We start from the raw sequence: 252,624 nt of genomic DNA on the forward strand, positions 1-252,624 counted from the left end.
AGGAATAAGTACAAAATAACAAGAGCATATATATTTAAATATTCATAATTTACTCCCTGGAGAAATAAAAGCATATCTGGAAAATGATGCTTATCATAAATTAGCGTGCATATCAATACTCGTTTATTCTTGCCGTCTGATATATCGTTGTTTTTGGCTTAGCCGTCGCGAAAGCTCGTCGGCATTTGCCAGAGTAACTCGTCCACCCGATATCAGACGGTAAATATACAGTAAAATCCATAAATGTCATCAGACAAAATCTTTCAAGGCAAAGTGGAAATTTAGACTTAGAAAGATGCAATTACAAACGTTGACCCGCGCAATATTCAAAAATATACACACCTAATTGCTCACATTCAATGTAAACAAATGAAATTGCAGTGTTTCGGTATCACATATAGAATAAACTTCAGACAGAAATAATGAAGGCGATAAAAATGCATTTCTTTACATCCATGATAATCACAGAACATATTCATAGTATACTGATTCCGTTCCAGGTAGATTTCTTTTTTCGCTTTACCGTTTTTCATTACAAGGAAATTGATTGGTTAATATGCTCACATAATAAGAACAGTTGTTAGTGAAATATTTGCAATTGGATATTTGCAAGAACGTGAAAAAAATTCCTTTTCTTCGTACATTCTGGATCAATAGCATCATTTGTGACCATTGTTAAAAGCAAGGTTCCGTTGGTGATTTGAATCAGGGGAAACATAATTTTTTCAGAGAATGACAATGCGTAGATGTGCGTGTGTTTGTGTGTGCGTGTGTTTGTGTATGTGTGTTTTAAATCTCATTTACGTATTAGCTGACTGCTTTAACGGCACTGTCAATGCATTATTGACTGTAGCATATCGAGGAAATCGGAGCTATTTGCTTTTTTTCAAGAAAAGACCACATATAAAGTCGACTGGCCACCGCGATTACGAGTTGGACGAACCATCCGGTGGCCTAAGTGCTTAGAGCATCCGCCTCGGATGCGGGAGGTCGTGGGTTAAAACCCCGGCCGAACCATACCAAAGACTTATAAAAATGGTACTAGCACTTGTCTTGCTTGGCGCTCAGCATTAAGACGTTAGTGTTAGGACTGGTCGGCCTGGTGTCAGGATAATATGACTGGGTGGAACATGATGCTACATGTCTGCGGCATGATGCCCCATTGCTAGGCATCACTAAAAATTGGCACACTGCGAACATCGTGGCGATATGAGTGAAAAATTGTTAAAGCTACGATACAAATCCAAATATAACACAAACCCACACGAGTTCGACGCTCTCTCCACCAACGGAGCAACTGCCCCTCTCATACTTTGTGTAATTTTTTCGGACATGACTGATTGTATATATACATATGAGAGAGAGAGAGAGAGAGAGAGAGAGAGAGAGAGAGAGAGAGAGAGAGAATTATCAAGCAGGTTAGAAACTATTTTGATTGATTTACTACAGAGACTCGAATCCAGCACCACAGGTTGCGGCAACAATCGCTTTGCCTGCACACACTAATTCAATCGACCATGCACAGATACCCACCAAAAATATATAACATAGTCGCTGGTACAAGCGTTCGTGTGTAGCAGACAGACGTACATGACGACTCAGCATTTAACTCTCATCTGATACGGTCACTCCGGGTTCCTATGACAGAAATCAAGGCATATAGACATTAATACAGAACATTTACAAATATACACCAGAAAGAGCGGAAATTGCAGTCCCTGGATCTGACATGAGGATGAGTCATAATATAGGGTGAAATTATAATATGCTGAGAAAAAATATTATTATACAGATACGATAATGAGTTTCGGTATAGATTGAATTAAAATATTATTTGACCTGTGATATTATATATCTATCTATCTGTTTGTCTGTCTGTCTATCTATATATTTGTCTATCTATCTATCTATCTATCTATCTATCTATCTATCTATCTATCTATCTATCTATCTATCTATCTATCACTGCCAACATCGTGTAACACCCACTGGTTACTACATCAAGTCGTTCCTCGTAATTCTCGCGGAGGTGGAATTGCTGTCATCACAAAGAACTCCATGATAAAACGTGTTAACTACACCACAACATTCAATTTCGACCACACATCGTTTGAACTAGTCCAAACCACACTCACACTGGAGCAAAGGTCAGTCCATTTTTTCTGCCTATACCGCCCTCCTCCTAGTAGAAAAAACAAGCTGGCTGATTCTCTCTTTTTGGAGCAGTTTCCAAATCTTCTGGACTATGGAAATTCGATAGGTGGCAACCTGATTATTCTTGGAGATTTCAACTTTCACTTCGACTGTCCCGGAAACTCAAATACATCAAAACTCATAGATTCCATTAATGTTTTCAACCTCAAACAGTCAGTTAACCATCCCACCCATAAACATGGTCACATTTTAGACTGGATTCTTCCTAGACCTGATGATAACATTCTACGGTCCTCCCTGGTATCCCATGACCTTGCATCAGATCACCTCTGCATTCTATGCCATCTTGACATATCAGTCCCTAACCCTCCACCTTTATCTGCTACTAAGAGAAACCTCTGTATGATAATTAGAACCAAACTAATGCACGACACCCAAGCTAAGCTAACAACTTGCTTACCTCCTCCTACCGCAGAACAACTCGATAACTGTCTGCGTTCATTGCTTGACAAACATGCCCCAGCTACCAAGTGCACAGTATCAATTCAAAAGTGTTCTCCGTGGTATAGCAGTGTTAGGGACCGCCGTACAGCTGAGAGGCTTTGGCTTTCCACCAGACTCACTATTCATAAGCAAATCTATGAAGTCGCTAAGAAGAATGTCACAAACATAGTCCATGCAGCGAAATCAGCCCACTACACTACTAAAATCATGGAAAGTTCCAGCTGCAAAGAGCTCTTCGAGATTACTAACAAGCTAATGTCAAGGAACAAATCAACACCACTTCCAACTACTTTCTCTCCAGTCGACCTTCCGGACATGTTTGCAAATTTCTTCCGTGACAAAAGTACAAACCATCAGAGATAAGCTTGACACCACAATTTCAATTGACTCGTCGTCACCATACAGTTGGGATACAGAATTTGACCGGCAACCATTAGCAGCATTTGAACCTGTCTCTATGGATTTCCTACGTACAATCCTGATGAAGAGTGCACCAAAGTCATGTGAACTTGATCCAATTCCAACATCAATGCTGCTTGAGTGTTTAGATCCAGTATTGCCTTCACTAACTGATCTTATTAATACCTCTCTCTCTCATCCGGGGAATTCCCATCATTTTTCAAAACTGCCATTGTAAAGCCTCTGTTGAAGAAACCAACACTAGACCATTACGATTTAAAGAACTACCGCCCAGTTTCTAATCTCCCATTCATATCAAAAATCTTAGAAAAGGTTGTTCTATCCCAGGTTGTATCTCATCTAAATTCAAATAGTCTTTTTAGTAATGTACAATCTGCATATCGCCCTTGCCACGGTACTGAAACTACTCTTCTAAAAGTAGTTAATAATATTCTCTCTGCGTTGGATAGCGGAAAGATTACAGTCCTCACCCTCCTTGATTTGTCTGCAGCATTTGACAAATAGACCATGAGATATTACTTCACCGTCTCCAGCATGTATATGGCATTCATGATACAGTCTTACTGTGGTTCAAGTCCTACTTGGTCAAAAGGACACAAATTGTATCTGCAAATGGAATACACTCCAGCCCAGTTGATCTGTGTTGTCGTGTTCCACAGGGGTCTGTTCTTGGACTTGTTCTCTTCATTCTGTACACTCATTCGCTCTCAAGTGTCATAGATCATCATCCAGTATCTCACCAATTGTACGCTGATGACACCCAAATATACAAATCTAGCCACCCAACTGAAGTTGATGCTACCATCCAAGGTGTAGAGAGGTGCATTTCTGATGTGAAATCATGGATGACATATAACAAGCTGCAGATGAATGATGATAAAACTGAGGCCATTCTGATCACAACACAAAGACTTTCTCATTCACATCCTTTACCTCAAACAATAAATATCAGCAACACCAACATTAAATTCGCACAATCAGTACGAAACCTAGGTGTTACTCTGGACAGTACTCTCACATTGCACCAACATGTCATGAATATATGCAAGGCTGCATATCTTGAGCTGAGACGCATCAGCTCAATTCGCAAATATCTTTCAGTTGATGCCACTAAAACACTTGTGTGTTCATTAGTACTTTCAGGACTGGACTATTGTAATTCAATTCTGTCTGGTTCATCTCAATATCTACTCACTTCAAAAAGTTCAAAACACAGCTGCTCGGGTCATACTTAGAGTACCACGATCAGAGCACACGTCCCGACTGCTCTGTACCCTACACTGGCTATCCATTCGATCCAGAATCAAACACAAAATTTGTTCTCTGTGCTACGTTTTACTGTCGGACTCTAGTCCAACATACCTATCCGATCTCACCCAAGTGTACACACCAGCAAGAAACTTACGCACTTCTTTTGACAATCGTATACTCATTATTCCCACTATGAAAACAAAGTCATATGGACAGCGTTCTTTTGCACACCAGTGCCCAGCAACGTGGAATGAATTGCCCACTGAACTTAGACACAAAGACACAGTGATCACATTCAAGAGGGCTCTCAAAACTCACTTATTTCGACTGCAAGAACAAACTTAAAGACCTAATAATGTTTCCTACCTTAAATATTCTCAGCATGTTTTTCATTTTTTAATGTTTTTCTAATTTCATGGTGTTTGTTTTTGTAATAATATTATTATATGTGTTTTTATCTTATAGGTGTTGTCTAATGTTGTAAAGCGCTTAGAGCTTATAAAGATTAGGCACTATACAAACTCCTCCTCCTCATTATTATTATTATTATTATTATCTGTCTATCAAACTATCTATCTATCTATCTATCTATCTATCTATCTATCTATCTATCTATCTATCTATCATATTGACCTGGATATACCACACACACACACACACACACACATACACGGGTCCGATTAAAGATTTTATTTCAAGTATAACGATCCATTGTTGAAAGCCCGGATATATTCAGTAAGCGATACACCTATAAAATAATAGTAGTCTGGCATAAACGTGGCCATCAGTGGCTATATTAGGACTGGAGTTAATTGTGTAGTTTTATAGATCATAGTCTGATGTCCTATATGTTTCCTTTCCTTTGTCCATAATAATTCCATTCTTTGAAATCTATTACATTTTAAAGCTGTTCTTGGAAAAATATATCAAGTGGAACGTGTAGTTCTTATCGCTTCCCCATTTTGAGGAAGATTAATTTTTGCGAAAAAAAAAATTATTCTTGCACGGCGTCCTTGTCATTATTAACGTCACGCGTATGAATGATACTTAGGAAATCAAGTTGTACGATGTTGTAGGATTTGTTGTTGTTGATGACGATGATGACGACGACAATGATGATATTATTTTCGTCATCGTTATTACTGCTGCTAATGCTTGCGTTGTGTATGTTTTATTTGTATCCAAGCTACAATGGAGGTAAGATGGAAGCATGTGAGATGAAAGACGATGGAAACAAAATCACTTTTGCGCTTATATGCCTTATGCGACTATCACAGTAAAAAGAAAATGCCTGATATTCTCTATACAATGCACAACAATAACACGGTATTTGCTATTTAAGTCCGAACAGCCAGAATGAACTGACTGACAACTTTTTCACAGAACTGGACTACGGTATAAATGTATGTTTTGTAATAAGGGATGGAAAAATGTAGTAGAGGAATTACTTTTCTATTTAATATAACTTATAATTTCGCTAACCTTCCCATCAGAAATTACTGAATAATCTTTTGGTGCGAAACAAAAAGACAAAGACAAAACAAAAACACAGAAAGATATTTTGTCCAAAATAATAACCCTTTTTGGAGATTCGCCAAAATTGGGCGAGTGTGAATAGTGTCATTCTGCCTCCCTTTCTAGTTGCACCGCATATGGGGAAATTTCGGCTTTGTTAAATGTTCGCTAATTCGCCTTTTTACAACAGTCCGCGTATTTAATACTTTTTAATTATTTGATACTTGGTGATATAAATTAAATCGTCGTATGACCTTGAATTTTGCGAGGTGAAACTTGAAATCCGAATTCGCCAAAATAAAATCATGTGGAAAATTCTCCACGTACGGTATACGATATTCTCTCTCTCTCTCTCTCTCTCTCTCTCTCTCTCTCTCTCTCTCTCTCTGTGTGTGTGGAAAGATAGAAACAACTGGGTCGATTTATCTAGCACAACTGACTGACCCTTTATCTTGTGGATTCTACACTTTTTTATTTTATTTTTATTTTTTCGCATGAAGTACCTAATAAAGAATTTTTATATATTTGCTTTTTTATCTTGCACGAGTACATACTTGCTGTTATTTGTAAGGGTTTGTCTTTCAAAATATTTAAAAAATGTTTATCTTAATATCTTGCAATCTAATTTTTACTGGGCACGTAATAGCCAGGATTGTGCTGATGTGTCGTTAAATATATAAGTGGTGAAGACATTGGAATCGTGACCAGAAAGGTGTCGGTTCGATTCCGACCATTGGGTTATAAGGATCGACTGTTTTGTTGCGTCTAATCTACTTGCCTCGAGACGATAATACCTTCATGTGTTTATGTTCCGTAAAACAGCACACATTTAAATAAAACAACCATTCTCTATACATACAAACTGCGAACAACATGAGCCAAGATCAGCAGTAAAAAAAATATTGTGACGCCTGGGCCATTGATATTCGTTCTACATACGAATTCATACTGCAACTGTAGACCCCGTCTGTTGTTGCATTATTCGGTGACAAAGCTAGGTGTCAAAGCTGGGTGTACATTGGGGAGAATGTACGTGGTAATAACGAAATCGACAATCGCTAAAGACTAAGACCTGCCTGGATACTGATCAATCCAACCATTTGAGATTATTTCACTAATACAACCAATGAATACAACCAATCAACACACGCAATAAACAAAGAGGTATGTATGCAGCTCAGCGGGTATAATGTTATATGCAGAAAATAAGTATATACTAGCTTCTAAGTTGAGTCCAACTGCAAACTGCATAATGTACCGGCAAATCTGGGTCTGTGCAGTTTGTTAGGAGTAATCAATTGGATAACCACCATAAACCCTGATCTGCAGGTATATTATGTGACGGCGGATCAGAGTCTGTGTATGCTGTTTGCTGTCGGACTCTATTTATACGCGATTATATACGGTATGTAAGTTGCGACATTTTAAATTGTACATACTATAAGGAAGGTATTTTTGTGCGATAAAGTCCCATAATTATTATAAATAGGGGGAGTACCAAATATCTCCACGACCTTAACCTAGATTTGCCAACCACGAGATTATAACAAGAGAGCGTAAATACATAGTTTCAATGACAGTTATGTTGTTGAAAGACCCGGAGGTAGCGTCCGTGATTCCGTGATATCAAGTTTGTAATATATTCCAGGTACTAGGATAGACACTACTGATACATTGTCTACGTTCGACGGTGTGCAGACAGGATAAGCTTGGTATGTTGTCTTTTTATTGATACGCTTTCAGTGATAAACGAAACTCTCTCTTTCACGGGGGGCCTCGAGTGGCCGAGTGGTCTAAAGTGACCACCGTTACGGATCACTGCCATCTCACATGTCTACGTGGGTTCGAGTCTTGGATTCGGCTAATGTAGTTATGTTAGAAAGCTTGCCAGTAGCTTCTCTTTCCGGGATATTCCCGGGTTCTTCCTCCACCATTTATAATGGCCGCCATGTATAGCTTATCTTGTGCTGAAAATGGCGTTAAACCCTACAAAAACTCTCTCTCTCTCTCTCTCTCTCTCTCTCTCTCTCTCTCTCTCTCTCTCACACACACACACACACACACACACACAATGAAAAACTTCCGGCTACGTTGGTTTACAAAGAAGCCATTTTGCAAGTAACTGTGGGTAATTTATTGTGCAGAACCGATGCAATCTTGTTCTTGTGTTAGTTCAACTCCTATATTAATGAAAATTTCCAAAATGGAACTTAACACCAGTTATGCCATAAGTCTGTTGTTTAGGGGGATGTACCACTTTCTTGGACCGCTCCGGTGGCCTAGTGGTTAGGGCGTCTGTCTCGGATGGGGGAGGTCGTGGGTTCGATCCCCGGCCGAGTCATACCAAAGACTTATATAAATGGTACTTACAGCTGCCTCGCTTGGCGCTCGGCATTTATAAGAGATAATGTGACCGGGTCGAACATCATGCTACATGTCTGCGGCATGATGCCCCAGTGCTAGACATCACTATAAACTGCCACAATGCAGACATCGTAGCGATATTACTGAAAAATTGTTAAAGCTACGTTAAAAATTCAAATCACACACACACACACACACCACTTTCCTGCATATGTGACCGGCTGCACTATACGACAAGGTAAGATTGAGAGAGCTGGATAGCTGGAACTAAAACCGACAAAAACCAGGCATTAAAAATTTCGCTTGCATCTTGCCAACATTGGCAAGCGAACAAAATAAAATGTAACGGCGTTTAGCCCCCCCCCCCCCCCCCCGAACCATTGTGGGTCTTGGAATTCTGTTTATTTTTTACACTGATTACCACTAGTTCATCAGCCCTAGCCTGTGTCGCGGCAAGGAGTAATAATAGGGGTGTCTCAATTCCCCAAGTAACAGACTTCATGTCATACCCATAATACCTTGCACATAATTATAAACAATCAAAGGTTCAGAGAGGCCCGGGCCATTTCGAGATATGGCTCTGGTTATATTGCAATTTAGAATGACAAAACAAATTTACTATATAAAGACTTAAATGACAAATGAGTACACAACGAAATATATTTATTTATATATTTATTATTTCAGAATTGTTTGTCTAGAAACGTTTCTCCAGCCCCCTTAGCGGTTCAGGTCCGGGCCATATGCTCCTTAGCGATTGAGAAAGCAGAAAAACGGTTATGTTTGCGAAACTTTACATGGCAAATATAACCGTTTGTCTTGTCTTTGTTTTGTATTTGCCTTTGAAAAAGACTCATTAAAGAGTCGAAAGAGTCCAGGCTAGCTAAATAGTATTTTCGCACTGTTCGTTGTTAGTTTATTGCATATATATATATATATATATATATATATATATATATATATATATATATATATATATATATATATATATATATATATATATATATATACCTTTCTATCACTTAGATGACTCAATGATATTATCGTTTTATTTACCACGAACACTGTATATGCAGAATTTTTAGTATACTCTCATCATCTCATCATACATTAGTAGATAATACCATAGCAACGGTATATTTTAAGCGATTTTCGTGGACCAATCATATTGTTACAGGAAAACTGAGATATTAGACCAGCCAAATGACTTTCTTTTTTAATGCATCCGGATCACTCGATCGTAACGACGTTGCCTTGCATGACGTCATTTTGATGACATGTTATTATTCGTGTTACTTATATAGTGAATCTTATGAGAGTTCTCATTTCGAATGAAATTGTACAAAACACTTTGAATAATTTCTATATTTTATAAACTTGGCAAGAAAATGGTTGAAATTATTCGATGTGTGTTATAATTTCGTTTGAAATGATGACAAATGTGAGTTTTGACTTATATGACGAAAAATACTGAGTATGGTTAGCGAAGCCGCATAACAGTGTGGATGGATTACTATGAAATACACACTAAGGCTTCTATCGTTATACCTATGTCATGCAACGTGCTGTGATGTCACAGGTAACATCGTGATGTTTTATTACACGTGATACATATATGGAAGATCACAAATGCGTAATGATTTTAAAATTGCTGGAAATTATTCAACGATTTCCATAATAAAAAGTCTGTATCCTTACCCATTTAAAATTCTGTTAATCACATAGTTTTATTTTGAGTTGACAGAGTCTTAGTAGAACGAAGAACATATGACTTTCAGGATCATTTAATTCTTGTTCAGACACTGCACCTTTCAATTCTTGCGCTTGAAGAAGTAGTTCCTGGCACCGGTTGAAGCAATATTGCACACTTTAGAAGTATATAAACAATTTAATTCAGTTAGCGGCTATCTTTGTTATCATTACAACATTTGACATCAGACAACACCATTTATCAAGACTTGACCTCTCATGTGTAATTTCACTTACTTCACTCGACCAGGTCAGCTGGAGTAGTTGAGGTGAACTATACATGGATTTCAATGAGATTATTTACAACGTTTCCACCTAAAAGTGTGTGGATTCATTTGTGGACATTCATAACATATCGCAGTATTGGATATGGCAGAAGAAACACCATTCCAGTTGTTAAATATATGTCTGAAGGAATGCAGATGTGGTACTAAATTTAGTGATGTTGCTCTTAGTGGATAAGATGTACCGGTGCTGATCTGCATTGCTATGGTTCTTGTTATACCCAGATTAAACGTTATTGCGATCGGATATTTGTATTTTTGGATTTGGAAGAAAGCAAGAAAGCTGTGGTTTGTCAAGTGAGAAACCAGCATTTATCGACATTATCTTGATAAGAGAGGTGCGTTTAGTACAATACGTTAACATTTAGACGATCCTCTTTCTGGAGTGGGATGCTGTGTTTAGAAACTATGTAAAAGTGACTGTCTTCTAAACAATACTACTACAAAAGGCTGCCGAGAGTTTCTTTGCATAGACACGAGATGTTCATGTTGGAGAGCGTGATGACTTAGGTGGCAGAGGCCAGTTTCGCATATTGGTCCCTGGCAAATCTCTTAACTTAAGGGTATGGTGTGAGTTTTTGAGCTATTATTGTGTAATAATCAAAGAGATGGATATATTTGTGAACTTGGTGTTTCTGGCTTGTGTTGTTCTTGAAACTGATGCGTGGCATGTGGTGGACAGTCATTGTCACTGCACAGTATATAGCCACTGAAATACCAATAGTCGGCTAGGAAGTAGAGCTAGACCCGTAGCAGTAGACACTTGGATTCAAGGCATGTAGAATATCTCAAAAACGATTTGGATGACAACTATTCTGAATTGCATCAAGCTATTAAGTAGACAATGTTTTTCAAAATTATCACTCAGGGAAAGGGCTTGCGTTTGCACTGTGAGCACCACATGCTGTCATAAATGGTCTTCGGATGTGAAAAATGCATACACAATAGGGGTTGGGGTGCATACACATTTTATTCTAAGAACTTCAATAGACTTGTCAGGTGAAGTGTGTGATATGATTATTTGTGCTTAATAATACCTATCCAGAAATATGGGCCTTTTTGGCCTCACTCACGTATTACGTATTATGAATTTTTATATTAGGCAGGTGCATGCTACATTAAATTTGTACATAAAACTGGCCCCTGCCCCCTTATTCAGTTCTCTCAAATGGTTGGTTTAGCTTGACGCAAGTCCAGCTGGTTTACTCATGTTTTAGTTTTAGTTTGGCGTTTTGTGAATTCTGTGAGAGGTCATTTTTCAATATTTCAACCAACGTAACTGCTACAATACATATTTTATATAGTTGTCCGTCTCTTACGTATGTTCATTCTGCTTCCGATTTGGACTCAAGTCACAATTAATTTTAATATATACGCTCTACAATTGTTTCTCAGTACTGAACTTTCCATTGTGTCCAAATGATAATAAATCATATCTTATTCTATCGTTCCTTTGAAGATGAACTCACTGTGAAGTTTTTGTCATAAGTTATACGGCATTTTTGAGAGGCTGCACTATAAACAAAGCACCATACGTTGGTCACAGATATCACCACCGGATCACGATCAGTGCCTCAGTACTCTCTGTGCACCATCGCCGAAATACACACAATCACACCATTATGCTCAAATTCTAAAGAATCAACAGTTACCTTTAGATCAACACTTAGAATATCTAAATCCAACTCGTGTATCAATACCCAAAGGAGAGAGCAAAAATAATCTAAACTAATTGTTGACACTCCTTAGCCCCATCCCAGCACAAAAAGCTGGTTAGGACTTAGAAGTGACACCCTGTTTATATACCGCGACTACATTCAACCGGAAGTAATAATTGCGACCCGATTCCATTTGATAGACGGTCGCCATGTTGTTCATAGTTGCAGAAGGCAGCGTAAGGAAATTTCAACCGTAGCAACCCAATGAGTCATGAGAATGATGAGCGAGGATTTCATTGAATTATTTGGACCAATCAAATTCACAGAAAGTGATATGTTAAAAGGTTAACAAATTAAAACAAAAATAAACCGTAAACAATGTGTGCAAAGCGTACTGTCTATATACATTATGATACAGGTATGAATGCAGTGTTGGAATATCACACATTTAAAATAAAACAGCAAAACTTTGTGTATATATAGCTAAATATAGCTACGGGTGCAAGCAAAGCAAAATCATTAAGGATGTATAGCCTGGTGTGCATTTTCTTGTTTTGTTCATGGTGCAGTATCTGTACCCAGGTAGGATCATGCCATACCATTCTCCTCACCATCAAAGGCGAAAAATTCACGATTTGAAGCTCTTTTCAATAATATAAAAGTAAACTGTGGTGACAGAGGTGTGTAGTCATTTAGTCATTCTTATCGTAAGTAGTAGTAGTGATAGTCATGGTGGCGGAGGTAATAGTAGTAGTTGTAGGAAAGTATTGTCCGACAATAGAACAAGTTATGTTTGCTATTATTTATGTTGCTTATTTTCGAATACCGTCAATAAAGATGCTTCGGAACTTGTCAACATGAAGATAGCAATATAACGGAGTACCTTCACATAGCCTCTCAAAAGTACAGCTTGATAAAATTTACATGATAAAGGCACAGTTCACAAGTTTTGTTTGCTTATTTTTTCTCCTTGCTTGCGTGCGTACGTGCGTGCGTCTGAGAGAGAGAGAGAGAGAGAGAGAGAGAGAGAGAGCAGTCTCTGGTTTCTTTTTCTTTGTTTTCGTTTCATTGCACAAATAAATCGAAAACTTTTATCAAAGTTCAACGTAGTTTTAAATATAAATACATGGGTGAATTAAATTCAGAACCGCAGATTAAATTCAAGCTGACATAACTTTAACAGAACTAATTGTTCTGTACAAATCTGTCGTTTGCCAAGTCTGTGTAAGGATTTAGGTCAAAGCTTTGAATAGGATGAGTGAGGGGTTCTAAAACTGTCGTTGAAATTGTAGACTTGTGGGTAAACAGACGAAAAGCGAGTCATTTGTGCGATTAACTGAGCACGTTATCACTTAGGAATAAATCAAAATTGTGCTTGAAGCTGTAATATTGTGTACATTATTTACTGTCCTGATTGCATTACACACAACTATTTACATGAAAAGTAAGGCGGATGTAGTAATCGTAGTAATTGTTGTTGTTAGTATCATTCTTTTTATCTCAGTAATATTCCCTTTGTTTATTCTACCTGTTCATTCAGTGTAAGTTGTACATATTCGCTGCAGGTAAAACGGGCGTTAAGAACATTTGCTTGGTGGGAACAATTTTTTTTTTTACTTATACATTGCTTTGAGAAAGACGCCAAAAATCAATAGCATTAACATCAACATTAATAACGATAACGTTGAACTTGGATGTAGCAGTCAGTACAACTTTGGCGATGTAGTAACATTACGGTTTGGTGATATAGTTGGAGTAGCAATGGTGGTGGTGGCAGTATTGTTGGTGGTAGTGGTAGCAGTTGTAGCAGTAGTAGCTAGTTAATAGAAGTCGTAGTAGCAAGTAGTAGTAGTAGTAGCATTAGTAGTAGTAGCTCTAGTAATGTAAGTGATTGCTCTAAACGTAGTAGTAATAGTAGTAGTGACGGTGGTAGTGGTTGTAGCAGAAAGAGGATGAACAGCAGCAACTCTAGTACATCACGTGATGAAGTCTCATGTTCGAAATTAGCTAATAATAGGATTTTATTTCCATACAAGGCGCATTCCTCCTTTCACTCTAGGATACGATCATTACACCTGTTCCAACTAGCACTACTGCCACCCGCTGACGTCATAAGACGTCACGTCAAATCTGAACGTATCATAGTCTTTTGTTTCTGGAACTGTTCTAAAACAGCTTTTTCATGAGGTGTATAGTCCGCTAGCCTTTGGGTAGTAATGGTAGTAGTGTGGTAATGATTGTGGTAGTTGTGGTAGGTATAGAACTAGTGTAGTGATGGTGGCGCTAGCATTAGTAATAATAATAATCATAATGAGGACTTTGTGCGCTTTACAACGTTCGACAAAACCTATAACATAAAAAACATATATAATGATATGATTACAAAAAACAAACACCATGAAATTAGAAAACATAAAAACATGCTGAAATATTTAAGGTAGGAAACATTATTATGTCTTTAAGTTTGTTCTTGCAGTCGAAATACGTGAGTTTTAAGAGCACTCTTGAATGGGATCACTGTGTCGTTCTGTCTAAGTTCTGTGGGCAGTTCCATCCACGCTGCTGGGCCCTGGTATGCAAAAGAACGTTGTCCATATGACTTCGTTTTCATAGTGGGAATAATGAGTATACGATTGTCAGAAGAGGTGCGTAAGTATCTTGCTGGTGTGTACACTTGGGTGAGGTCAGATAGGTATGTTGAACTAGAGTCCGACAGTAAAACGTAGCACAGAGAACAAATTTTGTGTTTGATTCTGGATCGAATGGATAGCCAGTGTAGGGTACAGAGCTGCGGGGACGTGTGCTCTGATCGTGGTACTCTAGGTATGATCCGAGCAGCTGTGTTTTGAACTTTTTGAAGTTTCTGGAGTAGATATTGAGATGAACCAAACAGAATTGAATAACAATAGTCCAGTCTTGAAAGTACTAATGAACACACAAGTGTTTTAGTGGCATCAACTGAAAGATATTTGCGAATTGAGCTGATGCGTCTCAGCTCAAGATATGTTGCCTTGCATATGTTCATGACATGTTGGTGCAATGTGAGTACTGTCCAGAGTAACACCTAGGTTTCGTACTAATTGTGTGAATTTAATGTTGGTGTTGCTGATATTTATTGTTTGAGGTAAAGGATGTGAATGAGAAAGTCTTTGTGTTGTGATCAGAATGTAGTAGTTGTGATGGTTGTGGTAGTGGTGGTAATAGGAGTAGTAATATTAACTATGTGGTGATGTGTAGTAATTGAAGTAATAGTAGTAGTAGTTCTTGTCCTTTCAGTCATCATCTTTACCGTAGTTAGTTTATCAAGACATATCTGGTTAATGTTTGATTATTCGTTTGCTTGCTACTCGTTTTGATTACTCGTTTCTTTGCGATAATTTGTTTCTTTTCTCTTTTAGCACTTTTATGAACACCAAGCCAACCCTTTATAGCATTAGTGCTCAGCATCATCAGCCATCAACACTACTAGTGATGTTGTTTATGATGGTGTTTTGTTGTTAACAATAGTATTTTGGGCATGAGTAGAAAGAGAAGAAGAAGGAGTATGGATAGGTGAAAAAGACAAAATATCTCTCGACAAACGTGTGTGTTTGTGTGTGTGTGAGGAAGCCACAGTTGCTCATTTTATAGCACATAAGACTCGTAATTCAAGGGGAGCGATAATTAGGAAGTTTACATTTGCTCTGAATGAATAAATGCTTACAAGGTTGTGCTAGCATATGAAAATTGACTATGTTCTAGAAATTGATTCGTAGTAAATCAGTATTCAAGTGAATTATATAGTTTGAAACAGTTCCAAGACAACATTAGCTATGGTATGATTTCTGTTATGACACACCTTTTCAATTACTGATATAACTCTGATACAAGAATGACACATGTACTACTCCGCAAACACAATTACCGGTAAATGAAAGTCCTCTCATTAGAATGGTTGTACAGCTAGGAAGTGCAGGCGTTACCTTTTATAGTTCATTGGTTTCCTCGAATGTTGTCATTTTGCAGTTGATTGTTATCTAAGTTGATTGTGTTTATAGTACGCGATCGTGGTAAATACAACGTGATACACGAACATGGAAAATATAACTTATTTCAGTTTATATTACTGCAGTGACGTGACTTTGAGTACAAAACAGTGGTCATTGTTCGAGGATATGCTTTTTGGATTTGCAAGAGGGTTATTTACTAAATGGTAGGCAAGAGACTCTCTCTCTCTCTCTCTCTCTCTGGTTTTCTGTCATACTAAAACATATAGCCGATGATAGTATATGCGAGGCAGTACTCGGATTATCTCCAAGCAAAACACTATACAACAATACAAAATAGTTCCCTTGTCATTCCACAGCAACAATAATGGTGAGGTATATATGTCACACACTCTTGTGAACGCAACTAGTCATGTAGTTTTTAGGGATTGTCGTAAACATAAAGGTCATAATCTCAAGATGCGCATATTGACAAAATCACTGTTTACTCGAGTTTTAAAAATTGTTGTCGCTATTCGATTGCAGTGCTGGATAGAATCACATGGATAGACATGAAATTAGGTTTAGCACATAATTGGTACACTTTACAGTACTTGCTGTTTATTATTGTTAAAATGTCACTTTAGGTGGATATGATTGTTCCAAATAAGCCCACGAAATCCTTGCACGGTATTCACATTTTTGATTGGCTGCGATCGTGTTAAGTTTTCTTGCTCCGCCTTCTGAAACAAACTTTGTTTTAGTATTACTATCAACATAATGTGTTCCGTTGGTCCGACGGGTAGCTAAATGGAGATTGGAAAAAAGGGGTGACTATCATGAAAATTGAAGAATTGGTAACGTATGCCGGAATATAGCTCATTTACCCAACACAGAATTGTCCAAGTGCCGAACGTATACTACAACATTAGTAAACCAGCTGATTCAAACCCGGGCCGAGTCATACCAAAGACTTATAAAAATAGTACTTGCAGCTGCGTCGCTAGGTATTCAGCATTAAGGGGTTAGTGCTAGGATTAGTGGGCATGGTGTCAGGATAATGTGATGCTACATGTCTGTGGCATGGTGCCCAATGCTACATATCACTATACACTGCCACACTGCGGACATTGTAGCGATATGACTGAAAAAATTACGTTAAAATCCAAATCTCTCTCTCTCTCTCTCACACACACACACACACATAGAGAGAGAGAGAGAGAGAGAGAGAGAGAGAGAGTAAACCAGCTGATAGTTCGCGGTACGAGTCTTGCACCCCAACCAAGGACAAGCATGGTTTAAACGTCAGTCTGTAACAGTTAAAAGTAAATAAACTCGCCTCTGTTATGATGAGTGTCACGTGCCTACTACGATATTATTTATATTACCGGAGAAGGTGGACAATTAAAATTTAAATAGCCGAGCCCCCAGTCAGCAATGCCGAAGGTCTAGGTGTATAAATAACTCAAGGTGAAAGGTAAAACAATTTAATAAAATATATAAAATGTATTCAATAATTTCATCGACAAATTTCTCAATCGCAATTTCTTTCGAACTAATTAAGGTCCTAAGAGAGAATGTTTCCCTTCAGTGTTGTCTCTGTTATTATCTGTCCGCCTCTTGTTTCTCTTTTGGTACTTCCGGTACCATTGACTACGCGCTCTCAAGGCGCCCGGATCCGTCCTTCCGACACTTGTGATACTCTCTATCGCGTACTCCTTCCGGCACTGCCCCGCCACACAAAGTACTGACGTCACACTAACGCATAACACGGGATCTCCACGTGTCTCCCATCTCTACGATCCTCGGATGTCGACTCTACACCCACCCTGAAAGCTTCCTCAAGAAGCCTTTGTTCGCAAATCCAAACTTAGAATTTCACTAGAATACCTTCCCGCCTTTTCACCTTTTTTTCGGGGGGGGGGGGGGGACACCTGACAAATGCCCCCTCCCCCCCAAAGAAAATGTCCAAAAAATAAGTGTTTTTATATGTTTGTGTTTCCTCCTAAGGTTCGTGTGTTTGTATTCTTTTATAAAATAATTTATACCAAATATATTTATCTGCAAATTTGTGATGGGCTATTTTTTATCCCTTAGTGTTATCTAAAGGGTTGTTCGTCCGATGTAAGTTTTTATCCTAGTCGGAGTCTCTTCCCTTGTTTGGTAGTGGTGACCTTTGCCAAGGGTCCTCTAATTCCTGTGTATGCTATGTGAGTATTTGCTATATTGTGTGTATATGTTAGGACAGCATTTTCAGTCAAATCTACCCTCAAGTTTTCATCTTCTATATTCAGTTTTTTTTATTAAAATTATTATTTTAGAAAGACAGTTTTATTGAGTTATAGATATTTAATTAAATTTTGGAATCAGTAAGTTCTAAGAGAATCGGTGCCTTATATAGAGGTAAATAAAACCTATTGTTTTTATGTATGCACTTATAGTGTGGCGATTCTCTTTTTCCTTTTGATTGAAATTTAGAAGTTACTCGGATATGTTCTATAAGAAGCCACATGGTCTTTAATTTCTTTCTGCATGTTTCTCTTATCTTTTGACATATCCTTGTAATTACTACCGCAACCGGCGTTGTTTTATCTTCCAAATATTAAAGACATAAAGGCTTTTAAAGCATAAGTATTAGTATATATATCGGGGCTATATTTGCCCATTCAAAACTATTCCCCATTTGTTTGTCTATTTCCTGCATGCTGGATTTTCTGGGGCTCTTTCGCAGGCCTGGCCACTTCACGTGGCGCCTTGTGGTGTAGCCCTGCGACGTCTGAGTCTCTTACTTCTGCAGCATGCAGGTCCCTGTTTCCCTCTACTTTCCTATCAAATTTTAAAGGGCGGATTATATATATATATATATATATATATATATATATATATATATATATGGGGAGTAATTTTGTACAGAAAAGTAACATTTATTTATATTCCATTTGTAACATCTTAAAATAATAAAACCAAGTTAGAGGATGAGATTATTATTTCTATTTGTCATTTTGTTTTCATTGACACTCTCCGTGAGATGAGAGATGAGGACGAGGCTCCAAACTCATTTGTGGCCTTACTATTGCCTCGCCTTAATGCATACACAACTGTGACATTCAAAACATCCTTATGGCGACGGAATCTTCCCACATATTCAGTCTAATCCAGCATTAAGGTGACATTGTTTATAAGGCTCCGATTGCCATACCAAACAAAACAGGAAAATAAAATTGCATGTTAAGATGATCAGAACCATAAATATATGCCTTGTTGAAACCGTATTACAAAGTCGGCACATCGATTTGCAAATGTTTTATGGTGAACTTTTCTAAAGTGTCACAGGGAGCCATGTTGTGGGAAGACAGAAATCGCACTATTATTTGTAAGCCATACTAATTTTAACTCCTTCAGAAGGCGTATAAGCATAGTATATGTATGACGCATCAACAGGTACATTAATTGTTTACCTCTCCTATTCCCCATATTGAAGTGACCTAAATGTAATATTAGCTTGAAACGAGTGAATAATGGGTAGATGAAAATACTTAAGTCAAATGTAATGATTATTCGCTCTATGCTAGCAAAATTTCATTTTAGATTATGCTGAAAGGAATTGCTAGCGATCACAGGCTTAAGGAGAAGGTTTCTTACCGTATCCCGCGCGAAGACAAATGCTTACCCTTTAAGTCTTGCTGTGCTTTTTTGTCTGTATGATTTAGATTTTTAACGTAGCTTTAACAATTTTTCAGTCATATCGCTACGATGTCTGCAGTATGGCAGTTTAAAGTGATGTCTAGCATTAGGGCATCATGCCGCAGACATGTTGCATGATGTCCCACCCAGCAGTGGCGTCACTCGGGTTGGTGTCACCCAGTGCGGTAGCTCATGGTGTCACCCCCATGGTCCTCCTTCCATAACGGACCATACAGAATCCTTAGTAATGTCATTTTGGTGTCACCCCCACTGATGGTGTCACCCGGTGCAGTCCGCACCCCCCGCATCCCCCTAGCGACGCCACTGCTGTGCCTGCTAGTCATGTATTTAACTATGATCGGTTATCCGCTATTGAAATCCGACTAGACCGAGCAGTGTGTGCTCTGTAAAATTTGCAATTTTTCGTTTTGGTGTCACCCCTCTGAGATGGTGTCACCCGGTGCGGTCCGCACCCCCCTAGCGACGCCACTGCCACCCAGTCACATTATCCTGACACCAGGTCGACCAGTCCTAACACTAACCTCTTAATGCTGACGGCCTAGCGAGGCAGCTGCTAGTCCACATTTTTAAAAGTCTTTGGTAAATCATTCGTACAGAAAATATAAGCAGTAGCATAATTCTCCTTCCCAATTCAAGGTACAACAAACAGCACATACAAAAATGAACAAAACAAGATTTTGAAAAGTAATCGTACCCATTACCAGTGGCGCACTAAGAGGGTGGAGGGGACGAGGACGGTCCGCACCGGGTGACAGCCAGAAACGAGGGTGCCATCGGGAGAGTTGAAATACCAGTACAAGTTTTAAAACCAAATGAGAAAAAAAAATCTACTTGCAAATATAATATATTTTTGTGTGTGTTAACATTTTAATATTGTTTGTGGGGGTACCAAAGGGAGGATCCACCATGGGAGCAAATACTTGTAGGTAGGCCCCTGTCCATTACTGAATTTGAATACGGGTCATCATTATGAGTGATAGCTACGTTTTCCTTTAGACCACCAAATAGCCTTGAAACAGATCTCAGATTTCTTGGTCATAATGTTATCAAAGTCTAATGACGGGCAGCAAACATTTATGCATCGTATTTCATTCATGTATTCGTTATTCACTCCGAGCAAGCGAATTTACTTGTTTTATGCTAAAATGTATTGGGTAGCAATATGTATAACAACTTGATAGCAGATTTCTTACGATATCCGCGATAATGTCAGCGGTATACCGTTGATATCCTGCTGTGGTTCGTAAATTCACACAGAAGATATAAGCAGGCCTAGTAACATAATTCTCCTTTCCAATTCAAGATAAAACAGCACATAAAAATGAAGACATAAATTTCCAGATTGGTGGGTTTGAACCTGTATCACTTGATTGAGAGGCAGCTATGCTTACCCATAATGTTATTAATATTTCGGCGGGCAACGAAAAAAATTAAAAGTACTTAAACGCGTATTTTAGCAAAATGACGGCGCTATAACCCTTCATTTAGGGACCCACTTATAAGGCAAGATCAAATTAACGAAAGGGAAAATTGTGAATGCAAGGAAAGTTAAGGTTGTGCTTTTGTATGATATTTTGGAAGAACAAACATTATTGCTAAATTTAACATTTATATCAGTCATGTTCGGAAACTTGTTTATTTTCATGAGATCATCCTTACAACCAAATGGACTTTATCAGATCTGTGTTTAATAGGAGTGAGAGTCTTAAATTTCCCAAATGTTAAAAAGTGTGAGAGTTACATTAATGGCATCAAAGTCTGATCAGATTGTATGCACAAATTAATATGCTACAAATTGTGAAGGCGCAGCAGCAGGGACGGGGAACATACTCTAATTGATTTGCTTCAAATATAATTTGTCCGATCGTGAAAATAAAGCTTCCTGCAAAAATTCACAAAAAAGCCTTATTTACCAAAAATAAAACCTCGCGGTGATTTAATTCCCGTTTAGTCATGGTAAATCATTTATTGTGCCGAGTTTGAAAACCGCACCCGTTGCTTCTCATCCAAATATTTTATCAAGTCCGATTCGATATCTTGTTCGAGGATCATGTAAATTTATCGTCTTTTGTAAATTAAAATTATTATTATTATATCAATAATGGCTGATATTGGAGAAGCACATTCGGTTAGATTAGCACGAAAGTGACTAGAAGCAATAAAGAAATATCTTCCCGTGAGAGATTCTGTCAGACGAAAAATACAAGCACAAGATGAAGCACTAGAAGATTTAGCAGAATCATCTGAATTATTGTTTAAACCCGTAACAACAGTTCTCAAGGATTTTCTTCCAGTGACTGAAAAAATAGCAAGAAGAACTAAAAAACCAAAAAAGATTTTACGAGATCTTCCAGCTAGTATAGCTGCAGCTCAACCTCAAGCTCAACCTCAACCTGCTGAAGAAACACCCGAGGATGATACAGAAGATCTCACACCGGAAACAGGGCAAGCCAGTGCTAAGGTTGATATAAACAAAAAATTTACCGAAGATAGTATTAGGGGTATAAAATCAATCAAAAATGAAGATAAATTAGGTGAGTTTGCCGTGATGAGTTATACTCGACGAGGAGATGTTTTAAAACCGGAACACGCTAATGAAAATATTAGTCGTGAAAACTGGTACAAGTGGATATTTCGTATATATTATAATACAAATCAGGCTAGAATGAATGATACTAGATACATCGCATTTTCTGATGCAATAGATAGACATCTTGTACGATTACAACAACCACAAATCCCCCAATATAAACATCCTCCACCTTTACCACAGCATCAACAAACTTCACCTAAACAATCAGAACAATTACCACCACTTGTAATGATATTTACCGACGAAGCTCGTCATACTTTTAGAGATAGGGATAAATTAATTAATATTGCTGCGTTTGGTTATGATGATAGAGGGGAATATCTAAAACCAAAATATGTTGATAGAATAAAACCTAATAATTGGATTCCTTCATTATATTTTGCTTCTGAAAAAACGAAGGTTGATTTAAAAGATCCAGGGTATAAAAAATTTATAAGTGATATAAAAAAATAAGGGAATAATCTCAACGACCATAATCTCCAAAAGAAGAGTTTTATGATGCACCTGGTGCTGTAGGTAGTGGTTTAGGAAATAATTCTGTTTGTCCCGATAATATTATCAATGACGTATCACGATTAGAAGTTCTTATTGGAGGAAAACGAGCTGGAAACAACTCATCAGAAATAATCAAGGAAGCAACTGATATCTGCCGGCGATTATTTCAAGGTGGTATCATGAATATTAATGTTTATCGAAATCTCATTGATGAAATCGTTGATGATTACAGTGACTAGTGTTAAATAAATAAATAATTAAATAAAATGATCGCACATAAAAACCATCGCAAATCTACACTTGTTCGAGTAATGAACTCGCGGTTACCAGTATATGAGATTACTCATGGAAGTGGAATCGGTGATGATATTAAAGGTTTTATCACAAGGATAGCTCCTAAAGCAGCACCCATCGCAAAACAATTATCAACGAAGGCGATGGATTTTGTTCGTGATAAAGCCACTGCTGCTATCGGTAATGTTGCTAGTAAAGCGTTTCATGCCGTCAAAGACAGAATAGAAAAATTAATACGCAGAAAACAACCGGTCGTGATGTTAGTGACATAATAAATGATGCAGCAAATCAAAAACTAACAGAGTTGATAAATCAAGGAGAACTAAATACGAGTCTGATATCAGGAAGTGGTCTTCGTTTTATAAGGTAACACATTTATAATAAAATGTTTAAGTGAATGTCAGACCCAGCTTTTGACATGGATGCACCGGTATATAAAGATGAATCAATGAGAGATTATCAACATTATTCATATGATGCAATATTACCAAATAATGAGGGACGAAGCAGATATTTTCTACCCTGTGAAGGATTTATTGAAGTTGTTGGTGAAATTGTAACAAACGTCGCCGCTAATACACCATACGGACCTAATGTTAAAGTTGGTTTTGTTAATAATGGTATTATGGCATTATTTAAAAGTGCAATATACATGACTGATGGAATAGAAATTGAGTCAGTTCATGATAATGTTGATGTTGCTACAACGATTATAGGTCTAGCGAGGTATTCGGATGATTATACTAGATCAGCTGGTCCGACTATAATGTTCGCCAAGGATAATTCTGATCATGCTGAGTTCAATCAATTTAATTTTGTACAGGTGCCACAAGATACCGCGGTTGACCCACAACCGGCTGGAGCGATACCTAGACCGGCTGCTGCATTTATGATGCTACAAAGTCAAAACCCCAATTATAATTTGGGATTTGCTGTGCGTAAAATAATGATAAAAGATGATCGAAGATTCTCATGTGCAATTCCATTATCTCACATATTTGGATTTTGCAGAAATGTCAGAAAAGTTATTTTTGGAGCTAAACACACAGTTGTTCTTTATCGAAAAGGTGATAGTAACGATGCTATCTGGATAGGACCTGGTGTTGCTGATGGTAAAGTAGTATTATCTAAACTTACACTATGGATGGCGGTGATGACTCGATCGCTTGTTGAAGAACAGAATATACTTTCTTTCATGGATCAAGGCGGTAAATCAATAATGTCGTGGTTAACAACAATTACTGATAGCATTAACACTGACGTGAATAATATTTTTACTTGGCATATATCATCACAGCAGGGTGTTTCTTCACCAAGACATATCTTTGTTGCTCTTCAGACGGCTGAATGATCAGGTAATCAATTATTTAGTCCAATGATATTAGACAAATTTGGTGCCACTGAAGTATCATTGAGAATAAACGGACATCAAGAACCATCTGAGGAGGTATCATTAAATTTTGATAATAATTCTGTATCACGTGTTTATTATCGTTTGACTAGTTTTATGGGACGAGATCAAAATGTTGATACTGGTTTACAAATATCACAATTGGATTTTACAAGTTTGCATCCGATTAATTATTTTTCACTAGAACATATTGATTTAATTAAACAAAACGTCGTTGACATACATTTCCGAGCTAAAATAGCTAATGCGGGTGCCGTTAATTTTAGAGCAATTGCTGTTCTACTTAGTGATAGAACTATGTTTCTCGAGGGTATTGGTGGACGAATGAGAGTCATTGATGCTCCAGTGGAAAAAATGTGAGATTAATTTAAATCAATCGTTTTTATTATAAAATGGCATACAGTTATGTTAGTGTAACTCTGACTCCGGGTCAGGTGAAAAAACTTAAGTCAAAAACAACAAAAATCTGTGGAGTAAAAATAACATTAAAACATGATCAAATTTCTCATGGTGGTCCAAATAAATTATCATTAACTAGTACCCAACTAAAACATTTTAATAAGGCGAAATCAGCAAATACCGGAATTCAGATTGATCTTTCTTCGAGTGCTATCAAAGATATGATTAAAATAGGTGGTTTTTTCCCACTTCTCGCTGCGTTACCAGCATTAATTGCCGCGGCTGCACCGGCCATAGGAAAGGCAGCTGCATTAGGCGTTGTTGGATATCTTGGTAGTAAAATAGCAGAAAAAATAACAGGAGGAAAATATAAAAAAGGGATCCGGATTCAGACTACCAGGAACCCCACCATCGTGGTACGGACGCGGCCTAAGACTACCAGGAACCTCAGCATCATGGTATCCAAAACGCCGTTGAGTATCTCACCGATGTCAAATTTTGATTAAATTAATGCCGCTAAAAAATTAAAAATAAAATTCTTCAGAGGTATTTTTATGCGAGATCAGTTACCGGAACAACCAAATCATAATGAAACAGGAATTATCAATCTCGATAAGAAGTCTGGTCCAGGAACTCACTGGGTTTCTTACGCGATAAATCCACGTGAAATTATTTATTTTGACTCGTACGGATTAGCACCACCACGGGAGTTTCTAAATTACTCACAACGATTAAACACTCCAATTTGGTATTCAACATTACCAACACAAACACTAAATGATCCGCCAATATGTGGTCGTGAAGCAATCAATGTTCTTGATGCATTATCAAAATCAACCAAACCATATCATAAGGTCGTACAAGAATACACCGCAGATAAATTAAATCAATCACTAATAAATAATGGTTGATATTTACGGAAGATCCCTCCTATCACGAATGTTAAAAAAAAACTCGTCGACGTGGATTTATCAAAATACGCAACGAAGGACGAAATTAATAATCTTTTAGCACTATCCGGAATAGATCCGGATGAGATTGTTATTTTTCAAGACGAGTATGGAAAATTAAAAACGAGTAATATCAAACTGAATGATATAATTCGACGGAACGAGTATAACACTCACGTGAATGATTTTACAAATCTTCAGGGAGATCTTAGAAGAACCGATGAAACTATTGATAAATTCTTCGGTGTTCCGTCCAGTGTTAGTATAAAACTCGCTGATATTAAAACCAACATCGATACGTTCGAAGGAATTCGAGTACTAATTCCTGGAATTATTGATAAAACCGGTCTTATTAAAATTTCACCTGGAATCTCATCACAGGTTAGCAGTATTAAATCAACGATATCATCGGGATCCGCAACATCGTCACAAGAAAATAATAATTTTAAATTCACCGCAGCAGTATGCAGGTTATCTGTATTTAGTTATGTAAGATTTAGAATAACTACAACAAAATACACCTGGAGACATTCCTCCGATAGATTTCTCGGGTTTATAACTGTTTTATTAAATAGCGGAACCGAAAAAGAGTTTACTTTAAGACCACCTGATGACAAGGTAGTAGTTACAGCACAATACTAGTGGTGTATAGAATTTGTGGCCGAAACACCTCAATTATTTACTTAAATAAAATAATAATGAACACCTCAGTCAACGATGCATCTCAATATAGATATAATCAAGCGCGTGAGTGGCAAGCACCATTAAAAAATATCATTGACGCATACACGATAAAAATAAAAAAATATCGACGACGACTAGTTATCGCTGATGTAATTGTTTATTCAGTATCCGCCGATGTTTCCCGAACCGGCGTAACATTATCCGCGGTGACAATGATGGCACCAGTAGCTGTCACAATCTGTATTTCAGCTACGACAACGATTGCAAGTGTTCTTAATATAATTGCAAAAAAGATATGTTCGTGTACGAATGAAAAATTATCTGCGAGCATGATAAAATTACACACGGCTACGGTCGCATACTCGAAATTATCCTCATTGTTATCGGCGAGTCTCAGCGATGGAGTTCTATCTGATTTTGAGTTTTCATCAATGATTAAAATTTATAATCAAGCTGATATTAAAGATACAAATATTAATAATGGCGGAATTACTTCAGCAGATCGCGACAAATACAATCCAGCACAGGACCACGGTGATCTCGGCAAGTTCGACTAAGCCAGTATTTAGTAATAATTTTCCAACTGCAATTCTGGTGGATGAAATCGCGCTAGCACAATTACGAGTATATCACAGTTGGCCAAACATTAGATCTAAATCATTTGGTGGATTACTATCAAATAATTCGTTTGTGTTCGCAAATAAAAATAAACCAAACGGCACTCCTGATTGGACCGTCGTTGGAATACCAACCGGTAGTTATCAAATTAAAGAAATCAATGATGAATTAGCGAGTAGAATAGAAAATATTACCGGAGAAGAATCTAAAATAAAAATATCCGCTCATGAACCAACGTTATCTTCGGTCAGCGAGATAAATTCACCTAATTATGCCGTAGCTATTTATCAATCCACGATAAGAACCGTTCTAGGTTGGCCTGAAATTTAACCACCAACACCACCAGCGCCGCCAGAACCTAAAAAATCTGATTATACCACAGACAGGCAATCATATCATGATATTGATCCAAGTTACGACCAATATTTATTTAATTTGAAAAGGGCAACATTAAGGAGTGATTTTATCTTCAGAAAAAAAAAGACGATATGATATGGAGTTTTATTATTAGGACATTTGCAGGAACAACAACAATCGAGGTTGTATTTTTTGAACCAAGTAAGATTACTGTATTATTCAATGAATTTATTCAAGAACATAAACGACAACTACAGCGATTACGGCAGTATTTTCAGGAGTGTGTTTTTAATGTATCAAGTTCATGCAACGAGATTATCAAACGCGTAGAAATATTAAATCAGCTCGTGTCCGACATGGAATACATTCACCAACGAATGATTCAGGCAATAATTGATACTAAAACTTTAGACAGCAAACAACAATTTTTAAACGCGTATTCGTAAACAGAAATGTCGCTGCCAAATTTTAGATTTCCCGGTTATAACGTACCCGAATTAAGAAAATCCGTCAATGATGCCATCGATGAGTTATTTCCTAAAATACTAGCTGCGTGGAGAAAAACGCTACCACCAGCAGCTGTACTTAGACACAACAATGATCCATTAGGAGGTGGACGACATTTATCCGTAGAAACTGTAAATATAACAACCGTAATCGCTCTTAATCTTACATGCGATATCGTCGAAGGGCAGTTACAACATTAACACGACAATATCAAATCAGGCTCAACAAGGATTTATTCTTTATTCATTTACGCCAAAAGAACCACATGGATTTTTACTTATACAAGAACCAATCAATCCGGTTTATCTACGATGTCATAATCATTTGTTATCAAGGATGAATTTCAGATTGACAGATCAATCCGGAAATTTATTGGATTTGAGAAACGACGTACTAAGTATTAATTTACTTATAAAATCGTAACAAAAAATATTTTAAAAAAATTCACAAAGATCCTTAAGATAAAAATATTTATTTATTTTTTTGTTTTTCCGATAGGGTGTTTACTAGTCAAAATCATGCAAATCATTCAGTGTTGTTTTTCCGATAGTGTGTTTACTGGTCAAAATCGTGCAAATCGTTCAATGTTGTTTTTCCGATAGGGTGTTTCCTTGAAAACTCAGTAAAAAAAAATATTTCAGTGAAAAAATAAACATTTCAGTGAAAAAATAATAATTTTCAGTAAATAAATAATAATTTTAGTACAAAAAAATAATTTCAGTAAAAAAAATAAGAATTTCAGTAAATAAAAAAATATTTTAAGATCTTCGTGAAATAAATAAAATTATTTTTCGTCGTTATCTAACATTTTTCTTAATTGCCTCACACGAGTATTAATTATCTTTTTGTTTCATATTCCTGAGATAACTCTGATCTAATTTTTTCAATTATTCGAGATAAATCGACAAATTCTTTTATCTGTGTTTCATTTACGACAGCCAGTGATTGATACATCGCTGACTAAATTGTCTTTATAAATCTGTATTCGGACGTTAGAATATATCTTCCTTCGTATTTATTCTGTTGTAGTGTTTCAAAATCAGAAATAATTTTTTTCAGGAGTTAATTCGTCAGATATTTGTATTCCGTTATTTATTAATTTTTCAGTAGCATCAATTATATCGTTGATATTTTCTTTATTCATTTATACTAAATATTATATTTCTAAAACAATATTTCTTCAGTAAAAAAATATAATTTGAGGAAAAATGATAGGTTATACAATCTCAATCTAATACTAGAGGAATATAAGAAAACGAAATCCAATTTCCAAACCGATACGAAAACGATGATCTGGTTATCTTATTTGCAACATGTTGGACCAAACGCGAATTAATGCCGAAATATTTTCCGGCCGCGTTCATCGACTGAAATATTATTTCTTCACCGGTTTCCACGTTGAAGGATTTAATCGCTCTAGGAATTTTTGAGTTCCTCCCAGTGTTTCCTATTGTAGAGTTCTCACTCGGTGCAACCACCCGTAGATTAGATAAACCGTTATTTAGTATATTTCCGTCAATATGGTCGATTAGAAGACCGTCTCTGATTACTCCAAAGAAACACTCGTATATAAAACGGTGATTGAGATAATTTTTCTTTCCGGTGTTGAATTTAAGATAACCAAATTTGTTGACGTTACCAACCGGATTTTTCTAATCATGCCTCTGCAAGATGCTTCGTAGTTTTCAATGATCGGATGCTTCACAAAGACTTTGTTCATATAGTAATACTATTTGTTTAAATTATAATTTGTCTGAGAACTTATTTAGATAATCCATCTCGGATTTAATAGCGCTATCATTGGTGATATCTTTTTTTATCATAATATCTGTTAAGCTCTCTGTATTTTTTACCACCGCAGTTTACACACAATTATGTTTTTTCTCGGACTCCAACACCACACCGCATGCATGATATCGGTCCTAAACAACCTCGACGAATGCACTGTAAATGCTGCCAACAGAATTCTTTTTCGCAGGATTTTTCACAACAAGTCAACGAACCAACTATTAGCCATTTACATTGATTCATTGTAATATTAGATATTTGTCTAAAATATAATATGACTGTAAACAAGCCTTTATTCGATCTTGATGATGTTGAACAGGATTCGACTGACGTCAATAACGCCAAAAAAAAAAGAGTTTTATGATGATGGAGCATCTCATGTATGGTCCACGTGGAAAATTATGCACGTTGACAGTGTTATTGATAATACGATGAATGATACACAAGCCAAAACAATTATCGATTATATCGGTGTTCGTCATCGTGGCAAGAAATTTATCTTTAGAATAAAATTTATTGTGCAAACGACGGATTCTGATGTATGGATTATTCGTGATAAACGTGATCCTGTAGTTAGAGGGAAAAAAACTGTTATTGTGTGCGGTGATTCTAAACCTGGTTTATTGACTGGCATTGACAAACCGTATTACGAGCGATCGTATCCCGTGACCGCAGTTGTTTACGGAATCTATCAACTTAATGATAAACCTGATGTTGAAAATCTTACTCCGATGAAAATCTCCTTGACTTTGTCAAGGTTAAATTGTGTGGCTGAGCAAGTAGTAGAGTATTTTACAAATACGAAGCGTGGATCGGGTTTAACAGATTTAAGACGCGAAAAAGTAATCGCATGGGCTGAATCAGTTGCAGATAAAGGAGCATCAATAAATGATGTTGCTAAATTATCAAGTAAGCTAAAATTTCCTTTATTAATAAAAACCTTATCAGGAGAGATTTTATACGAATCAGTAAATAAATCAAGAGGAACACCAATTACAATTATTGATCATAATTCGCACGAATGGACTTCCGCGGTAACAATATTTCCACGAAATCGTGTTGTAAAATTATATTCGAGAAACTCTGATGGAAAAAAATTTATTTTATTTTATTTACGAAATAAGTAAAAACGATGCCGTGTCAGTATGGTTATTTAAGAGCTCTGAAAACGAATACGATCAGTTTGTAAGACCTAATGGTGATTTATACAGAAACGAATCTTTACACGAGGAAATTAAAAAACTTGCAGAAAAATATTCCATGAACGAGCAATCATTAGTTAATTGTTTTACCGTTCCGTCAGTCGCTGCTCATGTTGCTCGAGAAAAGAAAACTTATGGAAACCAACACGTGCTGAGTTTCTAGAAAACATCCAACAGAGTTGTGTCGAATACGGACACGGTGGTTTGTGGAATACTAAATATAATTACAGCGATATGATATCAGTTGACATGGTCGCGTGTTATCCATGAAGTTTTCTAGGGATGGGTAAGTGCGCTGAATACTTTAAAAAATTCGGACACCCCACAAACGAAATGACACGAGTATCAATTAATGGTCCGTTACCGGATTTTCAGTTAACGGGATTCGCTCGTTTAGTATCATTTGAGTTTGCTAGAGATCTCCATGGGATTTGTTATATTTGGTTTGGTAGACACTTCTCGGAGCGACGTTGGGTTCCAATAGTGTCATTGAGATATATGCTTGATTGTTTAATGTTAACGTCGCTGACAGTTAGTGAAGCGATTATATCGTATCAAAAACAAATTAGTGTTTGGTTACCAACTGAATACGACTCGCATGATGAAAAACAGCAAAAGATCTCGGTAGAAAAATAATTGGTAAATTCACTCAAGGTGGAGCATACGATCACCGACGGCATCATTCACGATTAATCATGGATGATGCTGAATTAGATTTTATAATCGCTGATACTGCTGCGAGAAACATATTTTGTAATCGAGAAAATATTTACTTATCAGACGGAAAAAATTAGGAACAGTTGTTAGTTATATTGATGGAGAATCCCCATCAGTATACTCATTTAAGATCTTCGATGTTAGCTTATGTTTCTATAAATTTGCTATCGATGATAAATATATTTCCTCGTGACGCAGTTACAGTTGCTACGGACTCGTTTTATATTGATAAAAAATATTCGCGGTTGTTAAATAGTTTTGTGGGTACTTATGAATCATGGGGTTCATGGAGAATCAAAAATGAAAATATACTCGATTATTGTGAATCAGCGGATGTTGCAATTAAGGATAATTATTATCACGATGAAATACCAGAAATTTCGCTGGAACCGTCTGTGTATGATCCAGCATCTAGACATAAAACAGTTTACTTGAATGGACTAGGTAGTTCTGGTAAAACAACACGAGTAATAACATTATTTCAAAATTCTTCTGACATAATCGTGTTAACACCAACACACAGACTCGCGCGAGATATGAAACAACGAGGAGCTAATTCGTGTGCTTATCGCAGCTTTTTCAAATACAGCGGTGGCACATGGACATTCTGATCGAATGGGAGAAAAATATATTAATATGGTTATTATCTGGGATGAAATATGTATCGTGCCGTTGGAAATACTGAAAACATTTCTCGATTGGTTATTACTAAAAATACTGCTGTGATAATGTGTGGCGATCATGGTCAACCATGTTCCATCGACGGGGTATCTCCGCATAATTAGTTAAAGAATTTTGTTGATTATTACGAAGAAATAAATGACGATTATAGATCACTTGATGCAGAATTAAGCGAGTTAAAAAAAAATTAATCAGACTACAGCCGAATAAAATTCAGAGCACGGTAATGAATAAGATAATTTTAGAAACAACAATGAAAGACTTTTTACAATCGTGGAAACCAAATGATTTGATAGTTGCAAGTAGAAAAATAGTTTGTGATAAACTTCAACGAGAGTTATTTCAGTTACAACGAGAGAAATTTTCAACGTTGCCAGTTCCGTTGTGTTATCGACCAGCAGACACACGACGACAAAATATTGACGTTGATGTGCCGGGACGAGGAAAACAAAATCTCGTGTTAAATGATATTGTTACAGTTGATATTAATGATGCTGAGGACGCGTTAAATACGGAATAATCTCCGTGGACACTTAGATACGCGATGACAATTCATTCATCGCAGGGATTAACTATTTCTGATATAATTGTTTGGATTGTTGATGATCGTATCGAATGGTCAAATTTAGTTTATCTCGCTATATCTAGAGTTAGAAAATATCTCAGTTGAGAAGAATTGTTTTAAATAAATCAATAATCGATGAAGAAAAAAATTAACTGTCACTTGAGTGATTTAGGCGGTAACTGAGTGTTTCCGGGAATTACTTGCAATTCTTCGCGTGTAAATCCGCGTTGAGGAGCAGTTGAATCAAGTATATAAATTGCTGGTCTACCAGTTGATCTTGTCACAGTAGATATTTTATGTGTTGTAATGCTCCAAATAGGATCAGTCGCTCTTTTTCTGCCACCTTCAAGTTCACCGGGTTTATACAAATATCTAACAGTGATACTACCCAATACCGGTTGTGTTGAAAAATCACGTCGTCGTATTGGTATATTTTTTTTTGTAATTGCTTGAATAGGTTTCATATTTATTGCTCGGGTTACTTCGTTATTTAATGCGGCTATAACATCTGGTAATCTTTCAACCCACTCGTAAGATATATTATCCTGAATAAATTATTTCGCGTACTGATATCCAAATAACCGCTCAGCGAGTTTTCGATTAAATCGTTCAACAATTGCCTGATCATTATAAACTCCAGTGTGTCCCCGTCGTATTTTAACATTGTTTTGTTTCATTAAAAATGATACTGCACCTAAAAACTCTCTACCAGGATCAATTTGTAATAATTGTGGCCACTCCAGAGGTCCTCGTTGATAAAATTTTTTAAAGCATCTGCTTCGTCAACGGCAGTTTTTGTTGATAATGGTTCTGCTTCTTTATATCTACTTGCAATATCAACTATTGTTAGTACATATTTGTATGTTTTTTTTGATAATAATATCATGCGGTAAAAACATAATATCAGCTTGATGAACTTCAATGGGAACACTAACATCAAAATGTGCAAACTGAATTTGTTTAGGTGGTGGTAAATAAATTTGCCATATTGCTTGTCTGGATAACCATAATTTAGCAGTAGAATATTTTACTTTTGCTGCGGTGGCAAGTTTATTAATTGCTGTTTTACCCTTCCAGAATCCAATTGGGGAATAATAAATTGATTCCATTTTTATATATTACCAGCACCTAGCGCTAATTTACATTTCATCGCTGATTTTATCAACCAACTTGTTAATTTTTCACTGAAATATTTATCAGTGATGGAATTTAATGTATGAACTAATTTTACGTCCGCAAGATGCCTCTGTTGCACATCATTACTTAGATAAGGAATATCATGAGTGAGACACGTCCGATCAATAGCGTTTACTGGTTGTTCACCCGATTGTGGTTGATTTTCGTTGTCAAGTCTGATATCAAGTCGGGTTCCGGGACCGCAGTAATTGTATCCTGGAAGATGTTTTTCTCCGGGGTATTTAGCCCAGAGAATTTCTGGTAATTTTGATAATTTTGCTGTAATATCACCTCCGTATTTTTTCTTTTTTTATCACCAGAAATAAATCTAAATTTCTTTGAACCGCACTGCGCACATTGACCTGCAGCAGCTGATCTGTTATTGCGTGTTGTAACCGTAGTTAAATCAATTGTTGGAGTACGGGTCTTGCATTTTACACAATATAAATCCATAAATATAATTATATCATGAATGTAATTGATTTTTCCGCGATAAAAAAAAAAAAGCAAGAACCGGTCAAACATCATGCCGCGTTGCCAAATTCTATTAGAATGATTATAATAGGTCCATCTTTTAGTGGAAAAACACAATTGTTGCTTAATTTAATAATGAGATGGTTAAAATGGGATAAATTGTACTTACTAGCACCATCAGTTGATGATCAACGATGTTATGAAGTATTAAAGGATTTTAATAAAAATGCGAGATTGTTAAATGATCACGGTGATGATATTATCGAGTTTATAACCGTCCGTTGATTCTATTGATGGAGTTATTAATAATTTAGTCGTGTATGATGATGTGATGCTAGACAAACAGTCAAATCCAGCTAGAATATGTTCTCGAGGTAGACATAAAAACACTGATGTTATTTGTGTTACTCAGCGGTATACACAGATTCCAAAAGTAATTAGAGATAATTGTAATATTTTAGCTGTATTTAATGGAGTTGATACTCATACGCTGAGAAATATTCATCAAACTTGGTGCAGCGGTGACATGGATATAATTAAATTAAGAAATCTATTTAGTCAAGCGCAATTATCTCCACACGGATTTATAACGATAAATTTACATGATCCTCGAACAAGATATCGAATCGGACTTGATAAAATATTTGGATAAAATAAACAACAGGGAACGGGCGCGCTTTTCAAACTCGGCACAGTAAATGATTTACCATGACTAAACGGGAATTAAATCACCGCGAGGCTTTATTTTTGGTAAATAAGGCTTTTTGTGATTTTTTGCAGGAAGCTTTATTTTCACGATCGGACAAATTATATTTGAAGCAAATCAGTTAGAGTCTGTTCCCCGTCTCTGCTGCTATGGCGCTGTTTTTATTGTTATCATCTCTGCTGTTGTGCTAAAAACAACAAATTTGTTATGGATATAGAGATGGACATCAGTGCAACATTATATCCCTTCGCTACTCTTCTCCAGGCATATAAAAATCATTGAACATTGTTTCAGTTTCAGTTAAATTCAAGTTAAAAAACAAAACAAGAATGATTATGTAGACAAATCTAACAAATTTTGTCCACTGTCGATTTTCATACTCAGATGGATCCATTTTTGTTACGATGATGGCGAGGTACACAGACGTACTATGGACAGGCAACACGTTTTCAACAACTAATAGTAACTTCACTTTTTAAGTGATTTCAAAGAAAGAGGAACGGAAAGTTTGTTAGAAATATGAACTTAATTAATTAGTATAGGCATACCATTTGATTATATAGTCCACATTTCATATTACCTATGCCGTTGGTAATAAATACTCAAGTTATGAATGAATTTTAAATCACAGTGGATAAATATGGTAAACGAAGCATAACTAGCTGAGTCCATCTTGCTTGTTATAATATTAGATACTAAATAAATACAGATAAAATATATTTGCTAGCTTCAATTCTTGACTTTTTATAAAATTCGGGGCATATGGTGTTTATTTTATTGAAGGCGATATCTTAATTAAAAATATGGCTTAATTAAAATTTTTGTAATTGACATCAACATCGTTTGTAAAAATACAACCACAAGTGTAATATAAATTACATGGACTCCAATTTATACATATATGTCGACCCCGATGTTAATCGTAGAGAGTTGTATCCAAATGTTCTCTTCTGGTCTTCAACATAATTTGCCGCACGTGAAATCCTCATTAGAGAGATGCCAACAACAAAACAAATAATATATGATCTGGTTAATGAGTGCCAAAAGTAGCTACTTCTTAAACACTTAGTCCTCTTTTAACAAAAACGATACAATCTAAGTAGGCCATATTACATAAGATAGCTTAAAAGTTTAGAAGATCCTGAAAATTCTATTAATTTAATCAAAGTTATAATACATCTAAGGCTTCTGATTTTGAGCTTGAGTTTAATTCTTGCTTAAAATACGGGGCCAGGAACTTAAGTATGCAGTTCCTGCTATCATCTTTTAACAAGGTAGTATCCAAAAGTAATCTCTAAAATTTCTAGTTCAACAGGTTACAAAATTAAGTTACAGTTTGTTGATCAGTTTCATCGTATTATTCCGATACAAATAATTTCACTACGTTTGATACGTTCCTCCAGTTGCACCAAAAGGCAGTTGTATGTTAAAACACAAACCAAAGAATTCATTTCAGTGGTATATCTGAAACTAAACCATGGTTGAGACCTATGTGATGTATAAGTTTCTCTTCTAGTTCTATAGATTAACATTTCGACTGTTGCACTAAATAAAGCTTCTTGAGGTGCAATTTACAACATTATACATTGTTATGACCATATGTATTCACAATTAAATATGAAAACAATATTTAAGGTGAAGTTACTGCTTCTTTCTTTTTTCATTTTTACTATGCGAGCATTTTTATTTGGTAGAAACGATTTGCGGTGCACACAGATCTTCAGTACAAGATGGCATTGCTTCATTAACAAGGCACGTTCCTTAGGAAATCGATACAAAGGTATTTTCATGATACTGGATTAAGAACTAGACAGGTGTAGACACCATTTAGACAAGGAAGACAAATTTAATCCACATGACTCAACCAGGTTTTGGCTTAGTGTGTGTGTGTGTGTGTGTGTGTGTGTGTTGCAACGAAATTAAGGAAAATTATTGCAAAAGAATTTTTAAAATTATTTTTACAAAGAGGACGAACACCAATATTTTCGGCGATTAAGAGACTTCAGATGCCTCTAGGCCTCGCAATAAATCGTATCAAACATCAATACTGAACAAAGTTCCAAGAACACAGAGTTCTTATGTTACCAATGACTGTCTTATTTTTACTATGGCAGTAAATACAGTTACATATTGACTTCTGAGTTAGATTCATACACCACCGTTACTCAGGTTTATTTCTGGTCATTTTTTAACAGGTTAAAACCTTGTTTCATGTAACTTTATATCAGGAAAGGAATCAATATAAATGATGTCATTTTAAACTTAGACAAGGAAGACAAATTTAATCCACATGACTCAACCTGGTTTTGGATTGGGTGTGTGTGTGTGTGTGTGTGTGTGTGTGTGTGTGTGTTGCAACGAAATTAAGAAAAATTATTGCAAAAGAATTTACATATTGACTTCTAAGTTAGATTCATACACCACCGTTACTCAGGTTTATTTCTGGTCATTTTTTAACAGGATAAAACCTGGTTTCATGTAACTTTATATCAGGAAAAGAATCAATATAAATTATGTCATTTTAAACTTAGTGAATACTTTATGAAGATACAATATTAAAGACAAATACATGGGAAGGAAGGACAAATGTGTCTGTCTTCTTTGATATTTCCTTAAGACACAGTTTCCACGTCAACAAGCAAGTAAACACGAAACTTTATGTCAGAAATTAAATCAAGCCACCTCATATTTATAACATTCATTATGCGAAGAAATTTGGAGATGGGCAGAAAATGGCCGTTATTCTATATAGTCATACTCACTTGTTGACAAGTTTTCATGTCCTATGAATTGTCATCCCGTTAGCAGCCTCAGCAACATGGCTCTTTTTGTTCTCACCCATGCGACAGAGAATACTAGCTGTTTTGCAAACCCTACTTTTTTCATCTCAGTCTGGTGTGTCTAATCTTCTAATAAAGAAATACATTGATATTTGTTCTTAAATTAGCATGTATTCCGTATAAATATAAAGAAATAAAAATATTTTAAAGATATATGCTTCTCAAGAGTCCAGGTATCGCACACATACCTTGAAGCTTCCCTATCCGGTAATTTATTGTGAAAGTAGCGCAAAGATTACGTCATCTTCTTAACAATGTGCGTTTAATTGTTTTGTGGATTAAGGCAAGCTGTTGTATCTGTTACTTCTTTTTTTATTGAAGAGTGATGTTTTTATTTACAAAGTGGTTCAATAATATATGTTTTAATTATATCTACCGACCGTTAGGCATTTATCTTATTTGTAAAAACGAGGGTCACCCAACCACGACAAAGCCTGTTGATGTCTGCTGCCTGAGCAAGGGGCCAAAAGGTCAGTGCTCCATATGTATATAATCTTCAGCTTTAGAAATAATGTTACCGTGATAAAAGTGCCAGATACACGCGTACTGTACTCGTTACGCTCTGTATATCTTACATTTATGAACTTTTGTCATAGCTATGTATCCAGTACCTGTATTAGTTCTACATTGCAAGAGGTGGACCCTGATGTTTACAATTGGTTAAGACATAAAATGTGCATACCGTTTGCTTCATCATAAACAATTTTTGGTAGCAAAAGACAGATTTCAGATAATTTGTGTACACCGAAAAATACCAATAGGTTTTCAGTACATTTAGTCAGTCTCTAATCGTTTAAAGCAGCAGTCGGTACTGGTTGTGGCAAAAAAAGAGAAAATATGGAAAGTATAAACTTCATTAATTTAAATGATTAGTAATTCATACAAGATGCAGCATATGAGACTTTACGTAATAAAAATACAGATTTTTTATAACAAAGAATATTTGAGAGATATTTTAAATGCTATATACCTATTCGGCAAGGAAAAACTATCAATTTGAATCATATTTATTATAGAATTATTCCGTTGTATTCATTGTTTGTCCCGTTTCACTCGCAACGCATGTATATATTCAAATATATGCACGGTACAAAATCCCAAAGGAAGTTGCAAAAACCTAAGCAATCTTTAAAGATGCATATAACAAGGTCACATAATATGCGCGAACCTCAAACGTGCATTCAATACACTAAATGGTCATCAGTACACTAAATGGTCAGCAAGATCGAGTAAAGCGATATGATTAACAAATAAAATGCACTCAGCTTCAACAACTGCAATTAGACTCGACAATTTTGAATAGAATCACATCTGATTCTGAACCATACATCAATATTACTTTTTTATTATGTCCGCCTTTCGATTCGATAAAAGTATTTACACTAAATCTAGGCTTGGTATTTTTTAAATATTCGCATTTACTTCCTTTTATATATTAAGTTATCAAATTGTGGAAACAGTCACACATCTGAGCAATACAATAGTCCACAGGTTAGTGGAAATGTGCGTTAAGTTTGATCTTTACAAGATCGTAGTTTCAGACACTGGCTTATGTAAGTCATTTGAGTGTTTTGATCCTCGAATTTCTTACAATCTAACAACTTTCAAACGGTGTAGGCTCTATCCATATTTCATTTTTAATTTAATCAAATTATCTGACAAGCTCCTTCTTACAACTGTTGAAACTCACTTCGAGATTAGCATGTTGTTTTAAGTAATGGGTCATGATCAACATATAACGGGTGTACACATCAAATACCCAGACAGCTCCATTTTTTTAATTATAATAATAAAATACTATGCAGAGTAATTTATAGTATGTCCGATCGGTGAGATTATCCGACAATTATGTATCATTTTATTATATACAAATGTATGCACTTTATCCACCTAGAATAGACAAATGAATTGTGAATATTTAAATAATTACATTTTTAATAATTTCCAACCAAATTTATAGTGAATTTGCAATTTAACATGATCATGAATACATTACTAGATTAACTACGATTTGATACATTTTGCCGAGTTACTGACCGTATACTTAGCACACTCATATGATGCAAGCAGTGAACATATTGACCTAGGGAACACCGTATAAATACATTGATGAAATACAGATTAATAGTTACTAAGTTAATTTGTAGATTGTGATACAGCTAAAATTATTTCGCTGACAATGTCATATGAACGATAGTAAAATAAATGCAAGCAAATATTGAGTGAAATGTAAAATATCAAAGCATCCTAGTAGTTTGTACTTTGAATGTATTATTTTCAAAAAAAACCTTTTATTCATGTATTTATTTTCTTTACTTTGTCTGTGTCATGGTATCGTATTGTAATCGAACTTTGTTGTACTGTATGTTCTTATAAGTTATAAGGTTTTGTTTCGTCCAAGCCTTATGCTTTTCGAAAGACAAATTTTGTTGAGATATTTGTTTTCGATTATCACATGACCTGGACGGATCAACTGCTTATCACATGGAACCAAATTTTCAGGGTTCCAGTTTTGTTTCCTGTTTGAGCTGGCGTCGTGAATCAAACAAAGTACGGAAACTCGGGCGTAGGATGATATGCAGCATTGATGCTGGCTATTGGGATAACGAGAAAGAATACTGGTTATTGGGATAACGAAAAAGGATGCTGGCTATTGGGATAACGGAAAAGGATGCTGCCTTATACCGAATTTCACGCGCAATTCGTACACGTTAGCAATCTCATGAGTAAATGACGTAATGACGGTAACACGATAAAGAGAGATTTGTATTACAAAAGATAACATATTATCATATATATATAAACTCGCGGCATCCCATTTTTTATAGTTTTATTTTTATTTCAATTTTAATTTTTATCTTCAAACTTTCTTTTAAACACGGGTGTATCAATTTTTTGTTGTTGGTTTTTTGTTTAATGCTTTTGCTTTTGTTTAAACTTTCTTATATGACTGCCGTCCTAGGACGGGCGATTAAGCTATATATAGCGATACTTATCCTGACTCACCTCTCTGAATAAATGTCCTTCAAACTTTCTAGGTCATAGTTGTATGGAAAGAGATAAAAAGGCCATTATCTAAATAAAGAATAAGATAACACAAATCTTTTCTATGGGTTAAAGTTTAATGAGATGTATCGTACATCAACACATATGTATATAATCAGTTGTACACGCTCCTGTTAGGTCTTTTTATGTTTTATTTTTTGAAATATTTATTAAGTTCGTCTAGTTTAAATATTCTTTACAAAACCCAGTTTTAAGAGAACACTGACTATTGTTAAGTACATGTCGATTTCTTCTTCTTTTCGAAAAGCTCCGCGTATTCTAATTTGGCAATGACTTTGATCTGAGAGACATGTAATAAAAGGGTGTGTATTTTTTTCAAATCAGTTAAATATATCACTTAAAACACTGTTTCCCGATTTTACAACATTCGCATGGGACATCTGTCTTATTGGTGTACACCTTCTCCCAGTGCAATAGTGTTTTATCTTTAGTGCGAATTCTGGTGATTTATGTTCTGCCACGTACCCCTTGAAACTCTTTCGTGTGCCACCGTTAGTAAGCTTACCACACTTTTGGGAAATGCTGCCTTAAAATATTTATTAACTTTGAAAAATTAGGAAGCAATTTTGGAATTTTCGCCTTAATGATTATTCGCTGACAGTGGGAGAAAACACAATCCTAACCCACGGTTAAATTTTTGCATAACAATATTTAATAAACACGTGCATGTCTTGCATTAAAAATTGTAAATACTAGTATTCAGTAATATATAATACATGTATGAAATTCTGTATGTGAATCAGGCATCAAGGTAATGTACACAATGATAGCAAATATTAAGGTTACACATATTTTGTATCCCTAATACTGCTGTCGACATAATGACTACCCACTGACAATGAACTGTCGCCGTAATGACGGTAACGCTGTAACACAGAGAGAGAGAGAGAGAGAGAGAGAGAGAGAGAGAATATGCGCTAACATTCTAACATTGTATATAAATCAATTAATCTGTTGTAATGAATTGATCAATTAACTTCAAACGTTTGCACCAATAGTCAAGGCTACGAATAGTCGCTAGTAGTTAAGTGGGGCACCCTAGGGACAATGGGACTTAGCATTAAAAAGACCCCTGGGCAACTCTAGGGACAATGGAAATTTAACATGGAGAAAAATCGTGGGCAACTCTAGGGACAATGGGAATTTAACACAGAGTTTGGGTCTGTCTAGGGACAAGGGGAAATTAACATGGGAATAGAGTTTGGGCTTGTCTAGGGAAAAGGGGAATTGAATATGGGATTTTTTTTTTTTAAAATTTTTTTTTAAATTTAAATTTAAATTTAGGCAATGGAAAGGCTATCTCTTTTCGAGAAATATGGCTGGCCCTGAAAAGGGCCTTTGGGTTTTCTTCCGCTTCTAGTTTCTTCTTTTTCTCCACCAAGTTCTTATTTTATCTCCAACACTCTTTCTCTTCTTTTCTTTCTTTTTTTTCTCCTGCTCTTCTTTCTTCTTCTCTTCCTCCTCTTCTTTCTTCCTCTTCTCATTTTCTTCTTCTTTTTCAATCTTTTCGTTCCATTTGCTTATTCTTATTCTTTCCTCTTCATCCTCCTTCTCCTCCTTTATCTCTTTCATGACACCACTAATCTTGTCCTTTACCTTTTTTAAGTTATTGATTTCCATCTTTACACGATGGGGACTATAGGAATAATGGTCTTCAACCAGTCTTATCAACATCTGCTCCATCATTCCTAAGTTGTCTAAAACGTCTTGTAATGTTTGTATTTTGTCCATTTGGTTAGAAGCCATCTTCTTTTTTTATTCTTTGCAGAATGGTTTGAACGACGAATACTGTGGGTTCTTATACTTAAAGCGCGTACGTGAAGGAAAACATCCCCCTAAAACGTAAAATTGATCTTACCTAGATCATGACCAAACAACGCGCGGACGTGAAGGAAAACATCCCCTACTTTTTCATTTCATATAATAAAACCCAAACTATACTCTTCACATACGCTAAGAACAATAAACAAATCCATAATCTACTATCCACACAATCGTACGTGAGCGGGTACAAACACAAACACACAAACACAAACACACAAACACATACGCTAAGAAACAATAAACAAATCCATAATCTACTATCCACACAATCGTACGTGAGCGGGTACAAACACAAACACACAAACACAAACACACAAACACATACGCTAAGAAACAATAAACAAAATCCATAATCTACTATCCACACAATCGAACGTGAGCGGGTACAAACACAAACACACAAACACAAACACACAAACACATACGCTAAGAAACAATAAACAAATCCATAATCTACTATCCACACAATCGTACGTGAGCGCTTACAAAACCCAAACTATACTCTCCACATACGCTAAGAAACAATAAACAAATCCATAATCTACTATCCACACAATCGTACGTGAGCGGGTACAAACACAAACACACAAACACAAACACACAAACACATACGCTAAGAAACAATAAACAAATCCATAATCTACTATCCACACAATCGTACGTGAGCGGGTACAAACACAAACACACAAACACAAACACACAAACACATACGCTAAGAAACAATAAACAAATCCATAATCTACTATCCACACAATCGTACGTGAGCGGGTACAAACACAAACACACAAACACAAACACACAAACACATACGCTAAGAAACAATAAACAAATCCATAATCTACTATCCACACAATCGTACGTGAGCGGGTACAAACACAAACACACAAACACAAACACACAAACACATACGCTAAGAAACAATAAACAAAATCCATAATCTACTATCCACACAATCGTACGTGAGCGCTTACAAAACCCAAATTATACTCTTCACATACGCTAAGAACAATAAACAAATCCATAATCTACTATTCACACAATCGTACGTGAGCGGGTACAAACACAAACACACAAACACATACCCTCACACTATCTTAAAAAAGAGTTAGTGTTTATATTCACACTACTCTACCTACACATTGGCAAATTGATGGTTATTTCTTTTCTAGAATATTGGGTAGCCCTGAAAAGGGCTGTTTTTTTTTTTTTTTTTTGGAACTTCATGGACACCTGGTTAATGGTGGCACCTTCCAGGCCTGGCGCCACATACACATCTTATCCCCCAGTTACTTTTTACTTTTTGGGGGGAGAGAGCAGAGGCAGGATATGTCGCTTCAGAATCCCAATTTTCGCTCTCTGGGATTCTGAAATTTATTCTTCTTCTCTTCTTTTCCTTCTCCTCCTCCTCTTCTTTGTTTCTTCTCTCCTCCTCTTTGTATCTTCTTTCCTCTTCTTCTTCTTCTTTATATCTTCTCTCCTCCTCTTCTTTTTTTCTTCTTTCCTCCTCCTCTCTTATCCTTCCCTCCTCCACAATGGCTTCCGCGGCCAGTTCATTCAACAGGCGCCTGGCATATTCCAGATGCACATGAAGTTCCAACAGTTTAGACAGTCTCGTGTTCATTTTTGGTGTTGATCAATCAACAAGGGTAGCTAGACTGCCCAGCGAGTTTCAATTTATAATGAAAGCGCGGACGTGAAGGAAAACATCCCCCTAAAAAACATAAAATTGACCTACATCATGACCAAAAACAACAATGCGCGGACCTAAAAGAAACACTCAATCACTTTTTTATGCTACCCATCACTATTTTAAAATTTTTTATAAATCACTTCAATAGACTATCCACATACGCAAAGCAATCCAATCTAACCTCAAATCTACACCTCAAACACCAAATAAAGACATCATTTTAATCTACTATCCACACCAATGTACTTGATCACTTACAAACACACAAACTCACAAACACATACCCTCACATTTTTTTAAAAAGAGTTAGTGTTTATTTTCACACTACTCTACCTACACACATTGCAAATCGATCGTTATTTCTTTTCTAGAGTATTGGGAGGTAGCCCTGAAAAGGGCTGTTTTTTTGCTTGCTATGGCATTTTTTTAGTTTCTAAGAATGCGATGTCCTCTGAGGATAGACTTTCTGGCGATAGGTCTGCTTCTTCGGAAAGAGAAGAAGAACTCTTTGGTGTCGATACGACAATCGACAAAGCCTCTGTCAGCTTCAGGTTGCTGTTGTTGTTGTTGTTGTTGTTGCTGCTGTTGCTGCTGTCTCTGAAGTCTGTACTTCTCTATCCATTCTTCTTTTTCCCTGTTCATTTCTTCTCTGAAGAGCTCTTCTATCAGGTCTTCAGTGATTTTTAACATTCTCACATTCTCTATTTCTTCTGGCTTCGGTATCAGACTGTGTCTGACCCTATGCAAATTCACGTAGGCTTCGTTGAGTTTAGCTAGTTTGGAGCACATCTTCGTAGGAGGATGAGTCGACAATGGATGGTTAGACTGGAAACAACCCGGTTCTTAAAGTCAAAGCGCGGACGTGAAGGAAAACATCCCCCACACGGTTTTTGAGTCGCAACGTTTAGTGAGTGTCATGAGAGGGATAGTAAGAAATGAAAGAGCATCAATCCAACATTCTTATAGCTAAACAAAAGACAAAGGCATTTTTTTCAAAACACAACATTTTTTATTCAAAAATCACTTAACACTAAACAACAACAACTCTAACATTTTTTAACAACAATGCAACACTAAAAGTTTCTCCACTAGGTAAAGAGGGATAACAGTCTTCCATGGTTTCTAGTAATCTAGGATGACTTCTCTCAAACTGTTGATTTCTATGGTATTATCGAATTCTGCATACAGGATGACGTTCACCGTTTCATCAGGGTCTCGGTCTTTAAACTGAATTTCCACACGAATCTGGCCGGATTTTATAGGGTGGAAATGTCCCTCGTCGCTGCCTTGGTCTGGAGTGAAATCGAAAGCCCACAAAGCGTAGCCTCCTGCATAATCCTCGTACGTAATACCGTGACTGGGATTGGTTCCTAACTGTCCGGTGGCTTCGTACAGGGACAAGTACGATCTCAAGTAATTCTTCTTGGTAAAGTCAGGTTCGAAAGGTCGGGTACACAAGGTCTTGCCATCGCGACTGACTTCGATTTTGGACACGCCAAAGTGTTGAAAGTAGAAAGGATTTTTTTCGGCAGCTCCGTTGAAGGCTGTATTCTCGACGATACCAACGATCAAACGTTTGGGTAACTGTCCTTGGAACAGATGATCTTCGATCATGGATCGCTGTCCCTTGGGAATGGTGAAGGTTTTCACTTCCACGCGTCGTATGGGATACTTGGCAGTCGTTCTGCTCAACGTCTGACTGATGTCGTTTCCCACTTTAGGTAACACTTCCACACGGCGTACGTAGAGTCTGGCTTCTAGGATTTTGGTTTTGTAACCGTCACTATCAGCCATCAAATGGAAAGCGGCACTGCTACGATTCAGTCTCAGACGGACATCCACCCCGTTCAGCAAATACTTTTCTTGCAACCACATGTCCAAATGCAAACGATCCATCAGTTCTAAACTTGTGTCGGCTCCCGTGATTCTCTTTCCTCGTTCTACAAATCCATCATTGTTGTCTTTCTTTTCATCAGTTTCCAATATTTCAAACTTGGTAGGTTCGTCAGCTTCCCATACCACACAGGCATTGAGATGAGTGTTCTTGGCATCTATTCCGTACGTCAAGAGATTTTCCAGGTAGGCACGATAAGGGTAAGTATCCATGCTGCTACTGACCAGTTTGTTATTCAAGTACAAGTCCACTCCACTGAACAAGGAATGCATGAAATTGTTGACGGGAGCTACTGCTTCATCGTCTATAGCACCTCCAGTCTTATCTAGAATTTTGACTTTCAGGTACAAGTAACTGCTATTCAGATCGATGTAATCTTCGGGCTGTCCTTTGATTTCAAACTCGATGGGAGCGGAATCGGTCAGTGAGGAGACGGGGTGAAATTCCACCCACTGGGATTCTTGCATCGTCATCATCGTGGGGAGCATGGCAAACAGGTCCAGTTCCGTCTTGGAACAAGCGCAAGATTCTCGGTGCATCATTTTTTTTGTCTCTTTTCTCAATAATCGAAAACGTCTAAGTCTCGAACGGTTCTTCTTTTCTTGGCCTTTCTCGCTTGAAGTCTGGTGAAAGGGTGTTTTCTTCGTCGTCTCTTTCTGCCTTGTCCTTGCTGAATGCCTGACTCGGTAGCGTGCAGGGCATTTATAGGTGTTTCTCGTTGGCCTAAAATGTCTTTGCCCGTTTGCAGCAAGACATTTTTGCCTGCCCTCATGAAGGCTTCTTTAGGGTTTTGTTTGTCGATGATGACATTTTGGAGAAATTCTTTGCCTTGCGTCAGTGCCGCATCTTTCAAGGCGTGCAATCCGCGTGTCACCATCGGTTTCAACACCGGGGCCACCGAACGAAAGGCCGATTTTAACATATCTCCTAAGCCGTGTCCTCGCTGTCGAGCAACCCCTCGGTACACTCGATACATGACTTACTTACGAGTCGTGAGAGAACCGTTTTCGAAAATGGAGTTTCACCGTGACTTTTCCTTTGGTGAATGGAATATTTTGTCCCAGATCTCCTTTTATAGCAATGTTGACCGTGTCCAAATACGACTTACTGACAGGCAAATAGTGAGGATGTACAAATTCGCGGTGGACGTGGTAAGTGTTTCCACCTTCCTCGTCAGCGCCCGTGGCAGAATCTACTTTGAAAGGAATGACACGCAGTAACGGTACGGAGGTGTGTCCCACCACGTTATACTCCACCACATCGGAGTACACAAACATCAAATTCAGTCCTTGGTTCAGTTCTACTGGGGCACGAAATAACTTGCTAAAAGACTCGTTGTCGTAAACGATGGGTAATTTGTTTTTCTTGATCATGGTCTTTCTCATGTCCATGTCTCCGCCCAACATGTCAAACAATTCAGGACAAAATAAAATGGACATGATTTTACTCCGTTCAAATTTCATCAAGAAGCGACGAGCTGTTTTGTGGTACTCCATGGTGACACTTTTGTTGACATGCTCCAAAGCTTTCAGAAACACGACATTAAACCTGGAGGTTATGGTGCTGACCAAATGTTGACCACTAAAATAATAGCCTGGGGGAATGAACAAGTGAGAGGTGGTGTACTTTTGATTTTGTGTACGGGTTTTCTTGTCATATTTGACATTGCTATCCATCCACTGTTGCATTTGCTCGTCATGAACTTCCACATCAAAAAAATTTTGATTGGGAAGGACATTGAGGACTTGGGTCGGGTGAATCATTTCTACTAAAACCACTTTCCAATGGGCTTCGTGATCTAACTGGATGGCTTGAGGTAATTTGGCCGTGTAACAGCACAACGTGTTCTTGGGAAACACGTCCATGGAACTGTCACTGGGTAAGGTTAAGTAAAATTGGTTTTGGTGACTCATAATTCCAGAGTTCTGTGGCTGTCCGAGGGGATATTACTGGACGTCAGAGGCGTGTCTCCGTCTAAAATGGGGTTCTGGTTGTGGTTGAAGTGGTGACTGGCACTGGCACTGGACACAAGGTTCCCGGGGTTCCCGTTCGAGGTGAATTTCAGGGAGGGATTAGGAAGCAGGTAACCGATGCAACTGCGCAATAAAATGGTCCACAATTGTTTGTCTCCTTGTTGCAAACTCAGATTGGCGATGGCTGCCCCGATGACACAATACACCACGAAGATTTGGCAGAAAAAGACGATTTGCGTTTTAGGCACACGTTCTCCACACCACACCCACAAGGGTTGTTTTTGTAAATCTTGCACAGAAGAACTAGGTGAAGGAGGAGTGGTCGACGTAGCTGCGTCTGCTGTGTGAAAGGGCATGATGGTCACTTCTTTTTATAGTCGATGACTTGCGAAGCGTCGATCCAAGAATCGAAACTGGGTGGATATCCTTTCCAACGTACTTTGACTTCTTTGACACGTCGTTTGCCCACTTTACGGGTTCTGCGTTCGAGAATGCTTTCGATGTCGTACACGTCGTCTTCTTTTTTGGTGACACGTTGTAACTCGGGCAAATAAAACGTTCCTTTGAGCACTTCTCCGTTCATGTCTTCCAATTTATAGACGGCAGGATGACGGCCATGCACTCGTCCAGTGACGCGAAACAATTCGGTCGTCCAGTTAGGTAAGTAACCTTTGTCGAAAGTGCGTTTGGTTTTGCCAATGCGCACCCAATCTCCTACGGCCAACATTCCACTTTTCTCGGGGACAGCCCTCGTCGGGGACGTACCAAACAGACGCTCAAACACCAACACTTCGTTGTCGGGAGTCACGTCTTGCGGGGCACGTCCGATGCTTCGATGGTAAGATTGGTTGTACGCTTGCACCAGGTGCGGTAAGATGTCGATGTACTTCAGAGTGTGGTGATGCGTAAAATATTTCCACATGCGTTCTTTCAAAGTGCGTTGAAAACGTTCCACGATGCTGGCTTTGGTTTCGGGATTCTCGGTGGTAAAAAATGAATGTCACGTTTTTTTGATTCTTTTTGGAAAGCTTGGTTCAGAAATTCGATGCCTTTGTCCGTTTGCCATCGAAGAGGGTGACGACCGCTTTGTTTCAACACCCGTTGCAGGGCTCGCACTAACTCGCTGCTCGATTTGGAAGTCAAGGGCACGACCCAGGCAAATTTGGAAAAGACGTCGATGACACAAAACAAATATTTGTAGCCACGATTGTAGCTGGCCAAATGAGAGACATCGGCTAAATCGGCTTGCCATTGATGATCGATGCTTCCACTCGGGTGCGACTTCTGGCAAACTTGCGTCGAATGGGTTTGTGTAAAGTGTAGGTAGCTTGTTCTTGTAACCATCGTTGCACTTGAGGTAAACGGAGACTTTTCAGTCGCGTTTTGGCAGCACGATACAATTTTTGAACTCCTGCGTAACCTGCAGGATGGGAGGGATCGTAGTAAATGCTGGCTAAGACTTTTTCAATTTTTTTTTTGTGTTGGTTGGTGTGTTAATAAGGCACCCACTCTTGGAGGATGCTACTCTTTTTCTCTTGGGGTATTTTCTTGGATTGCAATGCTTTGCGTGTGCGGCCAGCAATAGGTGTCGAAGAGGAGAAGGATGTCTGAGCGGGGGATATCGGTTCTTGTTTCACTTCTGTCTTCACTTCTGTCTTCACTTTCTTTTTCTCTTGTGATGAAGAAGGGGTGGCCATCATCTTTTTAATCCATCCAATTCTGGAGGTAGGTGGTGTTGTTAACTTGCGTACTTTTTCGGGTGGAGTTTGAAACCCTTCCTCTTCTTCTCCTTTTTCTGTCTTGGTCACGGGTACTGGTGGTACTGGTACTGGTACTGGTACTGGTGATGGTGCTGGACTTTTCATCAAGGTCTTAAAATCTTTCAGAGTGGGTAGAGCTGTTTCGTCTAAAGCTTTCTGGTGAAAGAGTTGCAGTCGTTGCAAGAGTTGACCGTACTTTTGCGATTTTTCTGTTTCGGACAAATCTTGGCGATCCATCAAGGACTGCAATTCGTGTTGTAACTGGGACATCTCGCTCAAATGGGGATTGGGAGGTAAATGCGGGGTGTGTTGTTCTTGCCACCGATGGTATTCCATCCATCGTTTGTAAGGTACTAAAGCTAGTTTTCGTCCTTCCATGGGGTTGTCAGGGGTCGATTCTGAGATCTTGGAACTTCCGAGGCCTTTTTATCTTGCTCCCACCAGTCCTCCCAACATGGTTCCCAAGACTCCTTTCAGTATGGGGCCTAACAAGAGAGGTAAAATACCTCCACGTTGCACTAACATCTTCTTTTTTTGACGAATGGGAATTTTCTTTTGAACCATTTGGCGAAGAACGTGACGATGTTTGCCTAAGCATTGTTTCTGGTGTTTGGACAAAGGGATCGTGCCTTTCAAAACGTTCAAACAACATTCGCACACGGTATCGATGACCTGTTTGGAGGCTGTTTGAATGAGTTTTTTTCGTAGGGGTGGAGAAGCTTTGGACAGGACAGATAACATGTCCCCATGTTTGGCTAAACGTGGTGGCAGTCCTTTCCTTTTCTTTCCTTGGGGTTTTCTGGAGGGTGACATCTTTGAGTCTTCAGGAGCACCAAAAAAACACTGATACCCGACTTGGTCACAGGCCTTTTTTATACTGGAACGCGTCGCCACTGATTGTCTTTACGTCGTATTAGTTTGAGGACAGGCATGACACGTCGTGCAGGGGTACGTAACGGACTAAATCGAGCCAGTTCTTGCTTGGACAAATCCAGCAAACTTTGTAACATGCCCGATCTTTCTTGAACTTTGATTTTGGGAGAAGGTACTTTGTGAGCAGCAGCCACTGCCACTAAATTGGAAGGTCCTGCCACTGGGGAAGTTCTTTTGGGGGTCATCAACGGAGAAGTTCTTGGTGTGATCAACGTCTCCAAGTACTCTTCAGTTCTGGGTGTCATTAACGGAGAAGTGGACAAACGTGAAGCTGCCGGAGACGCAGTCACCGCCGTTTTAGGTCGTGGTTTGCGTGTGTAAGGTTGCGTCCTGGCCGAAGTGCCTCTCTTGCGACTAGTTTTCTGTGGACTTTTCTTTTTCTGGGGGCTTCTTTTCTTTTTCCGGGGTGGTGGTGGTGTCTGGTCAGAGGAGGGTCCTGCCACTGGAGAAGTTCTCCTTGGGGACCTGGTCTTTTTCTTCTTGGGGCTTCGTTGGACTTTTGTCTTGGGGATAACTTTGGGGGCATTAGGATCCCATCTTAAGAGTGAGCGAATGATGACCCCTCCTAGAGTACCGCTCCCTCCAGGTTTCAAAATGATTTGTTTTTTGGTTTGAGTGTCGATGCGGGGATCGGCCAGTTGGACCAAAGCGACTTTGTTTCGATCGAAAAAGCGTTTGGTTTGATGGGGAATCTGAATGATTCCTTGGAGTAATTGACGTGCTGTCACCGTGAACCATCGTAAGACTTCTTTGAGACTAGCTTCTAAGACACGAGCTCGTGTTTGTGGATCTTTTTCTCGACTGATGCCATACAAGGCACGAATCAATTTGACGAGAAGATGCGACTGAAGGGACGTCATGTTCGCACTGAGAGTGAGACAGACGAAAAAGGGTCTGAGGTTTTTATAGATTTTTTATGGGGAGTGAAATGAAGTCGAGGACGGAGACGTGTACAGGACAGGCCCTCCGTCTTGGCACCAGTGGTGAAACAAGTGGGTACGAAATCGCAAATCCTCGGGAGTCGTAGGTTTCAAATCGACGAGTAAATAGGCGTGTGGAGTTTGAGTGGCATCGTCGTACGCCTGAGTCAGCCAAGGCGTTCCTAACTGTTTGGCTAAGACTTGCACTTGCGATTTATCTCGAGGGCTTTTAAACAAGACCACGTAATGCGCATTGAGACTGATGGTGCGATGGGCTTTACTTTGTTGAAACAAATTTTGGGTGATGTAAACGACACTGGCATTACGGTGATGCCCTTTGCGCGTGAACCACAGTTTAATTTCTTCTTCGTCTCCTCCTAACATGTCGTCGAAAATGACCAAATGGGTTAGACGGGAGTCAGAGACGATGCCGTCGTCTTCTTTAGGAATGCCTTCCACAAACACGATGGAATCGCCTTGACTTTCTCGCAAGAGGCTGTACGCCGATTGCCACTCTTTGTAACACCACACGATTCGTTGAGGGGGTCGATCGATCAAATGATGTTTATGTTCGATCAAACGTTTGACGAATTCGGTTTTGCCTGAACCGCTAGGTCCAGCAATGAGCATGTTAAAGGGATGGCGAAGATACAAAGCCTCCCAACTGGCACGATCTAAGTGTTCGTCGATGACTTTGACAGTAGAGGAAGAGGGAGCAGAGACAGCAGAGGTAGCCATGGTGTGAGAAATGTCACTTGTGACACGAAAAACAAACAAGACAGGAGTTTATATACTTTTTCAGAACACGTTTATTGAATGTTATTTTCAAACATGAATACGAGAGACAAAAAATACATAAAAGCCAAAGGCTTAAGTACAAGAATAAAAGGCACATGATAACCATGAACGTGGAATAAACACAAGTGTATGTACAACATGTTTTGGGTAAAGTTCTAACCAGTTCTATAGTAGGGGTAAGGTCACACAAGTGTCCTCCCCAAAGGGTCTTTCAGGCCTGTCCACGACAGTCCTGTCCTGGGTGACGGGTTCTTCTGGCACCGTCACTAACACAGGTTGAAAAGTAACTTTTTTCCTTGAATTACTCTCGTGCATACTGGGTCACCTCTTGTGTCCAAGCCTCAAAACCCTGGTCTCGGTGATGTCCAACATTTGACTCCTAACCAATCTGGTTTCTTCTTCGTCAACGACATGGTAAGTTACTTCAATGAACAATGAACTATCGATCTTGCCTAGGGTTCCTTTTCATATACAGACCAATACCGACGTGACCGTACGGTAAGGTGAAGTGATTGGGAAGTCGCACTCGCTTCTGGTATACAATTTGATAGACTTTTTCCAAGGGTCGACTGACGATGTGGTGAGTGGGTAAACGTACAATCTTGTTCGGTTGATAGGTGGTCACTTTAAAGTTTCCATCCTCTCCCGATTGCAAGGCTTCTTTCAATACCCCAAAGTTGACCACTCGACTGGTACGATGATTCAGAGTCAGTCCTTTCACTTTGCACGTCGTGTGCACTTCTTCTTGTTTGTCCCGGTATTCGTAGCCGTAATTTTTGGGACCGCCACTGACGAAACTTAGAATCTTGTCGTCGGGATGCTCGTCTGTCCAGGCTCCTAAACGGTCTCCTTCGATGTCAGGGTGCTGTTGAATCGGGTGATGGATGTAAATGCAACTGTCCGTGTCAAAGTACAGGACGCGTTCTTCTAACAGTTCTAAAGCTTCGTACAATTTTAAGCGAGCATGAGCTGTCACGTAAGCCGCAATGATGACATTTCCAAAAGGGTCGTCTTGTACAAAGTCCAGATCTTCTTCGTAATTGACCAAGATCAAATCCTCTCGAACGACGTCCACGTGTTTCATGTATTTGGTTTTGTCGTGAATCATCTGGAAGTAGCGGGAAGGTTCTGTCAAATATTCCGTCTTGGGTAAACACGGTCGTTGTGCCATTTTACCCCACAAGCAATTTAACATCACTTTGGCAAACGATCGCCTGCCTTCGTTTTTTTCGATGTGGTCTAAAGAGATGCCTTCTTGTGCGTAGTATTTCTCTTTGAATTGTATTTGGTCTTCGGGAGTGTGACACCAGGAAGGATAGCCGCTGGCTTCTTGTTTCAGTTTCAAAAAGGCATCCACGTAGTCGGCGAAAATGCCTTTCTGAGTAGGGTCACCCTTGTGGTACTGTTGTGTCTTGGGAAAGTGGCAAATTTCGTACACTTCTAACAGTTGGTATCCCATGTCCAGAGCTTTGAACAATTCCACGCTGACCCAGGTTCCCGTCAAGTCACGTTCTTCCTGGCTGTGATGGCAAGGTTGGTCCTGGTTGCACGTTTCGGCACAAGTACGGCACAAGGGAAACATCAGTTTGCCTTGACAATGGTGAGGTAAGACGGGATGGTATAGGTTCGTGGGAGGCAAAACTTTACACTTGATCAAGCCTTCGTATTGTCGAATGTTTTTCAGGTCGATGTGTTTCGTGAACAATTGCGGGTGCCCTACAGGAAAGCGACAATATTTGCACACGTAGGGATACAGCGAACACACGTCCAAGTATTTGATTTCTTCTCCTTTCTCTTCGTCGGCTTGGTACAGCAAACAGGTGGCATTGGTCCTTCCTCCGTACAAACTATCCCTCGGGTTCAGCGGGTCCATGAACTGGTAACTTTCCACGAGGCGTTTAAACTCGGGATCGGTTTTCATACGGTGATCGTATTCGTGTTCCCACATTTCCACCACTTGGTATCCTTGCTGTTCTAGCTTTAGGCGTCGCTGACAAGTGTCTTGGTACAGGTCTTCCATGGTCCGTTGTAAAAACTGATTTTTAGTGTCACGGTCAGGGTAGCAGACGGGACATCCGTGAAATAAGCAACCGTTAAACTCGTACACGATCTTGGGGTTTTCTAAGTCCCAGCCATCGACCGAATACGTTCCGATGGTCTTTTCGCCTCCTCCGTTGCGGGCATGCTGATATCCATTTGTCTTCCTTGTCGCACAAGTAATGTAACCAACGTAGGGCTTTGACCGAGTATTGACGCTTGACATAGTGGGTCGTTTGAGGACTGATGACAGCCACGGTGTTTTCAGGCATGAATCGTTGGCGGTACACTAAGGAACACGCTTTGGCAATGGTGCAAGCTTCTTTCAAAGGATCGACCCCTCCGTGTTCCATGAACAGTTCTCGAAATTTTCCACAGCAACGCCGTAAAATGTCCACGTCGGAACGACAATACTTTAACATTTCTTCCTGAAAGTCGAAAGGGTCCGAGGCGTGAGCTTGGTACCAAGCGTAGAAAGCTTCTCGTTGTTCGGTACGCATGTTGTCGGGGTCGTAATAGTGAGCCTCAGGCAAATGGGGTAGAACAGCATGTTGATTGGCTTCCGTATTGAAAAAGTGTGGAAAGTACCCTTTAGCCATTTCTGTCATTCCAAACGTTTTAGGCATTCGGCTCAAAGGCATGGCCAAGTAACTCATCGAATCTTTAAACTGTACTTGTCCCGCTTGCATGAAAATGATTTTGGCTCCGTTCAAAATCACTTTAGGACGTTCGGTGCCATGTTCCGTATAGTACCTCAAAAGAAACTGTCCGTCGTATCCGGAGAAATTGTGAGCCATCGCTGTGGCATGACGATGACAATCTCCGTAATGTTCGATGTCCTCTTGGCTCCACGTCTTGTCGATGGGGTCTAAGACCCATTGGGCAAAATCGGCTAACGTGTTTGGTCCCCGAAAGATTTTTTCACGCCCTCCGGGAATCTTGCTGCAGTGAGGGCAATGACTGAAGATAGGTTCTTGAATGCACTTCTCGCACGCTCGATGAGCCACGCAGAAATTAGGAATGTGAATGCTGGTCTCTTGCATGCATTCGAAATCGAAAAAGATGAAATTGCCTTTCTTCTTGTGACCGTCCTCTTTCTCTGGTGGGGGTTGGTATTTTTGCACGTAGCATTCGTGTTCCAAGTCCACGATGTGGTGACAAATGTGACATTTTTTCTTTCCTCGACATACGTGTGCCTTGGCATTGTTGGTAAGTATGCCTTGTCCACACGTAGGGCACAATCTCAGGAGTTGACAAGCACATTTCTTCTGTGAACCTTGTGTTTTCAAATGTTGCTGGTAACAGGCAGGGCTGACAAACGTGCGCAGACAAGTCGAACAAGGCACTGGTTCTTCGCTCAGACAGGGTGGAGAGGCCAAACATCCTGGGCATTTCAATCCACAATGCTTGTGTTGCTCTCGATTGTTATAACCATAATCACATTTCTCACAATAATAACTGTATCCCAGGAATCCGGTGATACTGGTAATGGTATCGAAATGGTCATCGTGATGATAGACATGAATGTATTTTCAGTCCTTAAAATCCTGGCCTCGAAACAACAGAGACCCGCGCATTTCTTGAGGGTGCACGTTCAAGGTGTAGCGTGGAGCTAGGGCATCTTGCAATTTTTGCATCTCAGGAATGCCACAGGGTGTGTCTTTGGACAGGCCAGCTTGTTGCAACAGGAGTTCTGCTTCGTTTCGTTGTTTGGTTCGGTTCGATTTTCGAATGTTCTCCCAGGTTCTTTTCCATTCTACCGTGTCGTTCTTGTTGGCATAGGTTCATCCCACCACGATGGCTCGAGCTAAACACATCTGGTCTTGAGGGTTGTTAATTCGGACGAGACTTGTTTTGGTCTTGCGAAGGTCGTCCACCAATAACATCTTTTTGCGTCCTGTCCCTTGAGGAAGAGAGACGTGAGCCATTTTCAGTGTGGCTTTACCATCGGTGATGTCAAACTGGTCATTAGATTGTTGTACGTGTTGAATCTTGTCCATGACTTTGGAAGGGGTCAGTTCTGCGGGTCTGCTAAACTCGATCCAAACAGGGGATTTCAAACCGTCGTGATCTATGGATAGTGTCAAGCGATCGTCTTCTTTGGGTTGACATTGTCGCTTGAGTGCAGTGAGCAAAGAATCCCACATCTCGGTGATAAACCCTTCTGCTTTCTCTAAGGGTACGTCGGCCTTGAAATCTTTAAACTTCACCGTGTAGGTGTAAGCCGTGGTTCTAAATTTTCTAGAGGAGCGCTTTTCCGTCTCTCGAATGGAATAGTATTTTTCAGGGTTGACTAAGGGTGACGAACTTGGTTTAGAGGGTTCGGATTCTGGTTCACTCATGTCCTCTTCAAAATCACTGGCATGAATTTGTGCCAAGATTTCATCCCTGGTACGAGGCGATAGATCACGTTTCTGCCTCTTACTTTCTTCTTCTTCTTTCTTCTCGAATGAATAGGATCGTTTCATCTTGAGTGCAAAACGTCAAATGACTCAAGTTCAAACACCATAGACTAATTTATAGTCATGGCAAACCAGCGTATATAAAAAGGGTGTGTCTTGTCCTTTCACTATTCATTTCACTCTCAAACCGAGGAGAACGATGGAAGAGACTACCCAGATGGAACGTTTCGTCAGAGCTTTGCGAGGGGTCATTAGAAAATTCTCTTCAGACCAGCCGACGGACTACTCTCCTTCCTTTCGAGATAAGAGTCAGGATACTTGCTATATCTGTCAGAAGAAAGGGCATTGGTCTTCAGAGTGTCCAGACCGTCAAAAAAGAAAAAAAACAGGGGCTAAAAAAGACAAAAGTCAAGATACCTGTTATTATTGTAAAGAAAAAGGACATTGGTCTCCAGATTGCCCAAAAAAGAAACAAGAGGAGTCAGAAGAAAAGAAGGATTCTTCAGAAGAAGAGAGGGATTCTTCGAAAGAAGAGAGGGATTCTTCGAAAGAAGAGAGGGATTCTTCAGAGGAAGAAGAGGAAGAAAAAAGACAATTCTATTTAAAAGAAGCAAAGAAACAGGAGAAAAAAAGAAGAAGGGAAGAAAGCGAGGAGGAAGAAGAAGAGGAAAAGAGTGTGACGGTGAAGAAATTCAAAAAACAGAGAGACTAAACAAGGAGAAAGAAGAAGTCAATGAACTTTTAATTAAAGTGTTCTGTGGTGAATTGTGAATTGGATTGTAACAATGGATAAAAGAATACATGAATGATATAAGGTAAGTGTCTTTGAGTTTTGATTTTAAAATAAGAAGCTACACTCACGCACTCATACACAGACACGTACTATAAGGGTAAAATGGGTGGGGTTTATTTTTGAGTTATTGGCAAATTGAAATTGTATTTCTTTTCGGGAAACGTGGGTGGCCCTGAAAAGGGCCTTTTTATTTTGGTGTAGGGGTGAGTTTAACCAATCAACTTTAACTGCCTTAAGCCTTTGCCACGGCCAAGGCCTACTTCTGATGATTGGGTTGAAATCACTAAGGGTGGTACGACAGGCTTAGTCACAGGGTTGGCGTGTTTAGCTCGGGAAGGTCGTATTCTCTTCGGTCGTGATAAAGAAGTCTGATACATTTGTTTCAGACTTCTTAACTCCGCTAAAATGTCCAACAGTACCGTAGCCGTTTGATTTTCACCCTCTTGTTTCTTTGCTGCTACTTCTTCTTGCTGTTGTTGCTGTTGTTTTTTTCTTACCTCTTCTTGTTGCTGTTGCTGTTGCTGTAGGAGAAAAGCTTGTTCCGCTTCCTTTTGTCGTTGCATAAATTTCTCCAATTCTTCTTTCTGTCTCTGTCTAAAATTCTCCACTTGCGGTAATGAAGAAGGTAACGAAGGTTCCGGAACAAATTCTTGCGAGGTAAGAAAATCCACAAAATCCCAATGTACCTCTTCTGAAAGTAAGTCCGGGTTCCCTTGGGCAGTCTCCCCTGCTGGTGCACCCCAATGGATCGTTTTCTGAGTTTCCGTCATGTTGAATCACTGTCGCATAGATTGACTGCACACAAGCGCTAGCGAATCTATATAGACCAACTGACGTCACAGACTACTCTCTTCGGATTGGATGCGGGCTGACTGAATTTTGTAACGCGTGTTTGGATTGGTGAATGAACTCAATCCGTTTCAATCCTACCTCTACCTATAAATAAGCGCAGTTCAGTGCATTGATTCACTTGTTCTCGTCGCTTCAAGATGTGGACCGATGTGCAATCTTCTACGCTTGTGTCTTCCATGATGTTCCGGACGGACATACCCATGTATGTCCACAGGACAAACACCAGCCTGTGGATACGTAGGATCTACGTTGAAAGACAAGGATGCCTGAAAAGAGTGCTGATTTACGGACCAACAGTGAGACGTAGCCTAAGGACAAGAAGAAGACCAATGCGGTACCCTTTATGTTAATGAATACATTAACATAAACCCAAAGGCCCTTTTCAGGGCCAGCCATATTTCTCGAAAAGAGATAGCCTTTCCATTGCCTAAATTTAAATTTAAATTTAAAATTTTTTTTTTTAAAAAAAAAATCCCATATTCAATTCCCCTTTTCCCTAGACAAGCCCAAACTCTATTCCCATGTTAATTTCCCCTTGTCCCTAGACAGACCCAAACTCTGTGTTAAATTCCCATTGTCCCTAGAGTTGCCCACGATTTTTCTCCATGTTAAATTTCCATTGTCCCTAGAGTTGCCCAGGGGTCTTTTTAATGCTAAGTCCCATTGTCCCTAGGGTGCCCCACTTAACTACTGTCGCTATAATCTATATAGATTTAATGTCATGTTGTCAAGTCTTGTTAATCGCCGATACATTGACTTACTGTTTCACTGTCGTGAGAAAGTTTTAATTAGAGCTTGAAAACAAATCACAGAAAACATATGTTAAACTATGTCGTAAAAACTAAAAATGAACTCAGATTTTCAAACAACAGAAGGTACCAGTTGGCAAGGCTGTCTAATTTGTACTATTTACTCTGGGAATCCAGAGTAGCTCTTTGACAAGCTACCTTTGATTCTATAAGTAAACACATATTTGATCAATATACTCAGATACAATGTTAAAACGTGTACATTTAACATGAAAGTATGTCCAAATTATCTCCAAGACGCGTACAGTTAATATGAAATCATGTCCAAATTATCTCCAAGACATGTATATTTAACATGAAAGTATGTCCAAATTATCTCCAAGACGCGTACAGTTAATATGAAATCATGTCCAAATTATCTCCAAAACATGTACATTTAACATGAAAGTATGTCCAAATTATATCCAAGACACGTCCAGGTAATATGAAATCATGTCCAAATTATCTCCGAGACGCGTACAGTTAATATGAAATCATGTCCAAATTATCTCCAAAACATGTACATTTAACATGAAAGTATGTCCATATTATATCCAAGACGCGTACAGTTAATATGAAATCATGTCCAAATTATCTTCGAGACGCGTACAGTTAATATGAAATCATGTCCAAATTATCTCCAAAACATGTACATTTAACATGAAAGTATGTCCAAATTATATCCAAGACGCGTACAATTAATATGAAATCATGTCCAAATTATCTCCAAACTTTGAATTATCTACGAAAACGTCAAGTCCAACCGTCTGTCTGTTTGATACAAAACCAGAATGGATGCAAAAACGTTATTATAGGAATTATTACTGCCTTCAGAGATCTTGACTTCGAAATATGCCTTTAATTACGGAAGAGAAAGTGAGAACTAGCCCTATAAACGTGCTAAAGAGCGATAACTCAGTATATAAAGAATTTTCATTTTACATGTAATAAAATCGGTTTTTAACAAGCAATTTGTTTTCCTTCCAGTTATATCTGGATGTAATGTAGCGCATAATATGGTGAATTCAGCTAGTTGTTGATAGATTTCTGTCTTACTTGTTACATGTTTTGGTTATTATCCGAAAATGTTCATAAGAACAAACAAATTTACTCCAACCATCCATTTTAAAAGAGTTATTGCGTTGTTTTTTTCATGAACAAATTTTATGTCATATCTGACGCAATCTTTTTACTGCAGTTAGTAGTACGGTCACAGAGAGATTTCATATTCGGATCACCTTGTCTATTTATATGAGATAAAAATGCCCCAGTTATATGATGGGGAAGTAATTTACAGAAAAATCACGCATTTTGTTCGCCGAAAGTGTATTCGCATAATTGAAACCGCAATCTATTCAGATCATTTCGACTGATTCTACGACTAGATCTATTGTAGGATTGACCGAGAAGTTGTGAATGAAAAAAAATAGTGTGATGCATTCGGAACTCCTCTGTCGATCCTTGTGTCACAAATAATCGACGATGTCCGGATGGTAGCTATCGGCATACATTCGAGGTTCGATCCGTATGACTGATATCGACTTTGCGAATGACAGATTAGTGGTATTTGGCACATTTCGTGGCCATCATGTGAAGAAGTGCATTGAAACCTATCGTAGCGCTTTCATGACTTTGCAACAGTTATCCATCTTTCTGAGACTTGCAGCTTACGAAACTAGTATAACTGTTGTTTCCAATTGAGTGTGTACTCTCGTTCACCATATATTTACGTGAGCAAATCAGTCACTGTTTCTATGTTTTAAATACAGCAACTTGAAGAGAAAAGTCGATGATCGTATGTTTAACTTTTTGTGTCATCGATGCGCCTTTAAAATACGACACCCTCGTATTCGATGTAGGTCGCTGTAACCTCCATCTCAAGTTTTTTGAGTTCTGTAAGTTTTCGCTAAGTACGCATCTGTGCAGATAACCTCTTAATTTTTTGAAAAATAGTTTTAGTCTTTTGGGTTACCGATTGAAAGGACTGGCGTAGACTCGTGGTTTTGCACCAGTTGGTAGGACTGAGGTAGGCTCGTGGTTTTGCACCAGTTGGTAGGACTGAGGTAGACTCGTAGTTTTGTACCATTTGGATGTTAGAGAGATGAAGTTCTTATGCGTGCTATATAATATAGACGGCATTTCTTCCCACAACAGAAATTGAGAATAAGCGTGAATTATTCTAAATTACATTGTCAAAACATCCATTATCCAAACCTGTAAATACATCTACACGCAGAGAGATTTTATTAAATAAATATGGAAGTTATTCAAACCAAACATTTTATTAAATTCCGCATCCTGTTTTTTATATATATTTTCGTGCAATGAAATTACATTCGATGACAAAACCAGTGATTATCGCACATGTTAATAAAATGGATCACCATCAGTCCTAATCGACACACAAAAACCTCATCAGCGGTATTCAAATTGCCGGACTCACCATCAGTGGGATGCAGGTTCGGTTTCTCACCTAAACTTTAAAAATAAATTTAATTTCATTATTTGGGATCTTGTTACGTCCCACTGTACCTACGGGAGACATAACTATCACTATGAGCTTATACCCGGCTGTCAGTTTTTTCTGTCTGTGCGTCCGTAGATATTTTCCTTTCCGGGGCTTAACTCTGAAGCGTACAGGGTATTTCAAACCACGATTGGCATACTTGTCAAGCCATTCAAAGTATTTCAAACCACGAAAGGTGTACTTGTCAGGTCGTGCAAGGTACTTCAAACCACGAAAGGTATATTTGTCAAGCCGTTCAAGGTACTTCGAACCACGAAATATATACTTGTCAAGCCGTTCAAGGTACTTCAGACCACAAAATGCATACATGTCAAGCCGTACAAGGTACTTCAAACCACGATAGACATACCTGTCAAGCGTGCTAGGTCACTTCAAAGCACGAAAGGTATACCTGGCAAGCCGTGCAAGGTATTTCAAACCACGATAAATATAACTGTCAAGCCGTGCAAGGTACTTCAAACCAGGAAAGGTATACTTGTCAAGCGAAATTGGTTGAGGTGTCGTTTCATACTTCTAATTTTCCGCATTCGAAATTTGTGTATGTTACTATGGAAATCATGTAGCATAAGCAGAAAAGAGATTGGGCATACTGGATCTTAGGGTACTAGTGTAAGCAGTGTAAACATTTAGCATACTGGACCATAGGGTACTAGTGAAAGTAATGTAAAAATTGAGAGTACTGACCATGTGCTAGTATACGTAGAAAAGAAATTGAGCGTAATGGACCATAGGGTAATACTTACTGTACGCATAATAAAAACTGAGCGTAGTGGACCATAGGGTACTATTGTAAATAGTGTAAAAACTGAGCATACTGAACCATGGGGTACTAATGTACGAAGAATAGAAATTATGCGTCTGGACCATCGGGTACTAGTGTACGTAAAATAGAAATTGAGCGTACTGGACCCAAGGGTGCTAGTGTAAGTAGTGTAAAATCTGAGCATACTTGACCATTGGGTGCTTTGTACATAGAAAAGAAGTTGGGCGTACCGGACCAAAGTGTACAAGTGTAAATAGTGTACAAAGTGAAGGTACTGAGCTATGGGATAATCCTGCAAGTAAGAAAGAAACTGAGCGTGGAAGACAATAGCGTAGATTTATTTGGAACGCTCATCAATAAATTACATATTCCACGGGTTCTTCGCTAAAAGAAGAATTTTTACATGGTTGGGTATTTATCGATGTGTACATTTTACCTAATCACTCACAAAGTTTACATCAAGTCCTTCGGACTTTATTTACTTTGTGAGTGATTAGGTAAAATTTACACATCGATAAATACCCAATCATGATTATTTAATCCTATAGTATGTAAAGAGAGAGAGAGAGAGAGAGAGAGAAACTTTGTTGACATTCTTTTACTTAGAAAATGGAACTTCATTCCAGTTTAATTCACGTCCGAAAAAGTTATTTAGTTCAATAAAAATATTGACTACGAAAGAGAAACATATCTTGCAGTATAAGACCGTAGAGAACAAGTGCGGGACTTGCAAGACGTAGCACGAAATTTCAGAAGGTTCACCGATTCCGAGGTTAGGGATGGGTTGGGCATAGCTATTTGTATTTTACACATTCAGAAAAGATCTACCACATGATATCAAATTGTTATTCCAGATATTTCATTAGTATCTGATAATGATTAAAATTCGTCTTTCTTCTGCTAAATCCCTACTTCACGTGTCAGACGTTCTTGCATTTTAGACTAAGAATAATGACACTGTGTGTGTATGAAATTGAGGCTGAAATCATTATACTGGGTGTGTATGATATTAAATCTAAGAATAGTGTTACTTGGTGTGTATGAAATTAAGGCTAAGAACAATGATTCTGAGTGTATTTGAAATTAAGTCTAAGAACAATGATACTGAGTGTGTTTGAAATTAAGGCTAAGAACAATGGTACTGAGTGTGTATGAAATTAAGGCTAAGAAAGATGATACTGGGTGTGTATGAAATTAAGGCTAAGAACAATGATACTGAGTGTGTTTGAAATTAAGGCTAAGAACAATGATACTGGGTGTGTGTGAAATTAAGGCTAAGAACAATGATAATGTGTGTGTATGAAATTAAGGCTAAGAAAGATGATACTGGGTGTGTATGAAATTAAGGCTAAGAACAATGATTCTGAGTGTATTTGAAATTAAGTCTAAGAACAATGATACTGAGTGTGTTTGAAATTAAGGCTAAGAACAATGGTACTGAGTGTGTATGAAATTAAGGCTAAGAAAGATGATACTGGGTGTGTATGAAATTAAGGCTAAGAACAATGGTACTGAGTGTGTATGAAATTAAGGCTAATAACAATGATACTGGGTGTGTATGAAATTAAGGCTAAGAACAATGATACTGAGTGTGTTTGAAATTAAGGCTAAGAACAATGATACTGGGTGTGTGTGAAATTAAGGCTAAGAACAATGATAATGTGTGTGTATGAAATTAAGGCTAAAAACAATGATACTGAGTGTATTTTAAATTAAGGCCAAGAGCAATGATACTGGGTGTGTATGAAATTAAGGCTAAGAACAATGATAGTGGATGTGTGTGTGAAATTAAGGCTCAGAACAATGATACTGGGTGTGTATGAAATTAAGGCTCAGAACAATGATACTGGGTGTGTATGAAATTAAGGCTAAGAACAATGCTACTGAGTGTATATGAACTTAAGGCTAAGAACAGTGATACTGTGTATGAAATTAAGGCTAAGAACAATGATACTGAGCGTGTTTGAAATTAAGGCTAAGAACAATGATACTGGGTGTGTGTGAAATTAAGGCTAAGAACAATGATACTGAGTGTGTATGAAATTAAGGCTAAGAAAGATGATACTGGGTGTGTATGAAATTAAGGCTAATAACAATGATACTGGGTGTGTGTTAAATTAAGGCTAAGAACAATGATACTGGGTGTGTGTGAAATTAAGGCTAAGAACAATGATACTGAGTGTGTATGAAATTAAGGCTAAGAAAGATGATACTGGGTGTGTATGAAATTAAGGCTAATAACAATGATAATGGGTGTGTATGAAATTAAGGCTAAGAACAATGATACTGGGTGTGTGTGAAATTAGGCTAAGAACAATGATACTGAGTGTGTATGAAATTAAGGCTCTGAACAATGATACTGTGTATGAAATTAAGGCTAAGAACAATGATACTGGGTGTGTATGAAATTAAGGCTAAGAACAATGATACTGGGTGTGTATGAAATTAAGGCTAAGAAAAATGATACTGTGTATGAAATTAAGGCTAAGAACAATGATACTGGGTGTGTATGAAATTAAGGTTAAGAACAATGATACTGAGTGTGTATGAAATTAAGGCTAAGAAAGATGATACTGGGTGTGTATGAAATTAAGGCTAATAACAATGATACTGGGTGTGTGTGAAATTAAGGCTAATAACAATGATACTGGGTGTGTATGAAATTAAGACTAAGAACAATGATACTGTGTATGAAATTAAGGCTAAGAACAATGATACTGGGTGTGTATGAAATTAAGGCTAAGAAAGATGATACTGGGTGAGTGTGAAATTAAGGCTAATAACAATGATAATGTGTGTGTTTATGAAATTAAGGCTAAAAACAATGATACTGTGTATGAAATTAAGGTTAAGAACAATGATACTGGGTGTGTATGAAATTAAGGCTAAGAACAATGATACTGTGTATGAAATTAAGGTTAAGAACAATGATACTGGGTGTGTATGAAATTAAGGCTAAGAAAGATGATACTGGGTGAGTGTGAAATTAAGGCTAAGGACTACGATACTTAGTGTGTTTGAAATTAAGGCTAAGAACAGTTATACTGGGTGTGTTTGAAATTAAGGCTAAGAACAATGATACTGAGTGTGTTTGAAATTAAGGCCAAGAACAATGATACTGGGTGTGTATGAAATTAAGGCTCAGAACAATGATACTGGGTGTGTATGAAATTAAGGCTAATAACAATGATACTGGGTGTGTATAAAATTAAAGCTAAGAACAATGATAATGGTTGTGTATGAAATTAACGCTAAGAACAACGATACTGAGTGTGTTTGAAATTAAGGCTAAGAACAATGATAATGAGTGTGTTTGAAATTAAGGCTAAGAACAATGATACTGAATGTATTTTAAATTAAGGCTAAGAACAATTATACTGGGTGTGTTTGAAATTAAGGCTAAGAACAATGATGCTGAGTGTGTTTGAAATTAAGGCTAAGAACAATGATACTGTGTATGAAATTACTCTTAGAAAAATAATCAGCACCAAAATCGGCATAATTTCAACGTTTATTGTGAATAAACAGAAAGCAAACCGACTGCTGATCATATATTTGTGATCGTAAAACACATTTGCCTCACTTAAGGAAAATATCAGTTACATTATCCGGTCACCTACATATATACATAAACGTGCATAAAAATTCAATTTCCATAAACTAAGCGATATCTACATAATCCCATTCACAATTGGTTTCTCATAAATTATAAAATTCCAAACATTCAGGAAAATTGAAAATAGAAATCAGATATACATTTGATCTTTTACATTCTCCCAGGGAGCCGAGGTCGTCAAACCAATATAAACACCCTCTAGCAAATGGTGTCCATAGGGACAACATAACTACAAAGTTTAGTGCCTCTTGACGCAGTGGTTTGGATGAGATGACGTAACTGAGAGACAAACAGACATATGGACATACATATGGCCTGACAGGGCAAAACAATATCCCGGTGCGTTTAGAAAAAATATGATGGGGATGAAACTTACTTTAACGGCGTGAATCAGGTTATCTGCATCGGGGAATGAATAAAAAAATACTTAATTTCATTTTTCTATGTCTATATCTAATGTCTTTGTCTATGTCTAATGTCTAATGTTTATGCTATGTCTATGTATGTGTCTAATGCATATGTCTTGTCTGTGTCCAATGTCTATGTCTATTTCTATATAGAATGTCTATGTCTATTTCTAATATCTATGTCTTTGTCTAATGTATATATATATATATATATATATATATATATATATATATATATATATATATATATATATCCTTTTTTTAATGCTTTTGCGTACTAGTAATAGCAAGCTTTCCCCGATAGACATAAAAACGAGTGGCCCGAGTTAACGAAATCAAGCATGCAGTGCGAGTACATAAATGTTAGCAAGCTCTTCCCCTCTCCACATTCTAAACAGGAATAAACGTTCTTTATTATTCAAACTCAATACTATTCAAGGTGTCAGAGCAATCAGAACCGGTAGATTTCCAAGTCAAACAGATTTACTTCTGGGTAATGAGAAATAAGGGCACTTTGAAAAGAAAACAAAACCATGGGCTAATATATTTCAAGTTTCATTTCTTTCCGTAGTAATTATGTGAAATGGGGTGTTTGTGATGGTTGGTAAATAGCAAGATATGAATGGGAAGACCCATCTTAGGCATGTCGTCGAAGTGAAGCTCGAATGCTGTTATGCACATTATCGGGTACATCTTTGTTTCCATTTTAGGATAGGCACAATTTTCCTCAAAGGATCAGCCCTAGAATGCATCTTCGTGTGATTTTCTTTTCGCGTACACTAAGCGCAAAGCTCTCAACTTACCGGTATGTTATGGTTGAGGTGAGTAATAAATACTGATAAATGAAAGGAAAACATATTCTTTTAGAAACAGAATATAAGTGAATAATATCTTTTTGTGTTTACTTTACGGACATTGTCTCGCCAAACTTTACCACGTGACCGACATTTTTTTTTTACGTACAAGCGAGCCAAATATGATCTGCTGCCTTGACCATGGAGGACACACGGTACTAATGATATGGAAAATGGGAACCAGCCTGGAAATGGGTGAACATAAAATAGATTAATAATGTAAGTTATGTTTTAGGAAAAAGGATCTTTTGAGAGCTTATCCTAGTTTTACGAAGAAAAAAAAAAGAGACATTGTTTTATTGATGGAATTTCAGTCCTTTAACAGTCTTGAATTTGGAGCACTCATTACTAAACTTAGCACCTGACTCTTTGATGCGGCAATGAAACCACATGTTTCAAACACATGCAGGTCCAGAAAATGCCGCGGCTCATATCCTTTCCTCTACACAGAAGATGACATCCGGGTTTCATCTATACTGATAAATATAGGTTTGATCATGAGCACTCAAAAATTTGAAGTTATTGAATTTTTAATATAATTTTGCTTGCATAGGTTTATTATGAAACTGAATTAGTACCGTTAGTCCTGGAATGTTAATCACTGACGTCTCTGTTTTACAAGGGAGTATACGCATGTCATACACCGAATCTGATTATCGCCCTTCTCTTTGGATACATTGTTATTGTTTGTGAAGGAAGCACTCTGCACTTACGAGGGTAAAATGAATTCGCATTTCATTACCGATTTGTTCGATAAACAAGGTCCCAGTGCGTACTATGCCATAAAATCAAAATATATGATCTTCTCGGTTCAAATAAATTAATTTGGGCCATCTTTGAGTTTATCTCATTGTGAATAAACATTTCAAATTATTCAAGGGGTGGGCTGTATTTAGTTTCAAAAGAGACAGTTCTGTTTGCTTTCATTGCGGTACAGGATCTTTTTTACCTGGCAACATACTTATTTTCTTATGTTAAGTTGTGTCGAGTTTCAGTTTGTGAATTTTATTGTTATACAGTAATTGACAGCAGGATAAATTTCACTTAACTTAAAAGATATATTTTCAAACGGTTACAGTTGCCTTGCTACATCGTCACAACTCATGAATATCGATGATGATCATTTCTGGCATGATTGTATGACCGATGATTTGATCTAAACGAGTATGTTGCACTGTGCCTTATTAGCAGACACCTGTTTACACTGTACCTTAGCAGATACCTGTTTACCAGTATAAAGATTAAACTTACGTTGTACATACAAATGTGTTGACCAAAGTCCGCTAAATTGTCTTCCCAAAAGGGTTGATCTCATTCGTTCAATAAATCATGGAATTTAGCTACATACAAATCTGTCCAGAACACACCAGCGTACAGTTTAGGCACTTACCAGTATTTCTTAACAGCTGCATGTAACCACGAAATTCAAAATGGCCACAGGACTTAAGGTTAAGTTATTCTACATGGATATGGAAGTCGTCAGATTTAAGATTTGATCCGGAAATATTTTATACATATAGCCAAAAGGATCCTTCAGCTAGCGGTAGTTCAAGATACACGATACATACCTGTAGGTGTCTAAAATACACAGATGTGTTGCAAACAGGTAGGTCTGCAAACATTCCTCCATTTTATGGATATGTTACAGCAGGTCCTCAAATTGTTCATCAGTATCAAGCCAGGTTGGGGGGAAAGTGATTTGTAGGCAACATAGTGCATTATTCATTAGAAAACCGGATGCATATTTGAGATTTCTTCTACAGTCCCCTATCACGCTAACATGGAACAAAATGAGAACTTTGAAGGATAACAACACGTTTTAACTCTGCATACATACCATTTAATATTTTATGGTGTGTACGGAACTGTAATGCTAACCCTTTCCAGTGCTCTCTCTCTCTCTCTCTCTCTCTCTCTCTCTCTCTCTATATATATATATGTCGAGTTTCCTTTTAATGACAAATGTATACAACCAGTTGCATATCAAAGATACGGCGTACATTCTATACACATTTGGTATTTATATCAGATACAAATATACATATTTGCATTTCCAACGCACTTAAGACTGACTACAGTAACTATTTATTGACGAAATGAATGAACTCTGCACATCCCTGCCTAGTGTGTCGACTGGAAAATGTAGCTCTTTACCTTTTGCACCTGATAACAATCTTCTTTGCAAGTTGTGAAGTTGGTTCTTTTGTTATTGAACTTCTATTTTTATTCATATTGATTAAATAAATATAACACACGCTTATGATTTAAACGTGAAAGATGGTTTTAAAAAGTAGAAGAAAATAGAGCCCTACACTGTTTTTGGTTAGGTATTGAACACTGAACGCGCAGCCATCCACTTACCGGCTAGCATATTAAAACGAGGAGCAAAATATAAACTAAGCGAAATGTCGAACCACAAAAGGTAATTCAAAGATTTAAATGTATTTACAGTTGATCTAAGTTACTATTATGATTTAATTAATATCGTCACCGACCATAAATTGTATATATCCTCCATTTCTAGATTTCTCCTTTCTGTTGGTCCGTGTGACCGTAACTTTTACCATCTTGCATTGGTCCAGAGACATCGTCGCACGATAGAGGCTAAAATCCGCCATGCTTGTTCTTGCGCGGATTATAGTCGATATCTTTATGTGATTATCCAGAGGGTGGGTGGGGGGGGGAGGGAGAGAGAGATTAGTCTGCAGTCTTACCATTACCAACCAGTGAGGAGGAAATGCGAGGGGATGTATGAGAGCGGCCTTCGGACATTTTAATAATAAATAATCTGTTTTTAGAAACGTTTTAATAGGTTTTATAAAATAGTAAGGAAAAAATTAAACAAAGCATTACATAGATTACAGTATGTGTCCATCTGATTAAAATCAGATTTCCACTGTCTTAAGTGAAGATCTGACAGCGACTGCATAGGGCCATATTCTGGTGACCTTTGAGTTGGCCAATGGAAATGCAGCTTTTAAAAAATCTGAAAGTGAAACAAATCATTCGGCACACATTGATACTTTTCAGCTAATTTGATTAAAATCGGATATCCACTGTCCTGCTGTTTTTTGTTCTCGTTATTTTCTTAATGAAAACATATAACATGATGTCCCACCCGGTCACATTATCCTGACAACAGGACGACCAGTCTTAACACTAAACTCTAAATGCTGAATGATTAGCGAAGCGAGGCAGCTGTAAATGCCATTTAAGTTATTTGATATGACTCGACCGGAGCGGTCAGTTTGAAATACCAACAGCACTGGTATATCAAGTTGTCATATATATATATATATATATATATATATATATATATATATATATATATATATATATATATATATATATATATATATATATATATATATATATATATATATTGCATGAAGCACTTAGAACAGGATAATGCATTTCAGGCCTTTGATATACTGTTGCATCTTTAACTATGAGTAGTTGTTGTAGATAGTAACAGAAGACATGTTGTTATTCGAAGTTATGGCATTTTTATTTTAGAGTACTTATGTTTAATTCAACCAAAATAAGCTGTATAGTTTGAGCACTTCGTGATATTGGACTTTTATATCCTTCCGAAGGCAGACAGCAGACTATCCATTTACAATTCAGTTTAAAACTCGATCCGCTTTGAGGATTTTAGCGTGAATGAAACATGTACAAATCTACTCATCGTCGATATTGATATGAAGATTCGCAAACGATATTAAATCAGAGTTATGCGAAGGCTTTCTCTCAACCCACCCAACAGAATCATGACCGATTACTGACATTGTGACATTAAACTTTGGATTAGTTTCATTGGTTGTCCCGTACGTGACGTGTTCATTTCTGCTGTCATATATACTATACTGATCGCCACACGCACGAACTCGGGTTTTCGATTACTGTCTGAATCCCAGTGAGCGAAAATATCTGTTGACGTGAGAGCGTGGGCGTATATTTCATGTCCTGCCAATGACGTTTTGTTTGGGGAAATGGTGATTTCCCGAGTATGAAGATTTATTTGGTCGCCATGGGTAAGATACGATGCGGAGACACCATGAATAGAAAAATATTGTGAGTGTATGTCAGCTGCTTTGGAGATGTCCAAAAGTGTCACTTCTGAAGAGCCGATTACCTGAGAAACAATAAAATAAAAATCGTGTCATACGTAGCCTTTGCCTGTGGAGATAAATTTTTTGCTAAAATTTTTTTACATAAAAAGTGCCAAATATTTATGGATATTGTTCGTTAAAACTCACTTAAACCTCTAATGCAATTCTTACATACGGGTACATATTTACTGTAGTAGAACGTAAAAGGAATATCGGTATTTTTACACTTAAAAAATTATTTAAAAAATTCTTGTTCTTTATCTATTCTCACAGGTCTTTATTCACATAATCGTCTAATTCCTGTATTTCTATGATTTGTTCATAAGCACCAACATATGCAAAAGCATGCTTTTTCACAATTGAAAATTAAAAATATTAGCTTCCTCCACCCTAATTCTCACCATTCTTTACTCACATAATCTTATGTGTTTCTACCACTCGTACGTACGCACGCACATATGCATAAAAATACCCTCCTGAGCAAATTAAAAGATACCCATGCGATATATCACCTTGCCTGACGCCTGGTTAGTGCTGTCATGCGTAGCAACCAGTGCTGTGTCTTCATCCACACCAAATGCAAAATTGCTGCCAAAGGATTGTTTCCGTGTGTCCCAAAGCAGTCGTATCTAGCGACCTTGCCGTCCTCTTTGGCTAAAATAATGAATCAAAGTTTTAAGGAGATGTCCCAAAGCAGTTGTATCATGTGACCTTGCCGTCATCTCTATCTAACATATTGAAACAAAGGAGACTTCAGACATCCTTTTATTCAGTTCCGGACCATATACATGTATAGCTAGAACTTTTGTCTTTACTTCATCATTGTTTTTTGTTTTAAAAACTTCAGCCGTAACTCTGAATCTTTCCATTCTAAGGGATAAATTCTCAAAAGGCCGACTCTAAAATAGGGCCAGAAAGTTAATAGTTAAAAGATTTTAAACTCTGTATGAAAATATATTTCCATGAATTACATTTCGAACAGCATTTGTCTCATTTACTTAGTACTCACAATAACATACCAAAACACAGTTAACATCCCTTGCATACTGAATGCGTCTTAACTTTGATATCGGTGAGCATCCCTTGCATACCGAATGCGTATTGACTTTCATATCGGTGAACATCTCTTGCACACCGAATGCGTACTGACTTTCATATCGGTGAGCATCACTTGCACACCGAATGTATATGGACTATGATATTGGCCAAATGATTCTGACAGAAGAGGCAGAACATCGGGATTATAATGACAGTTGTATTCGGGCATCACTATACTAATTCATTTCCATATGCATTTTCTTTATTATGTTTCATAACATTACTTTTTATGAAATCGATTAAAGTAGCTACATGTTCAGATGCACAACGGCTATGTTACTTGTGTACGGCGTTAGCTTCTATGTAAGGTAGAAACCAATCATATTTGGTTATGTTGAAAACAGTTGTAATTGAATGAAAAAATAATGGGAAATTTTAGTGCAAGTGACCTTTTTAGAATTGGCCGAATCACACGTGTTGTGCTTTGTCATCCTGCGCGAAAAGGCAAGAGACAAGTAACATTCTTCACAGGTCAGCAGATCTGCTAATGATTTTATTCGGGAATCAAAGAGGATGCTATAAAAGCTGTTAGCATGGTTAGTATAGTAATGATTTTACTTCTTGTATTTTAGTGTTACCACTGCTATTGACTTAGTATAGTGATACTTTTGCAAATTTGTTTGTTTTTTACTGCATGGTACTTGTTTGATTTTTACTGCATGGTACTTGTTGGATTTTTACTGCATGGTACTTGTTGGATTTTTACTGCATAGTACTTGTTTGGTTTTTACTGCATAGTACTTGTTTGATTTTTACTGCATAGTACTTGTTTGATTTTTACTGCATGGTGCTTGTTTGGTTTTTACTGCATAGTACTTGTTTGGTTTTTACTGCATAGTACTTGTTTGATTTTTACTGCCTGGTACTTGTTTGGTTTTTACTGCATAGTACTTGTTTGATTTTTACTGCATGGTACTTGTTTGGTTTTTACTGCATAGTACTTGTTTGATTTTTACTGCATGGTACTTGTTTGATTTTTACTGCATGGTACTTGTTGGATTTTTACTGCATGGTACTTGTTGGATTTTTACTGCATGGTGCTTGTTTGATTTTTACTGCATAGTACTTGTTTGATGTCAATGTACATGCAGGAGGATGAGTAAAACATTATTTCCCATTATTAGGATAGACTATCACGAAATTCAAAATGGCCACATGACTGAATCTCTACACACACACACACACACACACACACACACACACACACACACACATATATATATATGTGTGTGTGTGTGTGTGTGTGTGTGATTTGGAATTTTAACGTAGCGTTAACATTTTCAGTCATATCGCTACGATACCTGCATTGTGGCAGTTTATAATGATATCTAGCAGGCATGTAGCATCATGTCCCACCCAGTCATATTATCCTGACACCAGGCCAACCAGTCTTAACACTAACCCCTTTAATGTTGAGCGCCTAGCGAGGCATCTTAAGTACTATTTTTTATAAGTCTTTGGTATGTCTCGGCCAGGGTTCAAACCAATGACCTCCCACATCCGAGGCGGACACTATATATATATATATATATATATATATATATATATATATATATATATATATATATATATATATATATATATATATTATGATTCACTTGTTATTGATCACTCAGTTAATATCAGATGCCTGCATTGTTGCATGGATATACACGAATATAGGAGGGTTGAATATTCCTTGTGTGTATTTCAATTTCTAACCGGATGCGCTACTGTTCAGAACTTTCAAAAAAATATGGAAATATACACAATTTTGTATTCTTTATTTCTCTTGTTGGAAAACATTCAGAACTATCTAGTACAAGAATGGCATGCAAGCCTGGGAAAGAATATCTAGTACAAGAATGGCATGCAAGCCTGGGAAAGAATATCTAGTACAAGAATGGCATGCAAGCCTGGGAAAGAATATTAAGTACAAGAATGGCATGCAAGCCTGGGAAATAATATTAAGTACAAGAATAAATGAGTGATTAGAATCCTGGTGAGGGCATTTCATTTTTATTTTGAAATGATTCAAATTTAAGTTATGCTTTTTATTGGAATAATGATTAAACAACTCGATGATGGATTCAACGGTTTTTAATACCAGACGCAACGCCTGTGATATGAATTGTGATAGCAAAGTTCAGTCCCGAGAATAGGTTGTATTTTTATTGTGAAGTTTATAATTTGCCTAACAGTCCCACAACCTATTGATTAGTTTGAAAACTAATGTACCTACGCTAGAAATATGCAACATAGTATACACTTTTGTGTGGCTTGTTGCAAACCTTAAAAGTGAGGCATGAATGTTCCTTGTAGGTTTACCTGAAATGAGAATCCAGGACGTAGCCGTGAAACAAGCCTATTCCGCCTATCCTTTGATAGATCAAGTCATCTGGATGCTCGCTGCTTTCTGCCTCATGGGCACCATCTTTCAGTGCATCCCAGCTGACACCGTCTACATTAATGATGGAAGTGATGTATTTAAATAACTTTCCATCTATGAGTCGATCTATTGATTCATCCATCGTTCTTTCATACGGCCTGCTAGCTAGTTTAAATGCTTGAAAATTGTGAAACGATAAAGAGGTATAGTTAGACCTTTGTCAAGCAAGCATTCCTTGAAATGTGATACATTGCCTGAAAAGGTAGCTGGCTGCTTAAAATATATTTATTGCTGGAAGAATTTGGTGTGAATGATATCGAAGAAATAGCTGATTAAATGAGATGATTTCTTACTTAAGCAGCAGGGAGGGCGAACAGACCTAGGGGTTCCGACAAAAAAATAAACATTCCACAGAAATCTAATCCGGAGAAGGCTTCTATTTACCGAATAGAGGCTTCCTGGAAGAGTTACCTGGTTATTGACCCTCAGTCCGAAAATAAACATTTCGTTCGAAGATATAGCTGCAGAATAATATGTTCATGATTTTTTTTGTTTTTTGATTACATTTTGACGACCGACTATCGGTAGTCGCCCTCCCTGCTGCTGTCGTGTTTAAATGAAATTTAGAATTCTCAGGATGTTAATGAGATATAATATCGAATTAAAAATATTTTAATTTTCAATTTCAAGATATAAATAAATATAAAATAATATGGATGTAGGAGAGTCACTTAGATCTAGAATAGCACGAGAGAGATTAGAAGCAATAAAGAGATATATACCAACGAAAGAATCTGTTAAACAAAAAATAAAAGCTGTTCGAGATGCAAAGGAAGGATTCGCGGAGGCAACTCAGGAATTATTTAAGCCAGTAACTGAAACAACAGAAAAAGTTCTCCTAGGTGATGTAAAGGATCTCGAGGTGAGAAAACATGGTATCCTTCCTGTGTTAAAAAGAACTGAAGAACAAACTAGACCGCAACCTGCTGCACCCGCTGTATACGTGTTGCGCCTGCGGTAGCTGTTAGGGCTAAAAAAACACGATATTCTGTTTCACCCGCAAAAAAATTTACTAATCGAGGAATAGATGAACTAGATATAGGAGAACCATTAAAAGATGTTGATGAAGCATTTGAATTCGGTCGATTAGCAAGTAAAAAAATTTTATCCAAAAAATCTTATTTATATCCTGATTATCCTGTTAGCGGTCGAGATGCGTGGAAGGAATTAGTATTCAAGGCGAAACAAAATATTGACAGACTAAATAAAAAAAATGAAAAGTATGTTGCGTATGCTGAAGGATTTAGACGTGAAGAAATTGAGCAGGGGGAAGCGAGAGGATATCAAAAACAACAAGAAATAGATGATAAAGAACAACGAAAAAGACTTAAAGTACTTGATAAAAAAATAAAGGAGAAACAAAAAGCAGAAGCAAAAGAACAAAAAGCAAAAGAAAAAGAACAAAAAGAATTAGAAAAAGAACAGAAAAAATTAGAAAAAGAAAAAACAAAAGAGGAAAAGAAATATCCTGTGAAAATATATCAATCTGATCCTCAGGGAATACCCGAAGATTACTCCGAAATGTTCTCAAATGCTGCTATTAGTATAATTCGTTCCAGTGAAGCTACGGCGGCTGATATGGCGGCTGCTAGTTATGATGAAAGAGATATTTACTTGAGACCAGGTTATGTTGATTTAGTGCCAGAATATTTATGGAATCAAGTAATTTATTCTGTTCATAAAAGGAAAAAAAATGGAACCTAATGATCCGAATTTTAAAGATTTTCTCAAAAAAGTTAACACGATAAAACAAAGACCTCCTTTATCACCATACTTATCTCCATCTTTATCTCCACCCTCACCACCATCCTCACCACCATCTGGTGCTACTGGCGGTCCTGATATTCCACCAGCAACATCGAGTAGACCCTATGTACCAGTTCCACCTCATTTATCTGTTAAAAGTGGTCCAACTGGTCCTGTACCTTTCCTCCATGGTACTTCACCCGATGAATCTATTACTGATATATCTTGGGAAGAGGGTTCCAAGAAGCCGTCGATTGTAGATCGTTACAAGAATTTACTTACTGATTTAAGTATTCAGGGAATTCAACAGGGCGGTAAGGGGAACGCAATTAAAATTGCATCTCTCTACAACATAAGAAGAGCATATCTAAAACCAGAATATATTAATAAGGATATATCAGAGAGTATATGGACACGCATGATATATACTGTGTATAAAAATAAAGAAATTGATTCTGCTCATCCAGAATATAAAGATTTTTATGAAAAGCAGAAGAAATAAAAAAAAATTAACAGAAGAGGAGTTACTCCTCCTCCTACCGGTAGCGGATATACCACCATCTGCCCCGATAGCGTCGTTAATGATGTATCTCGACTGGAAGTTCTTATTGGGAGAAAACGAGCCGGAAATAACTCACACGAGATAGTTAATGAAGCAACAGATATCTGTCGAAGATTATTTCAGGGAAAAGTTATCGACGTATCTATTTATCGTGATCTTATTGATGAACTCGTAGATGATTATCACAGCGATCAAATAATCAGATTATAAATAAAGATGATTATTCATAAAAGTCATCAGAGAGCGATACAGGCTCGTGTTATGAACTCGAGGTTACCCGTATATAAATTCAAATACGGATCAGGGTTAGGCGAACTATTCACTCGAATAGCACCTAAGATTGGTCCGTTAGCTAAGCAGCTATCAATGAAAGCTATAGGAGTTATTCGCGATAAAGTCATAGGTACAGTTGGTGATGCTACTAGTAAAGCATACGACGCCATCAAAGACAGAATATTAAGATTAATAAGACAAAAAAGCCTGTTAAATTACCTGTTACTGCTGAGATGCCAGGTGATGTTGGTAAAATAATAAATAATGCAGCTAATCAGAAACTAGCGACACTGGCGCTAGAACAACCATCAGTATTAGAACAACCATCAACAACGTTAGTTCAGGATATACCAGTACGACCACGTCGAGTTAATACTAGTGCGTACGGAGACGGTCTTCGTTTTAGAAGATAAATAATTTATTATAATAATGTTTTCACCAGCACCTAATGACGCCTTTAATCTGGATGAACCAATAGCAAGAGATAGATCAGTACAAGATTATCAGTATTATTCGTATGATGCAAGAGAACCAAATAGCAACAGCAGAATCGAATTACAAGTACAAGATACATCAAGATACTTTTTACCGTGCGAGGCATTTATCGAAGTTGTTGGTCGTATTGAAAGAGTTACACCTGCTGCTGGTGGTGTTGTAAATTTTCCGGATAATTTTAAGCTCGGATTCGTCAATAAAATATTATGGCATTATTTAAGAGTGCCGCGTACATGAGTGACGGAAAGGAAATCGAATCGATTAATGATAATGTTGATGTTGCAACAACAATTATTGGCATAGCAAGATATTCTGATGATTATACTAGATCAGCTGGGGCTAGCATGATGTTTGTGAAGGATAATAATGATCACGCTGATCACGTATATCATCTCAAAGTACAGATGGGTCATGCAGCTACAGTTGCTGCAGTAGCTGGAACGATACCTCAGCCAGCCGCGGCTTTTTCTATGGTTCAAAGTATTAATGAACATTATAATCTAGGATTTAAAATGCGTAGAGATATGTTATTTGATCCTCCCAGGTATTTTTCGTGTGCTATTCCGCTATCGCATATTTTTGGATTTTGTAGAGATTTTAGAAAAGTTATTTTTGGTGCTAAGCACACTGTTGTCTTTTATCGAAAACCTACCAGCAACGACGCTATCTGGAGAGAAGCAGGTGCAGGTGTAGGTGATAACGCTAAAGTTATATTAACTAAAATGACATTGTGGATGCCATCAATGACACCAGCGCTACTCGAAGAAGAAAAATTGTTATCTTTTATGAATCAGGGTGGTAAATCAGTAATGTCATGGTTAACAACAATTACAGATAGTATTCAAAGTACTGTCAACAATAACTTTACCTGGAATATAGCATCGCAGCAGGGTGTTTCTGCACCACGACATATCTTTATAGCTCTTCAAAACGCTGCTAGATTAGATCACCAAACTCAAACACATATGATTTTTGATACATTTGAAGCCAGCGAAATTTCACTAAGAATAAATGTACATCAAGAACCAACTGAAGAGATTTCACTAGATTACCCAGGAAATTCAATAGCTTGTGGCTATCACAGATTGTGGAGCTATCTAGGACGAGATCAAAATATTGATACTGGATTACAAATGTCACAGTTAGATTTTAGGGAGCGTTATCCTATCTATTACTTTTCACTAGAACATATGGATCTGGTAAAACAGTCTGTCGTTGATATACATTTTAAAGCCAGAATAAATAATCCAGGTGCTGCTGCGTTTAGAGCTATTGCTGTTATACTCAGCGATAGAACCACTATTCTCGAGGGCATCAGCGGTAAAATGAGAATTATTGATGCTCCTGTAAAAAAAATGTGATTTAGATTCAATATAAATTTTATAAATGCCGTATGATCATGTTAGTGTGACTCTGACTCAGGGTCAGATAAAAAAGCTACAATCAGAAACAACAAAAAAATGTGGGGCGAAATTGACGTTAAAACACGATCAGATTCAAGGTGGTCCAAATAAACTGTCTTTGACAAAAACGCAACAAAAACATTTCAATAAAGCTAAATCATCCAATACCGGAACACAAATTACATTATCTCCTGCAGCTATAAAATATATGGTCAAGATAGGTGGATTTTTCCCACTATTAGCTGCGATACCAGGATTAATAGCCGCTGCCGCACCAGCTATAGCAAAAGCTGTTGGGTTAGGTGCGGTCGGATACGCAGGTCACAAACTAGCACAAAAAATTACAGGTGGACGATATGTTAAAAAAAAGGACGAGGACTTCATCTACCAGGAACACGATACGGTCGAGGTCTTCGACGAATAATATAACACCGATGTCGAATTACGATCTAATTAACGCTGCTAAAAAACAAAAAATAAAATTTTTCAGAGCCGTATTTATGCGAGATCAATTACCGCCTCGTCCGAATAAATACGAGACAGGAATTATAAATCTCGATAACAGCACCGGACCTGGTACTCACTGGGTAGCGTACGCGATAAATCCACGTGAAATTATTTATGCTGACTCATACGGATTAGCCCCACCAAGAGAATTTTTAGATTATGTAGATCAGCTAAATGTTCCAACGTGGTATTCTACGCTACCAACACAAACACTAACTGATCCTCCGATATGTGGCGACGAAGCAATAAATATTTTATCAGCGATATCTAGATCAGAAAATCCCTACCATAAAACAGTTCACGAGTATACATCAGATAAATTAAATTAGGTAAATAAATTATAAATGGTTGACATCTATGGTAGGTCTGGCTCGTTACCTGACATCGATGTGGATTTATCTAAATACGCAACAAAGGACGACATCAACGATCTTTTATCGCTAGCTGGAGTAGATCCTGATGAGGTTGTTGTTTTTCAGGATCAACATGGTAAACTAAAGACGAGTAACATTAAAATAACTGATGTAAATAAGCGAGATGAACACAGTACTCACGTAGATAATCTCAATACCGCCAAAGAAGATATCAAAAAAGTTAACGAAAATATTGAACTTTTAAATAATTTAACAAAAATACAAGTAATTTAGCTCGTCAAAAAGTAGACATATCAGTAATATGACGGAGAGATTCGCGATATTAATGTAAAAATCAATAATCGTGTAAAAATCACCGGTGATAGGATGTTAGGAGAAATTAATATGAACAAAAATAAAATATCTTCACTGGGAGATCCAACAACAGGTGAAGATGCTACAACAAAAAATTACGTCGATGATGTAAAATTAAAATTACTGACTCTGCGTGAAGAATATAATTCTCATCTAGCTACATTTACAAGATTCAGGGATAATACTCTGAAAATACACAAAATACTTGAAGATCTTTGGGGAAAACCACCTGTAGTTAGTATGAAGCTCGCAGACATTAAAAATTTACTTGATAATACAGTTCGTGTGGTAGCATCAGCTACATCTGTAAAGTGGTCAAAGGCAGAATTCGGGTTAAGATTTGATCCAGCTGTTACTGGTATATATAGATTAACAGTGATAAGTCCAACAAAATTTAGCAACATGACCAACAACACAGAAACAAAAATATTTCAAAAAAATGTTATATATATCATGTCATTGTATCCTGAGGATAAAAATTTAGGTGAAACAACTTACTCGTACGTGATAGAACTTCTAGTTGAAGCACCAGAACTTACAGTTGAAATACCCTAATTATAAATATGGAATACAGATACAGTCAAGCTCGTGCATGGCAGATGTCGTTGAAGAGTATCATCGACGTTTATCAGGTAAAAATAAAGAAATATCAGCGTAGATTAGTTATTATTGATGTTGCTGTTTATTCTGTATCAGCAGTAATAACTGGTGCTGGAATAATTCTATCCGCGTTAACGATGATAGCCCCTGTTGTTATCACAGTAATCGTTTCTACGACAACTACGCTAGCTGGTGTGTTCGGCATTATAACAAAAAAGATATATTCGTGTACCAACACGAAATTGATCGCGTATAAAGATAAACTAAATACAACAACAGCAGCGTATTCTAAATTATCTTTGTTGCTGTCGAAGAGTCTTAACGACGGTGTTATATCCGACGCAGAATTCGCGCTGATATCTAAGATTTATAATCAAACGATTAAAGATATCAATATAAATAATGACCGAGTTACTGCAACAGATTGCGACGAACACGACAGCGATAAAAACAACCATGATCTCAGCTAGTTCAACTAAGCCCGAATTTAGCATAATTTTTCCTACTCTTATCTCTATCAGCGAGATAGCACTAGCTCAATTACGCATCTACTACAGTTGGCCAAATATCAGATCAAAAACATTTGGTGGACTACAGTCAAATAATTCTTTTGTTTTTGCTTATAAAAACAAACCCGATGGTATTCCGAACTGGAATGTGGTTGGAATACCATCAGGTAGTTACAGTATTGTTGTATTAATGATGAACTCACACGAAGAATAAAAAATATAACTGGGAAAGATCCTGGAATAAAAATAACCGCACATGAACCAACACTAACCTCAATTATCGAGGTTAGCTCTGATTATCAGGTTGATATTTACGCGAGTTCAATAAGAACGGTGTTGGGTTGGCTAGTAATCAAACCACATGAACAACCAATACCACCAGAACCTACGAGGGAAGATTTTATTACGGATAAATCTGCCTATCATGATATTGATCTTAGAATTGGATTAGATAGAATAATTGCTTTGAGATCAAGACCAACAATAAGGACTGAATTTATATTTGGTGAAAAGGATGATATACGCTGGAGATTTATCAAAAGCGAAGAATATTCTTCTGGAGGTGGTTCAAAAATTGTAGCTGTACCTTTCAGTACCATTGGTATTAATCATCTTGCTAAGAAGATCAATGAGATCTCTGGTAAAGCTATAATGAATCACGACAAATATTTTTATGAGTGTATCTCTGATGTATCAGCTTCGTGCGATAATCTCATTAAAATATGGAGATGATAAACCAATTAGCGTCAGATGCAGAATATCTTAATACACAGTTGATTAAGGCGATAATTGATGATAAAACAAGCAATAAAGAAAAATTTATGGCTGCATATTCGCTAACTGAGGAGACGTTACCAAATTATAAATTTCGCGGATTCGACCTGAGTGAGACGAAAGCAGCCCTAGTTGATTCTGTTGATGAAAATTTTCCCAAATTATACGCTGCGTGGAGAAAAAAATCACTGCTGCAGCCACCATCTATTCTCAAGCACGATAACGCTGAGGATGGTACCGGACGGCATATTTCACCGGGTGTAGTTAATATCACAAATGTCATCACGGTTAATCTCAATTGTGATATCATCGAAAACAGCTATAACGCTGATGCGGAGGTATCAGATCAAGCAAAACAAGGATTCGTTTTGTATTCGTTTTCACCAAATATACCACCAGGACAGTTGATTGTGCAAGAACCAATCAATCCTGTCTATCTTAGGTGTCACAATAATTTGTTGCAGCAGGTAAATTTTTTCCCTGACTGATCAATCTGGACATCTACTAGATACACGCGGAGAGACACTGAGTATAAATTTATTAATAAAATCATGAGTATGACCCTCAAGGGACAGTAAAAAAAATATATTTTTTTAATTGACTTTCACTATCTATTAGTTTTCGTAGTTATCGTGCACGTGTATCTGTCATTTTTTTGGATTCATATTCATCAGATAACGATGATCGAATCTTTTCAACGATACGTGCTAACGGGGTAAAATCTGCTATATTAGTCTTATCGATATTGATGAGCGATCTGTACATCGCAGTTGTATTTTTTTGATGAGTCTGTATTCTGACGACAGAGTATATCTATTTTCTTGTTTGTGTTGCATTATTGTATCAAAATCAGCGACAATCTTATCAGAATCTAAATCATCTTATAGCTGTATTTCTTTTATTTTTAGCACCTCAATAGATTTTATTATTTCATCGATATTTTCTTGATTCATATTCATAAACGATTTATTTATCAAATATGAGGGGAAAGTAAGAGAATTTAATCCAGCTACCGAATTTATATGAGAAGGTTGAGTTGATCGTCCCTTCCGCAACAAATCGAACTGAATTAGAAAAAATACCAAAATATTTTGCAGCTAAATTCATTGATGAGAAATATATTTCTTCATCTGTCTCTGTATTTATTGATTTCACTGCCTTATAAACTTTTCTTCCATAACCTACATTTCCCTTTCTCAGATTATCACTCTGAGTAATTGCTTGTAGATTATCTATAGAATTATTAAGTATATCTCCATCAATATGATCAACCACTAATCCGTGTTCGATGGGTCCATTGAAACATTCGTATACGAATCGGTGATTGTAATAATGTGTTCTTTTCTCACCACCAATGGTAAAACGAAGATAACCAAACTTATCAGTGTTACCGACTGTTTTTTTTCAGTCTGCAATGTCTGACTGTACCATCAGCTGATGCTTCATAGTTATCAATGATCGGATGCTTCCTGTATTGGGAATTCATTATATAATATCCATTTGTCTAAATGGAAGTTTGTCTGAGAATCTACTTAAATAATCCTCTTCGCATTTGATAGCGATACTACTATTGGGTGATTTTTTATCGTAATGTCGTTTTAGTTCTCTGTATCTTTTTCCACCACATTCTAAGCATATTCTAGTTTTTCCCCGAATTTCAATGTTGCATCTGATGCATCTCGTAGGACCAACTCCACCTCGTCTTATATAAACTAAATGTATTCCACAATATTCTTTTCTGCATGATCTGCCACAACAAGTAAGTGAACGAACCATTAACCATTTGCAGTTATTCATTATATATTTAAACAAATACTTGTTTAAAATATAACAAATGGTATTTGATCTCGACGAAGCAGAATATATCATTTCTGAGCTAGATCAGGCTAAGAAAGAATTCTACGATGATGGAGCAGCTCATGTGTGGTCGACTTGGAAAGCAGCCGATATCGATAACACGATGAATGACGCACGAGCTAAAAAGATAATTAACTCGCTCGATAGTGATAAATATATATTCAGAATAAAATTTATTGTAAATAACGAAAATGACGTTTGGATTACTCGTGATAAACGCGATCCCGTGATAAACGGAAAAAAATCTGTCCTCGTGAGTAATAATTCTAAGCCAGGATTATTGACAGGAATAGATAAACCATACTATGTACGAGCATATCCTGTAGCGGCCGTTGTTTATGGAATTTACAGACTGAATAAGCCTGTTACTGAGAATCTTGCTAAGATGAAAATGTCAGTGAAGATAAACTGTGTAGCTGAGCGAGTGATGGAACATTTCACGAATATAAAACGCGGTAACGGATTAACAGATTTAAGAAAAGAAAAAATAAATGACTGGGCAGAATCAGTTGCTGATGGTGCATCAATAAGCGATATTGCTGTATTATCAGCGAAATTAAAATTCCCAATCACGGTGAAAACGATATCGGGTGAGATATTGTACTCATCCGCGTATAAATCCAAAGGATCTCCCATCGAGATAATTGATCATAACTCACATGCTTGGAGTAGCACAGTAACTGTTTTCCCTCGGAATCGTGTTATCAAATTCTATTCTACGACAGAAAATTCTGTAGGGAATATGTTCGATTTTATTCATAAAATAAGTAAATCAGATCCTGTATCTGTTTGGTTATTTTCCAGCGATGATCGATATGATCAGTTCGTCAGACCCAACGGAGATACTTATCGAAGTGAATCTTTACATGATTCGATGACATCGATAGCAGAAAAATATTTAGTGAATGAAGAATTATTGGTTAATTGTTTCACGATTTCATCTGTTGTTGCTCATGCAGCAAGAGAGAAAAATTCGTGGAAACCAACTAGAAAAGATTTTCTTAAAGACGTTCAAGATAGTTGCGTCGAATAAGGTCATGGTGGATTATAATTTTATTGATATGATTTCGTTTGACATGATAGCGTGTTATCCAGGTAGTTTCTTAGGAATGGGAGAGTGTAACAAATATTTCACTCGATTTGGTCATCCGTGCGACGAAATGACGAGGGTATCAATTAACGGTCCGTTGCCAGATTTCTCCCTAACAGGATTCGCCAAGGTTATATCGTTCAAGTTTGCTGCAGGATTACATAAAATATGTTATGTTTGGTTTGGAAGACACCTATCAGAACAGAGATGGATTCCGATAGTATTATTGAGATATATGCTAGATTCTGCTATGTTAACGTCGTTGACGGTCAGCGAAGCGATTATTTCGTATCAAAAACATTTTGACGTCTGGCTACCAACTGAGCACGACGACGCGAAAGATTTAGGTAGAAAAATAATCGGCAAATTCACTCAGGGTGGCGCTTATGATCATCAGAAACGTAATTGCAGATTTATTATGGATGAGGCTGAGTTAGATTTTATAATAGCTGATACCGCTGAGAGGGGAATATTTTGTACCAGAGAAGATATTTACGTCGCTGATGGAACGAAACTCGGTACCGTGGTTAATTATCTTGAAGGAGAATCACCGCAGTATGTTCATTTAAGATCATCGATGTTAGCTTATGCTAGTATAAATCTTTTATCGATGATAAATAAATTTCCTGATACCGCGGTTAGAGTAGCTACAGATTCGTTTTATACTGATAAAAAATACCTGCCAGAGTTAGAAAAACTAACCGGAGACGGATCATGGGGAACATGGCGAGTGAAAGACGAGTATATCTTGCATTATTGTGAAGACGCTGACGTAGCTGATGAAGAAAAATACCACTCAGATAGCGTATCAGAAACATCGACAGCACCATCTGTGTATGATCCTGCTGAGAGATACAAGATGGTCTACATAAACGGACCTGGTGGATCAGGAAAAACGACCAGAATGATAGAATTATTTAAGAACTCCGATATGATTGTGTTGACACCAACACACAGATTAGCGCGGGAGATGAAACAACGAGGAGTAAATTCGTGTACGTATCACAGTTTTTTCAAGTACAACGGTGGTACGTGGAGTCCATCCAGGATGGGAGAAAAATATGTGAATAAAAAAATTATCTGGGACGAAATTTGCACAGTATTTGCTGGTACATTGAAAATGTTCTTAGAGTGGCTATCAACAAAAAATACCGCCGTAATTATGTGCGGAGATCACGGTCAACCTAATCCTATTGATGGAGAATCTCCTCACCGGTGGCTGAAGGATTTTGTGGATTATTATGAGGAGGTCGATACTGATTACAGATCGCTAGATGGTAGATTGAGCGAATTTAAGAAACTAATTCGATTAAAATCAAATAGGATTCAATGTGATGTAATGAGAGAGGTAATTCAGGAAACATCAATGAAAGATTTCTTATCGATGTGGATGCCGAATGATCTGATAGTTGCCAGCAGAAAAATAATCAGAGACGTTCTTCAACAAAAACTATTCAGGATACATCAGGAAATATTCCCTCTGATGCCTGTTCCGCTGTGTTATAGACCAATCGATACCAGACTACAAAATATTGATGTTGATATACCTGGTAAAGGTAAAAAGAATCTTGTATTGAATGATATCGTCGTCGTTGATATTGATTTCGTTGATAATATGCTGAGTGCGGAGAAATCTCCGTGGACGTTAGGATATGCTATGACGATACACTCCTCACAGGGATTAACTATCTCAGATTGTCGAGTTTGGATCGTAGATGATAACATCGAATGGTCTAATCTAGTGTATTTGGCTGTATCTAGAGTGAGAAAAATATCTCAGTTAGGAAGAATCACCTTAGATCGGTTATCAACGACGAAACGAACGAATATGTGATTAAAAAAAAATTATTCAGCTATAAACAAACTGATAAGAAAAATAATCACGAATTCGATCTGGATTTAGATTTCATTTTATCGCTGAAAGAGAAACAAAATAATCACTGTTCCGGTTGTAATTGCATTATGACATGGACGTATCAAAAGAATGATTCAAGACAATTTACCGTAGACAGAATAAACAACAATCTAGGACATAACAGAAAAAATGTTACTCTAGCGTGTTTAGAGTGTAACAGACGCGGCATAGATTATTTGAGTGACTGAGGAGGTAATTGAGTATCAGCCGGAATCACCTGTAATTCTTCTCGCGTAAAACCACGTTAAGGAGCGAAAACATCGAGCATATAAATTGCTGGTCTACCTGATAATCTTGTTACAGATACTATTTTATGTGTCGTCACGCTCCAGATAGGATCTGTCGCTCTTTTTCTGCCTCCCTCAGCCTCACCGTGTTTATATAGATACCTAACGATGACATCACCGAGGACCGGTCGAATTGAAAAATCTTTTCTACGGATCTGTATAAAAAATTTTTGTACAGCTATTGCTGGCTTCATATTTATCGCTCTTGTTATCTCGTTATTTATTGCTGAGATAACACTCGGTAGCCTAATGACCCAGTCGCTGGATCGTTTATCCTGAATGAATTCTCTCGCGTATTGATATCCAAATACTTTCTCGGCTAATGTTTTGTTAAATCGCTCAGCAATAGCCTGATCGTTATGAATATATACTTTACCGCGTCGTATTGCAACATTCTTTTTGTTCATCAAATAAGTAACAGCACCAAGGAATTCTCGTCCAGGATCAACCTGAAGCAATCTCGGCCACGTTAACGGACCACGATGATATATTTTCTCAAATGCATTAGCAACCTCAGTCGCTGTTTTCGTTATCAGCGGCTCGGTTTCTTTGTATCTGCTAGCAATATCAACTACGGTTAACACGTATTTGTATGTTTTATCGTTAACGGTATCGTGCGGTAGAAACATTATATCAGCCTGATGAACCTCATTTGGACGCTGACATCAAAGTGTGCGTATTCTATTCGTTTGGGTGGTGGTAGATAAATCTGCCAGATAGCTTGTTTAGATAACCACGCAGCAGCTACTGATGGTTTTACCTTGGCAGCTTTTGCTAGTTTTTTGATCGCTGATTTACCTTTCCAAAATCCAACAGGAGAATAATAAATCTCTTCCATATAATACTAACCAGCACCTAGAATTAATTTACTTTTCATAGCAGTATTAATTATCCAGCTGGCCAATCTTTCTCTGAGAGTTTTATTTTTTATAGAATTTAGTGCATGAATTAAGTTTACATCAGCTAGATGTCTCTGTTGTAGATCCTTACTTCGATATGCGATATCATGAATACGACAGGCTTGATCAATTGCATTTACAGGATCCTCACCAGGATTCGGTTGATCTTGATCGTTTAATCTGATATCGAGTCGTGTTCCTGGTCCGCAGTAATTGTATCCTGGTAGATGTTTTTCTCCGGGGTATTTGGACCAGAAGAATCCTGGTAACGACGATAATTTTGATGTAATGTCACCTCCGTATTTTCTTCTTTTTTTTATTGTTTTTACTTCGCCCGATGAAGAGAATCTAAATTTCTTTGTGCCGCATATTTCACATTTACCAGTGACGGCTGACCTATTATTTTTTGTAACGACAATCGCTAGATCCACCGTTGGAGTTCGTGTTCTGCACCGTACACAATATAAATTCATAATATAATTATATCATGAATGTAATTGATTTTTCAGCTACAAAGAAATCTGTTCCGGTGAAGCATCATGCTGCGCTACCTAATTCGATTAGAATGATTATAATAGGACCATCAGGGTCGGGTAAAACACAGTTATTGCTGAATCTGATAATGAGATGGCTGAAATGGGATAAGCTATATTTAGTTGCACCATCCGTAGATGATCAACGATGTTATCAGGTATTGAAGGAATTCAATGAAAACGCAGCGTTGTTGAATAACGGTGAGAATATAATTGATTTTATACCTGATGTAGAAGAAGCTCCTTCGGTTGATGCTCTAGATGGTTCAATAAATAATCTGGTGGTCTCTGATGATGTTATGTTAGATAAACAATCGAATCCTGCTAGAATATTCTCTCGTGGACGACATAAAAACACCGACGTTGTTTATGTAACTCAGAGATATACTCAAATACCTAAGGTAATCAGAGATAATTGTAACATGCTAGCGATCTTTAACGGTGTAGATACACATACGTTAAGAAATATTCATCAAACTTGGTGTAGCGGCGACATGGATATAAATAAATTCAAAAATTTCTTTGGACGAGCTCAGTCTACACCGTATGGATTCGTTACTGTGAATTTATGTGATCCTAGAACCAGATATCGAGTCGGTCTAGATAGAATCTTTTAACGATGAGAATTCTAAATTCCATTTAAACACGACAGCAGCAGGGAGGGCGACTACCGATAGTCGGTCGTCAAAATGTAATCAAAAAACAAAAAAAATCATGAACATATTATTCTGCAGCTATATCTTCGAACGAAATGTTTATTTTCGGATTGAGGGTCAATAACGAGGTAACTCTTCCAGGAAGCCTCTATTCGGTAAATAGAAGCCTTCTCCGGATTAGATTTCTGTGGAATGTTTATTTTTTTTGTCGGAACCCCTAGGTCTGTTCGCCCTCCCTGCTGCTTACTTAACTGAGACGATATTTAACAAAGAGGTTTGATTTCATAGAAACAGATATAAAAGTATTATAAAACACAAACGTTAATACGTCCTATATGAATAAGGTAACTAAAGTCGTTCAAATTTATACAACGGCTATGTGTTCGCTTTCTTTTTGCATAGTAAACTTGCAAATTATCTAGTTCTCTTTTACATCAAAATATGTGGTAAAATAATACGTTTTCGTTTTTAATTTGAAGGGAAAGTGTTATTTCGGCTAAGCATATTGCACTTCATGTTGCCCACTGCACTCTTATCCGTCTATTTATAAATGGCCCTGTCTTGAAGCAGGAAGACGTTCTGTCGCGATTGACCCATAGATATAGGATCACTTAAAGAATTCGTTAATTTCTGGCTAGCTCTTCATCGACTAAATTTATAATAACCGGAAGCAATCAATTCAATAAGTTCTTTGCAAAGCTAATTGACAGAATTCCAAAATAAATGTCTGTTCTGACTGAAGTGATGAGCAAAGAGACAAATGCATTTTGATGCGTTAATAGCACCCCTTATGTGTCACTCAAATAATCTTTGTCAGCAACGAGGATTGACTTGAGATTATTTAAGAATTGCATGAGAGATCTGAAATAGCATGAATACACCAGACAAAGATCCGAAAAGAGTTATTTTACCCATAATCATAACTCTGTCGGTCTGGCATGTGGTTCCTGCGCTGGTTCCAGCAATAACCGCACCCTTCCTTTTCATCTCCCTTATGGCCACCAGAGCGGGGGATGGACTTCCATTAGGAAGAAGGAGTCTACAACACGATGGATTGCCATTTATTATAACAAATTTTCCCGATTACGCTGTAGATCGACCGGATGGCTTTTTGTCGGTGGTGAGATGTGATGGATATGTGTTGTTATTTATTTTATCGAAGTATCAGTCACTATTTTCTCCAGACTAATTATTTCAAGTACAGTGTTCGTGTTCTGACTTTTATATGTTAGTCTGTCTGTGTATCTATATGTCCGTAGATAACGGCTTGTCATATTTTTGGTATTGAATGAAACTTAACTAATCGTATCTGGTAAAATTGCCTTTTAAATATAAAATTGGCGTTTCAGTCAGATATGTACTTAACCATCCAAATCGCAGTCGATGCATTTGCTATTTTCCAACTTTATAGCAGTTTTGTTGCTTTTTCACTTACATTGCTTACTTCCAGTGAATAAACTTTCACTATTTTTATACATCAGTCTAATTCAAGGATAAAGTAGAAGTGCACGTTCAAACATAGTTGTCTGTTTTGATATGAATCATTTTAGGGGTGTCAGTTATTGAACATTTCCTGTTTAATATATTTCTCAATGAAATTAAAAACTTCTTAGATCACAGGATAGGAACTTTTATCAGTGCTGACTTATTACAATCAGTTCGGGATGAACTATCTAATTATGAATGTAAACTGTCAACTCCTCGAGTATCCAATTAAACAAGATCGAAACTTGGACAAGTCTTCATTGTTGAACAAGCACTTGTTCCCATCAAGCACATGTCTCCGACTGGTATTAGAATCCATCCTTTGTAAATATTAATTAAATGTCAAAACATGTCAGGCAATAATAATGTCGTTAACAAGACCCGCATTTATTCAAAAAGCTTTGCTTGAAAGCTCTTTCTTACCATACTTGTTCTCTCAATACGAAACCTCTTTGCATTTCTCTTACCATTTGTCTTTTAGCGACTGAAATGTTTCTACATTAGAAATGCATAATAATTAGCTTACGATTGGGTTACTCTGTGTTGATCCTCTCCTCCATAAAAGAAGCCAGTCTGTCGCCGTATGAGTTGAATCACGTTGGGATCACTGTTGGAGGAAGTGTGGTTCATGTCAATGGGAATGAAATTGGCTTCCGAGGCACCATACCTGTTGACAAAAATGTCATGGTAGAAGTTGAAGCTGTCCTGAGGATCTGCACTAGCCGCATGAATCAGTCCTATTTTAGCAACTCCTATGCCGCCCTGCAAAGCGTGCAAATTTTGATTTTTTTTAATATAAATTCTCTGTAAAATTCATTTCTTGGTAATTTCATTGTAAGTAACGTATGCGAAGAACTAAGTGTTTGGATAACAACAAACCTCGCACATCACTACCTTGCAGATAACGGTCCACGAGATGCAGCGCGATATACTCTTACATTTAGTAACGGTGCTGGCTTCTTATATCTCAGGCTGTTGGATTAGATTCGCATGAACGAGAATCTCCTAGCACAATATTATTCTTAATGCCCTGCTTATTATATCACCACTTTACGAAGCTTTTACTCTGATTCTAATAACGGTGTCTGATAATATTTTTATTTTTCCTTCTTAGAGCAAAGCATGAAATACCACATGAGGAGAAAATTTCTATATATTCTTAAATTACAATTTTCTTTGGGTTTGACTCCATTTTTCAACACAAGAAATGATACACATGGCTGCATATATATCTGATGAAGGAAGAACTCGCGCTGGCCAAGTCGGGACTCGAACTCACGCGCACAGAGGTAAGGGGAGTCAGTGCTCTGTAAAAAAAAGAGCGCCTTACACCGCGTGGCCACCCGGGGCCTTACACCACTTGGCCACCTGCGGTCCTGTATTAAATTATGGGAAGTCTTTTTTTTTTTTAAAATGGCTGATGAAAGTGTTGCACAGAACGTCGTCGAACTGGAAATCATCAAAGTTTCAAGATTGTCCGTAAAATAAATGAGAAAACCCATTTGTGAAATGGGTTTAAATAAGCAAACAGAACAAATTGGATCGGTTAGACAGTTCTTGTCTCTTATTATCGCCTTTATTATCTATTTGGACAGAGCTCTCTCAACCAAGAAACAAGCTCGAATTATTGAGACCTTAAATTATATTTTGTTAACAACGTTGTACAATCCTGCGCACCCGTATCGATGAGATCATTTTGAGAAATATGGAAAGCCATTGTAAAGACTTAATTGTATAAGGAGGAAATAAAATGACAGGGGACTGGTAACGGAAGGAACCATTTCGTCAAATGCATCTATCTGACTTCCGAATGCTTTGATATGACCATCACCCAACTTGTATCATGATCTAGTTTTAATGTCATCAGGTATATGTCATATAAAATGCAATGTACGTTTCTTGGTGTCAAAGACGATACATCCTATTAGATACATGGTATGCTACTTAGTGTCATAGACAGTGTGTCATATTAACTACAGTTTGAACTTCGTCGTGTCATAGACGATGTGTCCTCTCAGATACGTTTTACACTTCTTAGTCGCAGACAGTATGCCCTATCGGATACACTTTACACATCTCGGTATCATAGACGATATGTTATAGCTGAGATATTTTACACTTCTTTGTATCATAGACAACATGTCCCATCATATACATTTTACATTTCTCAGTGTCATAGACAACGTGTCCCTACATACACTTTACACTTCTTAGTTTTCATAAGAATTTTGTCCTGTCAGATACATTTTACGCTTCTTAGTATAACTGGCGATGTGTTCTATTAGATGCATTGCATTTTACACATCTTAGTGTCATAGACGCTGTGTCCCTACATACACTTTATACTTTTTAGTTTTCATAAGCATTGTGTCCTGTCAGATACATTTTACGCTTCTTAGTGTTAATAAGCGATGTGTTCTGATATATACATTGCATTTTACACTTCTTATTGTCATAGACGATGTGTCCTCTGAGATGCATGTTCAATTTCTAAATGTCATCGAAGATGTGTTCTATCAAACACATTTTACATTTCATTATGTCATAGACGATATGTCCTATCCGATACATGTTACACTAAATTAGTGTCTTTGACAATGTGTCGTATCAGATACAATTTACACATCTTAGCGTCATAGACGACATGTCCTTTTAGATATATTTTACATTTGTTAGGGTCATAGATGGCATGTACTATCAAATAAGTGTGATACATTTTATTGTCCTAGACGATGAGTTTGATCAGAGACATGACTTGTATTAATGACTGTGATCTAAGTACAGATGAACCGAAGACAACTATCGCGTTGACCTTTGGGCAATTATTGGTGAAGTCAACGATGGGTGTATCATTGTTGCAATGGAATGCACGTTATCGTTGCATTTATTATTAATATATGCATGATATAAGTATATATGGTTATGAAAGCGTTAGTCAATGAATTAGGATTTCGTACCAACTTAAAATGTGAGTCAGTGTTTCAGTTATGAATTGCTCACAAGTCATAAATATGAGGTAATTTTTCCAGCTCAAATATATAAATATTTTCATTTTGAAATAAATCAGTTAACTAAATCTCCTGGTCTTTCGAAATTCGGTCCGACATGAAATAAAATATTTTCCCTAGAAATTCAATGAAGAAATTAATAGATAACAAATACCGCCATTTGCACGATGGTATTGTAAATCTCAGCATTGTCATCAGCCTGGTTCCCTCCAATCATCACCATAGACTCCCCATATGTTGCATATTGGTGTAGGACATCATCCAACACAAAGCAGAGGATGCTGGAAAACTTTACTAACAGTAAAGACAAAGACAGGCAAACCGGCATGTTGGCCATCTTCAAGCAAGTGTAAGACCAATTATATGATCGTGTGCCTCATCTTTCTCTATACAACATTTTGTACATGCGGTACATGGTTGTGCTTATTTATATAGCAGCCGCTGAGTGACTATGCTCGAGGTAAATATGACTCCCCATCACTGGGTGTATCTCCTTTTTATTGTTTTGGGACCGACCATTTAATTTTTAAAAGTTATGGCAAGGGTGGGGTGAGATGGTAGCTAATTTCTTTAAAGCCGCATCATTATTTTCATCTGATGATATTGTGATCACTGATAACGTTTAACTTTATAAGAGGGACAATAAAACTATAGACAAATTATCTATCTCGTATCTATTGTTGATTTGAATTAGTAATATCGTTCACATTGATTTAAACGTACTCTTTCTAAAACATTTGTTCATTAATTATGTCATCACATCTTGTTTGGGATCACATTGTCTGCATCAAAAATGATTATATATATATAATCAGACAAACATCCATGCATAACTGATACCTTTGACTATGACATAAAGCCCAAACACACACACACACACACACACACACACACACACACACACACACACACACACACACACATATATATATATATATATATATATATATATATATATATATATATATATATATATATATATATATATATATATATATTAAACACACTGTTTTATTTTGCTTCACTGAACTGAATTTGGTAATTACATTCTTCACTCTGAGAAAGTTTCTTCCCAAAGAGCAAATAAACAGTTGTTTTCGTTGTCCTCCAATGCGAAAGTTTCCTCGACTTATGTTAATTTTTATACTAAAAGAACTACGCTGTTCAGTGTCACCTAAATATAGATAAACATGTTTTTGTTTTTTGTACATGTTGTTTTGTCATTTGTACATGTTGTTTTGTCATTTGTGTAGTATTCCCGAACAATACTGTTTGCATTGTATTTAATAAAAAATATAATTATTTATTTTACTTGAAAAGTTTCCGTATTACGCACGAATCATTAACGTAACGTCTTAACGAATGTGCTGTTGTCAAAAAGCGTCAACGATGTCAGAAGCAACGTCCGATCCATTCCTAACATGTAAAGCGATAATATCAGTTATTTAAAAAAAAATAGGATATTCTTCTTACCTTAGGTTCTTATCTTTCAGTACATAAAACTCACCTTTTCTGCGTCATTTTGTCATATCATAAAATAGTTTGCCTGACACAGGGTTCCCACGCTACCGAGAAATCGGGAAAAAGTCGGGAGAAATGATAATTTTTTTCCCGACCGTGAAAAGTCTTGGAATTTCGCAAATATTGATGAAAGTCGGGAAAACCCGGGAATTTTCTGCCACCACTTGACACCCGAAACAATCATATAACTGAGTCGTAACTAAACTGATCGAGAGTCAAATTTATCGAGTTCTAACCAGAATATTGAGAGGGTGCAGTATGTATCATTTGGGTGCTTGCAATAAACATATATGATGAGTCAATCCAAATGCTCAGTTGACTAGATTCGTCTAGAGTGACAGAAGCGTAACTCTTGACGACGTCAAAGAGTAACGTCACTGAGCTGTTTCAGTGTCCTTAACTACTGAATAAACTGGTGTTCATTTGACGTGAAATTTATAGATTTGATGAATAATATAATATAATATCAATTGTATTCAACTCGTTTTCTAGATTTTGTGTCCAGTGGATACTGATGTTAATTCCCTACGTCCAAAGAATTTTAAAACCCTTCAATAATTATGGTAATTAGCAATGTCAACCGTATCTTCCTAACCCAGCAAGTCCTTGTTCATCCTCCTTTGCACTTGTCTTCCTTGGTCCATCTGAGGTTTCTTTTAGTATGTCCCCTGTCTTTCAGTTTTCCCAAACATTCCGAGATTTCATGAAGTCTTGGTCTCGAGATTGCCTGTTTTCTATCAATTCTTGCTTGTTGATATGCACAAGCTTATTGTATTTGTTTTGTTTTTTTCTTCTTAAAATTTTAGTATTAGGCATACATGAGATAACATAACAGCAACAGCTGTAAGAGCTTGCTGGACACACACACACACACACACACACACACACACGCACACACACACACACACACACACACACACACACACACACATATATATATATATATATATATATATATATATATATATATATATATATATATATATATATATATATATATATATAACTTCAGATTTTTAATTAGGTATTGGTAGAAAAAAGCGGGCAATGTGTACCTTTGTTATGTACTCACTGTGTTAGCGAATCACTGAAGATTTGCAATTTTTTGAAGCACAGGCGGAAAGCTATATTATAAAAACATATTGTACGTGGTCAGTCCAAAACATAAAAATATACAAATTGTGCCCTTAATATTTGATCTAATTTTTTATTAAGATCGTTGACCATCCTATCAAGCAACGAGCGACTACCAGATTTTTGGCATATAAATCGATCAGGATACCTTTACCAGACCGTCGTATGGCGAAAGCCTCACGGTGTCGCGCGAGAGGTCTGGTTGAATGAGACTATAATGACAGATACTGTTGAGTATTTATCTAACATGCAAATATTTATTTGATACGCTTCATCTAATTCGATTTGAATGTGATTTATTGAAATAAAGATAAGGGTGGAATTAATGAATTCATGACAAATATTGCTTGTATTGCTATATTATCAGTCTTCCATAGAAATGCGTTGGTTAAATATGGCACTCTTTCGTACAAACCCAATAAATTGCATAGATAAAAACTAAGTTCATTTATCAACTTTTTACATTCTCTTTTGCTGGTTAATCCTTATGATACATACTCAGTTTACAATTTGTTGAAATGTATTTCGCACCTGAAATTATAACATGAATTCTTTCAGATACACAGTTAGGATACCCAGATGTGAAAATGGTTTTGAAATCTTTGTGTCTGGTACGTTCTCTCTCTCTCTCTCTCTCTCTCTCTCTCTCTCTCTCTCTCTCTCTCTCAACTTAGCAAGTTTGATTTTCTCACGAATCATATTCTTGGCGGATAGTTACTTTTCAATGTTGGAAACCAGTTTTAGTCCCCTCTGGTACCGAATAGTATCACTGTAGAAGAACTGGTGTGTCACACAAGAATTTATCGTACAACTTTGCATTTACAAGCGATTATTACGTGCACCCTAGCTGTTAAAGTGGATCGTTTTATGGAAGCTAATTTAAATTATATTTTTAAATACAAGACCATTAGAATAAACATTCATTAACCTTAAAACAATACACAAGCAAAACAATATAAATCATTTACACCAAAATGCATATGGTAATAAATGTGGAAAATGAGAGAAGTCACACCTTTCATGCATGTGTGTGTGCGTGTGTGTGTATCTCGGTTTATCAAAAATGTTGCAATATAGAATTAAATTATATATAAAGAAAAACAAAATTAAATTATATATAAAGAAAAACAAATTATGTCGTTAAATATAAAAACTACATAACCCAACTAAAGGCTCTTTTCGTTCTTTATCGTGGTTTTGAAAGTATCATTGTGGAAATCATGACTGTAGGTTAGCCTCCAAGAAGTCAGTAGTCAAATAAGTCACATACAGTAAAAACAGCAAAATACATACCAGCATACTTCTGCTTTTATTTTAAATCATCTCGAAAGAATGAAACAATGACTTTAAGGGGAGACAACTGTATAGTTAACTTGCATGACTAATTAAGATCAATTGAAAAAAGAAATGTTAATGAAGACCAAAGACCAGGTAAGGCTGCTGCAAATATATTCACAAATAAAGTTACAAAGCAGTACAATTTTCCACAAGAATAAACCACTTTGACGAAGAAAACTACTAAGTAAGATAGTAGTCATGGCCACTTACTGGAAAATATTGAGATCCGTCACATCTGGAGTGTGCCTTAAATTATAAATATGCAAAATATACTCCCCTCTTTATTCATTCTTTATCTGGATAAGATATTCTCATCTGATTATCAAAGTCGTAGTGACAAATACAAAATAGGAACAATTATAAAAAGTGATGAAATTTAGTAAGTGTTTTACAGCTTAAAGGTTTGAGAAATAATGGCGACATATCGCCAAAATGTTTTGTTTTGTTACAAGAACAAAAATAATTTTAGATTGTTATCGGTTTATGGGTCTATCGCTAGAACAACTTGCTAAATATTTTAAGGATGACGATTTCACAAAAACTAAAAAATACTTTTAGGAAATGGAAACTAGATATTCTAGAATATATATAATATAATCTTGTAATCAAACGGTTATTCCGGACCCATTAGATGTTTATTTCGTTTTTATTCGTTTAATATTTCAAGTATAACATGCTGGTACTAAATAATTTTCTTTAAAATGTTTTTCACAGACTATACATCTAACACGTTCTCGACGACCTTTCGTGGCAGAATTGTACGTTTGTACTACCACCCATAAATAGATCTCATAATGACCACCACTGAATGCTAACTTTGTTATGGAAACGGTTTCTTTCGTAGTTCATTTAAATTTCCAGTTGTCTATACAAAACAAAATGTTGCCTTTCTGGCATACACTAATATGTAATTCTAATCATTTTTATATAATTTAATACCAGGATCTATTTTTGTTGTAAGTCTTAATGAAAATAATTGTTGGATAGATATTTATAATCAAATAAAAAACGTATATTTTGTTTCAACAAAATCTAATGCAAACTTTGGGTTTCTGTAAAGGTACATTTATTAAGTAGTGAATAAAACGTTGGGCTAGCGCGATTCGCCACTTCCAGAACATAACAGATTTCAATTCGTTGTTCCGAATATTTACATGTGCATCCGATCCAAAGTGATTGTACATTTTCTTGCATCTACGTTTCCTTTTCTATGTATCTGAATGTGTATTTCATGTTGAACATTTTTCTAATGTATGTCGTGTTCCATGCAGTCTGTTATCATGTGCGATTTTTAAGTACAGCATAAACAACGGGAAATCAATATAAAAATGTTGCACAAATATTACTAATTTTAGTGTATTTTTGTTGTTCACCGCAGAAAAATGTACATGCTTCTGTTCAGTTCTGATCTAACTCAAAACATGTTTGATAACCTTTCCATTTCTTGGGGTTAACTTTACTTATTATTATTCAAGGACGTCTAAAACCTATAAGAACACCTCTCGCGCGTCCCCTACTTCTCAAAGATTTTACTGATAATGTAAACATTAGCACCCATTTCAACTCCAATAAAACTATACGCATATGTTATCTGTAAATCGGACAATTAGTACAGATCTCTAAGTTTAGATTTACTAGGTTTTCCTAAAGTGATACTATCGTCTGGATTAATAGAAGACTATATAGGATAAGATTCATTCAAATTATGTAAACTCATATCATGAGCAAACAAAGCTTAATTTTTCACTTATGTAACCAAGTTTCTTTGTTCTGTTTTTATTAAACTCATCATTTTCCTTCTGCAATTACTCGAGTTCTGTATCATAACTTTCTCTATATGCATCAGATTTACCAGGATGAAATAAATTAAAAACAAAATTGTTTACTGTGAATGATAAAGCAAATAAAAATCCATAATTATGATTTCTGTTGCATCCATTTACGGGGCCCCGAGTGGCCGAGTGGTCTAAAGCGCTTACCGTTACGGATCACTGCAATGTCTTCTCTGTCTGCTTGGTTTCAAGTCTCGCGCTCGGCGCGAGAAAGCCTGCTTCTCGTGGGACAGTGGCTCTTCCCGGGTTTTTCCAGGTCTCTTCCTCCACCAGTTATATTGCCAATCTTGTGCTGAAAAATGGCGTTAAACTCTACAACAAAAACAACGACATCCATTAACTTAATTTATTTTGTTCTATTTTAATCTTGAGCGTAGATTTCTTGAAAAATATTTGCTAAATAATGACAATATTTATTATTTATCAACATTCCAACTGAAGCAATTGCTACCTAATTATATAAAAGTCATATGTTTAAGATTAGTACGTTTAATTAAGTTTAATAGATTTACGGAGTACATAGATTTATGTTCTTTTCTTTGTTCGACTGCAGCAAATGAAGTTTGTTGCGCAATTTTAATTTACACCGTTGTTTTACTCTTTACAATGTATCCGATTTTATTTCTGATATTATCATTCATATCTGTTAATTTTCTTTAAGCCTTTTATTTCCATGTATTTTCATGTATCATTAATATTACTTTGATCAAAAGCGTTTCATATTTGACCGTCAATACCTCTTTTAACCAAACCTTTTTTTAGCCGCATCGGTTCTTTTGTTGGGTCATCTAAATTTGTAATACGGTCTTTGTTCCTGTTTGGTTCTTATTCAAATATCGATTTCCTTTGTCTTATAGTATTTCTCTTTGTATTTAAATGTTTACTCACTTATTGGAATACATTATATTCTAAAACAAAGTCTTTAAGATATCGATTTTTTTCATTTGGATTGTTTTAGAAAGAAATGAAGAAAAAAAAAATTCATGCCGCTTCTAACTAATAAAGCATGATCTTAATTTCAATGATTACATTTTAATTGCACACATTTGATAAAAATTAGAAAAAGACTTTGGAGTCACAAGCGTTTTCATCATTCTCAGTTCTCTTTTTCCTTTCCTTTTTGATTATAATGGCCACTTCTATTTAGAAAATATCTTTTATATTGAAAATACAAACAATACTAAACGTCAGGTATGAATAAACTGTCATTTTTTGTTTATTTCCGATGTTTCGTGTGATATGAAAAAAATATGGCGAATAGAACAGACACAACTGTTTTGATATGCAAACTAGTTTTTAACTTTTAAATCATTAGTTCTTTTAATAAATGTCTCTGTATGATTTGGATTTTTAACGCAGCTTTAAAAAATTTCTGTCATATCGCTACGATGTCTGCAGTGTGACAGTTTATAGTCATGTCTAGCACTGGGGCATCATGCCGCAGACATGTAGCATGATGTCTACCCAGTCACTTTATCCTGACACCAGGTTGACCAGTCCTAACACTAACCTCTTAATGATGAGCGCCAAGCGAGGCAGTTGTTGTACCATTTTTATAAGTCTTTGGTATGACTCGGCCGGGGATTGAACCCACGACCTCCCGCATCCGAGGCGGACGCTCTAACAACTAGGCCACCGGAGCGGTTCTTTTAATAAATGAAGGATTGATCTGTTTAATTAACAAAATGTTCATTATTGAACAGTCAGTTAATGCAAATATGTCTTTTTATTTCTTACTACTTATTTAATTGATTCACTTGTGTATTTATTTAATTAATCAGTGTTGTGCGTATTGTATTTTTACATTTTTGTAAATACACAAACCAAGGAATATCAGAAACAAAATGAAGGTTCGAGCTACGACTTTTTCTGATCAATAAGGTTAAAATATGAAACATTTCTCCCTGTTCAAATAATTTAATTAAATCAAAGAAATAATCCGAACTTTAGACTAATCAGATTTAAAATTGAAGAAAATTAAAACCATCCAACAAATTTAATATCTCAGGATGTTAGTTGTTTTTTTTAAAAAATAATAAAAAACAACCTCATCAAATGCACCTCTATCGGATATGTGCAAAATTACAACAATGAAACTTCAGGGACCTAGTTCACCAAATACAGTGATCCACATGGGTAAATACATGACATATACAGTAAATGTGTACGAATTTAGTTTCTGCAGTTAAAAAAAAAAAAAAAAAAAACGCTAGGCGAGTTGAATACCATAATGGCGGTAGGTCACGTGGTACAGACATGACCGCGCCTTTTACAAACTTTATGGAAAAGATTATTTCAAACAAGTAACCAAATGATGATGGTACAGCATCATTGCAAGGGCCAGTTTCAGAATACAGTTGAAAAGCTCAATACAGAGTGCAAAATTCTAACACGTTGAGAACGTGCACAATTGTCGTGTAATTGATAGGGTCTCCAGTCAGGTCCTCCACTCTTTATTTCAGCAAATTGTATTAAGTCCGTAACCACACCCAAGGCATAAATAGATTTCAAAACATTATTACAAGTTACCATTAATTAGCCTGTACACCCATCCGCATGATTGTATTATTTAGTCGTTACTCATCCATGATGCTTTTCAAAGAACTCATTCATTTTTAACTCTCCTTTTTAGAACAGTAACTTGTTTTGTCTGCGACAAACCACCAAATAATGTGTTGGTAACAAAATAATTAAATATATAAGTAATAGTTTGTAAACATTGTTATGAAAAGACACAGTGTTTGTGTGTTGTAATATTTCCGAAATATATATTCCTCTGATAAGACCCGACTCATTGCAAATCGTCAAGACCACAAAATGATACCCAAGCCAATGAAGTTCTTTGTTTTGATTGTGATCTTATAAAGTGTCTTATCAGGAGCGATGTAATTCAGCAAAGCGGTACACTTCACATGAATTAAATCAGTATGACGTAGGCTTAAGACATGGTTTGCAAAATGTCAAAATGTGCAATTCTTTAAAAAAATTTTATGAGCGATGTAAGTTTACGTTTTACGATGATGAAACCTACTTGATAAGTTTGCCAACCTGAAAACGTGGAAAAAGATATTTCGTCAGAATATTTTACACACCTGGGACATGCAGTCGTGATCGACCAGAAGCTTTCGGGAGACGGTCAAAATTAAATGCAAATTTTAATTCCACCGCCCCAACCCCCCACCCCCCGAGAAAAACAATGTCCACCCCGCAGGGTAAGAAACATACCTACAACTAAATTACCATAATAATTTAGCCAGGTTTAATACATTCCGTACCTGATGAAACCACACAAAAATATTATTGAAGTACCTTAAGTTTAAACTTTATTTTCAGCAATAATATATTTATATATCCCTGTAAGTTCCTGTTTGGTTCCTTTATGTTTATTTTTGTTGCAATTTGTTATATTAGTTTCATTTCAATTATATATAGTATTTTGCTCATCATTTCTGCAGTGGTGGCTTCTGAGTTTGAAGATCTCAATGCTAGCTTCAATCAAGCTAAGAAAAGGAGAGACGGGCAGATAGTGAGTATCTCTCCTTATAGATTTTGTACATCATCAGATCAATAGAACAAGTAGCCAATCATCAGATCAATAGGACAAGTAGTCAATCATCAGATCAATAGAACAAGTAGTCAATCATCAGATCAATAGAACAAGTAAATCATCATATCAGTAGAACAAGTAGTCAATCATCAGATCAATAGAACAAGTAGTCAATCATCAGATTAATAGAACAAGTAGACAATCATCATATCAATAGAACAAGTAGTCAATCATCAGATCAATAGAACAAGTAGTCGATCATCAGATCAATAGAACAAATACAGTAGTATATCATCATATCAATAGAACAACTACATGAGTAAATCATCAAATCAATAGAACAAGTAATGAATTTAATATATGGGCAAAAAGGTTTATGTTTGGGTGTGAAAGGATTTATGGTTGTATGGACACATTTGGGATGGATGTATAGATGGATGTATGTATGTATCGATGGATGGATGGATGGATGGATACTCAACACTGAAATTCTTTAAATTGAGTCGAAACACGTCATGCATAAGACCATATTGGTTTTACTGTATCTATATTTTATTCAAATATGTGATAATGGAACCTGTTTTATTATAGGTTTTTCCTGAAGTATCTGGCCGAAAATGTTCTGCACTTGCCTCACAAAATTTACTTCTAGATGACTTTGAAATACTTACTATATAATTACCTCACAAAATTTACTTCTAGATGACTTTGAAATACTTACAATATAATTACCTCACAAAATTTACTTCTAGATGACTTTGAAATACTTACAATATAATTACCTCACAAAACGCATTTCTAGATGACTTTGAAATACTTACTATATAATTGCCTCACAAAATTTACTTCTAGATGACATTGAAATACTTACTATATAATTGCCTCACAAAATTTACTTCTAGACGACCATGAAATAACTTTACACTTTGTGTATTTAGCCTACATTAGAGAGCTCTGTACATACTTGTATTCTGACAGTAACAGATCATACTGTAATTGTTTTGTTTGCATTTTAGTATTCCCCACCCACCCACATGTTATTACATGTATAAAATGTATGAATGCTGTCGTTAAGCTGACTGAATATTGATATGACATATATAGCATAATTATTATATTATAAATTTGTCTCTTAAATACTTACACAAAATGAGAAGATAATCGGGAAGCTGTGATTCTGTAGCTGTTTGCAAAGGTTATGCTGGTCTTCCCCAAAGAAAACTTTTATACGAGATGCTTATAATGTACTCTGTGTAGATCGATTAATTTAACTAATCTTTTGTTTTCTCAGTGTTTACGGTAATAGTTCAACAGATGAGATGTACTGTTATTACTGCCCGAACAATTCGTCGATCTTTGCTAGCGAAGATGCCAACATGAAATACCTAGTGAAATTCTGCATAAACCAGAGCTTCCCTTTTGAGCAAAAGTTAGACCAGGTAGAACTCAACAACAAACAGTATCCTGTCTGCAACACAGGAACAATACCATGTAAGCATTGGTAGAGATTAGGAATTATAAGATAAACATTTACAGAGATTATGAATAACCACGTTAAGTATTGACATAGAATAGGAAATATCTTGTAATTATTGACAGAGATTGGGAATTAATATCAAAGTATTTACAGAGATTAGAAATTGCCAACTAGGTATTGACTAAGATTAGGAAGTACCATGTACGTATTGACAGAGATTAGGAATTACTCTTTTCTATTTTATACATTAATTGATTTTGAACAGTAAATATTACTCATTAACGGAATCAATGCAAATGTCAAAGATAAACTTTGTGGTGCTGGAACAGCGGCCAAGTAAAGAAATATTTTTGCATTTAAACATTTCAATCTTTGTCCTTTTATCTTTCATTTGGTTTATTAAATATTTATATTGTTTTATTTATAACCTTTATCAGATCGATACTTTATGATATTTTATGATTTTCATTTTAATTGCTATAAAATCTTACCGGAATAGTTTTATACATGGCACCGCGTATACAGTAGTGGATGTAATATATTTGTTTAAGTTTCATGGTATAATCTGTTTGTTTTTTAATGATGGTGTAAGATATGTACCGTTTTCGCCATTGTTAGCTTGCCCTCTGCCAAAAGACCCGGTACACGGTTCGTGGATATGCAAGTATCCAAACACAGACAAGATTTCCGTTTATGCTGTTCTAATTCTATATATATAAAAAGTCGTGGCTATAGTAACAGATGCAATATAATTGTTTAAGTTTGAAGTCAATTCTATAATTTCTATAACTCTTATTTTAATATATGCACAATTGTTTACTTTTTTCTTCAGCTTGCCCTCGTCCAAAAGACCCGGTACATGGTTCGTGGATATGCGAAGCACTGAAAGACCGGGATAAAGTTCCCGTTTATAAGACATGTTTGATAAACTGTAATCCCGGATATACGGCATATGGGGAGGAGAGTATTTACTGTAATGAAAGTCGAAAATGGGATCCAACAGGAGAGACTGCCTGTATTAAAGCTTCTGGTGAGAACAACTCTCTGTCTCTGTCTCTTTTTCTGTCTGTCTGTCTGTCTGTCTGTCTCTCTCTCTCTCACACACACACACACACACACACACACACATACACACACACACTCTCCGTTAGGACCAATCAAACCTCGACTTTCGTAGGTTGCAGATATTAGATTGTTTTTAATATAAAATATCCTTATTGCATACTTTTTAAGATTTGTCTGTGTTTTTGCCTTATCACTGTCACTAACTTATCTCATAAGATAAAAAAAATGAAAATTAAAATCACAATGCCTAAGACTGGTGATCTACGACCGGAAAGAGTACAATAAGGCTCTCATTTATTCTAATATATATTTTGGCTCTGTTGCGATGCAGTGAACACGTTGAAAGTAAAGGCGTATAGAACAAATATTGAAAATCATAATCGCATGATTGATCGTTCGGTAATTTCTGATCAATCGTCAAATATTTTAATAATCTTTTTATTGCCTATATCAGCATAGCACAGGTTTTCAATTTTCAGTGTTAAACACTTTTTGGTGAATTGTGTACCATTCATTTTCATATTTATAATAAATATATCTTGAGTCATTAATGAGTGGGATCAATTATCTTTTCATCAATTGGTTATATCAATGTTCACAAACTATTAAATATTAATATTAAAATTATTTCCAAAAAATATCTCCAAAAGAATTATCGTCATTAAAGATTTACGACTTATCATTCATGCTGGTTAGAATAGGACATAGGTCATAATTTGTTACCGTCACTTTCGTTCAATAATTATAAGTTCTTGTGAAAAAACGAATATAAAACGAATAAATAAATTAACATACAAATGAAACGATGAAGCAAGTTATTAATTTAAGAAGTAACTGCATTGATTGATTGATTGATGCATGAATAAAACTCAACTCACCTGATGTCCTTAAAATGCTTAATGAAAAAGATCTTGATATATATATATATATATATATATATATATATATATATATATATATATATATATATATATATATATATATATATATATATATATATATAGTAATTCTCTATCAAAATGTTAGTTTATTCTCTCTATTTGTACAATACTGCAATAATTGTGTTACTGCACAGATAAAGAAATAGAATAAACAAAATATATACTCTAGCTATATACTCATGAATAAATTTCAGTATTTAATATTATTCCGTTTACTTTGAAGTGAAATGTTTATAAAACGAAATTAATCAATCGAAGAAATAAAAATAACAAAGATAATGACTACAGATTGACACAAAAATAAATGCATTCAGTAAGCAATCCCAAATGTCGCGATCTGTGTATTATAAACGGCCTGGAAGAAAAATTCGCAAACCTAAATTGTGACAACATCGAAAAAAAAGAGGAGAGTTCAGAGACATTTTAACATTTTGTCATTTTATAAGTGGTGCGCAAGATCTTTATTCACATTTAAATTCTAGACATGACCTTATTTGTAAATAATTGAATGTTTTCATTAGAAATGATCAGGTGATAGTTTGTATATAAGGAGACTATGTGAAATATGTATTCCTGTTTCACTGCATTATTTCAGAATTTTTAATCCGAGATTTTGGTTGTGTTAAGATATAATTCATAGGCATCATTTATTTAAATTATTCATTGAAGTTACTAATTGACCTTTTGGAATATAACACTACTTCCTAATATACTTGTGAATTCTTTAAAAACATTCTGGATTATACCATTGTGATACATCAAGATTATTGGTACATCAGCACATTCAAGATTATTTTAATTCAATTGGGATATTGAATCGGAACATTCTATAATTTTGTACTTGTAATAGAACATGTGCAATTATTTGGGATTTAATTCAGAATAATGTAGGTTCATTTCAATTTTCACCTTGTATTCTGCTGACATAAATTGTTTGTTGAATTTAACAAGAAAGTTTCCTTTCGCTTCTTTGTGTTACCTGTGATATTTGAAGTGCATCCGAAAAATTTAAAGTGCTTCTTTATTGCAAGAATAATGATCATACATGTTTCTCTTGTATCAATGCTCGCCAAAAATCTCGCAGGTATGTTGAAAACCGCTCTCTTCGGGCTCATGCCTGAAGGACCCCTTCGGGATTCGACAAACGTGTAACTACGTCTGACTAAACCTCATGTCTGCCTGGAAATGATGTCAGACTTACACTGATGTCTGACATAAAATCATGTCTGTCTTAAAACCATGTCTGATTTAAAATCATGTCTTACATAAAATCGTGTCTGACTAAACCTCATGTCTTTCTGGAAATTATGTCTGACTTAAAATCATGTCTGATTTAAAATCATGTCTTACATAAAATCTTGTATCACTAAACCTCATGTCTTCCTGGAAATAATGTCTGACTTAAAATCATGTCCGACTTAAAATCATGTTTTACATAAAATCATTTCTGACTTAAAATCATGTCTTACGTACAATCATGTCTAACTAAAACTCATGTCTGCCTGGAAATCGTGTCTGACTTAAAATCATGTCTGACATAAACTCATGTCGGATATAAAATCATGTCTGTCTTAAAATCATGTCTGACTTAAAATTATGCCTGACTTAAAATCATATCTGATTTAAATCATGTCTTACATAAAATCATGTCTGACTTAAAATCATGTATCTTGGAGACTTTCAGAGTAACGTAATAAGATAACACTAAATATAGACGTAAGTCCGATCTCCTACACGCAAAAGACACGATTGATCTGTTATTAACACAGAAGTCCGATGAGATAAAACATTAAATGTATGACATCCAAAACTGTAGTCGATATATATTTTTGGGGAATTAGGTTAAACTTAACACTCATTCCATGCGAAACATACAAGTACCGCAGTTTATGCATTTATTGCAAACATCAACCCATCTTTTATTTACTTGCAAAACCTATTTCATCATTTAAAGCATGACAATCTTATTTTCTGAGATATTACTATTATTATTATTATTATTATTATTATTATTATTATTATTATTATTTCTTTTACTTTGTAGGATTGGAAGTGTTTTCTTGTCTGACTGTCACTGGTAATTTATGAATTATCGAGTCTGAAATGTCTCTCCTATTCTATCATTGCTTGCAAGACCTTCCTCATATTTACTACTCCCAGTAAGAGATACAACCACCAGCTATATAAAAAATTATGAAAAACTAAGAAAATAAAACACTAATTGAAGTACAGTATTGATGCTATAAAGATACACAAGGAGATCACGCGAGATTTCACCCATCCTCCCTATTCGATATTCGTATAGTAGGTTTCTTTTCCAAAACACTAGCATAAGCTTGAAAACACTGAACATCTCAGTTCAACCGACAGTAACATCGCGTATTGTTTTCTCATGATCATGGCTCGGTTTGTATCCAGCTAATCAGTCCATCTACTCAACAATATGCATACAAAAGTCTTTCAATGGAAATCCATGCAACTACAGTAAGTGTTGGGCTCTAATGCTTATACTGGACTTGCTGCTGACACAGAATTTAAACATATGTCCATCACAAAATTACGAAATTTGAAGAAACACGAACTACGGAAGTATATTTATTGTACAGATAAACGTGCATTTCGTTTTTTTTGTGCTGGGGGTAGTTTTTTGGGTGGGTGTGGAGTTAGAGGAAAAAAGAAGTTGCGAGAGAGACTACAGTCCAATAGGGAGAATGGGGAAGGCCTTTCGCTTCAAGTCCTTGTGTATATTTATAGATTTAAGCATTTCTTCTTCTTCTTCTTTCTTAACTTGTCATCATCTTTGTTTAAATTGACCAAAAAGAATCAAACTACTGTGGTTTTATTTCTCTTGTCAATAATTAAGTAAGTAATGTCTGTAATATTTTTCATTCCTTTTGAACGCCACCTATTTATTGGGCTAATTAAGTCCAAAGGTAATGATAATTCCAATTTGGTTATGATGATATTTGTTAAGCCTTAATGACATTTAGGGCCTAGCATTACTCTCAAACCTTGTATCGGTATCTACGATGAAAAGCGACCAGAGTGATCGTAGTTGCAATGCTAGCCCTTTGAACGTTAACATCCCCTCAAACCTTCCGGTTGAAGCTGATGTTTATTTAACGACAAATAGGATGAAACTATTCAAGACAACGACATACATTTTATGGTCACTTTCATTTGAAATGTCACGATATCCCTATCCAAAGTCCAACCTGCCGACCACAAGGCCATCTTGACTCACCTGTTGATGGTCGGTCACGAAATACTATTCGAACACGACACGAAATTATCCACGTATTTAAAATTATCAACGAAACAAAGAACTAACTCGTTTAATTGTCTTCTTCTTCTTTATTGGCTATATTTGTGTTGGCAGTACGTGCATATTTTGTTCTTTTGTTTTCAGTCTCAGTTGCAGTCGGTGTTCTCATCTGTATTTTCGTGATGATTATTTGCTGCCGAAGGAAATGTCGTCAAGGATTAGATTATGCTTTCTCAAGAATGGAATCAGGTTTGTCACACTATAAAAATTTGAAGCTGGATATAAGTCAAAATAGGCACACAATTTTGAAGCGTATCCAGAATTCCATCAGTGATATCATCCCATGGATTGACATAAAGATGTCAGTATCTGTTCATTCGAGGTCATTTACTCGATAATTATCCCAATACACACAGTTCTTTTAAATCCAATTATTATAGATGTAATCTTAAAATATCACTCGTTTTGTTTCAAAATGAAATGGCGTGGAATGAATATATATATATATATATATATATATATATATATATATATATATATATATATATTTGATCTGACTGTACTGATTTTCCGAGTTTTACTTCAAATAATTACAATATAATTAGAATTTAAAGAAAAACAAACTCTGAGTATCATTTGTTCGTTGGACGAATGCACTACGTGAATCTAAATATACACCAGAATTTATTAAAGTCTGCTGCGGCATTTGAAGGTATAGCAGGTCACATTGAAACACTTGCGTGTATATTTAGGTCTTCGAGAGTTGCCATGATAGATGTAGTTGTGATGTCGTTAAGTCATATCTAGTGTAAAGCCAATGTTCGACCGATTTTTTGTTGTTGTTGCAATGAAGTTTTTGGTATTGTTGAAAACAAATATCACACACAACAATGATACTAAACTATATAGTTAACAATGAAGATGACTTTCAATTATGGAGATACACGACAAAGCAGTTTCAAAAATAGATGCTTCCCCCCGATAAGGTCACTAGCAGACAATATTCCTCCTATTTTAGCTGGACGATAGGCAACCCGGCAGTTTCTCCTATATGCGACGACCAAAACTGACCATATTGAACAAGACACACTGAAGCAATATCAACTTATAAATTACAAAATAGATCCTAACAGAAAGCCTGATATGCATTTTGTTTATGTATGTATGTTTTGTAACAGAATCTTGGATCAATGAATTTATCTCGACGCCGAAACACCATATAAACTCAATGGTAAGTCTGCCAGCATACCACAAATATGGCTGATGATGACGTCATTCGGGAACTGTCTATTCAAATTTGCACAACGTTCTCCATGAACCGAACACTTTTGATTTTGGCAAGATAGTTATTGTTGACTCATCATTTTAGTTGGGACTTTTATCACGATACTGCTAATAAGACATGTACTTTGAGTTCCTTTGAGGTCCAACACATCTCAAAAGTTATTAAAATATACTTAACCGGCATGAACTTGGCAAGCGTCTCGGTACGGACTATTGCTATTTTCCCATCTGAAGAAAATATATCCTATGCACTGGTGAAATCGTTGATTGCGGATAGGAAATTTAGATACTGAACCATATAAAAGCACTGACAATGAAAATACTGGCAAAGGTCTACATTTCTGTGCATTTCTTCATTTAAGAAAACTTGTTTGTCCGGTAGCAGTTCTTCGTCCTTTAACACGGCATTAGGTTGAAGTCCAAGAAAATTGACTGTGTCATCTACCGGAAACATTGTTTAAATGCCGCCTGTATTATTCAGATACACTCCCGTTTGTTTGTACTCCTCTACCTAATTTAACAGCGAAAACCACTTAGAATATTTAAAAAATGCACAAAATTTAGTTGTTTCATTCACGAATTTATAATTTCTAACCTGATTATTGCCAGAATGTCACTAACTCTATCAACTTACTGATGCTTCAAACGAACTGAAAGCTCTCAATGCAAGCAAGCAGACGGACTGTTCACTGTGTTTTTCTAGTTTATAGAACAGTCCATTCCAGTAAGAACTGTGTCGTCTGTGTCCAATATTTGCAATGTTTGTATAAACAATTGAACAATTAAAAAGGAGGAACTATTGTTTACATTTGTTCAAAGAGATGTAATTCCAGAATTTATGGAATTATTGAGATTGTCAAAGACGGTAAACTACATTATATCTGTTGTTTGAAAATATCTACTTGCACATGCAAAGATAGCGACCATGTCACTAAAGAAATGCCCGTTCGAATACTCGGTGACAGAATGTACATCTAAACATTGCAGTGGATTTGGTCCTCCAAAATCCAAATGTTTGAATTAAAATTGAAGTGAATGTAGCTTTTCGTTGTGTTTAAACTGAACATTTGGTTGAAGAAAGAACCGTTCTGGCTGCTACAATAGATAAATCTCTTTCCATATACGTCCTTCCTTTATTAATGCAGGAATTGAGCAGAGTCTGATATTGGGAAAGGGGGAGAGTGTTAAGAAAAGTACCACCGGAATATCTGAGAGACTTGAAACCACAGCTCTAAAGCAAGACTCAAAAGAATATACCTCTGTCGGGGACACAAATGCAAACACCGATGTCGACAGCTCCTCGATAGAACCATTACTTCCAACTGAAACAATGGGCGACAACCAGTCATGTCCTGGCAGGAATGCAGTAGAGCACGAGGACCAGCCAAGTGATGCTAGTAGGATAGACAGCGCTTCAAACGACAAACTAAGTATGTTTTAAATTGTTTTACATGTTATTTCAAAGTCATGACAAATTCCAGTAAATCATTAAAAGGTGTCTTAAGTGTTTTCTGTTTTATGCTGTGTAGGATGAGATATGTTCCTTGTTAGTTATCCATAGTTTCTAATTTGATATTTTTATTTGCTCATACAAAATTACAGCTGTTTTATAAGTTTATCCTTCATAAAATGTCTGCAGTAAGAAATTTTCTTTGATTGTATTCAAAATAATATATTATAGCTTTCCGCTGAACCATTAAATATAATTTCTCTGTATTTACATTTTACCTAGTCGGTATTCCCAGTGAATACCACATATTCGTCAAAAGTTTATATTAAAAAAATCCCAAAACAATTTAAAGACTGATTACAAAGTGCTGACTTCTTTTTCCAATCTGTTCAGACCATCTTCTCTTCACATACAGCCTCAGGTTAATAAAAATGACAGACTGACTGCTGAAAGTATTTTTATTTTTGGTTGGAGTCTTAAATATGAATAATAAAGATTCCTTCAGAGGAGACGGGTTTTTCAACAATTGATGATGCCTATATATCGTCTTTCTTTTCTTTTCTCTTTCTTAATGACCTCATATAAATTAAAATGGAAGGTCTTGCTCATGGTCAAGTTTTAAATCTCATACTGATATACTTTGAATTATATAATCTTAAAAAGTTAAAATTTTATGCTTGAATGTCATCCACTATTTCATTTCAAATAATAGACACTTATGAAGACACTAACAAGAGACGTGATGCGGATCGTTCTGAACCGGAAGGGCAAAGTTTTTCCACCCCTGGAGGGAATAAACAACCTGTTCTTCCTCCTGGGGGCTCAGGAATAGATGGACATGAGAAAGAGCAGAACGATCCAGAAGAGACATTTTCAAAGGAGTTTGAGAGAGGTCGGATAATATTTTACTCATAGCACAAATAATGCCACTGCTGCGATCCCTCCTGCTCCCCTACTTTTTCTGGTTCTGCTATTACTAATACTACTATTACAGTCTCACACCAATACTAACACCATCAAAACCACTAGTAATGCTACCACTTTTTCTTCTCCATCACTGATTCTACTACCACAACAACATTAGCCTAGTCATTTTTTGCTTTGATTTTAAACTAACTGCAAAGGAATTTATTTTGTTGTGATAGATCGAAGATCTTAACCTAAATTATCAATTAATAGTCTAGGAAAATCCAACCAGTCAACCAACGTAATCTTTCTTATGAAAAGCATCGTCATTAAAACCTTGAATTTTGTTTCTATATTGTTTCATGTATCAAGTGAACTAGAGAACTCAACAACACAATATAACTATTAATTTGTCATGACTTTGGCATATATCATAAAAATACATTCTCAAGTGTTTTAATGTTATTTGTTTGAAAGATAACTTACGTTAAATATGTCAGAAAAAGAGTCTTCATTCTGTCATTTACGTCGTAGCATCTTCCCAGAAATTATGCTATGTACGGAAAGTCATAAGGACCACAACGGTAGATTTTAAACTGTTGTATGACTCGTATATTACTATTATTCATTCGTTCTGTTTGTGTTTAATCACAAAAAGGACATTCTCATGTTTTTAAATGTTGACAAAATCTTCAAATATTTTACGACACTTTTTTCTTGTGCTTTGTTGATGTGCCTAATGTGCTTTATAAAATGCAACACATAACTGAGCTTCCCATTATTCATGTTTTGTGAATTTTCATAAAGCATTATAGTGTACATGTGCGATTATTTAATTATTTGTTTGTCTGTAGTTTTTCCTCCATTAATTTCTTGTAACAATTTCAATAATGCAAATTTACACCACCACTACTAGAACATCTACTATGCTGCTGATGACAGCGACCACGATTATTATTATTATTATTATTTTTATTTTTTTTCCAAGTATATGCTAGTAGGAATGTCAGACAAAAATGTCATTTTTCTTGCAACAGAAACATTAACAGTTTGTTGAAGTTTTGGTAAAAGTTTTTTATTTGCATATAATTCCAAAAATCCTTGTCAGGATTCTTTTCGTTCTTGGGACGAATCATCATGAAACTAAAACACTTCATTCTGTGACATTCTCATTCGACCTTTTGACCTTGAAGCAATGACAATTCATTCTATAACGCGCTTGCCATCTCCTCTGTCTTTTAGGTTAAGGTCAAAGTTGCAGAAGATCTGCAATAAGGTTTTCGTGACAGTATTTTAATATGCTTCTATTTCTTAAAACCTATAACGGATTCTGTTCATACTTAAGATGAATTAATCTCCACATGCTTCTCTGCTACCCACTGGAGCCTATGGCCTTGATAATTTCGCCAGTGAACCCGGTTCTGGCTTATTTTCTTCAATTTGATCTGACAGCATTGATTACTTATTCGACCAACTCCGCCATTTCTTTCTTTTTCTGCTTACCTTTCTCTTTGCCTTGGGGGGTTCCTTTCTCGATCAGATGGTGTTAGCATCTTTCTCAGTGTTTTCTCCCATTTTCTTTTGGAGATTTCTTGGTGGCTGGCTGGTGGTATCCTACAGGTTCGTGTTACAGATCCTCCCTGACCATTCAATGCTGATGAGGTGATGGAAGAAGCTATTAAAAAGGACTGTATTTTGTTGGACGTTGTCTTAGTCTCCCCAAAGGTCTCCAAGACGTAGAGCAGGACACACTTTCACGTTTGTGTCGAAGAGTTGTATCAATTTTCTTTTAGAAAGGGATGATGAGCTCCGTGCCTCTTTTCATGGTGTTAAATGCTTGTCTGACTTTCCAAATACGTTTCTTAATGTCTTGGTCGGTCCCTTCATCAGTCGAGACATTACTACCTAGGTATATGGACAGCTCAACTTCCTCTTGGCCTACTCCATCGATCCATCGAATTGTATCTTGCTGTATTGTTTACTGTTCTTTTATCATTATTTTGTTTTACCAGCAATTATGTGAAGTCGTCTTTTCTAAAAAAAAACAAATTTACCAGACAGCTGATCTTGTTCTGCATGTGCTGGTTTTGGAGGGACAGGAGACCAAGGTCACCTGCAAAGTCAGGGTTTCTAGATGTTTTCTAAAGTTCCACTGTATTCCTATTTGTTTGTCCCTGTCTGACTCCAGTTTGGACTAGCAAGGGTTCTGAGATCTTCCCGTTGTGGATCACTTGGCACGTGGAATTGTCGTATAACCGATGCACTCAGTATATGAATTTCCCTATGATTCTGTAATAGTACATCAGGTTTCAGATTACTTCTCTCACCACAGTATCAAAAGTCTTCTGAAAATCCACAAACTTAAAAGAGAAAAGTGAGTGCCATTCTGGGGATTGTTCAATCATAATACGCAGCTTAGAGAAATGGTTTATGCATGAAATGTCTTTGTTAAAGCCTGCCTCTTCCTCTCTCAGTTTGGCTTTCAGTGAATTCTTCAGTCTCCAAGATGATTTGGGTGAGAATATTGCTGGACACCGAGAGTAGCTAATTTGTACACAGAGCCAGGTTGAATTTCTTTGTCAGTTTGACCATATATCCCATCTTCCAGTTTATAGGGACTTGCTCAATTTAGGGACTTGCTCACTCTTCCAGTTTTAGGGAGGAGATGGTGTATCCTTCATGTTGTCTGTTCAATATCAGCTTTAAGAACTTCTGGTACGATGCTGTCTGGGACTGTTGCTTCGTTAATTTTAGTAGATATGCCAGACTACATCACCGTCTGGGCCTGGTTCTTTGTTAATATTCGTATATAGACAAGACTATTCCACCATCTGGGACTGCTGCTTTGTTAATGTTCGTAGATGTACCCGACTTCACCACCGTCTGGGCCTGGTTCTTTGTTAGTTTTCGAAGATATACCAGACTACACCGCTATCTCAGCCGGTTACCTTGGTATTTTTCGTCTATTCACCAGATTACTCTGCCTTCATTACTACTATTTACTACTTGTTGCTGGTGCTGCTAAAGCTACCACTCTGATTTTGCATGTGTCAAAAGAAAGTCTAATATTCTCAACTGTGCTGTCGTTGCTGCGACGGGATATCAACTACGGCATCAGCTTCTAAAGCCAGAATTTTATAACACTCCAGAACACGAGTGGACTGCTAAAATATTTCGTGAGTACAAGGATATTTCACAAATCAGTAGAAAATATAAGCGTGAATATGAAGATTTTGTTGAAAAAGTTAATGAAATAAAAAAGGGTGTTTCAACGCTAACAAAGCAGCGATTTCGACCACGAAGACAACCATCACCAGAAGGTGTAACCGGAAGTGGTTTTTCTACAGGAAGTGGTCTTGTTACTCCATGCCTCGGCAATGTTCTCGATGACGTGCAACTGCTAGAAATTCTGATTGGAGGATCGCGTGCTGCAAATAATTCTCCGGAAATAATTAATGAAATCTCTGATATCTGTCGACGATTACTTCAAGGTGGTTTCATGGATGGATACCATAGTGACTAATTGTCACACGATTAAACGAATAACTAACAAATAAGATGATCATGCATGAATCTCACCACAGACCACAGAGGGTTAGAGTAGTAAACTCACGAATACCCGTTTACATGCCTATTACGGGGATGGACTCGGCAATGTTGTTCAGGGATTATTTACAAGGATAGATCCAAAGGTAGGTCCAATTGAAAAACAATTATCAATTAAAGCCATCGATGTTATTCGTGAAAAAGCTCCTGGTGCAATCGGTGACGCGTTCACGGCAATCAAAGACAAAATAGTACATTTATTACGACGACGAAAGATGGTTCAGCAACAACCAGTAGAATTAGCAAGTACTGAGGCTATGCCCGCGAACGTCAGTAAAATAATAAATCAGGCCGCTAATAAAAAAATTAGCAACGCTGGCTGGTGTACCTTCCGCCAAAGAAACAAATATAACTTCGAGTTTGATAGCGGGAAGTGGTCTTCGTGTTAGACCATGATTTAGATCATGGCAATAATAATAAAAAAAATGTTCAAACGTGTATCCAACGCAGCATTTGACATGGACAAACCAGTTCCCAAAGATGAGTCCTTGCCTGATTATCAGTATTATTCTTATGATGCAAAAACACCTGACGCACGTTCAAGATTTGAATTACAAGTTCATGATACAAGTAGATATTTTCTACCCTGTGAAGCGTTTATCGAAGTTGAAGAAGGTAGACTCGTAAAAGCAGATGGTATCGCATACGGAATTGGTGATCGTGTTGGTTTTTTTTAACAACAGTATGTCATTATTTAGTAGCGCTATTTACATCATTGACGGAAAAGAGATTGAAACATGCCATGATTATGTCGATGTTGCCACGACGATGTTTGGTCTTGCAAGATATTCCGATGACTACACAAGATGATGTTTGCAAAAGATACATCTGATCATCCAGAACACAGAAATGTGACCTTAGATAATGTGAGAAACGCGGCTGAAACCGCAGAAACACCTGTAGTAGTCTCAATGAATGAAAATTTTAACTTAGGTTTTGCTGCGCGCCGAGGAATGTTAAACGGTGATTAAGAGTTTTCATGCGTGATTCCATTGTCTCGTATTTTAGGATTTTGCAGAGATGTCCGAAAGGTCATATTTGGTTCTAAGCACACAGTAGCACTTGTTAGAAAAGCCATTGAGAACGATGCAATATGGCGAGATGCAGCAGTTGATCCTGGTAAAGTAGTACTAACAAAACTATCCTTATGGATGCCAACAATGAATCCATCGATCGTTGAAGAACAGCGAATAATTTCATTTTGCGGTAAATCGATGTTATCATGGTTTGCAACGACCGCAGATAGCGCCCAAATTAACGCTCCTGCTTTGTTTACGTGGCAAATATCATCACAACAGGGAGTGTCAGCACCACGTCATATATTAGTTGCGTTTCAGGCAAATTCCAGAGTAGGTTATCAAGAAAGAAATCCCATGGTATTTGATTCATTTGGGTCTTCTGAAGTCTCTTTGAGGATAAACGGACATCAAGAACCCACTGAAGATATATTGCTGGATTTTGAACACAATCATGTTGCACTTGCATATTATCGCTTGATGTCCTATCTGGGGCGTGATGAAAACATTGACACTGGGCTGCAGATATCTCAGCGATATTTTACAACATTGTATCCGATCTATTACTTTTCGCTGGAACACTTGGATTTATTCAGAAAATCTGTCGTTGATATAACCTTTCGAGCTCGTTTAGCTCGAGTACCAGCAGAAATACCTGGTACACCGGTTATTCCTGATGGTGCTAGAGCAATCGCGGTCGTACTCAGTGATAAAGCAATGTTACTTGAAGGTGCTGGTGGACGAATGAGAGTTATTAATGCCCCAGTGGAAAATATGTAGACAATTAGACCAACAGCGTTAATTATAAAAATGTCATATAGTCACGTTAATGTCACTCTGACTCATGGTCAAGTGAAAAAATTACAATCAAAAAGCGCGAGCACATGCGGGACAAAAATAACATTGAAGCGAGATCAAATTACTAGTGGTGGTCCAAACAAGTTATCGTTGACTAAAACTCAGCTAAAACATTTCAATAATGCGCGGGAAACAAAAACCTGTTTTCAACTTCATTTCGCTCCAGGTGCCATCAAAGACATGATTAAAACCGGTGGTATATTTCCACTTCTTGCAGCAATACCAGCATTAATTGTTGCTACTGCACCAGCTGTTGTAAAAGCAGCAGCGTTAGGAGATGTTGGAACCGCTGCTGGAATGGCATTAAGAAAGCAACTGGGAAAGGATATTAAAAAAGGGGCGGGTCTAAGACTACCAGGAACTCCGCCTTCATGGTATGGAAAGGGTCTAAGAAACTTCCAGGAACTTCGCCTTCATGGTACCCCAAACGTCGTTGAGAGACGTAACGCGTCTTGCGCCGATGTCAAATTTTGATTTATTCGATGCCGCTAAACAACTTAAAATAAAAAATGTTATGAGGTGTTTTTATCCGAGGTCAGTTACCACAACAACCAATCAGCGTTGAAACAGGAATTATTAATCTTGATAACAGCGATGGTCCAGGAACACATTGGGTTGCCTACGCGATTGATCCGCGTGGAATTGTTTACTTCGATTCTTATGGGTTAGCACCGCTAGTTGAATTTCTAAAATATGTCGACGGATTTCAAATTCCAGTTTGGTACTCAACGCTACCAACACAAACATTAACCGATCCACAAATATGTGGCCGTGAAGTAATTAATGTACTTGACGCGTTATCAAAATCAACCAAACCACCTCACAAAGTCGTGCACGAATATACCGCAGGTAAGTCGTCGTTTTAAACAACCCTTAAAGATAATAATGGTTGATATTTACGGAAGATCTCTCAGCGAAAGTAAAGGCAAAAAAAACGCGATGATATTAATTTATCAAGATATGCGACTAAAGATGAAATCGACAATCTTTTAAACTTGTCCGGGATAGACCCAGATGACGTTGTTATTTTTCAGGATCGATATGGCAAGCTAAAAACCAGCAATATCAGATGGAATTATATAATTCGACGAGTACTTGGTGCTATCACGGATAACATCCCTGTGTTTACCGACGAGGGTAGAATCAGAGACTCAAATATATCGTTTATGACCATCAGAGATGAAATCATACAGAGCGTTGCTAATTGTTTAAAACAAACCGGTGACACAATGACAGGTGAACTCAGCATGAACGGAAATAAAATAGTGGTGTTAAGAGATCCAACATCTGACGAAGATGCCGGGACCAAAAAATATGTTGACGTTAACTACAGCACCGTAGATAATAAATTAGCCACGTTGCGAGCCGAATATGACGTTCATGTGAGTATGTTCACGAATCTTCGTAGAAATTTTCAAAAGCTCAATAAAACCGCAGACGATTTCTTTGGTACTCCGCTCACCGCTGATATGAAACTCTCTGATATCAAAATAACATTGGATACGATTAAGAGAACACTAGAAGATATCGTAAGTGGTTCCTGAGATCGTTAACAAAATTAATCTAATTAAAATTCCTCATAAACAGATTACCAACATAGTTTACACAGTATCATCTGGATTATCAACACGGTCACATCAAAATAAAACTCTCAAGTATACCGCGGAAGTGACTGGTGTATATAGGCAGTCTGTGTTCAATGCTGCAAAATTCGAGATAATTACAACGTATCCATGGCGTCATTCAACTGATAAGTTTTCTGGAGTTGTGTCTATCATATTAAATAGCGGAAACGAAGAAATATTTATTCTGGAAGCAGCTGATAAGAAATTAACCGCAACATCTTACTGGTGGTTTCTATAATTTGTAGCTGAAACACCTCAGTTGGTTACTGCTTAAAATAATAATGGCGGCGTCTAATGTTCAACATTACAGATACGATCAAGTACCTGAATGGCAATCAGAGTTAAAAACCATCATTGACCAGTATACCTTGAAAGTAAAAAAAAATACAAGCGGCGTGTAGTTACTTTGGATGCTATAGTTTATTCAGTATCTGCTTTAGTTGCGTCCACCGGGCTTGTATTATCAGCGCTAACGCCAGTAACAACTGCATTAGCAATAACAATATGCATTTCATCATCAGCTGCCATCGCTGGTGTTTTTAATATTATCGCGAAAAAGATATCCACGTGCACGAGCACAAAACTCAACGACGCAGTTGTAAAATTAAGCACAGCCACAGCAGCATATTCTAAATTATCGTCGCTGATATCATCAAGCCTCGACGATACAACGATATCAGATTCCGAATTCGAGCTAACGGTTAAGACATTCAATGAAGTCCACCATTTAAAAGAAGAAAAAAAAACTAATGACAGAACTACTTCAGCAGATAGCCGCAAATACAACTCCGGCAAGAACAACAACGATAACAGTTAGCTCAACCAAGCCTGAATTCAGTATTAATTTTCCAACTGTGATTCCGGTAAGCGAGATCGCATTAGCACAGTTGCGAGTATACCACAGTTGGCCAAATATCAGATCAAAATCATCTGGTGGGTTACCAGCAAATAATTCGTTTGTGTTTGCAAATAAAAATAAACCAGATGGTACACCCGACTGGAAGGTTGTTGGAATATCCACCGGGTGCTATCAAATCGATGAAATCAATGAGGAATTACAACGTCGAATACAAAATATCACAACAAAAGGAATCCAAGAGAGCAATAACAACCCACGAACCAACACTGTCTTCCGCGATCGAAATAAACTCTCCCGATTACGCCGTGGATATATATCAGTCATCTATCAGAACAGTGTTAGGATGGCCTGAAATTCCACCTGAAGTACCACCGCCGCCACCTGAACCAAAAAAGTCTGATTATACCACGGACAACAATTATACCACGAAATTACCCCATATTACAAAGATCGATTACTTGATGTAAAAAATGCAACGTTGGATAGTGATTTTAGCTTCATTGATAAGGACGATATATTTTGGTATTTTATTTATGAACGACTCCATAGAGGAGGAACTAAATCTATTGTTATGCATCTGAGAGATATAAAAAAATATTTTGATGTCATTAATTACGAACATAAACGAAAACGAGAACAACTACAGCGACTATGGCAGCACTTCCAAGAACATCTTTTTGATATAACAAGTTCACGTAGCAACATCATTAAACAAATAGAAATATTAAACCAGCTTGTATCCGACATGGAATATCTTCACCAGTGAATAATTCAGGTCATAATTGATTACACAGGCAACATAAATAGATATAAGCAACAATTTTTAAATGCATACTCGATAACAGAAGCTGAACTGCCAAATTTTAAATTTCCAGGATATAACGCACCTGAATTAAGAAAATCTGTCAATGATATCATTTATGAATTCTTTCCTAAAATACTTGAACAGTGAAAATAAAACACTGCCGCCGCCAACTATTCTCCAGCACAACAATAATCCACACAGAGAAGGCCGTCATGTATCTCCGGAAATCGTAAATATAACTCCAACGGTCGCGGTCAATCTTGTGTGTGATGTAATTGATGGAAGTTACAGCACAGACACAACAATATAAAATCAAGCACAGCAATGATTTGTTCTTTATTCGTTCACACCGAACCACTCGGATTTCTGATTGTACAAGATCCGATCAATCCGGTCTATCTACGATGTCATAATCCACTGTTATCAAGAATAAATGTCAAACTAACTGACCATTTCGCGCATTTGCTGGATTTAAGGAATGCAACGCTAAGTATAAATTTGTATGTAAAATACTAAGGATTTTCAATCGTAAAAATCTACCATTTTCAAAATCTAAGAGTGTTATCAAGATAACAGAAGAAAAAAAATATCCACCTTGACTGTCAGGAGAATTATTATTTTTTACTGACTGACTGACTAGACCCAAGCTGTCGCTCAGATTTCACAAAAAAGACATTTTACTGAATCAGTGGTGAAGGACAAGAAAGAAAAAAAATTCTCAGACAGTCAGGTACATACTTTCATTTTCACGTCCTTGATTTCACTAAGGGAGTCTAACTTTCATTTTCATTTCCAGAAATAATCTTTCTTAGTTGCCTCACGCGAGAATTAATTGTCCTTTTTGCCTCATATTCACGAGATAATTCTGATCTAATGTTTTCAATGGCCCGAGAGGAAGAGACAAACTCCTTTACTCTTTCTTCTTCTACTGTAGCCAGCGATTGACACATAGCCGTCTGAATTTTCTTTACGAATTTGTACTCAGATGGCAGCGTGTATGCTGCGTTCTCTTTTCTTTCCTGCAGTGTCTCAAAATCAGAAATAATTTTTTCAGGACTTAGTTCATCAGATAAATTTATGCCGTCGCGCTCTAATTTTTTAATAGCAGAAATTACACTGTTGATATTTTCATAACTCATTATACAGTATATTATATATTTAAAAGAAAAATATTTTACACCATTATGTGAACTTCTAGGATGCTCATATAACATCCTAGCAAGTCCAGAATGGTGTTGTTGTTTTTTTACACTAAAGACGACACAATCCCATGTGAACCTCTAATCTGTCAAACAGCAGTCTAGAAGTTTCAGGAGGGCGTGTTTGCAAAGACGAAACATTCCCCATGTGAACCCCTAGATTGCCTTATGACATTCTAGCAGGCTCGAAGGAATACATACAACCTTAATTTTAACTTATCATAAGGACATCACAACACATATTATTTACACTATTTACCGTACCTCCCTTAGATTGCCTTAAGACATTCTAGTAGGTTTGATGGGTATGGACGGCACAACACATAGTATTTACATTAGTTACAACAAGGACGGCACAACATATATAGGACGGTATAGACGGACCCGGGGTCATTTTCTACGCTCAACAGATTTTGCACACCATCCCCAAAATCAACCCTGGATGGTACAAAAGGCACCCGCCAAGAGTGGACATGGCGGGAAGATGTGTTTATCTGTTGAGTTTCGCGAAAACCCCAATAAGAAAATGGAGTTGTATAGTATATAAGCTGACTGACACTTGGAAATTCAAGGATAGCTCAAGAGATGGGCGTGGCTTGTTTGCTGTTTTGTATTTCTTTTTTTCTTAAATATAATCGTAGAAAAAATATAAATAAACCACAAAATCAGATGGATTCAGCAAAACAAGTATATTGTCTGTGAAAAAATATTATTAATCTTAAATAAACGAATACACCTGCCCCATGTGACAGTCTTTGATTTTATCTACGGGAAATAATCGTATATATTTTACTTCCGTGTTAACCCGTACAGCTATTCTGAAATCAAGGACTGATAATTATTTACCTTTACATTGAGAAACTAGGAGACGGTTAATCACGAATGCGTCACGAAACATATGTTTTAGAAACAGTTACTTTTGGATAGCAAAAAAATAATTCAACTTGAATTTAGTTCTACTTAACAAGTCAGAATTATTTATTTTCTGGATAATAGGAAATGGTGTGTATTGTGCAATCTTCTGTATCTAACACTATTGAGACATAAGAGAACGAAATTTGTTGTTGTATCTTTTTGAGTACGCAGATTTGTCTATTTTATTTGCGACTTTTTGTACTGAAGGTATGCAGATGTCAAAATACTTACCAACCGCGTTCATTGATTGAAATATTATTTCTTCGCCGGTTTCTGTATTTAAAGATTTAACGACTCTAGGAACTTTTTTAACATCTTCCAGTATTTCCGAATTTACAATTCCCGCTCTGCGTGATAACTTGCAGGTTAGATACATTATTAAGGTTTTGTACATCAATATGATCGATCACAAGACCGTCTTTGATCTCCCCGTAAAAAACCTCGAATATGAACCTATGATTTTGATACTTCTTTTTCCCAACAGCAAATCTAAGATAGCCAGAATCATCAACTACACCAAATGGTTGTTTACGCTGGCAGTGTCTGATTGTACCATCACGAGATGCTTCATAATTCTTGATGATGTGATACAGGACAAATTCTTTTTGCTCCATTATATATAATATTATTTGTTTAAATTATAACTTATCTTCAAATCTTGCTATATAGTCTTCGGGGGTTCTTATAACTTTAATGACAGGGTTATTACTTTTTTTGTCATAATACCGCTTCAATTCTCTATATCTCTTACCACCACAACGCGCACACAGCTGTGTTTTTTCTCTAACTCCAATATCACATCTTAAACACGGTTGTGGACCAAGACTACCACGTCGTACGCTTTGCAAATGTTGACCGCAGAATTCATTTACGCAGGATTTGTTACAAGGAGTTGCAGACCATATCGTCAACCATTTGCACTGATTTCTTATTTGAGTCATCGTAAATATAATATTTTTTATTCAAATATTTGTCTGAAATATAATATGGAAGAGTTTGAGAGATTATCTACAATCCAGCCTTGGAAAACTTCCAGATTCGATCTTGACAGACTAACCCTGACTTGCGGAGGCGAGGTCTGACTGATCTGATTAATATTATCAAGGATGCTAAAAAAGAATTTCGTGATGATGGGGCATCTTACACATGGTCTACATTCAAAATTGTACTCGATGACTCCGTCAAGGACAAAGTTATCGACAAAGGTGTGGACGAAGTTATTGATGCTACAATGAAAGATACGCGGGCGAAAACGATTATTGATTATATCAACGATCAGAAATATTTTTTCAGAATAAAGTTTAATGTGCTAGCAGATTCCGCTATGTGGATTATTCGTGACAAACGTGACCCTGTCCTTGCTAGTAGAAAAACCGTTCTGTTAAGTAAAAATTCCAAGCCAGGAACACTGAGTGGTATTGACAGACCATATTACGTTCGAGCGTATCCCGTGACCGCGCTTGTTTATGGAATTTATCAGTAAAATGATAAACCCAACATCGATGATCTTGCACCAATGAGATTTTCAAGGTTGAATTATGTAGCCGAACGAGTAATTGAGCATTTTACAAATGCGAAGCGTGGAAATGGGTTAACTAATCAGCGACGTGAAAAAACAAACAAATGGGCTGAATCTGTCAAGGATACCGGAGCTACATTAAATGATGTTACCGAATTGTAAAGTAAATCAAAATTTCCAATGGTACTGTAAGATTTTACCTCTCAGAAAATATGTTTGATTTTATTAGACAGATAAGTAAAAACGATCCTGTGTCAGTGTGGTTATTTAAAAGTTCTGATGATCAATTTGTAAGACCCAACAGCTATTTATATCGTCGAGAATCTCTTCATGAAACAATGAGAAAACTCGCGGGAAGATTTTCAACAGAAAACATTAACTAATTACTGAGTAATTATTTTACAGTTGCGTCAGTCGCGTCTCATTTTGTCAGAGAGAAAAATTCGTGGAAACCAACACGAACTCGATTTCTGGAGGATGTTCAAGCTAGTTGTGTCGAATACGGGCATCGCGGTTTGTGGAATACTAGGTATGATCGTGACGATATGATATCCGTTGACATGATCGCCTGTTATCCGGGGAGTTTTCTAGGCAAAGGAGAATGTCATAGATATTTTACGCGGTTTGGACGAGAGTAGCAGTAAACGGACCGTAACCCGATTTTGATCTAACTGGACTTGCCCGTGTTGTATCATTCGAATTCGCCAAGGATCTTCATCCGGTTTGTTATGTTTGGTTTGGTAGATACTTTTCGGAAAAACGCTGGGTGCCAATAGTGTTATTATGATATATACTTGACAGTAAAATATTAATATCTTTGACGGTCAGCGAGGCAATTGTATCATATCGGAAGCAGACTGAAGTTTGGTTACCAACACCACAACGTATCAGTCTTGATGAGGTTATTGAAGAATATAAGCAGGAATGTCCAAATACTCCTATTGATGTCATCGTTAATGATGCTCCTAATATTCTCAAGATTAAACTCAGCAACAGGGAAAAATCCGCAAAGGATCTTGGTAGAACAATAATCGGTAAATTTACTCAGGATGGTGCATATGATCATCAAAGACATTGTGCAAGATTGAATATGGATCCCACCGAATATGAATTCGTGGTCGCTGATGCAGCAGCGAAAAATATATTTTGTAATCGGGAAGACGCTTACTTATCTGACGGAACACGGTTGGGTACTGTTAGTTTTTTTTAGTGGAGAATCTCCTCAGTATACACATTTACGATCTTCAGTGCTCGCTTATGTGTCTATAAACCTGTTATTGATGTTAAACAGATTTCTTCGCAGTCAGAGTTGCCACGGATTCATTTTATGTCAACTTGTATTCAGAATTACTGACTCAGTTTACTGATCAGAATGCATCATGGGGTTCGTGGAGAATAAAACAAAAAATGTTACATAATTATTGTGAATCCGCGAATGTTACGGTTAAAGATATTTATTACAGCAATTAGATATCAGAATTGTCGTCTGCGGCGTCCGTGTATCATCCAGTATCCAGACACAAAACCGTTTATTTAAGCGGACCGGAAGGTTCTGGTAAGACAACTCGAGTTATTGAATTATTTCGCCAGAATTGCGATGACATGATTGTGCTAATATCAACACATAGACTTGCACGAGAAATGAAACAACGAGGAGTCAATTCTTGTACTTGTCACAGCTTTTTCAGATACAAGGGTGACGCATGGACTCCTGGTCGAATGGGAGAGAAATACATTCCAAAGTATCATCATTTGGGATGAGATATGCACAGTGTCGCTAAATACATTAAAAATGTTTTTCGATTGGTTGTTACTGAAAAACACACCTGTGATAATGTGCGGCGATCACGGTCAACCACCTCCATTTGTTGGGCCATCTCCACATCATTGGCTAAAGGATTTTGTAGATTACTATGAAGAAATAACCGATGGTCATTGATCACTTGATGCAGAATTAAGAGAATTAAAAAAAATTAATCAGATCACAACCGAACAAAATTCAATGTGAAATAGCGCGTAAAATAATTCCAGAAACTTTATTATTTGACTTTGACTTTGGCTTTAGCTTTGGATTGTCACCGGGAATAAATTTAAATTTCTTTGTACCACATCGTTCACACTTACCTGTAACTGCTGATCTGTTATTTTTTGTTGTAATAGTTGTTAGATCACTTGTTGGGGTAAGCGCCCTGCATTTCACTCAATATAAATCCATATTTATTTATCTTTTATATAACATGAATGGAATTTATTTTTCTGTAACACGAGCGCGGGAGCCGGTCAGACATCATGCAGCGCTGCCAAATTCTGTCTGTATGATTATCATAGGTCCATCTGGAAGTGGTAAGACGCAACTGTTACTTAATTTGATAATGAGACAGCTCAGGTGGGATAAGTTATACCTGATTGCTCCGTCTGTAGATGACCAGCGGTGCTATGATGTACTTAAGGATTTTAATGATAATGCAAAATCGTTAAAGGAAAACGGAGACGATGTTCTTGAATTTATCACTGATATCGATGAGGCGCCAAGTATTGATGATATTGATGGGTTTATTAACAATTTAGTCGTGTACGATGATGTAAGGCTGGACAAACAGTCCAATCCAGCTAGAATATTTTCTCGAGGCAGACATAAAAACACGGATGTGATTTATGTAACCCAGCGGTATACACAAATTCCTAAAGTGGTCATGGATAATTGTAATATTCTTGCTGTGTTTAACGGCGTTGACACTCACACGTTACGAAATATTCATCAGACTTGGTGCAGCGGTGATATGGATTATAATCTTTTTAAAAATTTATTTAGTCAGGCTCAGTTAACCCCACATGGATTTATAACAATAAACTTACAAGATCCTCGAGCACGATACCGAGTCGGTCTTGATACTATTTTTGGATAATAGCAGCAACGAGGGCGCTGTTGGCACCGACGCGATCGCTACGATTTTTCGCGATAGGCTGAGTCAATTAGAGTTTATTAAGTTCGTTGACAGGGTTTGTTTCATCGCGATTTTTTTTGTTGCGATTTTCGAGGAAGGCTTATTTTGCGAAACGGAGAGTGAATCAATTAGAGGGTTGTTCGCCATCTCTGCTACTTACCATTAAATGCTAATATATACAGACATATATTCGAAAACCATTGTTAATAAAAATGAAAGCACATCACATTATCAATATATTGTATAAACTCGTTGTGTACACTAATAAATACCCTCATCAAAACCACAGTTTTCGGTAATTTACTATGGGTTGGTATGTGGGTATGTACCACCTATTTGGGTCCAGTTCTTAGTCTTGGCAGTTCATCAGTACATATAGATGTCATTTTCTAGATTGTGTCGTCAGTACATACATGTGTCATTCATCACATTGGATTATCAGTTCATGTAGGCATCATTTATTAGACTAAGTCATCAGTTCATGTAAGCATCATTTATTAGACTGAGTCATCAGTTCATGTAGGCATCATTTATTAGACTGAGTCATCAGTACATGTAGACATCATTTATTAGACTGAGTCGTCAGTACATGTAGACATCATTTATTAGACTGAGTCGTCAGTACATGTAGACATCATTTATTAGATTAGGTCATCAGTACATGTAGGCATTGTTTATTAGATTATGCCATCAGTTCATGTAGGTGTAATTTACTAGATTGGGTCATCAGTTTTTGTAGATGTCATTTACTAGAGTGGGTCATAAGTTCATGTATGTGTCATTTACTGGATTGGGTCATCAGTACATGTAGGTGTCATTTACTGGATTGGGTCATCAGTACATGTATGTGTCATTTACTAGATTGGGTCATCAGTTCATGTACATGTCATTTACTGGATTGGGTCATCAGTACATTTAGGTGTCATTTACTAGACTGGGTCATCAGTTCATGTAGGTGTCATTTACTGGATTGGGTCATCAGTACATGTATGTGTCATTTACTAGATTGGGTCATCAGTTCATGTACATGTCATTTACTGTATTGGGTCATCAGTACATTTAGGTGTCATTTACTAGACTGGGTCATCAGTTCATGTAGGTGTCATTTACTAGATGTGGTCATCAGTTCATATGTCATTTGATCGCTGCTTTGTTACCGAAAGTCGTAATCTCACCTCTAAGCAACCAATGTGGGCAAAATTACCATAACAATACATAAAGACATGTAGTATAAAGTCATCTCATTCACTGAGCATTGATTACAGTGTAACAATATCTGGATAGGCATAGGAATTCAAAATGATGATAGTACTGTACATAATAGGGTATCTTTTGAAACAAAAGCAAGAGTGGCACTTTGCTATACAATATGGGAAGAAGTTTCTTTGTCCCCCGCTCTGAAATTCAGCATAGCTGAAATCAAAGTTCAAATATCCCTTTACAGAACAAAACACAATATAGTTGGATAACTGTATCTAAATAGTATCTTGACCAATTGCAAGTGTTAAAGGATTTTAAATGATGTCATGCAAAGGTGGAAGTATAACCTAAACCCAGATATATCTTTACTTTTGATGAATACATTAAGATCAAATTTTCTACATGTCTTTAAAAGGTTCACTCAATGTATAATACTGCATGTAAAGAGATCTTAAGAGTTTTGTAATAACATTGCCTGCTACAATTATGAATTCTAATATTTCATTGTCAAAAATATCAATTAAAATTGGTAGAATATGAAATGATTATCTAAAGAATTATATCAATGAACATTCATTTTGATAATTGGTAATATGTACTTTATATATATATATATATATATATATATATATATATATATATATATATATATATAAAGTAAGATGGACACTCTTCCCTCTTAATACACATGCTCTTACAAACAATATTCATGCAAAATAAAATAAAAAATAGAATTTTCTGTGTTTCAGTTCACATAAGATGTGCAAAAGGATTTGTAATCAAAGAAATTGTTTTGTTTTCAGGCTTAATCTAGATGATCAAAGACACCATGTGTATACACTCATGAGAAAAAAGGATGTCAGAATTGGACATATCGTGTACCATATTTCTAGGGTCCAGAGTCACAATAAAAACATTGTTCTGCAACAAATTCAAAAAATTCATCCTAATTGTAATTTCTGTGAAAGCCTCTATAGGGACATGAAATAGCCATTCAGCAAAAGTTTGAATGAAAGAAAGAAAGAAGATTGAAGGAAATAATGAGAAAGGAAAGAAAGCTATGAAGTTGAAGAAAGAAATAACAACAAACACTGAAAGAAATATATAAAAGTAGCAAGTGAAAATACATGAAAAATAAAGAAATGGAGTGAAGGAAAGAAAGAAATAATAGTGGAAAAACGTTTTGACAGTTTTGTAGGTGACTACATAAAGGGAATGTTGCCTGCCCTCTGATAATGGTTGGATAAAAGTCTCACATTTGAAAAGACATGTATAATGTAACAAGATGATCATAATAAAATAACACATAAGAGAAAAGACAGTTACCTATTCACTGAGTACAGATCTGACCTGATTGGAGGGATAAGACAGTGTGCTGGACAATTATGTAATGGTGGGATCTGTGCTTTTATCACAAATTCCAAGATAGGATTGCTTTTATTACAAATGTGCACGTTACAAGATAGGATTGCTTGTTAATCATGATTTAATTTTATATTTGAGACATCATTCATTTTTTTTCATTTTCATTTTTATTATTATTATTACTGTATCAGGCAATTAAATATTTGCATTTTCATGTTCAATGGTTAGCTGTTAAAAGTCTCAGAAATTATTCGCACAAAATTTCACAGATTTTAAAGTCATCTCTTTCATCTCTTGAGGACTTTAAATTCTGTTGCTAAGTAATAATAATAGTGTATATTATTGCAAAATTTCATCAAAAAATTATTTACATCATTAACATATGCTTCTAAATAGCCCTACCCCCACCTGAGATATGGAGATGTGCTGGTTCATCAACTTTAACTAACAGAATGAAAGATTTTGTTTCTTAAATATTGTTTTAATGCATTTTTCATCTTCATTGTGAGAAATAAAATTAAGTCTAGCCACAATAACATCATCTATTCTGAAACCAAAACTTTTCCTATTGTTTGTTGAACAATTCATTATATGCTCAATCATTTTTTTAGAACAAGCTTTGTTGGATGACAATTTTTATTTTTGCAGAGAATACACTCCACTCACCCCACCCCTCACAAACACATCACTCTTTTCAAGCTAAATTCTTTTAAGTGTACTGGAAATACGTGCAATTGACTGTTCCTGTGTATTGCTTACATTGTTTAAAGGTATTAATTGGTGATCATCTTAAATCTAACTTTAAGAATGAATTTGTTTTCTTTCTTAAACCATTTTACCATATTTACCCGTCTATACAAGTCTCTGCACTATGGACTGCATAAACAAATCTCTGTCACATAATGTACAGGCAAATCAAGGTTTAGATTGTTTAAGTGAAATTATAATTGGAACAAGAACAATTACCCTGGTCTACAGTGAATTATGTGAAGGTTGATCTGTGTCCATGCTGTATGCAATTAGATGTGAGAAGAACACTCAAAAATTATTTCTTTTTGTATATATGCAATGAAAGAAATAAAATCGCACGGCTGACTTTAAACATATTCTATTCAAATTATGATGGATGACCTATAATTAGTTTTTTTTTAGGGAATACACACCACTTCTCTCTTTCTTTCTTTCTTTCTCTATCCCTCTCCCTCTCCCTCTCTCTCTCTCTCTTTTGTTTCTGAAAATTATGATTATTTAAAATTAATATAGAATCTGTGTGGATGTAGAAAATATCACACTAAGTAGCTATAAACTGTATAAAAAAACATGTTAGCATGGATATGATAGACTTCTCTTTCACTATGTTATCATTTGTTGCTTGATATAATTGTTGCATATTTTCTTTGATTTTGATATATTTTTATTATTCATAAGTTACAATCATTCTGTATTTTATGGTAGACTGTCGATGGTCCTCAATCGATTTGTTTGTTTGTCTAAGTTTGGAAACATTTTAAGTTATATCAGCAATTTCATGCATATTTCAGGAAGAAACAAATAATAAAATTCTACTTAATTCGAATGAAATAAGATCACTTTCTTGTCTAATTTGGTTTAGTTTAATTCAAGACATTTTCATCAAATTAGAGTTCTTTTCCACCACATATTTATTAAACAAATTCATTCAGCTCAGTTCCTTGTCTTTTAAGATATTTTTCTTTATGTAAACGTCACATCTTTTTTTATTTAATTCAGATGCTCATTGTATACTAGTAATTCTCTATGCCTTTATACTTTGCCTTCTTTGTTGTCTAATATAATTATGTTGCAAATAAAAATGAAAGTCACCAAACTGAAATGTTTATGGGGGGGGGGGGTAAGTGGATGAACAAATAGATGCTGTCATTATATTAACCTTATAAACAGTTCAAAACAACCAATTTAAATACAAGATGATCTTCAGTGGCAGCTATGTGCCTCACTGCCAAATACACTTATGTACAGTAGATTACACAACAATTGGGTTTTTTGTCCTGAGCATAATTTTTGTCAGTTTGCTATACATGCATGTTACCATTACTTGACAGATCAAATATGCACTATGTAAAAATTAATACACTTCATTAGAATATAAATATTTACACAAATCATGTAGAAGCATTTGATTTATTTTACAAAACAAACTGAACATATTAGCATAGCATTAGTAATTTGTGTGTGCACATGTGTTCCTCTGTGTGTGTGTGTGTGTGTGTGTGTTGTTAACAAAATATTCGAAGCTGATTTATAAAATTTCTCCAGATAATGAAAACAAATAGTGACTTGGTTTTGTATGAATCTTCAATCAAATCCTTTGGGAATAAATTATATTATCAAAAATATATTTTGCTATAAATTTTATGAAACAGTGCATTTTAAGTAAGCGGTTTTGTTCTGGGTATTGATGTAGGATTATTTGATGTTTATCATTGCAGACATATCTTGTAATCTCTTGGGTATGGATTTGCAAATGTACTGATGTAGAAAGGTTTTGTTTAATTGTGATATTTACTGTTTTGTTTATTGTTCAGGAAAATTAAAATGTCTGGGTAAATATAGGGCTTTGGAAATAACATCTGTATTTGACTTATTATACAAATATTCTATGTATTGCACATATTGAATACCTATAGTTTTTGAGGGCAAGAGAAATTAATAAAACATTTTGTAACAAACATACAAGTGTGCCCTCATTTTTTCATGTCTTTTTATTTCTACTCACCAAACATCTAAGCAGAAAAGCTTTCATTTCAAGTGTCTGTGATATTTCATCGTAAGTGTCTGTGATATTTCATCATAAGTGGGTGTAATGCTGTTCATCACAAAATGTTCTGTAAAAGCACAAAGATTTTCTTTCTATTTGCCTTCTCTCATTAACTGGATCTTTATGGAAAATATGGAGAGAATGCATTCTTCATGTACAGCTTATTACTCCACCCTCCCCACCACCAGGTTGCAAAGGTAATGTAGTTGCAGATGTCATTATTACTGTTTGATCAAAACATGGGGCAAAGGCAAAAGTAAGGAACTGAAATTTAACAAACATCCCCACCCATCCTTCCTGATACTGATGGTACTCACACCTTGAAAAAGTTTGTGTGTGTTTTGGCTGTTAACAAAATATTCAAGGCTGATTTATAAAATTTGCAGAAAGGTTTTATAACAACTTTACTGAATTTTTCAGGGCTTTTACTAAACATTATTTTAAACAGCTAGATCAAGCATATTTACTTTTGTACTTCATGATATAGCCATTAAAATTTTAAATTATGAAAACAACTAAACAAAAATATGGCCCAGTATCATAAAACACAAGACAATGGTGTTCTTTAATGACACCATATGGCCAGAATTTTCAGAATTTAATCAAACTCAATCATCTCCCCACAGCATGTTGTTGGTGGATGTGTTTCCATCTATATAACTTATTAATTATCTTCTATTTTAGCAACAACAAAAAACGGCATATCATTTTATTGTACATATTTCTCAATGGCAAGTTACCTGTGCATCACATTTTATAGTATATACTTATTTCTAATTGGCAAGTTACCTGTGCATCACATTTTTTATATTACCATTTCTAAATGGCAAGTTACCTGTGAATCACATTTTATAGTACATACTTATTTCTAACTTGCATGTTACCTGTACATCATTATATAGTACATACTCATTTCTAAATGGCAAGTTACCTGTTAATCACATTTTATAGTACATATTTATTTCTAAATGGCATGGTACCCATGCATCACATTTTATAGTACATACTTATTTCTAAATGGCAAGTTACCTGTGCATCACATTTTATAGTACATACTTATTTCTAAATTGCAAGTTACCTGTGCATCATATTTTTTGATATTACCTATTTCTGAATGGCAAGTTACCTGTGAATCACATTTTATAGTACATACTTATTTCTAAATGGCACATTACCTGTACATCATTCTATAGTACATACTCATTTCTAAATGGTAAGTTACCGCTTAATCACATTTTATAGTACATACTTATTTCCAAATGGCAAGTAACCTGTGCATCACATTTTATAGTGCATAATTTATTTTAAATGGCATGTTACCTGTGCATCACATTTTATAGTACATATTTATTTATAAAGGCAAGTTTTCTGTGCATCACATCATATAGTACATAATTATTTCTAAATGGCAAGTTACCTGTGCATCACATTTTATAGTACATACTTTTTTAAATGGCAAGTTACCTGTACATCACGTTTTATAGCATATATTTATTTATAGATGGCAAGTTACCTGTGCATCACATTTTATAGTACATACTTATTTCTAAATGGAACATTACCTGTACATCATTCTATAGCACATACTTATTTCTAAATGGCAAGTAACCTGTGCATCACATTTTATAGTGCATAATTTATTTTAAATGGCATGTTACCTGTGCATCACATTTTATAGTACATGCTTATTTCTAAATGGCAAGTTACCTGTGCATCACATTTAATAGTACATACCTATTTCTAAATTGCAAGTTACCTGTGCATGACATTTTTTGATCTTACCTATTTCAAAATGGCAAGTTACCTGTGAATCACATTTTATAGTACATACTTATTTCTAAATGGCACATTACCTGTACATCATTCTATAGCACATACTTATTTCTAAATGGCAAGTAACCTGTGCATCACATTTTATAGTGCATAATTTATTTTAAATGGCATGTTACCTGTGCATCACATTTTATAGTACATACTTATTTCTAAATGGCATGGTGCCTGTGCATCACATTTTATAGTACATACTTATTTCTAAATGGCATGATACCATGCATCACATTGTATAGTACATATTTATTTGTAAATGGCAAGTTACCTGTGCATCACATTTTATAGTACATACTTATTTCTAAATGGCATGTTACCTGTGCATCACATTTTATAGTACATACTTATTTCTAAATGGCATGTTACCTGTGCATCACATTTTATAGTACATACTTATTTCTAAATGGCATGTGACCTGTGCATCACATTTTATAGTACATACTTATTTCTAAATGGCATGGTGCCTGTGCATCACATTTTATACTGCATACTTTTTAAAATGGCAAGTTTTCTGTGCATCACATTTTATAGTATATACTTATTTCTAAATGGCATGATACCGTGCATCACATTTTATAGTACATATTTATTTGTAAATGGCAAGTTACCTGTGCATCACATTTTATAGTACATACTTATTTCTAAATGGCATGTTACCGGTGCATCACATTTTATAGTACATACTTATTTCTAAATAGCATGTGACCTGTGCATCACATTTTATAGTACATACTTATTTCTAAATGGCATGATGCCTGTGCATCACATTTTATAGTGCATACTTTTTTAAATGGCAAGTTTTCTGTGCATCACATTTTATAGTATATACTTATTTCTAAATGGCATGATACCGTGCATCACATTTTATAGTACATATTTATTTGTAAATGGCAAGTTACCTGTGCATCACATTTTATAGTACATACTTATTTCTAAATGGCATGTTACCTGTGCATCACATTTTATAGTACATATTTATTTATAAATGGCAAGTTACCTGTGCATCACATTTTATAGTACATATTTATTTCTAAATGGCATGGTACCTGTGCATCACATTTTATAGTATATAAAACGTTTTTAAATGGCATGTTTCCTGTGCATTACATTTTATAATACATGTTTATTTCTAAATGGCAAGTTACCTGTTAATCACATTTTATAGTACATATTTATTTCTAAATGACACGTTACCTGTGCATCACATTATATAGTACATATTTATTTCTAAATGGCAAGTTATCTGTGCATCACATTTTATAGTACATAATTTTTTTTTAAATCGCATGTTTCCTGTGCATTACATTTTATAATGTTTATTTCTAAATGGCAAGTTGCCTGTTAATCACATTTTATAGTACATATTTCTAATGACATGTTACCTGCGCATCACATTTTATAGTGCATACTTGTGCATCACATTTTATAGAACATACTTTTTCTAAATGGCATGTTACCTGCACATCACATTTTATAGTGCATACTTATTTCTAAATGGCATGTTACCTGTGCATCACATTTTATAGTACATACTTATTTCTAAATGGCATGGTACCTGTGCATCACATTTTATAGTACATATTTATTTCTAAATGGCAATGTACCTGCGCATCCCATTTTATAGTACATACTTATTTCTAAATGGCACATTACCTGTACATCATTCTATAGCACATACTTATTTCTAAATGGCAATTAACCTGTGCATCACATTTTATAGTGCATAATTTATTTTAAATGGCATGTTACCTGTGCATCACATTTTATACTACATACTTATTTCTAAATGGCATGTTATGTGTGCATCACATTTTATAGTACATACTTATTTCTAAATGGCAAGTTACGTGTGCATCACATTTTATAGTACATACTTATTTCTAAATGGCAAGTTACCTGTGCATCACATTTAATAGTACATACCTATTTCTAAATTGCAAGTTACCTGTGCATGACATTTTTTGATCTTACCTATTTCAAAATGGCAAGTTACCTGTGAATCACATTTTATAGCAAATACTTATTTCTAAATGGCACATTACCTGTACATCATTCTATAGCACATACTTATTTCTAAATGGCAAGTAACCTGTGCATCACATTTTATAGTGCATAATTTATTTTAAATGACATGTTACCTGTGCATCACATTTTATAGTGCATACTTTTTTCTAAATGGCATGGTGCCTGTGCATCACATTTTATAGTGCATAATTTTTTAAATGGCAAGTTTTATGTGCATCACATTTTATAGTATATACTTATTTCTAAATGGCATGATACCGTGCATCACATTTTATAGTACATATTTATTTGTAAATGGCAAGTTACCTGTGCATCACATTTTATAGTACATATTTATTTATAAATGGCAAGTTACCTGTGCATCACATTTTATAGTACATATTTATTTCTAAATGGCATGGTACCTGTGCATCACAATTTATAGTACATAAATTTTTTTTAAATGGCATGTTTAATGTGCATTACATTTTATAATACATGTTCATTTCTAAATGGCAAGTTACCTGTTAATCACATTTTATAGTACATATTTATTTCTAAATGGCAAGTTATCTGTGCATCACATTTTATAGTACTTAATTTTTTTTTAAATCACATGTTTCCTGTGCATTACATTTTATAATGTTAATTTCTAAATGGCAAGTTGCCCGTTAATCACATTTTATAGTACATATTTCTAATGGCATGTTACCTGCGCATCACATTTTATAGTGCATACTTGTGCATCACATTTTATAGAACATACTTTTTTCTAAATGGCATGTTACCTGCACATCACATTTTATAGTGCATACTTATTTCTAAATGGCATGTTACCTGTGCATCACATTTTATAGTACATATTTATTTCTAAATGGCATGGTACCTGTGCATCACATTTTATAGTGCATACTTTTTTAAATGGCAAGTTTTCTGTGCATCACATTTTATAGTATATACTTATTTCTAAATGGCATGATACCGTGCATCACATTTTATAGTACATATTTATTTGTAAATGGCAAGTTACCTGTGCATCACATTTTATAGTACATACTTATTTCTAAATGGCATGTTACCTGTGCATCACATTTTATAGTACATACTTATTTCTAAATGGCATGGTGCCTGTGCATCACATTTTATAGTGCATACTTTTTTAAATGGCAAGTTTTCTGTGCATCACATTTTATAGTATATACTTATTTCTAAATGGCATGATACCGTGCATCACATTTTATAGTACATATTTATTTGTAAATGGCAAATTACCTGTGCATCACATTTTATAGTACATACTTATTTCTAAATGGCATGTTACCTGTGAATCACATTTTATAGTACATACTTATTTCTAAATGGCATGTGACCTGTGCATCACATTTTATAGTACATACTTATTTCTAAATGGCATGGTGCCTGTGCATCACATTTTATAGTACATACTTATTTCTAAATGGCATGGTGCCTGTGCATCACATTTTATAGTGCATACTTTTTTAAATGGCAAGTTTTCTGTGCATCACATTTTATAGTATATACTTATTTCTAAATGGCATGATACTGTGCATCACAGTTTATAGTACATATTTATTTGTAAATGGCAAGTTACCTGTGCATCACATTTTATAGTACATATTTATTTATAAATGGCAAGTTACCTGTGCATCACATTTTATAGTACATATTTATTTCTAAATGGCATGGTACCTGTGCATCACATTTTATAGTACATAAAACTTTTTTAAATGGCATGTTTCCTGTGCATTACATTTTATAATACATGTTTATTTCTAAATGGCAAGTTACCTGTTAATCACATTTTATAGTACATATTTATTTCTAAATGACACGTTACCTGTGCATCACATTATATAGTACATATTTATTTCTAAATGGCAAGTTATCTGTGCATCACATTTTATAGTACATAATTTTTTTTTAAATCGCATGTTTCCTGTGCATTACATTTTATAATGTTTATTTCTAAATGGCAAGTTGCCTGTTAATCACATTTTATAGTACATATTTCTAATGGCATGTTACCTGCGCATCACATTTTATAGTGCATACTTGTGCATCACATTTTATAGAACATACTTTTTCTAAATGGCATGTTACCTGCACATCACATTTTATAGTGCATACTTATTTCTATTGGCATGTTACCTGTGCATCACATTTTATAGTACATACTTATTTCTAAATGGCATGGTACCTGTGCATCACATTTTATAGTACATATTTATTTCTAAATGGCATGGTAACTGCTCATCCCATTTTATAGTACATACTTATTTCTAAATGGCACATTACCTGTACATCATTCTATAGCACATACTTATTTCTAAATGGCAATTAACCTGTGCATCACATTTTATAGTGCATAATTTATTTTAAATGGCATGTTACCTGTGCATCATATTTTATAGTACATACTTATTTCTAAATGGCAAGTTACGTGTGCATCACATTTTATAGTACATACTTATTTCTAAATGGCAAGTTACCTGTGCATCACATTTAATAGTACATACCTATTTCTAAATTGCAAGTTACCTGTGCATGACATTTTTTGATCATACCTATTTCAAAATGGCAAGTTACCTGTGGATCACATTTTATAGTAAATACTTATTTCTAAATGGCACATTACCTGTACATCATTCTATAGCACATACTTATTTCTAAATGGCAAGTAACCTGTGCATCACATTTTATAGTGCATAATTTATTTTAAATGGCATGTTACCTGTGCATCACATTTTATAGTGCATACTTTTTTCTAAATGGCATGGTGCCTGTGCATCACATTTTATAGTGCATAATTTTTTAAATGGCAAGTTTTATGTGCATCACATTTTATAGTATATACTTATTTCTAAATGGCATGATACCGTGCATCACATTTTATAGTACATATTTATTTGTAAATGGCAAGTTACCTGTGCATCACATTTTATAGTACATATTTATTTATAAATGGCAAGTTAACTGTGCATCACATTTTATAGTACATATTTATTTCTAAATGGCATGGTACCTGTTCATCACAATTTATAGTACATAAAAATTTTTTAAATGGCATGTTTCCTGTGCATTACATTTTATGATACATGTTTATTTCTAAATGGCAAGTAGTACATATTTATTTCTAAATGGCAAGTTATCTGTGCATCACATTTTATAGTACATAATTTTTTTTTAAATCACATGTCTCCTGTGCATTACATTTTATAATGTTAATTTCTAAATGGCAAGTTGCCCGTTAATCACATTTTATAGTACATATTTCTAATGGCATGTTACCTGCGCATCACATTTTATAGTGCATTCTTGTGCATCACATTTTATAGAACATACTTTTTTCTAAATGGCATGTTACCTGCGCATCACATTTTATAGTGCATACTTATTTCTATATGGCATGTTACCTGTGCATCACATTTTATAGTACATACTTATTTCTAAATGGCATGGTACCTGTGTATCACATTTTATAGTACATACTTATTTCTAAATGGCATGGTACCGGTGCATCACGTTTTATAGTACATACTTATTTCTAAATGGCAAGTTACCTGTGTATCACATTTTATAGTGCATAATTTATTTTAAATGGCATATTACCTGTGCATCACATTTTATAGTACATGCTTATTTCTAAATGGCATGGTACATGTGCATCACATTTTATAGTACATATTTATATCTAAATGCATGTTACCACATCCATGATGATATACAGGACAACTACAGAACAGTTATTTACTATCTAGTGGGAATATGAAAAAGAATTCTTTCTACTTCAGAACTATTCCAATGAATGATAACCAGATTAAATATATTCATAGTTAATTACTTGTATGAATTTTGGAAGGCATGCAATTATTGTGGAAACATTTTTCATTGTTTCAGTTTTTTAACAATATATGGCTAGTCGTTTTAACGATCATGACTAGTCTGACAAAGGCGGAAATATTTGATCACAATAGTTATCTAATGTTTCACCTTGAATAACTGCATTTGAAGAAAACAAATCAGGTAAGAAATCAATCAGGAGGGGATGCCCGACGTACTTGTGCAGTTCATCTTCTTTATGCGTTATTTCTGTAACCTTTCCTCAAAAAGAAAATTGTTTTGTCTTCATTAGTCATGCCTCACTCCCCACCCCTACGCCCTCAACAAAATAAAAAAACAAACAACAAAAATAAACAAATAATGCTGGATATTTATTGGCAGCAAGTGTGTATTAATTTCTGTTCCTCTTCTTCCGAAATCGGAAACAGCCCGATTGTGGATTGTACATAACTTACTCAATTACATTTATCTCTACAATATGACTCCAAAATGTGCAGGCTAGGTCATTGCTACAAAATGATATCATAACTCGATCTTGTGCATCGTGTACTTCATCAAACGTCCAAACTTTAATTAAAGGCCATGCAATGCTAATCGCTAATTTTATGGAACAATCCTTAATTTTTATATGTATAAAACCGTTTCCATTATATGTTTTCTATTTAACTGAGCGCTAATACTTACATAGTTTATTAATTTTTTATTTTTATGACTGGAGCTCTATTGCTTTCATGTTATTGAACATGTGGCAGTATATTATTTTTTTCACCTCGCGTATGTTTATAAAATCCGCATTGGTTAGACTTACCAGGATTCAATAATGAGGTATGGATACATTTTTAAGATCATCGGTGCTCTCGAGTTTGTTTCGCTTTTGTGAGAGAGGTATTTTAAAATTCGGAATATTAGTTGTGCTGTATTACAAAGTTCTTTATTGAGGAAAAGTACGTCAGTGCATCCCCTCGAAGTGCTTTCCTTGCACCTCTACACACTTTCTCAATGTAATTATGAAATTATTAATTACCATTTTATTTTTACTTTTTGGTATGATGTTGAAAACTGTACTTTCAACTGCATTGTGGTTTCAAATCATCTATCTGCGAGTCTTAGGTAACCAGATCCGGTCATTAATTACTTGGAGCTAAATTATTGTTGTATGGAAGATGTGCCAAAGATTGGATGCTGTGCTGCTTTAGCAAGTCTATCAAGACGACGGATTTATGCAACGGTATGTTGTCATGGAGTCGGTGAATACACAGGTACTTTTGCGTGTAGGGGTGGTTCGGTAATGTTCCACAACCTTTGGCAACACTTTGAAAGCATAAAATTGTTCAGTGACACTAACAGAGCCAGACTCAGGCGCCTGGACGACATGATCTTCCAGATGAATAATAATGAATACAAAATTCTCTTGACAGACAATGTTGAGCGATTTATAGCGTCTACTCTTATCTCTCTGATCCAAACTTTATTACTCTCTCTCTCTCTCTCTCTCTCTCTCTCTCATGGGATTAAAAACTCCATGTTTCATAAATTGTGGCAATCTCATTCAAACGTCTCTAGTCACTTAGGTTATATTTGGTGAGTAGATGTTTGGTGATTTCAAACCTACGGTAATAGAATTATCTTACACTCTGTATCAAACATCTTCACACCATCCACTCTCAAATTGCAGGCAACAGTCTTCTAAAACAATATTCATTGTCCATGAATTCGATACCATCTTTAAAACGATGAAACTACCTCAGAACTTTAGGTCTTGACGGAGAGCGCCGTCATATTAAAATACCGAGCAAGTGCTTGGATTGTACAGTATATTTTTTGTTCAGTAGCAGAATTGGTCTCCTTTTCAGACAAATTTATGCCACTGTCGTTTACACACGTGATATATCACATATCTGCATTTACAGTTGCAGATCATTTTAAAGAACGTTGTTTTGCCTATCAATCGCATGAAATTTATTGTCAGATTCAATGAAGCTAAAATGTAATAACAAAATGTTCTGATCATTTCAAATAATCCTCGTATATCTAGTTTCATTGGAATAGTAATACGAATTTATCGATTTAATTCATTCATTCTGCATTAAGCTCACAACTCCCGAAGTATTTTCAACTGAGCCTTTGAAAGCAGGAATAATGTGTTTAAATGTCATCAAACTTACACTTAAATGCTGACAGAGGTAACGCCAAATCAACTGACAAAATGAAGAATCTGATTGCATCTGAAGTCATCTAATCATTTTCCATTTCATTCTGCAAAAAGTAGCAACTTTGACAATCGGAATCAATCTACTGCCTAGTGATGGCAAAGTGTAGATAACAACATCTAATAATGCTTCTGGAAATTGAAAGAACCCTGATAAATTAGGATCAGAATTTGCTCTGGACACGTGCTCTGGACACGTTTCTTTTGTACTATCAGCATTCTCCGTGTAAACTATTTTATTAAAACAAAATACAATTTGGAAGCTCCTGCAACCATTATTATCAAAATCAATGACTCTTATTTTACGGTTATTATTGCTTTTATATGATGTTTCAGAACTGTCACGTGTTCTTTGAACGTTCAAGTGTCAGATCGCATTAGCAGATCTGACATTAGAGCTATCACCACCATACTCCTTTTTCCTCTGCAGTTTTTTTTTGTCCAGGACAATGTTCTGTCTTACTATCAAATATATTTTATCAACATAAAAATATTTTTCTTTATTACAACAAAAAAAATATTTTTCTTTATTACAACATAAAAATATTTTTCTCTATTACATCTGAATTGATGATAGTGTTTAGCCTAAGTCGAGATGGGCCTATTTTCCTTTTTTCATTATCATTTGAATCCAAAGCAAAACGATACCTTCGCCGCCCGCATAATTGTCACTTGTACTCTTGTATCTGTAAATTTTAAAACAGGAATGAATACTTTAATCTAAACGTGCCCTGAAAGCTTTAATTATACTGGTTAAGTTTCTTTTATATTTCCTACAGTTGTTTACATTGCTGACGAGACCCACTACATTGATTATAAGTTTAGATCAGCCAAGACTAGATTTTTATGTTAGGCACTAACGTGTAGACATCATATAATACGCATCTGAAGGAAATGATTGAAATCTGAGTGCAAGTGAATAAACATGGTATTTTCTCTTTAGGCTTTCACGCTGCTTTCTGTTGAATGCAAGTAACATTCTATACTGATTAGTAATGTCCAGGAAAAATCAGAGAACAGAATATTTATTTTCATAGGGTGTACATCAGGGTGCAATGACAGCTTATCATTGAATCAATGAATCGATGAATCAATCTAGTGATGCATATAATGAACAGATCAGTGAACGTTTTTTTTTTACGATGGAAACAAAATGTCCGAAATGTTCTGCTTTACTTGTGCACGTAAGATGCAAATCACCTTTAAGACGGTAAAATCTTCTTTCAAGCTAACGCTATCAACATAAAATAGTAGCATGTCCATCCCGTCCTTTCATCTTTATACTTCTTCATTATGCCTACTACTTTCGTCTGAAAATACCATCACAAATGTCCATATATTTCTTGTGTGCCAGTAAGTTGTGTTATTTCATAGTTATTTAGTTCTCCTTTATGGCAGTAATACGTATTTTCTATGTGGAATGTTCTTCCATATTCACTTTATGACAACAGCATGTATATCCATAAACTATTAAAGAACTGATAACAGCTGGCACGTTACAAACATATGATAATACTATTATCTGAATATATATATATATATATATATATATATATATACTACACGTAGATATTTAGATTAGAAAGATTTCAAATGTAGATATAATCGGAAAAGTAAAAGCAGACATGTATATGTATACAGACAGATAAAAACGGATAGATGAACGAAATCCTCCTGTTATTCAATCGTTAGAGACGCATGTCTTCTACCTGCAAACTGACACCTGTCAAAGAAATCTAATTATATTTGTAGCAATTACACCTACACGCCATAAATTTTGCGACCATCTTTGACAAGCCGATTTTTTGGATCCGACAATCTGAAAAAGTGCCATAGACTAACTTAGAACCTGAAAGTCGGCGAATCCTTCAAATATTACAATCACAATGTAACTGATCGATCAGAATATACATATATATTATTTATATGTCAAGCAGGTTTTAAATCGTAAAATATTCGTATTATAGCGTCTTCGTGAATAAATGCGATACTGACCTTGACATTGACAACAACATGGAAATAACAGGTGAAATAGATGAAAGAAACTGTAGCCAAATATGCGGAAGAAGGATATGCTACACATAAGCGATAAAAATGTGTTGATATATGTATTGTGGCGAGATTGCAGAATATTACATCTTGCAAAACAAAGTATTAGGAACTGAACACGACCGGTTGTCGGTAATTTAGATCGCACAGAGTAGCTGTATTTTACCCAGACATTGGTTCATGAGATATAGACATGTTTCATTTTTACTTATTTAAGTATAAATTTTCAATTATGATGTAACTATTTTGCATCTTTTCAAAATAAAGCATAAAAATGCTATATCATTGTGTCGAGAGAGTCGCTATTTAAAAAAATCAGATAAATACAAACTTCAATTGACTTAGTTTCACGTGAATTTTTAAGGTGTTGCTATATTTCTTCTTTTGCTATCGTGTCACGTGATTTCTCATATTTAAATTCCACACTTTTTAGGTTGCCTCACGCGTTAACAAGGTCATTTTGGTTAAGAAGTATCTGTCCATCTGTTACTTATTTATTCTACCGATGTGCCTCGCAGCTGTCATGTATGAACCCAGCAGAACATCAGCTCAACCCTTTGAGTCGTTCTGACATCCAAAGCTGCTCCATGTTAACATAAAAATTCCTTCTTTTGTGAATTATCTCTCAAAGTTTTGAACCTGTCACATCGTGGGGCTTTTTCTTTTTATGTATCTTTTTCATCACTGAACGCATTGATGTTTTTACTATGCAGTGGTCTCAATTTTATGGAAACAAATTTTTTTTCTGGCAGCAACCGATCCACGGAACATTGACTTCGACATCCAACGCTATACATCTAACGGCTCAATTACTAACAATATAAAATTACCTGCTTACTAGTAGACTTCAAGGTTTTGTCGTAACGGGACAACGATATTTAAACGTCACATTAGTAGGGTTCCTGTACTCAAAAGCAAATATTGATTTTTGCTGCCTCCCGAAGAAATAAAACTTCCGAGAGTGACATGAGTGAAATCATCTGGCCAAATTCATGACGAGATGTTTGGTCAGATGCAAAAACTAAGGAGAATTTATAACATTTACCTACAAAAATCGTAACGACGACACTGTATGCTGCACCAGTACATTTTAATTTTAATGTTTAGGTTATATACAAAAGTGTGAAATGTGGAGCAAATTTTCAATTTAGAACTCTAATGTTCTTATATACTTATAAGAAAACGTTTTTTAACGAAAAAATTGGTCTAACGGTTCCATTTTTTAAAATCAATTTTCCCTATGGAAAAAAATGGTTCTGTGGCCGAATGACACTACTAGGTCATTTCCTCTGCTGACGGTGGACCATGGGTTCATCAAACACGGAATAAAGTCCCAACACGGCATGACAATTAGTAAAACATCTCACACAATGTAAGATATAAAAAAATGCAGCAGATTTCTCATCGTCTTTTTTCTCTTCTTCATTCTTCCTGGTCAGAATAGTCGGTGTTTGTATTGGCAATGCTTGAAGATTTTTCCCGTTTTTGTTCAGTACCTTGCGAAGTTAGTATCTTAATATGCGTTGTCGTGTCCATTATTTATTGTCACATAAAATATTGTCAGCAATTCGATATGACAGAAAAGAATCAGGTTTGTTAGACTTTGAAATGTTGCCGCCCAATTTGTATATTATAATAAATATAATTTTATCACTGACGTCATCCAATGTATTGACCAGTTAGAAGTAGATCTTTGTATAAAAATAGCGGTGATCAACATCTTAGTCATATTGTCCATTCGACTTCAATTATAAAGAAAATTTTGCGTAGCAATTTTTGTATCCCCCCATCTTTCTGAGCTTTAATTGAAATGTTCCGGAAATAATCGAGGATGAGACTATGAACACGTGACTGGGATAAGATAGGAATCGCCGGAATGAATGCATTACCTCAAACAAGAATTCAGTCCATGTGTTAAGGTTATGAATAGTGGAGAAATGGAAAGTTCTAAACCACTCGATATAACGTGGTGGGGGCTAAGTTTTCAATTTTAAGATTTCACTCAGAAAACAAATTAAGATACAAAATATGAAATATGCTGGAGCATCTTGGTACACTCTACTCTACAAAATTTTTAGAAAAACAGAATTAAAATTATTCACTACTGAAACTAACTGAAAATTAAATAAAACTAAAAAAAATATACCATCCGAAATAAACAAAAACAATGGCAATTTATCTAGACCCCATTATCTCCATACTAGTATGGCAAATAATAAATACAAATGCCCATTTTGTGATGTGAAGGAATACTTTAGAAGATGCCTTTTGTTAATTTCACTAACCTTTAAATTTGTTAAAAATGCACTTACTATGGCATACTCTTATCAGGCAAAAACTACTACTAATTATATATTCCTTGGTCAACTCAATCAGTTAGCCTGATCATCAATTTCGATGTTAATTTGAATTGTGATCTTATATTGATTTCCTGGAAATTTGCAAAATAACACACTGTTTGGAAGGAAGTCAGAAATGAAGGTACAAATGTAGCCTCCCTACACTGTATGAGTCGAGCTTGATATCGGAATAGGAGTGTAATGTTAAATTTAAAAATAAATACCTGCATAACCCGTTGCTGCTTGGTGCGAAGAATAAACCCATTTTTATTGATAATCTAACTTTAGGAAATTCTACACTTCTAGTGGTTGATTTTCTTTGCGTACGACATGATCATTTCACATGGAAATTATTTACTGTGGTAATAAAGATATATTTTCTTGAACATGTTACTTGGTGTGCAGCAAGAAGCCAGCTTTGTTTATTTATTTTCGATAATGTGATTTGAAAGTTTCTGCTACTTTTTTAACAGTGTTTCTATCGAATGACAGAAGGTGTTTAATTCGTTGTTTATTGTCTTCTAGCTCATCTTTAAGTTCCCAATCATTACCTTACATTTGACAACCATGCTCGTACAAAGAGGTTTGATATGCTTGGATATGGTTGGGTTGTAACTGTGTTCTAGAATTGATTAAATGTATTCCTATTTTCCCAGTCTTGTTTTTCCTTAAGGATGTGTAAAAGGTTATTGTCACTTGGGAATGAACCAACTCAGACTTTACTTATCCTGTTGGAGTTATTAGACTTTGATCACATACATTGTTATATTAGCATTATCTTCTTTATTTAAATACGTTTATAGCTTCTATTTTTATCTTTTGCCAGGCTCCTAAGATGCTTGTCCAGCTACCACGTATTTGTTATTCCTTCTTTTAGTTTTCGGTGTTTCTTTTACTCTTGTTTACCCTTCGATGTTGGATCCAGCAAGGTGTGCTGTGGACAAAAAAATCTTTAGTTGGTGTAATTCATCCTTGAAAATATATGTTATCTTTTTGTTTGCTTGAGATGTTGTTTGTAGCATACAATTAGATATCACTTTTCTTCTTATCGTAAAACCTATTTATTTCAACACTGATACACAGAGAATTGGTATTTGTGAGAAGTATTTTAGTTTGAGCATGCTATTGTTTTTCGGCTTTTTGTAGCTAAACTTGTACATGAGCATCTTACTTAAATCTTAGAGTGTAAATTCACCATATTTTGGTTTGGTAACTTTCACATTTTTTCTTCATTCTTACAAGAATTTAGTCAATATTTCATGATCATAACCGTTATCACCGGCGGCGTCTTTTTTGTCGCATGCTACTTACCATCATTTACATGTTTTTCATTTTCGCATATAAATTTTGATTAGCTTCTGCATAAATGTTAGGCACCATACACTTCCCCCTCCTCGATACCCACTCCCAGTCATCAGAAGCATGTCATAGTCGGGTAATAACTGAAATCCTTCAATATACGTCGTGTTTGCTTCGTGTTTGCGAAGACACAGACGTTGTCATTGTTACTTAATCTAATTAGTTTTTAAGGGATTTCTGACACCCTGAACATATTGGCACCAATCATCTGATGTATTTAAAGTAAAGGCTGTTGACAAGATGGCCGCTATCGCTTAACTGGCTTGAAGCAGCTGTTCTGTTTTTTAGTGCCGTTTTCATGATATTTGTGCTTGTTGCCTGTCTTCATTAACGTTATTGTGTTCATCATGTATTGGCTGTTCAATTAGTATGTGTTTCTTCATCTCCTTGTTTTGGAAATGAGAACAATTAGACTTTTTCGGAGCTGTCTTGCTTCACTGTTTGAACAAACCGCCATCACGTGATACTCGCCTGTCAACCCGTTTATGTTATGATGGACCTTCTTTAATTGCTTTAAATGATCACTCGTTGGCTCTCAACACTACATTGTGCTCTAGACTAAACGAACTGGGACTACATTCATCATTACCTAAATGTAAACAGAAGCGAAAAAAGAAACGTTGTTCCAAAGCTGGCCGGTGTAGAACAGGAAGAAAAATTCCAGTTATCTCCCTTATTTCGGCTCAACAATTTAAAAACAAAATCGACCGTTAATTTAGATAACCTAATTCAAATCCCTATTAATTCGTCAAACTTTGTGTAAACCATCCAAGAAATGCCTCTGCGTATTGTATTATTCAATGCCCAGTCAGTAGGACCACTGGAAAAGCGCACAGAAAAAGTTAATTTTATCAACGACTAGAATATTGACGTCTTTTTCCTGACAGAAACATGGCTATAAACATCAGGCGATAAGTCCAAGTGTGCGGATCTAACACCCACTGGTTACTCCATCAAGTCGTTCCCCCGTAACTCTCGCGGAGGTGGAATTGCTGTCATCACAAAGAACTCCATGATAAAACGTCTTAACCACACCACAACATTCAATTTCGACTACACGTCGTTTGAACTAGTTCAAACCACACTCACACTGGAGCAAAGGTCATTCCATTTTTTCTGCCTATACCGCCCTCCTCCTAGTAGAAAAAACAAGCTGGCTGAATCTCTCTTTTTGGAGCAGTTTCCGAATCTCCTGGAGTATGCAAATTTGATAGGTGGCAACCTGATTATTCTTGGAGATTTCAACTTTCACTTTTACTGTCCCGGAACCCCAAACACATCAAAACTCATATATTCCATTAATGTTTACAACTTCAAACAGTCAGTTAACCAACCCACCCATAAACATGGTCACATTTTAGACTGGATTCTTCATAGACCTGATGATAACATTCTACGGTCCTCCCTGGTATCCCATGAGCTTGCATCAGATCACCTCTGCATTATATGCCATCTTGACGTATCAGTCCCTAACCGTCCACCTTTATCTGCTACTAAGAGAAACCTCCGTATGATAAATAGAACCAAACATATGCACGACATCCAAGCTAACCAAACAACTTGCTTACCTCCTACAGCAGAACAACTAGATAACTGCCTGTGTTCATCGCTCGACAAACATGCCCCACCTACCAAGTGCAAAGTATTCATTCAAAGGTGTTCTCCATGGTATAGCATTGTTAGGGACCAGCTTCGCACTGCTGAAAGAGACCGCCGTAAAGCTGAGAGGCTTTGGCTTTCCACCAGACTCACTATTCATAAGCAAATCTATGAAGCCGCTAAGAAGAATGTCACAAACATAGTCCATGCAGCGAAATCAGCCCACTACACAACTAAGATCATGGAAAGTTCCAGCTGTAAAGAGCTCTTCGAGATTACTAACAAGCTAATGTCAAGGAACAAATCTACACCACTTCCAACTACCTTCTCTCCAGTCGACCTTCCGGACATGTTTGCAAATTTCTTCCGTGACAAAGTACAAACCATTAGAGATAAGCTTGACACCACAATTTCAACTGACTCGTCGTCACCATACAGTTGGGATACGGAATTTGAGCGGCAACCATTAGCAGCATTTGAACCTGTCTCTATGGATTTCGTACGTACAATCCTGATGAAGAGTGTACCAAACTCATGTGAACTTGATCCAATTCTAACATCACTGCTGCTTGAGTGCTTAGATCCAGTATTGCCTTCACTAACTGATGTTATTAATATCTCTCTCTCTCTCATCCGGGGAATTCCCATCATTTTTCAAAACTGCCATTGCATAGACTCTGCTGAAGAAACCAACACAAGACCATAAAGATTAAAAGAACTACTGCCCAGATTCAAATCTCCCATTCATATAAAAAAATCTTAGAAAAGGTTGTTCTATCCCAGTTTGTATCTCATCTGAATTCAGTCCTTTTAGCAATGTACAATCTGCATATCGCCCTTGCCACAGTACTGAAACTACTTTTCTCAAAGTAGTTAATGATATTCTCTCTGCGTTGGATAGCGGAAAGATTACAGTCCTCATCCTCCTTGATTTGTCTGCAGCAGCATTTGACACAATAGGCCATGATATATTACTTCACCGTCTCCAGCATGTATTTGGCATTCATGATACAGCCTTACTGTGGTTCAAGTCCTACTTGGTCAACAGGACACAAAGTGTATCTACAAATGGAATACACTCCAGCCCAGTTGTTATTGGACCTGTTCTCTTCATTCTATATACTCAGTCGCTCTCAAGTGTCATAGATCATCATCCAGTGTCTCACCAATTGTACACTGAAGACACTCAAATATACAAATCTAGCCACCCAACTGAAGTTGATGTTACCATCCAAGGTGTAGAGAGATGCATTTCTGATGTGAAATCATGGATGACATGTAACCAGCTGCAGATAAATGATGATAAAATTGAGGCCATTCTGATCACAACACAAAGACTTTCTCATTCACATCCTTTACCTCAAACAATAAATATCAGCAACACCAACATTAAATTCGCACAATTAGTACGAAACCAAGGTGTTACTCTGGACAGTACTCTCACATTGCACCAACATGTCATGAACATATGCAAGGCTGCATATCTTGAGCTAAGACGCATTAGCTCAATTCGCAAATATCTTTCAGTTGATGCCACCAAAACACTTGTGTGTTCATTAGTACTTTCAAGACTGGACTATTGTAACTCAATTTTGTCTGGTTCATCTCAATATCTGCTCCAGAAACTTCAAAACACAGCTGCTCGGATCATACTTAGAGTACCACGATCAGAACACACCTCCCCGCTGATCTGTACCCTACACTGGCTATCCATTCGATGCAGAATCAAACACAAAATTTGTTCTCTGTGCTACGTTTCACTGACGGACTCTAGTCCAACATACCTATCCGACCTCACCCATGTGTACACACCAGCAAGATACTTACGCTCCTCTTCTGACAATCGTATACTCATTATTCCCACTATGAAAACAAAGTCATATGGACAACGTTCTTTTGCATACCAGGGCCCAGCAGCGTGGATGGAACTGCCCACAGAACTTAGACACAACGACACAGTGATCACATTCAAGAGTGCTATTAAAACTCACGTATTTCGACTGCAAGAACAAACTTAAAGACCTAATAATGTTTGCTACCTTAATTATTCTCAGCATGTTTTTTATGTGTTCTAATTTCCTGGTGTTTGTTTTTGCAATCATGTCATATGTTTTCTAATTTCATGGTGTTTGTTTTTGTAATCATATCATTATATGTTATTTATCTTATAGGTGTTGTCTAATGTTGTAAAGCGCTTAGAGCTTCTAAAGACTAAGCGCTATACAAAATCCTCATTATTATAATTATTATTATTATTGACTAAAACTCTACAGTATGAGGCAATATTATTTCACTGATTATAGAGTTTAAGTAATATTAGTTCACGGAATGTAGAGTTTAAAAACTTATATACGTAAATGCATCTGCGTAGCAATTTAGTCTGCATCTTTTCAGAAATTGTAATTTTCTTTGCAAATTTTTGTGTCATCTTTAATTTTTGGGTAGGTGCATAAGGTCTTGAGCCAAGAATAGATAACTATCTACAAAAATCTAATCGTCCTTTTTAGCGGCTATTAGCTCGCCATCCTTATGTCTGATTTTCGTATCATTATCATGGTCTTGCCTAACCTCGATTCCTAATGAACAAGTTTGATTCCTATCCGGATAAAGTATGAACGAACATCGTAATAAAGAGTGCATAGATGTAGCTTGATTTATAGTATTTATGGGTAGATTCATGATATACACCGGTTAGATAGTCATGGTCCATAACTTTGTTTTGAGTTATTATTTCTTACAAATGTAGCAAATGTCGGCTAAACCGATATGCGCTTGTTTCTCAGTTACGATCATAGGTCTTTTTCTTTTTTTTCATTTCACATTTTCATACACAAATCATTTAGTAAAAACACAGCTACTACCCCCAAAATATCATTGGACTGTATTCTTTGACAATTGATTTTGTACTGTATTGATAAGCATTTAAATTATTGTTGATTTATTGTTGAGTTATCATCATTGATAACAAAGACTATGTTTTAACATAGAACATACGGTTGACAGTATGCCTGATGGTTGTCCAAAAGTAAAATGAAAAAAACTTATCTACAGGTGAAAATTTTCTTTCTTTGTTGTGATTTTCTAAAATTATTAGTATTCGTTTGAATCTTACAATTATTATTGTCGAATTTCTTGAAAAGTGTTTATATTTACTTTTAAATTCTCCTTGATAATCAACACATTTTATTTCTCATCTAAGCATCATGTATTTCTTTTCTTCTATTATATCTAATCCTTTATTTTCACATGTTTATAATTTACAGAACAGTTCATTTTTACAAAAGACGATATGTTTTCTCATTTATCTGAACTGATTCTTTACGTTTAGTTTTAGTATATCTGTTTGCATAGCAATTGCAATTCATTCATCTAAATCGTTAGTGTTTCTCTTCACCCAACGTGCCAATAATAAGCCAAGAATATATGCTGTTTGTACTTACGTATCCTCTTATGGCTCGAGTAATTAGCCAATTTCTAGGTGTAGACGTCATAGTGTACAGCATTCACACGACTATATAACAGCATGGATTAGTTTCGAAAAATAGACCCTCCCTAATTTCTTAGCATACGAATACGAATTTTATGGATATTGTGAGGCTTACGTGTTTAGCAATTTCATAAGAATAATTCTTTACATTGGGTGTTTTGGTCGTGACTTCTATTGTAATGCGCGAAGCACTAATATTCAGCTTAGAAAGGCTTACTGAGGAATCATACAAATGTGAAATGATAATGACCATGCAAGTGTGAAATCAGAGTTTCGTTACGTGTGGTCGTTAGGTGATTAGTGAAAATTATGTGTAGTATTTGCGCACTTAAGAACCTTTCAGTTGACTACGGCTGTTGTCTTGAGTAACTTAGAAAAAAAGGAAAACAATCGGTCTCAAGCCACGTTCACGTATTTTGTTTTTATTTGCTAGGTATGAGACCCCTTGTGTGTACAATTAGTAAAATTTGTCTTTGCAGGAAATTGATCCTTCGGAAAACAGGAGATAAACAATGCATCCATCGAGTCACGTGATCATTTTTTTCACCATCCCCGAACAGGGACACACACTTGCGGAGGATGTAGGGAATAGTGTGACTATGCAGTATACTTTGGTGTGCGTGCGTGCGTGCGTGTGTGTTCTTTAGCGCCAGATGTTGTATATTTGAATTTGGAAAGGAATATATTTTCGTATATGGTTCCAAATGTTATCACCTGAAAGTCACAAACTATCAGACATTATAATCAATTCTTCTGGACATTACTGATTTTACACAGAGATACTGTATGGAAATAAAATATTTTGCAGAAAATAAAGTTCTTAAATAAAGAATCGCTATTTTTACATACCAGCAATCTGGTTATTCCGGATCTATCAGAGAAAACACAATACCTTGAATGTGGTTAAAAACAGAAGATATGAGAACGAGTGAAGCATGGATATTTATATGCTGAGACACATGCCAGTGAAATACAGTGAGATTTACAACTCTGACGTATAAAGACCAAGAGCTCCCGGAAATCAAACATGGTATGTCATGTAAGTGAAGAATGTAACCCGTCTTTGATGAAAATTCGATCCAAGCATGAAGCATTTCTGAGAAGATAAGAACTGCGCATGGGCAGATTGAAAAGCATATCCATGATCCCGATTTCTGTGAAAAACAAGGTACATGTATGTAAACTTGTTTTACTAAAATTCCAGTATTTTAATGGATCAATATTATGAATGAATTATTCATTAACAGACTGACAAATGTAACTTAAAGAAACAGAAACCACATATTTAAACTTGTTTCCGTGATAATTTTGTAAAACAAATTCAAATAATTGCCCATGTATTTTCCTCCAAGATCTTTCTAAGACTTTGTTACATTGCTGGAAGAATGATATAATATTTCATTACGTTTAATGTCTGATTTATTGTTTTGGTAATCTTCTTGATTGTTTAATTTTAAATATTTTTAGTTTAATTCGCATTTGTACCCGTCCGATTCTGTACATAATTCATTTTTCCCTTCACCCAAAAATCCCATTTTATTTCATCTGTGCTTTGTCAATGTATTCGTTGTTTAAGTAACCCAAAATCAGGTGAGGGTGGTGACAGTTACATTCATGCCTTTTGCTTTTCTTCTTAATGCAAGGAATTTTAAATTTTCCAGTATATAAAAACTCAATATATACTATTTTGTTGTAATACATTTTTGAAATGTTAAATTTTCTTGAATAGTTCTTTTCCTCTTTCCAAATGTAAGAATGTGTTAACGGCATATGTTTCTTATAAAACCATTTACATTAGTAATTAATAATCCACATTATTATTAGTAGTAGTAGTAGTAGCGGCAGCAGCATTTATACAAATTTAGTGGTGCGAACGACCAAGATATACAAATGTACTATTATCGGTATTACATCGTACAAAGAAAGATCATGAAGCAAAATATTTCTGCAAAGACGAAGATCGCTCTCGAAATTAAAAATCGAAATAATGATTTTTTCCCGAGTCAAAATTAGTTTTAAAAAATGAAAATACAAACAAAAATTATTGTTCAAGTAGTTTAAAAGAAGTGATTAATAATTTTGAAAATATATAAAGTTTTAAATATTTTCTTCAATGAACTATCAACTCAATTTGAACAAAAATGATTCCACCGAGTGAGCTATTGATACTACTTATGTTCTATTCATACATGTTGAAAAGAACTTGTATATAGATTTACCTGACTGGGTGAATAACGATGAAGCATTCAAATAATGATAACTGTTTTTATCAATGCGATTCAGTCAACTTTAAATACTCCATCTAAAAACACACAAAGAACTTCTTATTACAGCAAATACTATTATATGGTGCAACTGACGTCCACTTAAAATTGACATCAACCAAATTGAGGAAGAATTAAATATAATTAATGTCTGTAAACTTGAAAATCATTAAATCAGATAGATTATTACAAAAAGTTAAGATTAATTGCTACCTGATTAATATGTTGATTATTATAGAAAGTTACTAATGTTGTTAGAAGATATGTCAAGATTTGTGTTCAGCCAAATTATCAAAAACAAAGACCATGCATTCATCTACAAAAAAACGTTTGAATTAGTTCAAAAGACCTGAACAATTTAAAAGAACACAAAGGGATATTCTTCAAGACAGGACAAACGGTTGACATCATGCCTGATGAAGATTCGTTTAAAATATTTAAACTAATATGTGCCCCCTTCTAGTAAGCATCTTTCAAGAATCCTGGTGTTGGGACAAAACTACGAGTTGAACACAGCGTGTTTCTCACGATAATAATAACAATGAGGACTTTGTATAGCGTCTAATCTTTAGAAGCTCTAAGCGCTTTACAACATTAGACAACACCTATAACATAAAAAACATACAATGATATGATTACAAAAACAAACACCAGGAAATTAGAAAACATAAAAAAAACATGCTGAGATTATTTAAGGTAGGAAAAATTATTAGGTCTTTAAGTTTGTTCTTGCAGTCGAGATAAGTGAGTTTTGAGAGCACTCTTGAATGGGATCACTGTGTCTTTGTGTCTAAGTTCAGTGGGCAATTCATTCCACGTTGCTGGGCCCTGGTATGCAAAAGAACGCTGTCCATATAACTTTGTTTTCATAGTGGGAATAATGAGCATACGATTGTCAGAAGAGGAGCGTAAGTATCTTGCTGGCGTGTACATATGGGTACGTGAAGTCGGATAGGTATGTTAGACTAGAGTCCGACAGTGAAACGTAGCACAGAGAACAAATTTTGTGTTTGATTCTGGATCGAATGGATAGCCAGTGTAGGGTACAGAGCAGCGGGGAGTTGTGCTCTGATCGTGGTACTCTAAGTATGACCCGAGCAGCTGTGTTTTGAACTTTTTGAAGTTTCTGGAGCAGATATTGAGATGAACCAGACAAAATTGAGTTACAATAGTCCAGTCTTGAAAGTACTAATGAACACACAAGTGTTTTAGTGGCATCAACTGAAAGATATTTGCGAACTGAGCTGATGCGTCTCAGCTCAAGATATGCAGCCTTGCATATGTTCATGACATGTTGGTGCAATGTGAGAGTACTGTCCAGAGTAACACCTAGGTTTTGTACTAATTGTGTGAATTTAATGTTGGTGTTTCTGATATTTATTGTTTGAGGTAAAGGATGTGAATGAGAAAGTCTTTGTGTTGTGATCAGAATGGCCTCAGTTTTATCATCATTCATCTACATCTTGTTACATGTCATCCATGATTTCACATCAGAAATGCACCTCTCTACACCTTGGATGGTAGCATCAACTTCAGATGGGTGGCTAGATTTGTATATTTGGGTGTCATCAGCGTACAATTGGTGAGACACTGGATGATGATCTATGACACTTGAGAGCGACTGCGTGTATAGAATGAACAGGTCCAAGAACAGACCCCTGTGGAACACCACAACATAGATCAACTGGGCTGGAGTGTATTCCATTTGCAGATACAATTTGTGTCCTGTTGACCAAGTAGGACTTGAACCACAGTAAGGCTGTATCATGAATGCCAAATACATGCTGGAGACGGTGAAGTAATATATCATGGTCTACTGTGTCAAATGCTGCAGATTTGCTTATGAATAGTGAGTCTGGTGGAAAGCCAAAGCCTCTCAGCTTTGCGGCGGTCTCTTTCAGCAGTGCGAAGCTGGTCCCTAACAATGCTATACCATGGAGAACACCTTTGAATGAATATTTTTTGCACTTGGTAGGTGGGGCATGTTTGTCGAGCGATGAACACAGGCAGTTATCTAGTTGTTCTGCGGTTGGAGGTAAGCAAGTTGTTAGGTTTGCTTGGATGTCGTGCATTAGTTTGGTTCTATTAATCATACGGAGGTTTCTCTTAGTAGCAGATAAAGGTGGACGGTTAGGGACTGATACGTCAAGATGGCATATAATGCAGAGGTGATCTGATGCAAGCTCATGGGATACCAGGGAGGACCGTAGAATGTTATCATCAGGTCTATGAAGAATCCAGTCTAAAATGTGACCATGTTTATGGGTGGGTTGGTTAACTGACTGTTTGAAGTTGTAAACATTAATGGAATATATGAGTTTTGATGTGTTTGGGTTTCCGGGACCGTCAAAGTGAAAGTTGAAATCTCCAAGAATAATCAGGTTGCCACCTATCAAATTTGCATACTCCAGGAGATTCGGAAACTGCTCCAAAAACAGAGATTCAGCCAGCTTGTTTTTTCTACTAGGAGGGCGGTATAGGCAGAAAAAATGGACTGACCTTTGCTCTAGTGTGAGTGTGGTTTGGACTAGTTCAAACGATGTGTAGTCGAAAATGAATGTTGAATGAGTGAGGAATTAGAGGAAGACAGTCCAGTCCGTATGAGATCTAACAGGCATTGGAAAAGCTTATCGCGATTTCCCGGCAAAAAAAGGATGATGGCAAGTACAATGAGACAAACCAGAATCATTTATCATGCACGGAAAATAAATAATTTGTATGAATGGACAGTGTGCCATCACTTGCCTCTGAAAATTTTCCGGTGCGGAAATGAAAAGAAACTTACATGTTTTGAGAAAAACATCGTTGTTATCCCCGTGATAAGCAAGGTACATATAAAAAAAAAATTATTTGGAAGTAGCAATACATCTACATGAATATTTAAGCACTACCTACTGGCGCCTGAGAAACGCTTTTTCCAGACTAAAATGATCTAATCCTTTAGTAAAACAAGACATTCAAGAGCAAAGGGCAATAACTCAATGGTGTCCATAAAACGATAAAGTATAAATATTTTGTGCACAGAAGAACATAATAAATCTTTAATTGCATAGTCAAAACATTGAAAACACAATTATACTTTAGAATCAGCAAACATGAATAAAATCTTACACTGAACGGAATACACTCCACAGACACACGACCTTGCGCGAATTCAAGAAAGGTTTCTTCCAATCGTAGAATAACGTGTTTAACAAACACAAGGAAAATATAATCAGGAGGACAATAGTGCTAATATTAAAAGGTGAGAAGAAATATGGTTAATTGCAAATCGGTTTACATTGCTGATAGAAGGATAATCAATGAGAACTTTGCCCCTGTGAGTGTGAAAACAAAGATCGAACTCGTCAAAACGCTTACTTATATCAACAGAGTTAAGCTAGTGGCTAATATATTACTTTTACTAGAGCAAAAACCCCAATGGGATCATAGACAGAAATGACTTGTAACTGATACGGAGTAATTATGATCTGTTTCAGAAAATTAATTTATGAAATCATCGAAAACAGAAAATTAATTTTATGAAGTCATCAAGGACAGTATATCAGAAAGACAACACATGTAGTAGTCCTCAAGTGAACAAGAAAGTTGTTGGTTTCTTCATGGATACACTAAATGGTAGACCAATCCGGGAGTTTGTTGTAAACTATATTCCTTCAAAACTGATCATGATGAGAAGATAGTTTGCAAAAATATAACGACGTGTGTGCGATGTGTGTGACTAAACAGAATCTAAGATTTGATATGAGTAGTCAGATTAAGGGACACTTCTGCTTCAATGCACTGATGCAATCCTCTTCTGGTAACCCGTTTTTAGCCCCTTAATAGAGTTCTCAAAATTAAAGATAAAAAGCGTGGACAGTGGTCGCAAATTTTATTTCGAAAAAAAAATATTGTGTTCAGGTTCTGGTACGGTGGTTGCCAAAATAAAATTGTTATTGGAAAAATTTCCTGGCCCAGTGAGCCTCAAATCTGTTTGAGAAAAATCGGTATGCAGCTTCTGGTTCGTTGGTCATATTTGGGATTAGGCCTGTGTGCGGGTTATGGCACAGACTTTGTCAATTTTTATGAGAAAAAATGGCCTAGCGTGTGGGTTTTTTTTTTTTTTTTTTGCATAAATGTTGAGGACCAAGGAATAAATCCTATGCCATAGCGACTTGTTTGAAACTAAGGTTTAGAGCTTAAGTTGCCTAATTTGTGCCCCTTTTGTTTGTCGTATGGCCAAGTTTTGAAAACTAAATTGCACAATTGTCTCCACCGCCCAATTTTAACACTAAAACCCCGAGCCACTGTCCTAACGCCACGGTTTGCACAACAAAACATAATATAAAAGAACAGCGGTTATTCCCATATTTTATATAAATAAAAGGAACATTGTTCAGACATACCATTTCATATTTTTTATAGTGACGATTCATGGAAGAGATATTGAACTTGGTGTGCTATCAAAGTTTAGCCAAAAAAAATCAATTGTGCGGTTTGACATGAAACTTCAGGTTACTGAATGCAATACCAGCATTTACATCTGGAAATCAAAACAAGTATTTTAGAATTAAAAAAAACATTCTTGTACAACCACTCATTGAAGACGAATAGCGACAGGATTTTCAAACGTGGTGGTTGTATTTGAGATAAGATGGGCACACTTTTCATTTAGAACCGACCGGACAATATAAGAAATCATTTTGTGAAAAAAAGTACTATATTGAAATGACCACCCATTCTGGAGAAGTAGCTGCAGAATTTTCAAGATGGCCATTGTCATATTTGACATCGGATCTACAATACTGTCATCACTGAGAACCAACTAGATATCATAAGAAATCTTCGACTGAACACTTTATGTGAATATGACGTTCTGATTTTCAAGGTGACTCTGATGGTGGAGATTGGATTTTTATTTTCAAGCAACTAGACATCATCAAAGGTTATTTAGTGACCACGTTGATAAGATCATCCAATCTGGAGGAGAAGCAATACAAGTTTCCACACTGCTGCTGTGGTGGCCATATTTGATAACAAAGCTGCACAACTTTCATCTGGACCAACTCGATCTTCTGATAACAGATGGAAAGATGGACGAAAAATCATGTCTACTCTATGACCAGTAGAGCTCTATATACTGCAAGACACACCAACATCCACTTCACTAACACATACAACATGATTAGTTAACTAGTAGTAAGTACCGTTTGAGGTGTGGACCATATGGACAAAATCAATATTTAAATGCCGACTCAGCTTTCAGCAGAATATGACCTTTTTTTCAAGACTGTCTCAACGTTTCTGACTCCGACAATCTTTATCTCTCCAAACATGTATCACATTTTATGTTTGCAATTTCTTCCTCCACCCTGTTTGCTGATGTGAAACTTGGCAATGGTAATTGTTTATTCTCTTTAATTAATTCATCCTGCCCAATCAAACATAACATTACATCTTTAATCTTATCTCACCATAAAACCCCTTTGGTAATAGGTACCATCCATCATTTACGTTTTCTCAGCAAACTTCATATCAACGAAGCTAAAAAACATATAATCACATTAGTACTGTTTATTAAAAATAATTCTTTAAATATGAATTATATAGACAAAAACTACCAAAAAAAAATAGTGTGCATTTTAATATATATATATTGTCACGAATTTTACATGAATACAAATATACTAGTTTCATGTCCAGATGGGTAGTTTAAGACTATGTCAAGTAAGATGTTTTGCCAAAGAATGTTCTGTATCATTCGTATTATGTACAACGTTAAATGTATTTCACTATGTCCGCCATCTTTGTTTTGGAGGCAGTTTATGTACTGGAGGCACCTCCAGTGTGTCATATCATTGGTTTACACTGTTTCAATGCTGTAAATCACACATATAATAGTTTCATGTACAGATGGATATTCTGAGACTATGTTAAGTTCGATGTATTGCAAAACAAATGTTCTGTATGATTGATATTATGTACAACGTTCAATGTATTTCACGATGTCCGCCATCTTCGTTTTGGAGGCAATTTACGTATTGGAGGCACCTCAGATTTCCACTATGCGGTATATGCAATCATTATTGAACACCAATAAACCGTTGATATAGCTAGTTTTTATGTAGAATAAGTCATGCTCAACAAGAAAATAATGCACTTACCTTCACCTGCGAGGATAACGCATTAGGATGGTGCATGTTCTAATTTTCACGCACCACCAACTTGTTTGGAGGCCAATGTTTACTGTTTATACGTGTGACACAAGGATTTTAGTGTTTGATCATACTTTTACGATTAAGATTGTAATAATATAATTAGCATTTAACGTTTGTTTTGTATCTCAATAATTTAACGATATTTACCATTTATTGAGTCTTAAATACTTGTTAACAATATGTACTATTTTGGCGGAGTGTTACACTGTAGTGCAACCGAAGGTTATAAATATGGGTGTCGCGCAAACCAGTCAGTTTCCCTTCAACCGGCGTCGGGTTTGTATGCAACTGCAATATATAATCGGCTTCCAAAAGTGATAGGGAATGTTATCATTCTCTAAGTAGAAATTAAGTAGAAATAATCATATTAGAAAATATACATTCATTTATGCAATATAAAAATTAATAGTAAATTTATGTACAAAGGAAAATCAAAGCCAAAGATAAAGTGTTGAGTACTCTTACGTAGGGATATAGGGCCTCCATAACGCTATTTCAGTACATTTGTATGACTTTATATTTTTATCGTAAAAGAAATGGTCACCCGTTTCGCCTGTTAATTCTATTTATTTGAATCCGTTTGTATTGGGATTTTAATGTTACCCCTATGAATATTATAAAATTATTATAGTAAATTATATTTGATCAATATTATTATTTAATATTAATTGTTGAGACTGCTGGTTATAAGTATATGTGCGTTCTGTTATACTAATTTTTTTATTGACTAGGAAGAGAATATGTGAATTCTATTATATTGAATTGTTTATTGACATTTTAAGACTAAAATAAATCCTCTATTTTTCTCATTCAGATTTTGTGTTGTTTATATACTCAGATAAATAATTTCCTCACAGATAAGTAGCTAGTATAAGAAGCCATTATTTCTACAGAGATTTCGTCTGTTATCAGACGACTTACTATGTACTACCAGTACATTATACTATTGCAACCAATTCAAAGTCTCAGTTTGAGGATTGCCGAACCATCGAAACAGGAAGAAATTCTCTAAATATAAGGGAGCTTGTGCTGTGAAATTAAACCCGGGGTGCAGCACGTTACAATATATATATATAAGTTTCTCAACAAGAATACAATAATCAATAAATGGTGGGCTGGAAAACCATTTATCAAAAGTAATAATATCATCTCTAATTTTGTCCCTCACTAAATCTGTAAGTCCTGATTTGTTCAGTTGAGTACCACCACATACAACTATATGACTGTAGATTTCATTGCATACACAGAAGACCTTAACTACAAACAATATGAAGCAATGAACACTAAAGAAATTCTGAAAATCAGAAATTAAAAGTCTCTTGAACACAATTTTGTATTGTCTGGTCAAATGAATACTGCATGTATTGTATTTGCTTCCATACACTACATACCTCTATGCGTCTAAAACTTACTTTATTCTCCAATTATCACTACTATAACAATCTATTCCTGTTTTGACATCCCGTGATGAAATTATGTAGCAGAAATACGTGCAAATATTTTAGTTGTTACTTACGTCATTTTCTCAGTTCAATATTGTTTCATTCTATTCCTGATCCGTGGGATGGAATTTTTTTGTGGTGAAAATTCAGCTACATGTAATTCAAATTGGTTGAGAGTACTGCAAGTCCTAGAACAACTGTTAATTGTTCTACAAGAGCAAAAACCTAGAACCACAAGCATAATCCAATCCTATATCTAACAAAACTTAAAAAGCTAACATACTAATGATGACTGGTACCAAGTTTTAGTTTTGATGGCATGAACTGATTCATAGCTTGCAATTAATTGGTTATCATACATGTAGGAACCAAGATTTAGACAGCCAAATGGAAAATAGTGTAGATCGCTAGTAACAGGTTTTTTTTCATCACACGCATTGAATGACCTAGGAGGTTGGTTCATTCTTTTGCAATGTTATTTGCGTTTATGTTTACTTATCCCCCATAGTTTTTGTATATGCCTATCCTTAATTAACAAGGGGATAAATCCTTCCATACCCCAAGTAGTTTATTATATATTTTCCATTGAACACGTAACAATTTATACATCTACTATGCTTGCAGCACACAATCTTGTCTACAGTCAGCCCGGCCAACTGTTTGCCTGTAGCCTCAACTTGTGGATCTATAATGAAGTCATAATAATGGTCTTCTGGCTGAGAGAAAAAAAAGTATGTCTCAGTACATGTGCCAGGGATTGCCTCTGGAATGAACTCTCTTTCTCTAGTGTGTTGGATTGGTGGGTCTTATATCAAAAGAAATAGATTCCTTAAGTATGTTGACATGGATCAAAGACTTTACAAACTTATGTGTCTTGCAATCCCTCAGGTTAAACCAATGTTTACCAAGAATCTGGGTGATGAAGCATGACCAAAGCACAAGGTTCCTTTGACCCTTCCCTACCCATTGTAGATATTTTGACATTTATATCGAAGTGTGGGGTCAGAGTCCATTGCCTATCGAAAAGTATGAATTCACATGCTAACATCACCTGGCATATCTGATGTCATGGAGTCCTCATGTGACCAGAAATTCAAATGGCGAGTACCAGGTCAAATTTTATTAATGCTATAGTTTCGCCTCGTCTGTCAGCAGATTAAAGACAACTTATGTTATACCCGCAATTTCTGTGAAAAAATCAGTTTTGTATCGATTTCATGCAGGCAAGTTCGTTTAAGTTTACTAGGCATGCTTGTAGTAGCTATACTATGCCGCCATGAATTCCAACTTTTCTACTGATAAGCTCTGACTCCACGTCCAAAATAACTGTCAAAATATCTAACATGGTAAGGATCAAAGGAAACTAGTACAAACCCATGTATAGCACATCTTAAAAAACATACTTAGCAATACTAATAATTATTCTCCGGGGGCCCCGAGTGGCCGAGTGGACTAAAGCGCTCTCCCGTTACGGATCACTGCCATCTCACCTCTGTCTGCGTGGGTTCGAGTCTCGGATTCGGCTAATGTGGGTATGTGAGAAAGCTTGCCAGTAGCTTCTTGTGGGTCGGTGGTTCTTTCCGGGGTTTTCCCGGGTTCTTCCTCCACCATTAATACTGGCCGCCATGTATAGCCTATCATGTGCTGAAAAATGGCGTTAAACCCTACAACAACAACAACAACAACTATTATTCTCCGTTTCTAAGTTGCTATTACGGGTAGTATTCCTTTCCATTTATGCCCTTCAATTTCCGTTTAGCTGCCTGTCTGTGGACTCTGACCTTGGGATTTTCATACGTACTTTATCTGATTTCACTTTTTGATGGATATTTAGACCAGATCAACATCAACATGCACAATTTTGCTGCAGTTCATATTCTTGGCATTTCTGAATCTACATTAGGAAACATTATGATGGTACTGGCCACATCAGAAACACAGGCATGTCATCTCCCTTGAATTCCATATGGCATCAGTTTTGTAGAACATGTTCTCTGCATTGTCTAGTTTTTCTTTTCACTCTTCCTATTTCATCCATCCAATATTCCTTCCAAGTTTGCTATTGATGCTGCTGGAATCTCATATTCACTGAATTATCAACTGATAATACTTCTTGAACAGTTTTGAAGTGTATTTTCATATGGATAAAAAGTTTCTCTAGTTTTGAGGATTTTAAGAACTTCAACCACCACATTTTTGTACTATCTTGGTCCCCAAAGAATGACCGTAAGGTTATGAAATCTCTCCCTGAAGCAATTGTTTTTAAATGCAGTTCTAAATGAGCTGACAGGTCGCCTATCCAGAACAATCTCCATCATGTCTGACTTGATATTCCTGCTGGTCAAATGACCGTATGGGTTTGGGGGTCGGTGAACCTCAGAGATATAAAATAAAGTCTGAAACTAAGTTATTGTAAATAATTACTCTTTGTCATTTTAATTGTCTAATAATATTTGATATGTTTTATAATTTCCTCCTCTGGACTTGCTGCTGATGTCAAGCATAATAATGGTAACTTTTTAGTCTGTTTATTCAATTCATGGTAATAGTTGTTAATTACAGTTGTGGTAAATGATGTGATACTACTATATAATCATTACTGCAAGCCATTGTTTTCAAACTTTTTGACACATATTTCCTTCTTCTTTCCGATATATTTCATTATACTTAAACGATCAGCGTTATTCCTCGTTTCCTTTACAGCTTTCATCCAGTCAAAAAGTGGTGACTAATCAAATTCTTCACCATCAAGTAACTCTTCAACTCGATCTACGGGGTCATAATGTACGAAATGTTCATTTTTTCAAAGATATGTTCTTCATCCAAGTATCCTCGTACTGAGCGTATCAGAAGACTAACTAGACATCTTTTAAATTTATTTGGAAATTCCTTACTGACTTTGTCCAAGAACATTTTGATGGTATTTTTGATCAAGGACTTTGCAAATATTTCTCTCGAATTCATATGGATACAAAATGAAAAATGATCCTATACATTGTTAAGCTTTAAGATGCTGACTGTTGGGACAAAGCAAAGGTTACGTGCTCCCAACGTCTAAATGGTTCACGTTCTCAATCATTTTCAGCAGCATTATCTTTTATCTCCCGTGGAGTCTGGACCCCATATAAAGGTGCCTTCCTTTTCAAGATCTTCACAAATAACAGACGTTTGGTTCTGGCCAAGTAACGGATATTTATTAGTTCCTGGGGTATCTGGTGGACAGTACAAGACAGTGTGCATAATCTCCACTTTGTAGACAAATATTCCAAGCATCCAGAAGTCAGGCTTTGACCAGTCACTAGTTTGCTGGTTTCAAAGGGCAGAACTGCCGCCTGTATTCATATATTACATCTCGAATCTCAAAAGTAAATTTGAACTCTCCATACCTGGAGATGGGCTCAAAACAAGGTGAATTTACAATGCTAGGAACATCAACACCAGGCAAATCTTCTGTCCTGCCAGAGATGTCTTGCTTCTCCATCAAACAGCACGATGTGTAGTAAATTTTCAGGTTATTCATTTCTGGTTCACGAATTCTTATTCAAAACCAATCACAGCTATCAATATTACAGTCAGGGATCATCTTTTTTCCGGGTATTAAACCACCAGCATTTATTATCAACACTAGTGCATTCTGATGTGTTGCATGTATTATCTCTGAGAATTTGAGACGATTTGTTGTTGTTGTTGTTGTAGGTTTTAACGCCATTTTTCAGCACAAGATAGGCTATACATGGTGGCCAGTATTAATGGTGGAGGAAGAACCCGGGAAAACTCCAGAAGGAACCAACAACTCACGAGAAGCTACTGGCAAGTTTTCTCACATACGCACACTGGCCGAATCCGAGACTCGAACCCACGCAGACAGAGGTGAGATGGCAGTGATCCGTAACGGAGAGCGCTTTAGACCACTTGGACAATCGGGGCCCCGAGACGATTTGTAAGGTCCTGACAACATTCAATTCCATTGTATTTAACATAATCCTTGATATATTTGCACTTGCTTACTTGCTTGTAGCAGGGCTGTTCCAAGAGTAAAGATCTCCATTCTTGCGACTGAATGACTTTTTCAGAAATAAAGAATTCTTCAACCCTGTCTGCTCGTTGTACCCGCATCAAGATGTTTACTTACTTGTAAAATATATACTTTATATTACCCTTCAGCGTGTGTAAAGACAAGAAGTCTTTTAAACATTGTTTACTTTTGTTATGAATACAATCTCTTGCGTTTTCAATCATATAGTTGACAAGTATGCAAGTTCCAACATCAGAAATAAACATAAACAGTGATTATTTGAAGATGCGCGCGTGTGTGTGTGTGTGTGTGTGTGTGTGCGCGCGCGCGCGCGCGCACCTAGGACAATTTTATTTTATTCAACAGGAACTCTTGAAGATATTCATACTGCCATTCTACTGTGTATTATCTACATGAACATTATTCTTTCAACCTAGAATGTTTTCATTTTTGTTGGATATGTTATACACTGTGTCAATGCATTCTCATGTGACGAGGTAACAAAGCCCACATTATGGTAATTTAAAAACAAGACCACTATAAACACCAAAATGACCTACATAAATTTGAGGAATAGAAAAACATAATGACCAATTTGTGGTCTACCCAATTTAGGTGACTTTAATAAGCATTACGGTAAAATTATATAATTTCGCGAACCATATATCTACTTTTATAATAAACTAAAGCTCCATTAGTGTATCGAACACAAAATCTACCTGTTCCGTAAAGACATCGAGAAAACTGCCATAAAAGAAATCTTGCCATATAAATATGTGCACTACGTTGATCTGTTTCGGTGACGATTTTGGAAACCAGTCTATTTACAATGCAGTCAACATTTTAAGGCCTCAACGTCAATTACATTGAAGAAACTGCAACTTGAACCATGAAACATCCAGAAAACATGCTGTAATGACCTAGCTAGGTCCAGATAACACTATCCAAATAACATTTTTTAATGACCGAGCTAGGTCCAGATAACATTATCCAAATAACATTTTTAATGACCGAACTAGGTCCAGATAACACTACGTTAGAGTATGGCAGCATATTGTAATGACCGAGCTTGGTCCAGATAACACTACGTTAGAGTATGACAGCAGGGATGAATATTTTGTTAACATCTATCTAAGGACGGGAGAATGGAGGTAATTCAAACTCTTTATTTCCTTTCAACCAACACACAATACCATGAATTTTTTAAAATAAAAACTACATGAAAAAGGTTGCAGAACACAACCATGAAATTCGTCTAGTTTTTATACAATGCCAGAATGTTATGTTTGTCTTGGGACACAGGTCGTATATGACAATTTCTCGCAGGGTCAGCATTTATACTATTAGCACTATACTATAAATTCATTGTAAATATACATCTTTTGATGAATGAAAATTGTACAAGACTAACTATGCTTGGATTCAGTTGCAATAAAATTTATTACAGAAGAGAAATACGATTTGACTGTAATTTGTTAAATGTAAAATCAACAAGGCTAATACTTGCTTGACTTTACACATCAACCATGGCATAATACTTATTTTAATTTATATAAAAGGCACTAAAATGTGTGTCAAGTCAGTGAGTACAATACTCACTATGACCCTTTAGTTAGAGAGACACCTTAAGTTGCTTTATGAGTGAAGTTATTTTTGTTGTAGTTATATTGTTGGTGTTCTTGTTGTTTGATTTTATAACAACCCCGTAAGGTACAGCAGAAGCCAAGAAGGTTTTGTTTTTTTTCTTTTTAAAAATATTTATTGGCGCATGTACACAATGTCTGAGACGACCGGACAGAGACAACCGGACTGAGATAAGTAAAGTAAGGTTAGCAAAACAGATTTCTCTGTGACATGTGAGAATATTAAACCAGTGAGGATAACACTCACGATGATTTAGACATTCTATGTCCCTAAGAAAATTTCTGACCTTTAATTTAAGAAAATTATCTATCTATTGGCAGTGAAACGAAACATCTTAGGTATGGAATCAAAACATAAAAAGATCTATTCCTCAGAACATTTTTAAAAATGAATTGTCTATTTGCAGTGAAAAATAACTTTTTGGGAATGGAATTAAAGCATAAAATGACGTATCTCTAAATAGAAGATCACCACAAAGATGCATAGCTTTCTAAAAAAAATTAAATAGGGAAATCAATACATAAATAAATAAATGTATTGATCAGTGAGGACAATACCTCCTTGGACCGAGATCTTATAACAAATGATATAACAATCTGTAAAATTAAATATGGTTCATATGATTTAAAAGAGAAGAAAGCATGGAAAGGTTCTTAAATAATTATTAATTTGTGCTTTAAAAAAACTTTAAACAAATATTTATTGTTCAAAATATTGACTAAAGTTCCAAGCCTTTATACGTCAAAGTAATAATCTAAACAAAAATGAATATATTTTTTTAAACTGCTGAGGTGATTGCCCGCAAGCAGCCCACAACACTTTATATACTTCTGAGGAAACCCACAAAGTTTGTTAGAATCTTCCAACAAACATCAGCTAGTATGGCAACAGTACATTGAGTCAGTTTTTACAAGGATTATATAACGCAAATGCCAACTCGATATTTTACCAGTCACTACCATAAATTATATTACAAAAAAGTTTCTTTTTCGGAGCATGTATTGTGTTTACCCCATCGCCAGCGATTGTTCGGAACCAGGTTAAATCATGCACTCTTTCAATATTACCGAGGTGGATTGCATGAAAACGGAAGTCACCATGTGTTCGTACCAATAGAAATAAAGAAGAGAAAATTACAGACTAAACACAATGCATAAAAAAAATAATCTGGGCTATGCACACGTCGAGTATTATCGTACAGTCTGAAATGGTTAACTGGAAATAGTTATTAGTAAAATTATAAAGTATGCCAACTTCGATATTCCGTATTTTCGTTAACTCAGAACCTGTAGACAACTGAGGGAAGCATTTCAAAACGTACCAAAGTTGAAATGTACCCAAGTCAAAAGGTACCCAACTTAAAACGTACTCACGTTACAACGTACCCTAGTCAAAACGTACTCCAGTCAAAACGTACCCTTGAAAGCAAGACCCAACACGAGACTCGGACATTTACTAAGTTTTTTATGTTGAACATTCCGTATACAGTAAATGCTACTTCCCAATAGGTTGTGAATAAGCATGGCTGGTTTTAGATTGCTTTTGTCTGGACATCGTATAAATGATACCTTGAATAATGTAACAACATCGTGACCTTTGACATTTCCTTGGATACTGAGATCCTTTTCAATAATTTAATTTGGAATAACTAAACACAGTGTTTGAAGATGTGTAATTTGCAAACCAGATCAATCTAGAATGAGATTACTTTGGAAATATTACTTGTGAATTAGATCTGGTTTATATATCGTCCGCCAGGCTACAATGTAAACATTGCAAGAGCCCCAAAGGTGATAGTAGTTAAGGGTGGCATTTTACGGACAAGGGGAAAATAGATTACAGACCCCTCTAGGACACGTTTATGGACAAGATTTTTCAGCGCCAATCCCCCGCCCGCACGTTTATGGACAATGGGAGTTTAACATAGGGAATACTGGGTCTTTATGCGAACAAGAGAAAGTGGGGTTGTTGTACATGGACAATAGGAATGGAACAGGCGTGGTGACGTCAGAGTACTGAAGATTGGTAACATTGTTGCAACAATGTTACAAGTGGTTGACCTCAATCGGGACCAAAGAGCTGTAAACAGCATGGAACGCTTGGCGGGACATAAACATATATACAAAATACAGCATACAGACATAGATGGATGAAAATCTATCTATCACACAAACAACTATAAAACCTACAAAAACAAAATTAGGCAAGAAAGTAAATCTTTTCGAGACATATGAGTGGCCCTGAAAAGGGCCTTTGCGATTCTTCTTCTTGTTCTTCTAATTTCTTTTTTTCCTCCACCGCCTTCTGATTTTCGTTATTGCTGTTGTCTTCTTCTTTTTCTTCTTTTCTCTCTCTCTCTCTCTCCTTCTTCCTGTTTTCCTTCTCCTCTTCCTCTTTTTCCTCTTCTCATTCTCCTCTTTCTTTTCTATCTTTTCATTTCATGCCCTCATTCCTATTCTATCTTCTTCATCCTCCTTCTCCTCCTTTTCTTCTTTTATCATCTCCTTTAACATGTCCTTTGACTTTCTCAAGTTGTTGATTTCCATCTTGGCTCAAAGGCGACTATAAGAGTAAAAATCGTCATAAAGTTTGGCCAATATTTCTTCAATCATGCCCAAATTATCCACAACGTCTTGCAACTTCTTCATTTTCTCACGGTGGTTACTTGCCATCTTGGTTTATTCAATACTGAATGGCACGAATGACGGACGCTTGACTTTATATTTGTCAAGCACGGACGTGAAGGAAAACATCCCTTGCACTTAGTTCACATATTATGTACTATTCACATTGAAGGGAAGGGTACAAAGCCCAAAATATACTATAAAAAAATCCAATATATACTATCAACACACGAGAAGGAGAAAAAAAACAATATATACTATCCACACACGAGAAAAAGAAAAACAAACCCCAAATCGACTATCCACACACGGGAAGAAGAAACACTTATATATGCTATCCACAAACCCATTATTTACTATCCACACACGAGAAGGAGATTAAACAAAACATATCTACTATCCAAACACTGAAAGAGGAAAATAAAAAAAAACACAATATCTAATATTAACACAAACGTACGCGAACACTTAGAAACCCCAAAATTGACTACCCACACAAACGTACGCGCACGCATACAAACACCCACTCTACTCTCCACACAAACGTACGCGAGCTCATACAAATATATACACATACACACACACACACACAATCATATCAGAAAAGGAGTGAGTGTTTATAATCACACTACTCTACACTCACTCAAATCGGCAACTTGAATAGTTTCTTCTAGAGATTTTTTTTTGAACTCCAGAGTCACCTCGTTGATGGTGACACCTCCCAGACCGGGCACCACAGACACAGCACCGGCTGCAGTCATTGTCCCAACTGACTAGCTGCTGAAAGTGCGGAGGCAGCTTGAATGGCCTCATCATCCCAAGCTTCAGTTTTCGGGACTCTGAAGAATTACCTCTGTCTTCTTCTGTGCCAGACCCATGGATGCTGTGGTTGTCGTGGTTGCTCTCGCAACTCCTCCTCCCAGTTTTTCGTATGTGAGATAACGTCTCTTGGTACTGGTGACAGACGTTGTGGCTGTGGTTAACATGGGTGTGGTGCTGGTGCTGCCTGTGGAGGTGTACTGACCATTGGCTTCACCTCACACAGAGGCCTTAGCATGAGGTGAAGCAGGATTCTTTCTTCCTTCTCTTTCTTCTTTTTCCTCTCATCATCCTCCTCTTCTATTCTCGCACTGTCTTCTATGGCCTCCATAGCCAGTTCGTCCAGGAGACGCTTGGCATACTCCAGGTGCATTTTGAGTTCCAAGAGTTTTGTTATTCTGCTGCTCATTTTTTCACAGTTGATGAATCAACGATGGGTAGCCAGACTGACGAGCGCTCCCCTGATAGCAAAACGTACAAGACCCATATCATCACCCAAAACAAACATGGAATGCGCAGACCTAAAAGAAACAGTCACTCACTTTTTTAATTACAAACACTAATTACAAACACAAACACATACAATTTTTTGACAATCCACTGAAACGAACTGCTTATATACACACTACTATTCTTATATAAAACAAAGAAACGAAGTGCTTATAAACTCACTTCTATTGTTTAATTTACTACCATATAATTGGCAATTGAACAAGTATCTTGTTTCTAGAGTATTGGGGTAGCCCGGAAAAGGGCTTTTTGTGGACAGGGAGCTACGGCAATCTTTTATCGTCTAAGATTGCGTCCCCGACTGGCGACAGGCTTTTCCACAGGATAAAGCTGCTTCTTCGGAAAGAGAAGGAGAACTCTTTCGTGTCTACACGACAGTCGACAAAATCTCTTTCTGGTTCCTGCTGCTGTTGCTGCTATTCTCTCTGCTCACTCTGCTTCTGAAGTCTATACTTCTCTGTCAATTCTTCTTTCTCTTTCTTGATTTCCTCTCTGAAGAGCTCTTCTATAAGGTCTTCAGTCACTTTCAACATCATGACATTCTCTATCTCTTCATGAGATTTGATTAGCGTCACTTGAGCACATAGTGCATGCGCGACGATTTAAATTCAGCTATAGCGGACTAATTAATTATTCGAGGTGGACGGAAAAAGAGCCTCATCCCCCAACGCTTTAATGCACACAATGTGTGCTACTTAGTTGTGTCCGATTTGGGGATAATGTAATCCCACGGGACAAACGACGAGAGAGAATATGAGCACCCAAGCTCATCGTTTTCAGTCTGTATCAATTTCTTCGCTTATTGGGGAATTACACCCCACTTATAGCGCTACACCAGTACCATGATGGCACGTGCATCGGGATAGTAGGTTTAATACGTGATAGCATAGTATGACTGAATGTCTGGTTGAGGGTAGGAAGGTAGGAGTATAAATAGGACGGGAGCTGTTTCTGACATCCAGAGTTAATTTTGATCCCAATTTCCAGAGTAAATAGCGTCGTGCTGAATTTTTAAAGATTGTATATGTGCTGATGGATATAGTGAAAAAACAAGGAAAGGAATAATAATATATTTTTTATATATATTTCTGTTATTATTATTATTATTATTATTATTATTATTATTATTATTCTTGAATATATATTGTTTTCTTTGTGATTAAGTTCTACTTTATTTTCATAGGGTTTTTATTTGTATCATTTGATAGTTTATGGCTCTAAGTGTAGTGGAGTGAGGTGATGATCATAAAGGGTTAAATTTTTCCTTGTTTGCCAGTTTCTTTCAGGAAAAATAGGATATTATTATATGTAGAATTGATGTTAGGGTTACTGGACGACAGGAATTCCGGGTAGGTTGTTGGGGGTACCTATGTGTTTTTGAGTTGTCATAAAGATGTCCCGTTGTGCTTGATATTTGTTGCACTCATTAAATACATCTTCTGTGGCGGGACAATGCGGATAATTCACGCCTCTACTATTGTTAATATGGATGTATTTTCCGAAACTGCTGCCTAATAATGTATTTCCAGTTTTGATTCAGTTGATAACTTTCTGGTTTTGTTTGTTGGCCAGAGTCGGCGCTTTTATATTCCTGGATACTTCCTTTTGTATGAGGTAAAGTGTGCGATCTTTTGTACTATTGTCCCATTCCTGCTACCATTTCCCTAGAATTGTATTCCTGATTATGCTATAGTATTTTTTGTAACTGTACTGGAGTATGATATGGTTGCTTTCTTGAAGTTTCTAGCTGCTCGGTCAGCTAATTTAACACAAGTGATCTAGAGCGGACCTTTTGTTGCGAAAGCCGCTTTGATTTTTAGAAATTAGGTTGTTGCATTCCAAGTGATGTTTAAGCCTGTTGTTGATCATAGTTTCCGTCACTTTACATATATTGTCTGTGAGTGAGATTGGCCAATATGAGTTTATTTATGTCGGGTCTTTTCCTGCTTTTGAAATTGGAATAACTATTGCTTGATTCCACATGATAGGGATTTTTTCGGTTTTCCAAGAAGTGTTGATTAGGTCAAGCATTATGGTCTCCATATTTTCCGGTAGGTTCTTGTAGAATTCGTATCCTACGTTGTCTTCCCCTGTTTGAGGTTGTTTTTTTATTTTTCAGGGCAGTTCTCAATTCATTTATGGTAAACTCTAGGTTTAGAGGGCTGTAGTCAATTATCAAGTCGGTAAATAGTTCGTTCGGGGTATTTCTTCTCCACAAGTTTCTGGTGTGTTTGGAACCAAGCAGAATGGCTTTTACTACTGCTCATTTTGGCAAAATTTTCTGCTAACAGGTTAGCTTTATCTTTTTTGGAATATGCTCCGGTTATATTTGGTGTAGGTTGAGTAGCTTTTCCTTTCATTGCCTTTATCCGGGCCCATACCTGTTTTGTATTGTTTCTATAGTTCAGAGACGATCAGTATTCTTGCCAGGTGTTCAGCTTTGTGGTGCGGATAGTGCGTTTGGCTGCTTGTTCCTTGACTTTGTATGTTATAAAATCCGAGGAAAGGCCGGTATGTTTAAACTTGTTCAGGGACTTTTTCTTTTCCATAAGGACTTGTTTACATTCCTGATTCCACCATGGTACGGATCTTTATGATATCTGGATATTATTTCCTCCCGTTTTTGGAATGCTTAAGGTAGCAGCTGATCTTGAAGTTCATCTATTTTTTTTTCCTTCAAGTGTAGTCCTAAATGTTAGCCAGTCTGCCTTATCTATTTTCCATTTGGAAATCCTAGCTGAGTTAGTGATAGGGATAGTTAGGTTTAGGGGGATTATTATTGGGAAATGGTCACTCCCGAGCGTACTGGTTTGGTCCACTTCCCAGTCTGCTATTTCAGCTAATTTGGGTGTAGAGATAATGAGGTCTATAGCTGCTAACGAGCCGTTTTCCGGATTAATTCTTGTTCCAGCTCCGTTGATACAAATGACTAGATTTGTTCTAAGCACCATTCTTCTATTAGTTTCATTCTTTATCCCTATGACCACCACCCCATCTATCCCTATGGACATTAAGATCTCCACATATGATGTAGTTTATTTGCTTATTTGTAAGTTGTTGATAAGTCTTGATTGTGGTGGGAGTTATAATCCCTGGATCATAAACATTGCAAATTTCAATATCTGAGCGTCCTGTATGAATTATTACAGACAGAAATTCAAACGAATCTGAGTTGTTAGACTCTGTTTTGGTCAATCCTAATGCTGTATTGGGGATAGAGTCATGAATATAAATGGCTAATCCCCCTCCCTTTTTTCTATTTGATCTGTTTTGTAAATAACTGGTGGTATAACCTGAGATTTTTTATATGAATCTAGTAGTACTAGACAGGTGTGTCTCTTGCAGACATATGATGTCTGGTTTAATTTTTTCTTTATTTAATTTGACTATTAATTCAGGATTTTCTTAATTAATTCGCGGCAATTCCATTGCCATATGACTAATGATTGCTTCTTGTCCTTATCACCTTTTGATTTTGATTGTTGATCAATAATATTAGGATATATTATATAAGGAGCATTGTGAAGATAAAGTTTGTTTAGTTAAATTTACTTAGGTATTTTTCAAGTAATTCAGATAATAGTGTAAACGTGGGTTGGGATGGGGTTAAATCATTCTGGGTTAGATTTATGATACCCACTATGAATTCTTCGATATAATTAAGCATAACGCTTAGCGAAAAGTGGTCTATTAAACTAATTTCATCTTTATTGTTGACCTCCTTACCATCCGTATTGCTTGATGTGGTACATGATGCAACCGTTATCAGAGGTAACTTGGGTATGGGTTCCTGTTTTTAGGTTTTGGTTTGCGTTGCTATAACTTATTAATGGTTCCCTAGGAGATGGTAATTGTTCCTGTTTTCCACTGTCATTGTATATTTTCATATCATCTCATTTTCTTTTATTTGCATTGCCATTGCATTGCTTGTTGGATCGTTGGTGATCTTTTGGTGACATCAAGGAGTATGGATGAGTTGGTTGAATTACCATTGTCTGGGTTAATTTTCATTTATTAAGTTTCCTCACTGAGGATTTGGCCTTTTGGTATGATCTATTATCCGTTTCCATTTGATGGATGATTTCTTTTTCTCTGGTGGTATAAATACACTCATCAGATTTTGGGTGGTGCGGTTCTCGGCAGTTCGTTCGCGCACCGTATTCCTTGATATGCGCACTTGCCGCCATGTTGGCCGACACAGGTGTTGCACCTTGTTTTGTAAGTGCATGTTCTTGTGTGATGTCCCCATGCTCTGTAATTGCTACAGAATCTGGGTTTGTTAACATAATCCTCTAGTTTGTAGCATTTCCTGTTGTTTCCAAATCTAACAAGGTGGTGAGGTGTTTATAAAAATTCCACAAGCATCGATGAGGTTTCTTGTCCTTGTTCGTTCTTCATCATCCTAATTGACCTTTTGATGTTAGCTCCTTGCTGTGTTAGTTCTTTTGTAATTTCGGCACTGGAACTTTGTAGGTGTCTTCTTCTTAGCTTGAATACCTTTTTGTATGTACAAGTTGGTGCAGATCCCTTGAGAGGCTTCACTTGTTCTTTTCCGGTTTAGTTAGGAGTTTCCTTTTTGCTCCGGTTGTGGTTGGGTGACCTGGTGTTACAAGCGGTGTGCCTGGTCACTAACACCTTTATATGACCATTTGGTCAATTTCCATATATTTGGCCACTTGATGTAGCGTACTACACCATACTATAATGAGTGTGTTTTTGGTCTTATTAGTTTAAATTCTGCTCCATGTGCTTTGGTTAAGGCTGTATCAATAGCTCTAGTGCTAAGGTTAAGTACTTGGGAACCATTACTCGTGATAAATATAGTATGTTCCCTGGGGTGGTATTTCCTGGTTTGTAGATTATGGTGTTTGGATTTGCTAACCATTGTAGGGTTGTTATTTTTCCCTCCTTTACTGATACTGTCATTCTCTTTTCGAGTGCCATTGGATTTTGGCTGGGTATCTGGTTCATTAATTGTTAAGTTACTTGGAATATTTTTATCTTGTTTTGGTTTTGGTTCCGTTTTTTGTTTTATCTTAGTTGTTGACTTGGCCTTGGATTGACCATTCATAATTTTTTTTCGTTGTCCATATATTTAACCGCTTTTACTGATGTTGGTGCTATTGTATTTTTTTCCGATGTGGAGGACTTTATGAGGCAGTGAATATGGTCCAGGTGTTTGGCTGTTTTGTAGCACTTCCTTTTTAATTCGGTGGTTATTTTTATCTGAGACCGATGGCCTTTTTATACGGTTGTCTGTTGTCGGGGATCTACATGGATCTGGACAGCAGTTACTTGTACTTGAAAGTGAACGTTTTAGACCCGACAATTCGGATCTAGACGGCGATGAGGCACTAGCTCCCGTCAACAATTTCATGCATTTCTTGTTCAGCTTACTGAATTTGAACTTGAATAACAAACTGATCAGCAGTAGCATGGATACTTACCCTTATCGAGCGTACATGGAAAATCTCTTGAGGTACGGAACAGATGCCAAGAACACTCATCTGGGTGCCTGCATGGTATGGAAACCTGACATACCGGGAAAGTTTAACATCCTAGATGACAGCAATGCGGGGTTTAGAGACCGTAAAAAGAAAATTGCTTCAATCTGTAGTCAAAATACGACGTCCTGACGGGCGAATAAAGAGGATGTAAATATTCACGGTGAATGTGATTGGTGTTTCCACCTTCCTGGTTATTGGACGTGGCAGAATCTGCTTTGAGAGGAATGACACGCAATAACGGTACGGAGGTGTGTCTCACCACGTTGAACTCCACAACATCGGAGTACACATAGATCAAATTGAGTCCTTCGTTCAGTTTTACAAGGAAACGAAAAAACTTGTAAATTCCGTATTACTGTTGATCTTCAGCTTGAAATTAGGAGCCATTTTTGAGTCTCCACCTAATATTTCAAACAAGTCTCGATTAAAACTGATGGACAACGTTTGGGTATCCTGAAATTTCATCAGTAGGCAACGAGCCACTTTATGGTATTTGAGGGTGGCACTTTTCTATACTCTGTTCAGGGCTTTGCCAAACGTGTCCTCAAAACTGGAAACAATCGTGTCCACCAAATATTGACCGCTAAAATAATAGCCTGCCGGAATTTTCAACGTGTAGATGATGAATGATGGATTGTTCGCTTTATCTTTGATACCTGAAAATCCGATTTCATTCATGACTTGTTGCAATTGTTCGTTCATGATTTCGACCTCAAAAGTGTGTTGCTTTTCAGTGATGTTTTAGATTTGTATACGGTGAATCAAGCCACTTCTCAATGGGCTTGATGGTCCAATTGAATGGCCTGATGTAATTTGGCCGTGAAACAGCACAAAATATTATCGGGAAACACCTCGATGGAACTGTCACTGGGTAGCGTCAAGTACAATTGTTTGTTGTTATTCATAATTCCGGAGTTCTACTGCTGTTCGAGAGGTCACTCGAAGTAGATGAGTGTCTAAAAGAGGATTGTTGTGGTTGTAGTGGTGACTGTTGGAGTGTTGACTCACGGTGGACGCAATACTCCCCTTGTTTACGTTTGAGGAGTATTTCAGAGAAGGATTGGGGAAGGTAAATGATGAAACTGCTCAATAAAATGGTCCACAATTGTTTGTCTCTTTGTTGCAAACTCGACTTGGCAATGGCCGCACCGATAACACAATACACCACAACAATTTGGCAGAAAAAGATAATATGCGATTTATGCACACGTTGCAGAGAGGAACTCGGTGAATGAGTGGTCACTGTGCTGGTAGCGGTAGCTGAGGCTGTGTGGATGGGCATGATGGTCACTTCTTTTTATAGTCAATGACTTGCGAAGCGTCGATGCCAGAATCAAAACTTGTATTCATTCCAACGTACTTTGACCCCTTTGACACGGCGTTTTTCCACTTTTCGGGTTCTTCGTTTTTTGGTCACGCGTTGTAACTCAGACAAATAAAACGTTCTTTCTAAAACACTTCCCCTTTCCTGTCTTCCAATTTATATACGACAGGATGACGTCCTAGCACTCGTCTAGTGACACGAAACAATTCGGTGGTCCAGTTGGTTAATTATTCTTTGTCGAAAGTCAATTTGGTTTTGCCAATGAGCACCCAATCTCATGCTGCCAACACTCCACTTTTCTTGAGGACAGCTACCGTCGAGGATGTACCAAACAGGCGCTCAAAAACGGTTACTTCGTTGTCTGGAGTCACTTCTTGGGGTGCACGTCCGTTGCTCCGATGGGAAGATTAGTTGTACGCTTGGACCACCTGTGGTAAGATGTCGATGTACTTGAGAGTGTGTTGATGCGTGAAATATTTCCACATGCGTTCTTTCAAGGTGCGGTGAAAACATTCCACGATGCTGGCTTTGATTTCAGTATTATCGGTAGTAAAACATGAATGTCACGTTTTATCAATTCTTTTTTGGAAAGCTTTTGTTTCAGAAATTCGGTGCCTTTGCCGGTTTGCCATCAAAGAGGGTGACGACCACTTTGTCTCAAGACCAGTTGGAGGGCTAGCACTAATTCACTGATCGATTTGTAAGTCAATGGCACGACCCCGGCGATTACACAAAACAAATATTTGTAGTCACGATTGTAGGTAGTCAGATAAGAGACATCAGCTAAATCGGCTTGCCATTGGTGATCGATGACCTCCACTCGGGTGCGACTTCTGGAAAATTGTCGTTGAATGGGTTTGTGTACAGTGTACGTGGCTTGTTCTTGTAACCATCGTTGCACTTGAGGTAAACGGAGACTTTTCATACAGGTTTTGGCAGCACTATACAATTTCTGAACTCCTTCGTAACCTGCTGGATGGGATGGATCGTAGTAAATGCTGGCTAGCACCTTCTCCATTTTTTAATAAGTCACCCAGTCTTCACTGATCCTACTTTGGATGGGGAGAAATGGTGGTATGGAAACAGCTTTACGTGTCAGATGTGCCACGGGAGTAGACGTCGAGGGTAATGGTGGTGGTTGGGGTGGTAATGGAATGGCTTTAGTCTTCTTTTCTTTTCCATTTCTGGTTTTCCTTTTCTCTTGTCGACTTCTGTCGAAGGAGGATTGGACATCATCTTTTTAACCAAAGCTTTAAGTTATTCTCCTTGGGGGGTGGGGGAATGGGTTAACAAGGACGCTGCAATCTTACTGGGAATGCGAGCGGCTGACTGTGTTTAAAAGACTTCTCGTACCTCTTCTCCCTCAGGCATTCGTGGCGCTGTGTCAATCTTGACCGCTGCTGCTGGTGGTGGTGGTGGTGGTGATGGTGCTGATCGTCTTTTAATCATGGTCTTAAAATCTTTCAGATTAGGTAGAATTGCTTCGCCTTAAGCTTTCTGGTTAAAGAGTTGCAATCGTTGCAATAGTTGACTGTACGTTTTCGATTTTTCTGTTTCGGATAAATCGTTGCGATCCATCAACGACTGCAATTCGCGTTGTAAGTGGGTTATCTCGGTCAAATGAGGATTGGGAGGCAAATGCGGTGTTTGTTGTTCATGCCAACGATGGTATTCCATCCATCGTTTGTAAGGCAATAAAGCCAGTTTTCGTCCTACCATCGGATTTCAATGGTCCCGTCTGAGATTTCTGGACTCAAAAGGTCCCTTTTATCTTCTTGGTTCTTTTTTTCTTGCTCTCATTAGTCCTCCCTGCATTGTTCCCAATACCCCTTTCAGCAAGGGTCCTAACAACATGGGCAAAATTCCATAGCGTTGTATTTTCTTTTGATCCATTTAGCGAAGAACGTGACGATGTTTGGCTAAGCATTTTTTTTCTGGTGTTTAGAGAAACATATCGTGCCTTTCAAGACGTTCAAACAACATTTGCACACGGTATCGATGACGTCTTTGTAGGCTGATTGAATGAGTTTTTTCGCATGGGTAGAGAAGTTACGGACATGTCTCCTTGTTTGACTAAACGATGAGGCAATCCTTTCCTTTTCTTTCCTTTGGGGTTAGAAGAGGGGTGGCTTCTAGGAGGTTTTATCTTTGAGTGTTCAGGAGCACAAATAAACATTCTTTGCCTCAGGTTTGTTTATACTGGAATGCGTAGCCACTGATTGTCTTTACGTCGTTTCAAATTTGATGACAGGCATAACGCGACGTGGAGGGGTTCGCAACGGAATAAACTGGGACAGTTCTTGTTTCGATAAATCCAGTAAACTCTTTAACATGCCCGATCTCTCTTTGTTATGTATATTTGATTTAATGTATATCTGATTTAATTGTTTGTAAGTTTTTAAATCTTTCTATTTTTTAAATTTCATTATATGTCAAAATAATGTAGTTCTGTTTACTACGAACTCATTCTTTTTCCAAAAAATCGTTTGACCTTGACTGTTCATATCTGTAAATACATTAGGCTGACCTGGTCACCGACCTTAATTATAATTTTGTAACAGTCACGTAAACAAAGTTCTTTTTATAAAAGTTATTTTATTGAGGTGGTAATAAAAGTGAGATCGAGGCTGTATTGGATACGTGACCCTAAGCTTGTAAATAGTTTTAGTGAAGTACACAACTTTTTTTATTTTATTCTTAGAGTAAAATGATTGGCTTTTATCAACGTCATACTGGGGCTACGTTATTTGTTATGTGTAAACATGATGACGGGATCCTCTATTTCGCAACTTGGCATTTCCAAAATTGTGCATTACTTAGTATTACTAATGATGTTTAGAGAGAGATCGAGATCGCAGAGTTTAGGCTTTAAACACTTGATTTCAATTTTTTTCTTCTGTTGTGACCAGTTTTGAGTTTTTGAGTTTTATTTAATCCTTCGGATTCTAAAAGATTAATTCGTTTCTCTGGAAATATTTTTATGCTCATACAGAATTCTTGAGCAAAGGCATTTCTTAATATTTTTATTTGGATTTTCAAAACCGGAGGATTAATTATTGTGTTTCTACAAGGAACTGTAGACTTCAACATAATGCAGATCACAAAATAGGTCATCGCTTTCCATCTTGGATTCTTCGAAGGGACTCGAACTTGAAATCATTTGAACATTTTATTATTAAAACTTCTAAAATGTTATTAGTGGATTATTCTTGGATTATTGTTGGATTTGATTCTTGAAACAGTACGTTATTTTGTTTCCTTTTTTTACGTATTTTTCCAGGGAAATAAATTATTATATTTTCAAAAGCTTGTTGTTTTCACTTCTTCTTGTGTTACTGTTTATTCGAGCCTAAACACGTAACACAAGACTTTTGGATCTTTGATTTTGGGGGCAGGTACTTTGTGAGCAAATGCAACTGTAGCTAAATAGCAAGAGGGTGTCACCGATGAAGGATAAGCTTTTGGAGAAGCGGGTTTCCATTGTTTCGTCAAATGAGGAAGAACGGGTGTCAAATTGGGTTTGGCTGACATCATCAGCAACGGAGAAGTGAAAGAATCTGAGGCTACTGGAGACAGGTCGTGGTTTGCAAATGTAAGTTTGCACCCTGGATGAAGTGTCTCTCTTGCGGGTAGAAACTGTTTTCTGTGGACTTTTCTTTTTCTGGGGACTTTTTCTTTTTCTGTGGGTTTTTCTTTTTCTGTGACTATGACATGGCTTTGACACCGTTGTTCTTTTTCTGTTGTTGGGTTCGTTTGGCTTTTTGGGAGTGGCTTTTATGGGAGGATAACGTTGAGGGCATTAGCATATCATTTTAAGAGGGAGCGAATGACGACACCTCCTAGAGAACCGCTACCTCCACGTTTCAAAATTATTTGCTTTTTGGCTTGATTGTCGATGCGAAGGTGGCCAGTTGCGTCAAGACTACTTTGTTTCTCTCAAAAAATCGTTTTGTTTATGATGAATGTGAATGATGCCTTGCAGTAATTGACGCGCTGTCACCGTAAACCATCGTGAGATTTCTTTGAGACTGACTTCTAAGATACTAGCACGTATTTGTGGATTTGTTTTCGCGACTGATGCCATAAAGGGTACGAATCAATTTGACGGTAAGATGAGACTGAAGAGACGTCATGTTTGCGCTATGTGAGACAGACCCAAAGTGATCGAGGTTTGTAATAATTGTTGAGTCGACGACATGGACGTATACACGACTGGTCCTCGGCCTTGGCGGCAGTGGTGAAAAAGATGAGTACGAAATCGCAAATAATCGGAGGTCTTGGGTTTTAAATCTACGAGTAATTAGGCGTGCGGGGTTTGAGTGGCATCGTCGTACGCATGAGTCAGCCAAGGCGTTCCTAACTGTTTGGCTAAGGCTTGCACTTGCGATTTATATCTATGGCTTTTAAACAAGACCACATAATGAGCATTGAGACTGATGGTGCGATGGGCTTTACTTTGTTGAAACAAATTTAGAATGATGTAAATGACACTGGCATTATGATGATGCCCTTTGCGCGTAAACCACAGTTTAATTTATTCTTCGTCTTCTCCTAACATGTCGTCGAAAATGGTCAAATAGATTTGGCTGGGGTCAGACACGATTTCGTCGTCTTGCCAAGAATGCCTTCCACAAACACGATGGAAGCGCCCTGACTTTCTCGCAAGAGACTTACGCCGATTGCCACTCTTTGTAATATCAGACGATTCGTTGAGGTGGACGATCCATCACATGATGTTCATGTTCGATCAAACATTTGACAAATTCGGTTTTGCCTGAACCGCTGCGTCTGGATATTAACATGTTAAAGGGATGGCGAATATACAAGGCTTCCCAACTGGCACGATCTAAGTGCTCGTCGATTACTTTGAAAGTAGAGGAAAAGGGATCAGAGACAGCAGAGATAGCCATAGTGCAGGGAATGTCTTTTTTGACACGAAGAGAGACAGGATAAGAATTTGTATACATTTTTCAGGACATGTTTTTTTTTTTTAATGGAACAACACGAAAGAAGAAATACATAAAAGTCAAAGTACATCGATAAAATACAGACCAAAACCATCAAAGTGGAATATAAACAAGTCTCTGTACAACATGGTTTTGGTAACAGTGGTGTCCTAGGGACAGTGTTTAATGTTATTACGGTCTCTACATTGGTTACAATTACACAGGTGTCCTCCCGGAAGGGTCTTTCAGGAATGTTCATGACAGTCCTGTCCTGAAGGGAGTTTCTGTCCTCGGAGTCTTGTTCTGTTGTTTTTTTCTGACACTGTCACCAACTCAAATTTAAAGGTTACTTTTTTTCACTGAACGTTTGACTTGAGGAACACAACTATTGGGCATAATTGGCCACTTCTTTGGTCCAAGCCTCGAAACACCAACTTCTCTAAACTTCACAGACAAACCACGAATGTTCTCTTGTAAAGTATACATCATCATGTCAGTCAGTAAGTTTCCCCACATTAGGGTTTGCTTTTAATTGTCCTTATTTTATTTAAAATCTTCTCCGAGAGCGAAAGTAATAGACATAGTGAATAATTTCTGACCACTGCCATTCTGGGTAACGGTCAAGAATGTCCATAAGATTTTCTAATTTAAACGGTTTAAAACGAAATAATCGGATGAACGCAGGCTTGATCCAGAGAAATCTGACAAGTTTGTTGATTTTTATTTTTTCACTTTCCTCTTGTGAATTTCTCGACACAAACGTTATACAGTGACCAATTGAGATTTCGCTCTGGCAAATCCCTGCCAAACATCCTTGTAGATCTTTTCTTGCAGTTCATTTGGCAATCTTTGAATATTACTTTTCAAATGGTGTTTAAATACTTGTCTCGGTGTTTTCCAACGTTTGACTCCTAGCCAAGCTGTTATCTTAAACAAAATGGTATGCCACTTCAATCACTAGTGTCCCACTAAGGGTAGGTAGTGACAATGCGGAGAGCATCAAGCATGTTCCAGGTAAGCGGAATCATTCTATTCCCACTCTTGAAGTGACACACCGCAACTGAAGCACTTGACTTATCCACTTCGCCCAAGTAGATGAATACGGCTCTGGCTAATTATTTGGGGGTAGGTCATCTTAGATATTTAGGCCATTTTCCTTGGAACGTTTGGAATTGACTTTCAAAGTCGCAGTATTCAGGCAAACGTACAGGGAACGAATATTCGTCTTTCACAGGTTCATTTCGATAAGGAAACGGTGAAAACCGCAGTCGTTTGCTCAGTTTAGGATGACATCCGTAGGGTGGTAGCTGCATGGTGTCACGTAGAGGATGACATAGACCATGAAAACCAGTAAAGTTATAAGAAGTTCTGTAACGAGTGGCATCGCTTTCGCATCCGTCAGGTTTGACACACACAGCATCACTTTCCATGGTAAGTGTAGTGGTAGTAGTGGTAGTAATAGCAAAGTTCCCATAATGTGATACTGAATCGCTTAGGTCACAGCGTACGGAATCGACCTCATCGCAAGGCACAGCATCGCACTCGACTTGAAAATCCCCGAGCTTGAAGGATGTCTGTTTAAAAGTATTCATCTTTCTCGCTTGGACTTGGTAGTTACAATGAACTATCGATATTGGACGTTGTTCATTTATATATGCTGACCAATATCGACGTGACCGTACGGTAAGGTGAAGTGGTTGGGAAGCCGCACTCGCTTATGGTACACGATTTGATACACCTTTTCCAAAGGCCGACTGATACTTTGATTTGTGGGTAAACGTACAATCTTGTGCGGCTCGTATGTGGTCACTTTAAAGTTTCCATCCTGTCCAGACTGCAAGGCTTCTTTCAGTACGCAAAAGTTTACCACTCCAATTGTGCGATAATTGAGAGTCAATCCTTTCACTTTACACTCGGTGTGCACCTCTCCTTGTTTGTTCCGTTATTCGTAGTCGTAATATTTTTGACCTCCACTAGCAAAACTTAGAATCTTGTTTTCGGGGTGTACGTCCGTCCAGGCTCATAAACGTTCTCCTTCAACTTTAGGGTAACAGTGACCCATGCGATCGATGTAGATGCAACTGTCCGTGTCAAAGTACACGACGCGATCTCCTAACAGTTCTAAAACTTCGTACAATTTTAAGCGAGCATTAGCTGTCACGTAAGACTCAATTATGACATTTCCAAATTCGTCGGCTTCTACAAAGCCGAGTTCTTCTTTGTATTTGACTAAGATCAAGTCTTCATGAAGAACATCTATGTGTTTCATGCATTTGGTTTTGTCATGAATCATTTCAAAGTAACGGGAAGGTTCTGTCAAATACTCTGTCTTGCGGAAACGCGGTCGTTGTACCATTTTACCCCACAAACAATTCAACATCACTTTGCCAAACAATCGCCTTCCTTCGTTTTTCTCCACGTGGTCTAAAGCGATGCCTTCCTGCTCCCAGAATTTCTCTTTGAATTTATTTTGGTCTTAGGGAGTGTGGCACCAGGAAGTATAGCCGCTGGCTTCTTGTTTCAGTTTTAAAAAGGCATCCACGTTGTCTGCGAAAATGCCTTTCTGAGTTTGGTCACCCTTGTAGTAATTTGCTGTCTTGGGAAAGTGGTAAATTTCGTACACTTCTAACAATTAGAGCAGCAGAGAGGATGAACAGACCTTTTGCTGAAACGTAATTTGCATAAAATAAAAGCTTCTTACGAAATGGAAAAAAATAAGGTCAATAACGCCAAACCAACTCCTCTAACTTAAAGAGAGTTTCTCTAATTGAGTTAGTTTTTTGTTACTTTATCTTTTGTCGAAATTTGTGTATGTTTTTGTTTACCCGCATGACGTCTCATTGAGGTCGCACCCTCTCTGCTGCTATAATTAGATCATTATTGTATCAATAGTGGCACCTGGTGCTAAATATTATACAGCAAGATTAGTTCGAGAAAGATTAGAAGCAATCAAACAATTTCTTCCTGTTCGTGATTCTGTTAGACGAAAACTTCAAGAACGTCAATAATCTCAGATAGAATTTGCCGAAGATAAAAAAACGGTATTTAAACCTATTATAGAAGCAACTGAAAAAGCTGCTGCAGTTACTGAACCTCTTCGTCCAACGTTAGAACATACTGCTAAATATACTAAGAAAACAAACAAACTTCTTTTAAAAACTTCCAGCCGCAACAGTTGATATTCAGCCTCCTCCTGGAGATGAAGATAAAAATAGAACCAGAAAAGATAAAAATAAAGAAAGGAAGGAAAGGAGTTAATTTTAAGGAAAAATCTACTAAGGAAGGTGTACGAGCAATAAAAAGATTGACATAAGTGAATTAGGAACTTTTGCTGCCATAACTTATGCTCAAAGACATATATAGTTAAAGCCCGAATATATCGATAATGTAGGTCGTGTAGCATAACAAAATTGGATTTTTTTGTATACATCAGGATCATAATCAAGTAGATACAACTGATATTTTATATGTATCTTTTGCTAATGAAATAAATCAATATCATGCAAAACTTCCAGAAAAAGGAGAAAAATCAGCAAGAAAGAAAAAGAAAAAAGAATCTCCTGGGGAAGGACCTCCGGAGCAAGAACATTCCTATCAACTTCCTCCACTGCTGCAACAAATAGAACGACAACATAAACAATCACAATCTACTAAACAAAAATAGTCAGAAATAATTGATATTAAGAATAAATTTACAACTAAAGGTTTTAGCGCTATCAATAATTAAAATACAATAAATTAGTAAAAGTTGCCGCGCGGGGTACCGTCAAACGGAAAAATATGCAAAACCTAGTTATATTGATTCTTGGAAAAGTGAAGATGAGGGATGTATATTTCATATCTGCTAATAAACCTGTCAAAGATAACGACTCGCATTTTCTTGATTTTAATAGTGAAGAAAAAGACAAAAAGAAGAAGATGCACTTTAATCGCTATCAGCTAAAACATCTGCTAAAGAAGAAGAATTTTATGATGTAGAAACTGGCACGCCCCCAGGCGCTGCTGGAAGTGGTTTTTACTCAACTACGCCAGGAGGAAGCGGTCTTATTTCTTGTCCTAACAATATTCTTTCTAACATAGATAGATTAGAAATTCTGATTGGAGGAAAACGTGCTGGAAATAATTCGCCGGAAATCATTAATGAAATATCTGATATTTGTCGAAGATTATTTACTGGCGGTATTATGGATATCAATGTTTATCGTTCTCTCATTGATGAAATTGCTGATGATTATCACAGTGATTAGATAAATAAGTAATAAATAAAATGATTATACACACTGCTCATGGTTAGAGTCGTAAATTCGCGATTACCAACCTAAAATCAACTTACGGAGATGGAATCGGTGATGTTGTTCAAGGTTTATTTAGAAGGATACCCCCAAAAGCAATACCTATTGCAAAACAACTAGGAATGAAAGCTATTGATTTTGGTGGTAAAAAAGGCATCGGCGCTATTGGTTTCTTGCCGGTAAAGAGTCCTCGACAATCAAGGATAGACTAGCACGGTTAATTAGACAAAAACCAGAACCAGTACAATTACCCAGTACAGATGGTATGCCTGCAAATGTTAGTAAAATAATAAATCAAGCTACAAAGCAAAAACTTCAGAGTCGGCTGGTGAATCAGAAAGAAATATGACTGCAAATTTAATAGCATCAAGTGGTCTTCGTTTTAGACGATGATAAATATAATTAAATGTTTAAACGTATATCCGATTCAGCGTTCGACATGGACGCACTGATTTTTAAAGATGAATCTATACACGATTATCAATATTATTCTTATGAAGCACGACAACCAAATCAGCGTGGACGAATCGAATTACACGTTCAGGATACAAGTATATATTTCTTACCCGCTTAAGCATTTACTGAAGTAAAAGGAGAACTTGGGACAGACGTCGTCGCTAATACGGAATATGAAGATAATATCAGAGTTGGTTTTGTTAATAATGGTATCATTGCGTTATTCAGAAGGGCTATATACATGATTGATGGAAAAGAAATTGAAACACTTCAGGATAATGTTGACGTTGCTACAACGATATTAGGTCTAGCAAGATATTCAGATGATTATACAAGATGAGCTGGCCCGTCAACGATGTTTACCAAGGATAATGCTGACCAACCTGATGACAGACCGTATGATATAAAGCAACCAAAAGACCGAGTTGCTCCTGTTGCTGATGATAATGTAGAAAACATGATTATTAATGTTAATCCAAATTACAATTTAGGTTTTAGAGCACGTCAATTAATGTTAAAAGGTACTCGTAGAAGATTTTCATGTGCAATTCCACTGTCCCAAATCTTTGGATTTTGCAGAAATGTTAGGAAAGTTATTTTCGGAGCCAAGCATACAATTGTACTTCTAAGAAAGGGTGATGATAACGATGTGATCTGGCGAGAAGGTGGCGCCGTTGCTGCTGGTCAAGTAATATTATTTAAGCTTTCGTTGTAGATGCCGGTAATGACCCCATCGCTTGCTGAAGAACAAAAGTTACTTTATTTTATGGATTCAGGTGGTAAATCATTGTTATCATGGTTGACAGTAACTACATATTTTGTTCAAACTGCTGTCAATGGTATATTTACATGGCATAAAGCATCACAACAAGGTGTTTCTGCACCAATGCATGTTTTCATTCCTCTTCAAGATGTTGCACGATTCAACTCTCAAGAAAGTAGTCCTATGATATTTGATACACTTGGTATTTCTGAAGGTTTCTTTAAGAATAAAAGGACATCAAGAACCATCTGAAGATATATTAATAATTTGTTATCAAAATTATGTAGCGCGTGCATATCATCGGTTAAAGACATTTATGGAAAGTGATCAAAATGTAGATACTGGTTTACAAATATCACAATTAGATTTTACAAAATTATATCCAATTTATTACTTTTCGTTGGAACATCTTGATTTAGTTAGATAATCTGTCGTTGATACACATTTTCGAGCTTGCGTAAATCTAAATGCTGGTGTTAGTTATAGAGCAATTACTGTTATACTCAGCGACAAAACAATGCTACTGGAAGGTGCTGGTGGAATAATGCGAGTTGTTGACGCTCCAGTAGAAAACACGTAATTAAATCACTTATAATAGTATGAAAATGTCATACAGTCACGTTAATATCAATCTGACTTCCGGTCAGGCGAAACATTTACAATCAAAACTTGCAAGTAAATGCTGAACAAAAATATCACTAAACAAAAAATCAAATTTTTAGTGGTTATCCAAATAAATTATCATTAACCAAGACTCAACTTAAACATTTTAATAAGGCTTTAGAACCAAAAGCCGGAGTTCAACTTCATCTTTCTCCGACCGCTATTTAAGATATAGTTAAATTTGGTGGAATATTTCCACTTCTTGCAGCTATACTAGGTTTAATAGGCGCTGCAGTCCCAGCCAATGCAAAAACAGCTATCCTTTTGTGTTTTAAGCGGTACTGCCGGAAACGTTGGTGGTATGCTTGTTGATAAAATAACAGGAAAAGGATATAAAAAGGGAAGGGATATACGATTACCAGCAAGCCCTTATCGATACGGTAAAGGACTGAGACTTCCAAGGAACACTTGATTAATTTTGCCTATGTCAAATTTTGATTCACTCGATGCTGCGAAAAAAGTGAATATAAAAAATTTCAGAAGTGTTTTTATGCGTGACCAATTACCAAAAACAACCAAACAATTTTGAAACAGGAATTATTAATGTTGGTAACAGTTCTGGTCCAGGAACTCACTGGGTTGCATACGCAATTGATCCACGTGGAATTGTTTATTTTCATTCGTATGGGTTGGCAACACCGATCAAATATTTAAAATATACAAACACAATGAAAATATTCCAGTATGGTATTCAACATTACCAACACAAACAAGGACTGATCCACTGATAAGTGGCCGTGAAGTAATTGTTGTACTTGACGCTATATCTTCATCAACATTACCACCTCAAAAAGTCGTGCACGATTATACAAGTAACCGCCTCGTTTTAAACAGATCTTAAAATATAATGGTTGATCTTCTCTTAGTGGTACCACTAATCACAAGAACAAAAAGGAACATACTGAGTTGTCAAATTACGCAACTAAAGATGAACTTGCCGATATTCTGAACCTCTCTGGAGTTGATAGAGTGGAAGTTGTTATTTTCCAGGATAAACACTGTGTTCTAAAGACTAGGAATATTAAGTGGAATGACATAGTTCGCAGAGTTCTCGGTGCTACTACGGATACTATGCCAGTATTTACTGACGGCGGTAGACTCAGAGGCTCAAATATATCAATTGCAGATATGGGAAATGAAATTGCAAAAAGTGTTGCTAATCGTTTGCGGACCACCGGCGATACAATGACAGGTGAACTCAGCATGAACGGGAACAAAATAGTTGTTTCAATAGATCCAACATCTGATGAAAATGCTGCAACAAAAATATGTAGTCAGAGTAGATACTAAATTAACCACGCTACGAATCGAGTATGACGTTCACGTAGGTATGTTTTTAAATCTTCGTAGAAATTTTAGAACAATTTTAGTGAAATCGTAAAGGATTTCTTTGGTAATTCGTTGACTGTTGACGTAAAACTCGCTGATATTAACACAAAACTCGACGATATTAAGACAGTTATGTCAGACATTGAAACGATTAATAAGCAATTAGGTGTTATCAGAGATCCTAAATCATTTTCAGAGCTAATCACGATAGCGCACAGTAATATCAATGATATTAGAAAAAGACTAGAAGATGTTATAAGTGGAATTCTTGATATCGCTAAAAAAATTGAACTGATTAAAATTCCTCACAAGCAAATTATGAAGCTGATATATACAATAGCGTCTGACCAAGCATTATGGTCACCAGTCAATACATCCGTTAAACATCGCGCTGAGGTTACCGGTTTATACAGCTTTTTCAGTATTTGGTGTTGTAACATTTACCATATCTAGCATGATTTCACGGCGTTATCCACTGACTGGATCTCCTGCATGCATGTTAGTGATGTTAGATCAAAACGGCGAGGTAACATTTACTGTGGAACCCGAAGAAGAAAACAAAACAAGGCTTGATTTATTATTGGTGCCTTGAATTAGTAACTAAATTCCCACCTAATTAAAATGCAATGAGTATTCCGATCAACGTTCAACGTTTTAGGTACAATTAAGTCAGTGAATGGCAAACAAAATTAGAAAATATCGTTGACGGGTATATAACAAAAGTAAAGAAATATCGCATACGTGTAGTTATTGTTGACATAATTGTGTATTCAGCGTCTGCTGTTATTGCTGGAAACGGCGTCTTATTATCAGCAATAACACCATCAATTCTAATGGTACCAGTAGTTGTAACAATTTGTGTTTCAGCTGCGACAACTATTGCAGGTATTATCAATACCATCGCAAAAAATATGTTCGTGCACAAAAGCAAAATTGCATGATTATATAATAAAATTACACACAGCGACGTTATCATACTCCAAATTTTCCTCGTTATTATCAAAAAGTCCTAGTGATGAAAAAATATCAGATTTTGAATTCACGGATATGATCAAAATCTACAAGGAAGCAAGGAATGTGATTGATTTAGAAAATCAAGATTTAAATAATAATGTCAACTCCACTGACGTCGTCAGGTGAGCTACTTCAACAAATCGTAACGAACACAACTCCGTCAAAAACAACAATGATATCTGTAAGCTCAACTAATCCAGAATTTAGTGTTAACTTTCCAACTGCAATTCCAGTGAAAGAAATAGCGCTTGCACAATTATGAGTGTATCACAGTTGGCCGAATATTAGATCAAAATCATTTGTGGATTACAGGCGAATAATTCGCTTGTATTTGCAAATACAAATAAACCAGATGGAATCCCCGACTGGTTAGTTGTTTCTATTCCTACAGGAAATTATCAGATTGAACAAATCAGTTATGAATTTCAGCGCATAATAAAATCTATAAGCAGAAGAGAACCAAAAAGAGATATAACAGTTCACGAACCAACATTATCGGCGCCAATTAAAATATGTTCTCCAGATTACGTTGTAGATATTTATCATTCATCAGTTAGATCTGTTTTAGGTTGGCCTGAAATTCCACCAGAGTATCATGGACCACTAGAAACAAAGTTAAATGAATTTCTAACAAATGAGAAAAATTTTTATAACAACTCCAGAATATCGAAATGGATATCCGTGGCGTCATTATACAAATAATCGTATTCAACTTTCTGTTGGTAGACTATTTCCTAATAGACCGTTTTCAATAATAGATTTTGATGAAAAAAATTCCGATCATAATGTTTATGAAAGAGATTTCAGATTATTGGCTGATAAAATTAAAAAAGAGTATATAACTACGTCCACGACATTAGTGCAATTATTTAAATATTATATCCTGGAGTATCCTAATAACGATCTAAGAAAGAAAATTACTGAAACGATACAACATTTAAATCAAATTGTATAAGATCTTGAATTTGCAATCGAGTTACTATTGAGATAATAAATGCTAGTACTTATGATATAGGAGTTTAAAAAAATATCAATTATCAGGCAGTTATATATTATTCACTATAAAATAGCTGAAGCTAATTTCTTAAAATATGTACTACCAGGATTTGAAACCGATGATCTGAAAAGAAGACTTAACGATATTATCAAGGAAAACTTTCCTAAAATCGTTGAATTATGGAAAAAAATAGCCCCACCAGCATCTCTTCTAAGACATAACAATAATCCCTACGGTGAAGGTCGTCATTTTTCACCAGGAATATAACATCAACAATCGCAGTCAATCTTGTTTTTGATGTAATTGATCACAGCTATCAAATAGATCTTGAAAAATCAAATCGAGCTCAGTAAAGATATATTCTGTATACATTTACTCCGCAAGTACCTCCTGGATATTTAATCGTACAAGAGCCAATCAATCTGGTTTATCTACGATGTCATAATCTGTTATCATCAAAAATACATTTCAAACATACTAACCAATCTGGACACTTAATTGACGCGTGGAGAATTTTTAAATATAAATCTGTATGTCAAATCTTAACGAGATATGTTTGCAGAGTGTTTTACAATTAATTATTTAATCAAGAGGTATATTATATAATGTACTAACATGTGAGAGTTTTCATACGCGACAAAGAGGAGTTACTTGACAACGCCATCAAAACAATAATGACACAGTCTCCTGACAACACAGTACAATTTAGTGTTCACATTATTATTGATGAAAACGACAACGAAGACATTTTATTGACGCAGGAACAATTACATCAACTGCGGCGAGAACATATTTATATGATCACGTGTAGATTATGAATTATGATCAGCTTAATAAATATTGTCTAATTCTGAATAAAAAATCTGATTTCATTACATAGATGGGATATTATCTATTAAAAAAAATACAAAATATATTATAACATAATATTTTTTACCGATTCTCACTCAGATTTCAGACAAATAATGAAAATCAGTCAGATTTTATTATTTGATTGGGTAATACCCCAGCGATTCTCTAAATGATTTTTTAATAAATCGTTAAATTTTCTCATAAAACAGCACAAATTGATGGGTTTTTTTTTGCTACATTATAACTGATTTTAGTTGGTTTTTAAGTAGAAATGGGAAAATTTAACGATTTATCGAGAAATCATTTAGATAATCGCTGGGGTTTTCACCTTTCAAAAATGTGCAATTTCACTGACTTTTTTAACTGACAAATTCACTAAAATCGGTGAAAAAATGAATAATTTTGATGAAATTTCACAAAAATCTCGGAAAAAACATAAAAATATTATAATCACAATAAAATTGGCTTTTACTTTTCATAATCACTAGTCATAACTTTCATTTTCATCACTAGAGACGTTGTTACTACAATCGCTTTCATAAGTAACAGCGTTTTCGCTTTGACGATCTGATATAATCTTTTTCAGTTGTCTGACGCGTGTATTGATAAACTTTTTGGTTTCATATTCGTTAGATAATTTTGATTTAATATTTTCAATCGCGATCGAAAGCGCGACGAATTTCTTCACTTCTGTATCTCTCACTGTTGATAAACATTATAACATAATTTGCTAAACGGTCTTAATCAATCGATATTCCGCGATAGTGTATAACCATCTTATTAATTTACGATTTTGTAATGATTCAAAATCAAAAATATTTTTTTCAGGCTCAACTTGAATTTTTTAGCGTCATAATTTAATTTTTTAATTGCCTAAATAATCGCATTACTATCTTCAAAATCCATTTTATTGTATATATATATATATATATATATATATATATATATATATATATATATATATATATATATATATATATATATATATATATATATATATATATATATATATATGTGTGTGTGTGTGTGTGTGTGTGTGTGTGTGTGTGTGTGTGTATGTATTTGTGCCGTCCTCAAAACAAAAATTATAAGTTGTGCCGATCTCAAAACACAAATTATATTTGTGTCGGCCTCAAAAACGGTTGATGATGACCTAATATACTTTATTTTATATACATATATATATATATATATATATATATATATATATATATATACATATATATATATATATATATATATATATATATATATATATATATATATATATATATATATATATATATATATATATATATATAAATTTTTTGTTTTGAGGACGGCACAAATACATATAGAAACATATTTACATAAGACAGCTGCGGTGACCTCGTGGTTAGAGCGTCCGCCTTGGATGCGGGAGGTCGCGGGTTCGACCCCCTCCCACCGAGTTATACCAAAGACTTACAAACATGGTACTAACAGCTGCCTCGCTTGGTGTTAGGACTGGTTGGTCTGGTGTCAGGATAATGTGACTGAGTGGGACATCATGCTACATGTCTGCAACATGATGCCCCAGTGCTAGACATAACTATAAACTGGCACACTGCAGACATGGTAGCGATATGACTGAAAAATTGTTAAAGCTACGTTAAAAATCTAAATCACACACACACACACACACACACACACACACACACACACACACACACACACACAAATATTTACAGCATTGTGTATAAGTATATTTACAGTGTATGTATACCTAATTCTAAAGACGCCAAATTGACGTTTGTCTAGTGAAGATAGCCAAATTGATATTTTTCTAGTTTGCCAAATTTATATTTTTCTAGTTTGCCAAATTAATATTTGTCTAATGAGAATAACCAAATTCACGTTTTTCTAGTAAGAATAGCCAAATTAATATTTTTCTTGCTTACTAAATTGACGTTTGTCTAGTAGGAATAAACAACTTAACATTTGGCTAGTGAGAATGGCGAACGTATACACATGACCCTGACCATGTCAGGGATGAACAATTGCTGAATAATTGTTTTACTGTTCCGTCAGTTGCTGCTCATTTTCCTAGAGATAAAAACTCGTGGAAACCAACACGATTGGATTTTCTCAATTGATATAATTTCGAATTGTATCGAATACGGACAAGGTGGATTTTGGCATAGTAAATACGATCATAAAGATGTTATTTCGGTTGATATGGCTGCATGCTATCCTGGAAGTTTTTTTGGTATGGGAGAGTGTTCTAAATATTTTAAGCGATTTGGTTATCTCACACACGAAATAACCAGGGTATGGATAAACGGGCCATTACCAGATTTTGACTTGACTGGATTCGCTTAATAATAATAATGACCTTATTTAAAGAGGGTAACACAATTAGCTAAAAACTAATCTACCTTGAGGCCCTCATACAAAGGAATTCATTTATTTAAGCTGCATCTCTGAAGCCACTGGATATATTGGGTTTGGAAGAAGGAAATAGAGTGGGCATTTCTAATCTCAGCTGGAATACTATTCCAGAGCAGAGTTCCAGAGTATTGGAAACTTTTTTTAAATAACTCCTTATTTGGTTTGGGAATTTTATACTGTTTGGTTGACATGGATCGCAGGTGGGGAGTATTACCAGGTAGCCTATACTGGAATAGTGATTGTAAATATTCAGGAGCACTATTCTGAGATATCCTGTACATTAATTTGGCTTTTCTCAAACAGATTCGGTCTTTAATAGGTAATATTTTTAACCTACCAGCTAAACTTTCCTTGCTTTCTTTCTGGATTGATATTAGCCCAAATGCTCTTTTTTGAAGATGTGCCAGCTTTGCAATGTTTTTATCATTTGTATTACCCCATACTGTACTACAGTAGTCCAAATAGGGTTGTATGTAACTGTTATAAAATAGTTTCCTGTGCCTTTCAGGGAGAAAATGTCTTATCCTACTGAGAAGCCATAAACTTGAATTGACTTTTTTACTGGTATGTTTGATATGTTCAGTACCAGAACACCACGTAGCCTATCATGACAGACTATTTGCAGATTTGTATCCTTCCATGTCAGACATAGTTCATCACTATCAAGATTTGTCCTTCTTTGCCGTGTTGAGATAAGTAATATTTTAGTTTTACCAGTATTTACGACCATGCCATTACATGTGCACCAGTTTTCCAGTTTGTTTAGGGCATTCTGTAAAGAAATTTCGAGCTCATGCTTTGTGTTTTGGATGTCTGACAATGTTGTGTCATCTGCATAGAGATCTGTAGATGTTATTGAGTCTCTTAGTAAAAGTGGTAGGTCATTAATAAATAAAATGAATAGTAGTGGACCTAGAATTGAGCCTTGTGGTACTCCATATCTAATTGTTTCAGGTTCAGACAGAACATTATTTATGTAAACATGCTGTGTTCTCTCATTTAAGTACGAAGTAAACCATCTAATTGTTCTTTCATCACACGTAGATTTTCAGTTTCTTCAAAAGGATTTCATGATCCACCATGTCAAAAGCTTTCCTGAAATCTACAAATACAGTTCCTATTATTCTACCTTGGTCAAGTGCTTGAAGCCATTTATCAGTTAGGGAGATCAAGGGAGTTTCACAGGAATGGTTCTGTCTAAAGCCTGATTGATTAGGGTGTAACAGCAAGTGTTTGGTTAAATATGACATGAATGAGTCAATCAATTTTGACAAGTTTGGTAGTATTGAAATTGGTCGGTAGTTATCAGCATCATCCTTAGAACCAGATTTGTGAATAGGAGTTACTTTTGCAGTTTTCCATATTTTGGGGACAGATGAGGTTGCAATACTTAAATTAATTATGAATGTTATGCTATCTACAATAGCAAAGGCAGAAGATTTAATGACTCGTGGACCAATCTGATCAAGTCCTGTAGCTTTCTTGGTATCAAGTTCACTGAGACATTTTTTAACAAAGTTTTTTGACACTGGTGGGATAGAGAAACATACCTCCTTTGAGATTTTACTGCTGCAGAACTTTTTCAGTTCATTAAAGTTGTTTTCTATCACTGGCTCTTTTAACTTTGTGATAATGTTGATGAAAAAATCATTGAAAACATTTGCAATGTCAGTTTCATCAGTCACTATGGTGTCATTTACCAGAAGTGAGTGAATTTTATTTGTCTGTTTTTTGTGCGTTCCTCCAGTGAGTTCATTGAAGACTTTCCAAATGGAGTTTGTGTTGCTCTTTTTGTTTTCAAGCAATGATTGATAATAAGTTTTTTTTTAGCTTTTTTGATCATACTTGTTATTTTATTTCTCCATACTTTATATTGTGCATGGTTTTCCATAGCCTTGAATTTGTCTCGTGTTTTCATAGCATCTAGGATTTCAGTAGTAAGCCAATTAGGTTGAATATCAGTCTTTACTTGATGTACTTTCAGTGGTGCATGCTTAGATACTACATCCATAAATAAGTCAGTCCACACCCTCATGGCTTCATCTATGTCATCCAAATTTTGGATCATACTCCATGGAACTTTATATAGGTCATTGAGAAATTGTTCTTCATTAAAAGTTTTGAACGATCTGTAAGTGATCGTTTTATGTGTATTTTTCTTATTTTTCTTGCATTTAACCTTTCTTGTCAAAAAAGTAGGATAGTGGTCACTAAGACCAACATTCGGTACATTAACACAAGCCACATTGTGTGGTAGGTTAGTATAAATGTGATCAATAAGAGTGCTTGATTTTTCTGTTACCCTTGTAGGCTCATTTACCAGCTGGTCTAGGCCTAATGATTCAATAAATTCCATCCAGTTGTTCCTTATTTGAGTATTGAGAAGGTCCTTATTTATATCTCCGAGTATATATGTTTCTTTCTCCTGTGCTAGAACATTTTCTATTTGTTTCAAAAAGTTATCATTAAAAAATGCTTTGGAGGAAGGTGGTCTATAAATGAAACCAGCTAGGAAAGATTTTGCATTATTTTGAAAAATTTCAACCCAGATACTCTCAATTTCATGTGACTCCAAGTCAAGTCGCCTTTTTACATTTACATCTTCCCTAATGTATACAACAAGACCCCCCCCCCCGCTGTCTCTCTGTCCCTACGAAATGGTTTATTGTAGCCTTGACAGTGAAATAGATCATCATTGTGGTTAGCATTTAATTTGGTTTCAGTGAGTCCTAAAACATGTATATTATTTTCCATGGAAGACAACATTAACTTAATCTGGTCTATCTTTCCCACTATACCTTGTACATTTAAGTGACCTATGTTAAAACCTTTTGTATTTAGTTTCATATCAATTACATGTATGTCATCATGCAATGGGGTACTCACTGAGATTGTCTCCATACTACTTTTATAATTCTGACATCCTATTTCTATATTTAAATGTTCATATATATTAGCATCTTCAAAGTCACATACAAACCCTGAAAATCCATTTACATTTGCATCTACAATAGTGTCCATTGAATAGTTAGAGTCAAGAGTCCCACTGGGTACATTTAGTTTTTTTGTAAATGAAGCGTTGGTATTCTCCTCTTTGCCAGCTTCCTAATATGTATACATTGATGGACAAAGTCTTTGTTTGTGTCCATATTTATGACACCTAAAACACTCGATCTGTTTGCCATGATGGCATACCTGTCATGTGCCCAGTTTCTCCACAGTTGAGACAACACCCTTCATTAAAGTGCTTGAAAATAGGGGCATGCATGTTAATATTTCTCAGTAGCCGAGAGGTTCCTTTTCTGCTTAGATGAATTTTGTCTCTGTGGTAGAGACTAAGGTTGACATCCTGATTCTGAATGAAGAAAGATTTGTATTGTGGAATGTACTGTAGGTTGAAATCTTCACATAAGTCAATTATCAGATCATTTATTTCTTTGGCCTTGGTGTCCACACGAGGAGGTAGTCCCGATATCATTAATTTACATGTATTTGGGCTGCAATATCTAGCAGCATACAATAAACTTTCAAAATCTGTTTTGAGTTGATTTAGTGACCTTCCCTCACAGGCATCATTTCCACCTACTAAAATAATAATTTGCTTGTATTTGGTTAGGTCACTGTTCATTATTCTGTCAGTGATGTTGTTGATTTTTGCACCTCTTAAAGTCTGTACATCTGTTTTAAAAAGTCTCCTTGGTATTATACTTTTCAAAATTGAGGAGCCAATTATTAGAGTCCTATCTTTCCTGGCTTGTGATGTCGTGTGTTGGACTCTGGATTGTATTTCAGACACATATCTTGGAGGAAGGGGTGCTGAAATTGGTGTTTCAGTTGTGTGAACTACTTGTGTTGATTCTGACACATTTGTCTGAGCACTGGGAAATGCAGTTGTTGGTGAAGGTAACAGACTTGTTTGAACTGCGGGCCATGGATGTACACTTATTGCTGTTGCAGATGTGTCACATGACTGAGAGGGGGATACTGTTGTCTGCAATGCAGGATTACTTTGGGCATCAGTTTTTATTTGCATGGTCATTTTACATTTTCTTTTGGCTGGTACTGGGATTGTCTGTGTCTGAGCATCTGATACTGTTGATATTTGGGAGTCTGTCTGAATTGCTGTTTCACATGAGGTTACTTGCTCATTAACCTTTCCCTGTGCTGATTTAATAGCATGTAACTGTAGTTTTAATTCTTCGATTTGGGTCTCCAATTTCCTAATTGTTTTTTGATGTACACACATGAAGAAATCATTAAGGCTTAAGCCATCACTGCTGTGGTCATGATTTATGGAGCGTGTAATTGCCTGACACTCTGGAGGGGTGTTAATTTTATTGCCTGAGTCATTTAGGTCAAAGACTTTAGGAACTGTTTCATGTTTGGTACTACATCTAGTTACTGGTGTAGATGTCAGCATATAAATGCCTTTAGCATGGGTGTTCTCATCCTGTCTACATTTACAGATAATATGATCTAACCATGTGAGACTGTTCAGGCCCTGTATATGTAAGACACATGTTGTTTTATACAGTGTAGCTGTCACAGTGTTTTTCTCTTGTGTTCTGTAGATAATACCATTTTGTACACTTGAACTACATGAAGTCATGCAAGGTTCTGAATCCAATATCTGTTTTACAAACTCAAACTTTTGTGGATCTATATTCACAGTGATACTGTATTTATTATGTTTGACCCTCAAAAATTCTGGAGTGTCAGCCATAATGGATAATTCCAGATCATCATCTGCACCATTGTTTTCATTTTTATTCTGAACATGACTTTCCTGCATGGGATTATCTGTGTGACTCTGATAGTAGTTAAGTGGGATACCCTACGTACAATGGGAATTAGCATTACAGGGACCCCTGGGACACTCTACGTACAATGGAAATTTAACATGGCGAAAAATCGTGGGACACTCTACGTACAAGGGGAATTTAACATGGCGAAAAAATCGTGGGTCACTCTACGTACAAGGGGAATTTAACATGGGGAATAGAGTTTGGGCTTGTCTAGGGACAAGGGGAATTGAACATGGGGGAATAAAGTGTGGGTCTATCTAGGAACTAGGGGAATTTAACATATGGAAATTGAACATGGTGGGTCTGTATAGCGTCAAGGGGAATTGAACATGGTGGGACTATCTAGGGACAATGATGGTAGAGGGTCAAACACAACAGAGACAGAAACATACATACACTAGTACAAGCGTGGGATTTATATATAAAGCATTACGAAGACCTGAAATCTTGCTGGGGTGTTCAAAAATTTGCATAATTGTAATGATGCTATAAATAGCTATAATCAAGGAAATGCTCAACGACAAAATGGATGTGACTAAAAGTAACGTTAAAATGACGAAATTGTCCCAGAATTTAAAGGAAAATAAACATATCCCCGAAAATTAAGTTACAATGGTTTAGACTAAAATGGATAAAATTAGTAACTACTTACAATATCAACTTCTGTGACGATCGTGGATAAATACCTATGTATCTATAATCAGCTGAAATTCCTATGAAATCCCACTATCTATTTATAGCTCCAACTTGTGGGTTTTTCCTTTGGAAAATCCCACTATCTTTTTATAGCCTCAGCTTGAGTGACGTTCCTGTTTATGAATTCTAGTATATATGTATAGCTACAAAATGTGGAAATCCCCAAGTCGATATTTATAGTCTCAAAATTTCCAGCCTCAGTGACGTCACTGTACTGAACACTAGGGGATAAATGGCAACAGTGTTGCAAGTGGCTGACCTGAATACGCGCTACTGTAGGTAGGTAGGTAGAGTGTATCTGATAGGGAAAAAGTGAGTTTTATAGGGACAAACAGAGACCAATACACACACACACACACACAACATACGCGCGCAGACACACACACACACACACACACACACACACACAGAGAAGAGGAAAAAAACAAACCCCAAATATATTATCCACACTCGGCAGGAAGAAAAAAAAACAACCAAATATACGATCTACACAACGTACGCGAACACACACACCCACACACACACACACAGAAGAGGAAAAAACAAACCCCAAATATACTATCCACACTCGGGAGGAAGAAAAAAAACAACCAAATATACGATCTACACAACGTACGCGAACACACACACACACACACACACAGAAGAGGAAAAAACAAACCCCAAATATACTATCCACACTCGGGAGGAAGAAAAAAAAACAACCAAATATACGATCTACACAACGTACGCGAACACACACACACACACACACACACACACACAGGGAAGAGGAAAAAACAAAATCCAAATATACTATCAACACAGAAGGGAGATAATACAAACCCCAAATAAACTATCCACACAAACGTACGCGAACGCATACAAACCCCAAATAAACTATCCACACAAACGTACGCGAACGCATACAAACCCCAAATATACTATCCACACTCGGGAGGAAGAAGAAAAAACAACCAAATATACCATCTACACAACGTACGCTAACACACACACACACACACACACACACACACGCACACCACAGAGGGAAGAAGAAAACCATTATACACTATCCACACGGAGTGAAGAAATAACCCTTTATATATATAATATCAACAGAGAGTGAAGAAAATAACCCATTATATTCCATCAACACAGAGTGAAGAAGAAAAAGTTTTTTGAAAGCACCTAAGCCCTCACCTGCAATGACCAACTCTGCCAAACACCTACACCCCACCCCACCCCACTCCCAGCACTACAAAACCCATTTAACCCGTTATTTTATGGCATCAGTGTGTGCTTTAGGAAACATCAAGACACAAAATGATGGATGAATAGACTGACTATTGTTTACGGACTTGCATGCCTAAAGAGCGTGCGTGAAGGAAAACATCCTTCCATTTCAATTCTAACTAAAACATGATCCAGAGGGATAGAGAGGTGAAAGAGCACAATTTCATAAAGTGTGAGTAAAAACAAAACACGCCATCCTTATTATACAATGTCAAGACCAAGAGACACTTACGTTTTCTTTCTGGTCTATTCTCTTTTAGAAGGTAGTATGAAATTTCACATCAGGGCCAACGCATCGGCTCACATTGTCAATTTTTCCATTTCCATGTCTTTACTGGCACAAGTTCTTCATCATCTTCAATTTCTTCTTCTTCTTCTTCTGAATCCCTCTTCTCTGTTTCGTCTTGTTTTTTTTTTTTCTTCTCTTTTCTCGTAGGGCACTCTGAATTCCAGTGTCCTTTCCCCTGACAACGATATTAGGTATCTTGACTTTTGTCTCTCTTTCTTAGACGAAGCAGGTATTTTGGAGACAAATACCCATTTTCCTTTGCAGATATAGCAAACTTCATTAGCACACACTTTCGTATGACTCTCATCAAATCAACGACCAAAAGAGTAAGTTTTGTTGCCACTTTCGCCTGTGAATTATGCTTTCGTATGACTTTTAGCAAATATTTGACCAGCAGGTTGATCTGTGCTGACTCTTCCATCTTCGTGATCGTTTGAGAGCGGAATGAATACTCTGACGCTAATACACTCTCCTTATATACAGGGACCTGCTGCGTATGAAACCTAGTCAAATGTAATTTTGCAATAAGATGAAACGATTTCATTGAGGAAGTAAAAGGCAATGATGTACCGTATCGCCTCACACAAAACCTGAAGTGTTAGCTTAGATCCGTGTCAGCAATTTCGAAGACATAACTGAGCTTTCATCAATGCTCTCCATTTATACCACAAAACCACGAGTCCTGATTCACGCCAAAAGAAATTTCGTTCGGTCCATAAAAAATAGTATCACATCCGAGAAACGCAAAACCGAACTTCCAGAAAACTGAGAACGACGGCTTACACCTACAACGTGAAATGTATGAGTTCAAGTAGTGCGTAAAACTTAGTCAAATTAAATTTTTATAGTCAAGACGAAACGATCTCTTTTCGAAGAAGAAAGCAGACACCAAGCGACAATGGCGATCCGTGTCACACAACACTTTTCAAAATGTATATTATCAGAGGTTTGTTCTAGCGATCTGCACGGTTAAATTAAATGTTGATGTATTTTGCAATAAGACGGACACAATTTCCATAGGATCGCCCATGGTACGATTGTTCGTGCATTAGTTTAATTTTTAAAAATATTTTTTTTATATAAATCGCCTATAGGATAGACCCAGTAAAGCATGGCCATTCTCGTCACTGTCTGAATAGCTACTCGAGTCAATTCGAAGCGAACGCGGTAAGAAAATAAGTATAGCCAATGAAATGGCTTACAACGGGTGATGCATTGTTTTGTTCTAGGGCTGTGTGGCATAATAATCCCTATGTTCTTGCGTTGTTACCATTACAGTGCAGACAGACTGAAATGTGAACTTACAAGCCCTCTTTGTGTGTGTTGTACCATTTCCTCTTACCACATCAAAATACTGAGCGTCACAGTATTGGTTCGCGTTTTCAAGCTGACCATTTTTTTATATCTCACTTAAACATTTCGACATAAACACTCACATCGGTAGAGTCAGAACAGACGTGTTACAGTATTGAGGGGCATGTTATCTTTTCTTTTTCAAACTAATAAATTTGGGGTTTGTATGAAGTAAAGAACCGAAAGTACAGTGAAACTCAAGGATGATGACCCAATCTGTCTGTCTATTGATGCGTGTATTTACTTAAGAAGAAATATGACCTCTAAAACACAAAGAGATACGGCAAGCATGATTAGATTAAACACAACGATGTTTTCCTTCACGCCCGTGTAATTTAGAGTTTCAATCGTCTTTGAAGACAAACTTGGTCTCCTTTTGTAGGGTTTGAAATAATAAAAAAAACTGAAAAATCTTACGCACTTTGCTATAGATAATTTCATCAACAGACCAAACAACATAAATACCATTACAACAATAGAAAGCCTTAAATCTTCTATCAAAAAGAAATGCATGAAAAAAATTAAAGATTAACGATAACTAACCAATGAAACCTAATTTAACAAAGGCAATGACATGTGAAGAAATGCCTCTCACTTTGGAAAGGTAGGCGAATGTACTCTGTCATGCACCGTCAACTTGAAAAAAATTATAAACAGAGAAAAACCTGAATTCAAAATTCAGTTGTTTCTTTTTCTTCAAAATTATTTCGTTTCTTTTTCTTTTTTTTTTTTGGAACAAATCTAAGCACTAATATAGAGTGGAAAAGGGAAAATGCACATACAAGCTTTGATATTTCTGAAAAAAGGAGGGGATATTCCTAACGTTCATAACCACCTATATATGCTTGGACTTGTCTGTGACTTATCCACAAAACAAGATATATATATTTCTGGTCAAGCTGCAAGTGTGTGCGTGTTTTTGAAAATGGTAAAAATTGGATATACAATTTTCTCGTGACACTTATAAAGTGAAGAGTCTGTGCAAGTGTCAAAAGCCAAAGTCATATAAGTTTTGTATTTTGTACGGCTTGTAAAGATTTCTACTTTAGAAAATGTGAAGTATCACAAGTTATTATCACAAACAGAAGTGGAACATAGGGGCTTGCAAGAAAGAAAATAACCCAGACAGTTGGTGTCATCAAGAGTGCTAGAGACGGTACCCGAACTTGCTTGCCTGCTTACTTGAATTAAAGTGATTTTCGCTCTAATGGAGCATGTATCACTGGTTTAATAACGCACCACGTGATTTTTAATTACTCCTGGGGAAGGAAAGAGAGCCTCATCCCCCAGGCTTTTATGTACTCACAGACTATTTTTAAATTTAGCCACTCAGGTGTAGGACTAACTAGTCCTTAACAACCTGACTGAAAGACTTTAAACATGAGTGGGAATTGTCTCACCACACACTCATTTTTCTGTCCGAGCGTAGTAAAGGAGGAAAAAGGTGCTCAGCAAGACAGCCATGGATGTTAAGTACTCACCAAAACGCTAGCCCGTACTTATTTCAAATCAAGTCCCGTTTTTGCTAATGGACAATAAAAGGTACCAATAATGTGTTAACCACCTGTGCAATTAGTTCAAATCTAACGAGTCTGTTAAATTTCCTACTTCCTAACATATCTGTCTAATATTAGTACTTAGTGTACATAAAAATAGCCATACTGATCTTATTTTAAATTATTATGTCTAAGCGACATATACCAGTTTGGTCACTGTTAGGTTTAAAAAGTTAAGGTTGTTGTGGTGTTCCAATGGGTCAAGTTTGTTTCGAGAATAGTTTAGTCAAGGAGGGATACCAAGCCAAATATGGTTCCCTATTTAATAAAAAGCAATCTTTTGGAGCCCTAAAAAAAGTCTGTTTTTTCTGTTAGAAGGTAACACGTCTCTCTTTTGCTTTCACGTTCTTTCCCGCACTCCTAGTCTCATGATTCTTGATATCAGGAAATGCGTAGCATGATGGGCGGTAATGTAAGCAGCGGTTTCTACCAGTTGACTGAGGGGGTATCCAGTGTAGGCTTGTCTGTAGAATTGGGGAAGAACTCTGACCCCTAATCCCCATTGAGAAGGTCTTGGTTTAAAGGTGTCTAGAGATTTGTAGGCAACGTATTGTATGGCTGTAATAAACTGCCCTGCTATGTTGACGTCATACAATGCTTGATCTAGCCCCATTTCGGTGTACTTCTCAACGAGGGTCAGCGTCCCCCTCCTCCTCAATCGCCTCAATTTCCTCTTCTGGTTCTGATACTAATTCTTCAGTTGAGGTAGATAGTTTCAAATCCGCTGCTATGGTGTCTGTCGCTGTTATTGTTGTTGTAGTTGTTCTTTCAGCTGAGATTGCCTGTAGTATCGGAGTGAGAAAAGAACGTAGTGCCTCCGATAATTACATTTGAGTTTGCCATACCGTTTGTGTAACATAATTGGACCTTTGTTTTGCCACCACTCTTTCCGGGACGGGTTGTTTTGAATTCAAAATTGTTGTATTGTGTTGTGTCTCCAGTCTGTCCATCCATTGTCGACTCATCTTCCTACGAAGATGTGCTCAAGATAAGCCAAGTTGAACGAAGCCTATGTGAATTTGCATAGGGTCATGACAAGTCTGATACCGAGACCTGAAGAGATAGACAATATCATAATGTTGAAAGTCACTGAAGACCTGAAAGAAGAGCTCTTCAAGGAGGAATTCAAGAAGGAGAAAGAAGAATGGACGGAGAAGTACAGACTTCATAAACAGCGGAGAGAGCAGCAACAGCAGCAGCAGCAAGAACCTGGCAGAGGCTTTGTTAACAGTTTTATCGACACCAAAGAGTTCTTCTTCTCTTTCCGAAGAAGCAGGCCTTATCCTGTGAGAAAGCCTGTCGTCAGAGGAGGCCGTCATCTTATAACCTAAGCGATCGCCATAGCTTCAACTTCCCAAAAAAAAATTTCAGGGCTACCCCATACTCTCGAAAAGAAATCACATTCCATTGCCAATGATACGTTAGTTAGTTAGAAGAAAAAATACAGAAGTGAGTCTATCAGCACATGATTTCTTTATCTTGGTTAGAAAGTGTGACTCTAAGTTGTTCGTTTCCGTCGCTTATCAAAATTTTAAAAATAGTAATGTTCTGTAAAAAGTGAATGAGTGTTTCTTTTAGGTCTGTGCGTTTTGTTTTCTTTTGTTGGTGATAATATGGATAATGTAAGTTCGGGTACAACGAAATTTAAAGAATTAGGTCCAGAACTCGGTGTGGAGGGAAGAAATATACGCAACAGCAGCGGGAGCAAGAAATGCAGACCTAGCCAATTAGCACTCCACCCACCTCGAGAACACAAATAACAGCTAGTCAACAGCCGGCTATACCTAACAAACAACCCGTCCCGGAAAGAGTGGTGGCAAAACAAAGGTCCAATTATGTTACACAAACGGTATGGCAAACTCAAATGTAATTATCGGAGGCACTACGTTCTTTTCTCACTCCGATACTACAGGCAATCTCAGCTGAAAGAACAACTACAACAACAATAACAGCGACAGACACCATAGCAGCGGATTTGAAACTATCTACCTCAACTGAAGAATTAGTATCAGAACCAGAAGAGGAAATTGAGGCGATTGAGGAGGAGGGGGACGCTGACCCTCGTTGAGAAGTACACCGAAATGGGGCTAGATCAAGCATTGTATGACGTCAACATAGCAGGGCAGTTTATTACAGCCATACAATACGTTGCCTACAAATCTCTAGACACCTTTAAACCAAGACCTTCTCAATGGGGATTAGGGGTCAGAGTTCTTCCCCAATTCTACAGACAAGCCTACACTGGATACCCCCTCAGTCAACTGGTAGAAACCGCTGCTTACATTACCGCCCATCATGCTACGCATTTCCTGATATCAAGAATCATGAGACTAGGAGTGCGGGAAAGAACGTGAAAGCAAAAGAGAGACGTGTTACCTTCTAACAGAAAAAACAGACTTTTTTTAGGGCTCCAAAAGATTGCTTTTTATTAAATAGGGAACCATATTTGGCTTGGTATCCCTCCTTGACTAAACTATTCTCGAAACAAACTTGACCCATTGGAACACCACAACAAACTTAACTTTTTAAACCTAACAGTGACCAAACTGGTATATGTCGCTTAGACATAATAATTTAAAATAAGATCAGTATGGCTATTTTTATGTACACTAAGTACTAATATTAGACAGATATGTTAGGAAGTAGGAAATTTAACAGACTCGTTAGATTTGAACTAATTGCACAGGTGGTTAACACATTATTGGTACCTTTTATTGTCCATTAGCAAAAACGGGACTTGATTTGAAATAAGTACGGGCTAGCGTTTTGGTGAGTACTTAACATCCATGGCTGTCTTGCTGAGCACCTTTTTCCTCCTTTACCACGCTCGGACAGAAAAATGAGTGTGTGGTGAGACAATTCCCACTCATGTTTAAAGTCTTTCAGTCAGGTTGTTAAGGACTAGTTAGTCCTACACCTGAGTGGCTAAATTTAAAAATAGTCTGTGAGTACATAAAAGCCTGGGGGATGAGGCTCTCTTTCCTTCCCCAGGAGTAATTAAAAATCACGTGGTGCGTTATTAAACCAGTGATACATGCTCCATTAGAGCGAAAATCACTTTAATTCAAGTAAGCAGGCAAGCAAGTTCGGGTACCGTCTCTAGCACTCTTGATGACACCAACTGTCTGGGTTATTTTCTTTCTTGCAAGCCCCTATGTTCCACTTCTGTTTGTGATAATAACTTGTGATACTTCACATTTTCTAAAGTAGAAATCTTTACAAGCCGTACAAAATACAAAACTTATATGACTTTGGCTTTTGACAATTGCACAGATTCTTCACTTTATAAGTGTCACGAGAAAATTGTATATCCAATTTTTACCATTTTCAAAAACACGCACACAATTGCAGCTTGACCAGAAATATGTATATCTTGTTTTGTGGATAAGTCACAGACAAGTCCAAGCATATATAGGTGGTTATGAACGTTAGGAATATCCCCTCCTTTTTTCAGAAATATCAAAGCTTGTATGTGCATTTTCCCTTTTCCACTCTATATTAGTGCTTAGATTTGTTCCAAAAAAAAAAAGAAAAAAGAAACGAAATAATTTTGAAGAAAAAGAAACAACTGAATTTTGAATTCAGGTTTTTCTCTGTTTATAATTTTTTTCAAGTTGACGGTGCATGACAGAGTACATTCGCCTACCTTTCCAAAGTGAGAGGCATTTCTTCACATGTCATTGCCTTTGTTAAATTCGGTTTCATTGGTTAGTTATCGTTAATCTTGCTGCAGTGAAGGCAATGACTGAAGATAGGTTCTTGAATGCACTTCTCGCACGCTCGATGAGCCACGCAGAAATTAGGAATGTGATGGATGAATAGACTGACTATTGTTTACGGACTTGCATGCCTAAAGAGCGTGCGTGAAGGAAAACATCCTTCCATTTCAATTCTAACTAAAACATGATCCAGAGGGATAGAGAGGTGAAAGAGCACAATTTCATAAAGTGTGAGTAAAAACAAAACACGCCATCCTTATTATACAATGTCAAGACCAAGAGACACTTACGTTTTCTTTCAGGCGTCTGAAAGGTTAGCTACTTTCATTCCATGAATTTTGGCAATGAAAGCATTACACTTTTTTCTGCATTACGTAACTCTAAGAATGGCACATCAATGATGCCTTCCTCACTTCGCTCAGGTAATGGTGAACCTGGAGCTATTCTGTATTTTCTCAGAGCGTCCTAGTTGAAGAAAACAATATGTTTTCTGCTACGTACTCATTTTTATATTTAAATAATAGGTACCTAACATACAGTTAAATCGGTCTACCTAAAATACATGTATGTATATCTGTTTAAGATAAAGTTAAGTGTATCTACCTACGATAAAAATTAAGTCTATCTACCTAAGATATAATTAAGTATATCTACCTAAGATATAATTAAGTCTATCTACCTAAGATAGAATTAAGTCTATCTACCTAAGATACGATTGTGTATGTCTACATCAGATACAGTTAAGTCTCTCTACCTAACACACAATAAGTCTATCTACCTAAGGTACGATTGTGTATGTCTACATCAGATACAGTTAAGTCTATCTACCTAAGATACAATTAAGTATATCTACCTAAGATATAATTACGTCTATATACATAAGGTACAATTAAGTCTCTCTACCTGACATACAATTAAGTATATCTACCTAAGACAAAATTATGTATGTCTACATAAGACACAATTATGTCTGTCTACCTAGGATACAAATAAATCTATCTACCTAAGAAACAATTAAGTCTATCTATCTATGATGCAGTTATGTATGTCTACATAAGATACAATTAAAACTCTCTTCCTGTCATACAATTAAGTATATCTACCTAAGATACAAATATGTATGTCTACAATATATACAATTAAATTTATCTACTTAAGATACAATTAAGTCTACCGACCTAAGATGCAATGAATTATATCGACCTAAGATACAATTAAGCCTTTCTATCTAAGATATAATTAAGTCTATCTACCTAAGATACAATTAAGTATATTTATCAATGATACAGTTATGTATATCTACCTAACCTGACATACAATAAGTATATATACCTAAGATGCAATTAAGTCTATCTACCTAAGATGCAGTTACGTATGTCTACATAAGATACAGTTAAGTCTATCTACCTAAGCCACAAATATGTATGTCTACATAAGATACAATTAAGTCTATCTACCTAAGATACAATTAAGTCTATTGACCTAAGATACAATTAAGTCTATCTACCTAAAATACAATTAAGTCTCTCTACCTAACGTACAATAAGTCTATCTACCTAAGATACAATTATGTCTGTCTACATAAAATAAAATTGAGTCTATCTACCTAAGATATAATTAAGTCTATCTACCTAAGATACAGTTATGTATGTCTACATAATATCCCATTAAATCTATCTACCTAGGATATAATTAAGTCTCTCTACCTACGATACAATTACGTACGTCTCTGTAGTAGATATACAATAAGTCTATTTACCTAAGATACAATTATGTACTTCTACCTAAGATACAATTAAGTCTATCTATCTAAAACACAGTTATGTATGTCTACATAAGATAAAATTAAATCTATCTACTTAACATACAATTAAGTCTATCTACCTAAGATAAAATTAAGTCTATCTACATAAGATACAATTATGTATATCTACATCAGATACAATTGTCTATCTACCAGACATACAGTAAGTCCATCTACCTAAGATACAATTATGTATGTCTACCTGAGATACAATTAAGTCTATCTACCTAAGATACAATTAAGTCTATCTACCTAAAATCTCTACCAGACATACAATAAGTCTATCTACCTAAGATACAATTATGTATGTCTACCTAAGATACAATTAAGTCTATCTAACTAAGATACAAATAAGTCTATCTACCTAAGATCTAATTAATTCTATCTATCAAATATACAATTATGTATGTCTACATAAGATACAATTAAGTCTATCTACCTAAGATATAATTAAGTATATCTACCTAAGATACAGTTATGTATGTCTACATAATATCCCAATAAATCTATCTACCTAGGATATAATTAAGTCTATCTAACTAAGATACAATTAAGTATATATACCTAAGATACAATTATGCATGTCTACATAAGATACAATTGACTGTCTACCAATGATACAACTAAAAATGTTAAAATCTTCAAATTTATATTACTTTGAATTATGTATCACTAAAAGCATGAGATGGAAGCATGCTAAGGAACTTTTAAACAAAAGACTGCTCAGTTTCAAATCCCGTCAATCTTTTTGTTTTTTGTTTTTTGTTTTTCTTTTTTTTATCAATAGGTCACATTTCTTCATACAAGGCAAGTTTCTCACCTGATTTAGTTCTTCGAAATATTCCTTAGCAATAACTTGAACTCACTAAATATAAAGTGTAATCTAAGTATGAATATCTGACATAGAGTCTGTTTATTCCCAGATTGTTATATAAATTCATAAATTGGTGTATTCTGTCATTTATCACGTATCTGTATAAATAATAAAAGCAGAATATTCATTCTTAGGATCTGGATCAAGCAGACCTTTGACTTCAAATGATACAGAAAGTATAAATTAAAGAAAACACATCATTATTCACATCCCGCCAGTGGCTCTCTATTCTTGTATTCTGGACACTTTTTCCTGTTAGAAACTTCCCCATTTAATGCACCGATGAGGATATGTAAGAGCATATATTGAGCCACTTCACTGTTTTCCGCACACATGTCCCCTCGCACGCAGGAAGGAAAGTCCCATTTTCAAACTGCATAAGTAAAGTGGTTTGCAACTTTTGAAGCCCTGTTATCAAAGCTGCAGGCTAGGTACACAACCAGTCTCGTGAAAACACCGATGCATCCATGTATTACAAAACGTCAACTATTTTCATGCCAGATAAGATCAGAAAATGTATTGTCTTATTTCGCTGATTCCTCACGAGCGAATAAAACAACTGAATGCGAGTAAAGCTTGAAGTCCGTTTTTTCCCTATTCCAAGGATATTAGGACAACATTTGTTGTCGACTGATTCCTTCTTAAGAAATGAATACTACAAAATAATTATTCTTTTACCACATATCACAAAACTATAATTTGACACTTGCATGGTGTGTTGTTGCTTCACATTTGTATGACTATTTAGTAAGATTTTCAAAGCCGAGAATTAGAATTTCATTCCATACACCATGAGACACGATCAAAACACCTGACACAATGAATTATCCCAATCACAAATTACTAAACACGTAAAATTATCCGGGGCATTCTTAACTTTAAGAAGTTACGGATGGTCCATTGTACAAAATAGATCATGCTATCATAACGTTTTGCTAACAGCGTACATTAGTTATAACCTCTTTAACTAGAACGTGTACCAGTTGCTCAATTTGAAAAATATGTTCGCAACGCCGAGTCCCCATAAACAAACAAATAATCATTAGAATCTTAAAAGAAATAGACGGAGACATAAATACAAGTAGCACATATACTTGGTTTATGACATTCCCTAAGTGTGTATGTGTGTGTGTAACAGTCATTCTCCTTCCGGCATAGATCATACGACTCTTTCGCCCCATCCTCCCACATTTAGTACATATTTCTCAAAGTCGGTCAAACACATTTTTTTCTTCAAAATTATTGCTATTGTAGGACTATATCTAAACCTTGGATGTGGTTGAAACAAAAAATTTCTAAGAAGGGGTTAACGCATTGAAAATATGGATATTATCGGTCTGCACTATACGGGATTAATATTGCCGGTATCTATAAGGAACACCCTATTTCTCTGTTGTTGCTGTTGTTGTAGGGTTTAACGCCATTTTCAGCACAAGATAGGCTATACATGGCAGCCAGTATAACGTGGAGGAAGAACCCCGGAAAACCCCGGGAAGAATCACCGACCCACGAGAAGCTACTGGCAAGCTTTCTCACGTACCAACGTTAGCTGAGCCTGAGATTCGAACCCACGCAGACAGCGGTGAGATGACAGTGATCCGGAATGGTGAGCACTTTAGACCTCTCGGCCGCTCGGGGACAACCAATTTCTCTGATTTTGTGCTCTCGACCAACTCCGTCGATGCCTCTTTTGTGGTTCAAACATTACTCTACCCTAGGTTTAAAGTATCAAAGAACACTCGATATCAAGATCTTTTTAAAGGTAGATTGGTAGGTGCATAAATGGCCTTAAAAGGTAATACCCACAAGTTTTTTTCGATATATTTAGCCCCTATTTATTCCAGTCGGTCCTGCGAATATACTGTAAACTTTTCTCACCGCTGGAGCCAGTTTCTTACTCGAAACTATCAAAGAGGGTTCAGACGAAAATACTTCAAGGAAGGGTTCTCGGGATTGAAAATTTTCGTATAATCTGTGATCTATCGGTATATATAGCTGGGACCAAAAATAACAATCATATTGCTCCATTTGGGTTGGAATAATAGTTATGAATGTGCTCAAAAAGATTTCAAATTTGACGTAGGATTTTTTTTCCCATCGTGAGTAAGTAGTAGCCTATTATTTATTGAATGGGAATAAGAAATAAATAGCCTATTGGATATGAAAATGTACTTATTCCTTATTGAGCCGGTTATTCAATCGGGAATATGGAATAGGTAATCAACTTGATGTCATTATCATGACACTCTTTAAGAGGCGTTGAAATAATACTCATCATAGTATAGGTTGATTTAAGGTAATCTCCTTCTGGGCTTTATTATAAGTATTACATAGTAATGAGCGTCTTATTCCTTGAAAACTGCAACAGAGTTTTCTTTAAACTTTTCTTACTGTTGGAACAGATCCTTAAAAAACATGATCATAGGGTGGTTGGAATCAAATCCTCTAAGTAGGGGATCAATTTGTTAAAATTCTTGATATAATCGGATTGTTATGCACCATCTCTAATTAGGAGGCACCTCTTAGGACCCGCCTATTTCTTTGATAAGTCTCCATAAATTTTGTCAAGACATGTTTTAATTTTTTGTGGTCCAAAACAGCCCTAGAGATGTAATCTGAAAGATGGGTCCACATCAAAATGATTTCAGGAGGGGATATGTGGAATTTAGAGTTATGCATTTTCATGTGGATTTTTGTTTTTTAACTTATCGTCATTTTTTAAAGTTATTTAATAAACGATTTTTTTTTAAAACTTAAGTTACTAACCTCCGCCACCACCACCCTCGTTACATAGACACACAGGAAAGAAAGAACACTTTATTGTGTCCTATTTGGATTTGTTACTTATAAACATCAGACAGTAATTGATGACTCTCTTCTTTAACAGATAATTTAATTTCAGTATTTTACGTAAAAACCGAGTCTGTTATTATCGTTTTTCTTGTGGATTATTTCCATTTTTCAGCAAATGGGATAGGTTTTACATTACGACCAGTATAATTGGCGGAGGAAGAACCCAGGAAAACCACAGGAAGAACCAACCCCCGGAAAGCTACAAGTAAGCTTATTCACATACCCGCATTGGCCGAAGCCGAGATTTGAACCAGTGAGGACAGGGGTGAGACGGCAGCGATGTGTAGAGGCGAGCGCATTTGACCACTTGGTCACCTGCCCCCTTCCCCCAAGAGTTTAATTTCAGTATCATCTAGCTATCCAGAAAAGTACATTAATTAATTTCTTGGCAAATTAATTACATTGAATGTCTAAAATATAAATTATACCCACAATATAAACAAACATATTAAAAACTTTAATCTTATAACTGAACATAGAAATAAAGTAACATTGATAAAAACGACAACGATATTATTGGTAACAATGACTGCATTATTTAAGAACGTTTTCAAACATTCTTTGTCTCTAGATTAAAACTAGTTAATAATATTTTTTAATTTTATTTACGGACAGCACTTCGATGATGCTGTTGATGCTTTAGACTGTTTTACACCATGTAACACTATGTGACATTTGTGTTCTGATGATACAGAATTGGCATTAATTTTATGTGGCAAATTTTAAGCCTATTAATATTGATATTTTATCTAATAATATCAAATAACTGATGCAGTTCTCAGAGACATACAACTCCTAGTTAACGCATGTTACTAATGTAGGAAAATACCATCAGTCACTTAGCAGCCTGCACAAACAGGAATAATGGACTTGTAGTCTAAACGTATATAATTTTACACTATTTTTTGTCGTCCTGTTATATTTCACTCTCTCATCAGCAATCTTCACGGAGAATTGGGACACTCTTTCGCACAGCAGTATATTTTCTCCAATTTGACACTATTTTGTGGACAGTATGTTTCGCTAAGCAGTCATACAATGGTGTAAGAGCTGGACATTTGTGTTGGGCATTGTGTGAAGCTATGGACGTAATTTTAAGCTCTAAGATCAGTAACTCCTTTTCAACCTTAAAATAGCTTACACTAACAGGTCAGCCTGTGATATAAGTGGCAGTGTAGTACAAGCCCAGTTCAACCTAAATTTTGACAGGTTTACTCTTTTTGTACATACTTGTCATACATGAAAATGATTTAGAACAAAAACTGATTGTTATGGCAGCACGATCATTTTCAGAAATGCAACCTTTTTGTTTATCTTTACATTGATTTCTTCACTACATTTTTCTGCATGTTTTGTTCCTTCATGTATTTTTCTGCATGTTTTGTTCCTTCATGTTAATATCTTAATAATACGTTCAGTTGGTCCCATACCGATATGACATCCTTGGGAATATGTGGCAGCGAAGGTTAAGCTCAGTTCAATCTAAATTTTGAGCGTTACTCATGTTGTACATTTTGTTCATGTGTAGAAAGGTTTTAGAGCAGTCGCTGATCTTGATGTCAGTATAATTAGTTTTTGCAGAAGAATTTTTGCTATGCTTTAAAAGCACAGGAGAAAGATGAGAAGAACTGTGTGCAACATTTTTGTTTATCTTTACAATGATTTTTTCAGCCCCTTATTCTGCACATGTTTTGTTCCTTAATGTTATAATGTTAAAAACGTAATGTTCAAGATATATATATATATATATATATATATATATATATATATATATATATATATATATATATATATAAGTACAGAATGGTGTACATATTTATACTCAAGAGTACATAATTTTTCTAGTAAGTTACAGTAGAAGAGATAATCTAGTTTTTACGGGCAGAGAACTAAGTACCAACATAAGATTTGAAACCAAACTTTGATTTTGTATCTTATTTTTTATAATTACTGCATGGTACTTTATTAATTAAAAATTGGCTATTAATTACTTAACTGCAGTATAACTCGTACCTAAATGAATGAAACAAGAATAAAAATGTCAGCAGATTAGATACAGTTAGTCAAACGAAAAGTATGATACAAAAGAAATATAAAGCAGACATGAAATTAAAATCGGTTAATCATAAACATATTACAAGTGATCAATTAGACACATAGAATTAAACTTTAATAATTGCCAATATATAAAAGATGAATACAAAGAAAAAATATCGAGTAGACATATAGAATTAAAACACATTAATTACTAACATAAAGCAGATAAACTAAAGAAATTAACTTATGACTAGAGTAACAACAATTAAGGTTGAATGAGCACTAGTCCTATTCAACGTCTTCAACCATTTATTTGAGTTTCTCTCCAGATCTTATTTCATCTCGAGTTGGTTATGAAATTGTATCCCCTCACGTTAGCTGTACTGTATTGTGAACATTGAAAAAATTCTTAGAGCGTCACAGATATTTTGTGAATGTATCCAGTTTGAATACTGCACCAGTGCAAGTTCAGTTGACCTTCAATGCATACAATTTCTGGACCTTTTGTTTCATACATGTTAATTATGACCAAACTGAATTTTAGAATCAAACAAGAAATGATTAAATAAGATAACACAATAATAGATTCATAACCCATTTAATAAATTCTTTTTAAATGCACTTAAATCTTGATCAACTGCTCTATGATCATCAGTTATTTCTTCATAATAATCTACGTTAATGCAATGTCGTGGTTAATTATCCTCTGACTTTTATTTTACCCGAGAAATTTAAAAAAATTCTGTCTGTAATTATTTATATTTTTTAGAATATACCCATCAATTTAATGGTATCAGATTTTTTATTCAAAATTAGATACTGTTTTTTTTTAAGCTGATCAAATTTAATACAGGAATGTACATAATTTATAATCTGATCTCTATCACACGTGACCATATTGATATGTTCTCGCCGCTCTTCATCTAATTGTTCCTGCTCAACAAAAAGTATTCGTTGCCGTGTTCATTAATAACAATATTAACACTAAATTGTTCAGTATTGACTGGACACTGTGACATTATTGTTTTGATGGCGTTGTCAAGTAACTCCTCTTTGTCGTGTATGAAAGCTCTCACATGTTGGTACATTATATAATATACCTCTTGATTAAATAATTAATTGTAAAACACTCTGCAAAAATCGTTAAGATCTTACGTATAAATTTATATGTAAAAATTCTTGACGCAAGTCAATTAAGTGTCCGGATTGGTCAGTAACTTTGAAATGTATTCTTGATAATAAATTATTATGGCATCGTAGATAAACACGATTAATAGGTTCTTGTACAATCAAATATCCAGGAGATACTTGCGGTGTAAAATTATACAGAATATATCGTTGTTGATCTTGATTTGATTTTTTCAAGATCTTTTTGATAGCTGCCATCAGTTGCATCTCATACAAGATTGACTGCAATTGTTGATGCTATATTTATATAATTCCTGGTGAAAAATGAGGGCCGCCACCGTATGGATCATTGTTATGTTTGAGAATACCTGCTGGTGGGGCTATTATTCTCCATGATAGAGTATTTTGGTAAAGTTTTCGTTGATAATATCATTAAGTCTTCTTTTTAGATCATCGGTTTCAAATCCTGGTAGTACAAATTTTAAGAAGTTCACTTCAGCTATTTTATAGTGATTAAAATATAACTGCCTGAAGTTTGTTTTTTCTTTTCCTTTTCTATATCATAAGTACTAGCATTTATTATTTCTATACTAACTCGATTTGCAAATTCAAGATCTGATACAATTTGATTTAAATTTTGCATCGTTTCATTAATTTTCTATTTTAGATCGTTATTAGGATACTCCAGGATATAATTTTTAAATAATTGCACTAATGTCGTGAATGCAGTTACATGTTCAGTTTTAATTTTATCAGCAATGATCTGAAATCTCTTTCATAAACAATTTCAGTGTAAGTTTTTCTATCAACATCAGTTATTGAAAACGGTGTTTTAGGAAATATTCTACCATCAGAAAGTTTAATACGATGATCTGTATAGTGATGCCACGGATATCCATCTCGATACCCTGGAGTTGTTATAAAAGATTTTTCATTTGTTAGAAATTCATTTAACCTTGGTTTTAGTGGTCCATGAAACTCTGGTGGAATTTCAGGCCAACCTAAAACAGATCTAATTGATGACTGATCAGTATCTACAACGTAATCTGGAGAATATATTTCAATTGCAGCTGATAAAGTTGGTTCGTGAACTGTAGCTATTTTGGAATCTTTTCCGCTTATAGATTTTATTCTACGTTAGAATTCTTCATTGATATGTTAGATTGGTAACGCCTTGTTGGAATAGCGACAACATGCCAGTCTGGTATTGCATCATCTTTATTTTTATTTGCAAATACAAGTGAATTATTCGCTTGCAATCCACCGAATGATTTTGATCTGATATTTGGCCAACTGTGATATACTCATAATTGTGCTAGTGCGATTTCTTTCGCTTGAATTGTAGTTGGAAAGTTAACACTAAATTCTGGATTAGTTGAGCTTACTGATATCATTGTTGTTTTTGAGGAGTTGTGTTCGTTACGATTTGTTGAAGTAGCTCGTTCGGAGTTGACATTTTTATTTAAATCCTGATTTTCTAAATCAATGACAGTCGGTGCTTCTTTGTAAATTTTGATCATATCCGTGAACTTACAATTTGATATTTTTCCATCACTTGCTGATAATAACGAGGATCATTTGGAGTACGATAACGTTGTTGTGTGTAATTTTATTATATAATCATGCAATTTTGCATTTGTGCACGTACATATATGTTTGCTGAAACACAAATTGTTACAACCACTTGTGTCATTACAAGTGATGGTGTTATTGCTGATAATAATACGCCGGTTCCAGCAATAACAGCAGACGCTGAATAAACAATTGTATCAACAATAACTACACGTCTGAGATATTGTTTTACTTTTACTACATACACGTCAACGATATTTTTTTTTCTTTTGCCACTCATGTGCTTGATTGTATCTATAATGTTGAACATTATTCGGAATGCCCATTGTATTTTAATTAGGTTGGAATTTAGTTACTAATTCGAGGCACCAATAAAAATCAAGCCGAGGTTATTTTTCTTCGGGTTCCACAGTAAATGTTTCCTCGTCATTTTGATCTAACATCACTAGCATAGATGCAGGAGATCTAGTTAGTGAATATCGCAATGAAATTATGGTAGATATTATAAATGCTACAACACCAAGTACTGAGAACCTGTATATACCGGTAACCTCAGCGCGATGTTTAATGGTTTTATTGAGTGATGACCATAATGCTTGGTCAGGCGCTGCTGTATATATCAGGTTCATAATCTGCTTGTGGGGAATTTTAATCAGTTCAATATTTTTAACGATTTCAGGAATTCCACTTATTACATCTTCTAATCTTTTTCTAAAATCATTGATATTACTCTGCGCTATCGTGATTAACTCTGAAAATGATTTAGGATCTCTGATAACACCCAATCGCTTATTAATCGTTTCAATGTCTGACATAGAAGTCTTGATATCGCTGAGTTTTGTGTGTTAATTTCAGATAGTTTTAAGTCAACAGTCAACGGATTTCCAAAGAATTCCTCTGCGATTTCATTAATTTTTCTAAAATTTCTACGAAGATTTAAAACCATACGTGAGCGTCATACTCAACTCGCAGCGTGGTTAATTTAGTATCTACTGTGTCTACATATTTTTTGTTGCAGCATCTTCATCATATGTTGGATCTCTTAAAACAACTATTTTGTTCCCGTTCATGCTGAGGTCACCTGTCTTTATATCATCGATAGATTGCAAACGATTAAAAACGCTTATTGCAATTTCATTTCTATTTGTTGCGATTGATATAATTGAGTCTCTGATTCTACCACTGTCAGTAAATACTGGAATGTTATCCCCAGTAGCACCTAGAACCCTACGAATTATGTCATTCCATTTGATATTACTCGTCTTACATCTCGTTTATCCTGAAATATAACAACTTCTTCCCTGTCAACTCCAGAGAGGTTCATACTATCAGCGAGTTCATTTTTACTCGCGCAATTTGACAAATCAATATAATCTTTTATTCCTTGCCTTTGATAGAAGAAGATCTTCCATAAATATCAGCCATTATTCTTTACGATCTGTTTAAAACGACGCGGTTACTTGTTTAATGGTGCACGACCTTATGTGGTAGTAACTTTTGATAAAGATATAGAATTGAGTACATTAATTATTCACGACCACATATTGTCTGATTAGTTAGTGTTTGTGTTGGTAATGATGAATACCAAAATGGAATGGTTCTGGCATATTTTAAAAATTCTATTGGCGGAGGAAGCCCGTATGAATCAAAATAAATAGAACCACGTGGATCAAATACGTATGGAACCCAATGAGTACCAGGCCCTGAATTGTCATCAAGATTTATAATTCCTGTCTCAGTATTGTGCGGCTGTTTCGGTAATTGATCGGGCATAAAAACGCAGCATCAGGTAAATCAAAATGTGACATTGGAAGAATTAACGAATTGTTCCTTTAAGTCTCAAACCTTTTCCGTACCGATAATGGGTTCCTGGTAATCTTAGGCCTTTTTCCCTTTTTAAAATCCTTTTCCTGTTATTTTATCAACAGCCATTTTACCAAGACCTCCGGCATCACCAATTAAAACACCAAAAGCAGCTGTTTTTGAAATAGCTGGAGCTGCAGTGGCTATTAATGCTGATATAGCTGCAAGAAGTGGAAATATACGCACTGTTTTAATTGAGTCTTTAATGGAACCCCGACAAAGATGAAGTTCAACTCCGGTTTTTTATTCAAAAGCCTTATTAAAATGTTTGAGCTGATCTTGGTTAATGATAATTTGTTTGGACCGCCACTAGAAATCTGAACTTTTTAATTTTATTTTTGTTTACGCATTTACTTGCAAGTTTTGATTGTAATTTGTTCACCTGATCGAAAGTCAGAGTGACCTTAACGTGACTATAAGACATTTTTATAATATGATAAGTGATTTAATTACATATTTTCTACTGGATCGTCAACAACTCTCATTCGTCCACCAGCACCTTCAAGTAAGATTGCTTTGTCGCTGAGTTAACAGCGATTGCTACGTAACCACCAGCAGGCAGTCAAGCTACACGAGATCGGAAGTTTATATCAACGACAGATTGCCTGAATGAATCTAAATGTTCCAACAAAAAGTAATAGATAGAATATAATGTTGTGAAATCCCGCTGAGATATTTGTAAACTAGTGTCAATATTTTGATTACGCCTCATAAATATCATCAACCGATGATAAGCACATGCAACACGATTGCGCTCAAAATTTAACAAAACTTCTTCAAATGGTTCTTGATGGCCATTTATCATAAAAGCAACTTCATAATCTTCAAGTGTGTCAAATACCATTGGATATCGTTGCTGTGAATTTATTCTAGCATTTACCTGAAATGCGATGAATATATGTCGTGGTGCAGAAACTCCTTGCTGTGATGCTATCTGCCATGTAAAAACCCAGCCGCATTACTTTGAAAGCTACCTGTAGTCATTGTCAGCCATGATAACAATGATTTATCACCTGAATTCATAAAAGTAATTAGTTTTTCTTCTTCACCAAGGGATGGACTTATTACCGGCATCCACAGTGACAGTTCTGTTAATACTACTTTACCAGCATCAACTGCGTTGGGTCGCCAGATTGCATTATTGTCAGTGGTTTTTCTTACAAGTAAAACAGTAAATTTATCTTCAAATATAACTTTTCTAACATTACAGAATCCAAAGATATGCGATAGTGGAATCACACATGAAAATATTTCGTCATTTGAAAGTGATGTACGTATGGCAAATCCTAAGTTGAAGTTTTCATTCATCGATGCAATTTCAGTTTCAGCTGCATTTAGTACAACGTTTCTATTCCCAGGCTGATCAATGATATCCTTTGCAAACGTCATTGACGGACCAGCTGACCTTGAATAATCATTTGAATATCTTGCAAGACCAAGTATTGTCGTAGCAATATCAACATTTTCGAGACACGATTCAATATTTTTCCGTCAATCATGTATATAGCACTGATAAATAATGCCATGACACCACCATTATTAACAAAACCAACTTGATCACCAATTTCGTACGCTGTATCGTCTGCTTTCAAAAGTCTACCTTCTACTTCAATAAATGCTTCAGCAGGTAAGAAATATCTGCTTGTATGTTGAACTTGTAATTCGATTCGACCATGCTGATCTGGTACACGTGCGTCATAAGAATAATACTGATAATCGCGTATAGATTCATCTTTCATAACCGGTGCGTCCATATCGAACGCTGGGTCGGATTTACGCTTGAACATTTTATTATAATTGTTATCGTCTAACACGAAGACCACTTCCTGCTATTACATTTACCGTTATATTTTTTCTCTTTCTGACTGGGGTATATCAGCCAACTCTATTAGTTTCTCATTTGCAGCTTGATTTATTATTTGACCAAATTTTGCAGGCATAACTTCACTACTGGGCAATTTTACTTTCTTCGTACCAATCGAGCTAATCTTTCTTTGATTGCTGAAAATGCTTTACCAGCAACATCACCAACAGTACTAATATCTTTATCACGAACAGCCTCAATATCCTTCATCCCTAATTGCTTTGCAATCGGTATTGCTTTTGGAGCCATCCTTCTGAATAAACCCATAACAACATCACCGAGTCCATCTCCACAAATCGCTTTGTATTACATGCCCAAGTTGAGCAGTGTGTATAATCATTTTTAAATTACATGCTGATTAATTAGTTGTTTTTAAGTCGCTGTGGTAATCATCGACAATTTCATTAATGAGAGAATAATAAATACTACGATCCATAACACCGCCTGTAAATAATCTTCGACAAATATCAGATATTTCATAAATAATTTCTGGAGAATTATTTCCTGCGCGTTTTTCTCCGGTCAGAATTTCTAGTCGGTCAACATTGGCAATAATACTGTAAGGACAAGTAATAAGACCACTTCCTTGAGTAGAAAAACCAGGTCAAGTTGCTCCTCCCTCCTCACTTGTTGTTTCCGCTTTTTTCTCAAATAGTCTTAATGGTGATATTTCTACATTTTTTTAAAAGTAGCTCTCTAGACTTTTCAAGTTCCAACATCAACTTTTGCTGCGGTGAAGAAGATTGTTGTTCTTCTATTTGTTGCTGCGGTGGAGGAAGTTGATATGAAGGCTCTTGCTGGGGAGGTTGCAGTCCTTATTGTTGAATTTGTTCTGAATAAAATCTATTTATGTCGTTAACATATTCATTGTATACTTCATTATCACTTCTAGCCTGTTTTTTGTCGTAATACAGACGATATAATCATTTAAAATAACTATCAGAGTTTATTTTAACATACATAGGTTTTAAAATTTCAGACTTTTGAAAAGACTATCAAATCTTTCTTTTTAAGTTCTCTAAGTCTTTCAACAACACCTTCTCTAAAATTACTAATCAGTCCAATATTTTCTTTTCTTACTTTAGGTTTAGGTGCAAGATCTTTCATACATAGACTTTTTCAGTACGAACTTTGCCAATACTTTCAAGCATTTCTTCATCAATAGGAGGAGGTTGTGCGGCACTATATCAGTTGGAAGATCTCGTAAAATCTTTTTTGTTTGTTTAGTTCTTTTTTGCTATCTTTGCAGTTTGCTCAGCAGTTTGTTTTACTGCTGAAACAATATCTTCAGTAGCTTCTGCAACACTTTCAGCAACTTCTGTGACTGGTTTAAATAACTTTTCTGTACCTTCTGTATATTCAACTTGTGATTCCTGATGTTCTTGAAGTTTATGTATATGAGAATCACGAACAGGCAAAAACATTTTGATTCCTTCTAATCTTTCTCGAGCTAATCTAGCTGCGTAAGACTCCATAGCTGGTACCATTGATATAATAATGATTTAATTATAGCAGCAGAGAGGGTGCGACGTCAATGAAACTTCACGCGGTAAACGAAAACACACATACAAATTGAGAAAAACACAACCGACAAAGACGAAATAATAAAAAACTAACCCAATTAGAGAAACTCTCGGTAAAGTTAGAGGCTTTGGTTTAGCGTTAGTAACACTATATGTTTTAATATTTCTTTCGTATGAGGTTTTAGTTTTCAAAATGACGTTTCATGACAAGGTCTGTTAACCCTCTCTGCTGCTCCATAAAATCAAACTGATTTTAATTCTCAGTAAATACTACGGTGTTTCACATTATATAAGACTAATAGGGTTCCAGCTGGGTAAATATACTTCAAACCTCACGTATCAGTAATTATATTCACACAATACGTAGCTAATAACATACGACATTATTAGGAAACTGAACATGCATTCGCATCATGCGTATGATAAATATATATACAAACGTGGGACAGGTCAAAATGTTTAGAGTCAGGTGGCGTGATTTTATCAAATTGACTGACCGGTTGTGAGAAATAAAGGCATATGTAACAAAATTCGTCCTTAACGGACACAGGTGTGCGCTGAAAAATTTAATCAATACTCAACGCCATACGTTGGATTAAGCATTACGCCGCTACAGACATCTGGCCTCTTCTTGCAGGTAAGAACAATATATTGCATTATAGTCTAAAACCTCTATTAGGATCTCAATTCATTTAATTTTGTTTTCAAGACATGATGGACAGCAATTTAGTTTTCTCTTATTCTTTATTAAATATTATCAATTTTGACTTATATCGATGAATTATATGTAATGTAATTGGAGTCTGAATTAGTGTTACAATGACATGTTACCAACTTCATGCTCATTAGTAATCGATGTAATAATGAAATATCTTAGAAGACACAAAATATGATATTTTTTATTTAAGACCCAAAATTTAATAAATTGTCCGTACGACAAGATGATTAAGGAATTAGTTAAAAATTCTTAATTCCCACTATAATTTAGTATATCTTGTATGTCTGTCATACATCATTTGATATTTAATTATTTACATCAAGCTAACAAAATAGTTTAGAATCGTATGAAGTTGGTAAGCTTTGGATAAAGTAAAATATATTTGTGGTAAATTGTTTAAATTTGATGTTAAAGCATTGCGCCGCTACAGACCCTCACCTCCTTTTGCAGTTCGAACCCAGTACATCTCCGCTCCCAAGCGATGTAACAACACCCTCATAGCCAGAATGACACATCCACAGATGGAGGCCAGAATGACACAAGTATTTCTCTCTTTCGATCTGAGAGTGACCATCATTAAATACAATCCAGCAAAAAACAATACAAGAACATAAGAACAACCTTACATAAAAAGTGGCGAATTACATAAAGATTAGTGGAGAACATAATGAAAAAATGGTGTCACTCCGCACAATTATGACCTAAGAAGCAAACTCGCACCAAAGCATTTGCGACTAGCAGATTTTTTTCTCGCCCAGACAAGCTACGTCGACATCAGTAGCAACGCCGTCGCCTCGACAAACTAAAGCACCACATTATCCACAAGATCAACCTTCGAGTCCACACACTTCACTCTTGTTGGACGCTCAGGCAACGTTTTTCACATCACCAGTGACAATTCTACCACCAACACTGAGTTCCCAGACATTTCTGACAACTGCAACAAATACAGTATCCAGTGCGAACGCCTTAATTTCATTCGGCCATGGTTCCATTGATTTAACGCCAGCAACAATCGGAAGTAACAGCAACAGACTGCTTCGGCAGTGATATTAACCTCTCACAGTACTCAGATTACGGCAAATCCAACCAAACATTATACATACCTCGCTCGTTGCATCGGTGCCAAGAACATTTTGAGGTACATCCGTCTAGTTGTATTAATGTGACGCCTAATCCTACAATTTTTTTTCTCCGAGTGCAAATTCTTTAGGAGACGTCGGATCCTCGCACACAAGTATGTCTTTTACTATCAAATTAGATGCGTTTAATGGTGACCAGTCTCAGAACCCTATCACATGACTATGACATTTTGGATAAAGTCTAAGTTCCATGAATTATCTTAATCAAAAGTTTCGACCGCTTTACCTTTTCATCTTCAAGGGCATGCAACAATCTGATATGATACATTATCTTATACTGTTAAGAAAAACCGGCATAATCATCTTGTAGATACTTTTTAGTCTAACTACCAACAACGTAATTCGTATGCTAATCAAATGAAGTTTCCTTTCCTCCAGATCCACCAGTTTCCGATAACTATCTACGGAATAATTACGCAAATCAATCATCATAATATTCCCTAACAACCACAGCAACAAAACCGTCCTCAAACACGACGTTTGGGATGTTGTAATTTTTGTGCATCACGTGCCGTCTGCGTCGCACAAAATGTACAGTTCCATTTTTATCACAAAGAGGGCTACTTTTCACTTGTGTGCCTGACAGCACAGCGACAAAATGCATTCGCGCCTACCAAAGGGACACAGCCATGTCGTAGGCATAGTCAACAGACGCAAGTTACCTTAGCAGTACCCATTCACAAAAAACTCATTCCCATTAATATTCGAGGCAAAACAAAATATGCACTTGTTGACACCTGGGCGCATATATCGGCGGAAAATGCTAACTTTCTTTACCTTACAGGCTTAACGTCGCGTCACTTTCGGCCATCATATATTTCTCAGATCGTAGGAGCTGTGGGTGATCACCACAGTGTTTCAGGTCTTGTCGAATTTTCTTTTCGAATAGAAGACATCCGTTTATCTTATTCTTTCAATATTGTACCAGCTTTATATCATATGGTAATATTCGGAATCGATTTCCTGACTACATACAAAGTAATTTTAGATCTTGACACGCAAACACTTTCCTTATTAGACAATGCAGTAGTCATAAATCTAATACTGAATCAAAGTGGGTTAGCGCGTGCGACTTACACCACTTCTATCCAAACAGCATTTAATCCATTGCAGTTCATATTAACAAAGACTCAAAATAACAACAGTTCTACCTGAATCATTTCATGACATCCGGAATTCCAAAATTATTCCAGCTAGCAGGATTGTAATAGTTTTAACAAGACATTTAATTCAGATAATCAACCCGACTCCATCAGTAATGTGCACCCTCATACCATATTTAACATTGACGGGGATACGGTTGATAATGATAATACAGCCAATGCTGTGAACAAACCAATCAAGTTAGTCGCAAGAACCAATTGACTTAGATGTACATTCCACATTTTTGACGGCTCACCAAAAAAGTAATAGCTCCTCTCTTTTCTAAATCAACACAGGGATGTTTTCGCCATTAACTTGGACGAATTAGGTCGTACTAACGTATTTACTCACCGCATAGAAACTGGTGATTCTCTGCCGGTTCGGTGTAAACCATATTCTGTATCACCGCACACCAACAATGAAATTGATCAGCAAGTAGACAAGCTATTATATTTCGTTTGATCGAAGCCAGCTCATCTAGCTATGCATCCCCTTATGGTTTAGTGAAAAAGAAATGTGGTTTATATCGTTTCGCTATTGACTATATGAAACGAAATCAGGTGCCACAACTACTGACATTACCACTACCAAGAGTAGAAGAGGTCATTGATGTTGTTGGACAAAAAAACCTAGTCTTTTTAGAACCCTAGATTTAAACTTTACATATTGCCAAGTAACTATGGACCCTGAGACCAAATGCCAAGTTGTTTCAAAACGTCACGTGGTCTTTATCAGTGGAATGTAATGCAATATGCCTTAAGAAATGCCCCCGCCACCCACTTTATCCTTATAATTCATGTTCATAAAGTATATATTAGTCTACGTTTCACGCATACACACATGACATGTTTGCCGATTCGTTTCATGAACATCTCAAACATACTAACCAGATTTTTAAGCGTCTTTTTCAGACAAATTTGAAAATTAAACCTTCAAAATGCATATTCGCGGCAACAGAATTCGTATATCTTGGTCACAAGTTTTCAAGAGAAGGAATCGAGGTAGACGAATCTAAAATCGATTTGGTTGAAAACCTTCCAGTCCTAAAACAAAGAATGATGTTCGGAGTTTCCTGCAGTTATTTTAGGAAATTTGTCCACGTTTATGACACCATAGTAACACCATTAAATAAATCAGTTGCAATAGACAGTATATTCATTTGGACAGACGAGTGCCTACAAGCATTTGAAACCCTTAAAATGGCTTTTACTTCAGCACCTATTTTGGTTTATACTGAATTTAACATATCCTTTAGGTTAAAATGTGATGCTAGTGGCACTGCAGTAGGATTTGTTCTGTCTCATATGGATATATTGTGCATGCCAAAAACGTAAACAGGGTTACCATTATATTTTATTGATTACAAGCAGCTTATTACACTGGTGTGAAGCATTTCCTGTTACAATCACAGCAGGGCAGTAGACACGTGCCCTGGGCTAAGAAACACCTGGACCTCTTCAATTTCTTGTTCAAACCAAAAATTTATTTCATAAAATTAAAAAGTGTTATTCGGCCTGGGCTACCTTACGGGTCCGGGCCCCAGGGATATATCCTCGGTTGCGCCCCTCCTCACTGTCGGCCCTGAATCCCAGACAAACGGAAATCGCCAATATATTTTACAATGAGATATTTACACGTTATGGAGTACCGCGAACACTTGTTAGTCATCCTGGACGCAACTTTATGTCTCAAATTGTTCTTCCTCTGTGTGAATTATTTCAAGTAGCTCGTCAACATACCAGTTCGTACCAACCACAAATGAACGCAGCTTGTGAGTGTGCAAACAGTACACTAATACGATATTTGAGAGCACACGGCAGTCAGAACCAAGACGATTGGCCGTCCATACTAACTGACATTTCGTATGAGCCTTGCAGTCAACTGGACATTTAACGTTTTACATAGTTTTTTTGGAAAGAAATGACTTACTGTTAAATGTCTAGTATACCTCGTGTGACTGTCCAGAAACAAACACAATACTAAGTTAATCAGTTAATTAAAAAATTGAAAATAATTCAGGAAATAGCTACAAAAACAGCAGCAAAAAAGTAAACAGAGGTTGGAACGAAAATCAAAAGAACCTACCCTTTGTATTGGAGAATATGACCACCTCCAAATTTAACACATCCAAGTAGGGCTATCAATAAAAGCTATACTTGCGATGGGAGGTCCGTTCTACATTACTCATATAGGTCCGAATGACACTTACAAGTTGCGTTGCTGTTCCAGCAATAAGGACCTGAAAGCATGCATACATGCCAATTGACTTAAACCTTACAAAGCTCCTAAAGATCATTGGCCCCCGACACTGGATGCAGCCGACAAGAATAAACTCATGCACCAAAGAGCAAAACAGAAAATGATCACTCACCTACTGAAAACAATCGCACCTACTCGTATTCATTTGATAAAATATTGAAATCCAAATGGATTTTGGAAAGCAGCACTACTTGTGAAGCCACCAATAGATCCACGCCATCATCAGCCAACGGAGAATATGATTCCGGTGTTAAAAAGAAGCATTACATAAGGCACACACACACACACACACACACACACACACACACACACACACGTAGCAAACGACAACGTCGGATATTTTAGAATTGATTCAACACAAGAAAGTATTTTACAGAATTTACTCAGTTAAATAAACGTCACGAATAAACGGTAAAATATTTCGTAACTGATTTCAATACGGAATCCTGAAGGATTTTCCTTCGTAACTGGGAGAGATAATTATAGTCTTATCTTCCAGTCTAACTTTTACTCAAGCCTTCTCTTTCCTTTATTTTTCTTGGTCATGACAGATCTCTCAGACCTCTATCTTTAATTTATGGTATGGGCGGACTGATTCTCTTGACCCTGAATCCGAGGTCTGCAGTGGATGAGTAAAGACTGAACTATGGAGTTATCTTCCAATCTCTCCCACCAATGTATTGTACAGCTGATAAGTGGATTCACGCTTTTCAAATCTGGCTTCCACGGAACACTTCAGCCGAACTTACTGAATATTGTTAGAAAGATGTCAAATGTAACTACAAAAATAGTATTCTTGCACAACTAAATGCAACAGTCTAACAATGAAAATACAACTCTGTACAACATCTCATGAATATATGAGTTGATCCAAGAAGTGTATTTCAATGTTCTAATGTGTCAAAAACAGCTCTGTTGCCTTTGACCGCTCCGGTGGCCTTCCGGTTAGAGCGTCCATCGCAGATGCGGGAGGTCGAGGGTTCAAACCCCGGCCGAGTCATACCAAATACCAAAAAGGAAAGGTACTAAAAGCAGCCTCGCTAGGCGCTCAGCATTAAGAGGTTAGTGTTAGAACTGGTCGGCTCTGTGTCAGGATAATGTGACTAGGTGGGACACAGTGCTTTTTTTTTGTTGATAATTGCAATTGAAAGACTTCATATTTTTCCCACGTTATGATTTCAAACATTCAATGACAAACAGAAACACATTTGCAGACGTAAACACGTTTCTCCCGCGCCACTTCAATCCGATGTATTTTATGTATAATTTGCACAGATGAATCCAGACGAAATTCAGAAACTTTCGTCGAATCGAAACAAAATACCAAACTATATTATTCCAGATCAAATGGAAAAGTTGTTGCAATGGGCATTCATTCACAATATGACTGCAAATTTCAATTTTAACTAGACACGCTATTTTCTGTCGAAAGTTATGTCGAGCGCGCAACCAAGTTCAAATTTATCTGGGCGGAATTAAGTGAGCATTAATAATGATGTCATTGTGTAATGACAAATCTGTGCTTGTGTATTTAGTTTGAAATACGGCATGCATTCATTTACGTTGTTTCTTGTAGTGTATTTTGTTTATATAATTAAACCTTAGGTAGAATTAAAAAAATGAGCATATAATAAAAAGGTTACTGCATTTGTATGGGAAAATATGAACTCGTTTTGTCGGAAGGATATACTGCACTCACAAGTTCGTGCAGTATTCCATCCCAAAACTCGTTCATATTTTCCCATACAAATGCAGTAACCTATAAATATCACATTCAACGTCATGCCATAAAAGGTTGTCGCTTTTGAATCCTGCATATTCCGTGCCACTGCGCAGTTGTTACTACGTCAATGACATAAAATGGCCATATCACGACTTGTTCTCACAAGTCGATAGAATGTACACAAGTTCGCCCTATTAACCTTGCTGTGGTTGCAGCAATTTTTCAATTCTATACATGTAGCGTACAAATCTTGGGTAACTCGTCCATTGATAGACCATTGACTATCTCCCTACATGAATTTAAACTATATGAGAACCAAATATCACGATTTATTGCCACAGTTTTTAGGCAAAATCTGAAAGAATATAATATAGTATCAGCATTAGTGGAGCATTTCTCACATAGAATCAAACGTTAAAAAGCAACTGAAAATTACATACAACAGAAAAAAAGGGTAAGAAGGTTAAATATAAATTTCTAAGAAAGCAAATCACCCAACAGACAAGAAAACGAGCCATCAAGTGAAAAGAAAGCCATCATAAAAGTGTCATGACCATTTATTCAACCAGGTCTTTGTGGAACAGAGGTGGTTCCTCTGTCTTTTGAAGGTGAAGCAGAAGATGAGAGTGAGAGGTGCTGTGTCTGTAAAGAATAACAATCAAAGGAGCTAACAAATTGTATTTCTTTGGTTTTATAAAGTGGACACAAGTTCATGTGCGAACACTGGATCCATTTAGGGCTATTATTAATGCACAATTCAGTACAGGTGGGGGTGAATTTTACTCAAATTGCGAAGTAGTGGCTAAACATTATGACAACAGTGATGTACCATATCTTTAGGTTAAGTATCATGCACTATTTAGTAATGAGTGTGTGAAAGAATAACTTATAATATAAACAATTCCCTACTTTTTTCTCTCTGCGTGTTTTGATAAAATATATAGCAATATAGAGTCTGTAGGTAGTGAGAATGAAATGTCACTGGCACTTACGAATTGTCCATTTAGTGGCAAGAAGTGAATTTTAAATAAAAACTTAGAGAAATTGAGCATGAGCTGTTTTTCAGCACATACTATTAGCAAATAAGGTCGGTTCTAGTCAGCCCTGAACAACCTTGACAGTAGTGCCTAAATAGCATACGAAAGCCTGTATTGGTAGTAAGTAGTATTTTATGACGAAGACAATAACATAATTATCCATGCTGATGACACAATTTTGGCCCCCAAACATTATGGTGTTACCCAAAATGAAGAGTCTGGAATATTCGTATTTTCCGCTCACATGTATATCTGTAGATGCTGAACTATCTATTATACCACTATTGGTCATTCAGTTTGTTAAACTTTATTAATTAATGAAAATTTAGAGTTTAAATCGCTAACCATTATCAATAGAGAGGTTGAACAGACCACATGCTTTAAAGTCTATCTATGATCATAAACCTCATGCGAACAAAAAAATGAAAATAAAAGGTCAATAACGTCCAACCGAAGCCTCTAACTGACATAGAGTTTCTCAAATGGGTTACTTCATTTTTGTCCGCGTTTTCCAAATTTGTGTTTAACTGTCGGGACACTTATTTGTGGTCGCACCCGCTGCAACAAATGTGTGAGTAATGGAATCTTACACTAGTAGATTAGCTCGAGAAAGATTAGAAGCAATCAAATGATATCTACCTGTTCGTGATGCTCTCAAACGAAAACTTCAAGAACGCCAAGAAGCACGAGCTGATTACGCAGAAGATAAAGAACGATTTTTAAAAGCTGTTACAAAGGCTACTGATAGAGTTGCAGGAGCCTCTAAAGTCTTCTTCCGACACTAAGAGAAACGGCTGAGCAAACTAGAATGATAGCAAGAAGAATCAAACAGACAAAAATAATTTAGGAGATCTTCTAGCTATAGCTACTGCTCAAACTCTATCAGAAATTGAAGGCGCTGTTTGAGTAAAACCAATAACATAAAAGAAAGAGTTGAAATGCTTGATAAGTTTAGTAAAGATTGCAACCGCTATTATGAAAATAAGAAAGAAAAACGAAAAAAAAAAAAACAAAAAAAAAAAAAAACCAAGAAATATCAAATTTAGCTTCATTTACTGCTGCGAGTTATAGTTATAGAGACATATATTTGGAATCTGAACATGCTAAAGATCAGATTTCAAAAGACACTTGGTTTAATTTCATATTTAGAATAAATAAAGAAGGTAAGAAGCAAGCTAGTGATTTTGATCATATTGCATATATAACTGAAATAAATAAATATTTAGCAATATGTTAACAATTTAGAAAACAACCTAAATCTAAACACAAACCTGATGTCTCTCTTAGAGATAAATTGAAAATTCAGGGATTTAATACTATCGAGAATGCAGAAGAAGATCAAGTTTATGATATTGCTGCAATAAATGATGAAATGGGAAAATATGTATGATCCAGATATGTTAAATCTTTGACAAAATATGACCAGGTCAGAGATGTATATCTCATCTTTAATAAATATAATTCTCTCAATGCTGATGATCCTGATTTTCAAAGTTTTCAAGATGAAGTAAGAAGAAGATAACCTCAACAACCAAAAATTATAACTGAAGCTCAACCACGATCTCCTTCTTCTCAACCACATTCTCCTTCTTCTCAGCCACAATCTCCTTCTCAATCATAATTTGCTCTTCCTTTCCCACAATATCCTAGATCTACACCATAACCTAAGGATGATTTTGAATCTATTGTTAAAAATAGATTTACACCTGCTGGTTTAGAACGTATTATAGATGGGGATTATTTTGGGTTAGGACATATTGCTTCGAAATATAATGAAAGAGATAGATATTTAAAACCTGAATATGTTGTAGCTACACCAGAAAGAAATTGGATTAAAGATGTATTTTTGGTTCAGGTGTATTATGATAAAGATAAGCTTCAAGAATTTATGAAACTTGCAGAAGGATTTTAAAAAAATAGAAGAAGAATATAAGTCACAACCAGAAGAGAAAGATGTTCTTAGTTGGTTGGATCCTCCTGAACGGAAAACATGATGTGGACTAGGAACTTGTCCTGACAGTGTTCTTGCCGATGCTTAGCGATTAGAAGTTTTGATCGGAGGAAAACGCGCAGGAAATAATTCTCCAGAAAGTATTAATGAAATATCTGATATCTGTCGAAGATTGATTACAGGCGGTGTTATGGATCGTAATATTTATCATTCTTTCATTAATGAAATTGTTGATGATTATCACAGCGACTGAAAACAATTAATTAATCAACATGTAATTTAAAAATTAATTATACACATTGCTCAACGTAGATCTGTAATAGTTAGGGTAGTAAATTCGCGTTTACCAACGTACCAAGCGATTTACGGAGATGGACTTGGTGATGTTGTTCAAGGTTTATTCAAGAGGATAGCTCCAAAAGCAGTAGCGATTGCAAAACAATTAGGAACGAAAGCTACTGAGTTCATTGGAAATAAAGCATTAAGTTATGTTGATAATGTTGCTGGAAAAGCATTTTCAACAATCAAAGATAGATTACCTCGATTAGCACGAAGAAAACCACAACCAGTTAAATTACCCGGTACTGAAATTATGTCTGCAAATGTTTAGTAAAATAATAAATCAAGCTGCAAATAAAAAACTAACAGAGTTGGTTGATAATGACGTCGTTCCTGCAGAATTGACTAATAAAATTATGCCTGTAGCTATACCAAAAGAAAAATAATAACAGCAACTTTAATCGCAGGAAGTGGTCTTCGTGTTAAACGATAATAATTTTAATAAAAATGTTTAAGCGTATATTCGATTCAGCGTTTGATGTGGACGCACCCGTTCTTAAAGATGAATCTGTTCGTGATTATCAATATTATTCTTATGAAACACATATACCATATCAGCGTGTTCGAATTGAAATACAAGTTCAAGATACAAGCATATATTTTTTTACCTGCTGAAGCATTTATTGAAGTAGAATGACACATTTTGCAGGACTATGGTTGAGTACTTGGGTTAGGTGAAACTCCCGGTTTTGTTAACAATGGTATTATGGCGTTGTTTGACAGCGCTACGTACATGATTGACGGAAGAAATATTGAAACAATTCAAAAAGACGTTGATGTTGCTACAACAATACTTAGTCTTGCAATATTATACAAGATCAGCTGGCCCATCAGCGATGCTTGCTAAAGATACATCTAATCATCCTGAACACGTCATGGAAGTTGTGCGTGATGCAGGAAACGTTGCAAATAATGCTGCTACACCAGCAAGTGTATCAATCAACGCAAATGTCAACTTAGTCTTTGCTACACGTCGATTAATGTTAAATGACGAAGAAGCTTTATCATGTGGAATTCCACTATCTCATATCTTTGGAATTTGTAGAAATGTTAGAAAAGTCATTTTTGGAGCTAAACATACAGTTGTACTTGTAAGAAAAGCTACTGACAATGACGCAATCTGGCGTCCTGCTGCCGGACATAATTGCATCGTAAGACTAAGAAAACTTTCACTGTGCATGTCAGTAATGACTCCAACAATTGCTGAAGAAGAAAAGTTCATTAGTTTTATGAATTCAGGAGGAAAATCATTGTTATCATGGTTGACAATGACCACAGACAGCACTCAACCTAATAGTGTTGGGTTATTTACATGGCATATTCCATCACAAGGATTTTCTGCACCAAGACATATTTATTGCTTTACACGTTAATCGACTAAACTCACAAGAACGTAGTTATATGATATTTGACACACTTAAAATTAGTGAAGTTTCCTATCGAATAAATGGACATCAAGAACCATCTCAAGATATATTGTTAAATTTTGACCGAAATCATATAACACGTGCATAGCATCGTTTAATGACATTTATGGGGCGTGATCAAAATATAGATCCTGGTTCACTGATATGACAGCTGGATTTTACTACACTGTATCTGATCTATTACAATCTGTTTTTGATATTCATTTTCGAGTTCGAATAGGTGTATTACCCGCTGATGGTCTTGGTTTTAGAGCAATTGCAGTTATACTCAGCGATAAAGCAATGTTACTTGAAGGTACTGGCTGGCGAATGCGAGTTATTGATGCACCGATAGATAACATGTAACATCTTCAGTTGAAAATAACCAGTTACTTATAAAAATGTCATATCATCACTTTAGTGTTAGCCTGACTCCTGGTCAGATAAAAACATATTCAAGCAACATGAAATAAAACTTGTGGAATAAAAATTTCACTATACAAAGAACAATTCAAAGGCGGTCAAAATAAGTTATCATTAAGTGAACGCCAACGCAGACACTTCAATAGCGCCAAACATTCAAATTCCAGTGTTAGACCTATTCTTTCAGCTGGCTCAGTTAAAGAAGACTCGATTAAAACTGGTGGAATATTTCCACTTCTTGCAGCTATACCAGGATTAATAGCCGCTGCAGTCCCAGATGTTGCTGCTGGAACTGCTGGTGGATTAGCAGCAAAAAAAAAAAAAAAAAAAAAAAGGAAAAGGATTGGAAAAAAGAAGGAAAGGTCTAAGACATCCAGGAACTCCTTAAGGAAAAGGACTGAGGCTGCCAGGAACACCTTTGATTTACTTGATGCTGCTAAAACATTAAGCATAACAAATTTCAGAAGTGTTTTTATGATTGATCAACTACCAAAACAACCAAACAATACTGAAACTGGTGTTATTCATCTCGATAATAGTTCTTGTCCTGGTACTCATTGGGTGGCATACGCAATTGATCCACGTGGAATTATTTATTTTGATTCGTATGGACTGCCTCCACCAAAATAATTTATAAATTATGTAAGCACAATAAAAATTCCAGTCTGGTATTCAAAATTACCAACACAGACAATAACCGATCCGCCAATATGCGACCGTGAAGTAATTTCTGTACTCGACGCTGTGTCATCATAAACATTATCACCTCAACAAGTCGTGCACGATTAAACAAGTAGACGAATGGTTTTAAACAGATCTTAAAGTATAATGGTTGATATTTACGGAATATCTTACTCTAAACAAAAAACAGACAAGAAAAGGATTGAATAACTCATGAAAATATAAGTTAACAGATTGGTGATGAAATATCTGAATTATTAAATCTTGCAAATGTAGATCCAACATTTACGATATCTACCACAATTTCATGGCGTTATCCACGGACTCCATGATGGAAGATGATGGAACTCCAGATTGGCAAGTTTTCAAAATTCCAATAGGTAAATATCAAATCGAACAGATCAATGATGAATTCCAGTGCCGAATTAAATCGATAAGAAGAAAAGAATCAAACATAGTTATCACCATTCACGAACCAACGTTATCAGCTGCGATAGAAATATATTTGCCAGATTATGTTGTAGATATTTATCAACCATCGATCTGATCTGTTTTAGGTTGGCCTGAGGATCCTCCAGAATATAAAATACTATCAGAACCAAACTTAAATGAATTCTTCACAAATTAATTTTTTAAAATAACAATTCTAAAATATCGAGAAGAATCTCTATTACACCCTATTCTTCAAAATCTCTATCCTACTTCTATGGTCAGACCAGTAGAAGGATTTTATGCTGTTAATGAAAAAATATTCAATTCATTCACTAAATTATTTTTATAAATGAACATATAACTATGTCTGTATTATTTGTAAATCTATTTAAAAATTATATTATGGAGTATCCTATTGATGATCTAAAAAGGACAATCGTTGAAACAATCAGACATTTAAGTCACGTTGTATCAGACCTTGACAATATTAATCAAAAAAGTATCCAGCATATAACTAGGGCAGATATTCTAATACTACAATTATTAGAAAAGAAACTGATAAAGAAGTATTTCTCGATATTATAGATTACCTGAAGCAGAATTACCAATGTGTGTAATACCAGGATTTGAAACCGACGGACTAAAAAGAAAACTCAATATCATTATGAGTGAATATTTTACATATATTGTTGAGTCATGGAAAAAACACCTCCACCGTCAGTAATTCTCAAACATAATAATAATCCGCACAGAGACGGCCGTCATATTTGACCAGGAATTGTAAATATAACCTCAACAATCGCAGTCAATCATGTATGTGATGTAATTGATGGCAGCTATCAAATTGATCTTGAAAAATCCAAACAGGCCCAGTAAGGATATATTTTATTTACAGTTACACCTCAAGTACCTAATGAGATATTTTATCGTACAAGAGCCTATTAATCATGTTTATCTAAGTTGTCATAATCCGTTATTATCAAGAATAAATTTCAAACTTTCTGACCATAGTGGACACTTAATTGATTAAAGATAAGAAATTCTTAATATTAATTAAGATCATAGATACTCGTTAACAGAAATAACAAAAAGTTACAGAATAACAAAATAAAAAAATAAATTGACAAAGTCAAGGATAAATCTACTCACGACAGGGGCCCCAGTTGCCATAACTTTCATTTTCACTACTTTCACCTTCAAAATCCCATTTACTGCTTTCACTTTCCTTAATAACGTTTTCATCATTTTCACGAGCTGACATAAACATTTTCAACTGCCTCATGAGCGCGTTAATAATTATTTTCTTCTCATATTCATCATCTAATTCTGATCAATTTTCTGAATCGAGCGTGAGAGAGATATACTTTTTTAAAATTCTATATATTTGACCGAAGCCAAAGACTGGAACATACTCTGTTGGATTTGCTTTATAAATCTGTATTCTGCTGGTAGTGTTTATCTATATTCCAGTTTTCGTGTTTGCAATGATTCAAACTCACAAATAATTTTTTTCTTGATCAAGCTGAATTTTTATGCCGTCATATTGCATAAATAATATCATTAATATTTTCGCAATTCATTACGTAATTTTTAACAGTAAAGAAACCATTCATATTAGCCTGTGACGATCGTGGATAAATACCTATGTATCTATAATCAGCTGAAATTCCTATGAAATCCCACTATCTATTTATAGCTCCAACTTGTGGGTTTTTCCTTTGGAAAATCCCACTATCTTTTTATAGCCTCAGCTTGAGTGACGTTCCTGTTTATGAATTCTAGTATATATGTATAGCTACAAAATGTGGAAATCCCCAAGTCGATATTTATAGTCTCAAAATTTCCAGCCTCAGTGACGTCACTGTACTGAACACTAGGGGATAAATGGCAACAGTGTTGCAAGTGGCTGACCTGAATACGCGCTACTGTAGGTAGGTAGGTAGGTAGAGTGTATCTGATAGGGAAAAAGTGAGTTTTATAGGGACAAACAGAGACCAATACACACACACACACACACACACACACACACACACACACAACATACGCGCGCAGACACACACACACAGAGAGAAGAGGAAAAAAACAAACCCCAAATATATTATCCACACTCGGGAGGAAGAAAAGAAAACAACCAAATATACGATCTACACAACGTACGCGAACACACACACAGAGAAGAGGAAAATACAAACCCCAAATATACTATCCACACTCGGGAGGAAGAAAAAAAAACAACCAAATATACGATCTACACAACGTACGCGAACACACACACACACACACACACAGAAGAGGAAAAAACAAACCCCAAATATACTATCCACACTCGGGAGGAAGAAAAAAAAACAACCAAATATACGATCTACACAACGTACGCGAACACACACACACACACACACACACACACACACAGGAAAGAGGAAAAAACAAAATCCAAATATACTATCAACACAGAAGGGAGATAATACAAACCCCAAATAAACTATCCACACAAACGTACGCGAACGCATACAAACCCCAAATAAACTATCCACACAAACGTACGCGAACGCATACAAACCCCAAATAAACTATCCACACTCGGGAGGAAGAAGAAAAAACAACCAAATATACGATCTACACAACGTACGCTAACACACACACACACACACACACACACACACACACGCACACCACAGAGGGAAGAAGAAAACCATTATACACTATCCACACGGAGTGAAGAAATAACCCTTTATATATATACTATCAACAGAGAGTGAAGAAAATAACCCATTATATTCCATCAACACAGAGTGAAGAAGAAAAAGTTTTTTGAAAGCACCTAAGCCCTCACCTGCAATGACCAACTCTGCCAAACACCTACACCCCACCCCACCCCCCCCCCCACTCCCAGCACTACAAAACCCATTTAACCCGTTATTTTATGGCATCAGTGTGTGCTTTAGGAAACATCAAGATTTGTTTCAGACTTCTTAACTCCGCTAAAATGTCCAACAGTACCGTAGCCGTTTGATTTTCACCCTCTTGTTTCTTTGCTGCTACTTCTTCTTGTTGTTGTTTTTTTCTTACCTCTTCTTGTTGCTGTTGCTGTTGCTGTAGGAGAAAAGCTTGTTCCGCTTCCTTTTGTCGTTGCATAAATTTCTCCAATTCTTCTTTCTGTCTCTGTCTAAAATTCTCCACTTGCGGTAATGAAGAAGGTAACGAAGGTTCCGGAACAAATTCTTGCGAGGTAAGAAAATCCACAAAATCCTAATGTACCTCTTCTGAAAGTAAGTCCGGGTTCCCTTGGGCAGTCTCCCCTGCTGGTGCACCCCAATGGATCGTTTTCTGAGTTTCCGTCATGTTGAATCACTGTCGCATAGATTGACTGCACACAAGCGCTAACGAATCTATATAGACCACATGACGTCACAGACTGCTCTCTTCGGATTGGATGCGAGCTGACTGAATTTTGTAACGCGTGTTCGGATTGGTGAATGAATTCAATCCGTTTCAATCCTTCCTGTACCTATAAATAAGCGCAGTTCACTGCATTGATTCACCTATTCTCGTCGCTTCAAGATGTGGACCACAGTTGAGTCATCCACCCTTGTGTCTTCCATGATGTTTAGGACGGACATGCTCATGTATGTCAGGTCCAAGTGGACTGTTGTTAATAGGACAGATACTAGTCAATGGATGAGGAGAGTTTACATAGAAAGACAAGGGTGTCTCAAGAGGGTACTTGTGTATGGACCGGCAGTTAGAAGGAGTTTAAGAAGAAGAAGAAGAAGATGTGACTGATGCCATCTATGTTAATATTAATATTAACATAAACCCAAAGGCCCTTTTCAGGGCCAGCCATATTTCTCAAAAAGAGAATGACTTTCAATTGCCTAGCACATTTTTTTAAACTTTAAAAAAAAAAAATCCCATGTTCAATTCCCCTTGTTCCTAGACAGACCCAAACTCTATTCCCCATGTTCAATTCCCTTTGTCCCTAGAGTGACCCACGATTTTTCTCCATGTTAAATTCCCATTGTCCCTAGAGTGACCCACGATTTTTCTCTATGTTAAATTCCCATTGTCCCTAGAGTGACCCACGATTTTTCTCCATGTTAAATTTCCATTGTCCCTAGAGTGTCCCAGGGGTCTTTTAAATGCTAAGTCCCATTGTCCCTAGGGTATCCCACTTAACTACTTACATTTTTGAGTTCATCGTGTATACACACTTTCCAGACACTTGCATTCATCTCCTGTATTTATATCATCAGTATTCCCAATGTTAGATTAAAATACATTGGAAAGCATCCTTATGATTACCAGGGCCCAAATTTCTGGAATAGTCTGCCTCTTCAACTTAATCATAATGTACCTGCAACACAATTCAAGAAAGCTCAGAAAACTTTCCTTTTCTGCAGTGAATCGACTTGTGCTATTTTTCACCTGTATTCTTTTTTTAATGCATTTTTGTCACAGTATGTGGTATTTTCCATTGATACATTTATCCAGACTAAAAAAATACTTGGATTTCAATTATTATTATTGTTAGTAGTAGTACTTGTGCATACTAATTACCTCTGTCTGCATAGGTTTGAGTCTCGGATTCAGCCAATGTGGGTATGGGAGAAAGCTTGCCAGTAGTTTTTTCTTGGGTTGGTGGTTCTTTCCAGGGTTTTGCATTGTATGTGTCCTTTACATGTTACACTGTTATCATATTTTGTGTACAATGTAATTTTTGGTGTTTAACAAGCTCTTAAAAGAATTAATTGGCATCTTGTTTATGTTAAATTTCTATTTAGATTAAAAGGGATTTTTATTATTGGAAGATGATTTATGCATCCTTTCAAAACCTCTTCTCTGCTTAACCACTAATGTTATTATTAGAACAATGGTAGCTCACCATGAAGTGTATTAAGTATTTTGAAGGAAAGATGTAAGCCTTCTTCTTTAAGTCAATGCAAACACTGATGGGACTGAACTTTGGCCGCATGTGTCCCAGTTAAATATTAATGTTTTACGCAGATGCTGTAAGAAATATTTAAGAATCTGTCTTCCCTGAATCATGTGGACGTTTATGGCAAATTTGTTCCATAAGATGTGTTACATCACACAAACATGGCGTTAGTTCTATGAAACATTTAATTTGTTGAATAAATCCTCAAGCCTCTTTCAGTTAACAAATAACCACAATTGCTTGTTCTACTTGACTGATATTAATGTCATTGTCATTCATTTAGTCAACAAATATTTTCTCAATCTTAAATCTGTTAGCATGTAGATTGCTTTCATGTTTCAGTCATTCTCCTGTTCTCACCATGAAAGTAAGTCAGCATATATACATTGTTTGAAGCTGCTGAAATAGACAACGTATTTTCCTCAATACAGGATCCGCACTTGGGAGAAGCAGACAGTCACGGTTTCGTAGTTTCAACTCAAGGGTAGGGTTGGGAAAGGAGTGTGCTGTTCTTTTAGCCATTTCTACATTTGTAACTGTACTGAACTGGAGAGGAAAAAAACCAAATGCAATTATTCTCTGTGAATTTAGCATGGGAATTTTTTTTTATAGTCATGCATGCCAACTACCAAACAAACATAATGCAAGAAATTATTCTGTCTATGAAGTGCTGGTTGGGGTGAGGTGGGGAATAAAACAATAATGGTAGAATGATATGCGAGAAGGTAAAGAAATCAGCTGAGGATCTCACTCCAATTAATTCAGAACCCTTTATGTACCATAATTCCTATGATACAAATGTAGGAATTGAATAGCGATGGAATATAATGACAGTTACCAGGTTTCTGTGAGTTATTCGGGTTTCTTTAGCTTTATGGGCCTTACGTGTTGGCAATATTAATGAGAGTGTATAAACCCAGAGCTTGTGATGTCTTACAGCAATCAGCCACCAGGGGCCTGTTTATAGTGATGTCAAACACTGGGGCATCATGATGCAGACATGTGGCATGATATCCCTCTTGGTCACATTACCCTGACACTGGGCAACCAGACCACCAGGGCAGTCTGAGAAAATAGTAGTCTTGTAGTATATTCATATATATATATATATATATATATATATATATATATATACACAAACACCTCCTGAAATGGAAAATAATTTAACGAAAGGAAAATAAATATTTTGCCTTATCGTTTCCCATTATTAATTTTATGTCTTGGCCTGTGCATATATATAGGGACTAATACTGATTTTAATTTTAATGATAAAAATACATCTGATAATTGTGAGAAGGTAATTGTGAGAAGACAGTAGATATACAATCTAGGACGGAAACAGAAGTCAAATAAAATAATGTCTTTTGATTCAATTATTTCCCTATTTGAAGAAACGAATTGTGGATGCTTAGAATTATGACAATGTGCGGCCTAAAAGTATGGTCTTATGTACATGCAAGTAATAAAAGAAATATTGAATGATGTTAAATGTTGTATTAATTTTGTTTATTTCACACAGAAACATTAAAGACCACAACATCTGAATACAAAATGAATTTGAAATCATGCAATGAAAAAGACTGCCATTTTTTCATTTCTTTCCTTAATACTTATTACAAGGCCTCTTAACATGTGAAACAAGTCTTTATTTAAATCCAAAAACTCAAGCACCAAAAATGCAACTTCTTAGTATATAAATTTTAATTATAGTTACAACGAAATTAATGGTGTTTACAAATCACAATATAACTTATACACTCGTCAGAAGCTGTCCAGGTGTGTAAATTCTTGAAAAACATTTGGGACACAATGGGGGTCAATGGAGGTGGGAGACTGGTAAAAAGATTTTGAAAAGCAGGACATCTTTTATGTACAGCATCTTACCTATCTGAAAACATTATTAAAGCATATACTGAATGAAATGGTAGCAAATTATGAAGAATGCAGTACAACTTGTCATTCATTTAAATCACTGTTGTAGACCTAAAGGACAGACATGGTAGGCATTTGTAAGCTGGGAAAAAGCCTTTCAGTGTCCAGGGAAGCCAAATAATAGTGGCTGTGACAAAAAGCCAATTCTAAATATTTCTAATGGTAAAATTGGAGTACATCTTCTGCATTTATTGGGTATACATTTTGTAAAGCTTAATTCCTCAATTATTCATTTGCAAACACTCAGTGTAACTTTCACTACATTACTGTGTAGAGATTTAAAGTCTATAAAGCTATTAAAAGCCAAATACTGTATACTTACTGAAAAGAAAATTTACACTTACAAGGAATGTACTTCAGTAATTTTCATCTGCACCCACATATTTTGTTTGCAGAGGTACATTGTACCATTATTTAAAAAGTTCAGGTGAAACACTTAACATGTATACTGTACTCTTACATTAAAGAACTGTACAATTTGCAATTGCAAATGACTTGCAGTCACAATTAGAAAATCTCAATGACAATGTTTGGACTGAATACAGAAAATATATACATTTCAAAACATGTTAAACTAGGTAAGTAAATTATGAAACAACAGTGTACATGTTTTATACACAATGGATTTTTGTTACCAAAAGAACAATTTTTTCTGGGAAATTCATCAGACTAAATTTTCACCACAAAATATTGGTCATTTGGATGTCGTTTTTCTAGAAAATCATTAAATTAAATTTATGGTATCCAAAAGTGGTTTACTGTTGCAAAGGCAACATTCTATCATGCTTGTACATATTGTTCACTTTGTTACTTGACAGGAGGAACACATCCACTACCCACCGTTTCGTGCCCATAGGCAACTACTTTCTACCCAGATAGCCACCAAAATATTTTATGTGAATACTCTTTGGACAACAATTATTGCCCATGGTTTGATGCCAGTTCATGTTTCATATATTTATGAACATATATACATATTTAGTGCTTTAAGCCAATTACTGACACAAGTACAAGATATAAAGCATGCACAATGATAATCTAATTATTTAAATAGTGGAGCTCCCCCCACCAAGATTCATTCAAGTTTAGCTTATTTACTACATGTTCCATATTTTTAAGCTTTGCTTTTAGGGCTGTTTCATTTGAACATACATAGTACCCAGGGAAGGCAGTTTTAAAAAAATATATGTACATTGATTTCACAGATTTCATATTTAAATGATAGAAAATTCTATACTGCATCAATGGGTGAGTATCCCACTTTGAAGTGCCTTCCTGGGTCCCATGTATGATTTAATGGAATAGCAATTAATCTGGCTGCCATCATTTAAGTTTAATCAGCAATCAGAAGTAATCTGTAATATGCTTTTTACATTTCTTTTATTTTTTTTACCAAGCTGAAATAATAAGCAACATCTTAACCATTACTCAATAACACAATCATGTAAAATACAGTTGGAGCAGATGCCTTGCTAAACAAGAAAGGTAAACAATAATGAAAAGTGGAGCTCTATTAATTGCTCTTGCAACAGAACAAAATTTTAACATGAGTAAACCAGTACTGATTTTTATGAGTAAAATCATGGAAACAGCAGAAAGTGTGGTCAGAAATGTACATCCATTTCTGTATTACTGTATACTGAGTTAGCAATACAAATAACATGTTTACTAATAATTGGCGATTCTTGATAATTTGTGCTGTTGAAGACTGACGAATTCTGCTTGTACTCTGACAGACGAGGCAGAGGTTGCATTCTCTGTGTAAATCTGCAATCTGTAGCAGGTACATGGATTTCAGTGGAGCATAACCTTGTTCTTCTCAATCATGAGAATGACATTCATCACTGGATCTAAAAGATAAACCTACAATATTTAATGACAAATAATGTACTTAGCAGCCAGAAGGAATCATTAATCCATAAGCAACTTTCACTGTATTACTTGCAATATTTCCAAGACAGAAGAATACATTTTCAAAGAATCCGTGAACCTGAAAGTTTTAGCACATGTTTATCCGCTAGGGTCTGTATTTGAAGGGTCTTTTATACGTAGGGGTAATTTTACAATTAATACTATGGACAACATAAGTATGTCACAAACAGTTTCACCTCCTATAAAGAAAAGAGAGTTAAATACGATAGTGACACAGATCTCTAATTACCAATGAATAATCTAAAGCAAGATATTACTCTTCGTTACAGCTTGTACTAAGTATAACTACAGTAGAGCTGAGTAGCCAGTATCGTTTCATTATTTACAATATAACTTCTCAAAATTGAAACTGATGAAAATGAAAGTTTCTTTTTATAAATATTAATTATTTATTGTCAATTTCATATAACATCCATATATTAAATGTGATAATACCTGATTACTATGTGACGTTTTATGTTATTTTTCTTTGCTCATGCTAATAACCTGTGTAATTGGGATGCAATGGTCACACCACAGCCTTCATTAACATATTTGCATTAATGAGCCACATGTAAACATTTGCACATGAACTATATTACACTAGTGAAGAGTGGCCGAGTGGTCTAAAGCGCTCTTCGTTACGGATCACTGCCATCTCACCTATGTCTGCGTGGGTTCGAGTCTCGGATTCAGCCAATGTGGGTATGTGGGAAAGCTTGCCAGTAGCTTCTAGTGGGTCGGTGGTTCTTTCTATGGGTTTTCCCTGGTTCTTCCTCCACCATTAATACTGGCCGCCATGTATAGTGTATCGTGTGCTGAAAAATGGCGTTAAACCCTACAACAACAACACTAGTGAAGAGTTCTTTTTGCTTTAAAGGAAAATATTGGGTGAGATAAATAATATACGTTGGGGTTTGGACTCCCCAATGTAACCCCTTGACTGCGATTTACTTGTCTTGGTTAAAACCATAACATAGATTTTATATGTATTTCCCAGAAAGGAGGAATGGACAGGTGAAAATAATGAGAACGAAGTAAGAATTATTTTATTTAGCAAACAGAAAATGAATTCCTTTTTTTCTGAATTTCTATGAAGGAATGAATCAATTTAAAAGATTTTTTCCATATCATTCCAGAATAGTTTTCCTTTTAAAAATATCATAATATATTTTAAAAAACGTTATGGCAATTAACATTTCAGATGAAATGTTACTAT

General features: G+C 36.1%; 1 protein-coding gene and 1 pseudogene across 9 annotated transcripts; one reads left to right on the plus strand and one right to left on the minus strand.

The window, feature by feature from the left end:
- The first annotated feature begins 6,836 nt into the window (after positions 1 to 6,836).
- On the plus strand, positions 6,837 to 135,275 carry LOC149797855 (uncharacterized). Of its 8 annotated transcripts, none has more exons than XM_089962876.1 (12): positions 6,837 to 7,008; positions 36,881 to 36,966; positions 38,413 to 38,496; positions 98,102 to 98,154; positions 104,169 to 104,239; positions 105,552 to 105,751; positions 106,570 to 106,767; positions 109,788 to 109,820; positions 111,153 to 111,257; positions 113,438 to 113,722; positions 114,455 to 114,634; positions 131,999 to 135,275. In XM_089962876.1, the coding sequence occupies exons 4-12, from the start codon at positions 98,131 to 98,133 to the stop codon at positions 132,007 to 132,009; spliced, it is 1,107 nt and encodes a 368-aa protein (XP_089819002.1). In that variant the 5' UTR covers positions 6,837 to 7,008; positions 36,881 to 36,966; positions 38,413 to 38,496; positions 98,102 to 98,130; the 3' UTR covers positions 132,010 to 135,275. The 8 variants fall into 8 exon arrangements, with proteins under 8 accessions (XP_089819002.1, XP_089818997.1, XP_089818998.1 ...); XM_089962871.1 differs by lacking the exon at positions 6,837 to 7,008 and adding an exon at positions 7,350 to 7,556; XM_089962872.1 differs by lacking the exons at positions 6,837 to 7,008; positions 38,413 to 38,496 and adding exons at positions 7,351 to 7,556; positions 67,780 to 67,890.
- On the minus strand, positions 71,552 to 95,617 carry LOC149797856 (uncharacterized; annotated as a pseudogene). Its single transcript, XR_016421410.1, has 6 exons — positions 95,043 to 95,617; positions 92,407 to 92,642; positions 91,307 to 91,434; positions 75,441 to 75,723; positions 72,548 to 72,689; positions 71,552 to 72,058 (listed from the first exon to the last, which is right to left on the minus strand). The product of XR_016421410.1 is annotated as an uncharacterized LOC149797856 (transcript).
- Positions 135,276 to 252,624: the final 117,349 nt, after the last annotated feature.

Source organism: Sinohyriopsis cumingii, chromosome 6, assembly GCF_028554795.1.
Source record: "Sinohyriopsis cumingii isolate HCF-2022 chromosome 6, ASM2855479v2, whole genome shotgun sequence".
Lineage (NCBI taxonomy): Eukaryota > Metazoa > Mollusca > Bivalvia > Unionida > Unionidae > Sinohyriopsis > Sinohyriopsis cumingii.

Coding starts and splice junctions, on each gene's coding strand:
- LOC149797855 (XM_089962869.1), top strand. CDS start 38,352: ATGTTTTTATTTACAAAGTGGTTCAATAATATATGTTTTAATTATATC. Junction 38,497..98,101: donor CCTGAGCAAGGGGCCAAAAG/GTCAGTGCTCCA, acceptor GAATTCTTTCAG/ATACACAGTTAGGATACCCA. Junction 105,752..106,569: donor CAACACAGGAACAATACCAT/GTAAGCATTGGT, acceptor TTTTTTCTTCAG/CTTGCCCTCGTCCAAAAGAC.